This window comes from Chlamydotis macqueenii, chromosome 18, assembly GCF_036417535.1.
Source record: "Chlamydotis macqueenii isolate bChlMac1 chromosome 18, bChlMac1.mat, whole genome shotgun sequence".
NCBI lineage: Eukaryota > Metazoa > Chordata > Aves > Otidiformes > Otididae > Chlamydotis > Chlamydotis macqueenii.
Window position 1 is genome coordinate 7,200,963 of NC_141573.1, and position 228,166 is coordinate 7,429,128.

The window sequence follows — 228,166 nt, forward strand, 5'->3', positions numbered from 1 at the left end:
CCAGCAACTGCCATTGTCATCGTTTACACAGGTCAGAGACGAGTGGCTGCAATCCTGCAGCGTTTCTGTGGGGAGCTGGGGACAGCGTGGGTGGCAGGATGGCCAGGGAGGGGGCCAGGCTCATGTGGCCCCTGCTCCATGGATAAAGAGGAGATTACGGCTCACAGTTTGTAATCTGGCTTAAAACCTGACACCGTCACCATAGTCAATTTGGGCTAAGAGAAGCATTTAATAAGCTTCAAATCACACAGGCCAAAAAAAAAAAAAAAAAACAACAACAAAAAAAACCAAACCATAAAAAAAAACCAACCCAGCAGTGAACGAAGTGAAAGGGCTGAAGGCATTGCCTGCACCAGTCAGGTACCAAGGAACACAGGATCCTTCACGATCCGGAACAGGGCAATTACACGCTTGTCACCCCACGAGCTGGGACCCAGGCTCTGCCGGGGCTTAACTGCGGGAGGCAGAAAGCAAATTGATGTCCGTGTCTGTTTGTTTAGAGCTCACAACAAACGGTCCCTCCCCGCGCAAGAGGAGCTGCCTTGCTTTGGGACATGTCGCAGGAGACGCGGCGCTCGGCTGCCTGCTCCGAGATTAAGGCACTCACAGACAAAGAAGCCAGAGTCAAGCGACAGGTCCGATTTGGCTTTCCTGGAAGGGTTTATTTAAAAAAACAACTATAATTAAAAGCAGCCTTCTCGAGCACGAATGACAAGGCAACGAAGCCACTTGGCTTGAGGCTTAAAGGGAGGTAGCGAGACACAAAGAGGCCGATCTGTGTGACTTGCCATGAGGGAAGTGCCTGGGCAGGGCTCCTGCACCAGCCGATTCATTAATGCTCGAAGGACCCAAACAACAAGAATCACCCCGGGGCAGAGCCGGCGGCAGCGATGCGGGGTCAGCCAGCAGCCCCAGATGTTTTGAAACGCTCACTTTGGGAACACACAGAGTTCATGATTACTAGAGAGGCTCAAGTGCCACACACCTCCCCAGAGCGGCCACCAGCCCCCAGCACAAGCCCTGTGCTCCCAGGCCCTGCCCATAACCCACTGGCGTTGCCCCAGGACAGTACCAGCTGGAGCAGTGCCATGTTCCCATTCCTGCTGCTTTAGTGACCGATCAGCCGCAGCATCTCCTCAGGATCCACTATCTTCTCTCGGGGTTTGCCAGCAGCCTTGCCTCTTGCCACTTCAGCAGCATCTATCTTCTCCCAGTCCGAGAAGGAAACAGGACGGACCCCTGGGGTGACAGCCAGAGTCGGGAGAGATTAGTTAACCAAGTAAAAACCAGTTCAGCCTCACCTCCCCATTAGCAGGGACCTGATGTGCCAGCAAGCTCTGCCCTTTTCCGACACAGCATCAGACTTCAGCCTCACGAAGAAATAATGATTTCTAACACTGCAAGGAGAGGGGTGGCAGGTTCCAGTCGACTCGGATCAGTCAAACCTTCGCAAGCCGAAACAATGGCAAGCACAGCACCGCCTTGGGGGACAAAACGCTTCCAGTTCACTGTTAAACCTCAGGCAGTTAAGAGGCAAAACACACACACTTTAATTGAATGCCTTTAAAACACAGCAACAGCAAATTACTCTCTTGGGCATTTTAATCTTCCCCTGAACTTGCCTGGAAGGATTGCTAGGAAAACCACTCAGGAGCAATAGCTCGCTGTCCAGGCAGCTGACAGCGACGTTCTACCCAAGGTCTGTGCTGCTTTTAACAGCCCTTCCCAGAAAGTGGTCATTAACCTTAGCAATGACACCAAGTTTGAGGGAATTCAAGTCTTGTTCTCCCTGGGTTTCGGAGCAACAGAACGGCAGCACGATGCGTTTCCTGGGTTTGGACTACGCTTCCAAAAGTGGCTCATGGGACTTGCCGCCCCAGGAGGAGTTTGGGTGCATCATACCTTCAGCTCACACACCCCTGCACTGACCTCGGCTGCGCAGGATGCTCTCCACGGCCCCAAAGCCTTCTCTGCAGGTGGACACGTCCAGCACGCCCAGCTGGAGATCCTCCAGCACAGACTGGGCAGTGTCAAAGCTGTCGTTCATGGTGGTGATGATGACGCCCGTGGGTCCTCTCTTCACCCAGCCGCTGCAGTACAGACCTGCAGGGGCACACAGAGCAGCCGGGCTCGGGCCAGCACAGGGCTGTGGACCCTCCTGGCCGCAAGTCGTCGTCCTGTCCCCTGGGTGTCACATCAAGCTGTGGGCAGTGGAAGAATCCACTCTGTGGTGGGCACAGACCTCCAAATCAGCACTAAGCAGCCCTGTGGGATGTTTTGCTTTAGTAACAGCCTCCAAGGCCCAGTAAAACCACCCTGTGCAAAACCAGACACCCCTAACCTGAGCTGGGGACAGGCCAGGTCTTAACGCCTGACAGAGGCAGCTCATCTCCTCAGTTTCCACTCTGACTGAGGCGTGCAACTGCCTTCTATCTGTGCCCTTGGTGAACGGAGCTTCCCGTCCCAAAACCCCAATCCCCTGGCTGCGTTTGACATGTCCCACACGTACACCTGCGGCTACAGACCTGGGACACCCTCCACTCTGCCCGAGCTGTTGGGGATAACGCCGCGCTGGGTGTCGAAGGGTACCGCCGAGTCCAGGGGCAGGCTCTGGTAGCCAATGCTGCTGAGAACCAGCCCACACTCCAGCTCCTCCACGTCTCCAGTGGGGACAGCTTTGGCGGAGTCACCCGAGCCCTGAGAGAGGGAGGAAGATGCTGCTGACCACGGGTCAGTCACCAGATGCAGAGCAGCAGCCTCCTCCAGTCCCCTTTAGCATCCTTGATCCCTGGATATTTGCTGAAGGCCTTTCTGCAGCAGCAGCAGAGTGCAAAGAGCTCCCTTTGGACAGGGAAAGGCTCTTGTCAATGGTACCAGCTTCCCCGAGAGCCTACCAGCAGCCACTCCAAGCAGCCAGGGAACACAAAGCTGCCTTTGGAGACTCCCAAGAACTGCAGGGCATCCTGCTCCACCCCCAGCCCTGCCAGGGCCATACCAGCCCCCCATGAGCCCGTACCTCCAGGCGGGTCAGGGCCACGCGGACGCCCCTCGCCCGCCTTCCGTCAGCAGTGGGCAGCACCTCCTGGGGGCTGCGCTGGAATTTCAGCCCCCACTCCCGGGGGGGTGCTCCCTGCGTTGCCCCTGCCCGCGCCACCGTCTTCTCCGCAGGCTTCTCCAGGGCCGTTTTGATCATCAGCTCAGTCAGTCGCTTTCGCGGCCTGGGGGCATCTAGGAAGGAGAGAGCTTCAGGATAGGAACCACAGCAAAAGCCCCTCGAGACCCAGCGGGGAGCCAAGGCCACCTCAGTTTCAGGTATGCGAGTGTCCATTTGGAATTTGTCATGCTGATGGGTGTCCGACGCCTTTGAGATGACAAGCTGCAAGTCAAAGTGACCAGGGGAGCTCCTGAGGCTTGAGGCCAGTGGGACACACAAATCAAAGCCTGCGATTTTGCTGTCTGGCTGGTGCTCAGAGGCAGCAGCCTGTGGAGAAGAGCACGTCTCTGGATACCCTTGAACTTGGTGTTTTCTTTTTAGCTCTGCAGGAAGCTCTTAAATCAACAGCCTTGGGATCTCCCCTGCAAGGTTCCCCCAGCCCTCCCAAACCTCCTGCCCTCGTCACTCAGAGCGTGAGTATCACTCCCAAGTGGCAAATTGGCTGCAGAAACAGAGAAACAGGCGCCTTTTTCCTGTGTCTTCCTGGCCTCCTAACACTCTGAGGACAAGCTGTATCACGGTCACCTGGCTCTCACATGCCATGCACTAAGCGCAGGGCAGGAGTTTCTCTGATGCACAGTCTCCAGGTCTCACCTGTCACGGTGAGTCCCTGTCCGGAAGAGCGTGACACATTTCCCTCACCTTTAACAGCATTTTCAAGGCCTGTGAAGTCAGCAGGGTTCAGGACAGGTCTGGTACCAGGCAAGTTTATCATCTCCCGCAGCTCCTGGAAATTCCAGGACAGAAGATGTTACCTCCAGCATAGAGAGGTCATCTAACAGCCCCAGACCCCCCTCCCCAGCAGTCCAGGCTAGGAGCCAGCAAATGGGTGCAGGAAGGAGGACACCCTGGCTTCCCATCCATCCCCAGACCACCTCTCCCCACCGGGGATGGGCAGCCTGGGGCTCAACGCTGGGAAACAAAACTGCCCTCCAGCACTCCCAGCCCTACCTTGATAGTGAAAGCAACTTGGAGAGGTCCCCTCCTCCCAACCAGCCAGACGCGCTTCACCTTGCTGCAGGCAAGAGCTGCCAGGGAGCTGTCAGTGATGTCTGTCTTCTGCAAGACAGAGACAAGAGAGTGGGACGAGGGCAGGTCTGGAGGGAGCTGGGGGGAAGGCACAGCCTCTGAAGGTGAAACATCAGCAGAAGAGCAGGCTGTGCATGCAGAGAGCCTGTGCAAGGATGGAAAACAAGTCATCTCCCTTTGCACAGAGCTATTTGCACAGCTGGTCCTTCATCACTGCATGTACTTTCCAAGGCCATAACGCACTAAAGGTAACGAGCCAGCACCAGGTTGCCTCAGGGGATCCACCCCGGCAGGTTAACCTTGGAGGCTAGCAGAGCAAAGCCTTCCAGTGATATCAATTTTGGGGTGCCTGCCTGTTGGGTGACCTCTGCTCAGGATTTACAGGCACCTGGGTGAGACCCATTGCAAACCACAGCTCACATCACTGCCTGCCCGCCCCAGGCAGCTCCAAACACAAACGCAAGCATCACCAGGGCTCGACCGATGGTTGGCATCTTGCAGCAACCCTGTGCTCTGCTTCAAACATCTGCATGTATCTAGATCATAAGAAAATCTTTTCCAGAGAAGACACAATGGGAGGGACACCATGATAAACCATTCCAGACCAATTTTCTTAACAAGAAACTGCCTGCACACCCTGGTACTCATTTCCAGTGCCGTGTCGTTCGCAGCCCCACTTCGCAGATGGATTTAGCCACTGGTTGGCAGTGCCTCCAAGGTTTTTTTGGGTTTTTTTTAAAATTTAATTTAGATATTAAACCAGGAAGTTGTTGCACAGCTGTAACAAACCTCATGGCATTTCTCCAGGAGGGAAAGCCTTTGCTGCCAACATCTGGGGCAGCAGCTGTACAGAGCAGCTGGTGCACAGCAGCTCCCAGCTGTCTATAGGGAGCACGGCAGCAGGAGGAGAGGTCCCCCAGCGTGGACCAGCCACCAGTGTGCCCAGTGCTATCAGCAGGAACCAGGCTGCCACCCTCAGGTACAGTAGAAAAGATCCCAAAGACAGGAGAGTCTGAGGTTTTGCTGAGATGGGTGGGAACCAGCATCCACTCAGCAAGGAGAGAATTCGGGCCCCAGGCTGCCTGCGTGGCACGGAGTGCTCCGGTGACTCACCCTGAGGAGACGCAGCGGGGACAGCAGGATGCGCGCAATATCCAGCGCCACATTGCCGTGACCCAGAATCACCGCTGTCTCGCAGCTCAGGTCGGGCTTCAGCTGTGGGGACAGAAAGACTTGTCCATGAGCAAATCCACCTGGCCTCTGTGATGTTCTCCCCCTTGGACCCGCTCCCACCACCCAAACTCCCTTCCAGCCCTCTTTTCCCCAAAAACAGCTGGTGCAGACGGAGAAACTCCACACCACCCTCCTCCCCGAGTGAACACAGCAACACAGCTGCTCCGGGCACCCCAGCCGATCCCTCTCCCTCTCTTCCTGCGATGGCATCTCTAAGAGCAGGAGCTGTTTCGGCCCAAAATCCTTCTCAGGCCAAAGCAGAGCATCACCCCCTCCAGGTTCCCATCTGGCCCGGCCAAAATTTGCTGCCAACCTACAGAGCCAGCTAATCCGCTCTCACTGATGTGCAAATTGTTCACATTTCTACCATCTAAGAAGGATTTAACATGGTGCCTGCTAATCTTTTCCAATTGCGAGCCTTTCAGGACTTAATCTGGAGCTGAATGCCTGCGTTTGGATGCAGGATGGGGAGGAAGGGCAGGGAAACACACCGCTGTACTCACATCCCGGTTCTCCGGCAGCCCGTTGTACCAGCCCACGAACGCGCGGGCCGAGTAAACGCCAGGGAGGTTCTCCCCTGGGATCCCCAGGACCCGGTTATCTTCAGCACCGTAACTCTGAGGAGGGAGCAGACACGGTCAGAGATGTCACCACACAGGATTTGAGACCTAAACACAAATCTTCCCTTCCAGCTGCTGCCAGGGACCCTGCACGGCTGCCAGCCCTTCCCGAGGGCAGGGATGCTCAACGCAGGGGCTAAAAATACTCTGAGCACAGGGGCTTCATCCACCCCATCCCCCTGGGCTCCAGAGCCAAACTTGACCTCCTTGGGCCACAGCAGGGTATGACAGTCTGGGGACTGAACAGGAGGGACAAATCCATGCCAGGGTGAAACAGGTATCGGCCATCACAGGGAAGAGGTTCCTCAACCGCTGCCCTTGCAGCAGGGTTTCAGAGACCTGCATTTGATGCTGTGCTCCCTGCAAGGCTTTGGACAAGCCTCGTAGCATCAGAGCTGCCCCGAGGCTGGAGAGAGTTCACCACAGTAATAGGGCACCCAGAAATGCCTCACCCAAACCCTCTTCCCAAGATCCCAGCGGGGAATAACCCTGCAGACCTTCCCCATGACTTTCGGGGAACTAAGGCAGCCCTGGCTCCGGGGCGCGGTACCCACCAGCACCACGGCGTGGTAAGCCTGCCGCAGCTCTGTCACCGTGACGTCCCTCCCCACGGTGACGTTTCCGTAGTAGGCGCAGCGCTCCGAGCGTGCCGTCTGCGTGAAGGTGTTGATCACATTCTGCCGAGATCAAACAGGCACCGGGGAGTTACGTTCAAGCCAGAGCCGGGCCCAAGGCCTGCTGGTGACAGGAGGTCCCCGTTTCCATCCTCCCCAGCCTTGAGATGCGTCTCCCCCTCTCTAGGTCAGTTATTCTGAGACTCTTATCTAACAACAGCCACAAATAATTCACGGGGAGATAAGCACAGCTGTGACTTGGCACTCTTTCCACCACCCTTTCTGGAAAGAAAAAATCCATCTTTTGGACCTGCCTGGAGAGAACAGGACCCTTTCAATGCCTTCAGCACCTCTGAGCAAACCCCGCTGTAGGAAAAATCTCCTTCCCAAAGGTGAGGAACCTCCTTCCCAAAGGTGAGGAACCTCCTTCCCAAAGGTGAGGAACCTCCTTCCCAAAGGTGAGGAACCTCCTTCCCAAAGGTGAGGAACCTCCTTCCCAAAGGTGAGGCTTGCAAGGGAGTCCCACCAAACAACCCCTTCCATCGAGGGTGCTGCGTACCAGACCCCATCTGCCAGCCTCTTATCTCAAGCCTTCCTAAAACCTACTTCATCAAGAGAGGATGCAGGGCAGGATGGCACCCAAAGCCTTTTCTTCTGAGCGATTGGGGCCACACAGCAAAACAACCACTTCCTTCCCTGCAGGTCCAGCTGGAGCAGCACTTCCCACCACAAGCCCCTGTTTTTGACCCACTGCCCAGAGCCAGACATCCCACATCACCTGGCTGTGGGGTGGGCCAGGAGGAGATTTGGACCTCTCCAGTGTGACAGCTCCACACCACAGCGAGCCCTGAGGCACCACGAAGGACGGCGTCTGCCTCGCCTGCACCCGCCAGCGTCATCGCGTTCAACTGCATGGGCAAGGGGAGGAGGCCAACACCAACCTTCACTTCAGGGTGGTCTGGGGCCACCCCAAAACGGACGAGCCCAAAGGGAACGGGCAGCTTCTCATAGATGTCCACTCGGGCCCCGCCGTGGTGCTGCAAGAGAAGGAAGTCATGGTTAAGGGATGAGGACAGAAAGGCCACGTGAGCCCAGCAGCTCAGGAGGGACACACAACGCTCGCCTGCTGCTGGGGGAAATACGGGGCAGGGGGAAGGGCTGCACCAAGATCCCGTAGCCAGAAACGGCCTGTTCCAGGATCTACCAGGCTCTTTGACGCACAGGATGATGCCGTGCCTGTTCCTGCCAGCTCAGATTGCAAGGTGTAGCAGAGAATGTGACCCCAATCATCACCAAGTAAAACCCATGGGGGGCTCCATCCTCCTACCCACCCCACAGCCCCTCTTCCTCACCATCCCAGTGGCTATCTGGTATCTGGGAGGCTGCCAAAAGAGCCCCACAGCGGCTGGGAAGCACCCAGCACAGCACCCTGGGTGCTGGTGGACTCATCGGGCGGTCTGCTGGCCCCTGGCAGAGGTGCCCATGCCCCGAGATCCCCCTGAGCTGAGTCACCTCAGGGCCAGCGCTTCAGACAGATGTTTTGCTGCAAGGCTTTCGTTATCACGTATTTTGAGTCAGCCTCTTCCCAGAGATTAAGCAGCCCTGAAATTTGTCCCTGAGGCTTAGTAACAGCTATTTTCCAACACGTACCGGAGACAACGCAGCACGGTTTAATGACGGGGTTAAGCCGCTGCATCTCTGCTGGGTGCCAGCAGCCCAGTTCCGTGCTTGGGTCTCATTTCCCAACAGAGGTGCGAGCACCCAACGCATTAACGCTTCCAGACACCGGGCAAAGCATCGCCCGCGTGCCTTGATCCACATCTCGGGGAGGAGGAGGAGGAGGCAGGAGAGCAGGTCCCGCACGTTCCCTTTCACGCACGGTTAATGTCACCCTGTTGGGGGACAGCAGCTGCGGGCAAGGCAGAGCCCTGCTGCTGATTTGATTCTAGAAAAACCACTCGGGCTGAACTCTCAGCAACCTGGCCAGGCCCGGGTCCAGCCTGGACGGCCCAGGGGCAGGGCAGGGATGGGGACAGCGGTGCCCACCCCGAGTGACAAGGTCCAGGACTCCTCTGCGGGGTCAGGGCTGCCCCAAACACCCCCCCCCCCCCCCCCCCAACAACACCGAGCCACCTGGGGCAGAGCCGGGAGCTCACAAAACCCCTTCCCACCCCGCTTAGAGCCAGGCAGCGTGGTCCCCGCCCTCCCCCGCCGCCAGACCCCAGCCCGGTACCTTGAGGACGTGCTGAGCCGTGTAAAACCCGGCGGGGCCGCCGCCCACCACGCAGAGCCGCGGAGCCGGGCCGGAGGAGGACAGCCACCGCGTGAAACCTGCGGGCGCCAGCACAGAGGGGAGGTGATGCCCCCCGAGGTGTTAACCCACCCCTCAGCCCCCCCTTCCCCCAGCCCACCACCCACCCCGAGGGGCTCGTCCCCCCGCACCGGCCATGGCTGCGGCGGCCCGGCGGGGCCGGCCGGGGTTTATGTACCCAGCCCGGCGGCGCGGCCCCCGGCGGGGTCCGGGGCGGGAACGCCTCGAGGTCAAGGCCGGCGGCCAAACCCGCGGCCTTGGCGCCGGAGGGGCTGTCAGAGACAGGGCACCGGTAAGCGCCGCAACCCGGCCCCACGCACCGGGGGTACCGGTACCGGTACCAGCCCGAGGGGCACGGAGGCGGCCCAGGGCTCTCGCCCCACAGCGCAGGGCACGGTCGCCCCCCCCCCCGGCTGGAGCACGGGCACGGCTCCCGCAGCCACTCGGACCCACGGTTCCGGTTCCCCCGGGCCCGGTTATCCCCGGTTCCTGTTCCTCTGGGCCCGGTTCCCCTCGGTTCTCCCCGGTTCCGGTTCCCCCGGTGCCCGGTTATCCCCGGTTCCTGTTCCTCTGGGCCCGGTTCTCCCCGGTTCCGGTTCCCCTGGGCCCGGTTCTCCCCGGTTCCGGTTCCCCCCCCCCGTCGCCGGTGGCCCCGTGACGCCGTGAGGCCCCACCCCTCACCGCGCGGGACGCCGCCGCCCCTCCAGCACGCGCCACCCGGTCCCATCCCGGCCGCTACCGCCGGCGCCGCCCCGCCCCTCCTCCCCGCCGACCAATCGCGAGGCAGGAGAGCGCCTGGCTTAGCATAGCCCCGCCCCCACACCGGCGTGGTGGCCCCGCCCCCCGCGCCGGCAGCCAATGGTGGCGTGCGGCGGCCTCCGCGGCTGTGCGTACCATAGAGAGGCAGCGAGGAGAGGCTGCTTCGCGGCCGCTCCCGCCGCCGCTCTCTATGGCAAGGCCTCCGCGGTACCCTGCCCGCCGGCGGCTCCCCGCGCCGGCAGCATCCCTGCGCCCGCTAATTGATTGCCTGCGCCCCTTTATCGCCAAGAGTGACTAAGTGCGGAGGTCTCCCGGCGGTAACTGAAGCTCAGACTGATTTTAACCGTCCCCCCGCACAGCTGTCCACCCGTTGGCAAGATAAACCCGCAGCATCCCCTCAATCAAGGATAAAACATCGCTGCCAGGCTCTTGCCCCAGCCTCCCCTGTGGTCCCTGCTTTATTTCCTTCTTAATCTCCATCACTCAGCTCATTTCAAATGCAGCTACTCACACCTCCCAGGCAGGAGCACCTCGTCTTGCTTCAGCCCCTGCACAATACACCAGGCAGGGAAATCGTCTCAGCGAGCCTGGGAAATATTTAAGGGTTGTACAGATGCCAAAGCATGCAGGCGAGCACTAACAGGGCTTTTTAAAAGCAATTAAGATGGAAGGAGTTTGCGGCTAGAAGCCAATTTTAATAAGGGTCATAAAACCCACGTGCTATCTCGCACGGTCTTGAAAATCGGTTCGTGGCTTTCTGCGAGGCATGCTGAGAGCGGCGGCTGGCCATATGCCTCTGTCTGCACCCGCTCCTTCAGGGTGCTTGTGAGGATCAGGATTTCCAACGGCTTTAAAGCCCGTGCCTGTGCTGGAGACCCCAGACTTAGCAGAGCTGAGCTTAAATTCCAGGCATTGCTTGAGGCAGAAATTCGGGGGGTTTTGAGCACAGGTCCCCAGAAATCTCCCTTTGCCCCCTTAACCTCTGCTACATCTGCCGCTTCTGACAGGGAATAATCCGCATATTTCCCAAATCACAAGTCATCTCCCGCTGGCTGACGGACCTGCGAACGTTTGCCTTTAGATGGCACTGCACTAAACAATATCCATGAAATCCAGCTGCGGAAAGGGCTGTCGCTGCCACAAACATTTTTAAGAACATTTTGAGACTGATCTCTTTACGACAGGGGATGAGAAAGAGTTTTTTGTGCCCACCCTGCTCCCTCTGAGCGCGGACACGTGTGGCTGAGATTACCCCATCGGAACCAAGAGCATCACTAATGCGTGCTCGCCCCCCTTGCTGGAACCAGTAGCACCATTAATTATGACATTTAGCATAATTTAGCTGTGATGCTCAATTAAGAAAATAATCATGGGGGTGGGAGGGTAGCTCTGTGGGGGGTCTCTGCCACCCCCGAACCCTGGAGCAATCGGGCCAGCAGTTTGGTCCAGCCACCCCCTCCCAGCTTCCCCCCCGACTACAAACGGGGCGTAAGCCATGCTCAAAGGACAGGAATTTGTCCTTTGCATATTTCACAATGTCCTGGATCGATAAACCTGCATGGGGCCAGTTAGAGGCGACACAGTACTGCCACCAGCCCAGGGCAGCAGCATCCCCCAGGCCCCAGCACAGGATAAATCCCTAATTCCCTGTTTCTGATGCCAGAGGGGTCACACTGGACTGATCCAGGGCCAGCTTGTCCCCCTCCAGCCTGGATCTGCTACGCAGGGACACGCCATGGCCATCCCCTCTCTGGCCCACTGTGTCACAGTGGCAACACAGGGACACTTGCGTCGCTGTGCCTCGGGGCACATTTGCAGTGTGGAGCCTTACAAACCCTGGTTGTGGAGCTGGGGGGGGTCCAGTCCTGCTGGGGGGACAGCACAAATCGGGGAGCGAACCCCCAGGCTCAGAGCAAAGCTTTGCAAAGCCCAGAGCTGGCGCTGACTCCCACACTGGTCCCACTTGAGCCAGCTGCCTTCTCTGCTGCCAGCTCCCCATTGTGATGCTGGGCTGGACTTTGTCACCTGTCCTGCAGGTCTGGGACAGCAGAACGCCCCAGGAAAGCCAGGAATGTCATCCCGGAGGGGGTTGGAACCAGCCACGTGAGCGTCCCACCCACTGACAGAGGCTCAGTGGGCTGGGTTCACCCTCCCTGACCACGGAAAATCCAGGCCCTGGAGACCTGCCCGCCTCTGGCTGGTGATTCTCCCGCTAAACTCTGGCAATAGCCACCATCAGCTCTAGGGTTACCACCAGCGCCCCAATATGGATACCCCACACGGGAGTACCAGTGTGACCTGCTCCAGCAACACAACCCAGTAACAAAGAAGATCCGCTACAACACGTTAAGGCTGAATTTGCCAAATCGTTGTTCCTAGAAGGGACTGATTTATCCCGAAGTCAGGCAAAGCACAGGCAGCAGTGACACAACCCTCTCCCCACACAATCCACCCCTTCCCTGAGCCCCGGACCACACATGTGCAGCCCCGTCCTGCAGATCCCAGCGGCTCTCAGCCAGCAACCAGCTCTGGATGCCCCGGACCCGATGTCACATCCCCAGCCGCATCCCCCCTGGCCCTGCTGCAGGGATGCCCCAGCCAGCAGACGGGGGTTTCCTCTCCCCAAGCGTGAAAGCAGAGTGGATAAAACTGACCCCTGGCTGGAAATAAATGGGGGGACAGCCCCCCCCTCCCCGTTTTTCTGTCCCCAGCCTTACACTGCCTGCCTCTGATGTGGTGGCTCCGTGCATTATTTAGCTGAAAGCAAGACATCGGAGAGAGAAGTTTCCTACGTGACGGCTCTGTGGAGACGCGTGCCTGTGTGGCCCCATCCTGCTAAAACCGTCCCTGCCACAAGTCCCCGTGGGAAGCAGACCCCCGAGTCCTGGGGCCCCGTCCTCACTGGATGCCCACCAGCTCCGTTATGGGGGGAGCGTGGACCATCAGCTCCTCGTATCTCCGGAGGAAGAGCCGGAGCCTGGAGGCGTAGGTGTCCTCGTTGTACGGCAGCTTCTTCTGCCTCAGGTACTGGGAGACGATGGGTTTGATCTGCAAAGGCAAAGGCAGGGCGACCTCGTGAGGGATGTCCTGGCATTCGTACGTGATTCCCAGCCTGAGGCACCGCTGAGCTGCCTGCAAGGCATCCAGCAGCCCAAAACAGGGCTGGAGATGGCAGCACCAGCGATAACATCTTTACCATGAAAATTAAGAGGAAGGTGGTTTCCAGTTGCAGCAACACAGGGAGTTCACCCTGGCACAACACCTTTGCAGGGCTCCGGATTAGGAGAGATGTCCTAATGAGGCTTTTAACGAGGGCTGGCCAGGCATGCTAACCACTTGCCCCCATAGTGAAGTGCACGGCATTAAATGAGCGGAGACCCCTCACTGAAGGGCGGTGCACGGACCTGCCTTGGGATCCCCTCGAGCCGGGGCAGCGCTTAGAGCCCACATTTTGAACGCACCCCACACCTCAGAGCAACAAGTAAGGGCATGACCAAAATTCCAGGAGGTTTGCCTGGATGCTGGCTGAAATGAACGCCAGACTGGGCGGCGCTGGAGGTGCTTTCCCAAGGAAAGAGTCGGGAGGATCCCAAACTGCCAGCAGGCTGATGCAGGCTGGAATTGGGAGCAGGGGAAGGAGCAGGGAGTGAAAACCCAGGGATGGATGGTGTTGTCCCCATGTCACCTCCCAACACGCTCGTCTGCCCCGTGGGGCTGTCTCACCTTCAGGCACATGTTGTCGGAGAGGCTGGGGAAGAGGTGATGCTCCACGTGGCAGCTGATGAGCGAGTGGCCGAAGGACCAGTCGAGCAGGGCGTTGCGGGGCAGGTTGAGGACGCCCAGGCTCATCAGGTGGATCCGCTTGGGTTTCCGATCGGGCGCGAACATGGGGAGGCCGATGTGCTGCGGGACAGGGATGTGGGGACCCTGTGGCACCCAGCACCCCCTGGCCCCTTCCCAGTAGAGCAAGCCATGGCTCCGACCATGCAAGGGCATGAAGGTGCTGGCCAGGCTGAGCTACATTTTGGGGTTTGGCTGCCAACCCCAGCACTGGGTTTTTCCTTAAAGTTGCTCCATCTGTTTGTCTGTCCATGGAGCCACCGAGGAGCACCTGGGCTCTGTCCCCCAACCCACACTGCGTGCCACTAGTCTCTCGCCATCCCAGGCTCTGCAATATCAGCTGCACCTACGCCTGCAAACTCACTGACTCCCCAGTCCTGCAAGCCACCTCAGAGGACATCACCCTCCAGCCCTTCGCACCCATCCACCCCGACGTTCTCCCAGGGCCACCATCCCCCTCAGCACCGCCAGCCTGACCATCCCCGTGATGACATTGACACAAGCTCCAGCCAGCAGTGTCAGGGCTATGTCACCAGTGGTGGCCAGCCTGTCCCCAGCACCATTGGGACATCTCCGAGCCTCAGGTCTCTACCTGAAATATGTTGACGTGGATGTAGGGATGGGCCAGGAGGGAGCGGGTGAGCAGCATGCAGAGCAAGGCGGACCACGGTGACTGGAAGCCCGAGACATGGAGCAGCAGCCAGTAATGGCAGTAAAGACCCAGAAACATGCAGCAGAGAGTCCGGAGAGATGCTTTCCACTCCACGTTCCTCAACAAACCTGTGTGAGAAAGAAGAGGTAGCACATGAGCAAGGTGCTGATGCTTGCCCATCACTGCAGCTCCAGAGGCCAGGCTGCCTGGCATCCCAATAAACCTACAGCCCATCCCATTCTTCACCTCCCTTTCCTCATCCTCCAGGTTGGCCCAAACTCCCCGGCCCTGCTGACCTGCTGGTTTTTGGGGCTGGGGCCCCCAGCCCCCCCCACAGCAGCACCATTATTTTCCCCAAACCACCACTTTGCCTGCCTGAGCTCGTCGTGTCCTGGTCCCCCCAGACGCCCACACCTCCACCCATACGCAGTCATCAAATGCAATGCGATGCTCTGGCTGGTCAGAGACCTATGTGTGACTCTCAGCTCTGCTACGGCTGAGGGTCTGAATCAAAGGAGAACAAATTTGGGGCACTTCAGGCTCACAATGGCTTTTGCCAGAGTTTTCAACATCCAGCATTGGAAAATGTGAAGCGTTTTCTGAGCAGCAGCAGAAAGGAGAGATGCAGCAAATGCCTTCCTCAGTGCAAGTGCAGCATCACCTGCCTTCACTGCAGCCCTCTGTCCTGCCGTGGGCTGCTACAGCTAATGTGATGCCTCCAAACGAAGCGGGACCCTTTGGTGGGGTGAGACCTGGATGGTAAGGAGCTCACCACACCCAGCACCCTGTCCCAAGGCAGCCGGGACACATACCAAGTGCAACCAGAGGGGTTAGGATGGGTACCGCAAGAGGCGCGATGAACATGTAGACGTAGCGGTTCAGGAAAGGAAGCTTCCAGGTGCTGGAGTCCCCCAGGCCAATGACATTGGTGTAGCCATGATGGATCTTCACGTGGTTGTAGGTGGCCTGCTCAGCCGTAAAAGCTGAGCAGACCTGGGAGGGAAGAGAAAGGAGAGGTGATGCCAGCAGCCATGGCACCAGCGGAGATGCTCTGCACCCAGAAAGAAACACCCAGGGGAGATATTCTGCACCTCACGGGCTCCACACTGGTCTGGAAATGGGCTTCTTAAAGAATTAAGCTCCAGAAACCATTCCCACCATTCCCTGCAGTGCATTATCCTGCTCTGCAGCCCTGTGGCCAAGGGGACCGACACAAAACCCCACAGCCCAGCACATCACAGGGGCTGTCCCCAGCCAGGGGCTCACCCCCATGTTGCTGCCTCCAGCCAAAGCCCGACGATGTTCCTGGTGCTCCCTGGTGCAGTGTGGTTTTTAATTTAACCTTCCTGCACGTGGATCAGGAAGGGTTTGGATCCATCTTGTTCTCCGGTGGCTGTTCCTGAAGGGCCGGGGGGGCTGCCAAGGTACTGATGGGGTTTTGGAGGGGCTGCCACCCGAACCCCGCGGCCCCACTCACCTCGATGAAGAAGACGGCCCAGACTTTGCCCCAGGACTTGGACTGGGTCAAGGCGTTGTGGCTGGCCAGGTGGCTGCCCTTCACTGTCAGGGTGTGATGTACCACACCGAGGATGAGGACACCCGCCAGGAAAGGGATGGCCTGGGCTGACCGCAGGCACAGGAACCCTGTGGAGAAACCAGCCGGGCAGGAGCTCGGCCACGCACACGTGCTGCGGCCCTCCTCACCTCCGAGCTGGGCTGGAGGTGTTGCTACACCCAAACATGCCGCCCTAAACCTGTTTTTTCAGATGTAGTTGCAGGTATTTAAACCGCCTGAGCTGGAAAGCTTCCCTCCGCACCGCCCTGCGCGACGCGACAACCCACGCTCACTGTCGTGCTGAAGGTTTGGCCGCTTCCAGCTGCGGTAGCACTGGGCGCTGCGGGTGCCAGGTCCCATCCCGCAGCTTCGGATGGGATCCCGCTGGTGACAAAAGTGACCCTGCCAGGATTTCATCATCCCAAGAGTTCAGAAGCAAGAGAAGGCACCAGCTGCAGCTTCCCAACCGTGCTGCCGGAGCTCTGTGCTCCCCCACGTCTCCCTGAACCCACCACAGCCATCATCACCAAAACCTCCAGGGTTTCCCTGTCCCGCCGTGGGGCACGGGTGGGGCACGTCGCTCCCTGTCCTGCCCTGTGCCCATCTGCCCGGGCGCCGTCCCGTCACCCTAGGCTGTACCCCAGGTGCCGCTGCGGGATTCCCGCGGGGTCAGGGTGCCCCATGGCACGGGGTGAAGGGGTTAGCGTGGCTTTGTCACCAGGCTTAATAAGCTGCTAATAGGCTTCCCGTGCAAACGAAGTTGCACCACTGGCACAAAAGCCATGAGGAGGAGGTGAGACATACACCTCCCCCCCCCCCCCCCCCAGGGATCCCCAGCCGCGGTTTGGGGGTGCTGAGCCGGGTTACCTGCCGGGAGCAGGAGGAAACTGCAGGCGAGGATGCTGGTGTCCACGCCGTGCCGCTCCCACCAGCTGCTGCTCTTCACCACCTTCTGCACCAGCTCCGAGAGCTCGGCCATCAGGGCTTCCTCGCACCGCCCCGGCTCCTGCCCGGCTCGCTGCGGGTCCCCGTCGGGGGTCGTGTCTTTGTCACCCAGTGCTGGCCCTGGCTCCCAGCCCTCCGTCCCGCTGCCATCGGGAGCGTGCGCGGCCCGGGGTGGGGTGTTCCTCGTCCCCCCGAGCCGGGGGGTACCGCTGACCTCGCCGTTCACCCGCTGTCCCCTCCGCCTCACCGGGTCCCCGTCCTCCAGCGGCATCTCCCTGCCGAGCAGAGGCCCACGCAGGTTAGGGGAGCACCCGCAGCACCCCGACCCGCTGCAGACGGGCTTCCCAGCTCCCGCTGCGGCCGAAGGACACGGGAAGGGCAGGGATGGAAAAAAATAAAGAACCAGAGGAGGATGCAGCCAGAGGAAAAGCCACGCAACCTCCCACCCCGGGGACACCCCGGCCACCGCAGCCCCCTACTCACGCCGTCCCCGACGCGGTGGCTCTCCCGGCGTTGGCCGTTTCGGGGCGGCCGGCCAGCCCGTGCGGCACCGCACACGGGTGCTGTGCAGGAACGATTTGGAGAAGGGAGGAGCAGGAGAGGACGGGGAGGAGGGTGAATGCAGATTAGCCATGGCAGTAATCCGGCGTGGCGGCCCATTTCGGGGAGCAGCCGTGGCGGCGGGGCCGTGGGGAGGACGCTCCGCCGAGGGCGTGGGGAGGCGAGGGCTGCGGAGGAGGGAAGGGATGGAAAAAAGATGGAGAGAGGCGGTGGAAACGCTGGAGGGGAAGGAGCCAAGCGCCAGAAATAGCCCTGGGAAACGCAAGCGGAGCACCGAGGACGGGGATAGAGTTTCTCTTCTGCCGGGGAGTGAAAGCAAACGTTGCCTGTCATGCGAGGGAGCTGTTTTGGGGAGAAAACCAGCCTTTTCCACAGCCAGGAGCAGGCTGCGGGAGGAGGGGGCAGCGCACGGCTCCCTGCCCAAACCGCTGCCTCTGCACCCTCCTCTGTGCGGGGCGGGGGGGGGGGACATGACGACACCGAGCCCAGGGGCACCTGTCAGGGACCAGGAATCTGTGCCCAGCTGCCATGGCACCCAGCCCCGACCCTCACAGCATCCCTTTTCTCTTCTGGGCTGTTTTCAGGAATTTTATAAGAATTTCCTCCTTTTTTTTCTTTTCATCATTGCCTCCTGACAAATCACCCAGACACAGCACAGACACCCTGAAAGGGGATGCTCGTAGACGGACCAGGACCTCCTGAACCCCATTTCTTTATGGAGGAAGGCTAAAACCACATCGCTTCTCCCTGTGACGCTGGATTTCTTCTTGCTTTGTTATTTCTCCTAACGAAAAACTGAATCAGCTCAACTGATCCACCAAAAACCTTGACGAACACTGACATCTAGCAAATCCACAAACAAGGCAGGTTTGCTACACCCACTGCTGAGGTACCCCAGCCTCAAACTGGGACGGGCTCAGCACCTCCAGTAGCAGCACATGACTACAGCCACCCACGGGGGAGCAAACCTCGCACCCAAGTTGTGCCAAGCCCCAGGGGATTGTCATCATTCCCTGGGGAAAAAAAAAAGAAAAAAAAAAAATCACACCTACTGCAAAAGGGGCAGAGCAGAGGGTGCGTTGGAGACCTGCTGAAGTTTCATTTATGCTGCAAGAGTTTGTATTACAAAAGATCATTTTCAGAGCCAGGGGAACTAACGAATTAAAGCAGCATCCCAAGCCCAGCGAGCTGCAGGGCCGGCTGCAGCCGGCCAGGTCCATGATTCATGCTGATACACAGCACGGCTTTCGTCAGCCTCTCGTTGGCGAGGGAAACCCATGGCCGGGAGAGCACCCACCGGTGCTGCTGGGCTGAAAGCGGGTGGATGTCTGACCCAAAGGGTGCATCAAGTGAGGCTGCCGGGTCTGCTTTGTCCAGTGCCTTCATCACTTTCATCACAGCTGGGATGTCACCGCGAGGGACGGTGCCCTGCTCCAAGGGTGCTGGGCTGCGTTCGGCAGGGCCAAAGGTGGTGGAGCTGCCATCGCGCAGGTGCAGAGCAGAGCGGGACTGGTTGTGTGGTGGTGGCTGAAGAGGAGGAGGTGGGGATCAGTCCTGCATCCAGGGCTGACCTGAGCTGCCAGGATCCCACCACGGCTGGCGGTGAGTGTGCCAGCATGCACAGGCAGAGGCAGGTGCGCGGCATTGCTTGGTCCTGTGGTGACACTGGGACCAGAGACCACGCAGAAGAGAAGAAATAATGAGTTGAAAACCACATGGGAGAGGCTGAGATTTGGGTTCTGGGGGAAGGGTCAAACCCATGAGAGCCTCTTGCTTTGGGCTGTGGCAAAGGTGGGATTCGTGATGCCCACGGGGGAGCAGCAGCTGTAAGGAGAATCTGCAAAGCCATAAGGAAGGCCAGCAGGCTTGGAGTTGTAACCCTAAATCTGCCTTCTTTCTGCCTCGCAGAGCTCCATTTTCAAAATAAACTTTTAAACCCCAATTTCCACCTGATTTTCCACCGTGCCCAGGCCAAGCCACACCATCCCACTGACCCAGCTGAGATTTTAGGGACAAAAGCAAACGCTGGCTTGGCCCTTGCACCGTGGATGCAAACACCTCCAGTTTAGCAGGAAAAACACATTAAGGACTCCAAAACCCTTCGGCATGCAGCAAGGCGGCTGGAGGGGATCAGCGTAATCCCCAGAGCTCTCCCCGGCAGCTGCTGGCCCTGCGGCCACCCCTTGCCCCGAGCAGCACAGGGGTCCCACAGCGGGGTCCTCCCACGTCACTGCTCCCAAATGGAGGAAAACGGGCTGTTTTAGCGTGATACAGCACAAACAGGCCAGGCTGGCAGGGCCCAGTGGCCACAAGTGCTCCCTGCTGATCCCCACCCAGGTTCCCCCAGCCCATGGGGCAGAGCCCTCTGCAGCCCCAAAATGGGGTGTTCCCAGCCCCAAATCCAGGAGCTGTTTGCAAAAGTTGCTGTATTTGCACCCATGGCTGTGGTGGGGGGCAGAGCCCCCTTAGCAGCCCCTCTATCCTTACGGCCACCCGCCCTGCAGACCCTCCTCATCCTCAGGGGCTGGCAATGGGGCACCACCAGCTCCCCAGCCACTGCAGCCAGACACCCCAAAACCGCTTTCCCCTGACATCGCTGAGGCTGCAGAGATTTGTTTTTTTTAATACCTAGGTTTGGGTGGGGTCTCCCCTTTCTCTTTCAGACTAAGCACGTTCGGGTAATTGACTTAATGAGGCACTAATTACCACCATCCCGTCCCCAGCAGGGAGAGCTTAAGCCCCCTCATCTTTCCCTTTTGGGGTCTGGCAGAGGAATGGGCTCCTCAAGAAGGAGAAATTCCTGGGGTTTAACGCCTCATCCCAACCCTCTCCCAACGGCTGAGCAAGGAGCTCCATCTGCAGGCAAAACCCTGCCTCCATCACCCCCAAAAGCGGCTCTATCCCCCCAAAATTCAGGCTCTGGTACAAGGGCACTGGGCACATCTCGCACATCTGGCTCCCACGACCGCAGCCAAGCTGCGAGCACTGACCCCGCTCACCCAGCCACCCACCCCAGGGCTGCCCCACAGCCAGCTGGGGCACCCCAAATCCTCCATCCTGGCGTTGTGGGGTGAGGAAAGAGCGAAGGGCGAGCCTCGGGCAGGCTGGCACCAGAGGGAGTCACGGCTCCATCACAAGGCTGCTCTGGCTGTCGGTTTGCCAAAAGCAGGGGATGCTCAGCCCTGGGCTGGCGGGCTCCCAGAAAGGCGATCCCTGCACTGGGGTGAGGAGCTCTTGGTGGGTGGCACAGCAAAAGGTGCAAAGTCCCCTCCTGGGGGCCAGGACCCCGGGCACAAGCACAGCCTCTCCCCAGGGTCCCCATCACGGTGATGCCAGGCTGGGGCGGCGAGATGCCGGATCTGGCCAGTGCCATTTGGACACCCATGTGCTCCCAGCCCCACAGGGACATGGCAAGGCCACGTTTTTAACCTTAAATAAACACCCTCCCGGGATGCCTCGCTGTTTGCAGGGCACAAATGGCCACTTCAGGTGATGGAAAACTTCCTGCTCACGCTCGGTGGCTCTGGGAAGAAACAGGATCCCAGTGCTGGCTAATCTGGCCGATCTGTTTGCGCCAGCCGGCGTGGCACAGACCGGATGGCAGCGAGACGGGGCAGGCGAAGCCATGCTGCCCCATCCTGGGTTGTGCAGGGGCTGTTGGGGAGGCAGTGCAGATGGAGGCTGATGGTCTCCCCCAGGCTCTGTGCTAGTCCACCGTTGGTCCTCACGCTGCCCTGGCTGAATGGCAGAGCCCCGCATTGCCCAGCCAGAAAGGGGGTGCAAGCCCCACATCCCCAGTATCGTTCACACCATCTTTGCATTGCTGCCCTATCTTCCTCATCCCTATTTGACCCTTGGATGGGCGTTGGCGGGGGTCGCATGCGGGGAACTGCTCTGCTACACCTCAGTGATGTTCACCCCGGGGTGGGAAGAGCTGAGATTTACCTGCCAGCAGCAGCTGGGCGTGGGGACGTCAGCTTAGCTCCTCGCCGCTGCAAGATTTAGGGGCCACACGGGGCGGCAGGACCTGAGCCCTCCCAGCTCCGGGGCTGGGACAATGGTCCTGCAGGTCCTGGCCAGGCTGGTGCACTGCAGGGACAGGACCACGAACTTCCAGAGTGGGCCTGCCTTGTCCCCTCTTCAGTAGCCATCTGCAAACACAAGAAGCCCAAAGCTCAGGGGTCAGCCCTGGGTGTAAGTCCAGGCTGCAGGGCCGGGTGAGCCCCACAGCAGCAGATGGTACAGGAGGTTTATTCAAAGCCATTGCTTGTGAAAACAAAACCCAGCACAACACCCAGCCCCAAGCCCTCAGACATCCCTTCCCAGGGCTTGAAGCCACAGCACCAAAACCCATCCCTGCCCACGAGCACCCCAAATCCCCCTGGGAACTTGCTGCATATCCACCACCAGCCCTTTTGGCCGCCACCACTGGAATGTCCTGATACCATACCCAATCCACGTTTTCAGTTTTATATATCAGCAGTGAATAAAGCAGCTGTCATCCACCCTCTGCTGCAGCCTGCCTTAGTTTCCAAAGCCTGGCTGGAGGTGTCAACTAATCACAGACTTCCTCCACTTAGCAGCTCAGGGCGAAGGTAATCACTGGTTTGGGTGCATCTGCTCTTGCCCCGACCGAAACTGCTTGCCCCCACCCGTCGGTCCCTGGCGTCACCGCCTGGCCAGGTGTTACCCAACGCGGGCGCATGGCGGAGATGCTGCGGGCTTCGTCCCACTCCGCTTCCAAAATGCCAAGCCTGCTGCTGGCGATACCGCAAAGGGATCGCCTACCCATGGCTCCAGAGCCGCTTATCAGCCAGCAATTGGAAAGATGCTCTTGGGCACAATGCTGCACCTCCAGTCCTCCAAAATTAAACACAATTTTCCTTGTAACCATGGCACTGGTCAACCCCAGACCGCCCCGCTCCCAGGTGCCCTCTCTGTTCCCAAGCCAGAGCTACAGGTGCCAGCCACGCGCGTGTCCCGGCGGGCAGGCACCTCACCCGCTGGCTCCCCAGCAGCCACCCACATGAAACTTTTACCGCTCAGCCCAGGCAGGGTAAGTCCAGGCTCCATCTTCTGCCCTCTCTAGGAAAGAGGGATGTTTCCAGCCCCCTCGGCACGTGGAGGGAGGATGAGGGCCCTGGCAAGGTTCTGCTGGGGATGGCACTACTCGGCACTTGCCGCCTCGGGCTGGTCCGTGGCCGAGCGAGGGCTGTTTGCCAGGGCGGCCCAGCGCTGCTCTCCACAGCTGCTTTTTGGGGCCAGGTCTCCCTGCCAGCTCCCATCACCAGCTTCACGGGCCAGGAGGGAAAGGAGCTGGGAGGGAGCACAGGGCTCGGGGCCAAGACCCTCGTGCCTTCCCCAGGAGTGTTTGGACACATTTTGGCAGGGCGGTTGTGTTTGCCCAGTTTAAGAAACCAGAGCTAAGGTAGGTGCAGACCAGTAACTGCAATGCTGTTGCTGCTCTTTATGGGATCAGGAGAAGCTAAATCCATAGAAAGTAGGAATTCTTGCAAGACAGAAAGCTCCCTGCTCATTAAGAAGCCCATGCATGGCTTTAATTGGCAAGAGGAGGAGTTGTACGATGCTGTCCCTGCACCCAGGACGGGCACTGCCCTCCACTGGGCACGAGACCACGCTCTTCCCTGGCATCAGCTCTGCCCTGGCACGGCGGGTTGGTGTCACCCCGGGTGCAAACAGCCATTGGCAGGTGCCTGATCCTGCGCTGGTCCGGCTGGAGGGGAGGCAAGGGCAGCCGGGGCCATGACGTAACCCGGCGTGCCCGGGAGGCAGCGCCTGGAAGGGAGTGAGCCGCCCGGCCAGGGTTGGAAGCCAATGTGCTGCGTCATTCCTTCGGGCTGGAGATTTGGTCGGGAGCCAAAGGGCTGCCCGAATGCAGCCGGACTCCAAGAATGCACCCCAGTCTCCCCAAGTCTCACACAGCTGTAACCTACTTCCCTGCTTTCGGCTGCTGTGGGGAGGTGATGGTTCAGTTGAGGGGCTGGGAAGAGAGTCTGCTCTCCCAGCTCCATCAGAAACAGACGGGATCCATCTCTCTGCCAGACTTGGGGACACATCCAGCCAATACCCCAAGCATCCACCCTGCCCATTACACACGGGACAGCCCAGCTCCGGGCAAGGGGAATGACTTTCTGGTCAGTCCCCTTGAGCCCACCCACCTCCTCCAGGGAAAAGCCTGTTCTTCCCAGTGGGAATGGGCAGCCCACCGGAGCCCTGCCGAACCCGCGTCCCGTGGGTGCCACTGCAGTTTTGGTTTCTTCTTCGAGGCGAGCTCCCAGATGCGCCCTGCCAGCCAGAGGGATAACTCACACACTGCCTGGCAGCTATTTCATCAGCACGGCCGGACCCATAAAACCAGTTAGCTTGGAAAAACAGGGACTCTTCTAATGATACCTTTGGAGCGGTGGTGCTCCCGATCCCAGTCCACCAAGGGAATATCTGGAGGAGCCCAGAGGAGGTTGCGGGTCAGCTCTGGCTGGCACACAGCTGCCTCCTCAGCCCTGTCAGGGGCACTGGGCAAAGAAGATGTCCCTCTTCCCCAGCACGCCAAAAACTGGCATTTTGCAGCCTCCTAGGAAGCCACGAATGCCAGGAAAGCTGCTAATCCTGCCACCAGTTTTGCCACGAAAGCAAAGTCTTCCCAGCCCCGTTCCTCCAGTTCGCCCTCTCCCACTATGAGCTGCTGCAGGCAAATCCAAGGTGCTGCTCCTTAATCCCAGTCCGGAGAAGCGGGAGCCACACTGACCCAAGTAACCTCGCCGGCGTGTTTTATTACCGACTTTGGTGAGGTCTTGCTGGGATTGGGGTCAGCAGCAGCCGGAGCTCGCCGGCAGGAGGGCAAAGTGGGGCAAAGCGAAAGAGGGAGGAGGCCCAAGAAAAAAAAAAATTAGGGCTTAGAATAGAAACCAGGTTAGGGCTTAAACTGTGGGTGGTAGGAGCTGTCACGGCAGGTAGAGCTGGCTGCCACCACCAGCCCAGGGGACCTGGGGTCCTCTGAGTTGTTCTCAGCATCCTCAGCATCTTCATCAAATTTGCAGGGTTACCGGTCCTCCAATGGTGGGAGTCACTGGGCTGGGGGGCACAGGGGGAGAGGGGCCGCAGGGGTGAGCCTGGATGCAAAATGAACAAGAGTTCAGCTCTAAACCCATCCCTTCATCCTACAAGGGCTCCATCGGTCCGTTGGATGGCTGGGGCTTGGGACTGCACCTCCGGAGGGTCCCTGCTGCCCCAGGAGAGCCACATCGGGGGCAGCCGGACAGAGATTCAGCAGAAATAGAGACTCAGATAGCAGTTCTGCAGAAAACGTAGGGTGGATTGTTTTACCCTTTCTTCCTGAATGGGAAAAGAACAATCAACAATGAGCCAAGCTTGGCGCAAAACGAGATAAGACCCACCTCCCACGGCGCTCGCGGAGGCAGGATGAGCGTCACCGGGCGCCTGGCACGGCCCGGAGGGTTCCCGCAAAATGTGCAGAGGGGTCACGAGGTGCTGCCAACGCCATCCCAGCACCCGCCAGCCCAGGGAGCCCATGGGCAGCCAGATCCGCCGGCAAACGCAGGAGCCGTCCCGCGGCCACGTCCCCGGCTGGGCCACAGCCAGCTGGAGCCAGGCTGGGTTACGGCAGGGAGCTGGTAGCGGGATTTACGGAGCGAGGCCAGAGGCGGCTCTGGGACTAACCCTGCTTCCCGAGAAGGGTGCTACCTTCCGGCACGTGGCAGAGGTGATGCCCCTGGAAAATCGGGCGATTTGCTGGGAGAAGGGTGACTAAGACGTGTGTTTTGTTGGAAAAAGGGGTGAAACCAGCCTCCATGGAGCTGAAGGAAAATCCTCTTGGAGCACCCCTCGGAGCCTGTGTGTGGAGCAATGGCTTTCCCCAGCCCACGGGCCACTTGTCACCCAGGATTTCACTCCATCTGCTCCAGACCAGGAGAAAACCTGCTGTTAACCGTGTCAAACAACATCCGCATGGCCTCGGTTTTTTTCCCCAAGCAGCAAGTCTCCCTTTCCTGTAGTGACAAGTCCTGCGGTCAACAGAATTGCCTTTCCAGAGGTCCACAGCAGTATCATGAGTGGGTTCTCGTGCCCATCCCCTGCCCCACTGAAGTGCCAGGCCTTGGGAAGGCTCTGCTGGTGCAGGGCTGGTGGGCAGCCAGGCTGGGGGGCACATCCGAGGAGAGACGGCAAGTGCTGCTAGCTCCCCCTCCTTCTTTACATACCCAATAATTTTGACGAAGAAACAGTGTAAAAAGGTGGGTTTTTTTTTTATTTTAGCCTTCAGTCCCAAGAAGGCCTTATCCTGCTGTCAGGGCTGGGACAGCTTTGGCATTGTTTGTCCGTGGAGTGGTGAGAAAAGGCACTTATGGTCCCTTTTGGAGAGGAAGGCACCTGTCCCATGTCACCTCCTCCAGGTGTCCCTGGGCTGCCCAGGGAGGACTGGGGACCTGCTTAACCCCCACCTCGCACGGAAAGGCACCCAGGAGGCACCCGCAGCGTCCATCCCCTTCGCCTCGCACAGGGTCAAACCAGCCCCAGCTCAGGGACACCGTCCCCGTCCACGGGCTGGTCCTCCCCGGGGAAAGGCGATCTGGGCACGTGGCGTTCCTGCCCGGTGGAACCGGGAGCAGCCCCGGGCTGGGTGAGTAACGCTTCGGCCGGCTGCCTCGAATACCGGGGGCTGATCTATGCCCCGTGCTGGTGGGTAGGGAGCCGTGCTGCTCCGCTCGCACCCAGGGCTCCTCTTGACACCTCCAAAATGCCTCCTTGGGGGGGTCAGGGAACCTCTCCCTGCTCCTCCCAGTGCTGCCCAGGCTCCCCCTGCTCTTCTGCGCCCTCTCCCACCCGCTCACTCCAGGCAAGTGGTCCCCATGCCCTGCTCTTGCCACGACCCCTGAGCCACCGGCCAGGGACCCTGGTGCCCTCTGCTCCAACCACCAAACCATCTTCACCCCTCTCCACGTTGGCTTTTGCCCCTCGATGGGTGCCGCCCAGCCCCGCTGTTCTCCAGGAAGCCTGTGGGTCCCTCCTGGGTACCACTCCGGGGTGCCCCTGCCACCCAGGGCTTTCGTGAGGGATGCTCAGCGTGGGGCAGGGGGCCAGGCTGTCCCCATTCCTGCAGGCGTTATTCCAGAGCTCCGGTGACAGACACGCCGATGCTGCTGCCGGCACCCTGCCCGTGTAGGCTTGTATAATCTCTTACGTCAGGCAGCGCTGGGCCACAGCCGAGCCAACTCCTGCTTCCCTCCCTGTCCGCACCAGCCTGACACAGCAGCCGTTTGCGGGGCTCAAAGCTCCGGGCTCCCAATCCCTGGGGATCCCCACACCCGCTGGGTGCCCCATGGGCCCCTCTGCCCAGCAGCCTTCCCGCAGGGATACTGGCGGGCGCTGTCACCTGGACCCCACTGTGAGCTGGGGATGCTCATCTTCCACTACGGGCAGATTCGGGGCACAGTTCTCCTTCTTTTGCTTCTTTGAAAGCAAACAAAAAAGGGATGGTCTCATGCTTCCCCAGGGGAGAATGGGCAGGATGCAGCCAGGAGTCCTTCCCTAGCTGGCAGCAGAGACAATCCCAGCAAAGCCCAGCACGGTCCAGAAAGCCTCCACCTCCCCAGCCATCCCTGGCCTGCTTTCCAAACCCGACGGCCGGGTTTCGGGGTGCTGGAGGTCTGCCAAAGCACCAGGGCAGGAGGGCAAAGGCATTCCCCGGCACCAGAACGGGCAGGACTCGGCGCCAAGAGCAGCGTGTGCTGCTCACCTCTCCTTCCCAGCCCCAAAAACCTGAGCAAAACCCCTGGGGAGATGTCTGCGGGTGCAACCGGTGCCCTTGAGGGCCACACAGCACCCTTGAAACCCACAGCTGGGGTTCGCACGCCCCTGGGCACGGGCGGCCGAGCCCATAACGCTGCTGTCAGCGCCCGCCGTCGCCCCTCGGGCATCGCTCGCGGGTTGCAAAGCGCCGCAGGGTTTGCTTTGGTGCCCGATTCCCTTATGTAAAGGAGCAGGAGAGCGGTGGGGATGAGCCCTGCTTTATAGGTCAGAAAATGGAGGTGTGGGGCAGTTTGGGGATTGGGCTAGGTCAGCCCGTGAGTCAGTGGCAAAAAGGAGGGACCGGCGCGGCGGAGGCTTTATTAACTGGTGAGGGGTGGAGCAAGGCTCCGTAGGCAGGCGAGGAGCCACGCCGAGACGCGCCGTCGACCGAGCAAGGTCTCACTCTTCCACCCATCGCATCCCCCGGCACCCCGACCCAGCGGTGATGCGGCCCCAGCCCCGCTCCTCCTCCTCGCCGTGCCCCTGAGGGGTGGCCCAGCCGCTTACCCTCCGCCGCAGCCCCGAACTCGCCCACGGCGCAGCCAAGAAGGCGGTGATGGAGCAAGGTCAGTGAAACAGGTTTCTCCTCCTGGGTCCCTCGAGCAAAGCGTCCTTCTCCGCGCGGGCTGGGGAGCTGCAGACTTGTTGACAGCGGCTCTCGTTAGCTTGGTTATTGAGCAGGGCCGAGGGCTGGGCTGTCGGCTCTGGAGGTAGCGGCTGGGATGGGTCCACGGCCGCCTCGTGCATCTCTCCGCCCCTCCTTGGGTGGATGGCCGTGCTGCTCAGCCTTCCCTGGCCTCGCAAGACCCCATGGGAGCCCCTTGCCCTGGGACGTGTGCTCCGAAACACCAAGGGGGCTGGGGCAGCTGAAATGACGGGTGTTGACGTGGGAGCTCTGCCATGCTGGGGACTCAGAGGGATTTGGAAGCAGCAGCCCCCGCTGACCCTGGTGCCGTGGTCTGTAGCTATCTCCGGATGCCAGTGTGCCAGCTGGGTGGCCGATGCCAAGCTCCGGGGTTGTTTGTGGCTGTGGAGAAGGGCCAGGATGGAGGTTTATCACAGCAGAGGTAAAAAGCAGCATCGGGGCTGCCAGGATCCTTTCCCTGCCCTGTCCAGCCCTTCTGCCACCTCCCCGCCTGCTCCTCTGCGCTTCTCGCCAGTGGAGAAGCTGGTGGCACCACAAACCGGGGACAGGGAAAGGTGGAGGTCGGGTGTCATGTCTGTGGGCATGTGTCCAAAATGCAGCTGGAGAGTGTGGGGAGAGTCCAGGGGCAGCATCCCTGGGCAGGGCGGGGGGCGAGTGTGGGTGAGGGTCCCCACTGCCAGCGCCAGGTTTTGCTGTGACACAGCCCAGATCCGCCGCTTCCCAGCGGTAAGATAATGGGTTGGGAACAAAGGGATGCTGTAGCGGTCGGATCCGGTCCTGACGCCTCCTGCGAGGGCAGAGCCCATCCTTCGGCGAAAGCCCTGCTGCAGCCTCCGCCCAGGGACCCGCAGGCTGCAGCCTCGCCAGAGCCAGGGAAGGGACCCCACGGAAATCCTTTCCCCACCCAGGCTAAAATAGGACTCGCTGCCCGGGTTGAGGTGGTCTCTGGGCTGGATCCCAGCCCTATGCTTGCTGCTCCCGTGGTGTGCCAGGTGGTCCAGCCTTTGCTCGGGTGTCTCCTCCAGCGACGGCTGCTCCTGGTCCCACTGGGACTGGGTGGCTCTGCCTGCTTCGGAGAGCATCAGCAAGTTGGAGCTCGGTGTCCTGCAACAGGAAAACACAGCTGTTGTCGAAATGCATCCTTAAAGTTTAAAGCTTAGACAAAGACTAGGGAGCAGGAGCAGTGGGAAGGTTGTCCCTGTCTCTCCGAAAAAGCGGGAGGCTGGGAGATAACGAAGAGCTCTGCCCGCTCTTGGAGCCACCCTGGGGCCCAGGCTGACACCGCGGGGCTCTGCTGCGAGCGAGGGACTTGGCTGGCAGCGCTGCCGAGGAGCCGACGTCGGTATTGTCCCAGCTACACGGGCTTTCCCACCCCCTTCCCACCCGCCGTTGCCTTTGGGACCCACATGCCCCCTCGGTTTAGTGGGAGATGCCCTCTCACTGGGGGCTGTACAGGGATGCTTGGTGCCCTCAGCCCAGCACGTGGAGCAGCACAGAGCCAGCTCCATCGCTGGGGCTGGAGGCGAGCCCTCCTAAAACACAGTTCCCGCAGCTTCGGCACCCCCACCAGCACTGCTGGGCACGACCCCATCCTCAGCGCTGGTTTCAGGGCTGTGCCTGAGCGAGCCAGGAGCCTGGGTGTCACGGGGGACCAGGGATGTTCAGCAGCTGGGGACAGAGATCAGGTGGTGCCCGTGCTCCTGGCATGCTTATCCCCAGCAGCAGCACCAGTGCTCAGCGGGATGGATCCAGCCCAACACCGTGTACCTGACCACAGCCATATCTGCACCCCAACAGAATGTATCCCTCAGCCTGACATCCCCAGCTACGAGCCCTCAGATCCCTCCCTCTCCGTGCTGGTGGGTAAGGAGCCTGGGAGATGTTTGGCTTTTCCAGCTCCAGGTGACCCCATAGCTGCCCCTTAGCCCCCAGCCCACCCAGCCTGAGCCCCGAGGGGCTCCGGGGGTCTCGCAGCGGGGGAAATTCCTTCCATGCTTCTGCAGAAACAGCTCTGTAGCCCTGCTGAGGCTGGAAAAGGTTATTTTTCCTGAGGCTGGAAAAGGTGATTGCAGCCACAGCTCCCCTGTTACAGAGCAAACGCGTGCTCTGGCTGGGTGCTGAGCCCCGCTGGAAAAGGTGATTGCAGCCACAGCTCCCCTGTTACAGAGCAAACGCGTGCTCTGGCTGGGTGCTGAGCCCCGTAGGAGGTGCTGCCCCCCCCCCCCCATTCAGCAGCAATTGGGGATTTTAGCTGAACACCCAGGCGGTAGCATCTCCCTACCCTGCTCCTCGAGCCAGCATCTTGCCTACTCCAGGCAGACCACCAAAGGCACACGGGCCCAGGGCACCGGTGATGCCCCATGCCTCGCTCTGCCCCGGCTGCCCCCCAGGGATGCTCAGTGCCATCTGCGGGTGCATCCTCATGCTCCTTCAGCCACGTCGGCTGAGAGTAAGCTAGGGCGATGACTACTGGGATGATGGGTACCAGGGAGGTCACTCTGGCCCCAAGACACTTGGCGACACAATCCATGGCACTGCCTGATATTTTGCTAATATTTATGAATTCCATAAAGCCAATGTAGAAAATAATTCACCCTGTTAATAGCTAAAGAAAATGATGCTCCACTTCTCCCTCTTTCCTGGCCCACTCAGCGGCTCTCTCTCCCTCTTGGGGAGGACACACTGAGCCGTGCCCACATCGCTGCCTTTTGGGGCACTTTGGCTTTGGGAACAGCCATGGAGGGTACCAAAAGCCGCCGTAGAGCCCCTGTGAAGCCATGCCATATAGGCACCGCATTCAGCCCTGCACTTGGCTGCCGAGGGAGCAGCAGAGCACGGGACGTGAGGCACAGCAAAGCTGCAGCGTGCCACGGGAGCTCTGCATGGAGCCCCTTCCCGCTTGCCTCCATCCCGGCTGTTCAACTTCCCGCGCCTGTGTGTTACTCAGCCGCTCGGCCAGGAAGTGAATCCCGGCGGGATGGGCAGGAAATAATTAAGCAAGTGGCGTGCAATGGTCCGTGCTGGCCTGGCAGGTCCCGGACCCCAATGTCACCCTACAGAGCGGGCACCGTGGCCGTCACCGGCTCCAGGTGAGGATGGAGGAGAGGTGCATCAGGCAGGGCTGAGGACTAGGTGCTCCTGCCCTGGGGAGATTCCCTCCCATGGTCCCCGCTGCCCGTAGGACCTACCTGGTGTCCTGTGGGCGATGTCCTTTCTTGGTTCCCATGCCAGTCCAGTGTGGCATGGCCGAGCACATGTGTCATCCAAGGGGAGCAGCCAGTAACCCCAGTGCTGCCAGCAGCCTGGGGGAAGCAGCCATGTCCCCCGTGGGCCGGCCGCAGTCCCTGTCAGCCGAGCAGGGATGCTGCGATGCTCATTCAGCGCCTGCCAACCCGCATCTCCAGCACCACCACTGTGCGCTGTTGGTCACCCCTAAAATACTCCCCTGCCTTCTCCTGCTCCAGGCCACTGTCCAGGGTCCCAGCCAGCATCTAAGGGTGGGGAGACAAAGGCATCCAAGTGACAGCAAGTGCCAAGCATCCCCCTCACAGCAGCACGGGGATAAAGGCAGAGTTTGTGAACTGGCATCACTTTTGTAAGCAATGCTCCTTCGGTCGAGGAACTGAGGTGGTCTGGCTTGAGGATGGGGTGTCCATGCCACAGCCAGACCACGGGCACAGCCCCTTGGCCTCGCTCTGCTCCCCTCGTGGCACCTCCTGCACTCTTGGGGACTGCACTGTTACGTGTCCAAGCTAAACCCAGGTGACTGGTTTTGCTGGGAAGACCAATTTAACACTGGCAGCAGCACAGGGAGGTTTGGCATTCATTATTTTGGGCATTAAGAGATGACCATACCCAGGGTTGCACATCCCCTGACGAGGAGATGCTGCTGGCCAGCAGCACGATGCCAGCGGGACTCACACCGCGTCCGACCGTGGGCAGGGGCGAACGCCGGTGTTTGCTCTCCGGCAGCGCCGGGTCGGGGAAACCTGCCGCCTGGCTGGGTTTCTGTTTGGGAGGGTATTTAAGGGTGTTCTCCAGGGTGTGCCAGCCCTGCCCTCCACCCTGCTTTCACAAGCACACTCTCCGAAAGGCGTTTGTTGTTCTCGGCTGTGGAGCAGATGCAATTAGCACCTGTGAGGTTCCCCCATGGAGGCCGAGCTGCTGATGGGCACAGCAGTGACAGGGCCTGGCTGTGCCAGGGACCTGGGGACAGCCGTGTCCCCTCCCCATGCCCAGAGTGAGCAGAGCCCAGCTCCATCACCAGCCTGCCGGGATGCAGCAACCCAGTTGGTGGAGGGAGCTGGAAACCAGGGGACATCTCCTGGGCGGGGGGGTTTGAACACCCTGTCCTGCAAGGGCTGCGTCCCCAGGCTTCCTGGGAGGTACCCTGGCTGGAAACCGAGGACCAAACCTTAAGTCAAGCTACACACATGAGCCCAAAGAGCAGGTGCTTGTTCCAGTGCCGCTGGTGCCTCTGACAGCCGTCGTTGTGCCTGCAGACCATCCTCCTCACCCGACCCAGGGCGGCCGCGGGCCTGACCCCATCTCTTGGGCTCTGCAACACTGTGTTTGTGCCACAACTGAGTTTTGGAGGTGATCCCCCTGCAGATGTGGAGGTTACCATGCTGGTCTTGGGGCTCAGGCATCCCCAGCAGCTTTTCTGGGCTTGGTCTGAGCTGTGGGGGTCAGCTCCTGTGGCACTCGTGCCATCACATCACCAAACCTTTGCACTGGCTCTTTAGAGGAAAGACAAGCTGGGAGAAGGGATCTCTGTCAGCATCAGCCCGACATCACCAGCTGCTTGGGTGCTCCTAAGCAAAAAAGTGAAGTTAGGGAGTGCGCAGACCCCACCTGCCCAGCAGCTCCCAAACAGGCGCCGCATCCTGGTGCCCAGCCAACGGATCTGCTTCTCCCTGTGGTCTGCTGCGTAAACCGGTCCCTGCTGCACCGGAGTGAGAGTGATGGAAATCAGGGTGAATCGCCCCCTCCCTGTGTCTGGCACAAACCCAAAGGCACAAATTCATCCTCAGGGGAACTGGAGTCCACAGCTGGTTGGCAGTGGGCAGCTGGCGCTCTGCCAGTTACCCAGAGCAGGGGCAGGGGGCTCGGATGAAATCATGGGGAAGGGGGTGAATTTTGCCACCGTAACCTCGCCTGAAAAATGGCCTGAAGTTACAGGTCCCTGTCGCAGCAGGATTTGGTGGCCGTCCCTCTGCCATGCCACGTCCCCGCTGCCTCGCAGCTCCGGCGGGCAGCGGGTCCCATCCTGCTCTCCCGGGCCCGGTCCCGGCAGAGGGAGCTGTGACATTAGTGAGATCAGCCACCGCTCTCCCGGCTGGGATGGCAGCCCCAGGCTTTGGAGAGGGACCAAAGCAAACAGCGCTGGGGCCCTGGCGCAGCACAGCTTTCGTGGAGAACTTGCCGACTCAGCACATCTGATCACCCGCCCTTTCGCCTGGAAATGAAGCCAAGAGTTATGCAGAACATGTAAATACAAATATAAAAAGCACTTTTAGCTCTGAAAAGCACTTTAAAAAGCTTCTTCTCAGTTTGCGTCTGTGCAGAAAGATCTTGGACCTTCAGTGCAGTGGTGGCGTTCAGCTGATGCCAGAGCATCTCTCTGCGTGCAGCGGCACAAGGCTGGGACAGAGACCCCCCCACTCCGCTCCCGGTGGGGCTTCAGCACTTGGGGAGCAGCAGGACAGACAGCCACCTTGCAAAGAGTGTTTCTTGCCTGCTGAGAGTAGTTCTCCTCCCCTGCACACGCACACAAAGACAGAGGACACAACGGGCAGGGAGCAGCCCAGCTTCACACCAAACAAATCCCCGTCCTCTGACCGGCAAAACCACAGCCCTGAAGGGACCAACATGGGCCAGATCCCAGCCAGACCTGGGCTGAGCACATACAGACTGCCAGGAGTCAGCGTGCTCAGGTCATTCCTTATCCTCCAGATAAGGCTGGATAAGCAGTACCGGTAACAACGTGCGGCATTTCTCTGATCTGGAATTTTGCATCACAGCCTGACCAGGCATGTTGCCAGCACCTCACGGCAAGGGGTTGTTGACTCCCTCCCATCAGGATATGTTACTGCCTAGGTCCCCAGAAAGTCTCCTTCCACCCAGGAGCTGTCTGTAGATCGTGTATGTAAAACAGTGCAGCAGAGCTGGGAGCCAAGGGCTCAGAAAGCGAGTGCAACGGTCAGCGAGAGATGGACGGGTTGGTGCAAAACACTCAATACAACGGTTCACAGCTGCGTTTCAAGCACTGACGCAAGGTTGTTTGGAAGAGAGTCTGTGCCACAGCTCCTGGAGAGACAGGGCAGAAACGTGGCCTCCGTGGGACAGCCACTGAAAAGGCACCTACCGAGACGTTCAGCCACCATCTTCATTTGGGATTGTTGCACTCGAGACAGCACGGCCTGGACTCACGGACACGCCGAGCACCTGCCGGCTAAAGCCAGGGCTGGCAGGTCTCAAGATGAACAGCTCCAGATCATGGTAATCAAAATGCCCTTCCAAAACCACAGCATCAAACACTGTACCAAGGCAGCCAGGAACCGGAGAGAGACCAGGACTCCCCACCCCCCTGCTCCTCGAGCCCAAACCCCAAATCAACCACTTGCTCAAGAAAGCATGGGTGTAATTATTTATTTTGGGTCACTTTGAAAATACCATCACATATCTCATTCCGTTCATGGCTTCGTGTGGCCCCTCAGCCCGAGACGGCACAGTGTCCTAGCCGGCACACTTGTTCCTCCAGCGAGCAGGCAACCGTCGTCCCTTCAAGGTTGGCAGGTTGGAGCTGCTTGGTCCAATCTCAGCAGTCGTCCCTCCGTACTGGGTACCACCTGGGAGCATCGCACAGACAGGGAGCAGAGCTGGGGAGCAGGAGGGCAGTCCAGGGGGACCGGTGGGGATGGCTGGAGCCTTCAGCTGCCCCAGGAAGAGAGTCTCTGGCTTGTGTTTTCTGGCAACTTAGAACTGAGTTTGTCTCTCGATCATTGGAAAAAAAAAAAAATGCTGCTGCTGCTATCTGCAAAGGGAAAGAGAAAGATCTATCAGCACTCTGAGGACCCAAGACTGAGCTGTACTGAAAGCCTGTAAAATCAGCAAGAAGCACACAGATATTTGAGGGTTGGGAAGTCCAAACAATACAGTGGATTGGGGTACCAGCAGATGTGACAGTGGGAAGACCCACCCTGGTACCTTCCCTTCACCTCTACAGCAGGCACATGGACTTTGAACCAAACCAACCAAAGCCTGGAAACACCATCAAACAGCAACACTTCCAACCCAGATATGCAATCTCCAAAGGTCTGAGTAAGATCTCATGCATTTGGGGAAGGATTCCCAATGCCACTGGGCACTGCCGTCAGCCTGCTCCCACTGGGAATTGTGGTTGATTTCCTAACGCCTTCAAAAGGTGAAGAGTCAAGACAAGCCTGAGTGTGGTTGAAAATCCCAGCTACGGGGACTCAGAAGAATCAGACCACAGCGCAGTCTGCACTCACGTAGGTTATGAAACAAAACAAAGGCTTCACGTCCTGCCCAGCCACATTAGGGCTGTTGAGTAATGAACTAATGCTATTGCCACCTCTCCGAACTCTCATCGTTTCCACACAAGCAGGAATTTGCCCACACACAGAAGCACTGAGGTTACCTGGACTCCTACTCTTCCAAGTGGGTTGAAAACAAGACCTTACATTATCCACATCTCCACCTGCTGAAGGGTTTAATCGCTCAGAGGCCTCATCTCCTACTTACAGTTCAGTGTCTACAATGACATCTGGATTCTCCAGAGTTTGCCGTCTCCTCTGGATGGCATCCACAATCTTTTTCCTGGGGCCCAGTGGGATATTGATGCTCTTCAGATCATTGTCTGAACATAGCATGAGGGCCTCCAAGTCGATCTTTTCCTTCTTCAAGATGGAGATGAACTCAAACATGTGCAGGGAAGCCAGAAAAGTCTCCAGGGGGCTGGTGTCTGGTTCGTCATCATCGTCTAAGCCCAGCTCCACCTCATCCCAGGGTAGCTCCTCTGCGTTCCTCTCCTGCAGGCTGTTGGCACTGCCAATGCTATCGTTGAGACTTGGCGAGCGCTGCAGGCGGCTCCGCAGTTTGATGCCTACACCATCTGCGTTGTCTTCACCCAGCATGCCAGCATCCTCCCGGCCGATCCCAAAAAGCCCACTGCTGACGTAGTTGCGCCGGAACACCATGGTACCCAGCCCGGGACGGTTGAACAAGGACTCATGACCAGAGTCAGTGCTAACTTCTGAGTGGGCAGAGTCCATGTGCAAGCCCGGGTCACTTATGGCACGGGAGACAGTGTCTTCATCCGTGAGGAACATGTCTCTGATATTACGCCGAGTCCACTCCTTGGGGCTGGCATATGTGCCCTGCTTCACAAACATCACATCGTTCCCCAGCTGCAGACCAGACAGAGACCGCACGCTTTTCCTCCCATCCTCATAGATCTTGAACGTCCCATCCACCTGCTTTTTCTTCTCTAGCTTCCTTTGTATTTTCGTCTTTCCCTTGGCTGTGCCATGGATGGTGGCTTGTGAGTATGGCAAGGAAGTCACCATAGACATGTGTTGGAACTTCTTGCTTAAGGTGCTACTTGAATAGCTGGAGAAGCTCATGGTATCTGAATTATCCGACATCTCCTTTCTGTACCGTTTCTCCATCCTTTCATGGTGCTTCTTCTGCAGCTTCACACAGTCCTTAATCCTCCGCTCCGCGTCCCGAAAGGCCTTGTCCTTCAGTTTGCTCACCAGCTTGGGGTTGAGGCTGCTCTGCTTGGCAGCAATAGAGTCCAGGTATCGCACACACTCCATGTGCCCCTTCATAGCTGCCATGTCCAGAGGGGTGTGGTAGTCATTGTCCAGGCACCAGATGTTGGCCCCAAAAGAGATGAGGAAGGAAAGGCAGTTCAGGTGGCCGTTGGCTGCTGCCAGGTGGAGCGGGGTGTTCCCCCAGATGTCACATTTGTCTGGATCGCCCCTAGACAGCAAGAAAAATGATGAGTTAGCACGCAGACATGGCTGGCAGACTCTACTGAGATATTCCCAGTTGTACAGGGGCAAATCAGCGCCATGAACTGTTGCCTCCTCAAAATATGAAGCTACATGCCTCCAGCCACAACAGCTTAATTTTAAGATCTTCTGGAGAGCTGTACTGTTGACATAGAATCATATGCCTGATGCACAAGTCTGTGATTACTCTCATGACTTGAATTTAGCTCTCAAGAGACAATGTTCCTTCGTCAAACCGAGTCTTGGTGGGACCCAAGCCAGATTATGAGTAGCTCAGAACTGAGGTATGGACCTGATTCTAGCCCAGCTTGTTACAAAATTTCAAATCTCAAGCATCCTATTAAATGCTAGTCAGATTCGATCCTCAAATCTTGGCTTAATTCAGATTCCATGGAGAGACATCCCAAAATACATCTCCATACACCACATCCTGTGTGGGACACCATGTGTTCCCACCGTGGTGGTAACACCACCGTGATGGTAGAAGCCATCCTCAGCACTGGTTCTGAAACCCAATAGCTGCTGCACCTTCCCACTGTCTTGTTCACGGGTGCCTGGGGGAATTCAGGGCACTAGAGAGCACGCTGTCAGTAGGGAATAAGAACAAAGTTGCTGGCACTGGCCTTGGGGTTGGGGTTTTGTGGGGGTTTTTGCTGTACCACGCTTGGTTTCGATTGCATGGCTTGAAGCGCATTGGTATTAGCACATCCTGAGAATCCAGTTTCAGAGAAAGTGGAGATTAGGTTTCTGCACTCCTCAAGAGCTGGACACCTGACTACTGTCATTAGCATCTCCTCTCACGCTGTGCTGGCCCCTGCCCCAGCAAGTTGCTGACGAGGCACAACCGCTTGCCCACATCTCCTGCCTTCCGTGATAGGACGGACACAAGCCTGGGATCCAAGGGAAGCCTGTCCTCCTGACATTCCTCTGTATTTGTGATCTGCTGAAACATGAGATCGTTCACACCCTTGCTGGCACCAGCTTTCGCCTGAGCGCATGTGCTAATGATACGCAGCCAGCAGCAATATCTGTCAACAGGGCGCTCTCCCCTTCGCGCACACGGGTTTGACTAAGGCTGCGCAGCTCCACCACCCTCAAGAGCAACTCCCCGTGGGCAGCAGGGCTCCGGCTCGGCACAGCTCCTGCCCCTTTCCCCTCCAGAGGAACCGAGCACGGTTCACCTCCACCATGAAGACCTCGGCTCCAAGCCCTGGTGACACCAGCAGCCTGGAAGGCAAGTGGACACTCAAGACCTTCAGCCTGCCTTACTTCACTCCTTGCTGTTTTAGGACCCATGTTGACAAGAGCTGGCAGCAGCAGAGCCCAGCACCCTCTCCCAAACCCGACACGCTCTGCGCTATGGCACGTCTCGCTTGAAAGAGTCTGAAAACAACATCAGAGAAAGAGAACAGAGATCACAGGAGCTGAGGGACCTCTTTCCCCCGCTGCTTCGCATCTTCATCACTAGTGCCCACGCACAAGACCCAGTAAGAGCCACATCCAGCACATTTGCCCACCCATACCGCAGGCAGGGTCCCTGCTCCCGGCTCTGGATGCTGGTTTTCAGGGACCAGGGGAGCTGGAGCAGAGCCACTCAGCTGGTGTAATGACTGGCTCGCGATCCTCAGGCTTTGCCGACATCTCAGCTGTGTCATAGTGAAGGGATATGATTCTGCAAAAGGCAGAAGCAGTACGGACAGCATCCAGAGGTTAAACTGGAGATTATTTGGACCCAGAGCGTAAGCTTCCTGGCTGTATTCCCCAAAAGCTGCCATGAGCTGCACTCTGCTTTCTCCTCGTGGGAGCATCAGCTGTTGCTCTCCACCACTCACATATTTTCCTAAAACTTGTAGGAACTCAGTAAGTACAACCTTCTGCCGGCTGCAAGTTCAGCAAGTCAAGGGGTTCAAAACCGTGTAAGGGCCAAAAAGACCCACAAACCCTGCAGGACTTCTGTCTCCAGAGCCTTCAACATCTCTCTCAGAAGCACAGAAAAGTTTAAAAGATGGGTGCTAGGGAGGAGAAGGGCAGGAGACCACAGGATTGGGGAGCCATGGAGCCAGCAGAAGAAGAGGAAGGGGCTGCTGGTACTCCGTCAATCCCAGGTTCCAGGAGCAGTAACACCCCAGACTTTGCCTCTACCTTCGTAGTGACATGTCCAGGCTGGGAAATTCATGGGGAGGATAAATATTTGATGAATTGCAAGAGAGGAGTAAATTATTGATGGAGTTGGATTAAAGAGACAGCGAAACTGGAACTGCTGGGGCTGGCGGTGGGACTCCAGAGCGTGAAGGGTTGTTCATTTGTTTACGTGTGCTCTGAATGGGCACATGTGTGCCCAACATGAGTGGGCAGATGAGCCAGGGCACCATGACGGTCCCAGCATGTGTGTGGACTCATGATTTGGGCAGTGACTTAGCAGTGGACTCACCAGAAACAATCTTGCTCCCCAAGCCAAAGGCATGGATGCTCCATCCATACATCTCAGAGCCCGTTCTCAAGTCTGCGTGTGGCTCGGGTGGCAAAAAGCAAAGTGAGGGAGGTCTTGGGGGATTCATATCTGAAGGTCGACTTTGGTCATGCTTTTCACCACCTCAGAGGGTAAGTGAGGGGAAAGAGCCTCAAAACCAGCTTTCCCTGAACATTTCCAGTGCCTAGAAACAAAGGTATCAGAGCAAAATTAGATCTCCAGGTCCCTGTGCCCCATAAATATCTGCTACAGGCACTAAAAACGCATCAGAAGGAAAGAAGAACGGCGACTTGCAAAGCAGAGGTGTTTGATGCAGCACAGATAATAAACATGAGGCCCTGCCTGTGGCCGGTGTCTGTCGGAGCAAAACTTCCCCTCCAGCGTGCTGCACACGAGGAGATGCTGACTGCAGGGTCCACTAACTGGGAACGTATTTTAATAACAGGTGTGAAGCGCAGCACTTCTCAACTTCAAAGCGTTTTTGAGTGCTGATTCAACTCCTGTAATAATCATTATTAAAAGCACTGTTAATTGAGCTCCTCAGGTGGACGTGTGCATCTCCTGAGTCATGGTGTTTGCACCGTGACAAGCACATGCACTCCCTTCCTGCTGGTTTTTCCCTTCCACTTCTCCCATAGGATCCCAATTAGCCAAGGAATCCACCGGCGCTTACATACATCCTTCCCTGCCCACACGCGTGAAGTTCCGCTGATGGCAATGGGCTGGCTCACCCCCTGGCTCACGGATCAGGAGCCGGCTGGGCGCGGAGTATCTCTGGCTCCCATAAAATGGTTTTGGATATAGAAAGAGGAAAAAAATAATTTATGGCCTGAGGAAAAACCAACCAGCTTCAGCATAGTCAGTCAAGGCAATGACCCAAGCAAAGCCTAGAAATGAGCAGAAAATAGGAGTTTTTTTGACCCAGAGCGGAGCTGTGGGTCCTGAACCCCAAGCTTTGTCCAAGTGGTGGTAGATCAAGGACTCAGCTTTTCTCCAAGAAGTTCAGCTACCCAAAAATCCAGCACAGATGCTGTAAGGTTAGGTGCAACTCAGGGCTTTCTAGCTCTGGTATCAGCGAAAAGCTGGGCTAGCAGTTATTGTTACTGGTGACCATTAACGCTGGCCATGCTGCGGTGATGCCTGGGGGCACGTCTACTGGCTCAGCACTTCACCATGCCCATGCTGACTCCAAGCCAGCTCAGGTGCCGGAAGCGACGAAGCTGCGACGGTGCTCCACCCTGCTCCTTCACCTTCCTGGCAGGTCATCACCCAGGGGAAGGTCTCCACCAACATGGCCACGCTGCTCCTGGTGCCCGCGGGGCTGTCAGCCCTGTGGCATGTGGAGGATGCACATCACCGTCACGTGCTTTGCTGCAACCTCCACTGCAACCCTGCCCCAGCCAGGGCGATGCGACTCCCTCGAGCAGCCTGGTTGATGTCGGGAGCCATCTCGTTGCCTCCAACCCACTGCTGAGCCGCTCGCGCCCCTCTGCCATTAACATCCAGCGCATCCACGACCCCTATTTTTGTAAGAAGGGAAACTGAGGCATGCCTCCGCAAAAAAACGCTGGGTGACAAAGCTGACTGTGGGCCTGTCTAGCAGAAAGACACATCCTCGCCTCTCCTGTGGTCCACTCCAAGGCAAGAAAGTCCTGGCTGTTCCCAGCCGAGGCCCCCAGACCCGTGGCTAACTGGAGCTGGACCGATGCCTGCCACTGCCATGGCAGTTCGTAACGAACCATGCTGAAGAATTACCGCCTCTGAAAAGCTGCAACGCTAAATGCCAGTTAGCCTGCCTTTTCCCAGCCATCATGTTAATTGAGTTGGCTTCCTTCGCTGGAGCCCAGCCAGGAGGAAGAAAAAGGCTTTTTGTGTTGCAAACAAGAAGGATGGGCTGCTGCTGATCCCTCCATCCCAAACCCTCTCTCCATCCCCACGCAAAGGTGGCACAGACACATCACCAGCTGTTACGGACCGAGCAATAAGCCTGTTTCGTTACCCCTTCTGTGCGAGTTGAGACGATGAGCTTTCCTCACGGATCCTCCAAGGGATTTATTACACTTTCTTTCAGCCCGACACCGCAATTTGCTGAACACAGGTGTATGAAGGAGGCTCCTTCACCGATGACAGAGCCCAGGCAACCCTAAGTGTCCATCAGCCCGGCGTGCTGCGGGGCAGGACGATCCGAGCTGTGATTTTTGCCCCCAGCAGCCCCCCTCCCACAGCCCTGCTCTCTCTGTCCAGCTTCACTTGGACATTTGATAACAGCCTGGTCCCAGTGCTCAACCTCCTGGCTTATGTGGGCACCAGTACCACCGCTCGGCACTGCCAAGGAGGATTTGGTGTTTCCCGCTGCCCCAAGACTCCCCCATCACTCCCTGTGCCTCAGCATCTCCCTGCAACCCGGTCGGAGGGTAACCAGCCCCCTCAGACCCCAAAGCTGCCTCCCACCCCATCCCTGCACGGAGCCAGCCCAGCCCCGAAGCCTTCACACCAGGCTGAGCCGCAGGCGAGGGGGCTTCGCTGATCTGTGTGGTCCTGGGCGAGGATCTGACACAGGGAGATGAATGCAGAGACGTAAATGCATCCTGCAGCCCCACAGACACACGCTTTGCTCCGCCATCCATCACGTAAAGGGCACTGGGCTTTGCCAGGCTATTTTCCCTGTCAGGAACAAATACATATCAGGCTGTTAATTAACCAGCAGCCAAGCTGTGCTCAGATATGGCTGAGCCCACGAGGACCTTTGAATCCAATGTGAATTTATAAACGGGGCCCGTCCATGGAAAAGCAGCCCTTGGGCTCTGCGGAGAGGCCGAAACTGCCGGCTAGGATGTGTGGGATGGCAGGGCAGGCAGTGGGGCTGCAGGGTGTCCTGCGATGGAGCTGGGCGATATCAGGAGATGTAATGATATAGAGAGGTATAAAGTCAGTCGGAAGGGCCCATGCTGGGGCTTTTTGGCCATGAAAGGGTCTTTGGAACCATTTCTAACTTTGGGGTCTCATCCCCAGAACTCCTGTTCTTGTCTCGCTGGCCTTGGGTGGCAATTCCCATCCCGGTGGGAGCTCAGAGCAGGTTTCTGCTGGGCACAGTCTCTCCTGGCAGGTACACAGTCAGTCCCACAGCCCCCGCCCAGCGAAGCTCCACAGGCTCTCAGCCCAGGAGCACCTCAGGGTGCACGGCTCAGAGCGATGAAATCATGAACTCCGACTCCAAAATCATCTTTTCCTGAGCACACTCCTATTGCGCCAGGCACTAAAGGACTTTTCAAGTTGACACAGCCTTTCTGACCTCAGGATCTGAGAAGAAAATGCTTTACAATGGAAGAACACCAATGCAGGGAGGAGCTGTGCCCATCAGCAGAGCTGGCCGGGTCCAGGGGAGCCGGCTGAAGGTTTTGCATAAGCAGACCAGAGTACCAGGAGATGCTGAAAGCCCAGAAACAGGCGCAGCAAGAGACGTGGATGATGGGGTACGAGAGCTGCAAACGCAGCCCAGGGTGGATGCAGAAAATCTCTGGCTCGGGAGCTGACGGCCCCACCAAGCTCTGCCTCAACGTGGAGCAGCAAAGTCCTTCCAAGGAGCTGGGCATCCACGCCCCTGACTCTAGCACTATTCTACAGTATCAGAAGGAAATAAATCAAAATTAGCGGCACTGCCAATCTCTCAGCACAAGGCACAGGCCACCCCACTTTGGATGCCTTTAGATGATCCCCAACATCAGGATTAAAGCCGTCCAGCCTGACAAGTTCCCCCAGTCCCACTCATTTCTCTCCACCACATCCACGCGTACGGAGCCAGAGACCCTCAGATTCGGCAGCCCAGGGTGAGGGACCGAGAGACATTACCATCAAGCAGCCTGCGCGGGAGAGACGGGGCTTAAGGAAATCTGCTCTTGGGAAATCTGCTCCTGAATTTCCCAGGCTCCAGGTGCACAACAGGCTGCCCGGGGGTCAAGTATCCAAACCTCGATTTGGGTAAAACAGACAAGTGCCACCCACTGCCAGCTGGCACTGTGGCCGTCTCTCTATGCGAGCATTTCTTGGGACAGAAGGAGGAGCGGTTTTTCTCTCTACCCCCTCGTTTAAAAGGGCTTTTTTTCATGGCAGTGACCCTGTGTGCTGCATTTCAGCTCTGCTTACAGGATCTGATTGCAAAAGCACTTGCAGGGGTGCAGGGAGGGGACCCTGCGTGCGGGGTTTGGGGCAGGAGCGGCGTGATGGGGTGGTTACAGGGTCAGAAGAGCTGGGAAAACACAGAGTGGCTATCAGCAACATTGGATTAGATTCAAAGCACCGCAAGCAAAGAAAAATAGCAGAGGGGAGAACAAGGGGTGGTTACAGACAGAAGCCATCATTTTGTGGGACACCTGCACCCACGCTGACCTGTGAGCAGGGAAGGGGGAAAGATGGGCTCCGAGCTCCTCTGTCCCCTGGGACCAGCACCGTGTGCTCGCCAAGGCTCACCCTCTGCTGACGATGAGGCGCAGGGCGTCCAGGTTGCCGTGGTAGGCGGCCCATAGGGTCGGGGTCATGCCATCCTCATCCGGAGAGTTCAGGTCCTTCTTGGTGGCTTCCTTCAGCAGGTCCAGGTAGCCATCCCGGGCTGCTCGGTGGTACTGGTCGTTCATGGTGCGGAGTGGTCCCTGGGCGAGCGCATGGGTGCCCAGGGGGGCTCAAAGGACGGGCATGGACGTGGGGAAGGGGGAGCTGCCAGGAGGGCCCAGCTCTCGCACAGCTCGGCTGTACCAGGACACCTGAGAAGTCCTGGCCGGGGAGGCAGGAGCTCCTCCAAGCCCAGCTAGCCTCTCCAGCGCTTCCCCTGGGTCCTAAGCATCCTCGCAGCAAACCCTTCACGCACCAGCTCCTCGGCACATTAAAAGCTCCAATTAAGCAGCATCGCTCCATGTGGGCACAGGGCCACGCAGCGACGGCTCGCCGGGTCTACACGTCCCCTAAGTAGAGCAGGCTGCCAGAAGGGCTCAGGGGCCTTATTCTGCCCAAAACCACTGCATACCTCTTGCAGTAGTTACCCCATCTCCAGCGACGGTCAGCAGCAGCCACAGAAGGAAGCGTGGGTCAATGGATCGCACGACCCCGCTGCCTCTGCGCGCAGCCCCATCAGAGCAGGGTGGCAGCGGGGACCTGGAGGGATGCTCCTGCTCCATGCAGAGATGGCTGAGAGTAGTTTGGTGACTGCCCCTGATTTCAAAGCAACACCAAGGGTGTTCAGAGGTCAGTTTTTCCTGGTTAAAAAAAAAGAAAAAAAAAAGAAAAAATATATATACAGATATATATACACTTACTTATATCCCTAGTGTCACTAGGGAGACAACAGCAGACCCAGTCACCACCCCTGTCCCCCAACTACCCTGCCTATGTCCTCAGGAGACTGCTTTCTAGGGAATTGCACAACAAACTGCACAACAGGAATCCGTGATAACAGAGTAACTCATACAGGCTGCAAAAATTCCCTTCCTTACCCCATCTCCCTCTTCAGAGACCAAAACCCCGCCTCAGACCAACCCGCTCCTGTCTGTAGCTCAGTATGAGGGGGAACGTCCAGCCCTCAGTGTCTTTTATGCTGACACAGAATTTCTGGTGGCTGTGGGCCCTGCGGGGAGCTGGATGGCCCCAGGCTGTGCCTCCAGCTCAGGATTCCTGGGCCCCGGGCACCCTCTGCCGTCAGGAGAGACGGAGCCCAGCTCGGATGTTGACCAAAGGACGCTGCTCTCGTGGCACATTGCGCCCGATGGTGAATCGTATCCCTTGGGACAAGCTGTCACGGAGGAGGAATTTCCTGCTCCTCTCGTGCATTTTGCTGATCATGTCCTGGCTCTGGGGATGGAGATCCACCACAGCCCTGGGATAGGGGCAGGTTGGGTTTGGAGAGGGAAAAGGCAGAAAAGAGAGTGGGAAAATGGGGAAAGACTGAAAAACAGCAGCAGAGAGGGCTGGAAGGTAACGAGCAGGGAGGAGGAAAATCAAAGATAAACACAGCTTGTTTTGTAAGCTGAAAAATGCCCCAAGAGAGCAGGGCGGCCCAAAAGCAGTCCCAGGTGCACCCACGTAAGCTGCAGTGATTAACCCCTGGGTGACCGACACGGAGTCACCGTTCCGGCTGCCTGGGGACATCAGTAAGGGCACCAGAGGGAGGGTCTGCTCCCGGGATCATTTGGGTTCGCTCCCATCGACATGTTGGGACTCAGTCGCTCAGCCTCCCAGAAGGAGCCCTGACGGGATGTACCAAACATCCAGCTGTTTGGCGCTGGGATCTTTTGGGATGAAAAGCAGCACAGCAATGCCTGCAATTCATTACGGAGGTTATTTAATGATTCTTGTATTATTACTAATTAAGCTTATTATGCTGTATGGTGGCTCCCAGGGGCGACTGAGCATTGCCCAAGGCGGTAAACACTCTCTCCTCTGTTGCTGGCTGTTAAGGACAAAAGAGGGAAGACAAATCAGTGCATTTAGCCCAGGGGCACGCTGAACCTGTGGCCTCTGCCAAACATCACCATTATCAGATCAGATTCCCCTGGGAAAGGCTACAGATGGAGAAAAAAAGATCAGCCACTCACCCCAAGGAGGAGCTCCGAAGGATCAGCAGTGGCCAGGCAGGGCAGACCCAGCACTGCGTGTGGCAGCCGGCTGGTGGCAGCACGGGAAAGGTCCAGGAGGGTCTCCAAGGGCTGCAGAGCAGATCCTGAGCTCTTCTTCACCATCCCACCCAGTTCTGTTTGGGGCTGTAAAAAGGAGCACGTTCCTGAGCAGGCAGGAATGGGACTGAGAAACACACAGCAAACTGCCCCATCCCTGGATGAGAAAAGCCATGGGGACATCTCCAAACGAGGTGTCCTCGCGAAGGAATAAAACTTGTCCCCATCCACTCAGGACTGCCCTGGGTTCCCCTAACTCTCCCCACCCCCCAAAATACAACAGCTGGGGTAAAAGAGACCTGGAGCAAAAGCTCTCCCCTCATCTGGCAAATGCTTGAACACCTACGCTGTGGTTTGTAACACGGCTCCTTTCTCCGTGAACGGGGAGAAGTTCAGCTCCTGAGGGCCAGAGAAAGGTGATCCCCCCTGAAACGTCAAAAGCAGTGCATCAGCAAAGGGGAACATGAATTCCAGCCCCCAAATCCTGCCCCGTTCTAGTACTAAACCTTCCTCATTGTTAGCACCAGGGGCGGGAAAAGATTGAGCTGCCCTTGGCACTGAATAGACACAAATGCAAATTTCTTTCTTTTTCTCAAAAACATTCCAGGCGTAGAGCATACAGATGCCTGTGCTGATGTACAGGGTGTGGCACGATATTTACTGTGCTCAGTTAACCAGAAAGCCAAGCCCAAACTGATCAGCAAAGATAAGTTCATCACCTAAACCATCTTCTCTCAAGGGAAGAGACCTCGTGCCTGCAGGTAGATGGGTCTGGTGAGGTGTTTTTGCTCTCTGGCGACTGTGACCCTGCGACCGAGCGGTCCATGCCATGCTTAGCAGTGTTGTCATCTCATGCCCTCCCCAGGTAAATAACCCTTATCTCCTCATCTCTCTCCTGCTTCCCCAAAATCAGCTATTGCACAAAATGGATCACATGAGTTTCTCTGAGAAGCCCATGAAGCACTGCTGTCAGCTCCAGACATGGTATAAATCACAGAGATATCCCAACGGGTATAAATTCTTTGGCTGATCAAGCTGCAGCAACGAGGAAACTTCTCCGACAGCGTGGCAAGAGCAGAGATTTGGATCCCAGGCAGCAAAACAGGTTGGTGGAATGGCTTTGTCTGAATCATTAATTTGCTTTGTTTCAGGCTTTTCATTGAGAATCAATAAAGTCCCAAGCTTGGCACAGGCAAGGGGCTTTAGAGGGAGTGACAGTGGAAATAGCTCACATCCTTCTTGCAGGGACTGGTGTAAACCATGACGTGATGCTCCAAAGACTCCCAGGGCTTCTTACCTTTCGGTGGCTTGTTCCTCAGCCAGGAAGTATGACATTTTCTCGGAATGTTTAGTGGTTGACATTTAGAAGTCAAACCACATTGGCCGTTTAACCCAGGATATTTGATCCTGTGAGTGGTTTTCTGGTGCTTTCCCAATATCTTGCATCAATAAACACCTAAACGTTTTGTGACGACTTAGGCATGCTTTGTTAAATTGACCTGGTTTCTCCCCAAGCAAAAGTATCTTAAACAAGAACGCAGCCTTCAGGGAACCGGGAAGAGAAAGGCTGAAAATGAGCTCATCCCTCTTTTTGCACTCCTTGTCTCAGCCTTCCCTGTTCCTTTGATACATCCTCTCCTCCTCCTCACATGTCCTGCTTTGGTCCAGCCCTGGACTATTCAAAATGAAGTGACACCCCTCATTCATGGGGCTCTCCTCCCAACAGCGGTAACCCTCAGCTGAGGCGTTAGCTGAACCATGACTGAAGAGCCTGTGCGAAAGGACAGTGAGATCAAACACTCCAGCTCCAGCATGGGCTGCGGACACAAGGACGACAAAGCCAGCCTGTCTTCGAGCCAGAGAGCATCTTTCAGCCACCAGCCTCATCAGCCCCCCTCCGCTGCTGCCTCCAAGGAGGTGTGGAAAAAGGGCGGCCGCATGTTCTCCATCCTGCTGGCTGTGCACTTGGTGCTGCTGGCCTGCACGCTGGTGAGCAGCGGGGCTTTTGAGAAGATTGCCGTGCATGATTACGATGTCTTCTTCCTGTTGACCATCATGATGCTGATAGTCATCGTATGGATCATCTTCTACCTTGCCAGCACCTCCCGGTGCCCAGATGCCATCCTCTGCAAAGACTCCCATGCCGGGCCGATCTGGCTGAGAGGTAGGGGCTCTCGGAGGGCTAGGGCTGGAGGTGAGGTGCAGGGGGGACAAGTCACAAGGGCATCAGTTATTACAAGGGAAACAGCAATTGTCTGGGGCAGTCTTCTCCCGCTGTGCTGGGGAGTGGCACCATGCCTTGCTTCAGAAGGTTGCTCCTAGACCCTCCACGGGTTTCATGGCTAGGTCTCCCTTTATTCACAAACACTCTTGGTAGCTTACACCAGGTTGCTTCCCAGCCTTGCCATCGCTGTTGCAAGAGGAATTAGCCCCAGTCAGAGTCCAGGGTTGATTTTCTTGGTGCCAAGATAATTTGGGTGCTGGGAGAGGAAAGACAGGGGTAGAAGCAAAGCCTCTTTGTGGCAATAGTTCTTGTTCACCCTCTCATCTATCTGCATTAGCCCATGTGTGCATACAACTGTCCAACCACAGATATTTTGGTTTCTCAACAGGAGGCCTGATCCTATTTGCCATTTTCAGCCTTGTCATGGATGTGTTCAAAATAGGATATTACTCGAGCTTCTACAGCTGCCTGTCTGCGATCAAAATAATCTACCCCATCGTGCAAGCAATATTCGTGGTTGTCCAGGTGAGACGGTTGTGCTCTGTTTCGGGGAGCGATCGAGAGACAGAACCACCAGCAGAAGGAGCTCTGATCTCACAGACATAGTTCAACCCCCTCCTGCAGCAAATGCAAGTGGCTTAACTCACTCCCCATCTTCTGCCCCCAACCACGACAACTTCCAGCTTTGGCAACTCGCTTTAAGGCGTTGATTTAAACTTGTTCCCATCCTGTGACATTTTGGCTTATGGCAAGATGACTTGTCACAAACTCTAAGCAGCCCCCATCCTTTCCCATGAAGAACAGAGAGGGAGGAGGACAGTCAGGGCAGAAACTGCCTCATGGTTTGAAGTCCCTACAAGGAGGATCATTGGCTCTGGAATAATACCAAGGATAGAAGAGGTTAAATAGGGACAAGGTAGACGGGAACAGGGGCTGGCCATGGGCAGAGCAATGGCAGTGGGAGAGGGCAGGAGGAACAAAGAACATACCACGTCCAGCAAATGGCCAGGATTATAGGCGAGTAGGCTGGGCCCAGTTGGACCCAAGTGGAAGAGGCTCCAGCTTGTTTTCTACTGAGCAGGGAGATCCCTACTTCAGAATGATGTAATTTGCTTTCTTGGAAATAATGATTTCTTCTCTTGTCCCTGCCAGACATACTTCCTGTGGACCTCTGCCAAAGACTGCGTCCACGTACACCTGAATGTTACCAGGTGAGCACTGCTGCTTTTCGAATCCCACTGGTCCAGAAGGCCTGGGCCACTGCAAACTCGCTGCACTCTCTCACACAGCTAAGATGCAACAAGGGGATAATGCCACCTGCCTTGATGCTGGCCAAAACTAAACCTGCTGAGTTTCCAGGTAGCCTTAGATGCCAGCTCAAGCAGTTAAGGTCTATGACCTATGGATCTAGCAGAGTTGGGATTCAGTTCCAGAATACAAGCATTACTCAAAGCAGATTAAGATTAAATAAATAATTAGTATTAAAGTGATTCATAGCTGACTTTTGCTTTCCTGGAAAGGCCAATGATGCAGTGGGCAAGCCTCAGGCTAAAACAAGATCTTGTCCGCTTTTGCAAGACTGGATTGACTGGAGACCAACCCAGACCTATTCATCTACTCACTATTGAGAAGCTCTTCCAAAACCAACATGAGGAATCAGGCCTTGCTAATACTCATAAGTATGAACAAAAGAGTGAAAGCAGCAAAGTAAGGGTCAGGTTTTCTAGCCTTGACTACTACAGAGTCCTTTCACTACTTCAGGCAGCTCCCCACAGTCCCTCTGAGCACGTGTGCATCTATAGCATGGATGCCTAGAGCCATTGTTTTAATTTCATGACCCTCCTCCTTCTTCTGCAGGTGCGGCTTGATGCTAACACTGACTACAAATCTGGCGGTGTGGATGTCAGCAGTGACCGATGAGTCCGTCCACAAAGCACATTCAAAGTTGAAGAAGAATGCGACAGAGGAAATCTTCAGATGGCTCCTGAAAGGTAATCTGCCCATTTGTCAAGCCATCTTGTCCAGGGAGGGAGCCCAAGAGGTGGAAATCATTCTGCAAGCCAGGTTTTATCCCTTGTCAGAAGGTCTATCTAGAGCTGAAGGTTCCTTTAACGGAACTAGTATGTTGAAAGATAGGTCTTAGTACTCCTTTCTTAACCTGTGTCACAGAGGAATCAGAAAGGTGGAAGGCCATGTACAAATGGGATGGGAATGAAGAAGGGAAGGGAAAAGAGACTTAACCTGCCACCTAACTTCTTCAGAAAGAACATGAGCACCAGAAAGCTGAGGTTGAAGTGTCCTTGTTTTCAAAGAGGTCACACATTTTTCTGTCCTTGGTCTTGTTTTTCACTGACCCTAAGTATCCAGTTCTTCAGAGCTGCTAAGAAGTGCTGGTCCTTGTTTTAATACCACTGCATCTATGTATGCATCTTCTCTTGTTTCAGTGGGAATGAGAAGCAGCTCAGCTGAAGAATGCAATTGCAACAGCCAAATCTGCCAGCTCTTTAAGAATGGCTACTTTTGGCTGTACCCCTTCAACATTGAGTACAGTCTCTTTGCCTCTGCCATGGTCTATGTCATGTGGAAGAATGTTGGACGCTTCATAGACCACCACTCCCACCCCATTCACCGCCTGAAGTTCAGGCTCTTCCGCAGGACATTCTTTGTGCGCATCGTGCTGAGCCTCATCATTCTGGCGAGTGGCTTGGGAGTCCTTATTCTTTACGAGGTGCAGGTAAATTCCAGTACTGAATCCAGCAAGAAGAGACAAGCACTCACCATGTACTACATCTTCAACATTGTTTGTCTGGGCCTGATGTCTCTCGTCTGCATTGGTGGCTCTGTCATCTACCGGTTTGACAAGAGAGACATGGATCGGCACAAGAACCCAACCAGGACCCTGGACGTGGCCCTGCTGATGGGCGCAGCCTTGGGGCAGTATGCTATTTCTTACTACTCCATCGTGGCCATTGTAGCCAGCACACCAAGGGACGCTATCAGCGCACTCAACCTCACCTATGCCCTCCTGATGATTGCCCAGCACACCTTCCAGAACATCTTCATTATCGAAGGCCTTCATCGGCAACCCCCCAAGGAAGACCACAAGCACAGCTCTCACCAGAAGGATCTCTATGGACTCACTTTTGTCAACATCAACGCAGTGTCCCTCCGCATGCCTGACAGCGGCAGCACCTTGGCCCCTGGCGCTGCCTCTGGCACTGAAGCCACCCATCCTTCTGACCTCGTGCGGTCCCTCACCGTCCCCAAGAAGATGAACTGGAGGAGGAGGTTCTTAAGGGAGATCTCCATGTTCCTCCTGCTGAGCAATATCATCGTGAGTATATGCAGACAGAGGAGTTTGTCGGTGGGGGGAGAGGGAGGCAAGCACAAGGGAAAAGCGTCTGTGAAGGAAAGGACATGGCCCATGCAAAACCAGTCCTTTCTGTGCCTCCAAAATTCAGGGAGCACAGTTATATTTGTGTGTGCTGATAGCTGTCACTTAAAAGCAAAAGCAACCGCCCTGGAGCTAAGACATTTTAGGCCATGTTGATGGAGACTGTCACTTACCACCAGAATATCAGGCAATAAAACTGATGGGTAAAGAGAAGAATCAGCTCCAGTATTTGTATTGGGTATTAGTGGATATGCAGAATAGCTTATTAAAAGCAATAAAACACATTAAACCCTTCTCTTACACCTCCCCAAAAAGGGTGTAAAGTGACAAATACCTGAGGTGAAGTCTGGGTTTTCTTGAGAAATGGCAGCATGACTCTTCTCAAAACCCACGGCCTAAGAGCCCAAACCCTGATTCCAGCTGCTGTGAGAAGAAACCAGTCACTGACAACTTCGGTTGGTGTTTCCACTTTCACGAGCAGCCAGGAGACTGCAGTTCCTTGCAGAAGAAATGTAGGATTACAGCTGCACCTTCAAAGAAGCCAACACACGTTATGTCTCCAGAGACCCTCCATATCTCCAGCTAGTCAGCCACACCAAGTCCTCATCTGATTTTACACATAAGCTCACAAAGAATGGGCTGACAACCAGACACACACGCTGGCTGGGCTTCTGAGCTCAATGTACACAACCAAGCCCGGGGAGACCAAGCGGCTGCCAGCTCAGCCCTGCCCATGCTTGCTCTGTCCAAAGAGTTTGAACAGGCCAGGTGCATGCCAACAGCCAACGCGCTCAAGTTCTTCCCCTAGTGAGTGCTTCAGCCCTCGGTTCAAGCCTGTTGTTGGGCATGAATCAAAACCAGGCTTAGGGTACAACGCTAGATCTTACTTGATCTTAATATAAACACAGGCTCCTGGCACTGGTCTCAAGCTCTGAAGGTCACTCTTTTCCCATCTCCCAGTAGCTGTGACTGCAGGTGCTTCCCGTACCGCACACCTTTCTCATTGCGCTGTTCTCCCGTTTCCTCAAACAGCTCTGGATCATGCCAGCGTTCGGTGCCCGGCCCCAGTTTGACAATGATACAGAACTGAACTTCTATGGCGATTCCATGTGGCCAGCCATCGTGGATATTTGCCTGCCCTTCGGGATCTTCTACCGAATGCACGCAGTGGCCAGTCTGCTGGAGGTCTACATCATGTCCTAAAGAATTCTCTCGCAAGGAAGATGAGATCCTCCTCAACCAATCCACCTTCTTCTTACCCCAGGGCTGGGAGAGTGCCCAGATATCCCCGGGGGTCCCCAGGACTGCCTGAATCGTGCCCCCTTGCAGTGTTGGGGCATTTACGAACTGTCAGTGAAGATCATCCAAACATAGTCCAGATTTTATTTTTGCTACTTGTGTGTGGATGTGCACGTGTGTGTCTGAAGCTCTTTTAAAAGAAAAAAAAAAAAGGGAAAAAAGAGGAAGGTGCCCAGAGCAGGATCACGGGAATAACCCTTGGTTCATGCAAAGAGACTCACCCTCCTTCTCAGAAGCCTGTCCACTCCCTGCCACTGATGCACGCTCCAGCGGGTGCTCGGCACCCTCGGGCGGTCGGCACACGCAGAGACCCGCTGGGCACAAGGGGCTAACGCAGGCGTGGAAGGCAAAGAAAGGGAAATCACTTCACCTTCTGGAACGGCCAGTCAGAAACCACTCCCCTGCAGAGATGTGAAAAACAAACCAGTGATCGCCAAAGGCTTTGGGAAACATTTTCTCTTTCCTCTCTGTATTGCCCATTGGAACTGGCCCCTTTGACCCTTCCTGCACCAGCTCCTGCTGTTTTCCTTCCTCTCCAAGGAGGCATCACAGCAGCCTCTGACTCCAGAGGAGCAGGTCATCTCTACAGGAGAGCTGGGCACGTGGTCCCGGGCTGGCCCTGATACGGAGTTGCTCTAAGCACACTTTTTTCCCCTAGTTTTCCTGAATCAGGGCTCAAGAGCCATAAAGATCATATGGGCAATACAGTCTGGGGAATGACAAAGAGATTTGTTTTCTTTATTTGCTTTTTTTTTTTTAATAGATAATGATTTTTTAAATATATCAATGTTTTTGTACGCAAAGTTATTTATTGATTTTCAATGTAACACTGAACCGCTGAAGGGACCTTCTGCGCCCTGCGCCACAGAAATCAATCCAGGGCCAATTTGATCTCCCAGACCCTGAAGGGATGCTCGTGCTGCACCCTCCAGCCCGTGCGGGCTTCGAGGCGGCGAGCACAGCCCCAGCACCCAGGCAGCCCCCGTAGCAGTGGGGGCCCGGCACAGGGTTTTTGGGTGCTGCAGCTCTCCATGAACCACGGTATGGCAGAGCAGGACTCCTGGGCTGTAGGAGGTAGAAATGAGCCCCTCCGCTGTGTCCAGAGTCCAAGCGGAGCCTCAGAAAGCCCGTGCGGCCAGGCTGGGAGGGTGCGCGCCGAAACGGCACAGCTGAGCTTTGTCTGCAGCCCGAGACATCAGGGTTTATTGTTCCAACGAAGAACATTGCGGAAGTGGCAGAAATCATCTAGCCTTTTCCTATGGACGTGTGTGCATCCTCCAAAGGAAAAAAAATAATAATAATAAATGGAAATCATGATACTTGAAATGGAGTGATGTGATTTTCCGCCTGACGGCCCCGCCTGCCAGCCCAGGCTCACGCGTTTCGAAGCGCCTTTCCCTTCCAAACCTCGATAAGCAAACCAGAAGGGACCAGTGCTTCTGGCTGGTCTGACACCAGCCTGCCTGCCTGCCAGCAGCCTTTTCCGAGGTGGGTACAAGATGGGGTAAACCCCAATTTCCTCTGCCCCCAGTGGACCGCACTGATCCAGCACCTCCGGGGTGAGTCAATCCTTCCCTTCCCCATTTGGGAACAGCAGGGCACCTCTCCCAGCCCCGCAGACCCAGCAAGGGCCTGGCTGCATTTTTTTCCATTGATCTGGTAAAGATACAATCTCAGCTTTCATAAAACAAAAGCCTTATTAATTTTAACTGCAAGAGCCACAGATTAAGTCAGAAGGAGACGTAAATGGTGCGTAGACGTCAGTCCTACGTACACCCCTACGCATTGTTCTAGCCCAAGCTGCTGAGCTCAGATGGGGCAGAAAACACTTTTAATCCCCTGCTCTGTTCCTGGGGGGCACACCGGGTACTAAGGCTAAATAAACCCAGGGTGGGTGTAATGAGAACCCCACGACAGCCCAAGCAGCACCGATACAGGCAACAATCCCACATCAACCACCCCGGGGTACCGGGATAGCAGGAACCACAACGTCCAACCACCAGCCATCACATGGGGACACACCGAAATGCTCTGGGGACAGCACAAGCTCAGCAAGGGCCCTTTGCTAACCCAAGGCATCTCCAGGCTGTGAGTGCAGGGATGGATGGCGTTTCCAGCCGAGGGCTGTGTCCTTTGCCCTCCAGCCACACACACACATATCTTGGGAGAGGCAGCAGACAGGGGAAGGGCCATCAGCAAACCCTCTCCGTATACCCAAGAAAGGGGACAGAGGGAAAGCAAGCACCCACAAGTCCAAAAAGCAAAAAATAAACCCTAAACCCTAAGAAAATCCCACTGTAAACACAGGTCCTGCTGCCTACCTGGAGTGTATGAGCTCCTGGGCAGTTAGCGTGCAGAAAGGATGAACACTGAGGCTGATGGAGATCAGCCAGACGCCCCTGCGCAACCCCTCAGTGTCACAGCATCCCAGGCGTGTCACCCACCACGCCTCCTCACAGCCCGGTTAATCAGGGGGACACCTCTCCCGGACGGAGAGTTTATGGGAGGGCAGAACACCCCAAACACAGAGCACCTGAGCAACATGAAGGGGTCCTGCTGGTCAAGAGCCACTTGGTCCTTCTTATACACATCTTCATGATGGATGCCTGCGGAAAATCACCGCTGTTAGCTGCATCTTCCATGCCTGGAAGGAAGGAAACTGAGGCACGGGAGCTGGGTGAACAGAAATTCTGTGTCAGAGCAGAGAATGAGGGTGGACCCCGAGGCCACCGCAGCGTCTTGCTGACTGCTCCGGCCATGGCATCAATTATGGAGCAGAGATCAGATCTGCATTAGGGGATGGGGATAGCGATGTGCCTCGGGGTGACTGTTTAAACGGCAGCCGCTGCAAATGAAGAGCTACGGGAAAGCAAAGGGCTGCCCTGGGGCTCTCATGTCTTGCTGGCTTTGGTGGAAAAGCCACCGTGGCCTGCCAGGGAGCTGAGGACCTGCTGTGCTGCAGGAGTTTGGTGGGACCACTGAACCTCACCGACAAAAATCACTCGTTAGGGGACAGCCAAGCTCAGGGAGCACCAGCCCTGCAGATCCAGCCCCAGGGCTCGAGCCACCGCGTGAGCGACACAAAGGTCCTGATCCAGACCCTGGCCTGAGGCACGTGGTGCCAGAGCCACGAGGGAGAGCAGCAAGGAAGGGAAGAGCCAGCGAGATAAGAAATCACTTCCCAGAAAAAAGCAGGGAAGGTTATCACCAAGGCCAGAACTGAGTCATCATGCCACCACTACCAAAGTTTTGCATCCCCTCCTCTGCTTCTTAATCATCTGTTATTTGAGGGCGAGCTTTGTTTTATTAGGAAAAAAAAAAAATAAGCCTTTTATCTGGCTGATTTGCTCTGAGGCGTGTCAGGGATAGGGGAGGAATCCGAGTTAATTATTACCTGTCAGTGCAGCGGTTGGAAAGTGGATGCGTTGAACAGGTCACAAGGCGGGAGATGAGGGATGGGTCTGCAGCACCAGCCCGCGAGCAGGACCGTGCTGGGAGCCGGGGCAGGAGCTGGGATGGCAACGGTGCTCCCAGGGACCGAGGCACTGGTTCCTGCCAGCACGGAGCAGCTCAACGCTGGCAGGAGGTTGAAGCAACCTGCACCAAGTGTCAAGAGGGAAAACACAGAGCCGTGCCGGGTGCGCGGAGCCGCCGCACGCCCACAGAGCCCAGCCGCCGCGGCACCGGGACAGACCTGGGGCACGGCTTGCCCTCGCCCACGGTGATGAGGTTGCTCTTTGTGGTCACCCCAAAAAGGCGCTCGCTCACCAGCCCCGCGGGAGACGTCACCGGCGCTGTTATCGGCGGAGTGGAAGGAAGGGTGTGGGCCGGCCGGGGAGTCGCAGGGCGCATGGCGTTCCTCAGGCGGGCTTTGGGCAAACACGGCGGCTAGGCATGAACCTCATTCCTCCCCGGGTCCTGTTTACAGATCCGCTTGGCCCAGCCTGGGTGTTATCTCTGCTAAGCGCACAGATAACGCCATTAATAAGCACACTGCTGATAGCAGAGGGGCAAACGTCGCTCCTAACATTTAGCAGTTTTCTCTCAGCTGCTGAGTAAAGGCAGCTTCTCCAGGGCAGAGCAGGGGAGTGATTTACACCATCGATCCAACTCCTCCTCTCCGTTCCTGCCCTTCTCCTGCACTCTTGCTAACTTAATGACTTGATTAAACTCGTGTCAATACATTCAACTTAAACAGCTGCTCCTCTTCAACATAAACCAAATTAGGAAGATTAACCCATCTCCCAGGGCTTTACAACTCCTCTGGGTTCGATCTCAGCCCCAAAGCCAGGGCAGGGCAGGGCAGGCTAGGAAGGATACCTCATCTTTGCAGCCCAGACGCACAGTCCCTTTGCCAAAGCCACTGGGGCACAGCAAGCCCCAACGTTTTATTTCAGGCCCATCTTTAAAGGAAAGAACTCCAGTTCCACCCAAGCTTCTTTTCCCCGGGATATATTCAGACTCCTGGCCTCTGTTTCCCAGTTCTGTGTGGTCAACCCCGATTTAGGACCACAGCACTGAAAACCAGCCACGTTTGTTAAGGTCTTGCATGTAAATCGTTGTCTTTGTTCAACAAAGAGGCCACCAAATAGCTCTTGGGAGATTCCATTTCTCTGCTGAGTCCTAGAATGGGGTCTGGAGATAAGCCAGGCACCCAAAGGAGAGCCTGACTGTACTCAGGGCATCCCAGAGCAGCAAAATGAGGAGCAAGGACATGGTCCTCCGAGCAGGCTGGAGATGCTGATGCTTTGGGGGAAGGCAGAACACGTCTAGCCAAGGATATTCACAAAAACTTGCCCAGATCAAAGCATCCAGGCTTCCCCACAGCAGTGCAAGGGTTCGGTCAGACACTAAGCATGAGCATTGTGCCGGCAGACATCAAACACAAGGGCTGCACCGGCGCACGCTGGGTGTTCTCGCCCGGGAGCAATGGGCCCCTTTCACTCTTATTTCCCGTCCCTTTCGTCACATCCTCGTGTACGATAACCTGTGCTCCCTCACCCACTCCTACCCCTAATCAGCTTCTTGGGAAGTGTTCCATGGGTCTAAACTCCCAACTCACATGTTTGGCAGCCGCAAGAACCCCAGGGCTTGGGCGTTCATTCTGGGACACGCAAAGAGCTCGTCGCCTTCCGTGGAGAGGTCCATCCTCTCCTGCTGAGCCCTCTGGGCTCACCAGCTCGGCCAGGAATGTCAAATCCCCACTTCCAGCTACAAAAGTAGGGGGATCCCAAGACAGAAATCAGTTTCCCCTGCGACATGAGAGGGAAGAGGGAAACAAAACTCAGACCTAAAGCACCCTCAGCCCTACATGGCTGAGCCTGTGGAGTTTGCTCATGAGGGTCTGGCTCCGAAGTCAACCTTACAAGTCACAGCTATTACCCTCCAAAGCAACAACCTTTCTGCCAGAAGCACCTCAAATTGGCTGCCTCCCTCCACCTAAGTTTTGCCTTTTGGGTCAGCTTTGGGTACTTGTGCCCTGGATAAATGCCCAAAGTAATGGCTTGCTTGAGAAAAAACATCTTAGGAACTACCTAAAACCAAGGGAGTAGGGAACTCAAGAGGATTTTAGCCAAAGCAGTGTGGCTGAGCACTCCCAGCACAAGCCTGCGCCAGGAGATTAGCTCCACGCTCGCCTGAACCGTGGCACAAATTAGTCACCGCAGCTTGTGGTTTTACCAGTCGGCAGCTCCTGCGGCGAGGCTGTCGACACGGGGCAACCCAGCAGGTGCATAAAGGAGCTGAGCCCCATTGGCTGCCCATGGCGGAGACGGGAGCTCCTCGCTGAGTAATTAATGTAATGACAATAATAGACCCAAAGTAAACAAGGTGGAAAAAAAAAAAAATAAAAAATCAATGGCCTGGGAGCAGAGGCCGCATTCAGCGGGGAGCAGTCCTGACGGCCTCTGCCTCGGTCCGTTGGGAAGACTCGCATGCGTCCTGGTGGCACTCCAGTGAGTGGTTGTAACATCGGCTGCAACCGAGGCGGCGCCGGCAGCTGCCCCCGCTCAGCGGGCGACAGGACGCGCAGGGAGGTAAGGGCTGGGGCTTGGCTGCTCTCAGCAGCACGCAGCGACGGGGTCAAGGGGTTGGGTCCGCGGCTGGGCGCAGCCTTGGCTGGGCGCAGGGTACCTCCTGATGGAGCCTGGGTGGGTTTCTGCCTGATCCTTCTGATTTTGTGGCTTCTCCTTTCCCTTCCCTGACCCCCAAGCAGAGTAGTTATGGCCCTAGGAGAGGGGAGGGCATTTGCTCCTGCACTACTACAGGGAATTTTGGAGCCAAATAGGGAAGAGTTTAGGAACAAATCTCCTAAAGCGCACTGAATCCCCAAAGACCAAAGGGGGACAGAGCACCTCAGTGCACCTGCAAAAGGAAGGGAGAAGCACTGAACTTTCAATCTCTTCTCAGACAACACCTCCCTCAAAGCCCCAAGACAACTCCGTGTAACTCCCCCCACCCCCAAACACACCTCGGGGTGGGCTTTCACTCCAGCCACCCCCACTGCAGCCAGAGTCACTCCCTGGACCGAAAGCACCTTTCCACGTACGGAATCTATGGAGAGGCTGATCCTGCCCAACTGCTCCACGTGAGCAGGAGACTGCTCTCTCAGGGGTGCTATGTTCCTACTGAGATTTTCCCCAAAGCTGGATAGACATCCAGAGCCTGGAAGTATTTTTATCTGGACCAATTCCTCCAACTCCCCTGTGTCAGTATACTCATGGCTCTGTGCTTTTTCCTCTGTGCCACAGGTAGAAAAAGAAAGAAAACTCTGTCTCAGTCCCAGCCCTTCTAGGTGGGAGGCTGGATCTTTTCCCAGCAGCTCGGATCAAAACTTACAGACCCTCTTTTGTTCTCTCCAGCTCTTCCACAATTTGTGTGACCATACAAGGAGCGTGGTGTAGCTCTTACAACCCAAAAATAGAAGGAAGAGGTTGGACCCATCAACCAAAATCTAACAGCTCTGAATTTCAGAGCAGGTCTGAGCTTGCTCTGTATTTCCACCTAAGCCTGACAGCAACAAAGGGAAAGGAGGAAACCTGAATCTAGGGCTGTAGGGAGAGGAGGTGCGAAAGGTGAGGATGGGAACTGTCTGGGCACCTCTGGCCCCAACAGCTCCAAGTACTGGTGGGATAGGGCAGAGACATCAAATGCCCATTTTAACGCAGGGGTGTCTGGACAGCTTTTGGCAGAAGGGCCTTTTCCCAGGGCCCCAGGGGAAATCTAATGCCTAACCTGGGCTAAACACCAATCTCTCTTCCCCTTCATCCAGTTTGCGGAGAGGGAACAGGAAGCTGCAAAGCAAGCAAAGGAGCTCACCACACACGTGGCTTTCACGACAGAGCACATCCCAGTGTGCCCCTGCCCCATCCTTTCTACTTTTAACCCCCGTTTTGTTAAACGTGGCAGGTGACCCCCAGGCAGACGAGCCATGTCGGACAACAAGGTCTCAAAGCAAAAGCCCTGCCATCGCTGCAAGAGAAGGTCGGCTTCAACCCCACCAGACACAGCCACGATCCACTACGAGCAGTTCTGGCTGTACCGCCACTGCTCCTCAGTGCAGCAAAGGGACAGGCAAGCCCAGAAAGCCGGGCAGCTCTTCTCAGGGCTGCTGGCCATGAACGTGGTGTTTCTGGGCAGCGCCTTCATCAGCAGTATGATTTTCAACCATGTGGCCATCACGCTGGGAGATGTCTGGATCCTGCTCTCCATCCTCAAGGTCTTGTGCCTGTGCTGGATCATCTACTACTTGCTGGGCACCAGTCGGCAGCCGCATGCTGTCCTCCACCGAGATCCCCATGCTGGGCCGATCTGGATTAGGGGTAAGTTCTGCTTTTATTTATCACCTCATGCCTTTCCCCTTCTTCCCAGTGCTTGGAAGATAAATAAATTCTTCCCCTGCTACTAAAAGAGCTAGAAGGCACAGGAGATGTAGTTAGGTGCGAGGCTGGGGGAAGACAAGGACATAATAGATGCCATGGAGAGGAACCAGAGCAGCCAGGAAAGTCTTGAACTTTGCTTCCCTTCAGGCTCCAGTCCAGCCTCACTCTGTGGTCCCTTCCCAAAGCGCAACCCAGGCATCTCCCACCCGCAGCCCAGAAGCTGAGCACTGTGGGAGGAACGCAGGAAAGGTTTTAGGCACGACCACTTTGCAAAGTGAGAGGAGAACCACCACGTTTAGCCTTTGAGGGCATCAGTGGCCCCATGCCACCCTCGTCCTTGTTTAACATCACAGCAGTCCTGTTTCCAGGGGAAGATTCCTGACCAGTGAGTCACATCCCAGCGACACCCAGGCTTTCCTGGGAGAATTCCCATCAATAGTTGCCTCACTCTGAAATGCCAGTTCTCCAAGCAGCCTTGCCTCTGGTCTGTTATGGAGTTCCTAATTAGTGCACGATCTTGTTAACTAAGCATGCAGAATTAAAGGGAAGAAAGCTGCAAGGTACCGGTGTACCTAAAGTTGCAAGGAGGTATCAGAGGCAAAAGGGAGAAACAATTAAAGGGTCCTAACTTCTGCAGAATGATGCTGCCAAAAGCCTCAGCAGATCTGCATTCATCTCGGGTTTTCTCCAGAAGGCAGAAACCATCACCCACCATTAGCTTACCTCTGTCACTCCAGATTGCACAGAAAAGGCCAAAAACCCTGTTCCCACCTTGTCTCCAAGCACGAGAACATACCTTGCATTGTCTCAACACCTTAAACCAGCCAAAGCACACAACCAGGTTCAGAAATCAGGCTCCCCTCTTCTCCCCTTCTCCCAAAATCATGAGATTTCCAAATGAGAAGGCCTCCAGCTCCACCCAAATCCAAGAGGCCAAGGGTCTCCAGTCCCCATCCAGACTCAGAAGCTCCACAGACATGCCTTTGTTTATTTACTGGTGCTTTTGCTGTTTGCCCAGGGTCTGTGCTGCTATTCGGCGCTTTCAGCATCCTCCTGAACGTGTTTCAGATCGGCTACAGCGCAATTCTCATCCATTGCAAATCCAGGGTGGATATTGTGTTCCCCAGCATTGAAATCCTTTTTATTTGCACCCAGGTACTGCACATCACCCTTCTGGAAGCTCACTTGTTCTCTCTGTCCCATTTCTGGGAGTCCAAGGGATGGGGGGAAGTGGGAAGACGTGGGAAAGCGGGTGGAAACACAGGTACCAATTGCTACCACCTTAGGCCCCCCCTCACTAACAAAACCACGACAATGAGGCATTCTCATGAGCATTAAAGGGTCACACGGCATTTCCAATACCACCTACCCACACTCCTGAGGTGCCAGACAGAGACAAAGCAGTAAGCTTTAGCAATATCTGACACACTCTGGGATGCAGAAGAGTTTGCTTTGAAGCATCAAAGTAAGGGGAGAGGAGAGGAAATGTCAGATTTTGCCAGCGATGCCTTTGCACCAGTCTGAGTCCCAGCCTCTCTATTTGCTAACGCATCCCTCCAACAAAATCCTTTGTGCACAAATTATCTCACACCATTTGCAATGTGTTACTCCAATACCAACCTTCTTTCCTGACCCAAAGCTGTATTTGAAAAGTAAACCAGTTCCCATCTCAGCAGCAAACGCCCACAAATACACAGGAGAGAGAAAAGCAGGTCTCCCAGATCTGCGTCAGGTGCAGGCACGCACACGCTGCAGTCCCCTAAGGACGCCGGCACACGCCTCGGCGCCGAGACGCGGGCACACACACGCTCCCGCACCGCTCGCACGGAGGCAGGTTCGCTCCCGCTCGGACACGTGCCTTCGTGCCTGCCTGTCCCTTTCCACCACGTGTGCGGCAGGCTGCCAGCTCCACCCCCCTCACGTCATCGTTGTTATCAATTTGCAGGCTTTCTTCCTGTGGCATCACGCTAAGGACTGCATTCAAGTCCAGCACAACCTTACCAGGTACAAAGATGGGGAAAAAACCTGCCTTCTACTCTCTTTCTTTCTGTGTGCTTATGATCTCCATTATTCCTGCCAGAACTGTCTTCGTCTGACCTTACACAGACTCTGTATTCTGCATCACACAAGAACCAAGCTATGGCTTGACCATTCCCATCCTCCTTCCACCTGCTCCCTTCGGTTCTCACTTGTGCCTTGGATGGCTGCAAAACTTGTTGCTTCCTCCTAACCCCAAATACCTTCCTGCTGCACGGCTCAGGGACCCGTTCATTGACCGGAGGATGAGGTGGGGTGGCCTCCCCGTTCCTATCACTGGGAGATGTCTCAGCCTTCCCTTCATCAACTGCACCCAGATCTAGGCCAGTTTCACCAGCAAGCCTGGTGTTGCCTGCCCTGCTCCTTTGCAAACGGCCAAATGGGAACGTACTCAGCCGAATTTTTGCGTGCAAAGTCACACACCGATGCCCAGACGCAGAACAGGCACAAACGCACTGTGTTTGCATGCATCCGTGCACTGATGAGTGAGAAGAAGAGAGCAGCACCACGTGGCAAATGGACACAGAGGTCATAAAATAATCTCCACAGGCAATGTGCTGTAGAAGTGCCTTTCTCTTCTCCCAGGTGTGGGCTGATGCTGATCATAGCCACCAACCTCCTCCTCTGGCTCTTGGCTGTGACCAACGACACCATTCACATGGAGATTGAGTCTCAGCTGCGTGAGGTGGAGCTGCGATTTTCAGGCAAGGCTCTTTTTTTTCACATTCCTGTTTGTGTTAGGCTGACATAGATGGCTTCTAGGGAGAAAACAGTTCTTCATCTCTATGATTCAGATATCACAACCCACTCCCCCAAACGCTGCAACTTCCCTGTTATTAGAAGTAGTCTAGAGGAGATGGGCTGCAAGAGAAGAACATCTTCACCTGGAAGGGGGTGGATCTGCTGTGAAACCCTGGAACTGAGAGCTAGGAAAGGAAAAGCCCACCATAAATTAGTATTTTTGCTCACATTTACCTGTCAACTGCAAGCAAAAGACTGCCAGACTAGAACAGACTCATGTAGTTGCTGTGCTTTTCTTTCTGAGGACATGGGAGGGAAAAAAAAAAAGTAGAAATTAATATTCCAAAGGTAGAGATAAAAGAGGCTTCACCATGAAAGAAGGGGTTTTTCTCTCATCCAGCACCTATGGCATTGACCAGAAGGAGACTATATATTTGGGAGAAGACATTTGCTAACCCCTGTTATTCTGAATCCTCACAGCCTTGAGGACCAAGCAGTGATCAGTTACCTTCCTACCCATCGCTGCTTCTGAGATACATAGAGACAGATGTTGTGCCTGCACACAAGAAACTCCGAAAGAGCACCATGAAATCCAGGCCACGTTCCTCTTAATTATTGCCCTCCTCTTCTCATTTTCCAGGCAACAAGACTACCTCCTGCATGTGCCCAAACACAACCATCTGCAAAGTCTTCCAGAAGGGCTACATCCTGCTCTACCCCTTCAACACTGAGTACTGCCTCGTCTGCTGCTCTGTGCTGTACGTCATGTGGAAGAACGTGGGGAGACGCATCAGTCACCACCATCTCTCTCACATCAAGCCCAAGTTCAAGTTCCAGGGGGTGGTTTTCGGGCCACTGCTGGGCACCATTGCTGTAATCATCGGGATCTGTGTCTTCATGATGTACCAGATCCAGGCCACTGGCTCAGCGCCCAATCGCCAGGTCTTTGTGATGTATTACTCCTACTACATTGTGCTCCTGCCCCTGATGAGTGTGGGTGCAGTGATTGGGACAATCATTCACGCCTTGGAAAAAAAGGAGCTGGACACGGTGAAGAACCCAACCCGCAGCCTGGATGCGATCCTGTTGATGGGGGCAGCCCTCGGCCAAATCGGCATGTCTTACTACTCCATTGTTGCCATTGTGGCCACTGACCCCAGGGACCTGTTGAATAGTCTTATCTTGTCCCATTCTGTCCTCCTCATCTTTCAGAACATCACCCAAAACGTCTTCATCATTGATGGGCTTCACCGGCAGCCCTCTGCTGCGGCAACTGAGGCTGAACACATAGGGCACACTGGGCAGCATGCAGTGGCTTCAGAGGTACCCGCTGAACAGGAAACCACGATAAGCAGCAAACAGGAGCACACACAGATGTCCCCTGGCAAAGAGGAAGAAAGGAAAGAAGAGCAGAATCATGAAGCCTATGACCAGAGACGAGTGAGCATGCTGGAGCTGGGACAGGAGATCCGGAAAGCTTCTCTGTCCTATATCCACAGCTACTCCCACCTGACTTGGAAGAGAAGAGTATTAAGGGAGATCTCATTCTTCTTGGTTTTGTGCAACTTCATAGTAAGTATTGCTCTCTGCTACATCACAGCTTGGCTGAGCCATGATGACTTATGATACAGCTGTGCTCTCCTTGTCTTTCTCTTGGGCCACTATTCCAGACAAAAAATCTTTGCCCATCAAGTTTCACCTACTGGTGAGGCAAGCCAAGACTGTTCTTGCCATTAACACCCCACTCTCGTAATTATAAGGTCTCTCTTTTAACCTAAGAGTCCAATATGGCTAGGTTTCCTGGGTGCGGGAAGGAGAGAGCCAATAAATCCTTATGTACCGAAATTTTAGTCTCTGAGTAAGTTATCAAACTCATGAAGGGTGTTTCATGAGACAGGTGGAGAAACATGAGGCACTAGCAGTGAGTCTTTGTAACCATGAGTCTCCAGGATTGAAATTTACCCAATGAAGTACACTGTGCTCTGGGATCTTGAATCACAGCCACTTGAGCCAGTGCTGAGATTACAGTTGGCAGAGTAGAGTAGATTAGAGTAGATTAGATTAGGTAGAAGTTTATCATCCTCTGACTTCTGCTCTTTTTTTTTTTTTCTTCTTCCACCTCTTTAGCTGTGGGTCATGCCCACATTTGGGGCTCACCCTGTCTTCGAGAATGGACTGGAAAAGTCATTTTACGGCTACTCCACCTGGTTTGCCATCGTGAACTTTGGGCTCCCCCTGGGCGTGTTCTACCGAATGCACTCCGTCGGGGGACTGCTGGAGGTCTACATCACCGCCTGAACCAAGCCGACTCCCTGCCTCAGAGGCTGGGGTGAAACGGCGGTGCCGAACAAAAACGCAGTAAGCAGCGGATATGCACATGGAAGCTTTTAAGCTTTTTCCCTCTGGCTTCTGCTTTGACTTCTCCTTGCACAACACCTCCATGAGTTTCAGAAGAAAAGGAGGTGGTTTTATATTAACATTTTTTTCTCCATAGAGAACAGACTCAGCCCATAAACAAACTTCTTGCTGCTCTAAGGAAGCAGGACTGGAGGCCGGTACTTCTTAGTAGTCTGCCACTGGACGCTACACAGTCCCAAGTGGGACTTTACCAGCTCCTACTGAACTCTTCCAGATGAAAGAATGCAAGAACAGCCTTAAAAAAAAGCAACAAAGGTTGACATACACTCCACAGAACTTCACAAATCCACAGCCAAGGACCACCAGCCCCACCACTGCTCACCAACCCGCAGCACAAATCTGTTGGTACCAGCCACAGCAGGAGCACATACAGCCACAGTCGTTCAGAAACAAACAAAACGTACACTTTTACTGTGTCATTTTCAAAAAGATGCTGGTAACTGCTTTAGTGGTCAGAACAGAGCCTATTTCTGTTTGTTGCTGGTGCTGACATCCAGCACATCAACTTGTGCGAGCCCCGTAGGACCCAGCCTCGCTGAGTGCCAAGCTCTGGCACCCCTCAGTACCAAGGCGCGGCGCAGGCCATCAGACCAGCACCACTTCAGCGCGTCTTTTCCTGTTATTGGAAACAAAAGCCATAATGTTACCTGGCCTTACTGAAAATAAACACTATTTCTCCTTACAGGCACTCACAGAGCCTCAAGAGAGAAGCACTAAAGCACTATGGCTGATTTTTACCTGATGCTACTCATGCGCGCTGTTACCACCAGCGTGTAGTAGCAAAGGTCCCACTCTTGCACACGGAGCTTGTTCAAGAAGGAGCTGCTACCAAATCCCCCCCTATCCCAAATCCCTGTGAATCCCCCCCCATCCCAACCCTTCGGTCCTCACTGCCGCTTTGCCCGTCCACACACATTTCGCGAGGTGCGCTGTGTGTAAGGGAACGCTGCTGCACAGCCTGGTGCCTGATCAACGAACCTTGAGTGCTTGTTCCACAGGGGATGCTTGCTTTGAAAGCACACGGGAGAGCAAAGGGATTTGCAAATACGGGTCCCAAACGCAGAGCCTGATGAATGGAAATAAAGAGATTGAATTTTCACGCGTATCTTGTGAAATCTCTGGGCCTGCTCTGCACTCAAAGACCAGACTCAAAGCCAGCTGACACTGACTGACACCACTCCAGCGTCCAGCGTTCAGACGAGATTTAAGGGCAGGCCTTGTTTTACAATCAATCAAAATCTTTCATTACTCCTAACCAAGGCCAAAGCAGCATGGTATAAAAGGCATCTACGTTATTGCTTCTGTTCCTCTATAAATCAATCCCAGCAGCCGTGTGGGCTTAGGATCACAGCCTATTTTTTTTTTTTGTGATCGCCTAGAAAAGCAAACTCTCCCAGGACAGTAACAGTGATGAGAGCTAGAAAGTCCTGACACCAAACGTCCCACTCCCCCTGGGATTCAGCACCCAGGCAATGACAGCACCTTTCTGTGAAACTAAAAGTAAGAACAATTGCGCGAGCATGAACTTTGCCCAGTAAGTGTTTTTACTTAGGCCTGTGTCAACAGAAATATGTCATGAGAAATAACAGCTGGATAAATTAGGCTCCAATCAAGTTAATTACTATTCCCATTTCACAGTTTGTACCAAGGGATCTACAGGAGACACGTGCCAAGGTCTGGCCCTTTCAAATGATGAACATGATCTCAAACTTTCTTCCTAGTTATTGACAGCCTGGGAACAAGCAGTGATGTACTCCATGGGCAAACCCACGACTTGGATTTTATCTGCGGCGTAACAGATCAAACGCTGTTTAAGTTAACGCGCCTCCACGGAGCGGGTGACTTTGGGGGTCTCCCACTGAGATATAAATACTAAAGTGACATACGTACTCACACAAATAGGGACTGAAAGCAAACTCAGCTCGTGATTTCTCGCTGCTAAACAGAACCCCGTTCTAACACTGCAGATGAAGGGAAGAAATCCCACAACAGGCAACAGTAAAAGCGCTCTTCCAGGCCAAATGGAAGTGTGGGGTCCAGGGTTTTGGCCCTTTCACTTCGGAGGGTTCTGGTTCTACACGACTTAAGCTCTGGACTGATTTGTGTCTACCTCCAGGAGGGGTAAAACAATGAAATTAAAACTGCCTTGAGCTCCTTCATGAGACCATCGGCAGGGCTGGGGACACTAATCTGAAAGCCTGGTGAGAACTGAGGTAGTGTCTCCTGAATCTGACACAGCTGTGAGGCACCAGTGGCCCACCTGCTCCTTTGTCACCTGCCACCTGCTCCACCATTCTTTATCATCTGCCATCTGTGAATGACTTCCAGAGCTCGCCCAGGGCCAGAGTGCCTGTTTTATGGGTCTCAACCGCACAAAGGTTTTAGTACGCGGTTCACAAAGTCAGGAGACTTGATCCCGTTTGATCCTGTTCCTTTTCAGCACCCTTTGAGGCAGTTACCTTGGATGGTTGTCTCATGCCATAAGCACAGAAATGGCCAAAAATACACAGTTCAGGCTCATTTTCCAGAGTTCAATCTTCATGTCTGATTACAAAAAGAAATCCACACACAGAAAAGGAAGCCAGCACACAGTCTCCTAGTAGCACAAATCACTCCAGCACAAGACAAATAAGATTATAAATCTCTCTCTGGGAAAAAAAAATAAGCAACCAACTGCATGTTTCAGATAATCTTTATCTTTCTCTCTGTAAGTAAGCAAATAGTTTACAGTGCAAGTTGATTTCCACAGAACAAAGATCAGACTCCAAACACCAAGAAACAAAACAAAAACGTTCCCAGAGGAACTCACAAAGAAACAAAGCAGAAAAGAGAGGACGGAAGAGATCATGAGAACCAGCAGATCCATGAGAGGGAAGAGGCAAGCGCATGGGACACAGGATGCCCAGTTCCAGCTGTGAGGTTCAAGTGCCATACAATCAGAGGCTGGCCCCACCAAATCACATTCTTATATAAGAGAGATTCCAAGTAAAACAGAGACCTCACCCTGTTAACATCTGAACCGACACGGGGTGAGGATAGGAGTAGTGTTAAGTGGGCAAAGTGGGTTGGAGATGGGGGGTGGGTGGGGGAATTAACCTCTTCACATACTTCTTATCCTTCAGAAAATTATCCAGGCTTTACTTCAACTTTCAACTGGCCTGGGACACAAGTCCCCTTTCAGTGCTCAAAGGAGGAAATCGCCTGACTACGAGCCAACAGGAGCCAGCAGTTCGCCAGAGCAGCACTGTCTCCAGGAGAGGATGGTCACGTTGCTATCACTCTAGCTTCAAAGCTTAGGCAAGGGTTACAAGACACAAGCATGTACCATACGTGTCCTCTTACTTAAACACGTGAGACCAGCTTCCATGGAGTGATCTCACTGGTTCTGAACTGTGACAAACAGCTCACGGCCAGCGACTCTCCTGAGAGCCTGAATACCAGAGCACCAAGGACTAAGCTTTGGTGGAGACTGAAAGGTCTTAGTTCACAACAGGACCCCTCACATTTCATTGTCTAAAGATCACCTAGGCCTAAGACAGCAGTCCCTCCCAGCTGAACATAAAGTCTGACTCAAACCCCAGGATGTTTCCACCTACCAACACACAACCTCATGCAGCTGAACCAAGCCAGCAACAGCAGGTCTCCCACCTATTCTAATTCCGGCTTCCCAGACTTCGCGTGCTTGGGATCCAATACATTCAAGATCTGATAACTTGGTCACTAGCAAAACGCCCTGAAGAACTGAACTTTGCCTCAGCACTCTCCAGTGACATGGAGATGCTTTTCCTCCTACAACTTCCAAATTCCTCCTACAACTTCCCTGAGTGCCTCCCTCAACCCCCTGCCTTAGTAGTGTGCAAAAGACCCTTCCACTCCCTGCACTGCATCAGCCTGCCAGGCACAGATGGAAGGATATGGTTCCTTTCAAACCAAGCTGACACTGTCCTTTCAGTCAAAGGGAGAAGACTAGGAGAGTTTAACAGTCACATCTCTTCTCCTTGCTCTCACCGAGCCAGTTCCTTCCTCCTGTGTGCTCACATGGATTAAGCAGGGCTTTCCCAAGTGACACACACTCCATTGCAACAGCCCACCATGAAGGACAGGCTGTTGGGCCTGGAAGCCAAGGAAAAACTTCTCACACCACACCAAAGCACTGGCTACTACAAAACTTCTTAAGCAGCCTTCCGGGAAAGGAGTAGAGAGATTCAGAATGGAGACAAAAAGTTTTCCTTCAGCAACTTCTCCTTTTGTTGGGATGGGAAAGACTTCCCTAACAATATGTAACTGAGACACCAGGGAGACACCTGCAGCCAGAAGGGATGCGCTGGAAACTTTATGGAGCCACGTGAAAGTAACTGCAGTTTCCAAATCCTATCTCCTGCAGGAATAGCAGCTTCTCCCTTGCACCCAATTCACAGCTAGTCTTCTTCAATTAAATGCTGACTCTGACCAGGGCAAGGACAGGGTCAGACTGGTTTCCAAACCACATCCAGGAGCAAAAGAGTAACAGAAGAGCTAAGAACGGTCTGATTTCTAGTGCAACCACAACAATGGACAATCCCTTTGACATCTTTCACTCAAGGTTCCTGGTGAAGGGTGAGGGAAAAGAAGTGAGCTGGGGGGAGGGATGTCCAAGCAGGTCCCAATTAAAGCTTTAAATGACAGGGAGGTAAATGAAGTGATTGTCCTTTTGGTCTCTCAGCTGGATGTGAAATGCAGGAATAGCTGTGACGAAGCAACACACAGCAGTCCTTAGATCCAGTGTATTTCTCTTAGTAGAGGTAAGTGCTCTCTCTCAGACCCGTTGAATTTCAAACAGCTTCACATCTGTGTCATACCAGATAGGGGGATCCACATTCCTGGGAGAGAAAGACAAGACGACCCACTTTACTCTCTGTGGCTGGGTACGTGGAATTCAAATCTCACAGCCAAGATTACAGGAGCTGGCTACACAGAATGCCTTCAACTTTGTGAAAGAGGAAATCACTGGTTGAAAGAAAACAAGCCTTTAAAGGGATGACAATATCTACAACACCCCACAAAGCCAGAGCTTTACACGAAACCTCTGCACCATCCCCTCTAAGCAGCAGCAGGGAATAGAAAAGCTGCCGGTTCCCAAACAAGCAGTACTCCCAGAACAACTCCCTTCATGTCTCCTGCTCAAAGAAAGTTTTGGAGCAGTTGATTCACCCTAGTCTCTTCCAAGGGAACAGTATCTTTCTATCCTGTCAACAGGAGATAATCCAGAGCTGGTCAAGGGCATGCAATTCTCTCTGAAGGCCCCCCAAAATTTGGAAAAGACCAAGTTAGACTGCATCCAGCTGGTTTACCTCAAATAAATAACTCCCCACATGTAGGTCCGGAACCACATGGCAGTGCCCGAGTTAGCCTGGTACTTGCGAATGAGGATGGGGTGAGGGACAGGCAGCAGCCCCACCAGTGTGCCATGCTGCAAGAACTTCAGGATCTCAGACTCATCAGTGAGACCCCTGCAAAGAAACAGATCAGGAACATCCTTAGCACGACCCATAGACACTCCCAAAACTGCTGCAGCAAAAAGTAGCAGTCTAAACAAACGCAGACACGGAACTGGTGACCATGGCCACCAAGAACACACACTCTCACCACTTAAAAAAGAAAACAAAAAAAACATTGAGAAGGGATCAGACAACAAGAAGTTCGGCAAGCAAAACAACACCTCCTCTGCCAAGACCGTGATGCTTTCAATTAGACTTTACAAAGTTTCCCCTAGAGGTCCTCCAAATTCAAACTCTGCCAGTCTCACAGAGCTCTTTACACACTGCACAGTCCTTTCTCTCAAAAAATGTACTTACTTGTCAATGCAGATCTTCTCCACCTGAGGGACCAGCACCTGTAAGAGCCGCATGATTGTCTGCAGGGGAAGCTTTGACTTCCAAGACATCACCTGTAAGTAGGAAAGCCCACGAGGAAATCAGTGCACTGCATTAGTAGTTTTTCTACAGTTATCTCCACAACAAACGAAGTTTACAAAAACCACAAATGTGGTGGATGAACTGAGTGCACAATAGCAATACAACAAATCCCAGAGCACTGGAGTTATGAGCCACTCAATGAAACTAGCAGGGCATTGGTTTACAACAGGTAACCCAAAAATACGTCTTTGCAGAGGGTAGTAAACTTCTGTAGCTTTGACCACAAGTTAAAAACCTTCCCCATGGGGAAATCCTCCTCTGGAGGAGTCTCTGCTTTGGGGTGGGACGGAAGGAAGGCATTTCTGCCACAACTCTTTTCCTCATTATTTACTTCTGCTGTCCAGATTCCCTTACCCAGTCGGGAGTTGGGGCCCACTGTCCACTGGAGGATGCACTGGAGAGACGCCTTCGATCTCGTCGAGGATGTGATGCCTCCTATCAACAAATGTTATTAAAAAAAAAAACAACAACAAAACAAAACAAAAAGCAAATCACACAAGAGCAAGAAATACAACCCATTTTCTCCTCTCCCCTCAGCTCTTCCAGAGCACTGCGGGGACAGACATCTCAGCCTGCCCCTAGAACAGATCAAACCCAGTTTCGTTCACTGAAACCATACACTTCGACCCTGTGAGTGGCAATACTTGACAGTGTTAAATTGTTGGACCCCGTGTCAAGGTCACAACTCCAGTCACCGCTGCTGACACTCTGCTGGAACAATCCTCAGCGGGAGAGGTAAAACAGTACTGACAAATGACTGCTCAGGCATGCTTCCTTCTTCTAGCACAGGGATCAAACAGTTAAAGGCCACAGCTTTTCAGATCTCTGTCTACTGAGTATCTCTGGGATTTTTGGTGCACATCCTGGAATATCTTAAAGAGCATTTTACCAAGAGTGAGCTGTCAGCAACTCCTGCCTAACAACCCTTGCCCCTTAAGGAATGATACACTCATACCCCCAGACACGAACACCATCACTAGTCACTTTTTGGAAAGCACTGGTCAAAAGTCCAAGACCCAACTCCTTCTTATTACACTTCTCATCATCACTCTGTTTAAGTTTCTCTTATACTGAAGACATTACTATCACTCTGGCTTTCCAGACCTGCCAAGAAAAGGTCCAAATATTCATGGTGGGAAGGAAGGAAATAACCCTTCAAAAATCCCTATCAATCTCTGCACAAGGTAAAAATGGAGAGGCTTTTTCCTTTTGCAGTGCACCCTGACCATTCCTTACTACAGCCTAGAGTTGACTTTTCTACAAAGTAAGTGGGAACAACACTTCCAACAGCCATCCTGCCCCTCCACGTGCATGGACTCATTCACATCACCTTCACAATCAGAAGCAGCAGGCTCAGGGTGGAGCCATGCTGCAATCCACTGGAAGCTGTCAGTGCTGTACCAGTCCTCTTCTAACTGGGGAACAGCTCAAGCCAGCTGCTGGACACTGAGATGTCCATAATTATGTTTCATGGGCTGCTGGAAGAAGAAAATCTTTCTTCTGCAAATTCTCAGCGAAGATCTCATATAACAGCAACATAATTAATTGTGTGCTTGAGACATCCTGCTGACCATGGGCCTTCATCTGGTCCCAGGAAAGGCCAGGAAGGATAAATAAAACTGGTCCTGGGACACTCAGGAAATTCTGCTCATTCCAGTTTATTCAAAGCCTAAGCAGCAATATAATTTTGCAATGTTGACAGCTACAACCTTATTGTTCAGCCTGTTCAGCTTCAGTGCCGTGTCCTCATCAAGGTTCTAAAAATAAAATTCATAAAAACATAAAAGCCTCTGATTTCCTTCAGATGACCCCACCCTCTTCCTCTTTCCTCTCCACTCTCCCACAGCCCTTGCCCCCTCACAGCTGCCATCCAAATTCTGGCAGCCAGCTGACACATTTAGGAGAGATAAGATGGAATTACTCTGAAATATGAAGGCTCTTGAACATTTCATGAGACACTTTTGAAATGGTTATGACTGATAAGGGGAGAACATTACAACAAAAAAGGAAGGAAATTAAATCAGTCATAAAAGTTGAGTATCCTAAAATTTATCCAGTATCTCTTACTGATTTACCTTAACTCAGCAGGCTGGAGCACAGAAAGAAGACAATGTTCAGCTAGTCTGAAACACCGCAATCCCTGGAGACAGGCGTGTGCTACCTGAAGCGCCTCGCGACAGCGGTGATGATTCTCCCCACAGCGTATCCCACACCCAGGGCTTTACTGCCCTTCACCATCTGTCTGCTTTTCGGCCCCCACCCCACCAATATCCGGACACGCAAACAGCATTGCTGGAGCCAGGTGGGGCGGCTAATGGGCAACTGTCTGGCTGAGACCAAAGGCCTGCATGCGCGCACAGGCAAGCGGAACAAGCAGAAGATCAGCACAAAAGGGCAGAATACAGGAGCCTTCAGCCTGCTCTGCTAGACTGCGACGTCTTTGCGAACGTTCCCCATTTGCACTGCGATTCTGCAGTACTGTTTCAGCCAAAAGCAGGTCGAGAGCAAAACAGACTGAAAGATTCTTGTAGCACCACCACAGTCCACAGCAGCCCATGAGAAAATGCATCATCCCATCCCAACTCATCACCTCCTGCACAGTTTGCCCCACACTTGGGGAGAGCTGTGGTGTCAGTTTGGCCATTCTAGACAAAACTAAGACAGGAAAAGATGGGACAGTTAAGTTTTTCACCATGAGGCAGCTGTGTCTCTCTGTACAAATGGATGCAATGTTCTCCCTGTGATGAAATGGCTCAGTGGACAGTGAACGCTCAGGCAGAGCGTGAGGCAGCACTAGGTGTATGATCATGGCCCTGCTGAAGGAGAAGACCGGAAGGACAGCCCTCATAATACATTTCCTACAAGACAGTCTGGAGTTTTTTGATACTGGACAGGAAAGGACATGGACTGAGGAGTAAACGGAGAACAACAGAAGACTACTGCTCCACTGAATTTAGAAATTTATTGATGGGGAAAGCTAGCAAATGCCAGAATGCTGACACTGCCACCAGAGCCTAGGAGGCCAGTGCTGCCTTGATTCTCAGACCACAAAGCCTTTGTCTCATCTATGTGTGCAAGCGGCTGCCCCTCTGAAGGCAGCATCTCAGCCAAGCCCTCACGGTAACGCATTTTTCACAACACCAGCGAGCCAGAAGTTTCTGTTAGAGTTCTCCATCCCAGAAAGGGGAGAGAGGAAAAAGAAGCAGCAGCCAGAAGCCTCTGGATCAGGAATACATCTCTTTGCAATTACGCACTTGCTCCTCTATCAGTAGCTTTTAAGGTGGAGAAAGCTCACTCCTCTAGCGTCCCAGCTCTTGTGTCACTAACACAAACACGAAACACCCAAGATGATGCAACAGGACTCTTGAACCACGGTGTTTTCCAGCACAGCTCACGTGTGCGTATTGCCTCTAATATGATGCCTCTCTTCAGTGGGATTCTTCTTCCAAGTCCCCCATTTTAGTTAACTTCACACCCTAGACCTGCCCTACACACCAGAACGTCTGGCCTTACCCCGCTCCAAGGCTCCCCGTCGCTCACAGCTGAGGGCGGGTTACCCTCCGGTGGAGGCTGTGAAGACTCGGGCTCCAGTGAACGCATGGTCCCATCCTCTGACACCTGTGACTTCTCTGTGAGCTTGTCAATTCCTGTGTTCAAAAGAGAAAAACCTCAGGAACACAAGTGAATTAAATGTGCTTAAAAGCAGGGGGTTCTTCTATGCATCTGCTGACATCTGGAACGCTCTAGCCTTTATTTCACCACCCCAAAAGAGTTTGTCTGTGTCTAGGAAAATGCTCCCTGATGCAAGAACACAGGTTCACGTGGATATAGTTTAACTGAGGCAAAATGTCAAGATTAGGACAAATAGCCACGTGGACACTACATCTGAGAGGAGAGAAACTCTAGGCAGTTTACTTTGACTTGTTTATGATCAGCTTGGACAAACTGATCTGATACTCAGACTGAAAGGCAGTAAGTCATTCACAGATGTAAACTCTTAATCTCTCCCACACCCAGTGAAAGGGTGAGTCCACACCGTATCTCACAGAGAAAACAAACCTCTCTCCTGTTACAAAGGTAAACTAAAGCTGACCTGGAGTAGCCACCAAACTTGTCTTCAGCGTCCCTGGTTCAGCAGGGGCAGCAGGACGTGACCCTTCCATGGAGACCCCGTCCTGGGAGTTGGTGCGAGAAATAGGCTCAGGAGTTTTCTTCTTGCGCTGCAAACCTTTCTGGATGGACTGCGAGTCCGTGGGTAAGTTGGCCAGCTGGTGAAATACATTCCGCTTGCGGATAACAGCATAGACCAAATTTGAGTTCCCTGGGAATCGCAGCAACAAAAGGAGCAGAGAAGTAAGACTCAAAGAGCTCTGCTAACGCAGTACAGCTCACTGGGTACACAAAGCATGATTGTGGAGACCCTGCGAGCTCAAAAAATCATGCTTCCACCCACAAAGGCAATGATACAAGGAAGAGAGAGCAGAGCTCGATATCCTCTTATCCATTACAAAGCAGTACAGGGAATTCAGTGAAATCCTTCCTAGGCTGGAAGGCTGACAAGAAACGGCTTAGAAACTGATGTTCACACAACTGAGAAGAAAAAGGACAGTTTAAACCACATATTATCACCTATTTCGGAAGTAAAGGTTGTTAGCCAAGATTCAACATTTTTCCATCTTCAAAAGATTTCACAAAACAAATCTGGGGCATTCCATTTGAGGAGAAACAGGCTTGAAATAGCAAAGCCAAAAGGTAGAATTTGTACTGTCTGCAAGGTGGCAGAGAATAGAATGAAACCATCCCCATCCTGTAAAATGAAATACAAATCACAGCCGCAAAGGCTATTTTAGGATCTGGCAACAACCACTTGCTAGATATCCACTAGGGAAGCAGAATGGCCACTCTTGATTTGCAGTTTTAAAGCAAAACATAAAATTTTGAGCAGGGAGAAATAAGAACTCCCTACAGTTAAGGGATCTCACTCTTATTTCCATGAGGTAAAAAGACTGCAATGCTTTTAAGAGGGAAAGGATAAGGCATTTTCTGGAGAGGTAGTAAGTGCCAGAACTTTATTTGGATGAGGCTGTTTGGTCTTTGGCTCCAGTGACCTGGCAGAGCAGAACTGAGAGGCACTTTTAAATGTTTAAGGAGATGGAAGTTGTTTTGTCCCCTCACCTACACTGCTGAGCAACAGGAACAGTTTCACAGCAGCATCCATCCAGTCACAACTTAAGTGTAACACACTCACACTCCCTTCTTCCTCTCCACCCATCTCATCTTCTGGTCTGCAGGAGGCTGAAGTTATGCTGATAATTAGCTGCCATCTCATTTTGCTCTAACCCAGCCTGTCTGGGTCAGGATGCAACACTGATTACCTGCTAACTCAACTTCTCAACCCTAGGCAAGTGTTCATGTAGCTGGTTTCCACACTTCCCCACTTCTCTCATCTGTCTGGACTTTCTCTGAACTTCCATCCCATGTTCTCTCAGAGTAAACTAGTGCAAACCCACTAAATGCAGCAGTCAGTCTCTTACCATCAAACTGGTACTGAATGATGTTGTTGAAAACTTCCAGCAAGAAGAAAACGAGATGGTGGTTCTGGATAGCGGAGAACAGGAACCAGGTGGTGGAAAAAGCCTCCAGGAGATGCAGTAACTTGTTAGCAGCCACCATGGAGAGAGACTTCAGGTATGGAGACACTGTGGAACACAAACAAATGAAAACTGGAAAAAGGACCAAGGTTGCTTTTACCACCTTCCCACTCTGCACTTCTGAGAAAGCCTCAGGAAATAGCTGAGCCAAACAGGGTTCCACAGAAACATTTCCAAATATAAAAAGTTAAACAGAGAGATCACCTAGTAAAAGCAGGCATTCCTACTTTCAGAGGGTCTTGTGTAGTTTTACACTAGTAACATCATCTCTGGCAAGCCTCCTGAAAAGCTTACACAACTGGAGCCACCTGCACACTCACCAAGCCCAAGGGAAGTCGCTGCCACCACAGGGAGGTGGCACTCCCTGCTGGAGAGGGACAGCACTGCCAGCCACCCTCACCCGGCCTTCCGGCAAATGTCCTTCTGCCACCCCAGAGGGGCTCCAGGGACTCTGCTGTCCCACCCTCTGCCCCACCCGACTGAGCCCAGGCAACAACTCCGCAGGCCTGCAGCTGGCACCTCCAGCACGGACGAGAAAGGATCGGTTTCCAGTGCAGTCGCTGACACTGGTCAGTGTTAGGGGACACAGGGAGAGGAGAGCGAGAGCAGCCAGAGCTATCCCCTCCGTGGGTTATGGTTTCACACTATGTACAGCACTTACCGTTCACAACGATGGTGAGCAGGCAGTCAAAGAGAGGCTGCAGCCGCTGGTGCCCGCTGGTTATGATCTTGTGAAAGACCTACGGTAAGGAAGGAGCTCTTGAGCAAGGCAGTACCTTACTGAAAGCATCCTCTCAACCAAAACCAGTGCCACCCCCACACTAATCACTTCCTGACACCATTCCTTCCTAGGCAGGGCCCTGCACACTCCACAATTACCCAGGTGGGGAAGGCTGCTCTCACTGCAGACCTGCGCTCCAGGAGTACAAGCTTTCATTTACAAGGAATCCTTTGGGGACATGATTAGGGCTCTACAACACTGCAAACAGAAACTGACTGTGAGCTGTTCCAAAACCCACAGGCAGCCTGAGACAAAAATAAACCTCCAATGGACTTTGACTCTGAACTCTAATGATAGCTGCTTGGAATGCCACAGAACATCATTTCACGTTTGATTTCAGTGCTAACTTTTAACTCAAATGTTTGTCCCATTTTTCTCAACTATACCCTCAACTGCCTGGCAACCAATTCAGACATTCCCAACCTTGGCCTTCCCACCTTTAGCTGGCATGCCTGTAGACAAGACCTGCAGCATAATGACAATGCAGAGATGATCCAAGATTAATGGAATGTAATGGCAAAACACATAGCATCAAGAACAGTTCTGGTGGGCACGTTTCTTCCTACTCTTCTAATGGGAATCTCCTTTTGGAGGTTTATCAGAAGCTGCTGAGAGATTCTTCTCTGGCAAACAAGCACTAACGTGACAGGTGGGTGCCACCTGAGGCTGGTACTGCAAAACACTCAGCTGTTTGTAGGCAGTACTGTGGCCCTGAGCACTACAGGCTGAAAGAAGAATTAATCTGGCAGCAACCCAAAGCCGTAGGGTTGAGCTTGGTAGCACTGGTGTTCCAATTCTGACAGACGTGCTCCACACAACTCTGCTTACTTGGGACAGAACCAGCAATGCAGCCAGATCTCCCACCTTCTCCACCTGTAATCAACTCTGGTAGAGACCATGCACCCATCCCACTCATGCTGGTTCCAGAGTCCTTTAGACACCAATCCAGCACCATCTGCGATCCTCCCCTTCGGGATGTGCTCGTGCAGACGGAATTGCATCTGACACGTATGCACCCTGCCACACACACACCACCTCAGGCTAGCAGCGTGCAAAGATCCCACCAGCACCTGGATGCATCCCATACGCCTTCTAGCTACTCAGTGGGCTGGCAATCTAGGAAGGATGAGCACATTGAAGGAGGACAATTATTTGTGGAGGTATGAAATAGGAGTTAGGAGGGACAGAAAAGAACTGCTGGAGCTATACTCACTATGATGAGCAGATCTGCATGCGTCCCTGTGAAGACAGGGATGTCCATAGGCACTCGTACAGAATACGGCTTGTTCAGTCGAACCCCAAAGTTACGCTCCCCACTGAGAAGCAGGAGGATAAAAACCCCAATGTGCATCAAGCCCACTCGCGCTGCAGAAAAAAAAAAAAACAACCGAAACTTAAAAACCACACATGACAGTGAGGCCAGTAGACTCCTAAAGACAGAAGGGCAGTGAGGAGAGAGGAGAAACACGATGGGACTGAAAGATAAACTGCACAGGCCAGAGCATCCTGATAAGGAACATCCCACACAGAGCTCCCTCTGCTGCCAGTACCAGTGTCCTTCCCAAGCACATCTATGGGGCCAACACAACGTTAAGTCTCAGATAGATCATGGTTTTTTTCATGATGTTCTTGATGTAAACTATTCACTGTACTAGGAAAGATCTGATTTCTTCTTTCCTCTACCCAGTGATGGAGTTATGCCTGATTTACACCCACGGCAAGGGCAGACTGCTCATTTCTCTCTCTTCATGGGATCAGGGACAGTTTGAGATAAGGACTCAAAATGAGTTAACGCATGCCAAGGATCTCCCTTTCTTGTGTCGTGGTATAGACCATGTCCTGCTTCTAACCCGTTACAAACATTAACACCCAGCTAAATGAACCATTCTACTCCACGCCCGCTAGGAACACAGACTTGAGGTGCATCTCAGTGGTAGGGAGTAAGCATCTTAAAAACATTCTAGCTCAACTGTCAAGCACAGATCATCCCAAATATTGAAAATAACCAACTTACACTGGTCTGCTCTGGCATCATTGAGAAAATACAAGATTGGAACAAGGATGTCCAGAACATCGCTGCTCTTCAGCACAAAGAAGAGGAATTTCTGGAAGAAAGGGGAAGGTTTCAGACAATCACAAGTGTAGTTTCCTGCACCATTCACAGGATTCAGGTCAGGTAGCCTCAAGCTAGTTGCTCAAGAACATTAGAAAGGCTGATGTATGCACCAGCTCTTCAACTCCAGTGTTGTTTGTACAGTTATTGTAACACCTGCTCCTGCATTTGCCTCAAGCAATGACCTTGAGGAGCTGCAGCCTCTCACAAGCTCTCCCAGGAGGCAGAAACCCCCCCCAGTCCAGGCAGCAGGGAGAAGTGCTGCTGACCAGAGCACCACAGAGTCACTACCAACTTCCTATCCACAACCCTTCACTAAGGCTCGGTCCAGCCAGAGCCACACCAGGCTCTGGGCAACAGGCAAGGCGCGACAAAGCTCAACAAGAAGCAGATCCACACCTTGTTGAAGTCACAGAGTTTCCAGAAGAGGACGAGGAGTTCCTGATGGAACTGGATCTTCTTGGCAGAGTTTGGCAGGTAGGTCTGGACCAGCGGGTTTGATAACAAGCGGGCCACTCCTTTCAGGATGAACTGGAAATCCTGCCAACAGACCAGGAAAGAGACTGTGGTGGGCCCAGGGCGAATGCAATCAACATGAAACCAGACAGGAAATAGCTCAGGACAGGAGCACGTTACCTCCTCTCGGTGTATTCTTGAGAGGTAATTCACAAACAGATTGTCTGGTCCAGGAGGCTGCGTTCAAAGACAAGGAGTGAAATGCTTACTGGCATCAAGGACAAGGAAGTCAAAGTGTAACGACTGGCTTTGGGGGCTAAAGTCTCTCATTTCAGCTTTCCTCTCTGAATGATCCCATTTTAAATGCCAGGAGGCAGAGCATCTCAGGGAACAGTAAAGTCAGAGGCTCTTCACTTACATGCTCCTGATTCCTAGTGGTTTGTCATGTACCAAACTATTGTTTAGTGACCTACAGGAAAGACGCAGGACTGGGCCAAGACAGCAGACTGCAAGGAGAGGAGCGGTGCTGGGCCCTACAGGTCAACACTCAATATAAGCTGGTGTAAGAGGACCACAGGGAGTTCAGGAGAGCAGCAAATACAGATCCCAGTGTCACTCACATCCACATCATCCATGGCCGTGCCAGTGGTGGTGCCATCCACAGTGGGACTTGAACTGGTGGAGCTGTCATAGTCCAAAGTGACAATCAGCACCTGGGCTGCCTCCTCCACCAGGGGCTCGCGGTAATCAGAGAAAAGCAGGTGATTGTAAGGAATCCCATAACCCACTGGGTCGTAGGCACAGACGACGTTCAGGAGTGAGGTGAAGAGTGGGAGTGCGTGTCTGGGAAGGAGAAAACATCTCAGAAGGCAGAAGCAGGAAGCAAAAGGTGCAAAAGAGAGGGACAGGCATCTCTCTGCAAGAGTTTGGGGTCATGACAAAACACAATCGTCTTCTCTAACCTATGAGGGTGGCCATGACTGAGCAGCCCAGAGAGAAGAGCCAACACTCCAGCTCCCAGTTGGTCTCCTGGACTACAGCTGAGAGGGAAGGGGAGGTGAAAGAGGCCGTGTCGCCTCCCAGGGGAATCATGTGCAGCAATGTGAAAAAGGGGACAGGACCTCAAAGCTCTCTAGACGCTCAAAAGACAAAACTATCTTCCTTCAGCTAGGACTGTGCTCCTCCAGATGAACAACTGTGTCACCCGAGGAGCTGAAAGTCCCAGAGAAGACAATGTCACTAGAGGGCAGCATCCATCCGCCACCAACACCACAAACCACCCATTGCAGTGCCACGCCACCATCCCCACGAGGGAACAGGCTCTACAGCAGGAAACAAGATCTGCCCTTTCCCACAGGACAGGGACCCGTCCTGCATCAAACTCCAGTGAGCACTGTGCTCAGCCTCTCCCTTTGCTGCTTAGGAACAATTCTAACTAAGCAGAGATGCTAATGGGGTGCATGTAAGACAAGGACAAAGAAAAAGGACAACAGCCCCTAGATGCTGGAAGGCTGCAAGTCCTATGGTCCCCCATTACCAACACACTCCATGGAAGGGATTTTAAGGTGTCTCTCCCCCTGGAACCCAGTCCCCCACCCTCACCTGTTCTCCGTAGAGCAGAAGAACTGCACCCAGGGGTTGGCGTTGCTGCTGTCCGAGGAGGGAGGCAGATACATGGCCTCAGAGAAACAGGTCAGCAGCAGCTTAAGCAGTTCTGTCCTGGAAGAAAGGAAGAAGAAACGAAGGCCTGGAGCCATTCAGGAGTAGAGAGTGGGCGCAGAAGGCACAATCACTTACCACAACAACACATAAGGAAGGCTCAGTCCCATCTAGAAAGTCCTCCCCACAGAGAGCTAAACCCATTTCATGTCATAAGCAATACTGCTGTCCCTGGCACAAAGCTCAGCAGAATTGCTGCCTTATGGGGAAAAAAAAAAAAAAAGCACAGAGCTCCTAGGCATTTTCAAAGCAGCAATGTTTTGTCAGTTACTGTCACAGACACTCTGACTCCCATAAGATATTACAAAAAGCTATTCAAAAGGTCAGCTGTTTTGGGTTTGGTTCCCTCCCCCCCCCACCCCGTGTTGCTAGTCTTTTAGCTCAGAAAGGAGCAAGCAGAAAGCTCCTTGGGAATCAGATACCTGAGGAGACAAGGACAGCCCATCTCCCCCAGATTCCCCTCTCCTGAGTCCAGTTTCTTTCCATTCTGCCTTTGCAGACCCTCTTACCTATTCAAGTCATGGATGTAGTTAGGCTGTGGAGAATGAGCAAAGCCCACTCCTGCCTCCCAGATGTACTCACAGCTGTCGATGGAGTGGATATCTTCTGCTGTGTCCTGTGGGGAGAAATAAGAGGTTGGACCACAGAAGGCAAGAACAAGAGTTGACAGTGCTAGTGGTATCCAAGGCACTTCAGTCGCTCTCTTTAGCAATGGCAAAGAAACCAGCAGAGAAGCATCCAAACACTTGGTCTGTACACACCAGCCCCACCCAGGGAGCACTCCTGACAGAGGACCTCTCCTCTTCAACAGATACTGAGCACCATGCAGAATGAGGCCCTTCCTCTAGCATGCCAAGGTGCAATGCTAGCCACCTCCACTGGGACGGGTCAACCAATGCCAAAGGATGCAAAATACATTATGTTCTCACTACTGAATGCATCACCATCTCCTCTCCTTTCCTCCACATCGCATGAAAAGGTCAGGGTCTTTCCTTTGCAGATCAAGAGCTCTACACACGGGTTCAGTTCTGCTTGACATCGCGACCCTATCTCAGAGCGTGTCATGTCGAGTTTACCCACATAATGGTGACTCACAATGGCTGCATCCCAAAGGCAGAAGAAGCAGCAAATTAACCCTCATGATAATAAAAGTGGATATGGCTGTGACTTGCTTTTCAGATGGTAAAGCATGAAGGTGACTGCAAATATGTTATATCTTCTAGTGAGAACCCTCCCAGTCCCTTGACAGCTGCTGGCATGACTCCCAAACTCTTGCTCTGCAACCTGAGGAGATGAACCACAACAGTTTGCCCTTCTTCTTTGTCATGGTCGGTCAGGTCAGGGTTGAAGCAGCTTTGTGGACACAAGCAACCATTGAAAACCACCCTTCAATACTCCAGGAATGACAAGGAACAAGGGCCCAGATGAATATGTTTACATGAAGTGCACTTGGCGCACTTTGGCTGTCTCTTTTTTGGGGGTTTAATTAAGCAAATTCTACCGCCGGGCTTTTTTTTCCTCTCTGCACTTGGGGAAAGCAGATGAGAGGACTCTTTCTAATTGCTCTGGGTTCCCATTGCATAACCTCCCTTCCTCCCACAAAGGCACTGATCTTAGGACAGCAGGGCTTGAGGGCAGCCAAGATGCACTTACCATCCCAATCATGACTCCCACAAAACCAGCATGTTGACAGCAGCTACTGCTGACACGGAAGCAACCGCAGCTTCCCCCACAGTCTTGGCTTTTCCTGCCTTGCTACTCACTGCCTACAGACAGGCTGGAGCTCACCTGCTGTCAGGTTTCTCACAAAGCTCCTTAGAACCACTCTTGCTGAGACTGGAGTGCCCAAGACCTCCCTCCACAACCAAATCTTTAAAATCTCCTGCCAGGCACAGGTTTCATGGAACGAAATGCAATTACATCCACAAATCTGCTTCTACCACGTGTGACTGAGCAGCAACACCAGGAGGAAACAGCATGTTACTAGCCATTGTTATAGCAGTTGCCCAGGCCTAAAAAAGCAGGTGGCAATGTCTTCAAAGAGCTCAGCCTTTGGAAGTAAGTGATAAAACACAGATATGCAGGCACTGCGCATGATAGAAGGATCTCCAATTTCTAGCCATAATTCTAGGGCTGGTTTCAGTAGGAAGGCAAACAGCAAGAGCATGGGTCACTCCTGGGACCCCTTTGCCCATTCACCCCCAGCTCTCACTCTTTTTACTGAATTCTGCTTCAGCAATTATCCACCACCATCTGTATCTCTGGGGCCATAGGGTGTTCTACCATGAGCACAAGGTGGTTGTACCCGTCTCTGCTCTTAACCTTCAGACAGACCCAAGAGTGCAGATCAGACCAGAACCAGAGAGGGAAGTCTGCAGGGGCTGCGGGCAGCAGACAGGCAACTAAAAGCAAGGAAAACAAAGCATTCACAATCCCATCATCTAATTCAACTTGCCCAGAGCCCTGAAAAGCCAGGCTGGCTGCAGCCAAGGGAGAAAACACAGGTGTGGTGGGGAGAGGGGCTATCCCAGGAAAAAGCATTGTCACTCCCACTCATGCAATCCATCACAAGTGACAGCACAAGACAGGTCCATCTCTTTCAGCCACGCTTCCACTTACTTTTAGCACATACTCATGCCCCTTTATCCCCAGGTGACAGATTTTAACCCTGTTTCTACTACTCAGAAACTTCAAGCAAGCAGTTGAGTACTCAGGTTTGTTAGCCATCAAATTTTGCAGCCATCAAATACAGGCGTTTAGCAAGTTCACGCTTAATTTACTTCATAGCTATACCAAAAAAAAAAAAAAAAAAAAAAGAGAGAGAGAGGGCTGCCCACTTTTGTTTATAGACTGGATCTACTAGAAACACCACAGAGTCATTGGTGGGGAGAGAGAAAGAGAGAGGGAGGGAGATACATCAGCATCTGTCCTTAGCACATCTGGTAGGAGATCCCTGCTTCAGGGAAGTCCTCTGAAGTAAAGACAGTCACTATAAGAATCAGAACATATTTCTCTTTGCTGCAATGATACAAAGAGGGAGAGGAGGTGGAAAGACACAACAGAGACCATCTACTCATTCAGGTGCCAGCACCTGCGACCAGGCAGACAGCTGCTTCCCGCCCAGGACTGCACCAAACTGCCAGTGAAAGGAACAAGGTGCTAAAGGTCTCTGCTCTGCTGCCAACAACAGAAGAGCGGTTGTTTGCCAGCACAATCACTTTTCCTGAGGAGCAAGCCATAGTGCAGTGGTAAGTGCCAGCCACTCCAGCAGACTCACTCAGCTGCCTCAAAACATCTGTTTTAGAAGGCACAGACACCACACAGTGAACCCAAAATGTTGATCAATATTAGTCACCGCAGGTTCAAGCTCAGCAACTCCATATTTGCCTGCCTGCAGGTTTGCAGGAAACTGCTGGGATTTTCCAGGGCACCCCCCCACCATGCAGTTCATCTACTTCTGTGCAGATAATCTCATGATTCCACTTACCACCGTGCTCCTCCGGTGGCTCTGCACAGTGAAATCGGGACAGAAGAGCAGATCTGCGACTGCAAGGAGCAAAGACTCAGCCAGTGGCCGGGCATTTTCATCATCTTCATCTCCCTAAAGTGAGAAACACGGCAGAGTATTGTCAGCCTAGGGTTAGCAAAGAACAGACAGTAACACAGGTATAACACAGCAAGAGAAGATACACTCCCCAGGAACACACAGGGAGGGAAGAAGTTACAAAGGAAGGGAGGGAGAGGGAGAAACACACAAAATCCACACAGTGTAGGAAATAAATTCCCCCTGGAAGGTGATGACCTAACAGGAACAAGCAAACTGAGTGGACAAAGGCCTAGAGATGTTGAGGAAACAGAAGAGTAGCACTGGACCTTGCCACATGGAGATGCTTGATTCATTGAAGACAAAAGGAAAGGGAACCATTTACAGAGCAGAGGGGTTTACAGTCATGAAGGAGGGGAGGGGGATTTGGATGGTGCATGGAGACAGCGATAGGAAGAAGTCAGCAAGCAGCAACAAGGTGTAAAACCTCTCAAAGTCCTGCACGGGCTGCCCAGAACTGGAGGCGACAGAACTGGGAGAGGCTGCGTGCATAACGCGAGGGGCTGCCTCAGCCTGCTCTGACAGAACAAGCATGACAGCAGAGGAGATTTTGCCGTCTCTGGCGTTCAAAGCAATCACTGGAATCACGCATGACTACTCCTCTGCAGCCGTTGCCATGGGAAACCCTGCCAGATCCTGCCTGTCAAAAAGCATCCTGGATGGGAGGCCTTCCTCACCACACACCGGTGCTGGAGGGAAAGGCAAGAAGCAGGAATGGCAGGAGCTTATCTGTCTCAGCCAGGCCTCTGTCAGCCTGCGCACAATATACAGCTCTTAAATTACAGCAGGCAGCCAACAGAGATAACAGCCTGCGTGGCTCTGACGCCTTCTCTTGGTGACAGCAGAAAGACTGCCGTCAAACACATCCCGGATGCAAGAGAGGCCCAGAGAGGATGGACGGAGCTTGCGCAGCAAAGATGCTTTCACTTGAGCTCACAGGCAGAGATGAAATGACAAGCATTAGTGTACAAGGGGATTTCTTTTCCAAAAAATCATCTTTCCTAACATCGCCTCAGCTGCTAGAAAAAGTCCCTGCCGGCTCTGGGTACCACCGCATCCAAAATCAGTGACACACCACAACCCAATAGATCTGTACACAACACAGACTCCCTTACTGGAGGAAGGCACCCATGCTCCAGGAGCACTGCCATCCATCACTGCATCATGAAGCAGGCAAAGGATAATCAGAGATATTTACTAATGGTCCAGGCATACCACCATCTTCCCCTTCAGTTCCCAGGGAGAAATCAGCCCTCAGACAGCAAAGCTGTTGCCCCTAGATTAGATGTGGCCCCAGCTTCCCTAACGTCTCGGGGCTTTGTTTATCCCCTGCAAGGCAGCTCAGCCAGCCTTACAGCTGCTTCGGCATGTTTATATGACGGAGCACACTGAACCACAACAGTTCCACTGACATTCAGGAGGCGCAACGCTGCAGGAGGGCTCCCAAACCCAGAAGACATGCACTGGGCTGGATTGCTGTGCAGTGACGCCATCACTCTAAGGCTGAGAAACTCTCTCTTCCAGGTGCTGAACAAGATGGAAAAGCAGTTGTAAGAGCAGCCTGGCTGGATCAGAGCACTAGGCACCCCGTGCGTTTCTTCCCAAAACAAGCTCCTCCATTGTTAAGCCTCTCCAGAACTCCCTGGCCCCTGCAGGGATGAAAGGAAGGACAACCACCACCCTCCCAATCACACAGATCACAGAACACAGCAGGGCTAGCACAGACTTCCCTTTCCACTACCCCCAGCTCCCCCTTGAAATGCCTCAGGCGAAACAGATTAGAGGTGACAGGCGGGTACAGGGTGCAAGGTCTGTATGGTACCAACCACCGCTGATCCTTTATAACCTTCCCAAAATCAGTAAGCTTCACGTTCAGGGGAAACCACACTCCTCAGCACAGACACACTGACCTGCAGATTCAGAAACTCATAGGAGAGTGCTCTTTATGCACAGAACAGCAGCTGCTAAAGGAACAAGCAGGCAAATAGAGATTCCTGGCCTAACTCACCTGTGTTTCCAACACTATTTCTATTTGCAGGAGATCCTAAAGCACTTTCACCCTGTTCCTCTGAGAGACACAGGAGAGAACTATTGTGTCAGCTCATAAGCAGGGTATTGAGTCACGATGCTGAGAGCCTCTCTGGCACTATTTGCTACAAATGTGACGTTGTAAAATCAGTGGAAACGACACTCTGTCTTGGACAAATGATTCAGTTTGACTTGAATCTTAAATCAACTTTAGTTAATGGAATAAGGTCGTTTTGGTTTAAGAAAGCCACATAGCCTTTAGCACTGCTCTCACGTCCATTTTGATTCATGCCTTCAGTTATACTGGAGAAGCCTTCCCTCGCAGACCAGTGCTCCCTACAGCTACACACCCAAGTGAAATATTCAGATGATACAGCAACCTGTATTAAACAAAACAGCTGAGGGCAAGAGGAAGAGCAGCAAGAATCAAAGGAAGGAAGAGAACTTAGAAGGTGCCACCTAATTTCTGACCAAATAGCAGTAACTGGAACAAAGTCGCCCCCAAAAGTATACAGGGTGTCCTCACTGCAGCCTCCCCTTCACCCTCCAGAAAGAAGAATAAGCGCCAAGAGACAGACCCCTCCTCGGCCAGCCCCAGGGACAGTTGACCAGAAGAAACCTCTCCAGTCTGGGTCCTCAAAGATGTAAGGCAGGATACGGGTGAGGAGCCGGCAGCAGTTCAAGACGATTTGCCTTTCCTTCTCCGTGTGGCAGCCGCTCTCTGCTCCCTGCACCAGCTTCTCCACAGCCTGAAGGAAACAAAACCAAGACAGGTAGCATTAGCCTGGACACAAGTTAGCAAGAGTTGGGCAGGTCTGTCCTGCTGGTGACACCCTCTCATAGAGTTACAAGCAGTAGCTGGAGCCCATTTCCTCCAAGTTCAATGGTACAGGCACTGTTGCTGTTTGTAAAGCTGCAGAAATAGGGTTAATGATCTTAGACAGACCTTCTTGTGTTTCTACTGTCTCACTGCAAGAGACCTCACACGCCAGGGCTAATCCACGCAGCACACGTGTCGTGCCACGTGCGACAGACAGCCACAGCACCAGAAGGCTCCTTCCAGCGCTGATCCATGACACCACGCACTGCAAAGAGCAGATCAGATTAATCAGCCGCATCAGGTACACGAGGCGCAGGCAGAACCAAGGCGGCAGCACGGTGTGACGCGCTGGCAGGGGAGGATTGCACAGAAATACACAAGAGTCTGACAGATCCGTACGTGCTGTTGCGATTACAGCAGGGATCTCTCCCGAGTCGGGAGGCGGGAGCTAAGCTGTTGTCTGTGACTATTAAGTGACCCCGTGAATCCGGCTGCTGCTCTGGAGAGAGCTTCTGGGCTAAATCTCTGCAGTCCATTTGATCACTGCTGAAACTGCCAGTGGAGATGGTCACACTGGGGTTTTCAGAATAGGATGCAAGTCTTGCCAGGCAGCAGCAGATTTTACCCAGAAAGAGAAAAGGGGAGCTCCTTCCCCCAGCAGGTGCACCCACTTGCTCTTACTCTCTGTTTCAAGGGGAAATAGAGGGGGAATGAAAGCCAAAACATTCAAAGATTCACCTTGCTGCTTTTTAATTCATGAGGTCATGTGTTCCTGCTTATTTTCATAGCAGATTGTCTGGGTCACTGACTCTGCCAGCCTGCGTCATCGCCTTAATGGGTATTTAAATGTTGTTTGTGTAGTCTCAGTCTGTCCCCACACTACTCTATGACTGAGCTTAACTATTTTTTTCAGGCACATTTATGCCTCTGTACAGTCTGAGTCTCCAGCCATGACTGCAAATGACATGTCAGCCACGCAGCATTGCTGAGTCCAGCGGCACAGGACCCTCAGCCTGGCAAAAGCACCGCAGGAGTCTGCAGCCTCCTCTGACCCCGATACTCCAAGATCCAGGGCTCCTGAGGAAACAGCCCTGCAGTGAGCAGGTCTCCCAACACATCTGTTTCCAGTAAGGAGAACAGCCCATATTTCATTCTTGGTTTTGGGGGAAAGAGGACACAAAGACAATGAGGTTATGTCAGTATGTTCGGTATTGGTCTCCTCAGCCCTTCTGGGTTCCCAGGGGTTGCTGACTGCCAGAACCCAGGAGACAGCACTAGGGAAGAACCATTCAATTTCTCCTCATTTTTGTATTCTTTCTCAAGTATCCACTACCGGCATCTGTCTGAGGCACGATCCCCAGTCAGAGGTACCTTCAGTATGATTCGGTAGGTCTCATTCACATTTTGTAGGGCAGGAAAGAAAAACAGGACAGCAATAACCATTTAAAACTGGGAAAATGCCATTCCAAATGTTCCAAACACTACAATTTCAAGGCTATTCTTTGTGTGGCTCAAATGAGGAGCATTAACACCTGCACCTTCCCAGACAGAGTAAGTCTCAGGCTGTTCCCCAAGCAGCGTCAGCTGCTGCTCACCAGCTTGACAACTTGCCAAACCTGGCAGCGTAGGAAATGTGAGTCAATGTCCCTTGTGCTGCATATAAGGACATGGCAACACCAGAAGCCAGTGTCAGGTATGTTCTGATGTCATAACAGAAGGAATAAAAGTCTCAAGATCTCCCTCAAACTTCTTCCAGGCACTTTTATGGTGACAAACTGTGGGATCTATGAGCTTGAAGCCATACCAACGCATGGTGAGGAGCAATTAGATGCAGACAGGGGATCGGATGTCTCAGCCTCACCACAAATATACAGCCTTGGTACAAAGTCACCTAAGCACCAACCTTACCTTGTAACACAAAGTCGCCAAGTTTGAAGGCGATTCTTCTCTCACTGCTCGGATCTCTGCAGCCGGTACAAGGGCAAAGACATCCTGCACTGAAGTGGCTGTGTCTGCCCAGAACTGGTCCCAAAAGGCATCATCCGTGGCCTCCACGGGCTGTGGAGAGATAAACATGGTTACAGATGGAGAACTACCATTCTACGAGGTCCAAACATCAGCAATTATGCCTGGCTGGGGGATGGGACCAGGCATAGAAAAGGTGCAATAAAACCTACTGGCACTGGTTTTGTACCTCAAACTCTGTTAGCAGGGCTCTGGCTGATTTGATCTCCCAAACAGAGCACTCACTCAACAACAGGGTGAGCAGCAAGACATTTGTGTGACCAGCTGCATCAGACCAGGACTCTCCAAATCTCTCACAGAGTCAAAATACACAGGAGGCCTGCTGCTTCTCTGCAACCTAGGGCATGCTTTACAAGGTCTTTACCAAGGCATGTGGGCCAGGCTGCTGTCACGCGCTGTCACCTTCTGAGCAAGCCAAGCATGCCCTGAGCGTGCACTGGAATTGCTTCTATTGTAACCAAAGCCTCAAGGAAGCAACCAGGGACATCTCGCATTAGGGCACGAACAGACCCACAGAACTGACAGACCCACCCCAAAGCACTTATAGATGCAACGGAATTGATCTTTCCGAATCAAATATTTATGGGGAACTGGACTCGGCGCAGCTGGTCGCTGCCAAGGCTTTGTTCTTAAAAAGCACTAAGTGCACAATCCCTTTAAAGAGGAAGAAGGAAGGAGGAGACTGATATACCAAAAAAAAAAAAAGCAACCCATTTCAGACCTGTGGTCTGAAAAGCTGACCCCTCCGCATGCCTGCCAACCTCTTCCCATTATCTTTTCTGGCTCTGCACTGCTTGCTGAACAAGAAGGCATCTCCATTACACAAGACCTCAGGCACCCAAAGCCTGGGAGCTCTGAACAATCAGGAACGACTTCGCCATTCAGCCAGCCTAAAACTGAGCACAGCTCTTCCCATCCAAATGCTGATACTTGCCAAGAGATGGGCATTGCCCAAACAAGGCTGGGAGCGGTCACCCAGCCCAAGGTCCTGCTACAGGACTGGGATAAATACAAGCGTATTTATGCCAAGCAGCGTGAAAGAGATGGATCTATGATTTCAGTCAGAAGAAGAAAATGGAAGCTTTTCCAGAGGAGTTTTCCCAGCCGTGCTGAGGCGTGGTGGTACTTTGGGCAGGTCAGAAGAGCCACCCGCCTGAGCAACCCCAGCACCGGCTTGGGGCGAGGGGACCCTCCCGCCTGCAACGCGCAGCGGCTCCAAAGCAAACAGCAGCTCTCGCTAACTCTGATAATCAGCACCGTGGGCGGGTCTACCATGTCAGCTGGGAAAGGGGCAAAAATATGAACATGTGTTTAACTTAAACAACTCCTGCCCACTCCCAGCTCTACGCTGTTTCTAAATGCAGCCAAGATGCAATTCTGGGAAGAACAGCTCATTCACAGCTCTGACACGGGGAAGTGCTCTCCCCTCCTGAATTAACAGCCACAGCCTTCGAGCAGGTCATGCGTCACTACCACCCAAAGGCCAAAAAGTGAGAGGGGCAGGCAGGCAGCCGGCCCCCAAACCGGTATAGCCGGTTACTGCCCTGCGGCTCTCTTCCTGAACTCGCCACTGCCAAAAAGGTTGCTTACTGCTTGGCCTGGTCCTTCCAGCCATGGAATCAAGCAACTCTCCAGTTTTAAAAACAAAACGAGAAAAAACCACACGTGTTTAGGTGTTGTCTTAAACTCTGCTCTAGTGCTGAAACACTCTTCATTTTATCACCTGGCCACCAAAGCAAGTTCCTACCAAATCTCTTTCCAAGGGAAAAGCAACTTTTTTCCGAATGATTCAAGATCACAGCTCCTCAGAGGGGATCTGTAGGAACAGCCAAGTGTTTACAGCCTGACTTTCAGCTTCCTGAGCGTGCGAAGGAGCTGTGCTCTTAGTAACCTGCGCACAAAACGCTTAAATGGAAGGCAAGCTATTTTGCCAATCTCATCTCTAATTACACTCCTCAAAAAAAAGTCAAGTATTTGGAAATTTGATCTCTGTAATGGACGAAACATCCTACACTTCCTCCATCCCCTTCCAAACCACGTACCACAATCGCATGTATAATTGCCACATGTACCTACTGGCTGCCTGCCACAGCCACTCCCACCAACAACACTGAGCCGCAATTGCTGCTAATTGGAGATCATGCATAAATAATGGCTTCACTCTCATCTAGCGGGGAACAAGAAAACCATTTCCCTCCAGCAGACACGGATCCTTTCACCTCCCGCTAGCCCGAGGCCTCCTCGGAGGCTGAACGCAGCCGCTGTTTCACAGATGGTAACACAACGGCCAAGACGGATTGAAGAACGCGGCCTCCGATGAAAATCACGCGGAGGTAGAGAAGCGGAGCAGCAATTACCCAAGCTGCAACGTTGGATGCTGCAGCCATGTTAACGTCATGGCTGCCATCTTGGCAAGCAGATTATGCTAAACCACGATTTCTTTCATTTTTAGTGGCTGCAGTAAGTCAGCTCCTCAGCCAACAGATGGTATCCCATGTACAATCCCGGGACGTGGATTCAGGACTGAGTCACTCACATCCCCGCAGCCCCCCTGTTGTAATTAATAGTCTGGCATCATGAAGCTACTCGATCCACATAATATTCATCTCCTTGATAGAAAATCGCTGGATGTTTTTAAGCTGTTATTCTGCACACACCATCTCTGGAGATCTAAATACCCATCTCCTCACACTGAGCTCGCCCAACAGCCTGTATCTAGCTCAGAGAAGGGAAATGCAGAGACCTAGAACAGCCTTGTTCACCAGCCATGGACATCTTCACTTGGAAACGTCAAGATTCAGTTACAAGTGTTGGTACTGCACACGCTGCAGTAACAAATCCCACTGCATCGCAGCCAGCCTTGACAGTGCTTTAACCAGAGGAGCTCACAAGGAGAAGTATCCTCACCAGCAATGCTGTGAGCTGGGTCCACGTGGGATCCTCCAGATCAGCATGGATCCATCCTCTTTTGGGGAGGGAGCTGCAGCACATACAAGAAAGAGCCTGATGTTCCTCCAGCACAGTGCGGACAACCAGCTTTGCACCCGCGGTGCAACGAGAATGAGAACTTCATCATTGCCAGAAGAATTGAGGGATCGGCAGCTCAACTCTACTCTGGAACATGACCGGCACATCTGGAGAGCAAGGGAAGCTCCTGACCTGCCACACATCCCACTGCAGAAGTCACAGAGCTAACTGGCAGAGAGAGACGCTACAGCCTGAACCGCAGTGCAGAGCGGTTCTGAGAAGACAGTGGGCAGAGCTGCGGTGATGTGACATCTCACAGCGGGCAAGGAGGGAGATTTTTTGCCTTCAGTTCACCTGAGCAAGGTGTAAAGAGCTCCCACGTGCACACTGACCACACAAAGCTGGAACCAGTCCTACTGGACACCTCCTGTCTTTGTTTCCCAACAGTTACAAATGTGGGGTTTCAGGTTCTTTAAAGCACGCCCCACACACGCTGCAGGAGTCAGGAAAGGAAGACACTCTGCAAGCATCGTGCCAGTTACTGAACAGACAATCCCAGCCCTGAACAGGCGAGCCTCAGGCAAACCAGGATATGTCACAGGAAACAGGAAAACAGAGTGGAGCTGACCATGTCCTATAAACAGGAAAAGTTCCCAAGGCACAGCCTCCCCCCGCTCATTACTGTCCTCAGCCTGAGGCGAGCACCACCTTCGCTTTCTCTTTCAGATACATTCCCTCACAAACTCACAGGGTGAGCGTTTGCACCCTCCTCCCAAGCAAGAGCTCTCTGCAGTTACACCTTTACACGGAATGTCCATTCCAAACAATTCCTCCCACAGCACCCTCCTACTGGAGGACTGTCCTTAAATCAATTCTGAGGTTCCTGCAGTGGAGTTCCTGCAGTGGCAAGCAGCCACTAGCCTCACTCACTGTATTCTCCTTTTGCTTCTTGTCAACACGCCAACCAAGCATCCCATCAGCTGAGGCAGCAAGGCATTTGGGACAGGGACTCCCCTTCTTCTGGGACTCGACAGCAGAGCAGAGCCCTAGCCACTGACCGGGGTTTCTAGCCAGTACTACGCAAGCTCAGATAAAAAATAACAGCAGCGTGCTCCTTTCCGCCCCACATGAGGCTGAACCATGGAGTGTAACGACCATTCACGCAGCACTTGGACCGAGCTCTAGAAGGTCAGGCAGCGGATCGGTTTGAGGGAATTCACGCACCTCTGTAGCGCCTGTTTGCGAGTCACTGTGCTGAAGGAAAGTCTGAGGACAGCTGTATTCAAAACGTTAATAACTAGCAAGATTTCACCCCTGCTGAAGGACAGCAGCTCCACACAGATTTCAGAGAAGTAAAATTTTCTATAGGATCTTTGCGGTCAGCGGTGCAGAACCAAGGAGAGACTTCACATGAATCTGTCACCAGTTCTCTGCTCCCACAGCAGAGACGGCGTTGCAAAGGAAACTGGAAAATGAGATTTGCGGAAGTCTGGCAGAGAAAGCCTAGGACAAAAGCCAGCTGCGTGAAGTGTTAGTTACAGCTTTGCTTTTAAGACAACAGCTTTGCTTTTGATCAACTGGAGAGACCTGGACACTTGAGTTGAGCTTGAATACTATCAGAAACCAACTTCTCTCCAAGCGCAAGATGCGCTTTTATCCGGCTCAAATTAACAGCCTGTTGTACTATTGCGTTTCCCCATCAGGGAAGGAGAAAGGACTGGAGTCTGCCCCTCATGTTTGATCCTTCCTGTTTCTTTAAAAGCAGAGGCATAGCTAGCATTAAAATCTAATAAGCTAGCTCACAAGATCAAAATTTCTTATCTTCCAGTCGGTTGCTTGCAGAAACCGTTAATCATCAACCGGCTGAGAGAAGAAAGCGTGTTTCCCCAGCAGTTAAGGCTCCCAGCTCCAGTTCCCTGCTCTGCCTCTGACCAGCTGTCACACTCGCAATCTGTGTTCCCCTTCACTTGTTAAGGGGACAACATTTTTACAGGCAATTCGGGAGGGCTCACACATTCACCATGATAAAGCACACCGGGTTTGTTGTAATATATATTTATCATATAAAATTTTCTCCCATTTCTCCATGTGTGATTATAAATATACATCTGTAGCACAAGCTAATTCCTTCCTTATGGTACCGCTGCCCTTTTTTAATCACTGAAACCGTTCTGAAGTGATTTGTCTTTTTCAATACTTTTATATCTTCAGAGTTTCTCTTTGACAATTAAAAAAAAAAAAAAAATCAATGTCATCAATTTCGTTTCTATCCAGACTTGGTTGGACTTTCAAGCTCTGGGCTTCACAAGTGCTATAAGGATTCAAGCGTTAAGTTCCTTACAGATTTAAATTTTTAAAAAATGTTTGCATGAGAATACTTATATTTTTTTAATTAACAAAATCCTAGAAATTCTAAGAACTTTTTTTTAAAGAAAAATCTAACTTCAGTGCCAACTCTGAACCTTCACCAGGGAATGAACAGTGGTTTCTGTTCAACCATTTCCTTCCATCAGAGCCCTGTGAAACACCGCACAGGGCATTACCAAGCTCACGGCTTCATGTTACCGACGGTTTGATGAAAATCTATTTGTTCAGCTACCTAACGTCAGAGGAGAAGGCTGCAAAAAAGGAGACACGCTGCTGAGAAAGCAAAGCGTATTTTGAGCTAATAGCTTTGAAGTAGGGATTTGATCTCATGCATTATTGCAGCCTGGTTCTGAATCCAGGGTCTCAGGGACTGGGAGGTTACACGGAGGTTGCTGGCGGTACGCGCTCAGAGGGCTCCAGGAGTGTTCAGTCATGCATTCTGCACAAGCAAACACCAGTGCCCTCCTACGGTATGTAAATATGGGAGCGCCAACACCCCACCCTTTTTCCACATGGCAGTTAGTCTTACCTAGACCACAAAGACGTGAAGTGAACCCAGCCAAGAATGAAGCTTTTTCTTCTTCCTTTATTCAGAGCCCTAGTAAACCTTCTTTCATTACACAGGTCGATGAACAGGGGGAGGGGAGCGCTCTCTTCTTGGCTGGCGATACGAAGGATTGCCTCATACAGGATTTTCTTTGTGAACAGCAGACTGAGAACATCCACATAGCTAACACAGGCACTGAGAAACGAGGCTCCAGGTTTTTTTTCTCCCAATCTCACTTTATAAGTATATTTCCCAGTGGAGGAAGGACAGTCCAAAGCCGAAGACACCCTGAAGTATTTGGCATCCAGAAGAGACTCTGGAAGAATCCCTTCAAACATTAATTCATCCACTTCTGTTTCTGCGTAGGGATGTTGTGGAACATCCACAGCTGGAGATTTTTAAAAGCATGTTCACAAAAGCCATTCCTGAACAATGCAGATGGAACTGATACTCAAAGTATAAGCACAATTTCTCAAAGCCTCTTCCAATCCAGTCTTACTTTCTAGGATTCATTTCCCATTTCCGCTCCTCGTTGCTCGAGTTTTCAGATTTACACCTATTACCCTTTACATCCATGCCTTTTTCTTCCAAATTCATTCCTCATTGTTATATACCTTTCTGCCATCATCCCCAAGTTCTCTTAGCAGCTGTTATTCCCTCGCCACCTCAGGTGGCTCAGAACAGCAGATCTCTGTTGCAGCTCTGAAGAACCTGAGATCCAGTTCCTCAGTAGAGCAAAATCCCCCTGCTCCTTAGACAGAAGGACAGTCTACTAATTTTCTGCCAGCGTGCTGCTGGGCTCCCAACTTAAGACGAGAACTAAACTGGCTCCTAGGACGTGAGCGGCGTCTCTCAGACCTCTGTGCAGCCACCCTCCCTAGACACAGCTCTGACTTCCCTTCACCGAACTCCATGTCTCCTCTTCAGCCCTCAGAAATAAAGCGGTATTTCACAGGCCACAGATGGAAGCTGCTTCTGCTGCAAAAAGCCCACCCCAACAGCATGGTTGGCCAACAGCCTTTTCAATCTCCCCTAATTATTTTTTTTTTTTTTGGGGGGGGGACGGATACGGAAAAGAGGGCATTGCCAAACCTTGCGGTGATGTAAACCTGCAGCTGAATACATTAGGAGCTGTGGACAAACCTTAAGGCAGCAGCATCTCGGCCTGGTGACACAGGACGCGGTTTAGCAAAGCGCAGGATGTCAGAGGAGGCCGTGGTACCGGCACGGCCCCGCTAAACCCCACAGCCGCCCCCGGGAACCGGCCCTGCTCCCCTCCGCAGCCGCGTTAAACCTCCGCAGACCGGCGACGTGGTTAGATGGGACCGGCTTGCCCAAATCCCCAAGTCGGCTCCCCAGCCTTCGGGCAAGGCCTCACCGCCACAGCAGAGCCAGCCACGGCCCAAGCCCCCGGCCGCGCTGCCACCCCCAAGCCCCGCGGGTCCCCAGCAGCGCCCAGCCCCGTCCCCACGCACAAGGCACCTGCGCCAGCCCCGCTCACCAGGGTCGGGCTGAGGGGGTGGGCAGCGACCCGACCGCCCCCTTCCCCTTCCCGGACCTGTCAGCCCGACCCAGCCACCTCCCCGCCGGGGGAGGCCGCGCCTCAGGGCAGGAGAGCGGCTGCCGAGATGGCGCCCCCCCCACACCACCACCTCCCGAGATGGCGGCCCTCACCTGGGTCTTGGTGGTGAGCTGGATCACCGCCTTCCTGAAGTTGAGCTTGGAGTCGGCGCTGCCCATGGTGCGGCCCGGCCCGGCGGGGCTGCGGGCTGGCGGGCAGGGCCGGGCAGGACAGGGCCGTCCCCTCACGCCGCCGATCCCGCCTCCCCTCCTCGGGCCGCCGCGGCCGCCATCCCCCTTCCCCGCACCGGCGGCTCTCTCCCCGTCCCTCCCTCCTGTCAAACCCGGCCTCGCAGGTCCCGGCCCTCCCGCATCCCTTCCTCCGCCCACGGCTCCTCCTCCGCCGGCCCCGCCGCCAGCCCTCCGTCCCGCCCCGATCCTCCTTCCCCCGACTCCTCTCCTTCCCCACCTCCGTCTGCCGTCCCTTCCCTCTCATCCTCCTCCTGGCAGCCCCGTCCCTCTCTCCAGCCCCTTTCCACGCACACTTCGTCCCCCTGCACCCTCCCCTCTCCGTGAGGGCCCACGGCGGAGCCCGGCTTTCCTCGCTTTGCCTTCCTCTTCTTCACGCTCCCCTCTGGCCTAAGCTGCCTTCACCTTCCCTCCATTCTCCTCTTCATCACCAACCTTTGTTTTTTCCCCTCCATCAGCTCCCTCTGCCCCCATCTTGCCCCCTTTCTTTCCCCCTTCCTCCTCCCCACAGCCTTTGTCCCCCCCAAGCCCCTTTCCTCTCAGGCAGAAGCCCCACGGCAGCTCCGTCCATCCACCGCTGGAGAGCCCGGCCTCGAGCCGGGATGGCGGGGATGCGGTGGGAATGCCAAGGGGAACATCCAGCTCCAGTCTCTCCCTAGTCCTGGCTTGAAAGAGGCCACGAGCAAGCTGGGTTGTAACAGATATAACGAGCTCGTTGCATGTGGTGGCTCATTAACCCTAATGAAATTCCACCCACCTGCAAGGAGAGGATGTTTTATAAGCCTGGTGACCGGGAATTCAGGATTTGACCCTCACTACACAGCTCAAAGCAGCTGTTTGAGGCGATTTGGTGTTGCCTTTGAAGCCATTGTCACTGTTTTCCGCACCAAGCAGGTCTTTTTGGTGTCGCTGAGTTAGATTTCACGCGCTTAGCCCTGCAAACCTCCTTTCTTCAGAGGAAATGAGGTAATTCTAAATGTTTTGTAAAAGAAAGCAATGTGCTGACTCCCCAGCTGGGGCAGACTGTGGGAATTCTCATTTGTTGGCATTCAACCTGTACAGAAATCACTGATGTTTGATTATATTGAGTGACAGGTCAGATCGGAGACATCCTTGTAAAACTTACAGGAAAAAAAATAAATAAATAAATTCATAAAATCATATGGCACCTGGCTTTTGCTCTCAAACAGCCTAGGGCTTTGCATCCAAGCACTCTGTGTGGCTATACTACACAGATAAATGATGATAGTTTATTCTTAGGAACAGAATACTTTTCACGGGCAATTATTTTTCACAGTGAGCATCTTCCGATTTCTATTTGCTCAGAAAAAGATCTGGGAGCCAGTCAGAGCCAGCTTTCAGAGGTGGCTTTCTCCCACATAAACTTTGCTGTGTTATAAACACCAAGTTAAAAGAAACTCCTTAATTCTAGTTAACTAATTAATTTTGGGAGGATGTGCACATAGAGAGGTCTGTGAGGAGAGAAGGGGAGAGGAATCGCCTCCAATTTCTCTCTTATTCCTGCTTTATTTCTCTCCTCTGCTGCTGTACCTGAGAGCTGAGTACCAGCTATTGCTTTTGTCACCCAGGGACTCTCAGCGGCCTGTCACTCGTGGATCAGACGGAGTTTTCTGACACAGATCCCATTTTTTCTGGATGCAGTCTGCTGCTCTTGCGTAAACATCTTATATTGCCTTTTCTGTAGGCACCACTGCAAAGTAAAGCAATAAAGTATAAATCCAGTGAGTTCCATCACACAGAAGGCAAAAAAAAAAAATTAAAAATAATCTAAACCCACTGTCACATGAGTTAATTTGGATCTTACAGTCTCTGATGGATTCCAGGGCTGACAAGGACAAAGCAGGAGAAAGGCCACCTTCTCCAACCCTTCTTTCCTTGGGCTGAAAAGGAAGCACCAAAATCCAAGACTTCTCTGAACTTACTTACATGTGACATATTTCCTCCTCCTAACTCTACAAATCCTCACGTCCCTCAATTTTAAGCTCCTTCCACCCTCCAGAGAGACACAAGAGTTTGTCCTCAAAAATAAACGAGAACCCTGCATCAGAAGCACTGGCTTTTCATGGAGCGTGAAGCGGGGACGATGCAGGGTTGGAGGAAGAGCTAGGGAAGACACCGCGCTCAGGTGATGCTGTGGGGCTGTTGGTGTGGGGTTTCCCCTTTCACACCCCCGCCTTGAACAGCAACCCACCGAAACCCACCAAGGCAGAGGAGGCACCGGCATACCCAGGGAAGGGTCCCAAACTTGCCCAAAGCCACCGAGGAGCCCAGGGCAAGGCCAGGACCCCCTCCCTGTGCGAGCCCCGCTCCTGGCTCACCTCCCCCGGGGGTGCAGGGATGCTGGAGGCATCTGGGGGGAGGGTGGTTCCCCTTGAGCCGGGGTCACCCCCACCTTGCCGACCCCAAACCCCGCAGCCCCACGCCCGCCCCGCTGGCCGCGGCAGGGCTGGGCGGAGAGGAGGAGGAGGAAGAGGAGGAGGCCGGTCTCGCCTCGCCTCCTCCTTCCCTCTCGCCGGGTTTCCTTGCAGCAATTCCATGCTAGAGGTCTCCACCGAGCTGCGGAGAGAGGATCTGCCTGCGCCGGGCCCTCTTCCTTCCTTTGTGCATCCCCCAGCCCTGTGCAAGCCGTGCCCCCTCCTCCGCCCCCGGCCACGTCCCCGCTTCATCATCCGCCCCCCCCCCCGCCCTCCCCGGAGCCTCCCCCGGCCCCGGAGGCAGGAGGAAGGCCCCCCCCGGGGCAGGCAGAGCCGGGGCAGAGCCGAGGAGCAGGGTGCCACGTCGTGCCAAACCTCCCCGTTCCCGGCCCGGGCACCGAGGCCGCATCCCTGCCAGCATCCCCGCACCGCATTTTCGGCGGCGGGCGGGTTCCCCTTTGGTGGATGCTGCGAGTCTCCCCGGGCCGCCGGTGCTAAATGCTGAGCGCTGACAGGATGGAGGAGTTTCAGAGCGAGGAAGAGGAGCCCTGGTACGATCAGCAGGACCTGGAGCAGGGTAAGGATGGGGGGCACCCCGTAAGGTGTCGGGGATGCTGGGCCAGGGGGATGAGGGGGTAGAAAAGGAGGGACAAATCCCGGGTACAGGAGGGTGGGAGACCTTCTCCCAGGACTCACATTTGCTTGGCAAAGCCAGCGCCACATCCTGCGGCAGCATCTCCGGGGAAATCTCAGCTCCGCTGCTCCCAGCCGCTGTCCTGGCCCTGGAAAGTTTAAACCCGAGGGATAGAGACAAGGAGCCCAGGTACGTCCTGAGCACCTGGGGGTTAAAAAATTTGGTGTGTTACATCCACAAGGAAGCTGGTTCCCAGAAAAACTTGCTGCGAGCAGCATCAAACACGGGCAGCGATGACATTGCTTTCATCTCAGGGCAGTTGCAGGCAGAGTTAGCGGGCACGCTATTTAGAAATTAATACATGGGAAATAACGTGTTGCCAAGCTGAGGATGCTGAAAGTGTCTCCCAAAAGCTCTTGCTGCCCAAGCCTAAATCCCAAGGGATCTTCAGCTTCTGAGCCACCTCATTACTTCTGGAGATTTTTCCAATCAGCCATAAAAGCAGGAGAAATTGGGGAAGAGGGAAAAAAAAAAAGAAGGCCAAGTTTCAATCAGCAGAAATAGCCTTGTTAGAGGATAAACAGTCACTTGTGGTGTTTGTTTTGAAGGAACTGTACTCACATTTGCACGAGTTCTATGTAATGTTTGTCCTACAGCTGGACAGTTGGTGGCTGTGGGTATTTGGGGCTACTTTTGGGTTTGCTTTTTTTTCTTTTTTTTTTTTTTTTGCTTATCTTAAGATTTTGAGTCAACACGCAGTAAGTAAATAACTGGAAGAAGTCTCATTTCAGGCCAGTGGCGCAGGAATGAACCGAACTGTTTTGTCAATGTGTAGGGAAAACCATTCCCACCTAAATCCAGTACCCCCCGCGGCGTTGCACTATAGGCAGGGTACGGTTATGTGTCGGTTTTAGGCAGCTGACTGTCAGCAGGGACGCGCAGTCCAGCTGCAGCGCCTCAGCCCACCGCTCCGGGACGTTATGTCATGATTTAAAGTTTACACAACTTCAGCTGCAGGCCAGAGGCCCAGCAAGGAACGATAACCAGCCCCCCTGGGTTTGCTGCAGCTGGTTTTAACCCAAATTTCTCGGTTAACAGGAAATATCGATAGCGGGATGCTGGGCCCTGTTCTTTGAAACACAACGCTCAGATTAAACCAGGGCAGAGCACGGAGATGGAGCTATTAGCTGAATAAACAGTGCAGCCTTTGAAAGCTCAGAAATTCACATTTCTGGGTGACGTCTTCCCATGGCTCACAAGGGGCCTGGGCACCGCTCCAGGGGCAGGATGCAGGCTGAGGAACAGCAGAACTACAGATGAATACAGGGAGCGGTGGACAACGCGGGACCGATTGATTTTTAGCCTAACGCTGTCCCTGGTGTCAGGTTCATGAGTCAGCACTGGCACCATACTGGTCACAACAAAAAAACCCCACCTTCCTGCTGCAGGCCAGGTTCCCAGCTCTGTCCCAGCAGCGTGAATGCAGAATAACTGCCTCCAGGTGATGGACTGATGCTGGGGATAGACTCCACCTTTGAGCACATACAGACCCAAAACAAAGCCCAGCGGTGGGTTTGCAGCCTCCTGTACAAACTGGGGCTGCGCAGGCTTGGACAAACTCAGGAGGAGGGATGGGAAAGGCTTGAACTAAAATCAGCCAACTGGAAAAGGTCCAATGGGGTAATTACAACCGTAATTAATTTGCGTGGTGCACAAAGCATCATGAAGGACAGTGCTGGACTCCGTCCACGTACACCACGCCTTTGCATTACACCCATAGCAGCATCTGGAGGTCTTTGGTGCTGGCGGAGCCGTGGAGCTGTTGGTTTGGAAATGGGGGGTGGGAGTACAGCGTGGCACGATTACGAGGCGGTCGCGGGCCAGCATTGCTAAGAGGATTGGCATGCCAACGGCCCAGGGTGGCGCAGAAACCCACGCCTGGCAGCAGCACCAGGAAGGTGGAGGACAAAACCATAGGCTTGAACACTGTTCCTTAGGAGCCAGGGGTGGGAGAAACGAGATGCAACCTAAGCCAGGAGAGAGGAGAAGGTTCTTCTGCGAACTAGTTGGTTGCTGAGCCCTTATCGTCATCTCACAGCATCATCAAATATTTATTAAATTTACATCCAAAACTGTTTGCTAAGCAACGGATGGCTTAACTGAGAGCTCTGTGATGATTATGTTAATTAACCATTTTGGCACCACAGAGGAAGTAGTGCCTCCAGCTCCACTCCGAGCACCTGTTACTTTCCTCCTCATCCTCTACAGAGCTTTGGCTTGCTGAAATAGCTTATTATTTTCAAGAAAATAAATGCCAATAGCCCCCTTTTCCCCCCTAAAGTGCCCACAGTGACTAATTGCATCAAGCAGATGCCTTGGAGGCAGCAAGATCTGGTCCCCCAGCCTTAAGGCCCTTCCAGCCTCCTTCAAGTGAAGCTGGTGCCTTTCAGACCCCTTTACCTGTTTCCGTGCGTGGTTCAAGACATCGTACAGAGACGCCTTAGCACATAGGGGCACAGACTCAAATCCCAGCCAGGAGACTTGGCAGTGACATGGAAACAGTAGTGGTGTCCTCTGAGGTGTTTCATTCTTATGATGTTCCCTCTTAGAAGGCTTTCTGACTCGAAGAAAGTAGTGAAAATGGAGCTGCGATTACTTGGTAGTGTGGCTTTGCTTATTGTCAGGCTTTCTAAGAGTGAATAGATGTCAGCACTGTGTTGGTTCAGCCACAGCCTCGCCTTCTGCAGGCTGGGGAATCTGTGTCTCTAAGCAGTAAAACCAGCACACAGTGCTGGTGAACCTTTCTCCAGCCATTGGGAACTGATGATGTGGCTACAGTTGCATCATACCCTCTGCAAAGGGTGTACGTGCAGCCAGATCCCAAGAGAATGAATGAGCTAAAATCAGAGACTCGGAGCTGGGGATGAGTGGGAACACCTCTTCTGCTCATCAGAAGCACTTGTGTACAGAACAGCTGTGTGCCAACTCAATTGCATCTGGATCTGAATGGCGCAGAGACCAGATCCAGCAGCTCTCTCTGCCAGCCGCTCCCAGCCTTCATCTCCCCCGTACCAATCTCCCGAGACGAGTCCTCCTCACAGTCACCCCGCTGCATTCCCTGATCTTCCCAGCCTCCCTATGCCCCTGCCAGTGTTCAGGCCTAAGCTAACGAGCAGAGTGCAGCCCAGGAGGGAGGGCTCTCAGAGCCATCGTTGCAGTCCCCAGAGCCTAAATACAGCTTCGGTGCTGGGGCGATTCCCCCGCGGGTAAATCAAACGGCCTCGCGCTGCTCCGAGTTAGCCAGCGGGACCAGAGACAGTACAAGAACCAGCACATCATCTCAGTGCCACTGCGAGACTGGGAGTCCTCTCCTCCTGGGCAGCCATAGACACTGTTGGGCCAAACCATCTGCAATGCAGGCTTAGGACTTTACGTCTGTAACCTCTGAAGGTCTCCAGATTTAAGGATCTTATTTTAATTCCTCCTCCTCCTGCCAAGCATCCGATTGCTTGCCTGCTAAGAAGGAAAATGACACAAGGTGCTGAGCTTGCACCACTCCCAACTCATTCGCGTAAAGACACGGGGTCACCAGTGCTCCAGTGACCAGCTCCCGCTGTCGGGATGAGCCCAGGGGATCCGTGCGAGCACCCGCTAGCACCCACACCTGCCTGTTTTCTGCACCACCCAGCCTGCACGGGGGAGTCCCATAGAGCTGCAATTTGCTATCAGCTTGCCCAAAGGGTTCACTGCGCTGGGGAGCAGGCGGTACCCAAAATCTGTCCCTCGTGATGCCATTATCCTGGCAGTCCAGCTCAAGGGACGAGCCACGCGCCTTGCCTGTCTTCCAGGAGCGCAGCAGTTAACCCGCTGTCCTTCCTCCCCAGGGGCAAGCCAGAAGGACGGAGTTTTTTTGCCTGCAGTAGCTGAGCCACTTACTTATTTAGCAGGGCAGTACAGCAGGTAGCTTATGGAAGTGGAAAGTTTTCAGTGCCTAATTGCTGAGCTGCTTGGGAATGACAAGAGGGACTAGAGAAGTCGTAGGAGACAAGGAAATGAGATGACAGTTCTGTTAGACTGAGGAAGGGATGAGAGCCTCCAAATCTGGGGAGAAAAAAAAAATATTATAAATATATGTGTGTATTTTCCTAGAACAAAATTCCCCTGTTATGTGAAGGCAGCAAGAAAATGGGGCATAAGAGAGCCCCATACAGTAATTTCCAGGATCTCCCTCCTGATTTCTCACAGAAATTCCTTCCTACATCCACTGAACCCCAGGCACATACTTCCAGCTGTGGGAGGGAGCAGAGTTAGAGGAACTGCTGGAAAGGAAAGAATGAGAGAAAGAAAAAAAAAATTGCATTTTCCATGTCTCCTATCCTGAAACAATCAGCTAACAGTGGCATTTCTCCTTGGCAAGGCCACATGTGAAGGATTTACGGTCCGAGCCCTGAAGGACATTCCGCCCACAGCAGCCCTGAGCCCCAGGGACCCGGAGCCCTGCACATGGAGGCTGTCCGCCACCCCTGCCATTTCCAATCCTCTGTCTTTCCTCCGGTACCAGGCAGCGCTAGCTGGTGACAGGACGGGTACGCTGACGCAGTGTGACAGTCAGGAACCCCTCAGAGCTGTGACAGCACCCAGGTCCAACCCTGCTCCTGCTAAAAGCGGTGCCAGCGCTCGGGCAAACGCACACCTTGCTCGCTGCTGCACGCTCCGTGTCCTCTGCTAAAAGGCCTTTCCCGAAGCAGCACAGTGATGTATTCCCACCCCAGGCCACTAATACATCCGTGTGCTCACACCAAACACATCATTAAGGCTTCCAAAGCCTCTACTTAAACACATATGTGGGCCAAGAATTTAGGAAAATATCTCCAATCCAAAATACCCCGGAGGAATGAAAGCAGATGTTACACAATTGCTGGTCCTCGCACAGCTGGGAATTTTAAAGTGATTTTGTGTTAGGGTTTGTTCTTCCCCCCGACCCCCACCATATGTATTTAACAAACAGCTGTAAAGCTTCTCTGCAAAAAGTGACAGTTCTTTTTAATGGTTTAAGCCTTCAGCCTCCTGGGAAGTCACTGTATTCACCCCGTGTGCAGTGCAGCTGCCCAGTTAACTTGTCTCCTCCCTGGAGATTTCCATCCTTTGAGACATGGGTAGCATCCAGGTCCGTGCTGACCCCTTCCAGTTCTGCAGCCGCAGCTATGGCAGTTGGAGCTAGGACATTGTTGTGCTGTCCTCCAGGTTTTCTTGGCCCCCACGCAAGCGCAGAGTCCTGGGAAGGCAGGGGCTGGGCGGTCGTGGCTGAGCACTGGGCTCTGCCTCAGAGCAAGGAGCAGCACAGCACATCATTCCCCCCAAGCATCAGTCCTCGTGGCTTCAGGAATGACGAGTTCCATTCCCATCAGTGCTTCGGGGACACTGGTTTTGGTGATAAGGCTGAAAGAGGCGTTGCCCCGCAGCGTTTTTGCGAGCACTACGGTCAGGGCTCTCTGTGCCCACCTGCCTCTGGCACATGAGGAGCAGCAGCCAGGAGCAACCAGCAGCCAGGTGCTGGCAGTGGCAGTTGTGCTGGAACTCGGTCGCTCCTCAAGACACCAAACTACTCAGGATCAGCGGTCCCACGTGCCTCCCCCGGCAAGAGGACAGCAAAGGCGGCCGAGTTGGCTGGCGATGGAGTAGGAGAACGCGTTGTTGTGCGAGCACGAACAGGGCTGGAGAGCTGACGTGGCGGTGGCAGCCCATCGCTGCGGACGCCGTGCTCTGCTGCGCGAGCGCGCTGACCCGTCCTTCGCAGGTCGCCTTTGCCTGGGGCTCTGCACGTGCACAGGACCGTGGTGCAGCAGCAGCCGAAGACAACACACAAAGTCTCCCCGGGCGCTAATCCTCCTTGTCTGTCCTGGGTCCATTACAACCTCCTGCCCCCAGAACACACCAGGGAGATGCGATCTCCACATGGCACCAATCCACATGTCAGTGTCTTTAGCTTTAAAAGAGTAAAAGCCTCTGTTCACGGTTCTCTGCATCCCAACATAATTAATTAGTTGGAGCTTTGCTGCCCAGAGGAGGGGTGCACACAGGAAAGCACTGGCTGCCTTTTTCCCTCCTCTTTCCTTGCTTCTTCTCCCCAACAACTCCACTTGCATGTATTTATTTATTTAGGATGCTTTCTGATTCAGGTGCGCTATCAGAGCCTCCGAGCCACCAATCGCCAAGCTCTTTGAAGCCATTTCAGCCTACAAGGCAAACACAGGCACCGAGGCAGTTTAGATAAGAGAGCAGCAGGGAAAGATGCAGATAGGGCGCGAGCACGGTCTAATGACATACTCTGTGTTATCCTGCTCTAATAACTTGGCAAAACGCACTTTGATTGCTGTGGGTGCGGGGACGGGAGAGCTGTGTACGTGTTTGTACAGACACATAGAGCTGATAAACACAGGTAAGCATCCTAGGTCTCAAAAGTTAACATATAGAGGGCACAGAATGACAGAGGGCAGAAAGAAAAGGCGAGTATTAATTAAATCAAAAAAGCCTGATGAGCATCTGGGAAGAATAAAGAAAGGAAAGGTTGATAGAAAGGAAAGACTGAATAGGACTGGGGAAAAAAAAAAAAGTACAGAAGGCAAGGAAGGGAGGCTTCCCTGCAGCACAGCACGGTACAGACAACACACCCCTGAATCCCTTGTTGGGGTTTTCCACTCCTTGGTGGTGCCACTTCTGCTCAGGGGACCAGAGAGCGCGGAGGGAGCTGCTCTCATTGCGCTGTGCTCGACTCGACCCCTGCAAACCGCATCTCTCTGCCACCACCCGAGCTCCCCCTGTGCCAGGGAAGCTTGCAAAGCCAAGGGCAGCCAGGGACACATAACAGGTTACACAAGAGAAAGAAAAGGAAGAAAAAAAGCAAGCAGGAAATCCAGCAAATCTCATTAGGTGAAGAGAAATGCCCGTGTGCCCAACACCAGCTCAGCGCAGCCAGAGCCACGGTTTGGAGCCAGGAGGGGAAGAGGGAGGACGCGGCTGTGCTGCCAGGGCTCCACGCTGCCCCAGCCGGCGCTCACCCAGCCGTGCTGGAGGCATCTTTCCCCCCTTGCTGCGTTGGGCTGCTCTTCAAAGCAAACCCTGCCTTTGTGGTACAGCTGATTGCGCCAAAATGGCACATCCCCACAAAAAAACCAACACAGAGCATCAAGTGCAAAGCTGATTTGGGTAGGAGTGTCCAAGTTATGCCAGTGTGAAAGGGATGGAGAATCCACGCCTCAGCAGAAACACCAGCGGCTCTCTGAAAGCTCTGCCTGGCCATGGGAAACGCTACCATCTGTGGAAGGGGCATATTGAAAAAGCTTCTTCACATCCAGACATGCCTGCAGGTTGTTTGCAAGATGCTGTCAGACGGCACTTGCTTCTCTGTGCCCCAGCAGATTCCGCTGCAAAGGCTTAGAAGGGCTAAGGACACAGATTGCCTCCATCACCTGTCATGGAGCAGCGGTAAGCGATACACAAAAGCTGATCTTCATTGTAATATACCCAGACAGCACAATGCCTTGCAACTTAGAAGAAAAATAAATGAGCAGCAAGAACACCCTACCCTGGGGTAAACCAGCACAGCATCATTTATTTAGATTTTGAAAGGAATAATTGCACCTACCCTTGACTCTAAGTACCCATGTGTAATGGAGCAGACAGCAAATGCAATTAAATTAAACGTCAACAGCACTAAACATCAGTTCTTAACTCTCAACCTACCCTATCCATCAGCACCCTGAACTTCCTCCAGAGACCTCCACACCAGAGCTCTGCTGGCTGCTCCTCCAGTTTAGCAGCAGCAGGAGGGGAGCAGCCCTTTCCGCAGCCCCACATTTAGGAAGGGGCTACAAGTAATTCCTTCACAGATGCTCAGCTGAAAAGGATCTGCAAAAATACATGCCGTAACCCTTGCTTTTTGGATTATAACCCATAAGCCAAAGAACCATCACCTCCCCGCAAGCCATCCCATCTCTCAGGATGGGTTTGGGTTATTTAAAGGTGAGGAGCGCAGCACAGCACCCCTCACCTGAGCTCAGAGCAGCGGGAACGTTCTTTCACAGCCTAAGCACACAAATCCCTTGATACAAGAGAGACAACGGGGGAAAGCCCAAAGAAGCTGCTCTAGATTTTGGCTTCCTTCAGAAAGCCGTATGTACAAGCTGTATCCGAATGGCTACCGGATCACCGTCACGCTGAGAGCTGCCAAAACCTCCCCTGCCCGGCACCAAGCTTAGGCTCCCCAAAGCCACAACCAGGAGATGCTGAGGGAATAAAAAATTAAAAAAAAAAAAAAACAAAAAAACCCCACAAAACTCCTGCATAGAGTGAGCTGTGGCGAAGACTGTTCTACTCAAACAGACCAGCACCAGGAAGGCAGAAACGGCTCCAAGCCCTTTGCACCTCATCGCAAGCTGCTGCGAGGGCAGGGGCGGCCGGCGAGCGCTCAGCTCCGCAGCAGCCCCGTGCAGCTCCTCTGCCTGAGCCAGCGGTGCCACGGGATGCTGCAGCGGGGGAACACCCGGCAGTTTGCTCCTCAGCCTCTTTAGTCAAAGACAACCCGCTACAGCCTTTGGATTAGGATTTTTTTTTCAGGTTTCCCCACTGACACAGAGCTAGCAGAATTGTCACTGGGCCGACGATGATCTCTGTGGCTCCAGGACGGCTGCCTGGACTCAGCTCCCGCTCCCTTCCCACCATATGGGCTCTCTTCTCTTCCCCTCCCTCCTCGCTCAGGCGCCTTTCCCGCGGAAGCTGGCAGGGAAACGCAGCCTCCGTCCCTCCCTCCGCTTTGGTCTGTAGGCGCAGCCCTTTGTCTGGGGACGCGGGGTGTCTCCTTGGCTGGCGTTCATTAGCAGGGTCACGTCAGCGCTTGCGGTGCCGAGAGCCAGAAGGCACCGAGCCGGCGCTGGCCGGGAGAGTTTGCATCCATGATCCTCTCTCGAATAGGATTTGGGCACCACTGGGCCCCCCCAGTTTTTAGTCGAATGTTGGCCGTTTCACGGCTGCAGAGGGATCGGGCACATCGAGCGGACACACAGCACGGCCGCTGCCCACCGCTTCATTTCTCCTGCTGCGCTGAGAGGGGAGGGGGAAGGGAGGCATCAGCATATCTGCTAAATTAGGGCAAGTCGTACAGCACTGGCTGGCTGGCCTGACAGTGGAGAAGCGAAGAGGAATAAAAACATTGTAGGGAAAGCACAGCACTACGCAGAGAGAATCCCAAATTTCCTAAATAGTTCTTTCCCCCCACCCCAAAACAAGTTGCTGAAAAATTCACATTCAGGTTTCCAAGGTCTCAAAGGAGAGGAGCTGCGTGCTCCCCAAGCCCGTGCAGAGCCACAATTAGCGTGAAGATCTAGAGGGATGTGGTCTAAAGACGACGTTAAAGCACTTCCACGCAGCATCCCCTCCCTCCCCGTGGTCCCAAGGCCCGGGGGAGACCAACAGGTGGGGAAGAGGCTGAGGCACAAGGGGCACAGACGAGACAGGATTATGGAGGATGCTTCGGCCGGCTGCAGGCGTGTGTGGCGGCAGCTGAGGCGGTTAAAAGAGACTAAAAGAACCAACTCCCTTGCGTCTGTCAAGCCTGGAGTCTCCCAGGTCCTTACACTCAAAATGGAAAGGAAGAATCAATTTCCTCCTCGGAGCTCAGCCCTGTTCGTTCCTCTTCCCCACCCGTCCCCAAACGCTGCCCGTTTCCCCCGTTACATTATTGCTGACAGAGCCCTTTAAATTACAATGCAGGATCCTGTGCTGCCTAATCCACTTAACTCAACCCCAGCTGATTAAATTGGATGCCATATGGTGGGAGAGCACTGGTGTAATCTGCGGGGACGGGGACACACTTGACTCATTACCTGGAGCCCTCCCACTACACGCCTCTACGCCGGGGCCCTGCTTGCCGCAAGGGATGCGGTTTGCAAGGTGCTGGTCTCCAGCAACGAGAAGCGGCTCCAGCGAGGTGCCATTAAATACAGCCCCAAGCAGCTTAAAGGCACAAATTGTCCTCCATCTCTGCTGGCATCTGGCTGTTCCTCCATCCCCAGCTGGTACAGCAAACGCTCGGTCTCCAGTGGCACTTTGGAAACTGGGGAAATTTGGCGCTTGGAGAAGAGAAAAAAAAAAAAAGGAGAAAAAAAAAAAAGAGAAAAAAAAAAAGAGAAGAAAAAAAAAAAAGAGAGAAGAAAAAAAAGAGAGATGGAGGAGGTCTGTCCATGGGGAAATGTGCCAATATCTTGATTGCACTGATAGCCGGGATTGCAGCCCTCAGACCAGGTCACTGTGCAATGATGAGGATTATAATTAAAAAGGTCACAGCCCAGAATAACACCCTGCAAGGCAGGGCGCAGCTGGAGAGCACATTCCCGGGTAAAGGGGAGATTCGAGGACACACAGAGCAGCTGTTGGCCAGACCACATCTGGGGAGCCAGCCATCCCGCACCCCTGGAACCATGCGGAAAGAGACACAGCCATCACCCAAATTAATAACATGTCAGCACTTCCCATCGTGCAGCATTACCCGTGAGGAAAGCCCCATCCCAGGCGCTGACCACTCTCCTCCCCGCGAGCGCTCGGGTCTGAGGCCAGCGTGAGCCTCGCTTTGCGCTGTGACATCTGAAGTGGGAGAGATCAGCGATTTTCCCAGGCTCAGGATATATCCTAGGCACCCCTTCTTCTTGTCCTCGTGACCAAGTATCCCTCTTTCCCAATCAACCACGCGGCCAAATTAACCACTGGAAGAAATTATAGCTGCTCTCAGCCCTGGTAGAGCTTTTGCAAAACAGGTGATCTGCAGACTAGAGAGGAGCGTTCCCATGGGCTGAGAAAATGCCAGGGCAGGAGACCCAGGTCCCCTCCCACGCTGCAGGATTCCCACTCCTTAATTACCTAAAACTGCACGATAACCATGCCAGAGAGAGAAAGAGCAATAGCACACATCAAGACCTGTTTCCTTACCTTTCTGAAGGCTTAAGGTCAGATTTTCAGTCTGCCACCATATGAGCTAGAAACTCAACTCTAAAAGCACCAAGAAAAACAGGAACCCACATCCTCACAGGAGGTCAGGCTTTAAGAAGACAACCGATTTCTGTGGAAGCCAAGGGATGCTATCAGAGCCAGCTGTGCCATCCCAGGCCCACAAACAGCATCACCTGGGGTGCTCAATACAGGACCCATGGGGTCCTGGGGCTTCTCCTTTACCCAGGAGGCAGCCAACCCAGTACCCAGTATTTTAAGCCGATTCCACTGTCAACATCTATTTTTCCCTGCACTTTTCCTAAAGTCAAACTATTTCAGTAGCTTCCTAAGGGTGTTTAGAGGTGGCAGAGGGTGAACACAAAGCAGTTCGTCCTCACCCCGCAGCTGCCCCAAGGAAAGAGCTGCGGTCCCAGCCGACGACGCAGCGCTGCCCGGGCGGCGGTGGGTGCAGGAGGTGCCTCCAGCCCCCTCGGGCCACGCGTGGTTTTATTACTCACGTCAGTCTATTAGCGGGTGATGGATGGAGGCTGACGGGGAAAGGCACGGCACTCCCTTCATTAGAGATAATAATATAATTTACAGAGCATCCCCAAGGCCCCCTGGGGGCTTTACCAACCCTGGCTCTCATTCTGATGGATGCTGAGCCCCTTTCGACCCTACACATCTCGGTGACAGGAGACGGAGGTGCTGAGCTCCATGGGCCTGATCCTGGCTACGCAGCGAGCAGCGCCGCGCAGAAGGGTTACACAGCCAGCCAGGCACCCACTCCTCGCGGCATGGGGGAGCTGCAGATATCCCGAGCTCGGTCTCCCCTTGCTCCTGCAGCCCGCCAAGACAAAAGAGGCCAGATCCTCAGTGTCCCATAAGCGTGCATCCATGTCAAAACTTGCCAATAAAACCAGCACCGTGCAAAACACGCTGCTGTGTTTGGTGCGGTGGCGTTCGGGGACCCCACTGCGTCCCCCGCCTCGGAGCCGCGGGAACTGCAGCAGCTTTGTCCCGTCTGCTTTTCAGACTTGCATTTGGCGGCGGAGCTGGGGAAGACGCTGCTGGAGCGCAACAAAGAGCTGGAGGACTCCCTGCAGCAGATGTACGCCACCAACGAGGAGCAAGTGCAGGAAATCGAGGTAGGGACGCAGTTGGGCCGGGGTGGGGACCGGAGCTGCTCAGCCACTGCCGTCACCTAAGGGCGATGGTGGGGAAGAGGGGCTTCCACCAGTGCCAACCGCTCGGATGCTGGTAGAAAGGGAGGGAGCTGCCATGGGGCACGGGAGTTAAGGTATCTTCTGTATGTGCCTGAAGTGGGATGGATTAAGGTCTGGTCAAGCCCGTCTCAGCCCTGGAGAGGGTCCCTTTCCCCCTCTAACTGGTATTTTCCCTCTTTTCACATCCCCACCCCCAGCCCAGATGTGCACGCCAGATTTTGGCACCAGGTTGCATCTGGGTCACGTTTGGCCTTTCCCTGCCCACCCGCCAGCCTTCAAACTCATTTCTCTTTGCTCTGCTGCAGCTTTCCCTCGATTCCAGTTATTCATAATCGCGTTTGTTCCCAGCTGGCCCCTCGACACCCTGGTAACACAGCTCCCTTTGTTAGAGGCATAAAATAGCTCTTTCTCCAAGAGCTGCAATCTAAATCACTATTTCAAGCATCCTTTGGGGTCAGGGCAATATTTCTAAGAGCCAAAGAACCTAAACCAGAAGGGTTTTCATCCACTGGCAAACTTCTAGGGATCTGTGAATTAAAAAAAGATCGAACTGCCCCCGATTTAAAAGGATGCAGGGGAGAGGAGGGCTGTGAGTTCACCAGAGCAGCGCACGATGGCTGCAGGGATCTGACAGCTGATGTCCGAGGAAACCGGTGGATGGATTTAGCCATGCCCCACAGCAGCCTTTCAGAACCACGTCCGCCCTAGGATTTGGGATCTGGTCCCAGCTGAGAGTGAGCACCTGGGTCGATGCCCCTTGCCCAGTGTTCTCAGGATAAAATCTTGCAATGTCAGACGCCCAGAAAAGGGTCTGCAAACACACAGAAACTGCAGGTCTCCTCACATTTCACAGACTCTGAGTTTTAGGCTGAATTCCCAAGGAAAGGCAGCTTCTGCAATCGATCTGTCAGACGATCCAGCAACCAACCGGCCCATTTCAGTCAACTCTGGTGAAGGATGGTCCCGGGGATATCAACTTTCTTTGGGTACTGGGAATAAAAAAGCAGCTGAACATTGAGGTTACTGCCCTTCACAGGGGGCAGGGGAAGATCAATCATATTTTAGACACAAAACTACTTACAGTGGGCAGGGGATGTGAGTATTTCAGCTGTGGAAGAGGCTTCAAACACAGAAAGGGTAAATCAGCCACAAAACAAATTATCAGAGGAAGCAAAGGCTGTAGAATTTCTGCCTGTGAAACAACCTGGATTTTGGATGTGGAGTGTTTCCGTTTCGCTTTTTCTTGCAGTACCTGACCAAGCAACTAGAGATGCTGCGGCAGATGAACGAACAGCACGCGAAAGTCTATGAGCAGCTGGACCTGACGGCACGGGACCTGGAGCTGGCTAACCAGAAGCTCGTGCTGGAAAGCAAGACATCCCAACAGAAGATACAGTGGTATGGCCTCCCCTCCTCCCACCGCAGCCGTTTTTAAGCCATTCTCTTACAGCTATTTACGGCACAAGCTCATTGCACCGATGCTGGCTGGCAGAGGTCTGCCACGGCACAGACACCGCTGGGAACAGGGTTGGATAAAGCGGTGCCCGACGCTGCCAGGAGAGGGGCACGGCAGCCTCTCCTTGGATGCTTTTCCTTGAAGAAAAGGCAGATAATCGCATCAGGGAGGTCCCCAGCACACAGCCCAGCAGAAACACCAGGCACAGATCCAGCATCTAGTGAAACCCTGGCTAGCCCATGCTGAAACACCAGTTTATCAATAGTATTTCTTTCCTAAAACAAGCCCACGGTCAAGGTCATCCCTGGAAACAACAGCCTAAGCCACGTCCTTGCAATGCAGCACCTTTTGCAAATGACTGCATGCAGAGTTTTACAAGCTGCATTCACAGCCAGGACAAAACTAAATCCCTGCCTGCTCTCTCTGTGTTTATCTCTCCAAGATAAACAAGAGGAAGAGAGTAAAGAGCTCACCTGCTTGCTTTCAGCACAGAGATGCTCCGGGGTAGTGCTTATGTCCCAGGGGTGACGGTTTTAGCCAGCTGATGTGAAGACAGAGGGTCTCAAATTAGTGCAATCCCTTGTCGCTGCTTCAATCCCCCCACCCTTTTCTCCAGACACCCCCATTCAAGACTGACCGTGCAGAGGAAGCCCAGCCGCTGCAATCAAAAGCAGGCGCTGCCACGGTCCTGGGCACAAACTGGAAGCGCCTTCCATAGACTGGCGTTCTCTGCAGGGAAAAACCCCACTTTTCAAGGACCTGTAGTGCCTGACTCCTCATCCGTGCTCCCTCCTCTCTCCGCAGCTTGACGGAAACGATCGAGGGGCTGCAGAACCAGGTGGAGGAGCTGCAGAAGCAGGTGGAGGAAATGCGGAGCCTGGAGCAGCTCCGCATTCGCCGGGAGAAGAGGGAGCGGCGCCGAACCATCCACACCTTCCCCTGCCTTAAGGAGCTGTGCTCCAGCCCCAGGTACGGAGCCTCGTACGCCTCCAACCTTCTCCTCTGCCCGGGAACAGGGGATGTGATGGGCTAGCCCCTCTGAGGGTGCACAAAACCCCACCTACCCCCCTGTAGAAGTCTAGGCTCCGCATCAGAGCCTGAAACTCAGTGCTGGAGGGGAAGGGAGGACCTGCTTTGGTGGCACTGGCAAAGCAGAGCCTTCACGAGCCTCGAATGGGGAGGCACAAGCTCTGTTTCAGAGGGCAGGAACGGCTCCCCAGGAGGATCCGGATGCCTCAGGCCACCGCATGGGCCGGGCTGCAGGGGACAGGCGGTGCCTGGAGGGGCTGGGGCTCTCCCAGCGCGTTGGCAGGGAGCTGTGCGGGAACACTCCCAGACAGGACCCACTGCTCGAGCTCTGGATGGCTCAAACCAGCCTCTCCCAGCACAGCCCACCCAGTAACACATCATGTGAAGAGGACCATTACCTTGAGCTGCCCATGCAGTTTCCCTTCCTAAACCAGCCCAGCCCCTTTTCCCTTTGCAGCTGGCCCCCCAGCACAGGACCAGCATCTCTGGCTCACTGAAACCAGTTGAGATGGTGCATTTTTCCCTGTGCCCCGCAAGAGCACTGGTCGCATGGCAAGATACGCCGCGTGCTGCCAAATGCCATACGAACACCTTCAGCGCTATTCCTCCTCAAAACCAGCCAGCAGCGTTAATTCAGTGACCTCGCGAGGGCATTTCTTGCTCAGTTTTGTCCATAATAGAGGCTTCTTTAAATAGATACGTGATCGATAAACTTTGTTACTGAAAGCATCCCCTGCCAGAGGATACGAACAGAAGACACTTTTACTGCAGCAGCAACGGGGATGCTATGAGGGCACAGCCTAACCCCCAGCAAAATCCACTTGATGTCTCTGTGGTTCTTTACCCCTAGACCCCCATCCCGCTCCCCCCAGTGCCTCGGGACCTCAGTTCAGCTTGCAGCTCTGCAGTTGGCTCTGAAGGTCGGGCTGCCCTTCAGTAACTCGGAAATCCGTTCAATTCCCCCCGCCACCACCCATGCCTCCCAGGGGAAGCCACGGTGCTTGCTTTTTTTTTTCCCAATCTGTTCTAACCAGCTAGGATGCCCTGGGCACTTCATGGAGGAGAAGGAAAATCTGATTTCCTGATAGCAACATGAGGGAAGGGTCTGTGTACTGTGTATAAATACATATATTGTGTATAAATATATATATTGTGTATAAAATGTGTGTATTATCGCCTCCCAGGCAATGAAGAAGTGGCAACTCTGTCAAAAGTCCCTGTATGCCTTCCTTGCCACATAAATCTTCTCCCACTCTCTCTGGAACATCTCCTAGACACAGGAGGGCAGAGCCTGTGCTTCTGGTTTTCAGCTGGGTGAGGTCTGGGGTTTTTGGCAGATGCAGTGAGTAGCTGATGAACTCCAGACAGGAAAAACTCAGAGCCTTCTACTTTCAGCTCAGACTGGTAGCTCTTGAACACTCCTTCACAGCAACACTGGTGGTTTACCCGTTAACCAGATGTGTCTTTTACCTTTTAGGGTTTCATTTCCCTCCTGTCTTTCATCACTGCTACCAAATGAGACTGCAGGTTCTCTGGGACAGAGACTGGTCTCTGTGTCCAGAAGAGCCCCAGCCACACCTTGTCGTCTGGTGGTGCATGAGAGGAGGCGTATCTCACTCCACGAGCTCAGACAGTGTCTCGCTTACCTCCCCTCTGGGCATCAGTGGACGTATGTGACTGTGACTTGGTCAGACTCTCTCAAGGGTCCTTCTTCTCTTTCAGGTACGAGGATGCATTCCACATCCACAGCTCTTCCACAGAGTTCAACCAGAAGCCACTGGAGAGGGAGAACGAGCGTCTCCAAGCCATGGTGAACTCCCTGAGGTCCCAAGTCAACCAAGAGAAGCAGCGGAAGGAGAGGGTGGAGCGAGAGTACACCTCTGTTATCCAGGAGTACTCGGACCTCGAGCAGCGGGTGTGCGAGATGGAGAACTGCAAACTGCGCATCAAGGAACTGGAAGCAGAGCTCCTGGAGCTACAACAGATGAAACAAGTCAAGAAGTACCTGCTCAGCAGAGAAGACAATTTGTCTGAGGCCCTGCTTGAGCCACTGAATAACGCCCCAGAAGCAGACTACATCGACCTCTCTGAGGAGGAGGGAGGGAAAAGTCACGGACCATCAATGACGCCTTCCCCAAACCTCCCTGTCCGGAAAAGCTGCAGCGACACCGCCCTCAATGCCATCGTCACCAAGGATGCCGTGAGCCGGCACGAGGGCAATTACACACTGCACGCTAACAACGTGCGCAAACGGGGCATGTCCATCCTGAGGGAAGTGGACGAGCAGTATCACGCCTTGCTGGAGAAGTACGAAGAGCTCCTGAGCAAATGCCGGCAGCACAAGGACAGCGTGCGCCACACAGGCGTGCAAACGTCCCGGCCCATCTCTCGCGACAGCTCCTTCAGGGACTTCCGGGGAGAGGGACATGAGTTGGAGGAACGGAAAACCATGGAGAAGACCATAAGCAAACACGTGGAGGCGGTGGACAAGCGGCTGGAGCAGAGCCAGCCCGAGTACAAGGCTCTTTTCAAGGAGATCTTCTCCCGCATCCAGAAAACAAAAGCAGACATCAACGCCACAAAGGTGAAAAACAAGAGCAGCAAATGAGCTGCCTCTCTGCAAACTCCCACGTGCAATCGCAACAGCCAAGTCTTCTCTTCAGCCCCCAGAAAACACCACGTGGCCCCACTGCTTTTAAGGTTCGAGAGATCTACAAGCAAGAAAACGTCACGGAGACTCAACTCTGTGAAGCTTGGGCTCTGGGCAACTTGTTGGGACAATTGTACATTGTAGTTAGAGGATTTCAGAAACGGTATGACGGATCTCTGCATGAGTTGCTGCCGCTGCCAGATACCACAACAGCAATGTAAACCACACCACAAAAAAAAGGAAAACTGATCACCTCCTTCTCAGCTTGTCTTACCGCCCAATTATCTGCAAGCAAAAGCCTGGATGTCCTCCAGCATCCTGCCACAGCTGCAGCGCGGTGTCTCCAAGTAAAACAAAAAGCCATCAGAACTTCAGGGGCTGCTCCAGCACACCAGCCCAAGCCTCCACTTCGGTTTTATGGCTAAGAACGGACGCTTGCATCCAAGAGGCTTCCGTCTATACCTTCCCCTTCCCCAAGGGCAGTATGTTCTTGCTACTTAAGCCATTCTCTTATCAGTCAGGTTTTTCAGCTATTTACAATGCAAGCTCATTGCAACTGGAAAAACTTGAAGAGAAACACAAAACTGATTGTTCTGTCTTCATCAGCATCACTTAGTATTTCAGTCCATGCTCTCCAGACTTGGCAGGCATATGGGATTTCCTCACTTTAAATCTGCCCTAGGTGAAGCACTGTGCCTGGTAGGAACTTGATGACCAGGGCTTTCCCATAAGCTAGACAAGAAGTGCTATGACAGTACCAGAGACATGCTTTCATCTCGTGGGCTGGGTACCAGCCCTCCATGCTGTACTCTTCAAGAGGTTGTCATCACCCCATGGTAGCAAATTCCTCAAATTCAGCTTGCACGGGCTTGCAAAACTGACTACCGGGGACTTGCATGCAAGCAGAAGGACAAAGCATCGCGCTCGTATGGCGTCAGGAGCTCTGGCCCTGGCAGTAGCGCCGATCACACATTGCCCCACACTTTTGCCCTGAACATCTCCCCAGCCAAGAGGACAGAGTTCAGTTTTCTCCTGAAAATAATCTTCCTTGGCTGAGATACCGTCTCCAAAGGTTGTCACCCCTCATGTTCCAGTTCACTTTCCAGCACTGAAATCTCCTCACTTTTGCTTCCACAGACATGCAAACACACAGCCAAAAGGCCACTGCAGTCTCAGGAATCACCAGTTTCCATTTTTTCATGAACTAGATGTTGACCTTCTATGGTCAGACGCGCGTTTTAGGCAGAGAAGCGGCATTTCATTACAGCTTAGGCAACACCCCGAGCATCGAGCCACAAGAAGCGAGCGGTTCAGTGTAAGCTACCTATTCTGTACCTGCCTGGAGACAAACTTCAGGCCAAATTTGGATTCTGTTTTCACCAGCTTAAGTCCTAAAATCTGGGGGAAATGGTTGGGATTTTTGCAACATTGAGATAAATAAATGAGAAGCTGGCTTTGGAGGGAGAAGACTGTTAAAATGTAATTGTCCTCCAAGTCTAGGGCCTTGACATGACAAGGAGCTACCTTTCCTTCACTTACCATGGAATTAATGCAAAAATACCCCCCCAAAATACCCTCTTTTCTTCAGCTGAGTACCACAGAAGTAAGTTGGCAGGAGCGCGATGCCCAAACCGTACCCTCTCCGGAGGTCTCCTCCTCGAACCACCCACCACCAACCGCTCTGCTCTTCCAGGCTCTGCATTTTCAGGGGCCCTGTGGCCCCACACTCGAGAAACATTAGGAGCCAAACGCACGACTGTGGCTACCAGCTCTGTAACAGTATGGAGAACCTTCATGCCTTATTTATTTATAATGGAAAGCAGTTGTCTAATAAAATAAAATAAAGTGAACAACAACAGCAACAAAAGGGTTGTTGATTTTCTTGGAGCATTCACCACCCTCTTACTTCAACATTTGTAGCAGGGGATATCTGAAGCGACGTTGGTTTAAGTCAGGCAACGTTTACTCTTGCAGTCATCTGCTTGCTGCAGAGGTGTGGGAAGAGGATCACCTCCACTTTGCTTTTTAAACAAGCCTGTGTGAATCAGCATCACAGTTAAATACAGCAGATTAAATAGATTTTCAAATGCTTTATTCTCTTTTCAAATAAAAAGAAACACCAGTGCTCTCAAAGCTGATACTTTCTTTACAGCTCTTTACTTTTAAAAACAGCAGAAGAGTTATTTCTTTGATTTTCATGTACAATTTGGGTCAAAAAAATGCTTCAGGCTCCTTTGCCTGAAAAAAAGCAGAGAGAATACGCCGAACTATACTGCTGCATTATTTATATAACATACATTTTATGCACTTGGACTACTAACATTTGCCGCACGATAAAACCCCCTCCTTTGTCAGCAATGAAATCTCTGTAAAACCACACAATTTCTAAGCTTGCAATTCAAATGGTCTTTCTTGAGAACTACACATCCAAAAATGACGGATGGAAGTAACACAGTATTAGTGTTTGGCTTAACAAAGGAACAGCTGCTGTATATCAGCAGTTTGTTCAGCAAACTGCTGAGGGCATTTTTTTCTGCATCCAAAAATATTAGTGGCCATATATATACGTCCTGGTGACTGTGTGAGTCAAAGTCACTTGATTTTTTTTTTTTTTTAAAGAGAGGCTTTCAGCGACCAAAGGGGGAAAAAATAAGCATCTCCTGGCCTTTTATCCCACCTTCTATCTAAACTTTTCAAATTGATTTGAAAACACCGAGGAAAACGACACAACTTCAGTGAGAAAAGTGTATTAAACAATCACGCTGCTCACCACAGAAACTGGCCCAACAGAGAGCAGCAGCTATTTAATAGCACATCCCCATGATTCAAGACAGAAAGAAAAACACTGCATGCAATTAAAATGGATGAGAGAAAGCACAACATAATAGGAAATAAGGATTCATTTCAGAATTTGACAAAGCCAATGACCCTATTCAGCTCACACCACTAAGACCAATAAGAGCACAGCTTGTCATGGATCCAGTTTTATGCTAAATTTGAAAAAATGACACTTAGACACCTGCATTTCTAGCCTGGCTACAGATCTGGTCTGACTTCTTACTTTAGCACCAGTCTGAATAACCCTTCAGAAAAGCACCCATCATTACAAACAGGGGTGGGCACTTGAAGCACAACCTCAAGGGTTTTACAGAGCTCAAACTCTCACGGGGAAGGAGGTTTCCTGATTCATCAGTCTTGCCTCTCTTACAGGAGCTGAGACCTTCTGGAAGGTCCCTCAAAGTCCCGACTTTAACGCCTTGATCCCTCACTCACACAAGGAGCGCCCAGCTCCTTGGACACAGCGGCTTTTGCATCACGTTTCAGGGATGGCTGCTTACAGCTCTTCCTCACCGGTGGCCACCGTCATCAAATGCGGTGAGCTCCCTTTCTAAGCCAGCATCAGTGCCGAGGCAGTTCATTCTCCAGCTTAAATATCAAAAGCTTAGCTCTGCTTGGGTCACGCCAAAGCAAGATCTTGGCATCCCAAGCCCTGCCTGCCAGGGAGAGCTGTTTCCAACCGCTCAAACAGGGATCATCCTGCTTTTTACTAAGGCCCTTTGGATGTTTGCATCAGTGTGGGAATGAAGCAAAACCAGAGAAGTGCCCTTTTAGACAGGTCTGGCTTCAGCTGCCTGACCTCCAAGCTCCTTTCTCAGCCCCTCTGTGCGCCTCACGATGACACTGTCCTTGGCATGTGTCACCAGCACAAAAACAACGTGGACACGTTTGACAACAGTTGGCAAAATGAGTCATCCCGCTTTGGATATTTTACCCTGCCCTCTGGCTACAAATCACTCATGTTTACCTGTTCCCTGTTAGAAATTAAGGTCACCAGATGGCATGACTTGTCTCTGACAGTTCTTGGTTTTTTCCTTGAAGCATTCATTGTTCAGCCGAGTTTGGACAGGAGAAGCAGAGCAGAGGAACCCCAGGACACAGAGATTGAATTAAAACAAAGCGTGGAGCCCTCCTCGCCCCCCGAGCGCTGCTCAGCCTCAGTCAGGGCAGACCGACCATCAATGTTCGGGACTTGCTGCTCTCTCAAGGATTGTTTCCTGATTTTGTGCTGATTATCGAGATGGGACCCAACTCAGATCACCAATCACACACTGACTTCATATCAGCTTCAAAACACCAATTTTCACTACACCCAGTTTTAAACAAAAGATCGTCAGCTCCTGTCAAAACACCAGAGTTAATGACAGCCCCATCCCTGCCTGCGCACCTTCCCGCTGCCAGAAGAGGCAATCCCTGCCCCTCTCGAACGCACGCCCTTCTTGTCAAGCCAACCTGGCAGCTCAACAGGAGTCAGAGCTGAAGGACTTCCACAACTTCTTCACTCCCTTGCGTCCCCCTTCCACCTCGGTGTCTCTTACAGACCTGGAAACACATATGTGCTGCTCCAATAGCACTGAAAAATAATTATATACACACGCCTGTATAACTTTTTAGCTAATAATTTTAGATAAAAATCTGAAAGCTTTTCAGGTGCAAAAACTAGACAGCACATAAAACATGCTAGACGTATCTTCACACCCATCCATCACTGCTCAGCTTGTGAAGGTGCGGGGTGCAGGCGGGACCACCCCCCACTGCTGCCTGCACAGTGAGGCAACGGCCCACCCAAACCAGCCCCTGGTACCCACCCCGGGGCCTCCCACACCCCACACTGTGCCCCACCACGGGTCATGCTGGGGCAGCACACGGCCACCTCACCCCAGCGTTCTCGTCCCCAGCCATCCCACCACCGCCCACAGCAGGGCTTGCCTCGACACCCACAGACCCCATACACCCCCCAGATGTCCCCACTCAGCACCCCACAGACCCCATACACCCCCCAGATGTCCCACATCCCCCACTCAGCACCCCACAGACCCCATACACCCCCCAGATGTCCCACATCCCCCACTCAGCACCCCACAGACCTCATATACATCCCTGATGCACCACATCCCCCACTCAGCACCCCACAGACCCCATAAATCCCCCCGTAGTGTCCGAAAGACCCCATATACCCCGGCCCTTGACCTCGTATGCTCCCTGCACAGCACCCCACAGACCTCCCCCTCCACCCCACACAGACAGCACTCCACACCTGACGGACAACACACGCCCCAAGGATCGCACACGCCACACGTACACCCCACAGCCCATGTACCCCAGATATCGTAACTCCCCCGGTCCCCGCAGCCCCCCCACACCGCAGACCCCGCCCCGGAACGCGGCGCGCGGCCTCGGTTTCCGCGGGGAACGCCGTGGCGGTGGCGCACGGCGGGACCCAAGATGGCGGCGCGCACGCTGCGGGGCCTGTGCCGGCCGCGGCTGGGGTTAGGGCTTCTCGCCGCCCGGTTCTCGCAGCGGGTCGCCGCCGGGACCGAGTACCGGAGCGCCTACAGCCTGGACAAGCTGTACCCGCCGCGGCAGGACGGCGACGCCGCCGCCAGCGCTCCGGTGAGTGGGGCGGGGGGGGGGGGGGGGGGGGGCAGGAAGATGAGTGAGGGGCGGGGCTTGGCGTTTGAGTGACACAGTGGGCGGGGTTTATGACAAGGGGCGGTGCCATTGCGCGTGGGCGGGACTTAGCGCAAGGGGCTTGCTGCGAGTGGGCGGGGCCGAGCAGAAGGGGCGGGGTCGCCACGGCTGGGCGGGCCTTAGGGCAATTGGTTCCTTACGATGGGTGGGCGTGGCTTTAGCAGAAAGGGGCGGGGTCGTCGCTGGTGGGTGGGGCCAGGCAGCGCCAGGGGACGGGGCAGTGTCCCGGGGGGCCGGGCCCGGGGGGGCGGCCGTGCCTCCCCCCGGCGCCTGACGCGTCACCCCACCGTGTTTTCCAGGAGGAGCCGCAGCCGGCCGCCCTCGACATCCCGCTGGGTGAGTGTCATAGAGTCACAGAGTCACAGAAGGGTTTGGGTGGGAAGGGACCTTCAAAGCCCACCCAGTCCAAGCCCCCTGCCAGGAGCAGGGACATCTCCAACCGGATCGGGTTGCTCAGAGCCCCGGCCAACCTGGCCTGGAACGTTTCCAGGGATGGGGCATCCACCGCCTCGCTGGGCAACCTGTGCCAGTGTTCTATAACTCGCATGGTGAAAATTTTTTTCCTAATTTCCAATCTAAATCTACCCCCCTCTATTTTAAAACCATTACTCCGTCCCCGCCCCGCGGCGCTCGGCGGTGGGTGAGGCTCCGCGCACGGAACCCACGCTCAGCGCTGAACCCAGCGTGAAATCGCCGCCAGGTCCCGGGCGCCCTTCAGCCCCACGCGCTGCCGCCTGGGTCACCCCCGCTCCCCGCCGCGGAACCCACGGGGGCCGTGCCCGCGGCTCAGCGCGCTGCCGCTCTTCTCTTCCAGCTCGCCTGACCGTGTCCTACTCCCGCAGCAGCGGCCCGGGCGGGCAGCACGTTAACAAAGGTGAGGAGGAGACTCGGAGGGAAGAATCCCCGTCTTTAAGTTGCTTCTTTGTACTTTGTGGCGAAATACTGGGAGATTGAAATGGAGCAACGTCGTGCTGCCCGGTGCTAAGGTTTTGTTACCGTTACCCTACTTTTTAGCAGAACTGCTAAGTCTTCACAGCGCTCGCGACCAGCGGTGCCGTATGCCGTCTAATCGGTTTCCGTTGAGCTGACGGGCGACAACCCCGCCGGGTTCTGAAACGTCGCGGTGCAACAAATTCTCAGCTTAATTGAAATAAACTCAAAATACTTCCTGTTCTGCCCTTGCCGTTAAAAATGAGGTAGTTAGTGACTAAATCGTGTGGTGTCTAGAAAGGCAAACACCACGACAGAGGCTCCGTAAAAATTTAGAGTTTGTCTTGTAGAGCGATGTGTAAAAATACAGCAAGGAAAAAATTGTGGTCTTTCAGGAAATTGATACCGGAATCATCCTATGTTCAAAGCCAGCAGTGAACAGACTGAATTATCTCATAAAGCTTAGAAAGGAGAGACATTGCCTTGGAAAAAAAAAAAAAAAAATTCCTGGTTTTCCTCCCAGTGAATACCAAAGCAGAAGTTCGGTTCCACCTGGCGTCAGCAGATTGGATTCCGGAAGCTGTGAGACAAAAAATGGCATTGATGGTAACTACCCTCCCCCTTCCACCGCGGTTTAAATGTCACGCTTTCAGCCAGAACGTGACGAGTCTAACGAGGTTTCGGGGATCACATCAGGTTTTCCCCTCTTTAGCACAGGAATAAAATAAACCGAGCTGGGGAGCTGATCGTGAACTCTGAAGAGAGTCGCTACCAAATGAGGAACCTGGCGATTTGTCTCGAAAAAATCAGAACCATGGTCACGGAGGCTACCGAGAAACCCAAGGTGGTGTCTAAGGAGACTACGCAGAAACTCATAGAGAGGTATTTTTATGGAAATGGCCTTTATTTGAGATAGATTAAGATTATCATGTTCCATGATTTAGTTTGCAGCCTCTTTAAATGATCTTCATACTCATTTGGATTTCCTTTTTTTTTTTTTTTTTTAAAAGAATCACTAGTCCGTTAGATCTTAGCCGCTTTCCTGGGTAGCATCCCAAGGACAAGGGCTGTTTTTTTCTGTCTGTGGGCTCAGCTCATTGAATCTATGTTATAGCTCTACTCAAAGTTGAATATTCAAATGTTTTCTTTGTACGCTAAAGATCTTCTTTTTCTTTTGTTTTAGGGTGGAAAAAATGAACCGTGAACGACTGCGACAGAAAAAGATCCACTCCAATATAAAGCAGAGCAGGAAGGCAGACTTTGACTGAGCCCAGCAGACGTGGAACTCCTTGGCATACCGTCTTTTAAAAGAAATGGCGTTGGCAGCTGTGGATTATGCTAAACTCATGAGCTGTGTTGAATAAAAATGTTCTAAAAGTGTAAATAAAAGTATTTAATGTCTCCTTTTGAACCTAATGATACACTCTGACAGCCTGTCAGTCATTTTGGAGAAAAATTACTGTTCGTGTTTGAGAGAAACTGAAAATTCAGATTTTTGTCTTTTCTGGATTCTTTGTTGCCTTCATCCAGCCCTCTGCTCTGTACGAGCACCCTCTGCTGCTGAACAGACAAGCGGCAGTAGATTTTGGGAGAAAGAAAAGCAATCTAAGCGCATATCTAAGTAGCAAATACAAGATTCAGCATTTCAAGCAAATTATTTTTTTCTAGTTTCAGTTGATTTTTTTTTTTTTTCCTAACCGAAGGAAGTGTGTGTCACTTTCTTAAATTAACCTAAAGCCGTGGCAGGAATTTGGCAGGAGGCAGTTGCTCTGTGTTAAGAAACCGCCCTCTAAGTGCAGGAGGCGTCTGGCCCTTGAGGTGGACACCGGACGACCTCAGGGTGAGCGTTAGAGGCTCCAAGAGTGGCTCATCAGCAGAGTCTGTTTAAGCAGAACAAAGTTCTGTGCTGTAGCGTGGTGGATTTCACCATCACCAGGTTGGTTTACTGGGGGGATGTGTCCAAGACACCAAAATTACTCTTTTTTCATCTTCTTGCGTGGCCCCAGTGGCCTAATGGATAAGGCACTGGCCTTCTAAGTCAGGGATTGTGGGTTCGAGTCCCACCTGGGGTGAGGAGAGATGGTTCTGTTTTAGCCAGAAACCCCCAAAAAAGGGAGCAAAGCGCTCTCCGCTGGGCTTTGGAGTTCAAGTGGGGCACAGCGAGGTGCGTGGGGCTCTGGTCTAGGACACCCATGGCTCTTCCACCCCGTGCCCCTTGGGAAGGGGAACTGTCGAGTTCTCCCCTTACTCAGCCGGGATCCGTGTTTACCTCTGCAAAAAGCAGCGAGCTCACATCCCACATCCTCCCAAAAACGGGCTGCATCCTGACCTCCCTCCCACAAAACCCTACCCCAGGCTGGCCACCTCCACCTCTGCGCACACCCAACCCTGCAAGGGGAGGAAAGATCCTGAACTTTTCTCCTGCCTTTAGGAGAAAGCTTTAGCTTTTCTGCATGGAAGGGGGGTGGCCGCCGGCTCGCCCCCTCCCAGGCAAAGGCGTCTGCAGCTCCGTGCCCTGAACCTTACACGGGATGGAGGTGTCGCTGCCTCGGACGTGTTTCTGACACGGACAGCCCACGAACATCAACCGGGACAGCAACAACCTCAGCTGAGAGCTCCGCAACCAGGAGACCTCACCGCCACGTATGGAACGCTGCTCAGGTCCTCCTTCCCCACCTTGCACAGGGAGATTTGTAAAATCTCTTGGAGCCAGCACACACCACCGGCGTGTGGAGGAGCTGGGCATTTTGGGGATTAAAAACGCATCGCACGACGGTGGCTGTTATGCCGGGACACCGCTGATCTAATCCGTGTCAGGATGCCTGAGCCGGGAGAGGTCGGGTGTCCCCGCCATGGGGGCATCACCCCTCACCGCAGCAGGGACCCCCCTGAGCCAGAGCACCCCGGCAGGGTGGATTTCCCCCGAGTGGAAAAGGGTCACCCCAGATGGGACTCGAACCCACAATCCCTGGCTTAGGAGGCCAGTGCCTTATCCATTAGGCCACTGGGGCTGCACACAGGCGTTCGTTTTTTGGTGCCGTAGCTTAACTCTCTGATGGCCGGAGGGCAGGGTGCCCGCGGGAAGGGGGGTCCCACGCAGCCCACGGAGGACCCCCGGAGGGCCGAACCCCCCCACCCCGGCGCAGGGCGGCACGGTCCCCACGCCCCTCGCCTCCCTCCAGCGCCCACTCTGGGTGCAAAAAGCTGCCCGCCCCCATCACCCCGAGCCCACGCGGAAAAACACGGGGGGGGGGGGTGGGTAGGGGGGGTGCGCGGGGCAGAGGAGGGAGGGGCGAGTCTTGCGCGGCCCCAGTGGCCTAATGGACAAGGCACTGGCCTCCTAAGCCAGGGATTGTGGGTTCGAGTCCCACCTGGGGTAGCAGCCGCTTTTTTTTTCCCCCCACCCCGACTCCTCGCAGGACCCCCTCCCCCCCACAACCCACCCGACACCCGTGCTCACCGGGCGCTCCCGCAGCGCTGAAAGCCCAGCCCCGCCTCCCCTCTTCCCCTTTATCCCGGGAACCGGCGTCACCTGAGGCTGAGTCCCCGGGGCGGGGCTCCGGTTCTCCCCCACCCCCAGCACAGAGGACCCTGGCCCCGCCGTGGGGCAGAGCCCCGGGGGCACGAACCCCCCTCGCCTAATAAGAGATTGCGGGGAATTTGCAGGGGGGTGGTCCCCGCCTAAAGCTGTCCCCGTAGCACGGGCACCTTCCCTGCGGCTTTGCCCCGAGGATGCTCCCACCCCACGGGGCACCGATCGCCAGTGGCACGGGGAAATTAAACGAGGCTTTAAAACAACCACGAAGGGACTCGAACCCTCAATCTTCTGATCCGAAGTCAGACGCCTTATCCATTAGGCCACGTGGTCCCCCATATCTTTGTTTTAGGGACAGTGGCACCCCGTGGGATCCCCCCGCCCCCGCACATTGCCCATGTTCCCACTCCTCCTGGGACTGGGGGCTGCTGCTCCCAGCCCAACGCTGGCAATGGGGGTGAGCAGGTGGGGGGTCCCTTCTCCCATGGGACCCCATGTGCCAGTGTCATCGTAGACCCCGTGTCATCGTAGACCCCTCCAGCCTCAGTTTACCCCGTATGTGCTGATGGAGGCTGTGCCATGTGGGAATCCTGCGGGCTGGAGCAGCACCATTGCCCTCCTGCCACCAGCTTCTCTGCCGCTGAGGATGGCAGCAACTCAGAACACAGACGCAACCCAAAGCACAAAAAGCAGACCCCATCCGGGAGAAACCCCCAACACAGAGCAGCTGGGGTCACCAGAGGCACAGCCAAGACCCACACGTCCGGCTGAGGGTGTGTATGAGCCTTAAGCGGGAGGGAAGGAGTGTTTGACTGCCCGGGCCGGGCATTACTGGGGAAGGAAGAAGGACCGGGACAGCCGGAGCCCTGGACACAGCTCGTCCTTTCCAGTGACACATTCAGTGTGACGGTCACAGCGTCAATGAGCCGGGGGTGATGGGCACCCGCTGTTAACGTAGTGCCACTGCAGCATAACAGTGTGACGTGAGGAGAAACACTGCGGGCCTCGTTAAGCTCCTGCTCATTACCAATAACACCTCCTGCGTTATCCTCCCGGTGCAGCTTGGCTTCTCCCCAAAACCTGCGTTTCTCAGCTAATCCTAAAAAACAGTTTCCCAAAGCCTGCCGCGGGTCAGGGAGGGATTTTAACCTCTTCTGAGGGTCCAGTGCCTGACTGGGGAGTGGGGACCAAGGGTTTGAGCCCCCCATCCCACGCAGAGGGGTTTGCAGCATCAGAAAGCCTGTCACTGCTGCATTTCCCCTTGGGGGCTGTTTTCTTCCCTCTCTGCACCCTGGCCCTTGCAAAGCCTCTCCCACGCACGAGGAGAAGCACAGGTTCAGCCTTTCGCTGTCTGCGACACAGAGCTCCAGAGGCAGAAGAGGAGAGAAACAGCAGGAACAAAACCTGGGGCCACTCAAGCGAGGCCGTTGCTGGAAATCCTTCAGACCAGGCAGCGAACCAGGCCAGACCCCTCACGGTGCTGCCACCAGGACATCCCAGGGACTGCGGGCGCAGCGTCTCCAGGAGATGCAAAGAAAACGCTGCCCGAAGGAGGCCAAGTGATAAAACACCCCCAAGAGCCACCTGATGCTGTCCACACTTGCAAGAAGGATCAAAAAAAAAAAAAATGTGCTCTTGTCATGCTTTTGGCCACAGCCCTGAAGCTGTGTCACCCAAAGAGGTGGAAGGCAACTGGTCCCAGGTGTTACCGGCCTGGAGACATCCCCTTAGCCCCCTTCCCCGGCTCCCAAAGCTGGGAGGGTTTGCTGAGCAGTGCAGGGCCCTGCAGCTCGGCTGCCCAGGGCTGCCGGTGGTCCAGCGCCCAGTGCTTCATCAGTTTTGCTGCTTTCCAGGCAGCAGTCATTTCTTCCCGCACCTAACAGAAAAATTACTCAGAAAGAAACTTCACTTTAGGTTTTACTAGTGTGATGTCACACTGACCGCAGCAGCCTTTTAAAATCCATTAACTCCATAGGAAAAGACCCTCCAAGCAGCTTTTTAATGCAACAAACCTGAGCGGGCATTATCCCAAAGGCACTTAGGTGGAGGACTCTGGTCCTAGGGCAGCACAACCAAACTGTGTGACCCCAACGACCGGTCCCTCATGGAGATGCGGTTTCTGGCAGAGGAGCAAAGCTTTCTTCCCATTAGAGCTTGTCCTGCTCCGGGAAGAGGTTTGCACGACACCGGCGAAGTAGTCATCCCGCAGCATCTGTTGGCTTTTTGCTGGGGGTTGGATGCAGCTGGTGGTACAGCACCCAGAAGGGGTAAAAACTGCAGCTGAAATTCCCTGATCCAACAAAGACCCATTTCTGCCCAGATAAGGCTAAAAAACCCTGCTTGAACTGCTCTGCTTTTGCACTTTCTGGGACACTTCGAAAGGCGCTCATGCTCCAGGCGGACGGGGCAGAGCCAGTGATGCACGCATTCTCCCCTCCAAAAACCATCCAACACCTCTCCAAAAACCATCCTTTCATGAGCAGCTCTCCAAAAATCACCCTTTCATCCACAGGCCCCGAGGCAAAAGCTGGTTGTCATTCCCCCAGTAGCAGCCTCACTTGAGCGCTTGGCACAGGGAACGGCGCGACCGGCCGGCAGAAGCATCCGCCTTTGCACCGAAGCCTGGGGCGGTTTGTAGCTGCTCTTCGTTGCTTGCCTGTTTTCATGAGGTTGAAATGGGGACCAAGAGTCAGGAGCAGAGAACCGCAGAGAACCATGCGCAGCCCGGGTACAGGAGTCACCGAGAAAGCCCGGAGCTGCCGCGGGGATCTCACTGCCCGAAAACACACGTCGCGGCCCACCTCAGCCTCCCTCTTCGGTCTGCCCCTCCGCAAGCTCTGTCTCCAGGATCTGCACTCAGACGCACGCATTCAGCAGCGCTGTTTTATTTGTGCTTTCGGGTTTTTCCGATGCATCAACTTCTTTAACTGACATCTGCTACCAGCGATGGGGAACCTTCTCACCAAGCAGCCAAAACCAGCGACCACCGAGCAGCAGGAGGAGGAAGAGGAGGAGGTCCGGCAGCGCTGAGCGGGGCTGGTGGCACGAAAATGGGGAGAAAAAGCACGGAAAGGGGGTTGGCAGTGGTAAAAGGTGGCATTCACCCCAGATGGGACTCGAACCCACAATCCCTGGCTTAGGAGGCCAGTGCCTTATCCATTAGGCCACTGGGGCTGCGCAGGGCGCGCGCCCCCGTCGGTGGGAACGGCCCCGATCCCGGTGCCCGCTCGCGCCGCGGGACCTTGGGCTGCGGGGGGGGGGCACTCGGGGTCACGCGTGGAAACCCACGGAGGGGAACCGCCCCGCGGGTCTGGAGAGGGAGGAGCGGGGCTGCGCCAGGAGCGGCGGGGGGCGGGGCACGGGGCCAAAGCCGGGTTTGCTTTTTCCGTCCACCTCGCGACGGGAGGGGAGGGAAAAGATGGAGCGGGTTCAGAAGTGAGGGGAGGGGGAGAAAGAATAGAAAAAAAAAAAAAAACCGTCGTTCGACCACGAAGGGACTCGAACCCTCAATCTTCTGATCCGAAGTCAGACGCCTTATCCATTAGGCCACGCGGTCACTCGCACTGCAGCCCCCTCCGGCGATGCTGCCAACCCCCAGCATCACCGCCACCCCCCCAACATCACCGCCACCCCCCGAACATCACCGCCACCCCTCCACCCGGGTCGCACCGGGGACACGGAGCGCTGGGCCGGCTGCTGCCATTGCTGCGCCGGGGCCGGGGGACAGCACAGGACGCAAATACCGGGCGGGGAATGGTTGGCGAGCAGCCCTGAGGAGGACTCGGGGGTGCTGGTGGTCCAGAAGCTCAGCATGAGCCGGCAATGGGCGCTGGCAGCTCAGAAAGCCAACCGCATCCTGGGCTGCATCCCCAGCAGCGTGGCCAGCACATCGAGGGAGGGGATTCTGCCCCTCTGCTCCGCTCTGGTGAGACCCCACCTGGAGTACCGCATCCAGTTCTGGAGCCCCCAGCACAAGAAGGACATAGACCTGTTGGAGCAGGTTCAGAGGAGGCCACGAAGACGACCAGAGGGGTGGAGCACCTCTCCTGTGAGGCCAGGCTGAGAGAGCTGGGGCTGTTCAGCCTGGAGAAGAGAAGGCTCTGGGGAGACCTTAGAGCGGCCTTCCAGTGCCTAAAGGGGGCTGCAGGGAAGCTGGAGCAGGAGTTTTGACAAAGGCGGGTAGTGACACGACAAAGAGCAATGGCTTTAAATTGGAAGAGCGTAGATTTAAATTAGATATAAGGAAGAAATTCTTTACTGTGAGGGTGGTGAGGCACTGGCCCTGGTTGCCCAGAGAAGCTGTGGATGCCCCGTCACTGGAAGCGTTCAAGGCCAAGTTGGACGGGGCTGTGAGTGACCTGGGCCAGTGGAAGGTGTCCCTGCCCAGGGCAGGGGGGTTGGAACAAGATGATCTTTAAGCTCCCTTCCCACCCAAACCATTCTGTGATTCCATGACATCAGTCCTGCAGTCTGGGAAGAGGCAGAAGCAAGGTGCTGTGCAGCATGGGCTCTTGCTGAGCATCCAACTCATCCCATCACCTCACCCAGCCTTGCAAGCATCACACAGGTCTGGCTTCCCTCCCTCCTGTCCCCCACGGTGAGCTGCTGCAGGAGGGACGTCGCACAGGGTGTGCAGCGGAGCCAAGGACCTTGCTGCAGCAGGACACTGCAGTTACTAGAAGTTTGCAGAGCAGCAGGACAGATTCTCAGCTCCAGCCTACTCACACCCCACCAGCTGCTGGCAGACATAAGGGATTGCTGGAGGCCATGTCACCTCTAGCACTGTTCTAGGTGATCAGTGTTGTCCCACCCCCAGTGACACTGTCACCGACCAGCCTAAGCTCCTATGACCAACACAGCCCTCAAGCACAGAGGTCACCCTCACTTCTCATGCGCATTACGTCTGATTCAAACCCCATTGAACGGCCCATGCGCTGCCCACCTCCCATCTCAGACACAACCAGAGGGCACAGTAACAAGGTGCTGTCTACGATGTCCCAGTGGGATGGGACTTTCCAAGCACACTTGAACTGGAGCTGCTCCCCTGCAAGGGAACCATCACTTCGAGCACCTGAAGGTGTTGCTGGAATCAGAGCAGAAAAAACAAGCAGTGATGGAGAGGAGGGCAGCTGAGGGAAAGACACAGATATAAAAGAAAAAAAAAGTCTCTGAGTCTTCTATCTTAATCATGAGGACCTGGAGAAGCACCTTGAGAGCATGGGAGACCAGCAAGGAGGCAGGAACAGAAAATCAGCGGGTGCATGAAAGGCTGAGTGCTTTGGCAAATTGGGAGATGCTCTAACACCCTGCAGCCTGGGCTGCTACAGAGCAGGATGGGGCTCGAAGGAGGGCAGCCTCTCCTCCTCCTTCCTGGCCCCCCTCACACTGCACAAGCACTAATTCCCATTCCATTTCGGTGGGGTTGCAGCAGGCTCTCAGCCCTGTAAATGAGAGAAGATTTCTTTCTGAGTGGCTCTGGCTCCTCGCCTTTTCTTTGTGGGGATGGGCCCTTTCTTTTCCTCTCCCTCAAATTGTTGGATTTTTTTTTAATGACCTTATTTTTCCTTTACCACAACTAAAGGCTGCTCCCAAGAGCCAGCTGAGTGCATCAAACCATTAGCACATTCTTCCTTGCAATGCAAATAAATACATAAAAAGTCTAGCTTCTGTTTACAAAATACCCGTCCCTCATTAATAAATAGCAAATCAACTCCTCCATAACAAATGACGTGTCCTGCAACTGTTCATAAGACACACGGTGCCATTTGCCTCCTTATTTGGAAGCAGGAGACGATGCAGCGAGCTTTTATAGCTATCCTCACCTTTTCCCTTGGGACAGGTAAGCCCAAGAGGAACAGAAAAGCTTTGAGGAATTCTGTTCCCATCTCCGTGCGAAGGGAGTCACTGGCGTTAATGATGTTTTTCATACCCACAGCTCCACATCCTTTCTCTTTTGGTACATCTCTCCCACAGGTGAGATCTTGTCTGATCCTTTTCTGATCCCAGTGGATTTTTTTTTTTTTTTCTAGCAGGGGCTGCTCCGAACTACGTCTGCACCTACTACGATGTTGTCGAGTACCTGAACATTTCCTCTCACAGCAAGGTGCACGCACACATACTGCCCAAGACAAACTGGAAGGAGCCTTTGGAAGTGAAGATGGATTTTATGCTGGTGGCTATTCTCTCTGTGGTAAGGCCCCCAAAATCCTGTTGAGTCTTTGTAACAGAAAACTGGGTGATTGCTAGATTGGGGGTCCGAGGCTTCTGCCAGGCAGGGCTGGGCCACCAAGGTGTGAGGATCAGCCCCTTCCACCTCTTCAGCTTTCAGCTGTTTGAAAGGATTTTTGGAAGATCTTGAGCATTTTCTCCCACCTACTTCCAGGAAAAAAAAAATAAGAATCAGACAAACAGCCTTCTTTATAGCAGACTCTAAGAACGACTCTGCAGGGTGCCTGAACTGAGCAGTGCAGCTGCAGGGCACTGACTTGTAAATGTTAACAATAATCTATGTTTTTTCACAAACATAGATCATACACTCCTGCTCTTCTTTTCAGCCGTAGGACCAAGATCCTCGAGCTCTCCTCCTGAGCCGAGTTTCTGCAACCTGTGCTGTCCACGGCAAGAACAACAGGGGAGGGCTTCTGGGCTCTGCGTTGGATGTACCTAAGAAAATCAGCTAAATATCTTCCTTTTTGTTTCTCCAGGTGGAAAAGCTCCAGACAGTCACTTTTTACTTCGTGTTGAACATGGTAGGTCCCTCAAGAGCATTTCTCTCCTGTGACGCCCAGCACGATGACTGCTGCCCAGCTCGGCACTCACTTCTCTCCTGCAACTTCTTCCCCCAGGAGTGGAAAAACACTTTTGCAACTTGGGATCCACAGGATTTCTGTAACATTTCCAAAGTCGTTCTGCCCACGGATACATATTGGTCTCCCCCCATCTTCATTTTTGAACGGTAGGTTCCCTTCTCTTTTTCATTCACTGGCTTAATAGAAACACAACAGACACAAACTCTTGGTACCGTTGTAGGAAATGGGATAAACTCATTTAGTGATGTGGGTTCCTATGTAACAAAGAACCACGTAATTTATATTAACGGCAACCACATTTTATACAAAGCACTTTGTGGCTCTGGAATACGCCAACATCTCCAGAGATGTCCCATCTGGGCTGCAGTCAAAGCTGAGGAAGCAGCAGAGACCAGCAATGTCATGGAATGAAATGACCCTTAGCAGTTTGTTGTCAGACGGAGGACAGACCGCCGTGGGTCTAACAGAGGGACGGGCACGGCCACCAGCTTTTCGGCTGGAGCGGGGAGGGAAGGGGAGGCAGCTCTGCAGCACAGCCCCTGTCCCGGATGAGGGGTGAAGCAAAGGGGAGGGAAGGCAGCCTTTCCTTAGGAGGTGCAGGGGGAAAAAACAACTGTCTTGTCTGCGAATTAGCTACTACAAACCTTGGCCCAGAGGCACCCACCAGCCCTTCTTCGAGCCCCAGGTTTCCTCTCCTCACTGCTGCATCCCATGGCTGGGTGACAGTGGGGAACTCCCAAAAGGATGCTTACAGCTCCGGCTTTTGTGGGACTGAGGAGCATTGCAGCATCTCGGAGCTCGGTTGCTCTCCACCTTTGTTTCCTCCAGAGTGAACGGACAAAACTCAAACTTGGATTACATGGCCGTCATGCACAATGGCAGCTTCAACGCCACCCAGCCCTTCCAGGTCACCTTAACGTGCAGCTTGATCATCCTCAAGTTTCCCTTTGACACCCAGACGTGCAACTTGAGCATAGCTTCGTTTCTCCACCCAGGTACGGCAGCAAGCGGAGTTTTACCACAGCTGGGCTAAATTTGCAGAAGGAGGAACAGATGAGATGGACCCTGGCGAATTCCTGGGTCCCCTTAGCAGCAGCACCACACGCTCACACTTGGTTAGTGGGGTTGAAATCGTGTAACATCAGGGAAAATCAGCTAAAACACGGTCATTCTGTTTTGGCATGTTTCCTAGCAACATGTCTGGAAGTATCTGGATGTTCTGTGGCAAGTCCCTGTCGGGATTGCTCCCTACAAACCAAGACACTAGCAGGCTTCCTGCAACAAGGCTACTTGTTCACACATGATTTTGCAGGACTGATCTTTAAACATATCTGAAAGCCATGAAAACGAGAGGAAATTAAGGACAGTTTCAGGGATCCAAACTGCAGTCAGAGTTCATCCCAATAGGAAGGGTTGGAAAATAGGCAGAGGTGACACGAAACCCTCCAGCTCCCATCTGCAAAGGACAACTGTCCTAATTCACCAGATTTCTCCTCTGATCCACATTCCCAGAGGTTCAGCCAAGTTGAAATCCTTTTTAATTTCTCCCTGATGGGCTAAGAAACCCCAGCAATGCAAGAAATGTTGCCTTTCCCCATCTGCACACACCCTTGGTTGGGAGGGAAAGGGACAGGAAACAAACCTCTAATAAACACCTAACTTCTGCAACTTCTCTCCTCCTCTGCCTCCTGCCCAAGCAGTAGAAGACCTTGTCATGAAGACGAGACGGACACCAGCTGAGATGATGAAAGACAGCCAGAGCTACTTCCTGACTGACGGAGAATGGAAGTTCACCAACCTGAGCATCATTGAATACACAGAAGAGCTCGATAATGGACATTTTTCTGTGGTCACCTACGTGGTACAGCAGTACTTTCATATTATATTGCACTGATTTGCCACCAAAAAGACAAAAAAAATAATGATAGCTTTCCACATTAGGGAACAAGCATTTACCCAACACAGTAAGTTATCTCCTGCTCACTGAAATTTTGTACACCTTTGTCAACAGATTTCCATGGAGAGACGACCCACTCTGTATGTTCTGAACCTGATCCTCCCAACATGCGCCCTGTATCTCCTGGATATGGCCGTGTTGTTTGGACCCATCTCTCTCGAGGAGAAAATAAATTTCCAGATTGCCATCATCCTGGGCAGCTCCATGTTAGCTGTGATTCTCAACAACATCCTTCCAACCTCCTCCAACAAACCACCTGTAATAGGTACCCATCCTTATTGAATAAAAACTAACTGATTTTTACACAGGTACCAACTCTGAGGAAGGCCGTTGGGCATTTATGGATATGTTCATGAACAATGAAGTGATGAACAGCTAAGCTTTATCACCTTGCTGGAGTCAGAAATTTCCCCCCTTCACCACTAGACAACTGAATGCAGACAGGATTAGATTCAAGCAAACAATGCCGATTATCAAGGGCTTTCTTTGTTTTCGTATTGTTCTGCAGTGGTATTCTTCTTAGGCACCTTCCTGCTCATGATCATGGCGGTGTTAGACACCTTCTTCCTGTTGCACCAGAAGCACAAATCCCTGCGCTTAGACAAGGCTCTCAGAAGCTTCCAGCAAGGTAAAGCAACCCGTAACTTCTTAAACAAAGAGGTTGGGTTACCCGCACGTTACCGCGGGTTCCTCTGGGCAAGGGTGGGTTTCCTTGGTGCCCCAGACAGTATCAGTCGTGGCAGTCACCCACCAAACCCCCCTACGCTGACAGGCGCTATTTGCTCTTCGCAGACGTGCACGTGGAGCTGGCGATGAGAGCCGTGAACACCCAGACCATGAAACACCTCACCAAGGAAGGCACCCAACCGCTGAAGCTCCCCAACAAAGCGCCGGGAAAAGGGCAGCCAGCCCAGCCCCACCGGCAACCGCAGGACCCATTTCTGCCAGTTCTGGAGAAGGTGCTTCTCTACAGTCACTTCTTCCTGTCCTTGTTTTTTTTTGCTATTATTTCTATAAAATGGAGCAGCTAGAGACCAGCTCTACGCAGCGCTAGCTCAGTTGTTCTCCATTTTATTATTTCTAACCCCTTCACTGCAAATTTCTCCCTCGCTTGATTCCTAGAGCTGCAATTGTTTCAGTTGCCTAAATAAAATTAAAATTTAAAAAAACCCAAACAAACCCAAAGGGCACAAGGTCTGCATGCTTAGCGCTTTGTACTCCTGTTCAGTAAAAATATCTATGTTCTTAAAGTATTCTGTGGGCTAGCAAAGTATTTGAATAAAACAGCCGTGGAATTGGAGAGTTAATACCTTCATTCTATCTGTCAGGAATTCTTACCACACACACGACCAACAGAAAAGGGAATGAATGCCCTTCTCTTATGGTCCCATTTTGGGGAAAGGTGTTTAAGAACTCCACCTGAGATAATGAAATATAACGATGCAAGTCTGAAGCATTTTACTATTGTTTCAGTGAGATCTGCATCACTCAAACCCAGGACAGAGGATAATAATAGGATCATCAGGATTAAAGGGGCGATACTTGGGATATTTTTTTTTTAATTTAAAATAATTTTTTTTTTAATGTATCTCAACACATCTATACTCCTTCAACCCCTTTTCCAATTGGCTAAACCACCACAATCAACCCAGAAAACAGCCCTAGACCTCTGCCTGTAGAACGACTGAGATATATCTCCCCTGCATCACAGGTCACTACTGAACACACTGCAGCATCTCAAACGGCTTTATACCTTCAACTTCTGACCAACTACCTGCCTGCAACGGCAAAAGAACTAAATTCTCTGCATTAGGTGGTTACAGAGGGGAACACGTGGTTTTATTTGCACTACAGAAGATGCAACAGGACTCGGTTTTACCAACCGGCCTAGCTGAGATCTTGGTCCTTGCTAGAAAAACAAGCTCACAGGTAGAAAAGACAAAATCCAGAAAAACTGGGCTGTTTGCAAGTTACTGTATTGTTCCACGCATCTCAAAACCTTGCAAGCTCACATCTAAGACCTAAGCCACAGGCAGGAGGGAAAGCTCTTTATTTAAAAGACCGTCGAGTCTGACAGTTGTTAGACAAACTGCTTTCAGACAAAGTTTACAGATCAGCGATCGGTTTGTGGGGCCAGTATGGGTACTTCTCCTTGTCCAGTTTGGTTTCAGGGAAGGCTTCATGCAAGTCTTCAAATGTCATCTGTTCAAAGGGAATCATGCTTCTGAGCTTCTGAAGCTTGAAGTGGGAGCAGAGACAAACAGGTTACAAAGTCAGTTGTCAGCAAGAAAGATCAAAGCACACACAAGTAAGAACAAGGTGTGTGCCAGGTTAAAGTGAATATTCACTAAGTAAAGTCCATACTTACACGCTGCTCGTACTGGGCAATACGAGCTTTGGAAGCCTGCACGTACTCTGCAGTGCTCTTCGCCTGCAGGAAAGCAGAGGACGTGGTGAACGTGGCTATCACAAAGACAGCGACCTAGAGCGAACCTGCAACCCCATGCTTTAGCTCGGCACTAAAATTCATCATCATCACACTAGATAAGTGGACAGAATTTTGATCAAATCCCAAACAGCCAAGCCCTTCCACATGCAGATATCCTCATGCCTAGCCAAAAGGCAAAGACACGTGTGAAGAACAGAGCTACGCTGTAGCTTAGGCTGCCCTGCCTGTGCAGATGCACACACAGAACATTCCTTCCCTCCCACCCCTTCCCATCCTCGCAGATCTCAGAGACAATCCCAGCATTAGGGAACAGTTTAAACACTTACAGCTTCCTGCTCTTGGGCATCAATTTTTGCAGTTTGTGTATCCACTGGCTCAGGAATCTTTAGTGCGCTGAACTGTAAATTGAAAGAGAAAATTTTTCACATGGTTTGTTTGATTGAAGTAACTCTTCACACCAAGGTAATTTTCCCTAGCAGTTGGGGAGCATTCCCTCCTTTCTTCACAGGGTACACTCACAACCGTATAAGTTAACGAGCTTCTAAAACTAATCACTGCAGCTTGACTGTGTCCTTCACAAGGAGCACAACTCACCTGTGAGGTTAAAGCAATTTGTTCTGTACTGCATGCTACCACCAGGACACCTAACATCACTCACATTCATCACAGCACTGCAGAGAGCAAGGCACAGCATTGTGAGGAAGCAAGAAAGCCTAATACCAAAGATTTATCATATTACAGACTTATTTCCCCTCAAATGAAGTTCTCAGACCCACCTGAGGTCAGGGGGCCCTCCCAGTCTTGGGAGTCCAAATTTCATAGCACCAGTGACACCACATGTCCTTCAGCAAAAGTGTTGCTCGTGCTTTTCAATTCCTGCTTGTAAAGAGGATGGCAACCCCTGCAGGCATCCGCTAGCTTTACACATTTCACAGAGCCACACTCGCCACCTTCTTCCATTCAGAGAGTTAAAGAAATACTTTGAACATTTGCTTCAGGAGAGACACTACCCGAGCAGTCACTCCTGCACACAAAATAATTTATCAAGTTTTCTTTCACCAGCTTTCTCACCGTACAGTGCCACAGGTTTCCTCCTGAAAGATGGCACTGAAGTGACCTCCTCGAGGTCAGCGGGGTGTAAAGCTGGGGCGCCTGCTAGCCAAACCCAACCTCCGCTGCTGACTCCGGTGTTTTCCTCTCAACAACAAAGACATTCCCCATTTAAACCTCCAAAGAGCAATACCCAGCTGACAAAGAGACTGACCTTCTTCTGAAAGTCATCCACCATGCCAGCTTTAGCAACAGCAGCCTTGTAGTGAGCCCAGTCGATGGCCGGGGGTTTCTCTGGCAGGGCAGCCAACCTGGAGATGGAGGCCAGCAGTCATGACCAGCATCACAAATAACCCAGCGCTACCATTTGCTCTGCCACAGTTACTTTCCAGAGCGTCGACAGAGCCTGCTAAGTTTAATTTAAATGCCTTTAGGTCAATCATTAACAAACAGCGATGAACCATTTCTGCAAAACCATGTGCCCTTGAAGCAGACTTCGTGTACAGACAGGAAGAGCTCAGCCTGCAGCCTGCTCCACGTCAGAGAACCACAGAGCACCTCCGGGTGCAGCCCCGTCAGGAGGGATCCGGCAGTTTTCACAAGACTGAGCTAGAGGCAATCAGCAATATTAACCGCAGTGGCCACCAACGTTCGCATCAAGCAGTGGATGTTGAAGAATTTGAGAAGACTCGTGAATCTGTGCAGCATTTAACACAACAACAAAGCTTGCACAGTGTTTTGAACACGCCAAAGCAAACTGCTTTCACAGAACTGCCTTTTTACATTGCAGCTATTGTTTTACGCTGGGGAGGATTAAGTAAAGATGGTTTACCAAAAAAAGCCACCAGCTGCCTCGAAGGTGACCTGTTTTAATGCCTGTGAGGGCCCTCCTGTGATATCTCAGATACTGACCCCGGCTGAACCCAGCACCGCAAAGGCCGAATGGTTCCATGAGGGGCCGAAGCAGCCCACACACGGGAGCGGGGCACTCACCGGGCCGACAGCGCGTCGCTGCGGGTCTTCAGGGCGTTGAACATGGCCCTCTGGTTGGGGGGCACCCTCTCGGCGAAGGCCGCCCAGTCAATGGCCTTGACGGCAGCTCTGCGGCCCGCCATGCTTCCGGGCTGCGCCGGGAGAGAGGACAGCACGGGGGTCACCCTGCGGCGGGGAACGCCGGCACCGGGGGGAGGGCAGGACGAGGGGGGGGGGAAGGGACGGACCGCGGCACCGGGGGGGGGGGGGGGGGGGGACCGCGGCACCGGGGGACGGGGACGACACGGGACCGCGGCACCGGGGGGGGGGGGGCACGACACGGGACCGCGGCACCGGGGGGGGGGGGGGACACGACACGGGACCGCGGCACCGGGGGGGAAGTGGGGACGACACGGGACCGCGGCACCGGGGGGGAAGTGGGGACGACACGGGACCGCGGCACCTGGGGGGGGGTGGGGGGGGGACACGGGACCGCGGCACCGGGGCGGGAGGGGGGACGGCGGCGCGGGGGGAGTCACTCCTCAGCGCCCAGGCCCGCCCTGGCCTATTCCCTCCCGCAGCCCCGGCAGTACCGAGTCCCCCTCCCCGGTCCCAGGCGCCGCTCCCCGCTCTCACCTTCACTGACCGCCACCGCCCCCGGGCGCAGACGTGAGCAGCGCCGGAAGTCCCGGCCTCGCCACCCAATCAGAGCTCGGCCCTACCGGAAATACGTCATTCCCCCCGCTCCCGGTGACGGCCGCTGTGCCCCGGAAGCGCTTTGGGCGGTGGCAGCGGGGCGGCGGAGCGGGCGGTGATGGCGGCGCCGGGGCGCTGAGCGGCAGCGCTATGGCCGAGCTGGCGGCGGCAGGGGAGGGGCCGCCGCGGGGCCGCACGCCCAGCCCGGGTCCCGGGGGGGCGCCGGGACCGCCCAGCCCCCGCGCGGGCGGAGCGGCGGCGGTGGGCTCCGGCGGGGCGTTGTCCCCGCCCGGCGCGGCCCGGCCGGCCGCCGCTTCCTCCAAGTGGGTACGCCTGAACGTGGGCGGCACGTACTTCGTGAGCACCCGGCAGACGCTGTGCCGGGAGCCCAAGTCCTTCCTGTGCCGCCTCTGCTGCCAGGACGGGCCCGAGCTCGGCTCCGACAAGGTGAGGCCGCGGCGGGTGCGGCCCCCACCCCACCCCGGGGCCCGGCCCGTGACCGCCCCTCCCTGAGCCGCCTTAGCCCCCGCGGACCGCCGGTGTCACCAGGGGACAGCCCCGGCTGCCGGTGCCCCCGGGGCCAGCGCCCCCGGTGCTGCTTTACGTCCCCGTCAGCCCCCGACCCCGCGGCGTGGATGGGCCGATCTCCACGGCCGCCCCGCTCCCGCGGTCCCCGGGGCAGGCGTTACTCGGACACGCGCCGTCACCGCATCCGTTACGCCCTGTTACGCGGCCGCAGCTTCGGCCGCACCCCTGAGAACGGGGCTGGGACTCCCCCCGTGCCTGTGACCCCCGGGTGCTGCAGGCACCGGTGCTGTCCTCCTCCCGCGGTGACACCGCCCCTCAGCAAACCGCCGTCAGCCCCCAGGGATTGCCTACAGCAGAGAGAGAGCTGGAAGGAAACTTTTCTAGAAACAGGACTTTTAATGATTTATCACTCAGGGTGTATTTTTTTTTTTTTAAAAAAAGATATTTCACTTTGCTTTCATAAAAGATCACAGCGCGCCTTCCTTACATGGGTGGATGGTTTTGGAGTCACTGCATTGTAAGGATTTTGCTCTTGTAATTGCAGCTTTTCTGGAGGATCTGCTGCACAAGGTTTTGTGAATATTTTGTGGGCAGATCCGACTGAGACTTGCGTCTCTTGCCAGTCTGTTCAGACATTAGTCAAAAGTTAAATCCTGGTTGTGATCAAAAGAGCAGTCCCCAGTATCAGTGAACAGAGGAGATGACATTTCAGAATGGTTTTTTTCACAGTTTTTAGTTGCTTCAGAGCAGATTGCCTGGCAGGACAAACGTTGCTTTAAAATTATTTAAGGGGGCAACGTGAGCTACTTCTGCACGGGCTTTGTCAGTGCTTTGTAGCTGGCACAAGGGCTGCCTTTGGTTGTGAGTTGTTGGTTGTTTGATGACAATAGCTATTGTGTTGCTCACAACACAGCCGGTGTGTTGCAATGTGCATTTTCGGTAGCAGAAAGAAAAAAAAAAAAAAGCTACTTTAACTATCACAAGCTGTTAGCTAGAACTGGAAATCCAATTTTCCTCCAGAGTCTCCTAATTAATCTAGTCTGGAAAACAAGTTTAGACAGAATGCAAGTACCAGCTTTTGGTTTTTAATATTGCAGTGAAGGAAAACTGCTTTTTTCTTCGGGTGTATGTACTCTGTTCATAGAAGTGCTTAATTTGAGCCATCTGCCGGCATTATTGAGCTGCAACATTTGCAGCTGATTTCAGATATTAAAAAAAAAAAAATGGTTTAAATGTCATTAGTATACCTTTCATGGGCAAAAGAATCCAGGTTCTCAAAGAGACACTGTTCAGTTCATTGTTTTCAACTGAGATTTTGTTTTTCCTGGTACCACCTAACCACCCCCGCTTCATTCCGCTACGCACTCACCAGGATGAGACGGGCGCGTATCTCATCGACAGAGACCCCACGTATTTTGGTCCGATACTGAACTACCTCCGGCATGGGAAGCTCATCATCAACAAGGAGCTTGCAGAGGAAGGTAAGAGGAAAACGCGGGGCCAGACCTGCGAATGCCGTTTGAGAGCCCCCGTCGGAAATGTGCCCAGGTGGGGAGGGTTCCTGACGCGACAGCGTGGCAGGGTGTGAGCAAGCTGCGTTTCCCAGTAGTACCGCTCGTTAGTACCATTAGTTTTCAAGCAAAATGCTCGTTAACAGAGGTTAAATAGTTAAATTCTGGATCTTCCTGAGGGCAGAGGCCTTCAGTGTACAGTGCAACCCATCACTGCTTAGCTCAAAGGCTTCTGTTAGCAGAGCAGGAGATCTGTTCGCACATCTCTCCCCGCACAGACAGCAGCTCTCTACGAGGAGGCAGCTCTGGGGACTTTCCTCTATTGGGGCTGTGCAAACCAATGAAGTTTCTGATAATCCCAGGGAAAGGGGGATAATCTTGCTTAAAGATCCTCTGAGTTACAAAAGGAGATGACTGGACTGGTTTTCCTCCAGCCTGGGAGCATCAGACTGGGGGCACAGCCTATTCAGCATTCAAAATTCAGATTCTCTCACATCTGGGCTAGATTTCCAGTCAGGAGCAGGCATTGCATCCTTGTAGCAGAATCGTCTTCATTCTGGCCTGTACAAAGAATTTCTCTCTGCTTTTCGTTCCTTTCTCAGGGGTACTGGAAGAAGCGGAGTTTTACAACATTGCATCTCTTGTGCGGCTGGTGAAGGAGCGGATACGGGATAACGAGAACAGAACCTCTCAAGTAACGCGCAGGAACATTTGTGTTATGAAATTGGTCATTTTCTGTAGCGCAGTAGCACAAGTGTGGCTGTAGACATTTCTAGTAGCAGTTCTTTGGTCTTGTAGTCATCTTTAGCAGGGGGAATAAATGCTTTTAGGTAGATTCAGGGCGCAGCGAGGAAAGAGTATCTGTTATGGTTTTATAAGCACAGACCATTGAGACATCTGGTTAGCACTGCAGGGAAAGACAGTTCAACAGGAGGAGCCAGGGCTAAAGATGGGTAGTTATAAAGCAAAACATACTGCTTTAGTAGGTAAAGAGTAGTTCAAATTCTTCGTTCTCTAAACCATTTTCTTCCCTTTTTATCTCTCCGTGGCAATTTTTCCCATTGTTGCTCAGCTGATACTAACACACCCAGTAGATTCAATTTTGGAAGATAAATGTTTTCAAAAAGCAGTAAATGGCTTTGAAAGCCAAAGAAGTTTTGCTTTCACTGGCCCTTAGACACCTACAAGGCTTTTAGAGAAGTGTGCCAGCCATACGTACCTGTTCTAGAATCGGTTGGATGGTCAGGAGGATGAAACCTCAGAAAGCATGTGGGGCTCAGACTTCCTCAAATAACAAGACGAAAGAGCAGGAGGGGCTTATTAACAGTTACTGAACTCATGTTATTTTTATTCTCCGTGCTTTAGGGACCTGTGAAGCACGTGTACAGAGTCCTGCAGTGCCAAGAGGAAGAGCTCACACAGATGGTGTCCACTATGTCCGACGGGTGGAAATTCGAACAGGTACGGTTACCAAAGAACGGCAGAAAGCCTTTGAAAGCTGCGTATGGAATAAGCAAGAGTTTGCTGTTTAAGTGCACTTCACACTGCTCTGAATAAGCAGTCTGAGCAGCATAAACATGAAAATCTATTTAAAACAGTACTGCAGGTCAGTCAGTATGACAGCCCCTGTAACAGTCATCTCTCTAGGAAGCCTGGTGACTGCATCTGTCTCAGGTAAATATGGAGTGCTCTCTTCTAAACTCCATTAGGGCGTGGAAGTTAGGGTGCACGCTGCGTATTGAAGTTTCCTAGATATACACAGTTGGTAAGATTCGCATTGCTTTCTTCAGATTATTTTGGAAGGCAGAACTGAGGTGTAAATGACAAATTAGCTCTGCGCTCCAGGATGTCCTTTTAGTATAATAATGATAAATGAGACAGATGGGATTTCTTGGATCAAGTCCAGACCCCTCATCACAACAGCAATAGAATGTAATCCCATTTATGAAAATACCAAACTCTGTCTTGACAGCATCTGCATAAAGAATGGTGCCAGTTTGCCACATGTCCCCTGGTTAATCTAACACCTGTCTGTGGAAAAGAATTACCTTTCCAGTTTTTACACATCAGAGTCAAAAGGCAAGTTGAGAGCTGAGTTCAGTGTAGCCTGGACCAGGAAGTCTGTATTGCCTGCCCCATATCTGAATTAGCTGGATATTACTTATTGGAAGATCTGACACGCTTTTCCTTTTTCTGCCCTCAGTGATTGGAAAGTGTTCTGTTATGTTCAGCGTTACAGTTTCAGGCTGGAATTTCTTCCTGGGGCTCCAGGCGCCACTGGAGGGCACTGGAGCTCAGCTGTATCCCTGCCTTACACACACACACAGGAAAGCCTGTGACACAGGAGGCAGCGGGGAGGCACTTCAGGTGCAGAACAGGTCTCACTGGACAGTCATACCTCGCAAAGCATTGTAGGAATAAAGCAAAAGCCAAGACTTATTGATAGTTACCTTGGCTGTCTCCTGTTGCACAGCTGATCAGCATTGGATCTTCCTATAACTACGGAAATGAAGACCAGGCAGAATTCCTCTGCGTTGTGTCCAGGGAGCTCAACAATTCTACCAATGGCATAGTCAAGGAGCCCAGCGAGAAGGCAAAGGTAAGGCATCTGCTTGGATGCGTTGACTTGAATTCCCCTGTGCAGATAAAAAGCCCTTCTTACGCTAGCAGATCCATAATTTGCAGTAGCAGTTCTGTGCACTAGCTTTTCTATTTCCTCCTGTACGCATGATTGTCCCCTCTTGCAAGATTTCCTGTTTTACTGTAGGACAACAGCTAAGGCTCTTTGTATGTCTCAAATTAAGAAAAAAAAATGGTGGAAAGGGAGAGACTTCAAAAAGGAGGACAGCATAGCAGAGACCTTTGAGACTGGTCACATTTTGTAGTCGAAGGATATTGTTTTTTCCTCAGGACAGCAACAAAAGGCAACATTCTTAACTCCTGGGAGGCAGCGAGGCAGAGTTTCTAGAGAACAGGCTCAGTCAGCTTTAACCAGCCTGTCACGGTTATGGTAGCACAAAAGCCAGCAAGTTACTCTCACGTTAGTCCAGTTTTCCTTTCTCCGCAAAAAAACAAGGACTCTGAACAAGAACATTTGCATCTAAACTTGTCCAAGTTATTTATAGAAGTTACCTTCTTTTTCAGATTCTTCAAGAGCGAGGATCCCGGATGTAGTTCAGGTGTCCACTCCCTTACAACTCCTGGGTGTCAAGAGGGCAGCCTAGCTGGGCAGAGCGTCTCTCCGCAGCGCAACCTCGCCCTTGTACAGTAACCAAGCTACTGCAAAGCAAAGCCGAGCCTGTCCTGCCAATGACGAATAATTCTGGTCATAACCAAAGGCTTCTCTCTTACCCTGGAAACCAAGGATGGAAAGGACTCTTCCAGCTGGATAGTCCTTTCCACAAGTGTTTGTTTTATTTTCTTGGCCAGCGCTGTATTGAATTTTTCCAACAATGGCTGGGTCAGATTCCCAGTCGGAGCCTTTGCGAAGGTTCCTCAGGTCCAGAGGCCCCTGCAGTCAGTCCCAGCTTCCACAGGCTCACGTAGGTGGGAAGATCGGTATTTGAGCTGTGGCATTTCTCGCACCCAGGTCTGCCACCAGAAAAGTGCAAGGACCTTGCAGTGTTCCCCCTCCTGATCAGCCAGCCCCCACAATTTGGAAGAACAGGGCTTTAAAAGGAGGAACAAATCAACCACTCAAAAGAAATCCACACAGATTTTTTCCATTCTTGCTTTGTATTTGTTCCTTGTTAAATTCCTAAGAGCTGAGTTGAGATGCTAAGGGAGGGGAGTCGCGTGCAGCTGACACGGGTCTCGCTGTTAACACTGTTACAGATGGGCTCCTGGCATTTTCCAAAGCCCATTACTTCACATGCATAAAAAGAGACCTGTGTTCACCCAGAATAGCAAAAGAGTGATAGTTCTGTCCTTTCTGCTCCTCTAGAAGAGGAGAGTGGTGACAGCTTCCCCTCCAAACCCCTGCCACGGCCATATCTTAGCCTGGTGCAAAGTCACAAGGTTAGGGACTTATTGCTGCCAAGTTCAGCTTTGCCTTGTTTGTCTCCGGCAGTGTGGGCTCTGTCTCCTTCCTTCTCACCAAGGGAGGACTTGAGGCAGAATTTCTTTTGTACTGTAGCAAGCAGGTAGGTTTGTTTTAACCCATCAGATCCTTTGCGGAGGAGATCCCCTATTTACACACAGTGGTTTATCTGCAGCCCCCTCACGTCCCCACCTGTAAGAGATCACCTCAAATTAGAGGGGCATCACAGAGTTGGGGTGGGGGGGTTGGTGAAAAGTTGCCAAACTGGTGTAATGTTTTTGTCTAAAATGATGTGTCTACTTTTGTGACTTTTTTTTTTTTTGGAATGCCTTGGATGGATGTGCAAAATGTTCGTTTGTGCCTCTCGAATTCTGATCGTAGCCAAACTGCAGTCACTGATTCCCCTCTGTCAATCTGTGCCATCCCTAACCAAGGGCATGTCCCTCCTAGTCTGGTAAATGGAATTTCTTAGGAATTTGCTGCATGTTTTTCCTCTTTCATCCTGGCTTTGTTCTTTGTAGCCCAAGCATCCAGGCACTTGGGTCTTTTTGAGTCAAGTCACAAACTGACATTAAACGCAAAGCTTCGGAGATGCTGACATTCACAGACATTGCCAAGCTCAGAGGAGATGTTTCTCGATAAGGTATCAGAAAATTCCTCACCTGGACTGAGGATTTGGGCTCCTTTCTGGAGGACTTCAGCTACTTGTGCTCTCAAAGTTTTGAGATAGTGTTAGGCAGGTTTCCCATCTTGTCACTTGTTGCTGACAGGGCCTTGCAGTAGCAGAACTTTACCTACAGTCCAACAACCAGTTCAGCAAACAGGATGTGCAGCAAAGACGTTGAGTGACACGGCTGCACTCTCTGCCTCTTTTCATCCTTCTGTACGTACTCTTGCCTGCCCTCTCCCATCCTGCTTTGCCAACGTACCTCCTCCGGTGGAGGCTTTGCCTCGTTCTCCAGAAAGACTGGTTAATTATCTGTGCTAGTTTAATCCTGGTAACAATGGACTGTGCCAAACGTCTTTGAATTCACATCGTGTCAGTTACAGGCTGTAGAAACAGCTGGCTTGCCATCACGCTGAAGAACCCAGCTCTTCTTCCCTCCATCTTCCCTGTTTGTAGTGTGGTGAGATGGTATTGGTGTGATTAGACCGTACGCCCTGGCTGGGCCTAAATAACACTGTGATGTGTATAGATATCTCTCCTCTGTCGGTATCTTATAGTCATTGTCTGTCTGTGCTCACAGTGAGAAATCAAGCAGCGCATGTATGCAAGTTAGCAGCCTAAAAAGCCCTTTAACACTCATCTCTCTTTTCCCTTCCTCAGAGGGGGGAGTTTCTGGGAACTTGTCAAAATACCAAACTAAAGGCAACAGGAACTGGTTGAGCTGCTTTTGTCACATTGATGCCAGCTGAGCACCTTGCTGTTCAAACCATGGCGCTCAAAGCAACGCTCGTTGCAAAGGGAGACGTTCCGTCCAGTATAGCTCAAGTAGATAAAAATGATACCTCGATGCTTTTTTGTATCACCAAAAACGCCATACGTGGTGAAGCCCATCAGAACATTGCCTGATGCAAGAGTGATGCCGTCACTTTCCCCTCTGAGAGCCTAAAAATTACTATTACCAGTTGAGTGGAACGGCTTTTTAGCTCACATGCACAAGCAAGACTATCAAAGTTGCATCTTTGTTTTCCCCTCCGCACTGTTCTCTGCAGCGAGGACGTGCCCGGGGATTGAAGGCTCCTTGGGTTCAATTGCAGGGTCTTTTAAGTTCAACAGAAAAAGTTTGTGGTAGAAAGCCAATCAGTGGTACTGGACACTCAAGTTCTTGGGTGATATTTAGGACCAGACAAAGTTCATCCAAAGCAGGTACATTCCCAGTGGAAGATTTCTCCCTTCCTGACTGCTAGGCCACCTTTACCCTGAGACCAAGGCTGGTGTCAGTGTTGTGCACCATTTGCGTCACTTCTGTGCTCCAGACAGGGCTTTTCCTTCCATTGCCTTTCACTCAGTCACAACTATCTCAAAACTAGTGCTGAATTAGGATTAAATTTGTCCCATTCAGTCTGAAAAAGGTAGGGTGTTGTGGCGAGTAGGGTAGGTGAGCAGGGGTAGATCTACTGAGTAGCCAAGAGCGCTTGTGCCTCTTGGGAAAGTTCACTTTAGAGCATTAATCCTGGGAATGGAGAGTGTGACATTTGGGGTTTTTTAAACTTTCCCAGTGGCCTAAATTGTTCCATTATGGCAAGACTGGAAATAACCTCTTGAAGTGTCTTTGTTTCTGCACATTTAAAAAAAAAAAATCGACTTTTCTCAGGGGTGACTGAGTGGGCTGAGGCAAAGGGGGCGTGGTTCGCTGCAGGGCAATGGGACGGAGCAGCCCCCCAGTCCTGCAGCTGGGCCGTGGGCTCCTCCCCTCAGGTTTGCCCGCAAACCCAGAGGTTTTGTACAGTTTGTCACGTGTCAGTGCCCTTTGCTACTGTTTCTCTTCGTTTATTAAATGTGTTTGAATAACAGTTGAGATGCTGTGATTAATTTTTTTTCAATAAAGATTCTGAAATCCGTTTGAAAAGTTTGAGCAAGGTCTGCAGCCTGCTGCTTTCTCTGCATCCATTTGCCACCTCACCATACAAATACTGCATTGGGGGAAAGAAATGTGAAAATTGGGTACCTGCTTCTGGCTCCAATTAATTTATATGCCAAGAGGAAAATACAGTGTGATTTTGGAGTTCTTCTAGGTTAGTATCCGAGAAAAAGGCAAACTGGAGCATGTTGCTGATTTTCTGTCATACCAAAATAATTTAAAACTTCCACATTTATCTTTACCATTTCCACTGACAGACACAAAAAAGTAGAACATTGATAGAAGCGTTAAACACAAGTTGCTAAGAAAGGAAGAGGATTTTTGTCAACTTTGGTGTGCTAAACCCCTGCTTGACTCTGGACCAGCACACATGGCAGAGGTCTGACTGTTTCAGACAGCTTTGCCCTTTCCTCTGCCACAAAAGGCTCACGCTGAACACTTGCAGAAGCTTGCGAACAGCTCCCCACTTCCCACACAGGACCACAGGTACAAGGTTCTTGCCATCACCAAGACAGAAATGGAATGAATATGCAAAAAGCAACTGCAGTGTCTTAAAGCAGCTTCCCCTTGAGTTCTGAGCCTGCAACTCAGCTGGGCAAGAACCTGCCCTGGGCACATGGCATTTGCCCGGAAACCCCGGAGGGTGTTTGAAATAGTTGCTCTATTACCCACACTCTGAAAGCTCCCAGCCTTTCCCATGTTTGTGTCTTTAGAAGACAAGTGGATTAGCTGAGATTTCGGTTCTTTACAGAGCATTGCAACTCAGAAATGCTTGAAATGCAGAGGTACCAACAGATGGACAAATAGCAGGGAGGCAGGGGCAAACCAAATATTCAAGCTTTGGTGGTGCCAAAAGTCAGATAACATTGACAATTCAGGCCCAACACAAAGGGAAAAGGAGGAGGAGCAAAGAGATAAGTGAAGAATGAGAAAATCTGGATTAATTTGGTTTTCATTTTGACTACAAGTGCCTGCTGACCACTATAGCTGCTCTGAAGGCTGCCTCCACTTCATCCCCACAGTGAGAGGAGCCCCAAAGCAATGGAGGGGGGAGCGGGGGTTGGCCCATTCCTAAACTAGAAGTTTAACACCAACACAGTGGAGGAAGACAAGACTCTCCCCCCATGGGGCTCACGGGCATGGGGGGAGCAGAAACCATGTCTGAGCCAAGTCACCACCTAGCATGTGTTGATTTAAAATGGTCCCTTTCAGAGCTCCTTGACCCATCCCCGTATCTCCACAGGTCACGGTTTAGCTCCACTCAGCAGCTAAAATACCAAGTCACTCACTACCCCGTGCAGTGGGACAGGGAGGAGGAAGCTAAAGAAAAGAAGGCAAAACTCATGGGTTGAGGTAAAAACACTTCAAGAGAATAACAGAGGGGAAAAAACAGAGGTGGAAAACAGAAAAAAACAAAAAAAAAACCCCAGAAAACACTGAAGCAGGTAACTCACAGTGCCACAGCTCACAGGGAATCCTGATGCCCAGCTCCCTCCCCAGCAGCAGCAACCTCCCCTCAGCCCCCATCCCCACTTTATACACTCAGCGTGGTGTCCCATGGGGTGGGATGGCCCTTGGGCCAATTTGGGTAAACGATCCCAGCTGTTGGCTGATCAGTGACCTGTCCCAGCTGTGTCCCCAGCCACAGGTGCTTTGGTACATGGGCATCTATGTGACATACTTTTACAACCAGCTTCTCTAACTGGGCAGCAGTATCTTGCCACACTGCAGCAGCCCAGATGGGCTTACCTCTGCGCTGCCAGTCGCTTTGCTTCCATTGCTGAAACCACCCCAACGGGCATTTGCCACCATCCATGAGTCAGTGTAGAGATAGAGCACAGGCCATTTTTTCTGTTCAGCAATATGTAAAGTCAATGGAATGGCTTTCATCTCTGCAAACTGACTCGTTTCACCTTGTCCTTCAGCGGCTTCTGTGACTTGTGTAGGACTCCACACAGCAGCTTTCCATTTGCGATGTTTTCCTACAAACGACGGGGCCATCAGGGAACAGGGCATATCACGTCTCATTTTCTGGTAGATCATTACACAGTGGAGCCTCTTTAGCATGCGTCACCTCTTCCTCTGGTGACATTCCAAAGTCTTTGTTCTCCTGCGGTGCAGCTTGCTGGGATTGGAGCAGTCGCAGTGCCCGGTGTGGGGCTGAAGCAATTGTGGTGCTGGGCACAGGGGTTGAGGTAGCCACGGTACCCATAGCAGAGTTGGGGTAGCCACGGTGCTTGTCACAGAGACTGGAGTAGCTGCAGTGCCTGCTGCCAGGGTTAGAGTAGCCACAGTATTCTTAAATAGTTGTTTAACCCTAAGCAAGACCAAAGCCTGAAATACCTGCAAGAGACCTGGCAATATGAGCATGGTGGTTGGAGTACACCAAGGCTATTAAAAATCCTCAAAAGCTGTTGACATTAGCCTGGTGAAGACGGGGAAGCTGTAAACAGATGTTCCCCATGTGGCTTGGCTTCCCGGACTAAAACAAAAGGTGTAATTCCAAGCAACGCTCACGAGATGGCTGCCAGAGTACGTGGGTGAAGCCACCGCTGCCGCTTCACCGCGTGCCACCTGCCAGCACCGAATACAAGCATGAAACCGGTCCCGTTACCAGTGATCTCACCAAACCAGCCAATGCCACATAGCGCAGGAGAGCAATATTTTTAATCCATCGCCCACGGGTGATAAACCACATATAAATACTGGCAAACACTCCATAAGGCAAGTCTGTCATTATCTCAGCCCTTCAAGCCTGACCAGGGGCTCAAACCGTGGACTCTCAGATGAAAAGTCTGGTTAGTCCTGACTGAACTAACCAGGCCCCTTCAAGTCTCAAGTTGGGTGCCAAAAAAAACCTGTCACGGTTTAACCCCAGTCAGCAATCGAGTACCACACAGCTGCTTGCTCACCCTCCTCCTCCCCGGCAGAATAGGGCAGAGAATCAGGAAGAAAGGAAAACTTGTGGGTTGAGATGAAGACAATTTACAAGGATAGCAAAGCAAGATGATAATAATACCAAAATACAGGGATGCTAAAGTATACAAAATGAATGGTGCATGGTTTCTCACCAGCTGATGACCCGATGACCGATACAGCCCATCCCGAGCAGCAAGCATAGAAACGACACGAAAAAGCAATCCCGAGCAGCAAGCAAAGGAGTGAGAGAGCTGCCCTGCACCCTGGGCTCTGAGCTCTGACCACTCAGAGCCTGGGGGTGAAGGAGATGGGGCAGCCCTGGTCGGGGAGCCAAGCACCCTGCTGGGGGATGACCATGGGAGGTGCTGCTGGCTCTGACCTGCCCCAGTGTCTGCAAGACTTCAGCCCTCACGGCCTACAGCCATGGGCCCACGTCTCCTTTGCCCTTCGGTCTCCCCCAGCCCTGGCAGCAGCTCCGCAGCTCTTGAGGATCTTTATTTGGCAAGCTGGCAGCATGAGATACCTGAGCTTGTGGCTGCCCCGTGTCCCTGCCGGGAGCACTGAACCCAGTTCAGACTCTATCCTCCAATGTGGCCTCTTTGCAGAGTGGGCTGGGAAAGGCTTGCAGCCTTGCCAAGATGAGAGGGATGCCACGCCTTCTTTCCCAAGCTGTGGTGCCATCTTCCAGCCCCTGCTGCTCTATGGGTCTCTGGGGAAGCCCTTCTCACCACTGCAGAGCTCCAGGAGTGTTAACAGCTCAAGCACCCGACACAAACAGAGCAGGCATGCAGGACTGGAGATCTCTTGGTGAGGACAGCCCCCAAGTTCCAGGCTGGATGAAGGCTGCCCCATGAGCCTGGGCTACAGGCTGTGCGGCTGTGTCTCCCCTGCCCTGCTCCACCTGATCTGCTTGGATGCTGCGTGACCGGCCCAGCATCCTGCAGTCTCTACAAGTGCTGAAATTGCCCCCAGCTCCTCCACCTCTGCTGCCCTGGTCCTCCTGCAAGGGCTTCAAGCACTCCTACCGGGGTTCAGATTTGGGCTGTGACGACAGGCACCTGACTGGCAGCTTCAGGGATCAATCATTTATTTCTAAGTAACAGCACAACAGCAAATACAGACTAGTAGCACACTTGTCCACATTGTAACAACAGCAAAGCCAGGAATTCACTGATTATGGATTGAACTTCATATCTGGGTGCACAGAGATGTGGATGCCCACAGTGTCACCAGGCAGCCAGTCACAGGGTTCCTTGGGCAGGCAATGAGACTGCCTGATACGCTCAGGGAACCCACCTTTCCTGGCTTGACTCTCCCACTGAGCAGTAGAGGTCCAAGAACCATTGCAAAACAGATCTCAGCGTTCACATCAGAAAATCACTGAACAGCAGAGCCCCATGCTCCTTCCTGGGAAGGAACATTGGAGAGTGACCCTGGAGTGGGTCAGTGCCAGCAAAGAACTTGAGCCTGACTTCGAGGTAATTTGTCACCAGCCACGTTCCCTTCACATTGTGGAACTCCTATGGACAGGAGGTTCTCGCACTTGACTGGTGCACTTGAAAAGGGACATCCAAGAGAAAATGTGGGCTTGCTGCATACTTTGTTTTGTGGCTTTCGAGGTGTGTCGATGAGTAATGGGGATCCTTCCACTAGAGCTCTCACCCCAAACTGGCCGTATGTCCATTGCTATGGGATGTCAGGGCTGAAAGATGAGGCTCTGTCAAACTGAGGAACCACAGAAAAAGCCATAGTTTTACCAGGGCAGGAACTGTTGTGGAGACTCAGCTGGTTGAGATGGGAGAAAACGGGAGAATGAAACACGACTCTCTTGCAAAGCTGATGCTCAATGTCTTTAATGAGAAAACCAAAGGAAAATGGGAAAGGCGAGAGCCTGAGCAACGCACTTTGGAGGCTGAGTGAAGCTCAGAGAAGTGCTGCCACCTGAAGGAACTCCTCCCCGCCAGGGATGCTTCTTTTCCAAGTGCCCTTCAAGGCTCTGGCCATCCTGTACCACTAGATCCACTGCCAGGGAAGTGAGGAGGAGGTGTTTCATGGGGAGCATAAGGTAAAGCAGAGCAAGAGGGGGAAAGAGCGAGGCTTGCTGGGAAGAGAGGGAAGGCCAGCGCTGGCCCCTTCGTCCCGGCGGAGCGCTGGGAGCTGGGCTCCTCTGCATGGCGTGGCCACGGTGTCAGGGCTGGCTGCAGGGCTTTGGTCGAGGCTCCTGGTGCTCCAGCATGGGAAGGCAATGCACGGGTTCAGCACCAGAAGTTGCCCCGTCCCAGAGCCCCGCAGAGCCCACGGCCCACACCGGACCAGCCAAAGCCCCCAGAAGCGATGGGCACACCACTACCGCTGAGAGAGCTGCCCACGGCAGCCGAGGCGCTGGATCCCACGGCTGTGCTCTGAGGGAAGGAGCTGAGGATGGGGCCCGGCAGGGTCACCAGCACGGCCGGGGGCTGGATGGCAACGCTGGAGTCGGCGCAGCGCAGGACGCAGGGCTCGTTGCAGCTGTTGGCGAGCGGGGCTGGGCCGCAGGCAGCAGACGCGCAGGGGCTGTAGCACGACATGTCTGGCAGAGGAAGGTGGCCCTGCAAGATCGGGAGGGAGCACAGGGCATTATTGAGCAGATTTGAATGGGACACGAGTCAAGAACTCTGTGTGCAGCAGGACAGAGCTCTTTTCCGACTCCCCTTGGCTGTCTCACCCACATGGACCTACAGGCTAACCTGGCCAGAGCTACTTGCAACTGCCCCATAAAATGCAGAGTCCCCCTGGTAAACATTCTCCAAGGCATAAGGGTCCATCCAAATGCAAGGAAGCTCCTCTTGTCTGAGTCAAGCTCCTTCGCAGGCCATCCCTGAGCCCAACTTGCCGCTCCCAGGCATGCCTGCCCCACACAGGCACTCTGCTACCTCCAGTTGCTCCATTCCCCTTCGTACGTCTGCAGCCTGCCAGTGTTCTTCACAACTACCCTTCTGCTCAGCCTTGAAGGATGCCCTTCAAAATTTGGAAGGGATGGCACCCCAGAAAGGGTGCTCAGGAAGCCCCCTCCTAGCATGGGACAATGGATGCCAGAGTTTTTCAGATGGGTTGAGACACTACCCTGCTGCTGTGGCCTTAGTCAGGGAAAGATTTTACTGCAGACCAAAGGCTCCCTCTTCTTGGCATCAGGCTCTGTACTTCCTGGTCCTCAGCCCTTGTACCACCATGAATCTGTTCACTCAGCCAAATGGATCTCCTTCTCCTACACCACCCTCGACACCCCTGCTCTTGTCCTGTCATGGAGGCAAAATGCATGCAGCCCTCTCCACAAAACCTATCCTGCCAACCAGGGAGACAAGAGGCAAAATGAACTGAGACTTACCGACTTCACAGAGCAGAGGAAGGCTCGAGGAGAGGATGGAGGATCTGGGAGTTGGGCACGCTTTTATACTGCTGCCCAGAGCCCCAGGGGAGCTGGAAAATGACACAAAGGTGAAGCGTGTTGAGAAATAGCAATTTTGGGTTCTCAGAGCTGTGCTGGCAGATGAAAGACATGCCTCCTTGGCCTGAAATGCTTGGCTTCGTTTTCATCCTGGGTAGCATGGAGGTGACTTTGTCGATAGCAATGAGCTTTCATCTGCAGACCAACGCTCGTTTGAGGTCTCGTTGCAGTTGCTGCCGAAGCCTGGCAGTAGATTCAGGTCATGAGGAGGTGTTGTGTGTGTCCTGCCCTTCCCGGGGAGCACAGCCAACACTCACATGTGATGGTCAAACAAGACCCTCCTTGGGGACAGCACGCCATTGCTGGAGCAGATCAGGCTATTCGGTGGCCCATCTCGGATCCCCTCGCGCCTTGGTGCAGCCGTGCAAAGGGAACCCAGCAGTCCTGCTGTTGGCTTCCGTCAGCAAAGGGCAGAGTGTTTGCTTTGGGAACCGCATAGCCCTGGCCTTTACTCCTTACTCTCCTGAGGAGAAGCGATGGCTCAGCGTGGCCCTGGAGAGCGATGGAGGAGCCTGCTGGCTCATGCCTCAAAGTGAGCCATCACCAAGTGGACCTGTTTCGTTCGGCCCAGTCATCCCAAACAACACTCAGCTTTCATCACTGCCTGGTGACTTGTTGAAGTCCCTGACGCAGAGGGTCTGGCTTGGTTTCCCGGGCTCAGGGACAGCTCGACACGTTCAGGGCCCTTTAATTGCAAGGTGGCACCAGCTGACCACCTTGGAGTCACCTGTGAGTCAGGCAGTGAGCACCATGGCTTGGCTGCTCTCCTCCTAGGCTGCCATCCTGCCCCGCTGCTGGACGTGGGAGGGCTGGGGAGCCATTCCTCCACCGCACGAGGAGCCTGGCGTTTGCTGCACCTGAGCAAAGCGGAGGCAGCGGGAGAGGGCACACGCGTCCACCTGCCTCAGCAGGTCTGTGGTAACACCTGAGGGCAGGAAGCGGACAGCACAGCCCCGTCCTTGCTCCGCAAGATGCCTGCTGCTTTGAACTGCAGCCACGAGAGGACATGTCCTTCCCAGCGCTGGCAAGGCAACCAAAAGTGAAAAGCGCCCTCGGTCAAATGCCATTGAGTTTACTCCTCAGCCACTTTGGCCTTGCACCCTTGGGGATGACTACCCGCTTTGAGAAGGAGAATTTTCAGATTGACAAGTGGCAGGTTTCCAGTGAACAACACCTGCTACTTTTCTGCTTTGTTTTGAGGCCACCACAGAGCTACTTGGCCACCTCTAGGAATGGTCCCCGTGCGCCCGTGCCGTCACACAGTGGTGCTTCTCTCCAGCTCACAGAGGACCCTTCTTTGGCCTTCACCTCCCAACTGCCGCTGGGGACTTGATTCCCCTCCTTTCTGTGTCCCTCAGCCAGACTGGCATCCAGCTGATGCTTGGCTGATTGCTGGGCCTTTCCATGCCCTGAGAGGCCTCGTGTTCCTCAGGGTCAGCCTCAGCCCTTCCACCGGAGACCCGCGTGAGTGGCCGCCATCAGGAGCACTGCACAGCTGAAGGCCTGATTGAGAGTGGTAGTCACGTTCCCCAGCAAGGATGTGCACAACCCACACACAGCGCCTGGAGCTACTGGAACCCTCTCCTGGGATGTGGTGTGGGACCTCAGATGACCATTGCTTTGAGGAGTCAGCATCTAAGGCATCACCCTGCTCTCACCCAATGGGGAAATGCCAGCCAAACCTTTCAGATGAAAGAGACAATTTCTTCATCTCTTGGCTGTGCTTTGCAAGCCTCAAATTGCTGTTTGCGAACGTGCTTCACAGAGAAGGTGTGTTCCAGGTCTCCTGGGCTCACCGTATAAAAAGCCTGTGCCACTCCAGGCCCTTCCATCCACATCTCTTCCCTTGCTCTCCAGCGGGAACTCGGTAAGTCTGAACTCACTGCTTCTCTTCCTGCTGGTGGGATTTCTGTCAGGGGGCTGCTTCCCTTCTCTGCGGGGTCCTTCTGACACGTGCTCCAGCCTTGGAAGTACACTGTGCTTCACCTCGTGGCAGGTGAGCTGCTGAGGGAAGGGGGAAGGCTTTGTCCCCTTCCCAGAGGGAGTCACTGGGGCTCTTGTGGAGCAGTGGCTCTGCTGCACTCTGAGGCCAGACGACCAGTGCTGTCTGACCGGTCACCAGCAGCTTCCTCCCGCACGCACAGCGCAGCCGCCTGCCTTGGTCGCTCTGGGCATGGAAAGGAGATTTGCAGGGAGACCTGGCCCTGCTCAGGCCCTGCGCATTGTCACAGGAGCCACGCTGGGGGTCTGAAAGAGCCTGAGATAGCTCATGTCCTGTGCTCCCTCCCGATCTTGCAGGGCCACCTCCCTCTGCCAGACATGTCGTGCTACAGCCCCTGCGCGTCTGCTGCCTGCGGCCCAGCCCCGCTCGCCAACAGCTGCAACGAGCCCTGCGTCCTGCGCTGCGCCGACTCCAGCGTTGCCATCCAGCCCCCGGCCGTGCTGGTGACCCTGCCGGGCCCCATCCTCAGCTCCTTCCCTCAGAGCACAGCCGTGGGATCCAGCGCCTCGGCTGCCGTGGGCAGCTCTCTCAGCGGTAGCGGTGTGCCCATCGCTTCTGGGGGCTTTGGCTGGTCCGGTGTGGGCCGTGGGCTCTGCGGGGCTCTGGGACGGGGCAACTTCTTATGCTGAACCCGTGCATTGCCTTCCCGTGCTGGAGCACCAGGAGCCTCGACCAAAGCCCTGCAGCCAGCCCTGACGCCGCGGCCACGCCATGCAGAGGAGCCCAGCTCCCAGCGCTCCGCCGGGACGAAGGGGCCAGCACTGGCCTTCCGTCTCTTCCCAGCAAGCCTCGCTCTTTCCCCCTCTTGCTCTGCTTTACCTTATGCTCCCCATGAAACACCTCCTCCTCCCTTCCCTGGCAATGGCTCTAGGTGGTACAGGATGGCCAGAGCCTTGAAGGGCACTTGGAAAAGAAGCATCCCTGGCAGGGAGGAGTTCCTTCAGGTGGCAGCACTTCTCTGAGCTTCACTCAGCCTCCAAAGTGCATTGCTCAAGCTCTCGCCTTTCCCATTTTCCTTTGGCTTTCTCATTAAAGACATTGAGCATCAGCTTTGCAAGAGAGTTGTGTTTCATTCTCCCCTCGTCTCCCATGCCCACCAGCTGAGTCTCCACAAGAGTTCCTGCCTTGGTAAATCTATGGCTTTTTCTGTGGTTCCTGGGTTTGTGAGAGCCTCATCTTTCAGCCCTGACATCCCATAGCAATGGAGACAAGGCCTGTTTCGGTGAGAGGACTACTGACAGGAGCCCATTACTCATCGACACACCTCAAAAGCTTCAAACTAAATATGACAGAAGCCTGATATCCATAGTATCGCAGTGTCTCGCTTATTGGCATGGACCTCAAACGATCATCTGGTACAGGCTTTTGTGGGAAGAGAGCCTCGATGACATTATCTATCACCACGTGCAATGGCCTCTTGAAAACCTCCTGTCGTGGGCACTCTACCAGGTCTCCTGGGCGGCTGTTGCAATGAATCATGTTTTTCATTACAAAAAATGTCTTTCTAATATCAAGATCAAACCTCTCCCGATTGCTCCCGTCCTCTCCATGTGGCTTTTTGTTCAGAGTCTTGGTCCTCTTTGCAGTGGCCTTTACACGCTGGAAAACTGTGGTGAGGGCAGCAGAAGAGCATCACAGGACAGCATGAGAGTCAGTAGGGGATGTTTTGGAGGAGGAACTACAGGGTAGAGAGGGTGTTTCAGGCCAGCTGATGGAGGGATCCTCGTTGTACATGTGTGGACCATTTCCCCACTCTCAGACCTTCATCGACATGAGGCAGAAAGGGGAGGTGGACAAGGCTCTCGGTGCCCTTTGTTGAGTGCTGAGTGTTTCTGCCTGGGTTGATTGGTGTGGTCGGCCATGTGTGTATGCCTGGTGTAGATGGGTTTGTGTGCGTGCTCCTCCTGGGAGGCACGCTCTGCCTCACTGCCGGCTGGGCCCTGGGGCATGGAGCTGTGGCAGCCGCAGCTGTGCTGGGCTCCTGGGTTCAGCAGCCAGGAAACAGAAAGGGATCCAACTGGGCTGTCCAAAGCACAGGTTTAGAAGGATTCCTCCTTTGTAAATCCATGCTTACTACTCCTTGCCTCCTGCCACCTGTGTTTGGAAATCACTTCCAGCATGTTTTCCTGTATTGTCTTCCAAGGGCTTGAGGCTGAGCATCCTTGTGAGCTCCCTGGATCTTCCTTCTTTCCCTTCTTGTTCCTCTTGCCTCTGTGTAGACAGAAGAGGTTGAGGTGTGTCCTGAGCCACTTCAAAACCCTGCAAGTTCTTTTGAGGCGACTGTCATGTCAAAACAAAGGCTTAGTTGGAGATACACATGGAACTGCTGACAGTCAGAAACTCTGAGCCATTGTTGGCCTGACCGACGAGGATGGGATTCGAACCCATGCGTGCAGAGCACAATGGATTAGCAGTCCATCGCCTTCACCACTCGGCCACCTCGTCAGCATGCAGCTAATGCTCCTGCTCCTGCTGCCGCTGCTGCTCCCCCTGCTCCTACTGCTGCTTCTCCTGCTCCTGTTTGTCCTGCTCCGGATGCCTACACTGTTCTATTCTGTTTAAACTTTTTTTGACATGGGAGAGAAGGATTCAGACTCAGCGTCTGCCCATTTTACGAGTGCTCTGCTCTCTCAACATCTGGAAGGAGCTTTGAGGAGCTTTGAAAAACAGGTCTCAGCATTCACATCAAAAAATGACTGAACAGCAGACCCCGATGATCCTTCCTGGGAACGAAGACGGGAGAGTGACCCTGCACTGACTCAGTGCCAGCAAAGGACTTGAGCCTGACCTTGAGATTGTCACCAGCCACATTCCCCTCACATTCTGGAACTCCTATGGATGGCAGGCACTCGCACTCGACTGGTGCACTTCAACAGGGACATCCAATAGAGAATGTGGGCTTGCTTCTGAGTTTGTTTTGTGGCTTTTTAGCTGTGTCGATGAGCAATGGGGATCCTTTCACTAGAGCTCTGGCCCTAAACTGGCCGTATGTCCATTGCTATGGGATGTCAGGGCTGAAAGATGAGGCTCTTGCAAACCCCAGAAACACAGAAAAAGCCGTAATTTTTCCAAGGGAGGAACTCTTGTGCAGTCTCAACTTGTTGGGATGGAAGAAGAGGGGAGAATGAAACACGACTCTCTTGCAAAGCTGATGCTCATTGTCTTTAATGAGAAAACCAAAGGAAAATGGGAAAGGCGAGAGCTTGAGCAATGCACTTTGGAGGCTGAGTGAAGCTCAGAGAAGTGCTGCCACCTGAAGGAACTCCTCCCCGCCAGGGATGCTTCTTTTCCAAGTGCCCTTCAAGGCTCTGGCCATCCTGTACCACCTAGAGCCATTGCCAGGGATGGGAGGAGGAGGAGGTATTTCATGGGGAGCATAAGGTAAAGCAGAGCAAGAGGGGGAAAGAGCGGGGCTTGCTGGGAAGAGACGGAAAGCCAACGCTGGCCCCTTCGTCCCGGCGGAGCACCGGGAGTTGGGCTCCTCTTCATGGCGTGGCCGTGGTGTCAGGGCTGGCTGCAGGGCTTTGGTCGAGGCTCCTGGTGCTCCAGCACGGGCAGGCAATGCACGGGCTTCAGCACCAGAAGTTGCCCTGTCCCAGAGCCCCACAGCGCCCACGGCCCACACCGGACCAGCCAAAGCCCCCAGAAGCGATGGGCACACCGCTACCGCTGAGAGAGCTGCCCACGGCAGCCGAGGCGCTGGATCCCACGGCTGTGCTCTGAGGGAAGGAGCTGAGGATGGGGCCCGGCAGGGTCACCAGCACGGCCGGGGGCTGGATGGCAACGCTGGAGTCGGCGCAGCGCAGGACGCAGGGCTCGTTGCAGCTGTTGGCGAGCGGGGCTGGGCCGCAGGCAGCAGACGCGCAGGGGCTGTAGCACGACATGTCTGGTGGAGGGAGGTGGCCCTGCAAGACCAGGAGGGAGCACAGGGCATTATTGAGCAGATTTGAACGGGGCAAGAGTAAAGAAATCTGTGTCCAGCAGCACAGAGCTCTTTTCTCACTCCCCTGGGCTGTCTCACCTACACAGACCTACAAGCTAACCTGGCCAGAGCTACTTGCAACGGCTCCATAAATGCAGGGTCCCCCCTGGTAAACATTCTCCAAGGCATAAGGGTCCATCCAAATGCAAGAAAGCTCCCCTTGTCCAAGTCAAGCTCCTTTGCAGCCCATACCTCAGCGCAACTTGCCGCTCCCAGGCATGCCTGCCCCACGCAGGCACTCTGCTACCTCCAGTTGCTCCATTCCCCTTCGTACGTCTGCAGCCTGCCAGTGTTCTTCACAACTACGCTTCTGCTCAGCCTTGAAGGATGCCCTTCAAAATTTGGTAGGGGTGGCACCCCAGAAAGGGTGCTCAGGAAGCCCCCTCCTAGCATGGGACAAGGGATGCCAAAGTTTTTCAGATGGGTTAAGCACAGCCCTGCTGCTGTGGCCTTAGTCAGGGAAAGATTTTACTGCAGACCAAAGGCTCCCTCTTCTTGGCATCAGGCTCTGTACTTCCTGCTCCTCAGCCCTTGTACCACCATGAATCTGTTCACTCAGCCAAATGGATCTCCTTCTCCTACACCACCCTCGACACCCCTGCTCTTGTCCTGTCATGGAGGCAAAATGCATGCAGCCCTCTCCACAAAACCTGTCCTGTCCTGCCAACCGTGGAGACAAGAGGCAAAATGAACTGAGACTTACCGACTTCACAGAGCAGAGGAAGGCTCGAGGAGAGGATGGAGGATCTGGGAGTTGGGCACGCTTTTATACTGCTGCCCAGAGCCCCAGGGGAGCTGGAAAATGACACCAACGTGAAGCGTGTTGAGAAATAGCAATTTTGGGTTCTCAAAGCTGTGCTGGCAGATGAAAGACATGCCTCCTTGGCCTGAAATGCTTGGCTCCCTTTTCATCCTGGGTAGCATGGAGGTGACTTTGTCGATAGCAATGAGCTTTCATCTGCAGACCAACGCTCGTTTGAGGTCTCGTTGCAGTTGCTGCCGAAGCCTGGCAGTAGATTCAGGTCATGAGGAGGTGTTGTGTGTGTCCTGCCCTTCCTGGTGAGCACAGCCAACACTCACATGTGATGGTCAAACAAGACCCTCCTTGGGGACAGCATGCCATTGCTGGAGCAGATCAGGCTATTCGGTGGCTGATCTCGGATCCCCACGCGCCTCGGTGATGCGCACACTTTGCAGCCGTGCAAAGGGAGCCCAGCAGTCCCACTGTTGGCTTCCGTCAGCAAAGGGCAGAGTGTTTGCTTTGGGAACCGCACAGCCCTTGCCTTTACTCCTTACTCTCCTGAGGAGAAGCGATGGCTCAGCGTGGCCCTGGAGAGCGATGGAGGAGCCTGCTGACTCATGCCTCAAAGTGAGCCATCACCAAGTGGACCTGTTTGCTTTGGCGCAGTCATCCCAAATATCTTTGCATCACTGCCGGATGACTTGTTGAGGTCCCTGACCCAGAGGGTCTGGCTTGTTTTTCCTGGCTCAGGGATGGGTTGTCAAGTTCAGTGCCCTTTAATTGCAAGGTGGCGCCAGCAGACCACCTTGGAGTCACCTGTGAGTCACCCAAAAGTGCTGAGGCACCGTGAGACACCTCTGCTCCACCTGGCCGCCAAACACCCGTGCACTGGCATCAGGGGCTCTGCGGGAAATGGATCCAGACGTGCAGAGCACCCCAGGCGCAACCTCACATCCGCATTTCTACACAAGTGCAGCTTTTTGTACAGTGTTGTCATGGCCGTGAGCGTCTTGCCCAACGGCTTGGTGACTCCTTGAAATCCTGCCATGCTCCTTGGTGAAACAGCAGCCAAAGGAGGACAGCATGCATGTGCTCTGGCTGTCCCACTTCCCGGCATTTCTGGAGCACAGACCAAACTGCAGCGGTGTTGCCCCGATGTGCCCAGGGTGCGAGGAGCCTGCTTTTAGACAGACCAATGTGTGTGTCGTCCTGCTGGGACTGCTGAGCCAGTGCCACAGCGCACACAGGAAACTGCTCCCTCGGTACAGGCAGAAACAGGTCCCAGGCTCTGAGGGTCTGTGAGGAACTTGCGAGGCCCTCCACCTCCAGCGTACCCTGAACTGAATGGCTGGGATGTGGCTGCCTATCTCTTCCAGACCCCAAAGTCCTGAGATGTGGCCCTTTGGGACATCATACAGCCCCACACAAGGGTCCCAAGTTGCCCACAGCAATCTCGGTGGAGGAATCTACCAGCAGGAACCTGCCCTGAGGGAAACTCCCAAAATGGGACAACTCGCCCTATGGCTGGGGCCAGAAAGATGCTCTGCTCCTCACATATCCTCCTTTGCACCAGACAGGAGCATGACACAGCCTGCCACAGCTCTGCGACAGCAGGCAGTGAGCACCATGGCTGGGCTGCTCTCCTCCTTGGCTGCCATCCTGCCCCGCTGCTGGACGTGGGAGGGCTGGGGAGCCATTCCTCCACCGCACGAGGAGCCTGGCGTTTGCTGTGCCTGAGCACAGCGGAGGCAGCGGGAGAGGGCACACGCGTCCACCTGCCTCAGCAGGTCTGTGGTAACACCTGAGGGCAGGAAGCGGACAGCACAGCCCCATCCTTGCTCCGCAAGATGCCTGCTGCTTTGAACTGCAGCCACAAGAGGACATGTCCTTCCCAGCGCTGGCAAGGCCACCGAAAGTGAAAAGCGCCCTCGGTCAAATGCCATTGAGTTTACTCCTCAGCCACTTTGGCCTTGCACCCTTGGGGATGACTACCCGCTTTGAGAAGGAGAATTTTCAGATTGACAAGTGGCAGGTTTCCAGTGAACAACACCTGCTACTTTTCTGCTTTGTTTTGAGGCCACCACAGAGCTACCTGGCCACCTCTAGGAATGGTCCCCGTGCCCCTGTGCAGTCACACAGTGGCGCTTCTCTCCAGCTCACAGAGGACCCTTCTTTGGCCTTCACCTCCGAACTGCCGCTGGGGACTTGATTCCCCTCCTTTCTGTGTCCCTCAGCCAGACTGGCATCCAGCTGATGCTTGGCTGATTGCTGGGCCTTTCCATGCCCTGAGAGGCCTCGTGTTCCTCAGGGTCAGCCTCAGCCCTTCCACCGGAGACCCGCGTGAGTGGCCGCCATCAGGAGCACTGCACAGCTGAAGGCCTGATTGAGAGTGGTAGTCACGTTCCCCAGCAAGGATGTGCACAACCCACACACAGCGCCTGGAGCTACTGGAACCCTCTCCTGGGATGTGGTGTGGGACCTCAGATGACCATTGCTTTGAGGAGTCAGCATCTAAGGCATCACCCTGCTCTCACCCAATGGGGAAATGCCAGCCAAACCTTTCAGATGAAAGAGACAATTTCTTCATCTCTTGGCTGTGCTTTGCAAGCCTCAAATTGCTGTTTGCGAACGTGCTTCACAGAGAAGGTGTGTTCCAGGTCTCCTGGGCTCACCGTATAAAAAGCCTGTGCCACTCCAGGCCCTTCCATCCACATCTCTTCCCTTGCTCTCCAGCGGGAACTCGGTAAGTCTGAACTCACTGCTTCTCTTCCTGCTGGTGGGATTTCTGTCAGGGGGCTGCTTCCCTTCTCTGCGGGGTCCTTCTGACACGTGCTCCAGCCTTGGAAGTACACTGTGCTTCACCTCGTGGCAGGTGAGCTGCTGAGGAAGGGGGAAGGCTTTGTCCCCTTCCCAGAGGGAGTCACTGGGGCTCTTGTGGAGCAGTGGCTCTGCTGCACTCTGAGGCCAGACGACCAGTGCTGTCTGACCGGTCACCAGCAGCTTCCTCCCGCACGCACAGCGCAGCCGCCTGCCTTGGTCGCTCTGGGCATGGAAAGGTGATTTGCAGGGAGACCTGGCCCTGCTCAGGCCCTGCGCATTGTCACAGGAGCCACGCTGGGGGTCTGAAAGAGCCTGAGATAGCTCATGTCCTGTGCTCCCTCCCGGTCTTGCAGGGTCACCTTCCTCTGCCAGACATGTCGTGCTACAGCCCCTGCGCGTCTGCTGCCTGCGGCCCAGCCCCGCTCGCCAACAGCTGCAACGAGCCCTGCGTCCTGCGCTGCGCCGACTCCAGCGTTGCCATCCAGCCCCCGGCCGTGCTGGTGACCCTGCCGGGCCCCATCCTCAGCTCCTTCCCTCAGAGCACAGCCGTGGGATCCAGCGCCTCGGCTGCCGTGGATAGCTCTCTCAGCGGTAGCGGTGTGCCCATCGCTTCTGGGGGCTTTGGCTGGTCCGGTGTGGGCCGTGGGCGCTGTGGGGCTCTGGGACGGGGCAACTTCTTATGCTGAACCCGTGCATTGCCTTCCCGTGCTGGAGCACCAGGAGCCTCGACCAAAGCCCTGCAGCCAGCCCTGACACCGCGGCCACGCCATGAAGAGGATCCCAGATCCCAGCGCTCCGCCGGGACGAAGGGGCCAGCGCTGGCCTTCCCTCTCTTCCCAGCAAGACTCGCTCTTTCCCCCTCTTGCTCTGCTTTACCTTATGCTCCCCATGAAACACCTCCTCCTCCCTTCCCTGGCAATGGCTCTAGGTGGTACAGGATGGCCAGAGCCTTGAAGGGCACTTGGAAAAGAAGCATCCCTGGCGGGGAGGAGTTCCTTCAGGTGGCAGCACTTCTCTGAGCTTCACTCAGCCTCCAAAGTGCATTGCTCAAGCTCTCGCCTTTCCCATTTTCCTTTGGTTTTCTCATTAAAGACAATGAGCATCAGCTTTGCAAGAGAGTCGTGTTTCATTCTCCCCTCTTCTTCCATCCCAACAAGTTGAGACTGCACAAGAGTTCCTCCCTTGATAAAATTACAGCTTTCTCTGTGGTTCTGGGGTTTGAGAGAGCCTCATCTTTCAGCCCTGACATCCCATAGCAATGGACATAGGGCCAGTTTAGGGCCAGAGCTCTAGTGAAAGGATCCCCGTTGCTCATCGACACAGCTAAAAAGCCACAAAACAAACGCAGAAGCAAGCCCACATTCTCTATTGGATGTCCCTGTTGAAGTGCACCAGTCGAGTGCGAGTGCCTGCCGCCCATAGGAGTTCCAGAATGTGAGGGGAATGTGGCTGGTGACAATCTCAAGGTCAGGCTCAAGTCCTTTGCTGGCACTGAGTCAGTGCAGGGTCACTCTCCCGTCTTCGTTCCCAGGAAGGATCATCGGGGTCTGCTGTTCAGTCATTTTTTGATGTGAATGCTGAGACCTGTTTTTCAAAGCTCCTCAAAGCTCCTTCCAGATGTTGAGAGAGCAGAGCACTTGTAAAATGGGCAGACGCTGAGTCTGAATCCTTCTCTCCCATGTCAAAAAAGTTTAAACAGAATAGAACAGTGTAGGCATCCGGAGCAGGACAAACAGGAGCAGGAGAAGCAGCAGTAGGAGCAGGGGGAGCAGCAGCGGCAGCAGGAGCAGGAGCATTAGCTGCATGCTGACGAGGTGGCCGAGTGGTGAAGGCGATGGACTGCTAATCCATTGTGCTCTGCACGCATGGGTTCGAATCCCATCCTCGTCGGTCAGGCCAACAATGGCTCAGAGTTTCCGACTGTCAGCTGCTCCATGTGTATCTCCAACTAAGCCTTTGTTTTGACATGACAGTTGCCTCAAAAGAACTTGCAGGGTTTTGAAGTGGCTCAGGACACACCTCAACGTCTTCTGTCTACACAGAGGCAAGAGGAACAAGAAGGGAAAGAAGGAAGATCCAGGGAGCTCACAAGGATGCTCAGTCTCTCCTCAAGCCCTTTGAGGATAATAGAGCTAAACATGCTGGAAGTGATTTCCAAACACAGGCCCCAGGTGCCTGGGAGTCGTAGGCATGGATCAGATTCTCCTGGAAACTATGCTGAGGCACATGGAGAACAAGGAGGTGATTGGTGAGAGCCAACCTTGCTTCACTAAGGGCAGATCGTGCCTGACCAGTCTGGTGGCCTTCTCTGATGGGGCTACAGCATCGGCGGACAAGGGATGAGCAACTGACATCACCTATCTGGGCTTGTGCAATGCATTTGACACTGTCCCGCACAACATGCTTCTCTCTAAACTGGAGAGGCAGGGCTTTGATGGGTGGACCACTCGGTGGATAGGGAACTGCCTGGATGGCCGCACTCAGAGAGTTGTGGTCAATGTCTCAATGTCCAAGTGCAGACCGTTGATGAGTGGCATTCCTCACGGTTCCGTGCTGCGCCCAGCCCTGTTCAACACCTTTGTTGGCGACAAGGACAATGGGATAGAGTGCATCCTCAGCCAGTTTGCCGACGGCACCAAGCTGTGTGGTGCCGTCAAAATGCTGGAGGGGAGGGAACCACAAAGAAAGCTGTAGTTTTTCCAAGGCAGGAACTCTTGTGGAGACTCAGCTGGTGGGCATGGGAGATGAGGGGAGAATGAAACACAACTCTCTTGCAAAGCTGATGCTCAATGTCTTTAATGAGAAAACCAAAGGAAAATGGGAAAGGCGAGAGCTTGAGCAATGCACTTTGGAGGCTGAGTGAAGCTCAGAGAAGTGCTGCCACCTGAAGGAACTCCTCCCCGCCAGGGATGCTTCTTTTCCAAGTGCCCTTCAAGGCTCTGGCCATCCTGTACCACCTAGAGCCATTGCCAGGGATGGGAAAAGGAGGTGTTTCATGGGGAGCATAAGGTAAAGCAGAGCAAGAGGGGGAAAGAGCGAGGCTTGCTGAAAAGAGACGGAAAGCCAACGCTGGCCCCTTCGTCCCGGTGGAGCACCGGGAGTTGGGCTCCTCTTCATGGCGTGGCCGTGGTGTCAGGGCTGGCTGCACGGCTTTGGTCGAGGCTCCTGGTGCTTCAGCACGGGCAGGCAATGCACGGACTTCAGCACCAGAAGTTGCCCTGTCCCAGAGCCCCGCAGCGCCCACGGCCCACACCGGACCAGCCAAAGCCCCCAGAAGCGATGGGCACACCGCTACCGCTGAGAGAGCTGCCCACGGCAGCCGAGGCGCTGGATCCCACGGCTGTGCTCTGAGGGAAGGAGCTGAGGATGGGGCCCGGCAGGGTCACCAGCACGGCCGGGGGCTGGATGGCAACGCTGGAGTCGGCGCAGCGCAGGACGCAGGGCTCGTTGCAGCTGTTGGCGAGCGGGGCTGGGCCGCAGGCAGCAGACGCGCAGGGGCTGTAGCACGACATGTCTGGTGGAGGGAGGTGACCCTGCAAGACCAGGAGGGAGCACAGGGCATTATTGAGCAGATTTGAACGGGGCAAGAGTAAAGAAATCTGTGTCCAGCAGCACAGAGCTCTTTTCTCACTCCCCTGGGCTGTCTCACCTACACAGACCTACAAGCTAACCTGGCCAGAGCTACTTGCAACGGCTCCATAAATGCAGGGTCCCCCCTGGTAAACATTCTCCAAGGCATAAGGGTCCATCCAAATGCAAGAAAGCTCCCCTTGTCCAAGTCAAGCTCCTTTGCAGCCCATACCTCAGCGCAACTTGCCGCTCCCAGGCATGCCTGCCCCACACAGGCACTCTGCTACCTCCAGTTGCTCCATTCCCCTTCGTACGTCTACAGCCTGTCAGTGTTCTTCACAACTACGCTTCTGCTCAACCTTGAAGGATGCCCTTCAAAATTTGGTAGGGGTGGCACCCGAGAAAGGGTGCTCAGGAAGCCCCCTCCTAGCATGGGACAATGGATGCCAGAGTTTTTCAGATGGGTTGAGACACTACCCTGCTGCTGTGGCCTTAGTCAGGGAAAGATTTTACTGCAGACCAAAGGCTCCCTCTTCTTGGCATCAGGCTCTGTACTTCCTGGTCCTCAGCCCTTGTACCACCATCAATCTGTTCACTCAGCCAAATGGATCTCCTTCTCCTACACCACCCTCGACACCCCTGCTCTTGTCCTGTCATGGAGGCAAAATGCATGCAGCCCTCTCCACAAAACCTGTCCTGTCCTGCCAACCAGGGAGACAAGAGGCAAAATGAACTGAGACTTACCGACTTCACAGAGCAGAGGAAGGCTCGAGGAGAGGATGGAGGATCTGGGAGTTGGGCACGCTTTTATACTGCTGCCCAGAGCCCCAGGGGAGCTGGAAAATGACACAAAGGTGAAGCGTGTTGAGAAATAGCAATTTTGGGTTCTCAAAGCTGTGCTGGCAGATGAAAGACATGCCTCCTTGGCCTGAAATGCTTGGCTTCGTTTTCATCCTGGGTAGCATGGAGGTGACTTTGTCGATAGCAATGAGCTTTCATCTGCAGACCAACGCTCGTTTGAGGTCTCGTTGCAGTTGCTGCCGAAGCCTGGCAGTAGATTCAGGTCATGAGGAGGTGTTGTGTGTGTCCTGCCCTTCCCGGGGAGCACAGCCAACACTCACATGTGATGGTCAAACAAGACCCTCCTTGGGGACAGCATGCCATTGCTGGAGCAGATCAGGCTATTCGGTGGCCTATCTTGGTTCCCCTCGCGCCTCGGTGATGCGCACACTTTGCAGCCGTGCAAAGGGAACCCAGCAGTCCCACTGTTGGCTTCCGTCAGCAAAGGGCAGAGTGTTTGCTTTGGGAACTGCACAGCCCTTGCCTTTACTCCTTACTCATCCCGAACAACACTCATCTTTGCATCACTGCCAGGTGACTTGTTGAGGTCCTTGACCCAGAGGGTCTGGCTTGGTTTCCCTGGCTCAGGGACAGCTCGACACGTTCAGGGCCCTTTAATTGCAAGGTGGCACCAGCTGACCACCTTGGAGTCACCTGTGAGTCAGGCAGCGAGCACCATGGCTGGGCTGCTCTCCTCCTAGGCTGCCATCCTGCCCCGCTGCTGGATGTGGGAGGGCTGGGGAGCCATTCCTCCCCCGCACGAGGAGCCTGGCGTTTGCTGCGCCTGAGCACAGCGGAGGCAGCGGGAGAGGGCACACGCGTCCACCTGCCTCAGCAGGTCTGTGGTAACACCTGAGGGCAGGAAGCGGACAGCACAGCCCCGTCCTTGCTCCGCAAGATGCCTGCTGCTTTGAACTGCAGCCACAAGAGGACATGTCCTTCCCAGCGCTGGCAAGGCCACCGAAAGTGAAAAGCGCCCTCGGTCAAATGCCATTGAGTTTACTCCTCAGCCACTTTGACCTTGCACCCTTGGGGATGACTACCCGCTTTGAGAAGGAGAATTTTCAGATTGACAAGTGGCAGATTTCCAGTGAACAACACCTGCTACTTTTCTGCTTTGTTTTGAGGCCACCACAGAGCTACCTGGCCACCTCTAGGAATGGTCCCCATGCCCCCGTGCCGTCACACAGTGGCGCTTCTCTCCAGCTCACAGAGGACCCTTCTTTGGCCTTCACCTCCCAACTGCCGCTGGGGACCTGAGTCCCCTCCTTTTTGTGTTCCTCAGCCAGACTGGCATCCAGCTGATGCTCGGCTGGTTACTGGGCCTTTCCATGGCCCTGAGAGGCCTGGTGTTCCTCAGGGTCAGCCTCAGCCCTTCCACCGGAGACCCGCGTGAGTGGCCGCCATCAGGAGCACTGCACAGCTGAAGGCCTGATTGAGAGTGGTAGTCACGTTCCCCAGCAAGGATGTGCACAACCCACACACAGCGCCTGGAGCTACTGGAACCCTCTCCTGGGATGTGGTGTGGGACCTCAGATGACCATTGCTTTGAGGAGTCAGCATCTAAGGCATCACCCTGCTCTCACCCAATGGGGAAATGCCAGCCAAACCTTTCAGATGAAAGAGACAATTTCTTCATCTCTTGGCTGTGCTTTGCAAGCCTCAAATTGCTGTTTGCGAACGTGCTTCACAAAGAAGGTGTGTTCCAGGTCTCCTGGTCTCACCGTATAAAAAGCCTGTGCCACTCCAGGCCCTTCCATCCACATCTCTTCCCTTGCTCTCCACTGGGAACTCGGTAAGTCTGAACTCACTGCTTCTCTTCCTGCTGGTGGGATTTCTGTCAGGGGGCTGCTTCCCTTCTCTGCAGGGTCCTTCTGACACGTGCTCCAGCCTTGGAAGTACACTGTGCTTCACCTCGTGGCAGGTGAGCTGCTGAGGGAAGGGGGAAGGTTTGTCCCCTTCCCAGAGGGAGTCACTGGGGCTCTTGTGGAGCAGTGGCTCTGCTGCACTCTGAGGCCAGACGACCAGTGCTGTCTGACCGGTCACCAGCAGCTTCCTCCCGCACGCACAGCACAGCCACCTGCCTTGGTCGCTCTGGGCATGGAAAGGAGATTTGCAGGGAGACCTGGCCCTGCTCAGGCCCTGCGCATTGTCACAGGAGCCACGCTGGGGGTCTGAAAGAGCCTGAGATAGCTCATGTCCTGTGCTCCCTCCCGATCTAGCAGGGCCACCTCCCTCCGCCAGACATGTCGTGCTACAGCCCCTGCGCGTCTGCTGCCTGCGGCCCAGCCCCGCTCGCCAACAGCTGCAACGAGCCCTGCGTCCTGCGCTGCGCCGACTCCAGCGTTGCCATCCAGCCCCCGGCCGTGCTGGTGACCCTGCCGGGCCCCATCCTCAGCTCCTTCCCTCAGAGCACAGCCGTGGGATCCAGCGCCTCGGCTGCCGTGGGCAGCTCTCTCAGCGGTAGCGGTGTGCCCATCGCTTCTGGGGGCTTTGGCTGGTCCGGTGTGGGCCGTGGGCTCTGCGGGGCTCTGGGATGGGGCAACTTCTTATGCTGAACCCGTGCATTGCCTTCCCGTGCTGGAGCACCAGGAGCCTCGACCAAAGCCCTGCAGCCAGCCCTGACACCGCGGCCACGCCATGCAGAGGAGCCCAGATCCCAGCGCTCCACCGAGAGGAAGGGGCCAGTGCTGGCCTTCCCTCTCTTTCCAGCAAGACTCCCTCTTTCCCCCTCTTGCTCTGCTTTACCTTATGCTCCCCATGAAACACCTCCTCCTCACTTCCCTGTCAGTGGATCTAGTGGTACAGGATGGCCAGAGCCTTGAAGGGCACTTGGAAAAGAAGCATCCCTGGCGGGGAGGAGTTCCTTCAGGTGGCAGCACTTCTCTGAGCTTCACTCAGCCTCCAAAGTGCATTGCTCAAGCTCTCGCCTTTCCCATTTTCCTTTGGTTTTCTCATTAAAGACATTGAGCATCAGCTTTGCAAGAGAGTCGTGTTTCATTCTCCCCTCTTCTTCCATCCCAACAAGTTGAGACTGCACAAGAGTTCCTCCCTTGGAAAAATTACGGCTTTCTCTGTGGTTCTGGGGTTTGAGAGAGCCTCCTCTTTCAGCCCTGACATCCCATAGCAATGGACATACGGCCAGTTTAGGGCCAGAGCTCTAGTGAAAGGATCCCCGTTGCTCACCGACACAGCTAAAAAGCCACAAAACAAACTCAGAAGCAAGCCCACATTCTCTATTGGATGTCCCTGTTGAAGTGCACCAGTCGAGTGCGAGTGCCTGCCGCCCATAGGAGTTCCAGAATGTGAGGGGAATGTGGCTGGTGACAATCTCAAGGTCAGGCTCAAGTCCTTTGCTGGCACTGAGTCAGTGCAGGGTCACTCTCCCGTCTTCGTTCCCAGGAAGGATCATCGGGGTCTGCTGTTCAGTCATTTTTTGATGTGAATGCTGAGACCTGTTTTTCAAAGCTCCTCAAAGCTCCTTCCAGATGTTGAGAGAGCAGAGCACTCGTAAAATGGGCAGACGCTGAGTCTGAATCCTTCTCTCCCATGTCAAAAAAGTTTAAACAGAATAGAACAGTGTAGGCATCCGGAGCAGGACAAACAGGAGCAGGGGGAGCAGCAGCGGCAGCGGGAGCAGCAGCGGCCGCAGGAGCAGGAGCATTAGCTGCATGCTGACGAGGTGGCCGAGTGGTGAAGGCGATGGACTGCTAATCCATTGTGCTCTGCACGCATGGGTTCGAATCCCATCCTCGTCGGTCAGGCCAACAATGGCTCAGAGTTTCCGACTGTCAGCAGCTCCATGTGTATCTCCAACTAAGCCTTTGTTTTGACATGACAGTCGCCTCAAAAGAACTTGCAGGGTTTTGAAGTGGCTCAGGACACACCTCAACCTCTTCTGTCTGCACAGAGGCAAGAGGAACAAGAAGGGAAAGAAGGAAGATCCAGGGAGCTCACAAGGATGCTCAGTCTCTCCTCAAGCCCTTTGAGGATAATAGAGCTAAACATGCTGGAAGTGATTTCCAAACACAGGCCCCAGGTGCCTGGGAGTCATAGGCATGGATCAGATTCTCCTGGAAACTATGCTGAGGCACATGGAGAACAAGGAGGTGATTGGTGAGAGCCAACTTTGCTTCACTAAGGGCAGATCGTGCCTGACCAGTCTGGTGGCCTTCTCTGATGGGGCTACAGCATCGGTGGACAAGGGATGAGCAACTGACATCATCTACCTGGGCTTGTGCAAGGCATTTGACACTGTCACGCACAACATGCTTCTCTCTAAATGGAGAGGCAGGGCTTTGATGGGTGGACCACTCGGTGGATAGGGAACTGCCTGGATGGCCGCACTCAGAGAGTTGTGGTCAATGTCTCAATGTCCAAGTGCAGACCGTTGATGAGTGGCGTTCCTCAAGGTTCCGTGTTGGGCCCAGCCCTGTTCAACACCTTTGTTGGCGACATGGACAATGGGATAGAGTGCATCCTCAGCCAGTTTGCCGACGGCACCAAGCTGTGTGGTGCCGTCAAAATGCTGGAGGGGAGGGAACCACAAAGAAAGCTGTAGTTTTTCCAAGGCAGGAACTCTTGTGGAGACTCAGCTGGTGGGCATGGGAGACAAGGGGAGAATGAAACACGACTCTCTTGCAAAGCTGATGCTCAATGTCTTTAATGAGAAAACCAAAGGAAAATGGGAAAGGCGAGAGCTTGAGCAATGCACTTTGGAGGCTGAGTGAAGCTCAGAGAAGTGCTGCCACCTGAAGGAACTCCTCCCCGCCAGGGATGCTTCTTTTCCAAGTGCCCTTCAAGGCTCTGGCCATCCTGTACCACTAGATCCACTGCCAGGGAAGTGAGGAGGAGGTGTTTCATGGGGAGCATAAGGTAAAGCAGAGCAAGAGGGGGAAAGAGTGAGTCTTGCTGGGAAGAGAGGGAAGGCCAGCGTGGGCGCCTTCGTCCCGGCGGAGCACTGGGAGTTGGGCTCCTCTTCATGGCGTGGCCGCGGTGTCAGGGCTGGCTGCAGGGCTTTGGTCGAGGCTCCTGGTGCTCCAGCACAGGCAGGCAATGCACGGGCTTCAGCACCAGAAGTTGCCCCGTCCCAGAGCCCCGCAGCGCCCACGGCCCACACCGGACCAGCCAAAGCCCCCAGAAGCAATGGGCACACCGCTAGCGCTGAGAGAGCTGCCCACGGCAGCCGAGGCGCTGGATCCCACGGCTGTGCTCTGAGGGAAGGAGCTGAGGATGGGGCCCGGCAGGGTCACCAGCACGGCCGGGGGCTGGATGGCAACGCTGGAGTCGGCGCAGCGCAGGACGCAGGGCTCGTTGCAGCTGTTGGCGAGCGGGGCTGGGCCGCAGGCAGCAGACGCGCAGGGGCTGTAGCACGACATGTCTGGCAGAGGAAGGTGGCCCTGCAAGACCAGGAGGGAGCACAGGGCATTATTGAGCAGATTTGAATGGGACACGAGTCAAGAACTCTGTGTCCAGCAGCACAGAGCTCTTTTCCGACTCCCCTTGGCTGTCTTACCCACATGGACCTACAAGCTAACCTGGCCACAGCTACTTGCAACCCTCCCATGAAATGCAGAGTCCCCCCTGGTAAACATTCTCAAAGGCATAAGGGTCCATCCAAATGCAAGGAAGCTCCTCTTGTCCAAGTCAAGCTCCTTTGCAGCCCATACCTCAGCACAACTTGCCGCTCCCAGGCATGCCTGCCCCATGCAGGCACTCTGCTACCTCCAGTTGCTCCATTCCCCTTCGTACGTCTGCAGCCTGCCAGTGTTCTTCACAACTACCCTTCTGCTCAGCCTTGAAGGCTGCCCTTCAAAATTTGGAAGGGATGGCACCCCAGAAAGGGTGCTCAGGAAGCCCCCTCCTAGCATGGGACAATGTGTGCCAGAGTTTTTCAGACCGACTGAGCACAGCCCTGCTGCTGTGGCCTTAGTCAGGGAAAGATTTTACTGCAGACCAAAGGCTCCCTCTTCTTGGCATCAGGCTCTGTACTTCCTGCTCCTCAGCCCTTGTACCACCATCAATCTGTTCACTCAGCCAAATGGATCTCCTTCTCCTACACCACCCTCGACACCCCTGCTCTTGTCCTGTCATGGAGGCAAAATGCATGCAGCCCTCTCCACAAAACCTATCCTGCCAACCAGGGAGACAAGAGGCAAAATGAACTGAGACTTACCGACTTCACAGAGCAGAGGAAGGCTCGAGGAGAGGATGGAGGATCTGGGAGTTGGGCACGCTTTTATACTGCTGCCCAGAGCCCCAGGGGAGCTGGAAAATGACACAAATGTGAAGCGTGTTGAGAAATAGCAATTTTGGGTTCTCAAAGCTGTGCTGGCAGATGAAAGACATGCCTCCTTGGCCTGAAATGCTTGGCTTCGTTTTCATGCTGGGTAGCATGGAGGTGACTTTGTCGATAGCAATGAGCTTTCATCTGCAGACCAACGCTCGTTTGAGGTCTCATTGCAGTTGCTGCCGAAGCCTGGCAGCAGATTCAGGTCATGAGTAGGTGTTGTGTGTATCCTGCCCTTCCTGGTGATCACAGCCAACACTCACATGTGATGGTCAAACAAGACCCTCCTTGGGGACAGCACTCCATTGCTGGAGCAGATCAGGCTATTCGGTGGCTGATCTCGGATCCCCTCGCGCCTCGGTGATGCGCACACTTTGCATCTGTGCAAAGGGAGCCCAGCAGTCCCACTGTTGGCTTCCGTCAGCAAAGGGCAGAGTGTTTGCTTTGGGAACCGCACAGCCCTTGCCTTTACTCCTTACTCTCCTGAGGAGAAGCGATGGCTCAGCGTGGCCCTGGAGAGCGATGGAGGAGCCTGCTGACTCATGCCTCAAAGTGAGCCATCACCAAGTGGACCTGTTTCGTTCGGCCCAGTCATCCCAAACAACACTCAGCTTTCATCACTGCCTGGTGACTTGTTGAAGTCCCTGACGCAGAGGGTCTGGCTTGTTTTCCCGGGCTCAGGGACAGCTCGACACGTTCAGGGCCCTTTAATTGCAAGGTGGCACCAGCTGACCACCTTGGAGTCACCTGTGAGTCAGGCAGCGAGCACCATGGCTGGGCTGCTCTCCTCCTTGGCTGCCATCCTGCCCCGCTGCTGGACGTGGGAGGGCTGGGGAGCCATTCCTCCACCGCACGAGGAGCCTGGCGTTTGCTGCGCCTGAGCAAAGCGGAGGCAGCGGGAGAGGGCACACGCGTCCACCTGCCTCAGCAGGTCTGTGGTAACACCTGAGGGCAGGAAGCGGACAGCACAGCCCCGTCCTTGCTCCGCAAGATGCCTGCTGCTTTGAACTGCAGCCACAAGAGGACATGTCCTTCCCAGCGCTGGCAAGGCAACCGAAAGTGAAAAGCACCCTCGGTCAAATGCCATTGAGTTTACTCCTCAGCCACTTTGGCCTTGCACCCTTGGGGATGACTACCCGCTTTGAGAAGGAGAATTTTCAGATTGACAAGTGGCAGGTTTCCAGTGAACAACACCTGCTACTTTTCTGCTTTGTTTTGAGGCCACCACAGAGCTACCTGGCCACCTCTAGGAATGGTCCCCGTGCGCCCGTGCCGTCACACAGTGGCGCTTCTCTCCAGCTCACAGAGGACCCTTCTTTGGCCTTCACCTCCGAACTCCCGCTGGGGACTTGATTCCCCTCCTTTCTGTGTCCCTCAGCCAGACTGGCATCCAGCTGACGCTCGGCTGATTGCTGGGCCTTTCCATGGCCCTGAGAGGCCTGGTGTTCCTCAGGGTCAGCCTCAGCCCTTCCACCAGAGACCCGCGTGAGTGGCCGCCATCAGGAGCACTGCACAGCTGAAGGCCTGATTGAGAGTGGTAGTCACGTTCCCCTGCAAGGATGTGCACAACCCACACACAGCGCCTGGAGCTACTGGAACCCTCTCCTGGGATGTGGTGTGGGACCTCAGATGACCATTGCTTTGAGGAGTCAGCATCTAAGGCATCACCCTGCTCTCACCCAATGGGGAAATGCCAGCCAAACCTTTCAGATGAAAGAGACAATTTCTTCATCTCTTGGCTGTGCTTTGCAAGCCTCAAATTGCTGTTTGCGAACGTGCTTCACAGAGAAGGTGTGTTCCAGGTCTCCTGGGCTCACCGTATAAAAAGCCTGTGCCACTCCAGGCCCTTCCATCCACATCTCTTCCCTTGCTCTCCAGCGGGAACTCGGTAAGTCTGAACTCACTGCTTCTCTTCCTGCTGGTGGGATTTCTGTCAGGGGGCTGCTTCCCTTCTCTGCGGGGTCCTTCTGACACGTGCTCCAGCCTTGGAAGTACACTGTGCTTCACCTCGTGGCAGGTGAGCTGCTGAGGGAAGGGGGAAGGTTTGTCCCCTTCCCAGAGGGAGTCACTGGGGCTCTTGTGGAGCAGTGGCTCTGCTGCACTCTGAGGCCAGACGACCAGTGCTGTCTGACCGGTCACCAGCAGCTTCCTCCCGCACGCACAGCGCAGCCGCCTGCCTTGGTCGCTCTGGGCATGGAAACGAGATTTGCAGGGAGACCTGGCCCTGCTCAGGCCCTGCGCATTGTCACAGGAGCCACGCCGGGGGTCTGAAAGGGCCTGAGATAGCTCATGTCCTGTGCTCCCTCCCGATCTTGCAGGGCCACCTCCCTCCGCCAGACATGTCGTGCTACAGCCCCTGCGCGTCTACTGCCTGCGGCCCAGCCCCGCTCGCCAACAGCTGCAACGAGCCCTGCGTCCTGCGCTGCGCCGACTCCAGCGTTGCCATCCAGCCCCCGGCCGTGCTGGTGACCCTGCCGGGCCCCATCCTCAGCTCCTTCCCTCAGAGCACAGCCGTGGGATCCAGCGCCTCGGCTGCCGTGGGCAGCTCTCTCAGCGCTAGCGGTGTGCCCATCGCTTCTGGGGGCTTTGGCTGGTCCGGTGTGGGCCGTGGGCTCTGCGGGGCTCTGGGACGGGGCAACTTCTTATGCTGAAGCCCGTGCATTGCCTTCCCGTGCTGGAGCACCAGGAGCCTCGACCAAAGCCCTGCAGCCAGCCCTGACACCGCGGCCACGCCATGCAGAGGAGCCCAACTCCCAGAGCTCCACCGGGAGGAAGGGGCCAGCGCTGGCCTTCCCTCTCTTCCCAGCAAGCCTCGCTCTTTCCCCCTCTTGCTCTGCTTTACCTCATGCTCCCCATGAAACACCTCCTCCTCACTTCCCTGGCAGTGGATCTAGTGGTACAGGATGGCCAGAGCCTTGAAGGGCACTTGGAAAAGAAGCATCCCTGGCGGGGAGGAGTTCCTTCAGGTGGCAGCACTTCTCTGAGCTTCACTGAGCATCCAAAGCTCGTTGCTCAAGCTCTCGCCTTTCCCATTTTCCTTTGGTTTTCTCATTAAAGACATTGAGCATCAGCTTTGCAAGAGAGTCCTGTTTCATTCTCCCCTCTTCTTCCATCCCAACAAGTTGAGACTGCACAAGAGTTCCTCCCTTGGAAAAATTACGGCTGTCTCTCTGGTTCTGAGGTTTGAGAGAGCCTCATCTTTCAGCCCTGACATCCCATAGCAATGGACATACGGCCAGTTTAGGGCCAGAGCTCTAGTGAAAGGATCCCCATTGCTCATCGACACAGCTAAAAAGCCACAAAACAAACTCAGAAGCAAGCCCACATTCTCTATTGGATGTCCCTGTTGAAGTGCACCAGTCGAGTGCGAGTGGCTGCCGCCCATAGGAGTTCCAGAATGTGAGGGGAATGTGGCTGGTGACAATCTCAAGGTCAGGCTCAAGTCCTTTGCTGGCACTGAGTCAGTGCAGGGTCACTCTCCCGTCTTCGTTCCCAGGAAGGATCATGAGGCTCTGCTGTTCAGTCATTTTTTGATGTGAATGCTGAGACCTGTTTTTCAAAGCTCCTTCCAGATGTTGAGAGAGCAGAGCACTCGTAAAATGGGCAGACGCTGAGTCTGAATCCTTCTCTCCCATGTCAAAAAAGTTTAAACAGAATAGAACAGTGTAGGCATCCGGAGCAGGACAAACAGGAGCAGGGGGAGCAGCAGCGGCAGCGGGAGCAGCAGCGGCAGCAGGAGCAGGAGCATTAGCTGCATGCTGACGAGGTGGCCGAGTGGTGAAGGCGATGGACTGCTAATCCATTGTGCTCTGCACGCATGGGTTCGAATCCCATCCTCGTCGGTCAGGCCAACAATGGCTCAGAGTTTCCGACTGTCAGCAGCTCCATGTGCATCTCCAACTAAGCCTTTGTTTTGACATGACAGTCGCCTCAAAAGAACTTGCAGGGTTTTGAAGTGGCTCAGGACACACCTCAACCTCTTCTGTCTGCACAGAGGCAAGAGGAACAAGAAGGGAAAGAAGGAAGATCCAGGGAGCTCACAAGGATGCTCAGTCTCTCCTCAAGCCCTTTGAGGATAATAGAGCTAAACATGCTGGAAGTGATTTCCAAACACAGGCCCCAGGTGCCTGGGAGTCATAGGCATGGATCAGATTCTCCTGGAAACTATGCTGAGGCACATGGAGAACAAGGAGGTGATTGGTGAGAGCCAACTTTGCTTCACTAAGGGCAGATCGTGCCTGACCAGTCTGGTGGCCTTCTCTGATGGGGCTACAGCATCGGTGGACAAGGGATGAGCAACTGACATCATCTACCTGGGCTTGTGCAAGGCATTTGACACTGTCACGCACAACATGCTTCTCTCTAAACTGGAGAGGCAGGGCTTTGATGGGTGGACCACTCGGTGGATAGGGAACTGCCTGGATGGCCGCACTCAGAGAGTTGTGGTCAATGTCTCAATGTCCAAGTGCAGACCGTTGATGAGTGGCGTTCCTCAAGGTTCCGTGTTGGGCCCAGCCCTGTTCAACACCTTTGTTGGCGACATGGACAATGGGATAGAGTGCATCCTCAGCCAGTTTGCCGACGGCACCAAGCTGTGTGGTGCCGTCAAAATGCTGGAGGGGAGGGAACCACAAAGAAAGCTGTAGTTTTTCCAAGGCAGGAACTCTTGTGGAGACTCAGCTGGTGGGCATGGGAGACAAGGGGAGAATGAAACACGACTCTCTTGCAAAGCTGATGCTCAATGTCTTTAATGAGAAAACCAAAGGAAAATGGGAAAGGCGAGAGCTTGAGCAATGCACTTTGGAGGCTGAGTGAAGCTCAGAGAAGTGCTGCCACCTGAAGGAACTCCTCCCTGCCAGGGATGCTTCTTTTCCAAGTGCCCTTCAAGGCTCTGGCCATCCTGTACCACTAGATCCACTGCCAGGGAAGTGAGGAGGAGGTGTTTCATGGGGAGCATAAGGTAAAGCAGAGCAAGAGGGGGAAAGAGTGAGTCTTGCTGGGAAGAGAGGGAAGGCCAGCGTGGGCGCCTTCGTCCCGGCGGAGCACTGGGAGTTGGGCTCCTCTTCATGGCGTGGCCGCGGTGTCAGGGCTGGCTGCAGGGCTTTGGTCGAGGCTCCTGGTGCTCCAGCACAGGCAGGCAATGCACGGGCTTCAGCACCAGAAGTTGCCCCGTCCCAGAGCCCCGCAGTGCCCATGGCCCACACCGGACCAGCCAAAGCCCCCAGAAGCGATGGGCACACCGCTAGCGCTGAGAGAGCTGCCCACGGCAGCCGAGGCGCTGGATCCCACGGCTGTGCTCTGAGGGAAGGAGCTGAGGATGGGGCCCGGCAGGGTCACCAGCACGGCCGGGGGCTGGATGGCAACGCTGGAGTCGGCGCAGCGCAGGACGCAGGGCTCGTTGCAGCTGTTGGCGAGCGGGGCTGGGCCGCAGGCAGCAGACGCGCAGGGGCTGTAGCACGACATGTCTGGCAGAGGAAGGTGGCCCTGCAAGACCAGGAGGGAGCACAGGGCATTATTGAGCAGATTTGAATGGGACACGAGTCAAGAACTCTGTGTCCAGCAGCACAGAGCTCTTTTCCGACTCCCCTTGGCTGTCTTACCCACATGGACCTACAAGCTAACCTGGCCACAGCTACTTGCAACCCTCCCATGAAATGCAGAGTCCCCCCTGGTAAACATTCTCAAAGGCATAAGGGTCCATCCAAATGCAAGGAAGCTCCTCTTGTCCAAGTCAAGCTCCTTTGCAGCCCATACCTCAGCACAACTTGCCGCTCCCAGGCATGCCTGCCCCACGCAGGCACTCTGCTACCTCCAGTTGCTCCATTCCCCTTCGTACGTCTGCAGCCTGCCAGTGTTCTTCACAACTACCCTTCTGCTCAGCCTTGAAGGCTGCCCTTCAAAATTTGGAAGGGATGGCACCCCAGAAAGGGTGCTCAGGAAGCCCCCTCCTAGCATGGGACAATGTGTGCCAGAGTTTTTCAGACCGACTGAGCACAGCCCTGCTGCTGTGGCCTTAGTCAGGGAAAGATTTTACTGCAGACCAAAGGCTCCCTCTTCTTGGCATCAGGCTCTGTACTTCCTGCTCCTCAGCCCTTGTACCACCATCAATCTGTTCACTCAGCCAAATGGATCTCCTTCTCCTACACCACCCTCGACACCCCTGCTCTTGTCCTGTCATGGAGGCAAAATGCATGCAGCCCTCTCCACAAAACCTATCCTGCCAACCAGGGAGACAAGAGGCAAAATGAACTGAGACTTACCGACTTCACAGAGCAGAGGAAGGCTCGAGGAGAGGATGGAGGATCTGGGAGTTGGGCACGCTTTTATACTGCTGCCCAGAGCCCCAGGGGAGCTGGAAAATGACACAAATGTGAAGCGTGTTGAGAAATAGCAATTTTGGGTTCTCAAAGCTGTGCTGGCAGATGAAAGACATGCCTCCTTGGCCTGAAATGCTTGGCTTCGTTTTCATGCTGGGTAGCATGGAGGTGACTTTGTCGATAGCAATGAGCTTTCATCTGCAGACCAACGCTCGTTTGAGGTCTCATTGCAGTTGCTGCCGAAGCCTGGCAGCAGATTCAGGTCATGAGTAGGTGTTGTGTGTATCCTGCCCTTCCTGGTGATCACAGCCAACACTCACATGTGATGGTCAAACAAGACCCTCCTTGGGGACAGCACTCCATTGCTGGAGCAGATCAGGCTATTCGGTGGCTGATCTCGGATCCCCTCGCGCCTCGGTGATGCGCACACTTTGCATCTGTGCAAAGGGAGCCCAGCAGTCCCACTGTTGGCTTCCGTCAGCAAAGGGCAGAGTGTTTGCTTTGGGAACCGCACAGCCCTGGCCTTTACTCCTTACTCTCCTGAGGAGAAGCGATGGCTCAGCGTGGCCCTGGAGAGCGATGGAGGAGCCTGCTGACTCATGCCTCAAAGTGAGCCATCACCAAGTGGACCTGTTTCGTTCGGCCCAGTCATCCCAAACAACACTCAGCTTTCATCACTGCCTGGTGACTTGTTGAAGTCCCTGACGCAGAGGGTCTGGCTTGTTTTCCCGGGCTCAGGGACAGCTCGACACGTTCAGGGCCCTTTAATTGCAAGGTGGCACCAGCTGACCACCTTGGAGTCACCTGTGAGTCAGGCAGCGAGCACCATGGCTGGGCTGCTCTCCTCCTTGGCTGCCATCCTGCCCCGCTGCTGGACGTGGGAGGGCTGGGGAGCCATTCCTCCACCGCACGAGGAGCCTGGCGTTTGCTGCGCCTGAGCAAAGCGGAGGCAGCGGGAGAGGGCACACGCGTCCACCTGCCTCAGCAGGTCTGTGGTAACACCTGAGGGCAGGAAGCGGACAGCACAGCCCCGTCCTTGCTCCGCAAGATGCCTGCTGCTTTGAACTGCAGCCACAAGAGGACATGTCCTTCCCAGCGCTGGCAAGGCAACCGAAAGTGAAAAGCACCCTCGGTCAAATGCCATTGAGTTTACTCCTCAGCCACTTTGGCCTTGCACCCTTGGGGATGACTACCCGCTTTGAGAAGGAGAATTTTCAGATTGACAAGTGGCAGGTTTCCAGTGAACAACACCTGCTACTTTTCTGCTTTGTTTTGAGGCCACCACAGAGCTACCTGGCCACCTCTAGGAATGGTCCCCGTGCGCCCGTGCCGTCACACAGTGGCGCTTCTCTCCAGCTCACAGAGGACCCTTCTTTGGCCTTCACCTCCGAACTCCCGCTGGGGACTTGATTCCCCTCCTTTCTGTGTCCCTCAGCCAGACTGGCATCCAGCTGACGCTCGGCTGATTGCTGGGCCTTTCCATGGCCCTGAGAGGCCTGGTGTTCCTCAGGGTCAGCCTCAGCCCTTCCACCAGAGACCCGCGTGAGTGGCCGCCATCAGGAGCACTGCACAGCTGAAGGCCTGATTGAGAGTGGTAGTCACGTTCCCCTGCAAGGATGTGCACAACCCACACACAGCGCCTGGAGCTACTGGAACCCTCTCCTGGGATGTGGTGTGGGACCTCAGATGACCATTGCTTTGAGGAGTCAGCATCTAAGGCATCACCCTGCTCTCACCCAATGGGGAAATGCCAGCCAAACCTTTCAGATGAAAGAGACAATTTCTTCATCTCTTGGCTGTGCTTTGCAAGCCTCAAATTGCTGTTTGCGAACGTGCTTCACAGAGAAGGTGTGTTCCAGGTCTCCTGGGCTCACCGTATAAAAAGCCTGTGCCACTCCAGGCCCTTCCATCCACATCTCTTCCCTTGCTCTCCAGCGGGAACTCGGTAAGTCTGAACTCACTGCTTCTCTTCCTGCTGGTGGGATTTCTGTCAGGGGGCTGCTTCCCTTCTCTGCGGGGTCCTTCTGACACGTGCTCCAGCCTTGGAAGTACACTGTGCTTCACCTCGTGGCAGGTGAGCTGCTGAGGGAAGGGGGAAGGTTTGTCCCCTTCCCAGAGGGAGTCACTGGGGCTCTTGTGGAGCAGTGGCTCTGCTGCACTCTGAGGCCAGACGACCAGTGCTGTCTGACCGGTCACCAGCAGCTTCCTCCCGCACGCACAGCGCAGCCGCCTGCCTTGGTCGCTCTGGGCATGGAAACGAGATTTGCAGGGAGACCTGGCCCTGCTCAGGCCCTGCGCATTGTCACAGGAGCCACGCCGGGGGTCTGAAAGGGCCTGAGATAGCTCATGTCCTGTGCTCCCTCCCGATCTTGCAGGGCCACCTCCCTCCGCCAGACATGTCGTGCTACAGCCCCTGCGCGTCTACTGCCTGCGGCCCAGCCCCGCTCGCCAACAGCTGCAACGAGCCCTGCGTCCTGCGCTGCGCCGACTCCAGCGTTGCCATCCAGCCCCCGGCCGTGCTGGTGACCCTGCCGGGCCCCATCCTCAGCTCCTTCCCTCAGAGCACAGCCGTGGGATCCAGCGCCTCGGCTGCCGTGGGCAGCTCTCTCAGCGCTAGCGGTGTGCCCATCGCTTCTGGGGGCTTTGGCTGGTCCGGTGTGGGCCGTGGGCTCTGCGGGGCTCTGGGACGGGGCAACTTCTTATGCTGAAGCCCGTGCATTGCCTGCCCGTCCTGGAGCACCAGGAGCCTCGACCAAAGCCCTGCAGCCAGCCCTGACACCGCGGCCACGCCATGCAGAGGAGCCCAACTCCCAGAGCTCCACCGGGAGGAAGGGGCCAGCGCTGGCCTTCCCTCTCTTCCCAGCAAGCCTCGCTCTTTCCCCCTCTTGCTCTGCTTTACCTCATGCTCCCCATGAAACACCTCCTCCTCACTTCCCTGGCAGTGGATCTAGTGGTACAGGATGGCCAGAGCCTTGAAGGGCACTTGGAAAAGAAGCATCCCTGGCGGGGAGGAGTTCCTTCAGGTGGCAGCACTTCTCTGAGCTTCACTGAGCATCCAAAGCTCGTTGCTCAAGCTCTCGCCTTTCCCATTTTCCTTTGGTTTTCTCATTAAAGACATTGAGCATCAGCTTTGCAAGAGAGTCCTGTTTCATTCTCCCCTCTTCTTCCATCCCAACAAGTTGAGACTGCACAAGAGTTCCTCCCTTGGAAAAATTACGGCTGTCTCTCTGGTTCTGAGGTTTGAGAGAGCCTCATCTTTCAGCCCTGACATCCCATAGCAATGGACATACGGCCAGTTTAGGGCCAGAGCTCTAGTGAAAGGATCCCCATTGCTCATCGACACAGCTAAAAAGCCACAAAACAAACTCAGAAGCAAGCCCACATTCTCTATTGGATGTCCCTGTTGAAGTGCACCAGTCGAGTGCGAGTGGCTGCCGCCCATAGGAGTTCCAGAATGTGAGGGGAATGTGGCTGGTGACAATCTCAAGGTCAGGCTCAAGTCCTTTGCTGGCACTGAGTCAGTGCAGGGTCACTCTCCCGTCTTCGTTCCCAGGAAGGATCATGAGGCTCTGCTGTTCAGTCATTTTTTGATGTGAATGCTGAGACCTGTTTTTCAAAGCTCCTTCCAGATGTTGAGAGAGCAGAGCACTCGTAAAATGGGCAGACGCTGAGTCTGAATCCTTCTCTCCCATGTCAAAAAAGTTTAAACAGAATAGAACAGTGTAGGCATCCGGAGCAGGACAAACAGGAGCAGGAGAAGCAGCAGTAGGAGCAGTGGTAGCAGCAGCGGCAGCAGGAGCAGGAGCGTTAGCTGCATGCTGACGAGGTGGCCGAGTGGTGAAGGCGATGGACTGCTAATCCATTGTGCTCTGCACGCATGGGTTCGAATCCCATCCTCGTCGGTCAGGCCAACAATGGCTCAGAGTTTCCGACTGTCAGCAGCTCTATGTGCATCTCCAACTAAGCCTTTGTTTTGACATGACAGTTGCTTCAAAAGAACTTGCAAGGTTTTGAAGTGGCTCAGGACACACCTGTCTACACAGAGGCAAGAGGAACAAGAAGGGAAAGAAGGAAGATCCAGGGAGCTCACAAGGATGCTCAGTCTCTCCTCAAGCCCTTTGAGGATAATAGAGCTAAACATGCTGGAAGTGATTTCCAAACACAGGCCCCAGGTGCCTGGGAGTCGTAGGCATGGATCAGATTCTCCTGGAAACTATGCTGAGGCACATGGAGAACAAGGAGGTGATTGGTGAGAGCCAACTTTGCTTCACTAAGGGCAGATCGTGCCTGACCAGTCTGGTGGCCTTCTCTGATGGGGCTACAGCATCGGTGGACAAGGGATGAGCAACTGACATCATCTACCTGGGCTTGTGCAAGGCATTTGACACTGTCCCGCACAACATGCTTCTCTCTAAACTGGAGAGGCAGGGCTTTGATGGGTGGACCACTCGGTGGATAGGGAACTGCCTGGATGGCCGCACTCAGAGAATTGTGGTCAATGTCTCAATGTCCAAGTACAGACCGTTGATGAGTGGCGTTCCTCAAGGTTCCGTGTTGGGCCCAGCCCTGTTCAACACCTTTGTTGGCGACATGGACAATGGGATAGAGTGCATCCTCAGCCAGTTTGCCGACGGCACCAAGCTGTGTGGTGCCGTCAAAATGCTGGAGGGGAGGGAACCACAAAGAAAGCTGTAGTTTTTCCAAGGCAGGAACTCTTGTGGAGACTCAGCTGGTGGGCATGGGAGACAAGGGGAGAATGAAACACAACTCTCTTGCAAAGCTGATGCTCAATGTCTTTAATGAGAAAACCAAAGGAAAATGGGAAAGGCGAGAGCCTGAGCAATGCACTTTGGAGGCTGAGTGAAGCTCAGAGAAGTGCTGCCACCTGAAGGAACTCCTCCCCGCCAGGGATGCTTCTTTTCCAAGTGCCCTTCAAGGCTCTGGCCATCCTGTACCACTAGATCCACTGCCAGGGAAGTGAGGAGGAGGTGTTTCATGGGGAGCATAAGGTAAAGCAGAGCAAGAGGGGGAAAGAGTGAGTCTTGCTGGAAAGAGAGGGAAGGCCAGCACTGGCCCCTTCCTCCCGGCAGAGCGCTGGGATCTGGGCTCCTCTGCATGGCGTGGCCGTGGTGTCAGGGCTGGCTGCAGGGCTTTGGTCGAGGCTCCTGGTGCTCCAGCACGGGAAGGCAATGCACGGGTTCAGCACCAGAAGTTGCCCTGTCCCAGAGCCCCGCAGCGCCCACGGCCCACACCGGACCAGCCAAAGCCCCCAGAAGCGATGGGCACACCGCTACCGCTGAGAGAGCTGCCCACGGCAGCCGAGGCGCTGGATCCCACGGCTGTGCTCTGAGGGAAGGAGCTGAGGATGGGGCCCGGCAGGGTCACCAGCACGGCCGGGGGCTGGATGGCAACGCTGGAGTCGGCGCAGCGCAGGACGCAGGGCTCGTTGCAGCTGTTGGCGAGCGGGGCTGGGCCGCAGGCAGCAGACGCGCAGGGGCTGTAGCACGACATGTCTGGCGGAGGGAGGTGGCCCTGCAAGACCAGGAGGGAGCACAGGGCATTATTGAGCAGATTTGAATGGGACACGAGTCAAGAACTCTGTGTGCAGCAGGACAGAGCTCTTTTCTCACTCCCCTGGGCTGTCTCACCGACACGGACCTACAAGCTAACCTGGCCAGAGCTACTTGCAACTGCCCCATAAAATGCAGAGTCCCCCTGGTAAACATTCTCCAAGGCATAAGTGTCTATCCAAATGCAAGGAAGCTCCCCTTGTCCGAGTCAAGCTCCTTCGCAGGCCATCCCTGAGCCCAACTTGCCGCTCCCAGGCATGCCTGCCCCACACAGGCACTCTGCTACCTCCAGTTGCTCCATTCCCCTTCGTACGTCTGCAGCCTGCCAGTGTTCTTCACAGCTACCCTTCTGCTCAGCCTTGAAGGCTGCCCTTCAAAATTTGGTATGGATGGCACCTAGGAAACGGTGCCTAGCATGGGGCACCTAGCATCGGGCAACGGATGCCAGGCTTTCCAGACAGGTTGAGCACTGTCCTGCTGCTGTGGCCTTAGTCAGGGAAAGATTTTACTGCAGACCAAAGGCTCCCTCTTCTTGGCATCACGCTCTGTACTTCCTGGTCCTCAGCCCTTGTACCACCATCAATCTGTTCACTCAGCCAAATGGATCTTCTTTTCCTACGCCACCCTCGACAACCCTGCTCTTGTCCTGTCATGGAGGCAAAATGCATGCAGCCCTCTCCATAAAACCTATCCTGCCAACCGAGGAGACAAGAGGCAAAATGAACTGAGACTTACCGACTTCACAGAGCAGAGGAAGGCTCGAGGAGAGGATGGAGGATCTGGGAGTTGGGCACGCTTTTATACTGCTGCCCAGAGCCTCAGGGGAGCTGGAAAATGACACAAATGTGAAGCGTGTTGAGAAATAGCAATTTTGGGTTCTCAGAGCTGTGCTGGCAGATGAAAGACATGCCTCCTTGGCCTGAAATGCTTGGCTCCCTTTTCATGCTGGGTAGCATGGAGGTGACTTTGTCGATAGCAATGAGCTTCCATCTGCAGACCAACGCTCGTCTGAGGTCTCGTTGCGGTTGCTGCCGAAGCCTGGCAGTAGATTCAGGTCATGAGGAGGTGTTGTGTGTGTCCTGCCCTTCCTGGTGAGCACAGCCAACACTCACATGTGATGGTCAAACAAGACCCTCCTTGGGGACAGCACTCCATTGCTGGAGCAGATCAGGCTATTCGGTGGCTGATCTCGGATCCCCTCGCGCCTCGGTGATGCGCACACTTTGCAGCTGTGCAAAGGGAGCCCAGCAGTCCCGCTGTTGGCTTCCGTCAGCAAAGGGCAGAGTGTTTGCTTTGGGAACCGCACAGCCCTGGCCTTTACTCCTTACTCTCCTGAGGAGAAGCGATGGCTCAGCGTGGCCCTGGAGAGCGATGGAGGAGCCTGCTGACTCATGCCTCAAAGTGAGCCATCACCAAGTGGACCTGTTTGCTTTGGCGCAGTCATCCCAAATATCTTTGCATGACTGCCGGGTGACTTGTTGAGGTCCCTGACCCAGAGGGTCTGGCTTGTTTTTCCTGGCTCAGGGATGGGTTGTCAAGTTCAGTGCCCTTTAATTGCAAGGTGGTGCCAGCAGACCACCTTGGAGTCACCTGTGAGTCACCCAAAAGTTCTGAGGCACCGTGAGACACCTCTGCTCCACCTGGCCGCCAAACACCCGTGCACTGGCATCAGGGGCTCTGCGGGAAATGGATCCAGACGTGCAGAGCACTCCAGGTGCAACCTCACGTCCGCATTTCTACACAAGTGCAGCTTTTTGTACAGTGTTGTCATGGCCGTGAGCGTCTTGCCCAACGGCTTGGTGACTCCTTGAAATCCTGCCATGCTCCTTGGTGAAACAGCAGCCAAAGGAGGACAGCACGCATGTGCTCTGGCTGTCCCACTTCCCGGCATTTCTGGAGCACAGACCAAACTGCAGCGGTGTTGCCCCGATGTGCCCAGGGTGCGAGGAGCCTGCTTTTAGACAGACCAATGTGTGTGTCATCCTGCTGGGACTGCTGAGCCAGTGCCACAGCGCACACAGGAAACTGCTCCCTCGGTACAGGCAGAAACAGGTCCCAGGCTCTGAGGGTCTGTGAGGAACTTGCGAGGCCCTCCACCTCCAGCGTATCCTGAACTGAATGGCTGGGATGTGGCTGCCTATCTCTTCCAGACCCCAAAGTCCTGAGATGTGGCCCTTTGGGACATCATACAGCCCCACACAAGGGTCCCAAGTTGCCCACAGCAATCTCGGTGGAGGAATCTACCAGCAGGAACCTGCCCTGAGGGAAACTCCCAAAATGGGACAACTCGCCCTATGGCTGGGGCCAGAAAGATGCTCTGCTCCTCACATATACTCCTTTGCACCAAACAGGAGCATGACACAGCCTGCCACAGCTCTGCGACAGCAGGCAGTGAGCACCATGGCTGGGCTGCTCTCCTCCTTGGCTGCCATCCTGCCCCGCTGCTGGATGTGGGAGGGCTGGGGAGCCATTCCTCCACCGCACGAGGAGCCTGGCGTTTGCTGTGCCTGAGCACAGCGGAGGCAGCGGGAGAGGGCACACGCGTCCACCTGCCTCAGCAGGTCTGTGGTAACACCTGAGGGCAGGAAGCGGACAGCACAGCCCCATCCTTGCTCCGCAAGATGCCTGCTGCTTTGAACTGCAGCCACAAGAGGACATGTCCTTCCCAGCGCTGGCAAGGCAACCAAAAGTGAAAAGCGCCCTCGGTCAAATGCCATTGAGTTTACTCCTCAGCCACTTTGACCTTGCACCCTTGGGGATGACTACCCGCTTTGAGAAGGAGAATTTTCAGATTGACAAGTGGCAGATTTCCAGTGAACAACACCTGCTACTTTTCTGCTTTGTTTTGAGGCCACCACAGAGCTACCTGGCCACCTCTAGGAATGGTCCCCGTGCCCCTGTGCAGTCACACAGTGGCGCTTCTCTCCAGCTCACAGAGGACCCTTCTTTGGCCTTCACCTCCGAACTCCCGCTGGGGACTTGATTCCCCTCCTTTCTGTGTCCCTCAGCCAGACTGGCATCCAGCTGACGCTCGGCTGATTGCTGGCCCCTTCCATGGCCCTGAGAGGCCTGGTGTTCCTCAGGGTCAGCCTCAGCCCTTCCACTAGAGACCCGCGTGAGTGGCCGCCATCAGGAGCACTGCACAGCTGAAGGCCTGATTGAGAGTGGTAGTCACGTTCCCCAGCAAGGATGTGCACAACCCACACACAGCGCCTGGAGCTACTGGAACCCTCTCCTGGGATGTGGTGTGGGACCTCAGATGACCATTGCTTTGAGGAGTCAGCATCTAAGGCATCACCCTGCTCTCACCCAATGGGGAAATGCCAGCCAAACCTTTCAGATGAAAGAGACAATTTCTTCATCTCTTGGCTGTGCTTTGCAAGCCTCAAATTGCTGTTTGCGAACGTGCTTCACAGAGAAGGTGTGTTCCAGGTCTCCTGGGCTCACCGTATAAAAAGCCTGTGCCACTCCAGGCCCTTCCATCCACATCTCTTCCCTTGCTCTCCAGCGGGAACTCGGTAAGTCTGAACTCACTGCTTCTCTTCCTGCTGGTGGGATTTCTGTCAGGGGGCTGCTTCCCTTCTCTGCGGGGTCCTTCTGACACGTGCTCCAGCCTTGGAAGTACACTGTGCTTCACCTCGTGGCAGGTGAGCTGCTGAGGGAAGGGGGAAGGTTTGTCCCCTTCCCAGAGGGAGTCACTGGGGCTCTTGTGGAGCAGTGGCTCTGCTGCACTCTGAGGCCAGACGACCAGTGCTGTCTGACCGGTCACCAGCAGCTTCCTCCCGCACGCACAGCGCAGCCGCCTGCCTTGGTCGCTCTGGGCATGGAAACGAGATTTGCAGGGAGACCTGGCCCTGCTCAGGCCCTGCGCATTGTCACAGGAGCCACGCTGGGGGTCTGAAAGGGCCTGAGACAGCTCATGTCCTGTGCTCCCTCCCGATCTTGCAGGGCCACCTCCCTCCACCAGACATGTCGTGCTACAGCCCCTGCGCGTCTGCTGCCTGCGGCCCAGCCCCGCTCGCCAACAGCTGCAATGAGCCCTGCGTCCTGCGCTGCGCCGACTCCAGCGTTGCCATCCAGCCCCCGGCCGTGCTGGTGACCCTGCCGGGCCCCATCCTCAGCTCCTTCCCTCAGAGCACAGCCGTGGGATCCAGCGCCTCGGCTGCCGTGGGCAGCTCTCTCAGCGCTAGCGGTGTGCCCATCGCTTCTGGGGGCTTTGGCTGGTCCGGTGTGGGCCGTGGGCGCTGCGGGGCTCTGGGACAGGGCAACTTCTGGTGCTGAACCCGTGCATTGCCTTCCCGTGCTGGAGCACCAGGAGCCTCGACCAAAGCCCTGCAGCCAGCCCTGACACCGCGGCCACGCCATGCAGAGGAGCCCAACTCCCAGTGCTCCGCCGGGAGGAAGGGGCCAGTGCTGGCCTTCCCTCTCTTCCCAGCAAGACTCCCTCTTTCCCCCTCTTGCTCTGCTTTACCTTATGCTTCCCATGAAATACCTCCTCCTCACTTCTCTGGCAGTGGATCTAGTGGTACAGGATGGCCAGAGCCTTGAAGGGCACTTGGAAAAGAAGCATCCCTGGCGGGGAGGAGTTCCTTCAGGTGGCAGCACTTCTCTGAGCTTCACTCAGCCTCCAAAGTGCACTGCTCAGGCTTTCGCCTTTCCCATTTTCCTTTGGTTTTCTCATTAAAGACAATGAGCATCAGCTTTGCAAGAGAGTCGTGGTTCATTCTCCCCTCTTCTTCCATCCCAACAAGTTGAGACTGCACAAGAGTTCCTCCCTTGGAAAAATTACGGCGTTCTCTGTGGTTCTGGGGTTTGAGAGAGCCTCATCTTTCAGCCCTGACATCCCATAGCAATGGACATAGGGCCAGTTTAGGGCCAGAGCTCTAGTGAAAGGATCCCCGTTGCTCATCGACACAGCTAAAAAGCCACAAAACAAACGCAGAAGCAAGCCCACATTCTCTATTGGATGTCCCTGTTGAAGTGCACCAGTCGAGTGCGAGTGGCTGCCGCCCATAGGAGTTAGAGAATTTGAGGGGAATGTGGCTGGTGACAATCTCAAGGTCAGGCTCAAGTCCTTTGCTGGCACTGAGTCAGTGCAGGGTCACTCTCCCGTCTTCGTTCCCAGGAAGGATCATCGGGGTCTGCTGTTCAGTCATTTTTTGATGTGAATGCTGAGACCTGTTTTTCAAAGCTCCTCAAAGCTCCTTCCAGATGTTGAGAGAGCAGAGCACTCGTAAAATGGGCAGACGCTGAGTCTGAATCCTTCTCTCCCATGTCAAAAAAGTTTAAACAGAATAGAACAGTGTAGGCATCCGGAGCAGGACAAACAGGAGCAGGAGAAGCAGCAGTAGGAGCAGGGGGAGCAGCAGCGGCAGCAGGAGCAGGAGTATTAGCTGCATGCTGACGAGGTGGCCGAGTGGTGAAGGCGATGGACTGCTAATCCATTGTGCTCTGCACGCATGGGTTCGAATCCCATCCTCGTCGGTCAGGCCAACAATGGCTCAGAGTTTCCGACTGTCAGCTGCTCCATGTGTATCTCCAACTAAGCCTTTGTTTTGACATGACAGTTGCCTCAAAAGAACTTGCAGGGTTTTGAAGTGGCTCAGGACACACCTCAACCTCTTCTGTCTACACAGAGGCAAGAGGAACAAGAAGGGAAAGAAGGAAGATCCAGGGAGCTCACAAGGATGCTCAGTCTCTCTTCAAGCCCTTTGAGGATAATAGAGCTAAACATGCTGGAAGTGATTTCCAAACACAGGCCCCAGGTGCCTGGGAGTCGTAGGCATGGATCAGATTCTCCTGGAAACTATGCTGAGGCACATGGAGAACAAGGAGGTGATTGGTGAGAGCCAACTTTGCTTCACTAAGGGCAGATCGTGCCTGACCAGTCTGGTGGCCTTCTCTGATGGGGCTACAGCATCGGTGGACAAGGGATGAGCAACTGACATCACCTACCTGGGCTTGTGCAATGCATTTGACACTGTCCCGCACAACATGCTTCTCTCTAAACTGGAGAGGCAGGGCTTTGATGGGTGGACCACTCGGTGGATAGGGAACTGCCTGGATGGCCGCACTCAGAGAGTTGTGGTCAATGTCTCAATGTCCAAGTGCAGACCGTTGATGAGTGGCGTTCCTCACGGTTCCGTGTTGGGCCCAGCCCTGTTCAACACCTTTGTTGGCGACATGGACAATGGGATAGAGTGCATCCTCAGCCAGTTTGCCGACGGCACCAAGCTGTGTGGTGCCGTCAAAATGCTGGAGGGGAGGGAACCACAAAGAAAGCTGTAGTTTTTCCAAGGCAGGAACTCTTGTGGAGACTCAGCTGGTGGGCATGGGAGACAAGGGGAGAATGAAACACAACTCTCTTGCAAAGCTGATGCTCAATGTCTTTAATGAGAAAACCAAAGGAAAATGGGAAAGGCGAGAGCCTGAGCAATGCACTTTGGAGGCTGAGTGAAGCTCAGAGAAGTGCTGCCACCTGAAGGAACTCCTCCCCGCCAGGGATGCTTCTTTTCCAAGTGCCCTTCAAGGCTCTGGCCATCCTGTACCACTAGATCCACTGCCAGGGAAGTGAGGAGGAGGTGTTTCATGGGGAGCATAAGGTAAAGCAGAGCAAGAGGGGGAAAGAGTGAGTCTTGCTGGAAAGAGAGGGAAGGCCAGCACTGGCCCCTTCCTCCCGGCAGAGCGCTGGGATCTGGGCTCCTCTGCATGGCGTGGCCGTGGTGTCAGGGCTGGCTGCAGGGCTTTGGTCGAGGCTCCTGGTGCTCCAGCACGGGAAGGCAATGCACGGGTTCAGCACCAGAAGTTGCCCTGTCCCAGAGCCCCGCAGCGCCCACGGCCCACACCGGACCAGCCAAAGCCCCCAGAAGCGATGGGCACACCGCTAGCGCTGAGAGAGCTGCCCACGGCAGCCGAGGCGCTGGATCCCACGGCTGTGCTCTGAGGGAAGGAGCTGAGGATGGGGCCCGGCAGGGTCACCAGCACGGCCGGGGGCTGGATGGCAACGCTGGAGTCGGCGCAGCGCAGGACGCAGGGCTCGTTGCAGCTGTTGGCGAGCGGGGCTGGGCCGCAGGCAGCAGACGCGCAGGGGCTGTAGCACGACATGTCTGGCGGAGGGAGGTGGCCCTGCAAGACCAGGAGGGAGCACAGGGCATTATTGAGCAGATTTGAATGGGACACGAGTCAAGAACTCTGTGTGCAGCAGGACAGAGCTCTTTTCTCACTCCCCTGGGCTGTCTCACCGACACGGACCTACAAGCTAACCTGGCCAGAGCTACTTGCAACTGCCCCATAAAATGCAGAGTCCCCCTGGTAAACATTCTCCAAGGCATAAGTGTCTATCCAAATGCAAGGAAGCTCCCCTTGTCCGAGTCAAGCTCCTTCGCAGGCCATCCCTGAGCCCAACTTGCCGCTCCCAGGCATGCCTGCCCCACACAGGCACTCTGCTACCTCCAGTTGCTCCATTCCCCTTCGTACGTCTGCAGCCTGCCAGTGTTCTTCACAGCTACCCTTCTGCTCAGCCTTGAAGGCTGCCCTTCAAAATTTGGAAGGGATGGCACCTAGGAAACGGTGCCTAGCATGGGGCACCTAGCATCGGGCAACGGATGCCAGGCTTTCCAGACAGGTTGAGCACTGTCCTGCTGCTGTGGCCTTAGTCAGGGAAAGATTTTACTGCAGACCAAAGGCTCCCTCTTCTTGGCATCACGCTCTGTACTTCCTGGTCCTCAGCCCTTGTACCACCATCAATCTGTTCACTCAGCCAAATGGATCTTCTTTTCCTACGCCACCCTCGACAACCCTGCTCTTGTCCTGTCATGGAGGCAAAATGCATGCAGCCCTCTCCATAAAACCTATCCTGCCAACCGAGGAGACAAGAGGCAAAATGAACTGAGACTTACCGACTTCACAGAGCAGAGGAAGGCTCGAGGAGAGGATGGAGGATCTGGGAGTTGGGCACGCTTTTATACTGCTGCCCAGAGCCTCAGGGGAGCTGGAAAATGACACAAATGTGAAGCGTGTTGAGAAATAGCAATTTTGGGTTCTCAGAGCTGTGCTGGCAGATGAAAGACATGCCTCCTTGGCCTGAAATGCTTGGCTCCCTTTTCATGCTGGGTAGCATGGAGGTGACTTTGTCGATAGCAATGAGCTTCCATCTGCAGACCAACGCTCGTCTGAGGTCTCGTTGCGGTTGCTGCCGAAGCCTGGCAGTAGATTCAGGTCATGAGGAGGTGTTGTGTGTGTCCTGCCCTTCCTGGTGAGCACAGCCAACACTCACATGTGATGGTCAAACAAGACCCTCCTTGGGGACAGCACTCCATTGCTGGAGCAGATCAGGCTATTCGGTGGCTGATCTCGGATCCCCTCGCGCCTCGGTGATGCGCACACTTTGCAGCTGTGCAAAGGGAGCCCAGCAGTCCCGCTGTTGGCTTCCGTCAGCAAAGGGCAGAGTGTTTGCTTTGGGAACCGCACAGCCCTGGCCTTTACTCCTTACTCTCCTGAGGAGAAGCGATGGCTCAGCGTGGCCCTGGAGAGCGATGGAGGAGCCTGCTGACTCATGCCTCAAAGTGAGCCATCACCAAGTGGACCTGTTTGCTTTGGCGCAGTCATCCCAAATATCTTTGCATGACTGCCGGGTGACTTGTTGAGGTCCCTGACCCAGAGGGTCTGGCTTGTTTTTCCTGGCTCAGGGATGGGTTGTCAAGTTCAGTGCCCTTTAATTGCAAGGTGGTGCCAGCAGACCACCTTGGAGTCACCTGTGAGTCACCCAAAAGTTCTGAGGCACCGTGAGACACCTCTGCTCCACCTGGCCGCCAAACACCCGTGCACTGGCATCAGGGGCTCTGCGGGAAATGGATCCAGACGTGCAGAGCACTCCAGGTGCAACCTCACGTCCGCATTTCTACACAAGTGCAGCTTTTTGTACAGTGTTGTCATGGCCGTGAGCGTCTTGCCCAACGGCTTGGTGACTCCTTGAAATCCTGCCATGCTCCTTGGTGAAACAGCAGCCAAAGGAGGACAGCACGCATGTGCTCTGGCTGTCCCACTTCCCGGCATTTCTGGAGCACAGACCAAACTGCAGCGGTGTTGCCCCGATGTGCCCAGGGTGCGAGGAGCCTGCTTTTAGACAGACCAATGTGTGTGTCATCCTGCTGGGACTGCTGAGCCAGTGCCACAGCGCACACAGGAAACTGCTCCCTCGGTACAGGCAGAAACAGGTCCCAGGCTCTGAGGGTCTGTGAGGAACTTGCGAGGCCCTCCACCTCCAGCGTATCCTGAACTGAATGGCTGGGATGTGGCTGCCTATCTCTTCCAGACCCCAAAGTCCTGAGATGTGGCCCTTTGGGACATCATACAGCCCCACACAAGGGTCCCAAGTTGCCCACAGCAATCTCGGTGGAGGAATCTACCAGCAGGAACCTGCCCTGAGGGAAACTCCCAAAATGGGACAACTCGCCCTATGGCTGGGGCCAGAAAGATGCTCTGCTCCTCACATATACTCCTTTGCACCAAACAGGAGCATGACACAGCCTGCCACAGCTCTGCGACAGCAGGCAGTGAGCACCATGGCTGGGCTGCTCTCCTCCTTGGCTGCCATCCTGCCCCGCTGCTGGATGTGGGAGGGCTGGGGAGCCATTCCTCCACCGCACGAGGAGCCTGGCGTTTGCTGTGCCTGAGCACAGCGGAGGCAGCGGGAGAGGGCACACGCGTCCACCTGCCTCAGCAGGTCTGTGGTAACACCTGAGGGCAGGAAGCGGACAGCACAGCCCCATCCTTGCTCCGCAAGATGCCTGCTGCTTTGAACTGCAGCCACAAGAGGACATGTCCTTCCCAGCGCTGGCAAGGCAACCAAAAGTGAAAAGCGCCCTCGGTCAAATGCCATTGAGTTTACTCCTCAGCCACTTTGACCTTGCACCCTTGGGGATGACTACCCGCTTTGAGAAGGAGAATTTTCAGATTGACAAGTGGCAGATTTCCAGTGAACAACACCTGCTACTTTTCTGCTTTGTTTTGAGGCCACCACAGAGCTACCTGGCCACCTCTAGGAATGGTCCCCGTGCCCCTGTGCAGTCACACAGTGGCGCTTCTCTCCAGCTCACAGAGGACCCTTCTTTGGCCTTCACCTCCGAACTCCCGCTGGGGACTTGATTCCCCTCCTTTCTGTGTCCCTCAGCCAGACTGGCATCCAGCTGACGCTCGGCTGATTGCTGGCCCCTTCCATGGCCCTGAGAGGCCTGGTGTTCCTCAGGGTCAGCCTCAGCCCTTCCACTAGAGACCCGCGTGAGTGGCCGCCATCAGGAGCACTGCACAGCTGAAGGCCTGATTGAGAGTGGTAGTCATGTTCCCCAGCAAGGATGTGCACAACCCACACACAGCGCCTGGAGCTACTGGAACCCTCTCCTGGGATGTGGTGTGGGACCTCAGATGACCATTGCTTTGAGGAGTCAGCATCTAAGGCATCACCCTGCTCTCACCCAATGGGGAAATGCCAGCCAAACCTTTCAGATGAAAGAGACAATTTCTTCATCTCTTGGCTGTGCTTTGCAAGCCTCAAATTGCTGTTTGCGAACGTGCTTCACAGAGAAGGTGTGTTCCAGGTCTCCTGGGCTCACCGTATAAAAAGCCTGTGCCACTCCAGGCCCTTCCATCCACATCTCTTCCCTTGCTCTCCAGCGGGAACTCGGTAAGTCTGAACTCACTGCTTCTCTTCCTGCTGGTGGGATTTCTGCCAGGGGGCTGCTTCCCTTCTCTGCGGGGTCCTTCTGACACGTGCTCCAGCCTTGGAAGTACACTGTGCTTCACCTCGTGGCAGGTGAGCTGCTGAGGGAAGGGGGAAGGCTTTGTCCCCTTCCCAGAGGGAGTCACTGGGGCTCTTGTGGAGCAGTGGCTCTGCTGCACTCTGAGGCCAGACGACCAGTGCTGTCTGACCGGTCACCAGCAGCTTCCTCCTGCATGCACAGCGCAGCCGCCTGCCTTGGTCGCTCTGGGCATGGAAAGGAGATTTGCAGGGAGACCTGGCCCTGCTCAGGCCCTGCGCATTGTCACAGGAGCCACGCTGGGGGTCTGAAAGGGCCTGAGATACCTCATGTCCTCTGCTCCCTCCCGGTCTTGCAGGGTCACCTTCCTCTGCCAGACATGTCGTGCTACAGCCCCTGCGCGTCTGCTGCCTGCGGCCCAGCCCCGCTCGCCAACAGCTGCAACGAGCCCTGCGTCCTGCGCTGCGCCGACTCCAGCGTTGCCATCCAGCCCCCGGCCGTGCTGGTGACCCTGCCGGGCCCCATCCTCAGCTCCTTCCCTCAGAGCACAGCCGTGGGATCCAGCGCCTCGGCTGCCGTGGGCAGCTCTCTCAGCGCTAGCGGTGTGCCCATCGCTTCTGGGGGCTTTGGCTGGTCCGGTGTGGGCCGTGGGCTCTGCGGGGCTCTGGGACGGGGCAACTTCTTATGCTGAACCTGTGCATTGCCTTCCCGTGCTGGAGCACCAGGAGCCTCGACCAAAGCCCTGCAGCCAGCCCTGACACCGCGGCCACGCCATGCAGAGGAGCCCAGATCCCAGCGCTCCGCCGGGACGAAGGGGCCAGCGCTGGCCTTCCCTCTCTTCCCAGCAAGACTCACTCTTTCCCCCTCTTGCTCTGCTTTACCTTATGCTCCCCATGAAATACCTCCTCCTCACTTCCCTGGCAATGGCTCTAGGTGGTACAGGATGGCCAGAGCCTTGAAGGGCACTTGGAAAAGAAGCATCCCTGGCGGGGAGGAGTTCCTTCAGGTGGCAGCACTTCTCTGAGCTTCACTCAGCCTCCAAAGTGCATTGCTCAGGCTCTCGCCTTTCCCATTTTCCTTTGGTTTTCTCATTAAAGACATTGAGCATCAGCTTTGCAAGAGAGTCGTGTTTCATTCTCCCCTCTTCTTCCACCCCAACAAGCTGAGACTGCACAAGAGTTCCTCCCTTGGAAAAATTACGGCGTTCTCTGTGGTTCTGGGGTTTGCAAGAGCCTCATCTTTCAGCCCTGACATCCCATAGCAGTGGACATACGGCCAGTTTAGGGCCAGAGCTCTAGTGAAAGGATTCCCGTTGCTCATCGACACAGCTAAAAAGCCACAAAACAAACTCAGAAGCAAGCCCACATTCTCTATTGGATGTCCCTGTTGAAGTGCACCAGTCGAGTGCGAGTGCCTGCCGCCCATAGGAGTTCCAGAATGTGAGGGGAATGTGGCTGGTGACAATCTCAAGGTCAGGCTCAAGTCCTTTGCTGGCACTGAGTCAGTGCAGGGTCACTCTCCCGTCTTTGTTCCCAGGAAGGATCATCAGGCTCTGCTGTTCAGTCATTTTTTGATGTGAATGCTGAGACCTGTTTTTCAAAGCTCCTTCCAGATGTTGAGAGAGCAGAGCACTCGTAAAATGGGCAGACGCTGGGTCTGAATCCTTCTCTCCCATGTCAAACAAGGATAAACAGAATAGAACAGTGTAGGCATCCGGAGCAGGACAAACAGGAGCAGGAGAAGCAGCAGTAGGAGCAGTGGTAGCAGCAGCGGCAGCAGGAGCAGGAGCATTAGCTGCATGCTGACGAGGTGGCCGAGTGGTGAAGGCGATGGACTGCTAATCCATTGTGCTCTGCACGCATGGGTTCAAATCCCATCCTCGTTGGTCAGGCCAACAATGGCTCAGAGTTTCCGACTGTCAGCTGCTCCATGTGTATCTCCAACTAAGCCTTTGTTTTGACATGACAGTTGCCTCAAAAGAACTTGCAGGGTTTTGAAGTGGCTCAGGACACACCTCAACCTCTTCTGTCTGCACAGAGGCAAGAGGAACAAGAAGGGAAAGAAGGAAGATCCAGGGAGCTCACAAGGATGCTCAGTCTCTCCTCAAGCCCTTTGAGGATAATAGAGCTAAACATGCTGGAAGTGATTTCCAAACACAGGCCCCAGGTGCCTGGGAGTCGTAGGCATGGATCAGATTCTCCTGGAAACTATGCTGAGGCACATGGAGAACAAGGAGGTGATTGGTGAGAGCCAACTTTGCTTCACTAAGGGCAGATCGTGCCTAACCAGTCTGGTGGTCTTCTCTGATGGGGCTACAGCATCGGTGGACAAGGGATGAGCAACTGACATCATCTACCTGGGCTTGTGCAAGGCATTTGACACTGTCCCGCACAACATGCTTCTCTCTAAACTGGAGAGGCAGGGCTTTGATGGGTGGACCACTCGCTGGATAGGGAACTGCCTGGATGGCCGCACTCAGAGAGTTGTGGTCAATGTCTCAATGTCCAAGTGCAGACCGTTGATGAGTGGCGTTCCTCAAGGTTCCGTGTTGGGCCCAGCCCTGTTCAACACCTTTGTTGGCGACATGGACAATGGGATAGAGTGCATCCTCAGCCAGTTTGCCGACGGCACCAAGCTGTGTGGTGCCGTCAAAATGCTGGAGGGGAGGGAACCACAAAGAAAGCTGTAGTTTTTCCAAGGCAGGAACTCTTGTGGAGACTCAGCTGGTTGGCATGGGAGACGGGGGGAGAATGAAACAGGACTCTCTTGCAAAGCTGATGCTCAATGTCTTTAATGAGAAAACCAAAGGAAAATGGGAAAGGCGAGAGCTTGAGCAATGCACTTTGGATGCTCAGTGAAGCTCAGAGAAGTGCTGCCACCTGAAGGAACTCCTCCCCGCCAGGGATGCTTCTTTTCCAAGTGCCCTTCAAGGCTCTGGCCATCCTGTACCACTAGATCCACTGACAGGGAAGTGAGGAGGAGGTGTTTCATGGGGAGCATAAGGTAAAGCAGAGCAAGAGGGGGAAAGAGTGAGTCTTGCTGGGAAGAGAGGGAAGGCCAGCGTGGGCGCCTTCGTCCCGGCGGAGCACTGGGAGTTGGGCTCCTCTTCATGGCGTGGCCGCGGTGTCAGGGCTGGCTGCAGGGCTTTGGTCGAGGCTCCTGGTGCTCCAGCACGGGCAGGCAATGCACGGGCTTCAGCACCAGAAGTTGCCCTGTCCCAGAGCCCCGCAGCGCCCACGGCCCACACCGGACCAGCCAAAGCCCCCAGAAGCGATGGGCACACCACTACCGCTGAGAGAGCTGCCCACGGCAGCCGAGGCGCTGGATCCCACGGCTGTGCTCTGAGGGAAGGAGCTGAGGATGGGGCCCGGCAGGGTCACCAGCACGGCCGGGGGCTGGATGGCAACGCTGGAGTCGGCGCAGCGCAGGACGCAGGGCTCGTTGCAGCTGTTGGCGAGCGGGGCTGGGCCGCAGGCAGCAGACGCGCAGGGGCTGTAGCACGACATGTCTGGCGGAGGGAGGTGGCCCTGCAAGACCAGGAGGGAGCACAGGGCATTATTGAGCAGATTTGAATGGGACACGAGTCAAGAACTCTGTGTCCAGCAGCACAGAGCTCTTTTCTCACTCCCCTGGGCTGTCTCACCCACACGGACCTACAAGCTAACCTGGCCAGAGCTACTTGCAACTGCCCCATAAAATGCAGAGTCCCCCTGGTAAACATCCTCCAAGGCATAAGTGTCTATCCAAATGCAAGGAAGCTCCCCTTGTCCGAGTCAAGCTCCTTCGCAGGCCATCCCTGAGCCCAACTTGCCGCTCCCAGGCATGCCTGCCCCACACAGACACTCTGCTACCTCCAGTTGCTCCATTCCCCTTCGTACGTCTGCAGCCTGCCAGTGTTCTTCACAGCTACCCTTCTGCTCAGCCTTGAAGGCTGCCCTTCAAAATTTGGTATGGATGGCACCTAGGAAACGGTGCCTAGCATGGGGCACCTAGCATCGGGCAACGGATGCCAGGCTTTCCAGACAGGTTGAGCACTGCCCTGCTGCTGTGGCCTTAGTCAGGGAAAGATTTTACTGCAGACCAAAGGCTCCCTCTTCTTGGCATCAGGCTCTGTACTTCCTGGTCCTCAGCCCTTGTACCACCATCAATCTGTTCACTCAGCCAAATGGATCTTCTTTTCCTACGCCACCCTCGACAACCCTGCTCTTGTCCTGTCATGGAGGCAAAATGCATGCAGCCCTCTCCATAAAACCTGTCCTGCCAACCGAGGAGACAAGAGGCAAAATGAACTGAGACTTACCGACTTCACAGAGCAGAGGAAGGCTCGAGGAGAGGATGGAGGATCTGGGAGTTGGGCACGCTTTTATACTGCTGCCCAGAGCCCCAGGGGAGCTGGAAAATGACACAAAGGTGAAGCGTGTTGAGAAATAGCAATTTTGGGTTCTCAGAGCTGTGCTGGCAGATGAAAGACATGCCTCCTTGGCCTGAAATGCTTGGCTCCCTTTTCATGCTGGGTAGCATGGAGGTGACTTTGTCGATAGCAATGAGCTTTCATCTGCAGACCAACGCTCGTCTGAGGTCTCGTTGCGGTTGCTGCCGAAGCCTGGCAGTAGATTCAGGTCATGAGGAGGTGTTGTGTGTGTCCTGCCCTTCCTGGTGAGCACAGCCAACACTCACATGTGATGGTCAAACAAGACCCTCCTTGGGGACAGCATGCCATTGCTGGAGCAGATCAGGCTATTCGGTGGCTGATCTCGGATCCCCTCGCGCCTCGGTGATGCGCACACTTTGCAGCTGTGCAAAGGGAGCCCAGCAGTCCCACTGTTGGCTTCCGTCAGCAAAGGGCAGAGTGTTTGCTTTGGGAACCGCACAGCCCTTGCCTTTACTCCTTACTCTCCTGAGGAGAAGCGATGGCTCAGCGTGGCCCTGGAGAGCGATGGAGGAGCCTGCTGACTCATGCCTCAAAGTGAGCCATCACCAAGTGGACCTGTTTGCTTTGGCGCAGTCATCCCAAATATCTTTGCATGACTGCCGGGTGACTTGTTGAGGTCCCTGACCCAGAGGGTCTGGCTTGTTTTTCCTGGCTCAGGGATGGGTTGTCAAGTTCAGTGCCCTTTAATTGCAAGGTGGTGCCAGCAGACCACCTTGGAGTCACCTGTGAGTCACCCAAAAGTTCTGAGGCACCGTGAGACACCTCTGCTCTACCTGGCCGCCAAACACCCGTGCACTGGCATCAGGGGCTCTGCGGGAAATGGATCCAGACGTGCAGAGCACTCCAGGTGCAACCTCACGTCCGCATTTCTACACAAGTGCAGCTTTTTGTACAGTGTTGTCATGGCCGTGAGCGTCTTGCCCAACGGCTTGGTGACTCCTTGAAATCCTGCCATGCTCCTTGGTGAAACAGCAGCCAAAGGAGGACAGCACGCATGTGCTCTGGCTGTCCCACTTCCCGGCATTTCTGGAGCACAGACCAAACTGCAGCGGTGTTGCCCTGATGTGCCCAGGGTGCGAGGAGCCTGCTTTTAGACAGACCAATGTGTGTGTCATCCTGCTGGGACTGCTGAGCCAGTGCCACAGCGCACACAGGAAACTGCTCCCTCGGTACAGGCAGAAACAGGTCCCAGGCTCTGAGGGTCTGTGAGGAACTTGCGAGGCCCTCCACCTCCAGCGTATCCTGAACTGAATGGCTGGGATGTGGCTGCCTATCTCTTCCAGACCCCAAAGTCCTGAGATGTGGCCCTTTGGGACATCATACAGCCCCACACAAGGGTCCCAAGTTGCCCACAGCAATCTCGGTGGAGGAATCTACCAGCAGGAACCTGCCCTGAGGGAAACTCCCAAAATGGGACAACTCGCCCTATGGCTGGGGCCAAAAAGATGCTCTGCTCCTCACATATCCTCCTTTGCACCAGACAGGAGCATGACACAGCCTGCCACAGCTCTGCGACAGCAGGCAGCGAGCACCATGGCTGGGCTGCTCTCCTCCTTGGCTGCCATCCTGCCCCGCTGCTGGACGTGGGAGGGCTGGGGAGCCATTCCTCCACCGCACGAGGAGCCTGGCGTTTGCTGCGCCTGAGCAAAGCGGAGGCAGCGGGAGAGGGCACACGCGTCCACCTGCCTCAGCAGGTCTGTGGTAACACCTGAGGGCAGGAAGCGGACAGCACAGCCCCGTCCTTGCTCCGCAAGATGCCTGCTGCTTTGAACTGCAGCCACAAGAGGACATGTCCTTCCCAGCGCTGGCAAGGCAACCAAAAGTGAAAAGCACCCTCGGTCAAATGCCATTGAGTTTACTCCTCAGCCACTTTGACCTTGCACCCTTGGGGATGACTACCCGCTTTGAGAAGGAGAATTTTCAGTATGACAAGTGGCAGATTTCCAGTGAACAACACCTGCTACTTTTCTGCTTTGTTTTGAGGCCACCACAGAGCTACCTGGCCACCTCTAGGAATGGTCCCCGTGCGCCCGTGCCGTCACACAGTGGCGCTTCTCTCCAGCTCACAGAGGACCCTTCTTTGGCCTTCACCTCCCAACTCCCGCTGGGGACTTGATTCCCCTCCTTTCTGTGTCCCTCAGGCAGACTGGCATCCAGCTGACGCTCGGCTGATTGCTGGGCCTTTCCATGGCCCTGAGAGGCCTGGTGTTCCTCAGAGTCAGCCTCAGCCCTTCCACCAGAGACCCGCGTGAGTGGCCGCCATCAGGAGCACTGCACAGCTGAAGGCCTGATTGAGAGTGGTAGTCATGTTCCCCAGCAAGGATGTGCACAACCCACACACAGCGCCTGGAGCTACTGGAACCCTCTCCTGGGATGTGGTGTGGGACCTCAGATGACCATTGCTTTGAGGAGTCAGCATCTAAGGCATCACCCTGCTCTAACCCAATGGGGAAATGCCAGCCAAACCTTTCAGATGAAAGAGACAATTTCTTCATCTCTTGGCTGTGCTTTGCAAGCCTCAAATTGCTGTTTGCGAACGTGCTTCACAGAGAAGGTGTGTTCCAGGTCTCCTGGGCTCACCGTATAAAAAGCCTGTGCCACTCCAGGCCCTTCCATCCACACCTCTTCCCTTGCTCTCCAGCGGGAACTCGGTAAGTCTGAACTCACTGCTTCTCTTCCTGCTGGTGGGATTTCTGCCAGGGGGCTGCTTCCCTTCTCTGCGGGGTCCTTCTGACACGTGCTCCAGCCTTGGAAGTACACTGTGCTTCACCTCGTGGCAGGTGAGCTGCTGAGGGAAGGGGGAAGGCTTTGTCCCCTTCCCAGAGGGAGTCACTGGGGCTCTTGTGGAGCAGTGGCTCTGCTGCACTCTGAGGCCAGATGACCAGTGCTGTCTGACCGGTCACCAGCAGCTTCCTCCCGCACGCACAGCGCAGCCGCCTGCCTTGGTCGCTCTGGGCATGGAAAGGAGATTTGCAGGGAGACCTGGCCCTGCTCAGGCCCTGCGCATTGTCACAGGAGCCACGCTGGGGGTCTGAAAGGGCCTGAGACAGCTCATGTCCTGTGCTCCCTCCCGATCTTGCAGGGCCACCTCCCTCCGCCAGACATGTCGTGCTACAGCCCCTGCGCCTCTGCTGCCTGTGGCCCAGCCCCGCTCGCCAACAGCTGCAACGAGCCCTGCGTCCTGCGCTGCGCCGACTCCAGCGTTGCCATCCAGCCCCCGGCCGTGCTGGTGACCCTGCCGGGCCCCATCCTCAGCTCCTTCCCTCAGAGCACAGCCGTGGGATCCAGCGCCTCGGCTGCCGTGGGCAGCTCTCTCAGCGGTAGCGGTGTGCCCATTGCTTCTGGGGGCTTTGGCTGGTCCGGTGTGGGCCGTGGGCTCTGCGGGGCTCTGGGACGCGGCAACTTCTGATGCTGAAGCCCGTGCATTGCCTGCCTGTGCTGGAGCACCAGGAGCCTCGACCAAAGCCCTGCAGCCAGCCCTGACACCGCAGCCACGCCATGCAGAGGAGCCCAGCTGCTAGCTCTCTGCTTGGAGGAAGGGGCCAGCGCTGGCCTTCTGTCTCTTCCCAGCAAGACTCGCTCTTTCCCCCTCTTGCTCTGCTTTACCTTATGCTCCCCATGAAACACCTCCTCCTCCCTTCCCTGGCAATGGCTCTAGGTGGTACAGGATGGCCAGAGCCTTGAAGGGCACTTGGAAAAGAAGCATTCCTGGCGGGGAGGAGTTCCTTCAGGTGGCAGCACTTCCCTGAGCTTCACTCAGCCTCCAAAGTGCATTGCTCAAGCTTTCGCCTTTCCCATTTTCTTTTGGTTTTCTCATTAAAGATACTGAGCATTAGCTATGCAAGAGAGTCGTGTTTCATTCTCCCCTCGTCTCCCATGCCCGCCAGCTGAGTCTCCATAAGAGTTCCTGCCTTGGTAATACTATGGCTTTTTCTGTGGTTCTGGGGTTTGCGAGAGCCTCATCTTTCAGCCCTGACATCCCATAGCAATGGAGACAAGACCTGTTTCTGTGAGAGGTCTACTGACAGGAGCCCATTACTCATCGACACACCTCAAAAGCTTCAAACTAAATAAGACAGAAGCCTGATATTCATAGTATCGTAGTGTCTCGCTTATTGGCATGGACCTCAAACGATCATCTGGTACAGGCTTTTGTGGGCAGAGAGCCTAGATGACATTATCTATCACCACGTGCAATGGCCTCTCGAAAACCTCCTGTCGTGGGCACTCTACAAGGTCTCTGGGGCGGCTGTTGCAATGAATCATGTTTTTCAGTACAAAAAAAGATCAAACCTCTCCCGATTGCTCCCGTCCTCTCCATGTGGCTTTTTGTTCAGAGTCTTGGTCCTCTTTGCAGTGGCCTTTACACACTGGAAAACTGTGGTGAGGGCAGCAGAAGAGCATCACAGGACAGCATGAGAGTCAGTAGGGGATGTTTTGGAGGAGGAACTACAGGGTAGAGAGGGTGTTTCAGGCCAGCTGATGGAGGGATCCTCGTTGTACATGTGTGGACCACTTCCCCACTCACAGACCTTCATCGACATCAGGCAGAAAGGGGAGGTGGACAAGGCTCTCGGTGCCCTTTGTTGAGTGCTGAGTGTTTCTGCCTGGGTTGATTGGTGTGGTCGGCCATGTGTGTATGGCTGGTGTAGATGGGTTTGTGTGCGTGCTCCTCCTGGGAGGCACGCTCTGCCTCACTGCCGGCTGGGCCCTGGGGCATGGAGCTGTGGCAGCCGCAGCTGTGCTGGGCTCCTGGGTTCAGCAGCCAGGAAACAGAAAGGGATCCAACTGGGCTGTCCAAAGCACAGGTTTAGCAGGATTCCTCCTTTGTAAATCCATGCTTACTACTCGTTGCCTCCTGCCACCTGTGTTTGGAAATCACTTCCAGCATGTTTTGCTGTATTGTCTTCCAAGGGCTTGAGGCTTAGCATCCTTGTGAGCTCCCTGGATCTTCCTTCTTTCCCTTCTTGTTCCTCTTGCCTCTGTGTAGACAGAAGAGGTTGAGGTGTGTCCTGAGCCACTTCAAAACCCTGCAAGTTCTTTTGAGGCAACTGTCATGTCAAAACAAAGGCTTAGTTGGAGATACATGTGGAGCTGCTGACAGTCGGAAACTCTGAGCCATTGTTGGCCTGACCGACGAGGATGGGATTCGAACCCATGCGTGCAGAGCACAATGGATTAGCAGTCCATCGCCTTCACCACTCGGCCACCTCGTCAGCATGCAGCTAACGCTCCTGCTCCTGCTTCCGCTGCCGCTACCCCTGCTCCCGCTGATCCCACTGCTGCTCATCCTGCTTGTCCTGCTCCGGATGCCTACACTCTTCTATTCTGTTTATCCTTGTTTGACATGGGAGAGAAGGATTCAGGTTTGGCATTTGCCCTCTTGGGAGTGCTCTGCTCTCTCAACATCTGGAAGGAGCTTTGAAAAACAGGTCTCAGCATTCACATCAAAAAATGACTGAACAGCAGAGCCTGATGATCCTTCCTGGGAACAAAGACGGGAGAGTGACCCTGCACTGACTCAGTGCCAGCAAAGGACTTGAGCCTGACCTTGAGATTGTCACCAGCCACATTCCCCTCACATTCTGGAACTCCTATGGGCGGCAGGCACTCGCACTCGACTGGTGCACTTCAACAGGGACATGCAATAGAGAATGTGGGCTTGCTTCTGAGTTTGTTTTGTGGCTTTTAAGCTGTGTCGTTGAGTAATGGGGATCCTTTCACTAGAGCTCTGGCCCTAAACTGGCCCTATGTCCATTGCTATGGGATGTCAGGGCTGAAAGAGGAGGCTCTTGCAAACCCCAGAACCACAGAAAAAGCCATAATTTTTCCAAGGGAGGAACTCTTGTGGAGACTCAGCTGGCTGTGATGGGAGCAGCAGGAAGAATGAAACACGACTCTCTTGCAAAGCTGATGCTCAATGTCTTTAATGAGAAAGCCAAAGGAAAATGGGAAAGGCGAGAGCTTGAGCAATGCACTTTGGAGGCTGAGTGAAGCTCAGGGAAGTGCTGCCACCTGAAGGAACTCCTCCCCGCCAGGGATGCTTCTTTTCCAAGTGCCCTTCAAGGCTCTGGCCATCCTGTACCACCTAGAGCCATTGCCAGGGAAGGGAGGAGGAGGTGTTTCATGGGGAGCATAAGGTAAAGCAGAGCAAGAGGGGGAAAGAGGGAGACTTGCTGGGAAGAGAGGGAAGGCCAGCGCTGGCCCCTTCCTCCCAGTGGAGCGCTGGGATCTGGGCTCCTCTGCATGGCGTGGCCGCGGTGTCAGGGCTGGCTGCAGGGCTTCTGTCGAGGCTCCTGGTGCTCCAGCACGGGAAGGCAATGCACGGGCTTCAGCACCAGAAGTTGCCCTGTCCCAGAGCCCCACAGCGCCCACGGCCCACACCGGACCAGCCAAAGCCCCCAGAAGCGATGGGCACACCGCTAGCGCTGAGAGAGCTGCCCACGGCAGCCGAGGCGCTGGATCCCACGGCTGTGCTCTGAGGGAAGGAGCTGAGGATGGGGCCCGGCAGGGTCACCAGCACGGCCGGGGGCTGGATGGCAACGCTGGAGTCGGCGCAGCGCAGGACGCAGGGCTCGTTGCAGCTGTTGGCGAGCGGGGCTGGGCCGCAGGCAGCAGAGGCGCAGGGGCTGTAGCACGACATGTCTGGCGGAGGGAGGTGACCCTGCAAGACCAGGAGGGAGCACAGGGCATTATTGAGCAGATTTGAATGGGACACAAGTCAAGAAATCTGTGTCCAGCAGCACAGAGCTCTTTTCTCACTCCCCTGGGCTGTCTCACCCACACGGACCTACAAGCTAACCTGGCCAGAGCTACTTGCAACGGCTCCATAAATGCAGGGTCCCCCCTGGTAAACATTCTCCAAGGCATAAGGGTCCATCCAAATGCAAGAAAGCTCCCCTTGTCCAAGTCAAGCTCCTTTGCAGCCCATACCTCAGCGCAACTTGCCGCTCCCAGGCATGCCTGCCCCACGCAGGCACTCTGCTACCTCCAGTTGCTCCATTCCCCTTCGTACGTCTGCAGCCTGCCAGTGTTCTTCACAGCTACCCTTCTGCTCAGCCTTGAAGGCTGCCCTTCAAAATTTGGTAGGGGTGGCACCCGAGAAAGGGTGCTCAGGAAGCCCCCTCCTAGCATGGGACAATGGATGCCAGAGTTTTTCAGATGGGTTGAGACACTACCCTGCTGCTGTGGCCTTAGTCAGGGAAAGATTTTACTGCAGACCAAAGGCTCCCTCTTCTTGGCATCAGGCTCTGTACTTCCTGGTCCTCAGCCCTTGTACCACCATCAATCTGTTCACTCAGCCAAATGGATCTCCTTCTCCTACACCACCCTCGACACCCCTGCTCTTGTCCTGTCATGGAGGCAAAATGCATGCAGCCCTCTCCATAAAACCTGTCCTGCCAACCAGGGAGACAAGAGGCAAAATGAACTGAGACTTACCGACTTCACAGAGCAGAGGAAGGCTCGAGGAGAGGATGGAGGATCTGGGAGTTGGGCACGCTTTTATACTGCTGCCCAGAGCCCCAGGGGAGCTGGAAAATGACACAAAGGTGAAGCGTGTTGAGAAATAGCAATTTTGGGTTCTCAAAGCTGTGCTGGCAGATGAAAGACATGCCTCCTTGGCCTGAAATGCTTGGCTCCCTTTTCATGCTGGGTAGCATGGAGGTGACTTTGTTGATAGCAATGAGCTTTCATCTGCAGACCAACGCTCGTTTGAGGTCTCGTTGCAGTTGCTGCCGAAGCCTGGCAGTAGATTCAGGTCATGTGTGTCCTGCCCTTCCTGGTGAGCACAGCCAACACTCACATGTGATGGTCAAACAAGACCCTCCTTGGGGACAGCACGCCATTGCTGGAGCAGATCAGGCTATTCGGTGGCCCATCTCGGATCCCCTCGCGCCTCGGTGATGCGCACACTTTGCAGCCGTGCAAAGGGAGCCCAGCAGTCCCACTGTTGGCTTCCGTCAGCAAAGGGCAGAGTGTTTGCTTTGGGAACTGCACAGCCCTTGCCTTTACTCCTTACTCATCCCAAACAACACTCATCTTTGCATCACTGCCAGGTGACTTGTTGAGGTCCTTGACCCAGAGGGTCTGGCTTGGTTTCCCTGGCTCAGGGACGCATTTGCATGTTCAGGGCCCTTTAATTGCAAGGTGGCACCAGCTGACCACCTTGGAGTCACCTGTGAGTCAGGCAGCGAGCACCATGGCTGGGCTGCTCTCCTCCTAGGCTGCCATCCTGCCCCGCTGCTGGACGTGGGAGGGCTGGGGAGCCATTCCTCCACCGCACGAGGAGCCTGGCGTTTGCTGCGCCTGAGCAAAGCGGAGGCAGCGGGAGAGGGCACACGCGTCCACCTGCCTCAGCAGGTCTGTGGTAACACCTGAGGGCAGGAAGCGGACAGCACAGCCCCGTCCTTGCTCCGCAAGATGCCTGCTGCTTTGAACTGCAGCCACAAGAGGACATGTCCTTCCCAGCGCTGGCAAGGCAACCGAAAGTGAAAAGCGCCCTCGGTCAAATGCCATTGAGTTTACTCCTCAGCCACTTTGACCTTGCACCCTTGGGGATGACTACCCGCTTTGAGAAGGAGAATTTTCAGATTGACAAGTGGCAGATTTCCAGTGAACAACACCTGCTACTTTTCTGCTTTGTTTTGAGGCCACCACAGAACTACCTGGCCACCTCTAGGAATGGTCCCCGTGCCCCCGTGCCGTCACACAGTGGTGCTTCTCTCCAGCTCACAGAGGGCCCTTCTTTGGCCTTCACCTCCCAACTCCCGCTGGGGACTTGATTCCCCTCCTTTCTGTGTCCCTCAGGCAGACTGGCATCCAGCTGACGCTCGGCTGATTGCTGGGCCTTTCCATGGCCCTGAGAGGCCTGGTGTTCCTCAGGGTCAGCCTCAGCCCTTCCACCGGAGACCCACGTGAGTGGCCACCATCAGGAGCACTGCACAGCTGAAGGCCTGATTGAGAGTGGTAGTCATGTTCCCCAGCAAGGATGTGCACAACCCACACACAGTGCCTGGAGCTACTGGAACCCTCTCCTGGGATGTGGTGTGGGACCTCAGATGACCATTGCTTTGAGGAGTCAGCATCTAAGGCATCACCCTGCTCTCACCCAATGGGGAAATGCCAGCCAAACCTTTCAGATGAAAGAGACAATTTCTTCATCTCTTGGCTGTGCTTTGCAAGCCTCAAATTGCTGTTTGCGAACGTGCTTCACAGAGAAGGTGTGTTCCAGGTCTCCTGGGCTCACCGTATAAAAAGCCTGTGCCACTCCAGGCCCTTCCATCCACATCTCTTCCCTTGCTCTCCAGCGGGAACTCGGTAAGTCTGAACTCACTGCTTCTCTTCCTGCTGGTGGGATTTCTGCCAGGGGGCTGCTTCCCTTCTCTGCGGGGTCCTTCTGACACGTGCTCCAGCCTTGGAAGTACACTGTGCTTCACCTCATGGCAGGTGAGCTGCTGAGGGAAGGGGGAAGGTTTGTCCCCTTCCCAGAGGGAGTCACTGGGGCTCTTGTGGAGCAGTGGCTCTGCTGCACTCTGAGGCCAGACGACCAGTGCTGTCTGACCGGTCACCAGCAGCTTCCTCCCGCACGCACAGCGCAGCCGCCTGCCTTGGTCGCTCTGGGCATGGAAAGGAGATTTGCAGGGAGACCTGGCCCTGCTCAGGCCCTGCGCATTGTCACAGGAGCCACGCTGGGGGTCTGAAAGGGCCTGAGATACCTCATGTCCTCTGCTCCCTCCCGGTCTTGCAGGGCCACCTCCCTCCGCCAGACATGTCGTGCTACAGCCCCTGCGCCTCTGCTGCCTGCGGCCCAGCCCCGCTCGCCAACAGCTGCAACGAGCCCTGCGTCCTGCGCTGCGCCGACTCCAGCGTTGCCATCCAGCCCCCGGCCGTGCTGGTGACCCTGCCGGGCCCCATCCTCAGCTCCTTCCCTCAGAGCACAGCCGTGGGATCCAGCGCCTCGGCTGCCGTGGGCAGCTCTCTCAGCGGTAGCGGTGTGCCCATCGCTTCTGGGGGCTTTGGCTGGTCCGGTGTGGGCCGTGGGCTCTGCGGGGCTCTGGGACGGGGCAACTTCTTATGCTGAACCCGTGCATTGCCTTCCCGTGCTGGAGCACCAGGAGCCTCGACCAAAGCCCTGCAGCCAGCCCTGACACCGCGGCCACGCCATGCAGAGGAGCCCAGATCCCAGCGCTCCGCCGGGACGAAGGGGCCAGCGCTGGCCTTCCCTCTCTTCCCAGCAAGACTCGCTCTTTCCCCCTCTTGCTCTGCTTTACCTTATGCTCCCCATGAAATACCTCCTCCTCACTTCCCTGGCAATGGCTCTAGGTGGTACAGGATGGCCAGAGCCTTGAAGGGCACTTGGAAAAGAAGCATCCCTGGCGGGGAGGAGTTCCTTCAGGTGGCAGCACTTCTCTGAGCTTCACTCAGCCTCCAAAGTGCATTGCTCAGGCTCTCGCCTTTCCCATTTTCCTTTGGTTTTCTCATTAAAGACATTGAGCATCAGCTTTGCAAGAGAGTCGTGTTTCATTCTCCCCTCTTCTTCCACCCCAACAAGCTGAGTCTCCACAAGAGTTCCTCCCTTGGAAAAATTACAGCTTTCTCTGTGGTTCTGGGGTTTGCAAGAGCCTCATCTTTCAGCCCTGACATCCCATAGCAGTGGACATACGGCCAGTTTAGGGCCAGAGCTCTAGTGAAAGGATTCCCGTTGCTCATCGACACAGCTAAAAAGCCACAAAACAAACTCAGAAGCAAGCCCACATTCTCTATTGGATGTCCCTGTTGAAGTGCACCAGTCGAGTGCGAGTGCCTGCCGCCCATAGGAGTTCCAGAATGTGAGGGGAATGTGGCTGGTGACAATCTCAAGGTCAGGCTCAAGTCCTTTGCTGGCACTGAGTCAGTGCAGGGTCACTCTCCCGTCTTTGTTCCCAGGAAGGATCATCAGGCTCTGCTGTTCAGTCATTTTTTGATGTGAATGCTGAGACCTGTTTTTCAAAGCTCCTTCCAGATGTTGAGAGAGCAGAGCACTCGTAAAATGGGCAGACGCTGAGTCTGAATCCTTCTCTCCCATGTCAAACAAGGATAAACAGAATAGAACAGTGTAGGCATCCGGAGCAGGACAAACAGGAGCAGGAGAAGCAGCAGTAGGAGCAGTGGTAGCAGCAGCGGCAGCAGGAGCAGGAGCGTTAGCTGCATGCTGACGAGGTGGCCGAGTGGTGAAGGCGATGGACTGCTAATCCATTGTGCTCTGCACGCATGGGTTCAAATCCCATCCTCGTTGGTCAGGCCAACAATGGCTCAGAGTTTCCGACTGTCAGCTGCTCCATGTGTATCTCCAACTAAGCCTTTGTTTTGACATGACAGTTGCCTCAAAAGAACTTGCAGGGTTTTGAAGTGGCTCAGGACACACCTCAACCTCTTCTGTCTGCACAGAGGCAAGAGGAACAAGAAGGGAAAGAAGGAAGATCCAGGGAGCTCACAAGGATGCTCAGTCTCTCCTCAAGCCCTTTGAGGATAATAGAGCTAAACATGCTGGAAGTGATTTCCAAACACAGGCCCCAGGTGCCTGGGAGTCGTAGGCATGGATCAGATTCTCCTGGAAACTATGCTGAGGCACATGGAGAACAAGGAGGTGATTGGTGAGAGCCAACTTTGCTTCACTAAGGGCAGATCGTGCCTGACCAGTCTGGTGGCCTTCTCTGATGGGGCTACAGCATCGGTGGACAAGGGACGAGCAACTGACATCATCTACCTGGGCTTGTGCAAGGCATTTGACACTGTCCCGCACAACATGCTTCTCTCTAAACTGGAGAGGCAGGGCTTTGATGGGTGGACCACTCGCTGGATAGGGAACTGCCTGGATGGCCGCACTCAGAGAGTTGTGGTCAATGTCTCAATGTCCAAGTGCAGACCGTTGATGAGTGGCGTTCCTCAAGGTTCCGTGTTGGGCCCAGCCCTGTTCAACACCTTTGTTGGCGACATGGACAATGGGATAGAGTGCATCCTCAGCCAGTTTGCCGACGGCACCAAGCTGTGTGGTGCCGTCAAAATGCTGGAGGGGAGGGAACCACAAAGAAAGCTGTAGTTTTTCCAAGGCAGGAACTCTTGTGGAGACTCAGCTGGTTGGCATGGGAGACAAGGGGAGAATGAAACAGGACTCTCTTGCAAAGCTGATGCTCAATGTCTTTAATGAGAAAACCAAAGGAAAATGGGAAAGGCGAGAGCTTGAGCAATGCACTTTGGAGGCTGAGTGAAGCTCAGAGAAGTGCTGCCACCTGAAGGAACTCCTCCCCGCCAGGGATGCTTCTTTTCCAAGTGCCCTTCAAGGCTCTGGCCATCCTGTACCACCTAGAGCCATTGCCAGGGAAGTGAGGAGGAGGTATTTCATGGGGAGCATAAGGTAAAGCAGAGCAAGAGGGGGAAAGAGCGAGTCTTGCTGGGAAGAGAGGGAAGGCCAGCGCTGGCCCCTTCGTCCCGGCGGAGCGCTGGGATCTGGGCTCCTCTGCATGGCGTGGCCGCGGTGTCAGGGCTGGCTGCAGGGCTTTGGTCGAGGCTCCTGGTGCTCCAGCACGGGAAGGCAATGCACGGACTTCAGCACCAGAAGTTGCCCTGTCCCAGAGCCCCACAGCGCCCACGGCCCACACCGGACCAGCCAAAGCCCCCAGAAGCGATGGGCACACCGCTACCGCTGAGAGAGCTGCCCACGGCAGCTGAGGCGCTGGATCCCACGGCTGTGCTCTGAGGGAAGGAGCTGAGGATGGGGCCCGGCAGGGTCACCAGCACGGCCGGGGGCTGGATGGCAACGCTGGAGTCGGCGCAGCGCAGGACGCAGGGCTCGTTGCAGCTGTTGGCGAGCGGGGCTGGGCCGCAGGCAGCAGAGGCGCAGGGGCTGTAGCACGACATGTCTGGCGGAGGGAGGTGACCCTGCAAGACCAGGAGGGAGCACAGGGCATTATTGAGCAGATTTGAATGGGACACAAGTCAAGAAATCTGTGTCCAGCAGCACAGAGCTCTTTTCTCACTCCCCTGGGCTGTTTCACCTACACAGACCTACAAGCTAACCTGGCCAGAGCTACTTGCAACGGCTCCATAAATGCAGGGTCCCCCCTGGTAAACATTCTCCAAGGCATAAGGGTCCATCCAAATGCAAGAAAGCTCCCCTTGTCCAAGTCAAGCTCCTTTGCAGCCCATACCTCAGCGCAACTTGCCGCTCCCAGGCATGCCTGCCCCACGCAGGCACTCTGCTACCTCCAGTTGCTCCATTCCCCTTCGTACGTCTGCAGCCTGCCAGTGTTCTTCACAGCTACCCTTCTGCTCAGCCTTGAAGGCTGCCCTTCAAAATTTGGTAGGGGTGGCACCCGAGAAAGGGTGCTCAGGAAGCCCCCTCCTAGCATGGGACAATGGATGCCAGAGTTTTTCAGATGGGTTGAGACACTACCCTGCTGCTGTGGCCTTAGTCAGGGAAAGATTTTACTGCAGACCAAAGGCTCCCTCTTCTTGGCATCAGGCTCTGTACTTCCTGGTCCTCAGCCCTTGTACCACCATCAATCTGTTCACTCAGCCAAATGGATCTCCTTCTCCTACACCACCCTCGACACCCCTGCTCTTGTCCTGTCATGGAGGCAAAATGCATGCAGCCCTCTCCATAAAACCTGTCCTGCCAACCAGGGAGACAAGAGGCAAAATGAACTGAGACTTACCGACTTCACAGAGCAGAGGAAGGCTCGAGGAGAGGATGGAGGATCTGGGAGTTGGGCACGCTTTTATACTGCTGCCCAGAGCCCCAGGGGAGCTGGAAAATGACACAAAGGTGAAGCGTGTTGAGAAATAGCAATTTTGGGTTCTCAAAGCTGTGCTGGCAGATGAAAGACATGCCTCCTTGGCCTGAAATGCTTGGCTCCCTTTTCATGCTGGGTAGCATGGAGGTGACTTTGTTGATAGCAATGAGCTTTCATCTGCAGACCAACGCTCATTTGAGGTCTCGTTGCAGTTGCTGCCGAAGCCTGGCAGTAGATTCAGGTCATGAGGAGGTGTTGTGTGTGTCCTGCCCTTCCCGGGGAGCACAGCCAACACTCACATGTGATGGTCAAACAAGACCCTCCTTGGGGACAGCACGCCATTGCTGGAGCAGATCAGGCTATTCGGTGGCCCATCTCGGATCCCCTCGCGCCTCGGTGATGCGCACACTTTGCAGCCGTGCAAAGGGAGCCCAGCAGTCCCACTGTTGGCTTCCGTCAGCAAAGGGCAGAGTGTTTGCTTTGGGAACTGCACAGCCCTTGCCTTTACTCCTTACTCATCCCAAACAACACTCATCTTTGCATCACTGCCAGGTGACTTGTTGAGGTCCTTGACCCAGAGGGTCTGGCTTGGTTTCCCTGGCTCAGGGACGCATTTGCATGTTCAGGGCCCTTTAATTGCAAGGTGGCACCAGCTGACCACCTTGGAGTCACCTGTGAGTCAGGCAGCGAGCACCATGGCTGGGCTGCTCTCCTCCTTGGCTGCCATCCTGCCCCGCTGCTGGACGTGGGAGGGCTGGGGAGCCATTCCTCCACCGCACGAGGAGCCTGGCGTTTGCTGCGCCTGAGCAAAGCGGAGGCAGCGGGAGAGGGCACACGCGTCCACCTGCCTCAGCAGGTCTGTGGTAACACCTGAGGGCAGGAAGCGGACAGCACAGCCCCGTCCTTGCTCCGCAAGATGCCTGCTGCTTTGAACTGCAGCCACAAGAGGACATGTCCTTCCCAGCGCTGGCAAGGCAACCAAAAGTGAAAAGCACCCTTGGTCAAATGCCATTGAGTTTACTCCTCAGCCACTTTGACCTTGCACCCTTGGGGATGACTACCCGCTTTGAGAAGGAGAATTTTCAGATTGACAAGTGGCAGATTTCCAGTGAACAACACCTGCTACTTTTCTGCTTTGTTTTGAGGCCACCACAGAGCTACCTGGCCACCTCTAGGAATGGTCCCCGTGCGCCCGTGCCGTCACACAGTGGCGCTTCTCTCCAGCTCACAGAGGACCCTTCTTTGGCCTTCACCTCCCAACTCCCGCTGGGGACTTGATTCCCCTCCTTTCTGTGTCCCTCAGGCAGACTGGCATCCAGCTGACGCTCGGCTGATTGCTGGGCCTTTCCATGGCCCTGAGAGGCCTGGTGTTCCTCAGGGTCAGCCTCAGCCCTTCCACCAGAGACCCGCGTGAGTGGCCGCCATCAGGAGCACTGCACAGCTGAAGGCCTGATTGAGAGTGGTAGTCATGTTCCCCAGCAAGGATGTGCACAACCCACACACAGCGCCTGGAGCTACTGGAACCCTCTCCTGGGATGTGGTGTGGGACCTCAGATGACCATTGCTTTGAGGAGTCAGCATCTAAGGCATCACCCTGCTCTCACCCAATGGGGAAATGCCACCCAAACCTTTCAGATGAAAGAGACAATTTCTTCATCTCTTGGCTGTGCTTTGCAAGCCTCAAATTGCTGTTTGCGAACGTGCTTCACAGAGAAGGTGTGTTCCAGGTCTCCTGGGCTCACCGTATAAAAAGCCTGTGCCACTCCAGGCCCTTCCATCCACACCTCTTCCCTTGCTCTCCACGGGGAACTCGGTAAGTCTGAACTCACTGCTTCTCTTCCTGCTGGTGGGATTTCTGCCAGGGGGCTGCTTCCCTTCTCTGCGGGGTCCTTCTGACACGTGCTCCAGCCTTGGAAGTACACTGTGCTTCACCTCGTGGCAGGTGAGCTGCTGAGGGAAGGGGGAAGGTTTGTCCCCTTCCCAGAGGGAGTCACTGGGGCTCTTGTGGAGCAGTGGCTCTGCTGCACTCTGAGGCCAGACGACCAGTGCTGTCTGACCGGTCACCAGCAGCTTCCTCCCGCACGCACAGCGCAGCCGCCTGCCTTGGTCGCTCTGGGCATGGAAAGGAGATTTGCAGGGGGACCTGGCCCTGCTCAGGCCCTGCGCATTGTCACAGGAGCCACGCTGGGGGTCTGAAAGGGCCTGAGACAGCTCATGTCCTGTGCTCCCTCCCGATCTTGCAGGGCCACCTCCCTCCGCCAGACATGTCGTGCTACAGCCCCTGCGCGTCTGCTGCCTGCGGCCCAGCCCCGCTCGCCAACAGCTGCAACGAGCCCTGCGTCCTGCGCTGCGCCGACTCCAGCGTTGCCATCCAGCCCCCGGCCGTGCTGGTGACCCTGCCGGGCCCCATCCTCAGCTCCTTCCCTCAGAGCACAGCCGTGGGATCCAGCGCCTCGGCTGCCGTGGGCAGCTCTCTCAGCGGTAGCGGTGTGCCCATTGCTTCTGGGGGCTTTGGCTGGTCCGGTGTGGGCCGTGGGCTCTGCGGGGCTCTGGGACGGGGCAACTTCTGGTGCTGAAGCCCGTGCATTGCCTGCCCGTGCTGGAGCACCAGGAGCCTCGACCAAAGCCCTGCAGCCAGCCCTGACACCGCGGCCACGCCATGCAGAGGAGCCCAGCTACTAGCTCTCTGCTTGGAGGAAGGGGCCAGCGCTGGCCTTCCCTCTCTTCCCAGCAAGACTCGCTCTTTCCCCCTCTTGCTCTGCTTTACCTTATGCTCCCCATGAAATACCTCCTCCTCACTTCCCTGGCAATGGCTCTAGGTGGTACAGGATGGCCAGAGCCTTGAAGGGCACTTGGAAAAGAAGCATCCCTGGCGGGGAGGAGTTCCTTCAGGTGGCAGCACTTCTCTGAGCTTCACTCAGCCTCCAAAGTGCATTGCTCAAGCTCTCGCCTTTCCCATTTTCTTTTGGTTTTCTCATTAAAGATACTGAGCATTAGCTATGCAAGAGAGTCGTGTTTCATTGTCCACTCCTCTCCCATCCCAACCACCTGAGTCTCCACAAGAGTTCCTGCCTTGGTAATACTATGGCTTTTTCTGTGGTTCTGGGGTTTGCGAGAGCCTCATCTTTCAGCCCTGACATCCCATAGCAATGGAGACAAGACCTGTTTCGCTGAGAGGTCTACTGACAGGATCCCCGTTGCTCATCGACACACCTCAAAAGCTTCAAACTAAATAAGACAGAAGCCTGATATTCATAGTATCGTAGTGTCTCGCTTATTGGCATGGACCTCAAACGATCATCTGGTACAGGCTTTTGTGGGAAGAGAGCCTAGATGACATTATCTATCACCATGTGCAATGGCCTCTTGAAAACCTCCTGTCGTGGGCACTCTACAAGGTCTCTGGGGCGGCTGTTGCAATGAATCATGTTTTTCAGTACAAAAAAAGATCAAACCTCTCCCGATTGCTCCCGTCCTCTCCATGTGGCTTTTTGTTCAGAGTCTTGGTCCTCTTTGCAGTGGCCTTTACACACTGGAAAACTGTGGTGAGGGCAGCAGAAGAGCATCACAGGACAGCATGAGAGTCAGTAGGGGATGTTTTGGAGGAGGAACTACAGGGTAGAGAGGGTGTTTCAGGCCAGCTGATGGAGGGATCCTCGTTGTACATGTGTGGACCATTTCCCCACTCACAGACCTTCATCGACATCAGGCAGAAAGGGGAGGTGGACAAGGCTCTCGGTGCCCTTTGTTGAGTGCTGAGTGTTTCTGCCTGGGTTGATTGGTGTGGTCGGCCATGTGTGTATGGCTGGTGTAGATGGGTTTGTGTGCGTGCTCCTCCTGGGAGGCACGCTCTGCCTCACTGCCGGCTGGGCCCTGGGGCATGGAGCTGTGGCAGCCGCAGCTGTGCTGGGCTCCTGGGTTCAGCAGCCAGGAAACAGAAAGGGATCCAACTGGGCTGTCCAAAGCACAGGTTTAGCAGGATTCCTCCTTTGTAAATCCATGCTTACTACTCCTTGCCTCCTGCCACCTGTGTTTGGAAATCACTTCCAGCATGTTTTGCTGTATTGTCTTCCAAGGGCTTGAGGCTTAGAATCCTTGTGAGCTCCCTGGATCTTCCTTCTTTCCCTTCTTGTTCCTCTTGCCTCTGTGCAGACAGAAGAGGTTGAGGTGTGTCCTGAGCCACTTCAAAACCCTGCAAGTTCTTTTGAGGCAACTGTCATGTCAAAACAAAGGCTTAGTTGGAGATACATGTGGAGCTGCTGACAGTCGGAAACTCTGAGCCATTGTTGGCCTGACCGACGAGGATGGGATTCGAACCCATGCGTGCAGAGCACAATGGATTAGCAGTCCATCGCCTTCACCACTCGGCCACCTCGTCAGCATGCAGCTAACGCTCCTGCTCCTGCTTCCGCTGCCGCTACCCCTGCTCCCTCTGATCCCACTGCTGCTCATCCTGCTTGTCCTGCTCCGGATGCCTACACTGTTCTATTCTGTTTATCCTTGTTTGACATGGGAGAGAAGGATTCAGGTTTGGCATTTGCCCTCTTGGGAGTGCTCTGCTCTCTCAACATCTGGAAGGAGCTTTGAAAAACAGGTCTCAGCATTCACATCAAAAAATGACTGAACAGCAGAGCCTGATGATCCTTCCTGGGAACGAAGACGGGAGAGTGACCCTGCACTGACTCAGTGCCAGCAAAGGACTTGAGCCTGACCTTGAGATTGTCACCAGCCACATTTCCCTCACATTCTGGAACTCCTATGGGCGGCAGGCACTCGCACTCGACTGGTGCACTTCAACAGGGACATCCAATAGAGAATGTGGGCTTGCTTCTGAGTTTGTTTTGTGGCTTTTTAGCTGTGTCGGTGAGTAATGGGGATCCTTTCACTAGAGCTCTGGCCCTAAACTGGCCCTATATCCATTGCTATGGGATGTCAGGGCTGAAAGAGGAGGCTCTTGCAAACCCCAGAACCACAGAAAAAGCCATAATTTTTCCAAGGGAGGAACTCTTGTGGAGACTCAGCTGGCTGTGATGGGAGCAGCAGGAAGAATGAACCACGACTCTCTTGCAAAGCTGATGCTGAATGTCTTTAATGAGAAAGCCAAAGGAAAATGGGAAAGGCGAGAGCTTGAGCAATGCACTTTGGAGGCTGAGTGAAGCTCAGAGAAGTGCTGCCACCTGAAGGAACTCCTCCCCGCCAGGGATGCTTCTTTTCCAAGTGCCCTTCAAGGCTCTGGCCATCCTGTACCACCTAGAGCCATTGCCAGGGAAGGGAGGAGGAGGTGTTTCATGGGGAGCATAAGGTAAAGCAGAGCAAGAGGGGGAAAGAGGGAGACTTGCTGGGAAGAGACGGAAGGCCAGCGCTGGCCCCTTCGTCCCGGCGGAGCGCTGGGATCTGGGCTCCTCTGCATGGCGTGGCTGCGGTGTCAGGGCTGGCTGCAGGGCTTTGGTCGAGGCTCCTGGTGCTCCAGCACGGGAAGGCAATGCACGGGCTTCAGCACCAGAAGTTGCCCCGTCCCAGAGCCCCGCAGAGCCCACGGCCCACACCGGACCAGCCAAAGCCCCCAGAAGCGATGGGCACACCGCTACCGCTGAGAGAGCTGCCCACGGCAGCTGAGGCGCTGGATCCCACGGCTGTGCTCTGAGGGAAGGAGCTGAGGATGGGGCCCGGCAGGGTCACCAGCACGGCCGGGGGCTGGATGGCAACGCTGGAGTCGGCGCAGCGCAGGACGCAGGGCTCGTTGCAGCTGTTGGCGAGCGGGGCTGGGCCGCAGGCAGCAGACGCGCAGGGGCTGTAGCACGACATGTCTGGCGGAGGGAGGTGGCGCTGCAAGATAGGGAGGGAGCACAGGACATGAGCTGTCTCAGGCTCTTTCAGACCCCCGGCGTGGCTCCTGTGACAATGCGCAGGGCCTGAGCAGGGCCAGGTCTCCCTGCAAATCTCCTTTCCATGCCCAGAGCGACCAAGGCAGGCGGCTGCGCTGTGCGTGCGGGAGGAAGCTGCTGGTGACCGGTCAGACAGCACTGGTCGTCTGGCCTCAGAGTGCAGCAGAGCCACTGCTCCACAAGAGTCCCAGTGACTCCCTCTGGGAAGGGGACAAAGCCTTCCCCCTTCCCTCAGCAGCTCACCTGCCACGAGGTGAAGCACAGTGTACTTCCAAGGCTGGAGCACGTGTCAGAAGGACCCCACAGAGAAGGGAAGCAGCCCCCTGACAGAAATCCCACCAGTAGGAAGTGAAGCAGTGAGTTCAGACTTACCGAGTTCCCCGTGGAGAGCAAGGGAAGAGATGTGGATGGAAGGGCCTGGAGTGGCACAGGCTTTTTATACGGTGAGCCCAGGAGACCTGGAACACACCTTCTCTGTGAAGCACGTTCGCAAACAGCAATTTGAGGCTTGCAAAGCACAGCCAAGAGATGAAGAAATTGTTTCTTTCATCTGAAAGGTTTGGCTGGCGTTTCCCCATCGGGTGAGAGCAGGGTGATGCCTTAGATGCTGACTCCTCAAAGCAATGGTCATCTGAGGTCCCACACCACATCCCAGGAGAGGGTTCCAGTAGCTCCAGGCGCTGTGTGTGGGTTGTGCACATCCTTGCTGGGGAACATGACTACCACTCTCAATCAGGCCTTCAGCTGTGCAGTGCTCCTGATGGTGGCCACTCACGCGGGTCTCCGGTGGAAGGGCTGAGGCTGACCCTGAGGAACACCAGGCCTCTCAGGGCCATGGAAAGGCCCAGCAATCAGCCGAGCGTCAGCTGGATGCCAATCTGTCAGAGGAACACAGAAAGGAGGGGACTCAGGTCCCCAGCGGCAGTTGGGAGGTGAAGGCCAAAGAAGGGTTCTCTGTGAGCTGGAGAGAAGCGCCACTGTGTGGGACCATTCCTAGAGGTGGCCAGGTAGCTCTGTGGTGGCCTCAAAACAAAGCAGAAAAGTAGCAGGTGTTGTTCACTGGAAATCTGCCACTTGTCAATCTGAAAATTCTCCTTCTCAAAGCGGGTAGTCATCCCGAAGGGTGCAAGGTCAAAGTGGCTGAGGAGTAAACTCAATGGCATTTGACCAAGGGCACTTTTCACTTTCGGTGGCCTTGCCAGTGCTGGGAAGGACATGTCCTCTTGTGGCTGCAGTTCAAAGCAGCAGGCATCTTGCGGAGCAAGGACGGCGCTGTGATGCAAAGATGAGTGTTGTTTGGGATGACCGCGCCGAACAAAACAGGTCCACTTGTTGATGGCTCACTTTGAGGCATGAGTCAGCAGGCTCCTCCATCGCTCTCCAGGGCCACGCTGAGCCATCGCTTCTCCTCAGGAGAGTAAGGAGTAAAGGCCAGGGCTGTGCGGTTCCCAAAGCAAACACTCTGCCCTTTGCTGACGGAAGCCAACAGTGGGACTGCTGGGCTCCCTTTGCACAGCTGCAAAGTGTGCGCATCACCGAGGCGCGAGGGGATCCGAGATGGGCCACTGAGTAGCCTGATCTGCTCCAGCAATGGAGTGCTGTCCCCAAGGAGGGTCTTGTTTGACCATCACATGTGAGTGTTGGCTGTGCTCACCAGGAAGGGCAGGACACACACAACACCTCCTCATGACCTGAATCTACTGCCAGGCTTCGGCAGCAACCGCAACGAGACCTCAGACGAGTGTTGGTCTGCAGATGAAAGCTCATTGCTATCGACAAAGTCACCTCTATGCTACCCAGCATGAAAAGGGAGCCAAGCATTTCAGGCCAAGGAGGCATGTCTTTCATCTGCCAGCACAGCTTTGAGAACCCAAAATTGCTATTTCTCAACACGCTTCACCTTTGTGTCATTTTCCAGCTCCCCTGGGGCTCTGGGCAGCAGTATAAAAGCGTGCCCAACTCCCAGCTCCTCCATCCTCTCCTCGAGCCTTCCTCTGCTCTGTGAAGTCGGTAAGTCTCAGTTCATTTTGCCTCTTGTCTCCCCGGTTGGCAGGATAGGTTTTGTGGAGAGGGCTGCATGCATTTTGCCTCCATGACAGGACAAGAGCAGGGGTGTCGAGGGTGGTGTAGGAGAAGGAGATCCATTTGGCTGAGTGAACAGATTGATGGTGGTACAAGGGCTGAGGACCAGGAAGTACAGAGCCTGATGCCAAGAAGAGGGAGCCTTTGGTCTGCAGTAAAATCTTTCCCTGACTAAGGCCACAGCAGCAGGGCAGTGCTCAACCTGTCTGGAAAGCCTGGCATCCGTTGCCCGATGCTAGGTGCCCCATGCTAGGCACCGTTTCCTAGGTGCTATCCATACCAAATTTTGAAGGGTAGCCTTCAAATCTGAGCAGAAGGGTAGCTGTGAAGAACACTGGCAGGCTGCAGACGTACGAAGGGGAATGGAGCAACTGGAGGTAGCAGAGTGCCTGTGTGGGGCAGGCATGCCTGGGAGCGGCAAGTTGGGCTCAGGGATGGCCTGCGAAGGAGCTTGACTTGGACAAGGGGAGCTTCCTTGCATTTGGATAGACACTTATGCCTTTGAGACTGTTTACCACGGGGGGACTCTGCATTTTATGGGGCCGTTGCAAGTAGCTCTGGCCAGGTTAGCTTGTAGGTCCGTGTGGGTGAGACAGCCCAGGGGAGTGAGAAAAGAGCTCTGTGCTGCTGGACACAGATTTCTTGACTCGTGTCCCATTCAAATCTGCTCAATAATGCCCTGTGCTCCCTCTTGGTCTTGCAGGGCCACCTCCCTCCGCCAGACATGTCGTGCTACAGCCCCTGCGCGTCTGCTGCCTGCGGCCCAGCCCCGCTCGCCAACAGCTGCAACGAGCCCTGCGTCCTGCGCTGCGCCGACTCCAGCGTTGCCATCCAGCCCCCGGCCGTGCTGGTGACCCTGCCGGGCCCCATCCTCAGCTCCTTCCCTCAGAGCACAGCC

General features: G+C 54.4%; 13 protein-coding genes, 1 long non-coding RNA gene and 16 other non-coding genes across 34 annotated transcripts; 17 read left to right on the forward strand and 13 right to left on the reverse strand.

The window, feature by feature from the left end:
* Window positions 1-636: 636 nt before the first annotated feature.
* On the reverse strand, window positions 637-9,748 carry FDXR (ferredoxin reductase). Of its 2 annotated transcripts, XM_086762319.1 has the most exons (13): window positions 9,703-9,748; window positions 8,944-9,041; window positions 7,652-7,747; window positions 6,651-6,773; window positions 5,980-6,093; window positions 5,357-5,458; window positions 4,166-4,273; window positions 3,857-3,941; window positions 3,017-3,228; window positions 2,526-2,697; window positions 1,930-2,103; window positions 1,073-1,239; window positions 637-932 (listed from the first exon to the last, which is right to left on the reverse strand). In XM_086762319.1, exons 1-12 carry the CDS (start codon window positions 9,746-9,748, stop codon window positions 1,109-1,111), a joined length of 1,461 nt encoding a protein of 486 aa, XP_086618445.1. In that variant the 3' UTR covers window positions 637-932; window positions 1,073-1,108. The 2 variants fall into 2 exon arrangements, with proteins under 2 accessions (XP_086618445.1, XP_086618444.1); XM_086762318.1 differs by having other exon boundaries at window positions 637-1,239.
* A 2,378-nt stretch (window positions 9,749-12,126) lies between these two features.
* On the reverse strand, window positions 12,127-17,562 carry FADS6 (fatty acid desaturase 6). Its single transcript, XM_086762320.1, has 7 exons — window positions 17,256-17,562; window positions 16,695-17,047; window positions 15,750-15,916; window positions 15,085-15,265; window positions 14,213-14,400; window positions 13,504-13,683; window positions 12,127-12,828 (listed from the first exon to the last, which is right to left on the reverse strand). The coding sequence occupies exons 2-7, from the start codon at window positions 17,041-17,043 to the stop codon at window positions 12,679-12,681; spliced, it is 1,215 nt and encodes a 404-aa protein (XP_086618446.1). The 5' UTR covers window positions 17,044-17,047; window positions 17,256-17,562; the 3' UTR covers window positions 12,127-12,678.
* Window positions 17,563-34,440: 16,878 nt separating this feature from the next.
* Window positions 34,441-46,012, reverse strand: USH1G (USH1 protein network component sans). Of its 2 annotated transcripts, XM_086762328.1 has the most exons (5): window positions 45,897-46,012; window positions 44,349-44,561; window positions 43,783-43,961; window positions 35,568-36,813; window positions 34,441-34,833 (listed from the first exon to the last, which is right to left on the reverse strand). In XM_086762328.1, exons 2-4 carry the CDS (start codon window positions 44,481-44,483, stop codon window positions 35,568-35,570), a joined length of 1,560 nt encoding a protein of 519 aa, XP_086618454.1. In that variant the 5' UTR covers window positions 44,484-44,561; window positions 45,897-46,012; the 3' UTR covers window positions 34,441-34,833. The 2 variants fall into 2 exon arrangements, with proteins under 2 accessions (XP_086618454.1, XP_086618455.1); XM_086762329.1 differs by lacking the exons at window positions 44,349-44,561; window positions 45,897-46,012 and having other exon boundaries at window positions 43,702-43,811.
* Window positions 46,013-47,732: 1,720 nt separating this feature from the next.
* On the forward strand, window positions 47,733-53,536 carry OTOP2 (otopetrin 2). The gene is made up of 6 exons (XM_010117781.2): window positions 47,733-48,138; window positions 48,587-48,723; window positions 49,351-49,409; window positions 50,056-50,189; window positions 50,643-51,532; window positions 52,625-53,536. Exons 1-6 carry the CDS (start codon window positions 47,733-47,735, stop codon window positions 52,793-52,795), a joined length of 1,797 nt encoding a protein of 598 aa, XP_010116083.1. The 3' UTR covers window positions 52,796-53,536.
* Window positions 53,537-60,320: 6,784 nt separating this feature from the next.
* Window positions 60,321-67,066, forward strand: OTOP3 (otopetrin 3). Its single transcript, XM_010117780.2, has 6 exons — window positions 60,321-60,711; window positions 61,790-61,926; window positions 62,717-62,775; window positions 63,394-63,512; window positions 64,190-65,121; window positions 65,677-67,066. Exons 1-6 carry the CDS (start codon window positions 60,321-60,323, stop codon window positions 65,845-65,847), a joined length of 1,809 nt encoding a protein of 602 aa, XP_010116082.2. The 3' UTR covers window positions 65,848-67,066.
* A 1,575-nt stretch (window positions 67,067-68,641) lies between these two features.
* Window positions 68,642-98,835, reverse strand: HID1 (HID1 domain containing). 2 transcript variants are annotated; one of them, XM_086762114.1, is made up of 20 exons: window positions 98,674-98,835; window positions 91,002-91,151; window positions 88,852-89,022; window positions 86,129-86,242; window positions 83,151-83,257; window positions 82,525-82,641; window positions 81,543-81,765; window positions 81,103-81,159; window positions 80,866-81,006; window positions 80,368-80,458; window positions 79,567-79,718; window positions 78,234-78,312; window positions 77,456-77,620; window positions 76,015-76,242; window positions 75,435-75,568; window positions 73,631-73,678; window positions 72,276-72,356; window positions 71,802-71,893; window positions 71,298-71,456; window positions 68,642-70,826 (listed from the first exon to the last, which is right to left on the reverse strand). In XM_086762114.1, exons 1-20 carry the CDS (start codon window positions 98,737-98,739, stop codon window positions 70,763-70,765), a joined length of 2,439 nt encoding a protein of 812 aa, XP_086618240.1. In that variant the 5' UTR covers window positions 98,740-98,835; the 3' UTR covers window positions 68,642-70,762. The 2 variants fall into 2 exon arrangements, with proteins under 2 accessions (XP_086618240.1, XP_086618241.1); XM_086762115.1 differs by lacking the exon at window positions 73,631-73,678.
* Window positions 98,836-101,416: 2,581 nt separating this feature from the next.
* On the forward strand, window positions 101,417-121,226 carry CDR2L (cerebellar degeneration related protein 2 like). Its single transcript, XM_010119357.2, has 5 exons — window positions 101,417-101,820; window positions 113,893-114,005; window positions 115,333-115,481; window positions 116,344-116,508; window positions 118,291-121,226. The coding sequence occupies exons 1-5, from the start codon at window positions 101,742-101,744 to the stop codon at window positions 119,174-119,176; spliced, it is 1,392 nt and encodes a 463-aa protein (XP_010117659.1). The 5' UTR covers window positions 101,417-101,741; the 3' UTR covers window positions 119,177-121,226.
* A 67-nt stretch (window positions 121,227-121,293) lies between these two features.
* LOC147598471 (uncharacterized) lies at window positions 121,294-124,553 on the reverse strand. Of its 2 annotated transcripts, XR_015260565.1 has the most exons (3): window positions 124,420-124,553; window positions 123,024-123,598; window positions 121,294-121,456 (listed from the first exon to the last, which is right to left on the reverse strand). It is a non-coding gene; the product is annotated as an uncharacterized LOC147598471 (long non-coding RNA). The 2 variants fall into 2 exon arrangements; XR_015260564.1 differs by lacking the exon at window positions 124,420-124,553 and having other exon boundaries at window positions 123,024-123,915.
* On the forward strand, window positions 124,502-127,069 carry MRPL58 (mitochondrial ribosomal protein L58). The gene is made up of 6 exons (XM_086762423.1): window positions 124,502-124,669; window positions 125,047-125,083; window positions 125,562-125,621; window positions 126,201-126,283; window positions 126,390-126,559; window positions 126,861-127,069. The coding sequence occupies exons 1-6, from the start codon at window positions 124,502-124,504 to the stop codon at window positions 126,943-126,945; spliced, it is 603 nt and encodes a 200-aa protein (XP_086618549.1). The 3' UTR covers window positions 126,946-127,069.
* A 607-nt stretch (window positions 127,070-127,676) lies between these two features.
* TRNAR-UCU (transfer RNA arginine (anticodon UCU)) lies at window positions 127,677-127,749 on the forward strand. The gene has a single exon. It is a non-coding gene; the product is annotated as a tRNA-Arg (tRNA).
* Window positions 127,750-128,615: 866 nt separating this feature from the next.
* On the reverse strand, window positions 128,616-128,688 carry TRNAR-CCU (transfer RNA arginine (anticodon CCU)). Its single transcript has one exon. It is a non-coding gene; the product is annotated as a tRNA-Arg (tRNA).
* Window positions 128,689-128,983: 295 nt separating this feature from the next.
* TRNAR-CCU (transfer RNA arginine (anticodon CCU)) lies at window positions 128,984-129,056 on the forward strand. The gene has a single exon. It is a non-coding gene; the product is annotated as a tRNA-Arg (tRNA).
* A 416-nt stretch (window positions 129,057-129,472) lies between these two features.
* Window positions 129,473-129,545, reverse strand: TRNAR-UCG (transfer RNA arginine (anticodon UCG)). The gene has a single exon. It is a non-coding gene; the product is annotated as a tRNA-Arg (tRNA).
* A 2,768-nt stretch (window positions 129,546-132,313) lies between these two features.
* On the reverse strand, window positions 132,314-132,386 carry TRNAR-CCU (transfer RNA arginine (anticodon CCU)). Its single transcript has one exon. It is a non-coding gene; the product is annotated as a tRNA-Arg (tRNA).
* A 309-nt stretch (window positions 132,387-132,695) lies between these two features.
* Window positions 132,696-132,768, reverse strand: TRNAR-UCG (transfer RNA arginine (anticodon UCG)). Its single transcript has one exon. It is a non-coding gene; the product is annotated as a tRNA-Arg (tRNA).
* A 2,237-nt stretch (window positions 132,769-135,005) lies between these two features.
* LOC104475219 (5-hydroxytryptamine receptor 3A) lies at window positions 135,006-139,871 on the forward strand. Its single transcript, XM_086762512.1, has 9 exons — window positions 135,006-135,051; window positions 135,245-135,402; window positions 135,917-135,961; window positions 136,058-136,167; window positions 136,850-137,016; window positions 137,722-137,882; window positions 138,033-138,243; window positions 138,487-138,606; window positions 138,771-139,871. Exons 1-9 carry the CDS (start codon window positions 135,006-135,008, stop codon window positions 139,007-139,009), a joined length of 1,257 nt encoding a protein of 418 aa, XP_086618638.1. The 3' UTR covers window positions 139,010-139,871.
* Window positions 139,872-140,011: 140 nt separating this feature from the next.
* On the reverse strand, window positions 140,012-143,165 carry ATP5PD (ATP synthase peripheral stalk subunit d). The gene is made up of 6 exons (XM_086762513.1): window positions 143,086-143,165; window positions 142,471-142,601; window positions 141,692-141,788; window positions 140,754-140,825; window positions 140,347-140,409; window positions 140,012-140,216 (listed from the first exon to the last, which is right to left on the reverse strand). Exons 2-6 carry the CDS (start codon window positions 142,590-142,592, stop codon window positions 140,085-140,087), a joined length of 486 nt encoding a protein of 161 aa, XP_086618639.1. The 5' UTR covers window positions 142,593-142,601; window positions 143,086-143,165; the 3' UTR covers window positions 140,012-140,084.
* A 105-nt stretch (window positions 143,166-143,270) lies between these two features.
* KCTD2 (potassium channel tetramerization domain containing 2) lies at window positions 143,271-151,802 on the forward strand. The gene is made up of 6 exons (XM_086762327.1): window positions 143,271-143,592; window positions 145,046-145,154; window positions 145,787-145,878; window positions 146,550-146,645; window positions 147,658-147,783; window positions 148,329-151,802. Exons 1-6 carry the CDS (start codon window positions 143,296-143,298, stop codon window positions 148,356-148,358), a joined length of 750 nt encoding a protein of 249 aa, XP_086618453.1. The 5' UTR covers window positions 143,271-143,295; the 3' UTR covers window positions 148,359-151,802.
* A 10,774-nt stretch (window positions 151,803-162,576) lies between these two features.
* TRNAS-GCU (transfer RNA serine (anticodon GCU)) lies at window positions 162,577-162,658 on the reverse strand. The gene has a single exon. It is a non-coding gene; the product is annotated as a tRNA-Ser (tRNA).
* Window positions 162,659-169,565: 6,907 nt separating this feature from the next.
* Window positions 169,566-169,647, forward strand: TRNAS-GCU (transfer RNA serine (anticodon GCU)). The gene has a single exon. It is a non-coding gene; the product is annotated as a tRNA-Ser (tRNA).
* A 6,196-nt stretch (window positions 169,648-175,843) lies between these two features.
* Window positions 175,844-175,925, forward strand: TRNAS-GCU (transfer RNA serine (anticodon GCU)). Its single transcript has one exon. It is a non-coding gene; the product is annotated as a tRNA-Ser (tRNA).
* A 4,870-nt stretch (window positions 175,926-180,795) lies between these two features.
* LOC147598481 (feather keratin 4-like) lies at window positions 180,796-181,107 on the forward strand. The gene has a single exon (XM_086762587.1). It carries the CDS (start codon window positions 180,796-180,798, stop codon window positions 181,105-181,107), a length of 312 nt encoding a protein of 103 aa, XP_086618713.1.
* Window positions 181,108-182,216: 1,109 nt separating this feature from the next.
* Window positions 182,217-182,298, forward strand: TRNAS-GCU (transfer RNA serine (anticodon GCU)). The gene has a single exon. It is a non-coding gene; the product is annotated as a tRNA-Ser (tRNA).
* A 4,871-nt stretch (window positions 182,299-187,169) lies between these two features.
* LOC147598483 (feather keratin 4-like) lies at window positions 187,170-187,481 on the forward strand. The gene has a single exon (XM_086762588.1). The coding sequence runs from the start codon at window positions 187,170-187,172 to the stop codon at window positions 187,479-187,481; it is 312 nt and encodes a 103-aa protein (XP_086618714.1).
* Window positions 187,482-188,593: 1,112 nt separating this feature from the next.
* Window positions 188,594-188,675, forward strand: TRNAS-GCU (transfer RNA serine (anticodon GCU)). The gene has a single exon. It is a non-coding gene; the product is annotated as a tRNA-Ser (tRNA).
* Window positions 188,676-195,745: 7,070 nt separating this feature from the next.
* Window positions 195,746-195,827, forward strand: TRNAS-GCU (transfer RNA serine (anticodon GCU)). Its single transcript has one exon. It is a non-coding gene; the product is annotated as a tRNA-Ser (tRNA).
* A 7,073-nt stretch (window positions 195,828-202,900) lies between these two features.
* Window positions 202,901-202,982, forward strand: TRNAS-GCU (transfer RNA serine (anticodon GCU)). Its single transcript has one exon. It is a non-coding gene; the product is annotated as a tRNA-Ser (tRNA).
* A 7,681-nt stretch (window positions 202,983-210,663) lies between these two features.
* On the reverse strand, window positions 210,664-210,745 carry TRNAS-GCU (transfer RNA serine (anticodon GCU)). The gene has a single exon. It is a non-coding gene; the product is annotated as a tRNA-Ser (tRNA).
* Window positions 210,746-216,722: 5,977 nt separating this feature from the next.
* On the forward strand, window positions 216,723-216,804 carry TRNAS-GCU (transfer RNA serine (anticodon GCU)). The gene has a single exon. It is a non-coding gene; the product is annotated as a tRNA-Ser (tRNA).
* A 6,793-nt stretch (window positions 216,805-223,597) lies between these two features.
* On the reverse strand, window positions 223,598-223,679 carry TRNAS-GCU (transfer RNA serine (anticodon GCU)). Its single transcript has one exon. It is a non-coding gene; the product is annotated as a tRNA-Ser (tRNA).
* Between the last annotated feature and the right edge of the window lie 4,487 nt (window positions 223,680-228,166).

Excerpts from the sequence above, each read along its gene's own strand:
- LOC104475219 (XM_086762512.1), top strand. The coding sequence starts at position 135,006 with ATGCAGCGAGCTTTTATAGCTATCCTCACCTTTTCCCTTGGGACAG. Across the intron at positions 135,962-136,057 it reads TTTACTTCGTGTTGAACATG|GAGTGGAAAAACACTTTTGC; the intron begins GTAGGTCCCTCA and ends TTCTTCCCCCAG. Across the intron at positions 138,244-138,486 it reads CAACAAACCACCTGTAATAG|TGGTATTCTTCTTAGGCACC; the intron begins GTACCCATCCTT and ends ATTGTTCTGCAG.
- FADS6 (XM_086762320.1), bottom strand. The coding sequence starts at position 17,043 with ATGCCGCTGGAGGACGGGGACCCGGTGAGGCGGAGGGGACAGCGGGTG. Across the intron at positions 13,684-14,212 it reads TCCACGTCAACATATTTCAG|CACATCGGCCTCCCCATGTT; the intron begins GTAGAGACCTGA and ends CCTGTCCCGCAG. Across the intron at positions 12,829-13,503 it reads CCGACAACATGTGCCTGAAG|ATCAAACCCATCGTCTCCCA; the intron begins GTGAGACAGCCC and ends TTGCCTTTGCAG.
- FDXR (XM_086762319.1), bottom strand. The coding sequence starts at position 9,748 with ATGGGACCGGGTGGCGCGTGCTGGAGGGGCGGCGGCGTCCCGCGCG. Across the intron at positions 6,774-7,651 it reads CAGACCACCCTGAAGTGAAG|AATGTGATCAACACCTTCAC; the intron begins GTTGGTGTTGGC and ends TGATCTCGGCAG. Across the intron at positions 2,104-2,525 it reads CAGAGTGGAGGGTGTCCCAG|GTCTGTACTGCAGCGGCTGG; the intron begins GTCTGTAGCCGC and ends GTGCCCCTGCAG.
- ATP5PD (XM_086762513.1), bottom strand. The coding sequence starts at position 142,592 with ATGGCGGGCCGCAGAGCTGCCGTCAAGGCCATTGACTGGGCGGCCTTC. Across the intron at positions 141,789-142,470 it reads AGCGACGCGCTGTCGGCCCG|GTTGGCTGCCCTGCCAGAGA; the intron begins GTGAGTGCCCCG and ends CTCCATCTCCAG. Across the intron at positions 140,217-140,346 it reads TTGCCCAGTACGAGCAGCGT|CTTCAGAAGCTCAGAAGCAT; the intron begins GTAAGTATGGAC and ends TCCCACTTCAAG.
- HID1 (XM_086762114.1), bottom strand. The coding sequence starts at position 98,739 with ATGGGCAGCGCCGACTCCAAGCTCAACTTCAGGAAGGCGGTGATCCAG. Across the intron at positions 81,007-81,102 it reads CAAGAATACACCGAGAGGAG|GATTTCCAGTTCATCCTGAA; the intron begins GTAACGTGCTCC and ends GTCTGTTGGCAG. Across the intron at positions 76,243-77,455 it reads CATTCAGTACCAGTTTGATG|GGAACTCAAATTTGGTCTAT; the intron begins GTAAGAGACTGA and ends TGCGATTCCCAG.
- USH1G (XM_086762328.1), bottom strand. The coding sequence starts at position 44,483 with ATGGAGCAGGAGCATCCCTCCAGGTCCCCGCTGCCACCCTGCTCTGAT. Across the intron at positions 43,962-44,348 it reads TGACCGTCGCTGGAGATGGG|GGACCACTCCGCACCATGAA; the intron begins GTAACTACTGCA and ends GCGCTCGCCCAG. Across the intron at positions 36,814-43,782 it reads CGCCTCATCGTCAGCAGAGG|GGGCGATCCAGACAAATGTG; the intron begins GTGAGCCTTGGC and ends CTTGCTGTCTAG.
- LOC147598483 (XM_086762588.1), top strand. The coding sequence starts at position 187,170 with ATGTCGTGCTACAGCCCCTGCGCGTCTACTGCCTGCGGCCCAGCCCCG.
- CDR2L (XM_010119357.2), top strand. The coding sequence starts at position 101,742 with ATGCTGAGCGCTGACAGGATGGAGGAGTTTCAGAGCGAGGAAGAGGAG. Across the intron at positions 114,006-115,332 it reads AGCAAGTGCAGGAAATCGAG|TACCTGACCAAGCAACTAGA; the intron begins GTAGGGACGCAG and ends TTTTTCTTGCAG. Across the intron at positions 115,482-116,343 it reads TCCCAACAGAAGATACAGTG|CTTGACGGAAACGATCGAGG; the intron begins GTATGGCCTCCC and ends CTCTCTCCGCAG.
- OTOP2 (XM_010117781.2), top strand. The coding sequence starts at position 47,733 with ATGACTGAAGAGCCTGTGCGAAAGGACAGTGAGATCAAACACTCCAGC. Across the intron at positions 48,139-48,586 it reads CGGGCCGATCTGGCTGAGAG|GAGGCCTGATCCTATTTGCC; the intron begins GTAGGGGCTCTC and ends GTTTCTCAACAG. Across the intron at positions 50,190-50,642 it reads CTTCAGATGGCTCCTGAAAG|TGGGAATGAGAAGCAGCTCA; the intron begins GTAATCTGCCCA and ends CTCTTGTTTCAG.
- KCTD2 (XM_086762327.1), top strand. The coding sequence starts at position 143,296 with ATGGCCGAGCTGGCGGCGGCAGGGGAGGGGCCGCCGCGGGGCCGCACG. Across the intron at positions 145,155-145,786 it reads CAAGGAGCTTGCAGAGGAAG|GGGTACTGGAAGAAGCGGAG; the intron begins GTAAGAGGAAAA and ends TTCCTTTCTCAG. Across the intron at positions 146,646-147,657 it reads ACGGGTGGAAATTCGAACAG|CTGATCAGCATTGGATCTTC; the intron begins GTACGGTTACCA and ends CCTGTTGCACAG.
- MRPL58 (XM_086762423.1), top strand. The coding sequence starts at position 124,502 with ATGGCGGCGCGCACGCTGCGGGGCCTGTGCCGGCCGCGGCTGGGGTTA. Across the intron at positions 125,084-125,561 it reads CGCCCTCGACATCCCGCTGG|CTCGCCTGACCGTGTCCTAC; the intron begins GTGAGTGTCATA and ends CTTCTCTTCCAG. Across the intron at positions 126,284-126,389 it reads GACAAAAAATGGCATTGATG|CACAGGAATAAAATAAACCG; the intron begins GTAACTACCCTC and ends TCCCCTCTTTAG.
- OTOP3 (XM_010117780.2), top strand. The coding sequence starts at position 60,321 with ATGTCGGACAACAAGGTCTCAAAGCAAAAGCCCTGCCATCGCTGCAAG. Across the intron at positions 60,712-61,789 it reads TGGGCCGATCTGGATTAGGG|GGTCTGTGCTGCTATTCGGC; the intron begins GTAAGTTCTGCT and ends CTGTTTGCCCAG. Across the intron at positions 65,122-65,676 it reads TGGTTTTGTGCAACTTCATA|CTGTGGGTCATGCCCACATT; the intron begins GTAAGTATTGCT and ends CCACCTCTTTAG.
- LOC147598481 (XM_086762587.1), top strand. The coding sequence starts at position 180,796 with ATGTCGTGCTACAGCCCCTGCGCGTCTACTGCCTGCGGCCCAGCCCCG.